Genomic DNA, 209,135 nt, shown 5'->3' with positions numbered 1-209,135 from the left:
AACGCCTGGAAATTTCTGTACAAATTGCCTACACACGTCTCGACACGAGTCTGTTTTCACGTGTCATACATAAAAATTCTTTGTTCTAACGTGAACCTTGCGGCTGGCATTCCAATCGTCTCATTGACACAACACACATACGCACTGCAATAACACAAACAAGTAACGGCAAATAAACAAGAATAACACTCTTGCGCACAGTACGAAATTAACACGCTCTTGGTTTACATCTGCTCGCCACTATATTCACAGCTCTGTCTTCATCTAGTCGCGAAGGAACAAAAAAACTCGAGCTTGGAGATTTCGGATTGCAAGGAAGCTCACGAAAACCATTGACTTTTAACGGTTTCGTCTGCAGCGTAATCTTGATACAGTGTTGCACATTCGAAACCTCCAAACGATCCACATCGACACAAAACTCTTTCAAGGATATAAACTTAAGCAGGATGTTACTGGTCAAAACTATGATTAAAATGTTTTATTATCTGTGGCTCTTAACATAGTTTCTAAAGCGTATTTATTTGTGTATATAAGGACAGAACTTGGATGAATTACATAAGAACTTTTGCGTGTTATAACACAAATTAGTGCTCGTTTTGCAATATTTATATAAATGTCTGCATATGTCCATAAAAATTAGTGGGCATTACAGGCCGCAAATGTCGGCATCTCCGTCAGCGCCGCCCGCCACGCTTCTCCCGATCTCTCGGCTGAAGATCGAAATGAACGCACGGTATATTCACGATGTTTAATGAGACGTTTACTTCCATATACAGAGTCTATTGTGGGTCCTGCTCAGTATTGTTATTGGGAAAATAAAATCATTGTACAGGCGCTGCAAACTGTACGAGAATTGATTATGGGTTATCATTGTGGAAATGATTGGGGGCAACATGCAATGGTTGCTCTAGACTTCAGAGCGCCTTTGATAGTGTCAATCATGATTATATGTTTGAAATTCTAAAACGGTTTGGTTGTGGAAATGTATTTCTAAATGCTATCAAAAGTTTGTATGTAAACGTTGCTTCCTGTATAAAAATTAATGGTTTCTTAACTAAAACCTTGCCTAGAAAACGAGGGGTACGCCAGGGTGACCCTTTGTCTATCTTTTTTGTTTTGTGCGGCATTGAATCCTTTTTTACAGGAACTGCAACACAAGTTACAAGGTCTCACCTTACATTCTGTAACCTTAAAAGTACTAGGATATGCTGACGATGTAACTCTATGAATGATGTTGCCTCAGGATTTGACGATATTATATAAATTACTAGAGCGATACGAATCAGCATCAGGTTTACATATTAATTATAATAAAACGCAATATTTGTCACTTAGCGACACACAATTGACTTCTATGGTATTACCATTCAGAGAAGTTACGTCTCTTAAAATTCTTGGTATTCATTTTTCTACTTCGTTCATGAGATGATAGGACGTGATTATGCTCCGTGTATAAATTCGCTGAAAGCTGTTTTGTGGCAACACAAATCTCGTGATCTCAGTCTCAAGTCTCGTGTTGCGTTCGTAAACATGTATGCTTGCTCGAAACTATGGTATCTTGCGAAGTTACTTCCAATGAGGAAAATTAATTACAAAAAGATAAGAAGTGCTATAAATTGGTTTGTGTGGGCAAAGCACATATTCAGAGTCGGCCACGAGACGCTTTGTTTACCTCTGCAACACGGAGGATTAACCTTGACCAATATTGAGCTGAAGAGTCAAGCTCTTCGAATACGCAACGACATTGCAACACAAGTGAATCACCCTACTTGTTTAACTGCTGTCATTATGAAGGAAATGCTTAATGATATCGAACTGATGTCGCCCATTTGTGTTGAACGTATACCTAATTTGTTATCAATTACTTACTTCGAGGGATTTTGCAGTGCCTACAGTGGCAGCTCTTTATAAGCGTTTCTGCGTGTCTAGTATGATAACGTGTAAAGTCGCTCTCCAAAATCCAACAGTAGACTGGGGTCAAATTTGGAAAAATGTCCATGCAAAACATATGCCTTCTTATATTACGTCTGTGTGGTATAGTGTTGTACATGATCTTGTGGTTACTGAGACGAAATTATGTAAAACTCGGTTTTCAGAATATAACTTATGTATTCATTGTAAATGTGAGGGGACGATGCAACATTGGTTAAGTGAATGTACAAGAACTAGAGTAACTTGGAAATATTTATGTGTCCTAGTAGGCAAAATGTGTCGATTGCCGCCTCATTGCATTAACGTACAGTTTCTATTGTTACCTAACTTTCACTACTATCCTGAGACTAAATTGAAAAGTGTGCAGTGCATTTTCGGTCATTATATTTGGTTTGTATGCAAATATAAGGAAATGGATTTTCATGAGCAATTCTTGCAGTATATAGAACACAAATATTATCAACATAGTAAAAATAAGAGGAAAACCTTATTTAGTAACTTTTGGACAGTTCTCACTGAACATTAACATGTAAAATTGTAGTCATTCATATGTGATTTTCAGTTTAATATGATTGTATGTTTGTTTCTGAAATAAATTATTAAAGAAAAAAAAGTGGCTAACACATCGCGCTGCGACGCCAAGGGTCCCGGGTTCGAATCCCGCTCGTGCTTGATTGTTTGTGAATGTCCATTCATCAATTTCATCATTTCCTCACTCATCCCCATTTTCACAAATTAGCCAAGAGGCACAACACGCGAAGTAAAATAAATTAATCAATCAATCAATCAACACATAATTATAAATGAACCTATAAATTATATTAACGTATAATTTTAAACATTATTGTTATTATTTGGTTCCTCAGCTTCTGAAATATATTTCTGAATACGTGCCTGAAAATAAAATATTCCATTCAGTTCGCTTAATTTGTTAGTAAATAATTATAGAAACGTTTGTAATGTTAACAGATTTTGTACATCTGAAATTCTTTGAAATCACACAAAACCCATGGTAATTGGACATTTTCCAAAGAAAATAACCTCCCTTGCCTCTTAAAGAAGTTTTAACAGACAATTACAGGGGTGTTTCAATCTGCACAGAAGCTTTGAAAAATGTTGCCACATTTATTCCTCTAAAAAATAAATAATTACCTAAGTTGCATTTTGTTTGACAAGTTAACCGACTAATCCATGAGCTATTAAACTGCGTAGCAGTTAGTTACAAAAAAAAATTGTCGCCATGAAAAAATGCCATGCCATGAATTAAAAAGAAATACTTGTCTTCTTTGCCTTTTTCTATAAGAAGTTTTCAAACAGTGTTCATTCATGCTACACACAAATAAAACTTCGATCTCAAGTGTAGGGTGTTGGGAAATATTAATACTCCATAACATAAAGATATATTATTATTATTATGGTATACGTAGGCCTCTCTGATGGCGCAGTGGTAGCTTTTTTGACTTGTAATCAAGGGGTCGCGGGTTCGATACCCGGTGGAGGCACAAGTGGTTCGGATCTCACTTTAAATTGTAGGTCCATTCCCAATTAGCCTTACTGTGCATAAAGTGGACTTAAAACAACAAATCAACCAATCATTATTGTATACGTGGTTTGTCCCCAGAAGCCGAAACTTCATATAAATATTTGGTTGGGGGGGGGGGGGATCAAGATTGACAATATTTATTTTACGCATAATGCATATACTTCTTGAGAAATTGAGGGAGCAGAAAGTCAGCGCCTATTCTTGTTCCACAATATAAAAGTATACAAATATGTAGAGCGAAACACGAACTGGTTTCCTTTCACGCATTCTCACATTTCGTAGTTACGTATTCCACAGTAGAAATGCAGGTACACAATTGATAAATGCATATCTATGAAAGGAAACATCCGACCCTGGCCTTTCCAGGGTTATGCAGTGATATGCAATGCAAGAAATAACCATAATTACGGCTACCGCACATACGCGTACAGTCAACGGCTTCTTGCCGTACACGGAGACCACCTGTGTGGCTTCACTCGTCCGCGGTGAGTCAGCTGTCTACCCATATACAGGGTGATTGGTAATTCGACATATTCCTCAAAAGGGGTAATACTAGAGCACATTTGCAACAAATTTGACCCTATGCACCGGGGGTCGGAAATCAATGGGTTTCGAGTTATTGAAGTTTGAAGATTTTCGTGACATATTCCGACTTGCGACCAAAAAACTACTAATTGTGAAAAAACTACTACACCCTGGACACTTAATCGACACGTTGCTAACAGCTGACGAATGAGTGACTACTGAGGAAAACATTCATGCCCAAAAGTCCCATACCCACAGAAAGAAACAGTCATTGGTGCACACGTCATGAAGAAATTTGGAAATTATCGTTTAAATCGAAGAGGATTACTCAAAAAATTGGTAACACTCTTAGCGTAAAAATTAAGAAAAAAACTTCCTCGTTTTATAAGCTCTCCAAAAAGAGACAAATGTTGTCAACTGGCACACGGGTTGGGGGAAAAATCTGAATTAAAAGCGGAGAAAGCGCGTTGTAGACCTCTTTGTAAAATGAAAAGAAGTTGTCGGTTGTGAGAAATAAAGGAACGAAAATGAGTGAAATAATAATGTTATTTACGATTCTCATGATTCCAGGTTGTCAGAATTAACTGTTACAAAAACTACAAATCCTGTTAAAATTGCCTCCCCCAGTTACGTATGCAAGCACGCAGCCTGCGGCGTACTTCAGACACAGTCACTCGCGTTGACACTCTGTCTCTTATGTATTGGGCGACATTCACAATTCTCTCTCTCAACTCTTCTTGGGAATCCACTGGTGTACTGTAGACTAACTCTTTCATGTGGCCCCAAATGCAAAAGTCGCATGCTATTGAGGAGGGAGATCCTGCCAGAAGGATGAATTTTTGTCGATTTTTACTACATACCGAAACTGAAGACCCCCATCACCTGACAGGAATTCTGTGGACGGACGAATCCAAATTCGACCGCGATGGTATCACGAATTTTCATAATGCGCATTTTTGGGCCCCTAAGGGTCATAACCCAAGAAAATCTAAAGAAAATGCTCAGCAGAGAAAATTCTCACTGAATGTGTGGATGGGAATCATCCACAATCATATGATTGGGCCATTCTTTCTGCCACAAAACCTAAACGCGTTACCTACGAAAACTTCCTAACGGAATGATTGACGACGCTACTGGAGAATGTTCCGCTCGCCACAAGATGGGGTATGATTTACCAACATGATGGCTGCCCAGCCCACTATTTCCGGAGTGTGCGACAGTGGCTGGACGACAATTATCCCATGCAATGGATTGGTCGAGGCGGCCCGAAACCCTGGCCGGCGAGGAGTCCGGATTTGACGCCATACGACTTTTGCATTTGGGGCCACATGAAAGAGTTAGTCTACAGTACACCAGTGGATTCCCAAGAAGAGTTGAGAGAGAGAATTGTGAATGTCGCCCAATACATAAGAGACAGAGTGTCAACGCGAGTGACTGTGTCTGAAGTACGCCGCAGGCTGCGTGCTTGCATACGTAACTGGGGGAGGCAATTTTAACAGGATTTGTAGTTTTTGTAACAGTTAATTCTGACAACCTGGAATCATGAGAATCGTAAATAACATTATTATTTCACTCATTTTCGTTCCTTTATTTCTCACAACCGACAACTTCTTTTCATTTTACAAAGAGGTCTACAACGCGCTTTCTCCGCTTTTAATTCAGATTTTTCCCCCAACCCGTGTGCCAGTTGACAACATTTGTCTCTTTTTGGAGAGCTTATAAAACGAGGAAGTTTTTTTCTTAATTTTTACGCTAAGAGTGTTACCAATTTTTTGAGTAATCCTCTTCGATTTAAACGATAATTTCCAAATTTCTTCATGACGTGTGCACCAATGACTGTTTCTTTCTGTGGGTATGGGACTTTTGGGCATGAATGTTTTCCTCAGTAGTCACTCATTCGTCAGCTGTTAGCAACGTGTCGATTAAGTGTCCAGGGTGTAGTAGTTTTTTCACAATTAGTAGTTTTTTGGTCGCAAGTCGGAATATGTCACGAAAATCTTCAAACTTCAATAACTCGAAACCCATTGATTTCCGACCCCCGGTGCATAGGGTCAAATTTGTTGCAAATGTGCTCTAGTATTACCCCTTTTGAGGAATATGTCGAAATACCAATCACCCTGTATATGGAATGAATTATATATATATATATATATATATATATATATATATATATATATATATATATATATATATATATGTATATATATAATATATCATTGATTCCAGCCCCGATCGCGGTCTGGTCTACGCGGGCTGATATCACGGATCGCAGACTTCTCCACCATCTCTCTTGGTGGAGCGGCGTGGAAACACTTGATGTTTCGAAGGAGATAGAGTTCAATAAATAAGTATAATAATAATGATTTGCATTACAGATTTATTTGGGTGTGCACGTGCGAATGTGCAAATGTGCGAATTTGCAGAAGCCGCTACTGTCCTAACCTATAAATGTCTAGTTACGGTTCTGCACAGGGGCGCGAAGGGGTGCTTGCGCACCCCCTAATTTTCTTTCGCACCCACTTTAGCACCTGCTATTCAAAGGTATGTTGAAACATTAACTCTTACAGTGATATATATCGTAGTCACATTGAGCGCCCGAATGTTAGGTATTGTAGTGAGACCGCTGTTATTGTATACAGCAGCCAAGTATTGAAAGAGAAGTCGCATTATTTTCCTGTACTGTCGGCAGTCTCTTTAACATCAGAGGCCGTTGTCTTTTCTATCGTCAGTATTGTTGTTAAGAATTGTTTCATCTTTTGTTTTAAGTGGCCTGTTTGTGTTTCTCGATATTTACCTACAGCTCAGTGAGTTCTTTTTTAACATTGTTGTAAAAAGGTAAAGGGCTCCCCTGTGCATAGCACCACGCCATAAAGGCGTATAGGGGGTGTGGGGGTAACGCCCCACACTTTCTTGATCCGGTCGTGAGTGGGGGTGATGTGATCAGCATCACGCCCCTGACCGCCTTTACCCCCCAGGGTTTCCCCCAGGTACCCATGTTATTTGGCATTGTTGTTAAATGGTTTTATTGTCCACCTACTTGTTGTTCCTCTTTTCTCCAACTTGCACTGGAGCAAAAATTTTAGGTGCTTTTAAGATATCATCAGGTCCTGCTCGGGAAATTATTTAACAAAAATGAAGTTGGCGTGCACTTCGGGTTTTGTCCTGACACCGCATCATCTGGGGCAGATGGAACAGAGGGGCATTACCCCCTCCTCACAACCTCGGTCTGAAATCAATTGTATGGGGAGGGGGGCAATAGGGCAAACATTGAAATAAAAAGAAAGCAAGGCTAGCAGAATCTAAGAGTAGCAGGACAAAATTATTCTCAAGATGGAATTAGTTTTCATGTATTTCTTTAATTTTTCTTCCAGACGGCCAAGGGTACCTATAGGGGGCGCACAGAGAGGCGATTGCCATCCTCGATTCCTAATTATATGCAAATAAAAATACATTTCGTACTTCTTTTTTCGTAAATTCGTAAAAGTTCAGAACCGCAGCTATGGGGCGGCGAAAAAGCTAAATAAAAACGTTATAAAAGGGAGAGTGATATTAAATTAATATTGTTTTAAGTTTGCAATAATTTGTATCTAAAAATTTTCTTGCGAGTAAAGTCAGTAACATCATTTTTTTCCTGTAATGCATTGTAAATTACCAGAGAGAGAAGTAAGCCAACTATGTACTTCAGACTGTTACTGCTAAGCAGTTTGGTCTTAAATGCATGAACAATTGTTTGGATGAAAAGGAGCGCGCACATTTGAGAGATTTATAAAATTTTTGCTGTTGGTTTGTTATGGAGTAGATGAATATATACGTATTAAAGAAGCTTTGAATTACACAATTTAGTGTTAACATGTTGCATATGTATTTTCTTATTTCTTACGTCGCTCCATGTTGCATATGTGTAAAATATATGTTGTACATGAAAGCTATACATGTCATATGTACAAAAAGAATTATATTCATCCGGCATTTTCTGTCTTTCAGAAATACAGTTTGTGTGCTTGTTTTCAGTTATTAGCTAATGTAAAATTGAACGTGTTGAAAAACTATTTCAAATTGTTTGTCCAACACAAATGCACCGTCTCCTTTCCTTTGTGCGTGATTTACGAGAAAAATAACGTCTTTGATACTACTACTACTACTACTACAACTACTACTACTACTACTACTACTAATAATAATAATAATAATAATAATAATAATAATAATAATGTCATATTATTATTATTGGAACGTTTATTCCGCACACCCAGATGATTAATCCTGGCGCCGCCACTGGTTCTGCAGCAATTGTTCAAGCCTTTATTCTAGTTCCCGGTGCCAATTTCCTCATAAGGAACATACACTTACCACCCAGGCCATGTTTTTGGTTCTGTCCAAGTGCTCTTGCATCTTGTCAAAGATATAATCAGTAGGCTAACAGAAATGCATGGTGGAACTTCCACCGATTGCGCTGGCACTTTATTTGTTAATTAATTAATTATAGATCAAATTAATCCAATGGACAAACGTATTCAGTATAATTCTACACTTAATATAATTTAAACTAAGGCAAGATGCAAGTGGATGACGTTTAAAGTTGCATTTGGCCACAAAGAATTGTTCGGGGAAACAGCAGTTGTATATGTACTTATGGACGTAACGAAAAAAAGGAACTTTTGATCTAGTAGGCCGATTGAGCAGAAATTCAAGACCATGGTAAAACACATTCTAAAAGTCACGATTCCGAAGTTTAATAAAAATCGAGTGAAGGATAAGGCCGTAATTGAGGATCAAAATCAATGAAAATAAGAAAAGGACTCTTAGGAAGGTAGCACTTCTCCGTGCTGATGGACAAAGAACGGGTCAATCACCTAATCTCGTCAAGGGTGCATTTCAACCATACAGGGGTAGATGGCGGATAACAAGTTTTTCTGGAGATAAAGTAGAAAAGGACTTAATCATAGAGGCTGGACATGGGAACACCGAATTCAGGAAATACAGTCTCCGCGCGATGCTGAAAGAAACACAGTGCTAGTTGAATATTCGTTCGGAGCGCATCCGCGCTAGCTGATTTCGCGAAAGTGCCTTTCTTAGTATTCGACACGTTGAACAGCCACATTATGGGCGAGTAGAACTCTAAAGAGCCGCAATGGGTTTTTTCTCCCGTTCCGATCGCGCCTACGTCTGCGACAAAAATCCATCTGTCGTCGCGAGAATTTGATTACCGCCGTGATATATTACTCGTATAGCCCGAAAATTGTATCACATCTTAGAAACGCCGCTCGAACTCTTTGAAGCTAACCGCCGCATTCGTAACCCTGTGAACTCTGATTTCAATGTGTGAGATATCGTGAACAGTGGAAGTGTAACTTTGATCCATTGTTGAGATGTCAATCCATTGTTGAGATGTCAATCCATTGTTGAGATACCAATCCATTGTTGAGATGACCAATCATTGTTGAGATGCTAATCCTTTGTTGAGATGCCAATCCATTGTTGAGATGCCAATCCATAGTTGAAATGTCAATCCATTGTTGGGATGCAAATCCATTGTTGTGCGAACGGAAGATCCTGGCTTCAATTAAGATTACACCAGAGAAAGGAAGAATGAAAGAAATGCTGGTTGACAACCGTACGTTAATTTCTGGAAGTGAAAGTGATCCCGTTAATCGAGTGTTCGTCGGAGATGACGTACCAGGTAGCAATGACCCAAGTCCAGCCGTAAGGTAAGAAAAGTATTTTTTATGGACGTTGGAGATCGATCCAGAATATCGGCGCGAGATTCTAAATATTGGATTACACAATATTCCATAGCCAAATAGACATAAACATTCTCTACTTCGCATACTAACATTTCGCCGTAATGATTAATTTGTGAACTGAGAAAGTAATTTTATAATTGATCCAAACCCTAAATATGTAATAATCATTTGAGTAATTGTAAATGTAAATATCAGTCTTAAAAATCACGTTGTTTTGAGTAAGAAAAGTTGCTGACCACAGTATTTAACTGAAAGCTAAACAATGATATTATTTCAGGAAAGTAAAAGTATTTGTAGTAGGATTAGTATTGTGTTATCTGCCGATGAATGTGTGAGTGAGTGTGTGGTTTGTGTGTATGAGAGCAGCTTGTATAATGTGAATTGATTTTATTTAATTATATAGATTTCAAACCTATTTTCTTGTGTTACGTAATTTACAGGATTGAATAAGGTAACCGTATAAACAAATTTACCTCGCTTTAAAGGTCCAACTGCATAAACACTATTCCTGAGACAATATTTATTATGATATTATTATTATTCCTTATGGCTTGAGTGCAGTTATCCTTGACATTATTTAATTAATTAATTAGTGTGCATTTTACTTTAATTCCTTAATATTGAACCCGCGGTTTACAACAGGACTGGTGAAAATAGGACCTTCCTCCATCTTCTACGCTATGAAAATAGGAAACACTATTAATTAACATTATGTAAAAGAGAAGACAATAAAATATTTAATTGCTGTCCTTGAAGAACAGGCCGAGTCAGTTTCTCGTGATAAGATTGCCTGAAATGTTCTCATTGATATACCACGTCTTTTCTTGTTCTCAATTCCAGTATGTGAAGATTGTGCTATCACAAGTATTTGCTTCGTAGTGGCATACATATGTAAAACAGGTTTTATGAGAGTTTAGTGTGTAACCACAATATTCTAAAGGAACAGGATGTGAAGTAAATACAGAAAAGATAGTAATGTAATCTTAACTGGTGTGTATAAACGTTAGTTTAATGGGGAAGCTCATGCTAAAACATCGCAGTTAGAAAGAAAAATGCTAATACAAATTACATGTCTTTATTTATGTAGGAAATTTCAGATACAGTAGCAAATTTTTAATTGAAATCGTGAAAACAACGAAGCATAGAACACAAAGAAATGTAATAGAAAAACAAGTCCAAGAGAGTCTTTATCCTGTATGACCTAAATTCATACTCTGAGGATTAACACTTGATATAAGGTCTATGTTGAAAGGGAATCATGTAGAAGAGGGATCTTTGTTTAACTTCCAGTCTAGGCTTGACTGTGTAGAAAAAGGTTTGCGTTTAGTGTTGTGTGCACAGGTACTCGAAAGTGAATTTCTTGAATGAGTATAAAAAGTGACTAATTATTAACAATTCGTTTAGATGTGCTAACTGAGCGATTCAAAAGTTCTCGTTAGCCAACAACATTATATCTTGGAAATATGAAACGAATACGTTAATTTCATACCATGTTATACAGATAGAAGATCGTGTATTAAGTTTTCCAGTACGCTTGAGTATTTACGAGTTTTAGACTGGCCGGTGAAAAACTTATCATTCGTCTGGAGTCGTAGTGCTGTGCTAACCACTCCACCCCGGAGGTCAGCTGAACAGCAATGAAGAAATCATTGTCCAAAGTATGAATTTACACATTTTACAATAACTCGTAATAAATTCCGATCAAAGACACTTTTATTTCACATTTCATTAACTTAATCTAATTTTTCTAAAATTCTGTCATTTTCTTTACAATATATGAATATTTTTAACAAGTTTGAATCAAAGACAGGGGGAGTAAGATAAGATAAATACACCCTCTTAAGAGTACATTTTTTTAAAACCCTTACTGTACTGCACCACATGTCTGTTATTAGGAACAAAATCACGCGCGAGTAAAATAGATGCTTTAACACAAAGTGAATCTATGAAAGCTTGACTTTTGCACCAAAAACTATATGTTCTGTCTACATAAAGGTCTAATTTGAACTGGAATTTACCTCTTCTATACTGTTCTGCTGTCCACTTCACCTGCAAAAAGTCGGGACGTGAAGAATAAAAATAAACGTGTTCTACACACTGTATCAATTGACTGACTCCAAACAAGTACGTAGAACGGAATCGTGTGAGCATAGCTGTACGTTCTTGCTGTTCTCGCAATTAGACAGTTTGTCCTTGAGTTGATACAAATATCTGGTCTAATTATTCACTTATCTCTTATTTTTGGAGTAAAAGATCTAGGGCATCTTGTATTAACCTAGACATGTTTTAAAATGTAAAACGTATTCGTAATTATCTACATCAGCGGTTCGTAACCTTTAATTTACCACGGATTTACCTTAAATATCTTGTGTTGTTGCGAACCTCGAGGATTTAACCAATATTTACTTGTCAATGATTCTTTTACAATTACAATTACGCAGTAGAATTTATTACAATACTCATATATTATTGTAGTCTAATAATAAACAATTATACTGAACAGTGAACAATATATGTAAAAATACTTATTTACTTTATTTTCAACTGAAATAAAGGAACCATACCCAATATTCCCAACATAAATTTAGCTGTAATTACGTCATGCGATGTTAAGATCTTTCCTAGCCTGGACTAGTGTTTACATATAAACACGGAGATTGACTGTCGTAAATCGTAAATATGTCTTAATTGAATATTGAAACAAGAATTATTCCAAGTAATTCTGATATAAAAGTTTGATTGATAATTAATAGCGTTACATATTTTGACCTGTGGTTGAGAGATAGTGCTTAAAAACATAAACCAGTTTGCAAATACTGCAAGAAAAGGTTTTCGAACACAGCATGTTCAAGAAATGAAGCGCAAGAATAACAAAGAATCTTCTTCATATACGGCAACCATTAGCATATTTTTTTCTTTTCAAGAAAGCTGTTCAGAAGATGACAAAGCTATATACTATGTTTTTAAAATGTTGTCCCTCATTTTTAATTTGTTTTTACGATTTGTTCCCTTACTTTAATCTTGATAAGCTGGTAGCCCTTGGCATCAACGTAGTATGGACTTTATTTTTCGCCAATGACCAGTGGCGGCGATTAGAAGGTTCATGCGGGTCCCAATTTTTGCGACTTTTTGCCCCCGCACTATGGCCTCTTAAAGTTAAGCCTTGTCTATATACGGTATCTAGTTATTAGGGAACTATATTTAATGTAGCTTACATTTTAGTATTTTTTATATTAATTTATATTATAATATTAACGTTTAGTTATGATTTGAGGATGTGCTTCTGGTTAATATATTGATTATAACTTTATAATAAAATATATTTATTGGTTTGAAGATTGCTAGTTTTTGTAATTTTGTTATAATTTGTTTGTTTTTATTACAAATTTAGTTAAGTTTTATTTATTTACCTAATTACTTTGTTTAGAATTTATTATTCTATTAGTATATTTAATTAATTAATTAAAGGAATTGGGCAAAATGTTATTCTCGCCTGTTGATCAAAAACAACTTTTCATGATTTTATATTAAGTATAACCTGCGTAATGACGTTTGTTTAATGGTCGCGGTATTTTGACTGTGCGAAGGTAGCATAATCATTAGTTTTTTAATGTTCTTTCTCCTAGGTTTGGCACCCAATCACCACTACTGCCAATAAGTGTACTTTTTAAGCATTTCTATTACAATACTTGTTCTTTATGGTTATTTGTTCGGTCAATAATCTCCTTATGCATGGACAAGACCGAGTCTAAAGGGGCACTTAGCACATGTGAGGACGAAACACAACCGGACAGATGACTATCGTGAGTGAGTTCAAGGGCAGCCTCGTTAGCCTGGGTGTGCTACGTTGTCTTAAAAGGTCACACCTAATACCCCACATGCAGCAAATAATAGTGTGACAGCACACGTATGTTATTTTGTAAGAGCCACCATTATCAATGTCCATCATTGCATAAAAAAATCAGGCTTATCTTATGTAACTGTGAAGGAAATTTTACTGTGCATGTATGCTGATCTGAAGCACTAACTCCAAAAATGTTGTTTTCAATTTTGTTTACACAAACTCCTCTGAGGAGCTCTGCTTGGAGTCATATCTACATATCTCCAATTTTAATCTTTAGCAATAAGGTGGAGTTACGTATGTCCAATTTACTCTTTTTAGGAGTCAGACAGAGGCGCAACCACGAATTTTTATCTAGGGGGGGCAAGTACCAGGATAATCGTACCAATAATAATAATAATCATTTTAATAATAATGGTGGTAATTAAAATAATTTTACTAATAATGTTATTATAACATTATTATTATTATTATTATTATTATTGATTTGTATTTTACTTCGTTTCTTGTGCCACTTTTGGCTAATTTGCGAAGATGGGGATGAGTGATGGCTTGATGAAAATGATGAATGGATATTCGCAAACATCCATGCCCAAGCCGAGATTCGAACCCAGGACCAACGTTATTATTACTATTAGTAGTGGTAGTATCAAAGACGTTATTATCCTCGTAAATTACGCAAAAAGGGGTAGAAGTTTGTACCAAAGCATTTGTCTTCGAACAAATTATTTTAATTATTTTTTTAACACCTTCAATTTCACATTAATAACGGAAAATAAGCACATATACTATTCTTGAAAGACAGAAAATGTTTGATAAATGCATTCCAAATATAATTATTTTTTACATTAACATAACTTTCATGCACGATATATGTTTCACATATATGCAACGTGGAGTGACGTGGACACTAATTGTGTACGCATTCAAAGTTTCTTTAATAAATATTATATACAGCATATATTATTTAAATACATTACACAACCAATTCATCCACCTCATAATAAACCAACAGCAAAAATTACATAAATTGTCTCTCAAATGTGCACACTCCCTTTCCTCGAAACAATTGTTCATGCATTTAAAACAAAGTCAATTAAGACAAGTAATATTTCCCTGTCTGATGATTTACATTGCATTACAGCGAAGAAACATAAATTGCGAGCGAAGCGAGGAAGAAAATTTTTGAATCCAGTTTTATTCCACGCTGAAATCAATATTAATTTAATAGGGTGCAAATAATTTCACGGAACGCCATGGCATTATATCATTTAGAACTTTTGTCCATTCCTCCCCGATGGTGTAGCGGTAACATCGTCGCCTTGTGATCAAGTTCGATACCCGGTGGAGGCACATAGTGGTTCGGAACCCACTTTAAGCTATAGGCCCAGTCTCAATTAGCCTTTCTGTGCATAAAGTAGACTTAAAAAAAAAACACAAATCAATCAATTAATTTTACAACTTTTTTCATTTAGATCGTTCGGCGCCCAGGGCCGTCTCCCGCCGTCCCCTAGCTACGGTTCTGAACTGGATAAGACTAAGAAAAGCAGGTATTGCGAGAGAAGCGAGCAAGAACATTTTACGAATTGTAATTTTATTTGCATAAAATTTGAAGTTCTGGGCGGTAATTGCCCCCTGCAGGTACACTTGACCGTCAATGTTTGCCCCCCTAGAACTCATTTCCGACCAAGGTTGGGGAGGGCAATGCCCTGTGGTTGCGTCACTGGAGTCAGAAATATTCCTAAACATACATTTTTCCTCTCTCTTGTAAATTTATAAAGTGGAGTTAAATCCCTCTTGTTCTCACACAACGAAATGTGAGTTTACGCTATAGTGTGTTTATTGTTATAAAATCTACATAGTATATCGTCATGGACGGACACAGAAAAGGAACTTAGAGAGACAGAGAGAGACAGAGAGAGAGAGAGAGAGAGAGAGAGAGAGAGAGAAGAGAATGAGGTAAAACAGTGAGGGAAACATAAGAAAAGAAATTATCTACCAAAGAGAAACACAGGGGTAGAAAAATAAGAGGCCCCCTGTCGCTATGGTGGCTAAAAATTTTCACCTGGCGCCGAAATTTTCGAAATCCAGTTCTTTTAATTTAAGTTGACTTTCAGAAATTTCCCTTACTTTTCTTTTTCAAAAACGAATAGTATAGTATATATTTTATATTGTTTGTGTGATTTAAGTATAACGTGTATCATTGAATCATAATAATAAACATGCCATTATAAATTTTTGCTCTGTGCTATTCAAATTTTAAAATATTTAGTAATATGGTAGGAGTCGGCCATATATCAGAATGTATTGTATACTTATTTATTTTAACAGTAGAGCCTTCATTAGGAAAGCCACCCCGTTCCAATAATTAATTACTTTTAATTCAATATTGTATTAATTAATAAATTAATCTTAGTTTATCTAATGTTTATCTTCCTGTTTTGTACCTTATTTCATTTGTAGACTATTTGGTACAGAGTCTGAAGGAGACCTTGCTAGAAGGTTGAAACGTGATGTTTAGTTTATGTTTTAAAATAAAATAAATTCTGCCTTCATCAGCATATTGAGTTTTTGATAAATTAAAGGTTTTAAGGTCTTGTTTCAAAATGTGTATCTTTATCTTACTCGAATTAACGGCTTTCTTAGCCCTTTTTTCTGTAATGCTGTCTTCTGAGAAAAAGCTGATGACGCCTGACTTATCTTTATTTTGTATACCCCTACACCCCATTGTTGACAAAAACTATTTGTCCTTTTCTTTTAATCATACACCTCTCATGCATGCAAATATAATTTTCTGGCACTGGAATAAATGGTTATATCTCCTTCTTCCAAATAACATAACAAGAAAAAACAATTTACCAAGTTTACAAATTTATTAAATTGAAACATGCAGTACATATGAAGATGATATTTCTGCAGTGCGATAAATTGAATTGATACAATGTCATGAATGTCAATGTTGCAATTTTCACGATGTCATCGTTGCTACTCTAACCACTTCTTCAGCATTGAGCGTGATAATTTTCCTGCACCAGACATAGGAAGCTCGTTCACAAACACAACCCCTCCTCGTAGATGCTTGTAGTAGGGCATTTTCTCTGAAAGTAAATAAGTAGTAATAGATTAGAAGTTTTATGGAATATCTTAATTCTTGGAGCTGCGTGGTTCAATATTTGTCAGTCCAGTAAAGTATGTGCCGCATTATGTACACACAGACACACACACATATACATTACAATCAGTGGCGGCGATTAGGGATGCTAGGGGGGCAGTTGCCCTCTCTCCCACTTTTCGGTACTTTTGCCCCCGCACTATGCTAAACCTTAATTTTTTTTAAATTTTATTGATAGAGCTCAACAGGCCGAACCCAATTATAATGCTATAATTACATAATATTACTACAATAGATTCACTTCAGTGTTTCAGGAATAGTATTTTTAAAATATAAACTCATTCCAAAAATATCGATTGTGTTATTTACACTTGAAATTGTGTTGAACGAGTTGCACGCTCCACACACCGGAGAAGTAGAAAAAACTGACGTTTTCGCTCTCTGGAAATGAAAGATTTTGTGCTTGGGACGCGTTTTGGACGCCTATTATACCGTTTATTACTTAATACAAAAAGAGCAGGTCATTTACTTGTCGCCGGAATGCTAGTTAGCTGAAGTTGTTCTTTGAAACTAGATTATTGTATGAATCGAATGTTGCATATCGAATGTTGGATATTCTCCACAGGTTTTGAATCTTAAAAACTTTGACTGAATACGTTCTAGTCTATGAATTAAGTCTATTTGAGTGGGATTCCAGATTACTGACGCATATTCTAGTTTTGACCGTACGAGGTAATAGTAAAGTACTTTCACTGGTTCTATTTTCGTGAAGTCGTGGATTGACCGGATTATAAAACCTAAGTTTCTGAAAGCGTCGTTAGTAACAACTTCAATATGCTTATTAAATTTGAGCTTGAAGTCGAAGGTCACTACGAGGTCTTTAATTTTATTTCTTCGTGTGATTTGTATATTTTTAATACGGTATGGAAAAACATAAGGTGCTTTGGGTTTTGAGTAAGTGACTACGCTCCTGTAGTTTAAAACAGTCTTCAGAGGTAGTTATTTCGTGGAATAGGGAAATATACTGACATTGCCCCCCTTCTCCCCCAGTTTTAGCACCTTTGCCCCCCGGTTTTGGAACCCAATCGCCGCCACTGATTACAATACATACATACATACACACACACACACACACACACACACACACACCATCCTTGTTTCATCGAATTTTTTGCATGTACCAGTTTCCTTCGTTACTAACCTTCTACATATTTCTTTAGTTGGCCTTCTGTCACTTCACAGCCTTGTTTCTTTACGACGTAAGCTCTTGGAAGCGCAGTGCATTCTGGGTCTGGAACTCCAACCACTCCAGCAGCCATCACGGCTCCATGAGACTCTAGAAGCCCCTCCAATTCGCTCGGTGAAATCTGAAAGATATTAACATAATATAGATAGTGTGCCTGTTATTACCATGCATACACACTCGAAATTTATTGTGTGTTGCAATTCAGTGCTATTATTCTAGTGCAAAAATTGCTGTAATCTTTATCGGATTTTAATGTTGTTTATAAACGTGTGAGAATAAATAGCGTAACGACAAGTTTGCAGCTATTAATACTTTTCTTATTTTACGTCGCTTTTCTGTGACTTTTGGCAAATCGCTAATGGTGAATATATGATGGAATTTATGAAGGAACTAGTCCACCTTCAGCAGCGAGGTAATGAGTCTTAAAATAATGATAATTAGTTAAATCATATCTGCATCTAAAGGGGAAAAGGGGGAAATATAAGGGTGGGTAAGCCCCCTGCAGTAATGGTATAGCAAGCATAGTTGAAAATTGCCAAGGCATTTCACTCTTCTTGGTCAGAAAGTCAATCCATTTTTTCGTAAACTTTAGAATTATCTTATGTACTTACATGATGTGCTTGGTACTTGAAAGTCTCCTTTATCCTCTCCACAACATACAAGTGGCCGTTGGCGTCAAAGTAGCCAATGTCTCCTGTCCGTAGCCATCCGTTCTCATCAAACGTTTCCTTGGTTTCCTTCAATAAGTACATAAATGGAAAGACCAAGTCATTGGGCATTCTGATTATTGAAATTACATGCATGTATTTGCGAGTCCATGAGGTGTTAATGACATAATGTATGCATTCTACTATATTTTTACTGAGACAATGAAATACTTGATTCCATGGTTACAGAATAAACTTTAAAAAATACAACCCAGTGAAAATCATGCGGTAAATAATGTACGTATACCTGCGTTTCATACTTCACAGATATCTATTTTGATATTTCAATTTTGAAAATAAATACTTTCACAATTGTATCAAAACTAAACATATGCCAAACTCATGATAACAAGGATACAGGTTTGAAATGCAAAGTTTAAATCTCATTTATAAAATTTGGCATTGTGTGTATAAGGAATGTTGAATTGATGCAATGAATTAGATAGGATAACATATTTGGTTCTGCTAAATTAAAATCCAGAACCTTTGACTTAGAATCCTGGAACTGATACCCGAATTCTGAACCCTTGACTCCCTCAGAGTAGGAAAATTTACACAGAATTTTATGTGAAAAGGGAAGAGAGAAATTTCGTGAAAATAAAAATTGCACGGAAATATACAATTTAAAGATAATAAATGAATAAATTATAATAAATTAATTGTCATTAAATTGTTATATACATTTTCCTTTCACATATTTTTTCCCCTCAAAAATGAACCATAATAAAACATTTTAAATTAGACTTAGAAGCAATATCTTTTCACTATTATCTACATTTTAAGAATTATTTCAATTGCAATAAAAACAGCTAGTATATTTTTTTATTAATAGGTTCATTTCTCGACAAATATTGAAATCTTATATTAATAATGTCCATTGCCTATTATTCCCTTCTTATTTTTAGCCATTCAACCAATCCTAATATTTTTATTGAGTCAATGGAAATAGTAAGGGTTGTACTAGTAATAATACGTAGTAGCTCTTGATGTGATTGTAATTTCGTTTTCTTGCAAGGCGAAGAGAAAATGTGTATGTAAGAGGTACTTTTTAAGATCTTTAAAAGGGATATTATGCTTTCTTGTTCTGGCAAGACTTCCTCCCTGGATTAATACCAAGTCTTCACTATTCATAGCCATTAGGATTAATGACACGGATGTGCCCTCCCTCTATGACATAGCAAATCCTACATCTCTTTCATCAGTGTTATACGCTGATTCCGGAAAGTGCCTAATCTTTTATATTTCATCTTGGTTCTTACGTAAAAGATGAGGAAGGGGAGGAGAAGGATGAATTAAGGAGAATGGGAATGCTGCAAGGTCATTTTGCTTAGAGGAAGCAGCGAACGGTGTAAGCCTTGGATAAAACTGAAGACATTATAGTTTTTCTTGGAAATAATTTTCACTCTCTGGACATGAATCCTTAGTTTTTTTGTAGTGATATAACCTGTATACGAACATCTGGATTCGAAGGCACTTTATTCGTTATGGCAAGGACACAACCACCTCAAGTTTCAACCACAATTAATAATAAGAAACAAGTATTTACCTTAGGTTTATTGAGGTATCCTTTCATTACAGAAGGGCCTTTAACACGAAGCTCTCCTTGTTGTCCATGTCCTAAAGCTTTGCCTGTTTCTACGTCGACCACCTGGAACAAAATAAAGTGCTTACTTCTTGGTGTAGAACCAGTTTGCAAAATTAACTGTAAATGACGTTCGGTTCACCACATCCTAGTTGGAAATGACTGAATCTCATTGGTGAGTACAGGCTTTGATTCAGGAACTTCCCAAATACGAAGCCTATGTTCTTCATTCATACAGACTTTCGCGGAGGATAAGGAATGTGTTATCGCAAATGGGGCATGATATTAGTGCGTTATTCGTTGTCAGCAGATATTTTGTGTAGGAAAGATTTAACTCCGTTTTTCGTTGCCAGAAAAGATTTTGTGTAGGGACCATTTCACTGTTCAAGTACATTTCTATCAAGTACGCCTATTCACTCCACTAACGAAAGGACAAATACGTTATGTATCAGATAGCAAGACAAGCAAGGTAAGAATAGTATGATGCACTCAGTGTAGAGGTACCACGGTCTCATCTCACGTTCTCGATCTCTGCTCGATATTTAACTCCAGTTTTGATCTAGTCTTGGAAATCTCGGTTTCGTCATAAGCTTCAAAATAATTGATTCGAAAATATAAAAACAAATACATATTAGGGTCTAAATCTAACTAAAATATATATTTTTGTACAATTCGCAACACATACTTACAACTTACCCACTTAATATGTATGAATAATTCATCTGGTAAATCAATTTTGATTCCGGTAAAATTTTCGCATACCTGTGCATTCTAATTTACTCGAATGGAACGAGACTGACAGTGTCTCGTTGTCGATTTTGTCTCGATGTCTCTAAGAGTCTTCTAGTTTCGATACGACCTCGAAATCGTCTCTAATCCATCGTATACTGCACTCCACACAGTTACTGTACATAGTACATAACATTCGCTATAATGCGTCATTGAAAGCATTTAAGCATCTAAATATTTATGTACCATGAACCCTTACTTGTTCTAAACTCTAATCCTAATAAATCCAGCATAAATAAAAATCGCAAAAGCAAATAGAGGATAACAAGAATAAAGTGATGTGAAAGCTTGTTCATTCCCTAACTCCACAATTCATTTCAAATATTCAAAATTTTTGTCGGATATTGTGGTTCTTTCTTACTTCCTTTTACTAAAAAATGTGATGCGAAGTACTTTATACGTAGTACCTTGATTATTTCTTGTTATCGGAAATGAAATATTTTTAATGAAGTCAAACTGCTGTTGTGCTGTTGAATTTTGTTTTGCTTAATACGTGATTTTTCGGTGATCTTCGGTGATCTATTCGACAATACAGCTTATATCTTATTAGATAGCATACATTACGAATATCAAACTCTTACACAAATATTTGCCTTAAAATATTAATTTTCGGAGAAGAAAGGTGGATAATATTCACATTTTTACTCAAATCTTACATCGACGAGAAGCAAAGTAATAAAGATTAATTTTTATGATTTCGCAAATGTAACGGTCTTTTAGCAAAATATTTCCGGATGCTATTTTTATGGGACGGAAAACGTCTCGATTCTAGCCACAAAGCTAAGCCTCAGTATTTAATTAAAAATTCACTCTGCCAGGATAATAATATATTCCAGTATTCAGAAACCCATACCTTCATTTGAACATACGGGATAAGGACACCAGAACTCACATATTTTGACCCTGAAAAGAGAATGCGTAAATTAATTTGCAAATCATGCAAAGGTTTTGCATGAATATAATGTATTTCACTAATAAAAATGTAAAATTCTGGATGATTTCTTTATCGCTCATGATGACCCAGCATTTAATTATTCTTCGAATTATATTCCAATATATTTTACTCTCAAAGTAAATACTATATTTTTATTTGTATCTGCTGAAAGTTGAATTTTCACAATTTGAATTCGTTTGCTTTTATTTTTACACTTTGGCGAAATTTTATAAATATGTATGTGAGAGATAATAGTCGATATTAAGTAATTATTACACAACCGTGTTGCTGCCTGTTGTCTCAGATTTTGGCAATGACACATTTTGTTTATGAAATACATTCCAAAATGTAAATATTAACAGGCATTGTTATTTTGTCAGAATTTATGTCCCAGCCCCCATCAACAAGTCAAATCATCATTTATTACAGCTAACATAAAAATAACCCTTCCTAGGGTTAATCCACTACTGTACTTGCCTGGTACATGAGGAACATTACCCAACAGAGCAGCCTTGGTAAAAGTTACCAGCCCATATTCCTTGGCGCCAAAGCACTGGAAGTAGAAAAGTGAACTAAACTGGGACACAATTTTCGATAAGACTTTACCAAATTTTGGTAAGGTAAAAGAAAATTACAAACTACATAGAACCTATAAGATATGTGCCCAAGGAGGATATGAACCATAAAATGAAGAGTATGGCTTCTTGTTGTTAGTTATTGACATATATTTTGCAACGTGCCACCACAATCGTAACTCCAGGGTATGGAGCCCCGAATTGGCAACACTCTGCTCATTGCTCCGGCTAGTCAGTTGGAACCACGAGTTCTCACCCAGGGATCGGGATTAAGGCGATCCACAATCTACCAGATTGTGTCAGATTAATGCTAAATAGCGATAGTAAGCTTAGGTTGTAGTTGGAAACAATTGAGAATGTCAACTTGGAACTTTTGATATCGCCTTATACACGTAGCGAAAATAAACAGCCAGTAGGATAACGTTATATTATTGAAAGCGAGAGAGAATTGCTTTGCTATAATGTTATAATATTAAACTAGGAAAACAAAAAACGAAACTGATTTTATAAAATAATTCCCATTTGCCCTTTCACATAAAATGATGAAATAAAGATTTAGTTTACAGATTTATAACGAAGACTAAATTAATTTGATCTTGTCTATTATTGTGAAATATCGGTATTAGGTAGAAATGTATTTAATATATGCTTAAACAACATTTGAGTGGAAGATAGATCTAATCCTAGCCATCTTTGATTTGACAAATAATGAAAACGTTGCATATACTATTTGGGATAATTATTAGCCTATAAAATCTGAATTAGATGTTTCGAAAATATGTGAATAATATAATAATATAAGATAAAACAAATACACAGGGTGGGCACAAAGTCGCTTTCCCCAATAAATGAAGAAATCTTCTTTTGGGGAAAGCGACTTTGTGCCCACCCTGTATACATGAATTATGAAAACAATTAAGTATAAATTATTTAATTCAAGTTATTAACTTGAAAGTATACGAATAAGATATATTCCATAATATGACTGAAATTTGCTTAATATGGCGGTCATTACAACTTCCATCTCTTAGTAGGCCTCCCCGATGGCGCAGTGGTAGCGTCGTCGCCTTGTAATCAAGGGGTCCTGGGTTCGATACCCGGTGGAGGCACATAGTGGTTCGGATCCCACTTTAAACTGTAGATTTATTTTTTTATTTATTTAAAGATATGACACTACAGGCAAATGCCCACTTACAGTGTCTTGTATTATCACTGGTACACAAAATATGCAATCAGAATAATTCATAAGGTACAATACTATGATAATATGTGTTACAGTAATATAAAAATTAATATTAGATATGAAAAAAAGTATAAAGTATTAACCTGACAGTTGGGGTTAGAACTTACACATGATAACCAAGGAAAAACATATGAGCTTCACCTTACATTTATAAACGATGATATATAGATGTAATGATAGTAATTAGTAAATAACACCAAAAGAAAAAGAAAAAATAGCATAGACTCTTTCGCCCGTTCATTAAGAGGTTGAACTGCTAAACAATGTTAAGTCTGTTGTTGGAAGTAAGTTTCAGTTTCCCTTTTGAACCTTCGAAAATTTTGGAAGATGTCTATCTTATCATATGTCATTGCAATTTCGTTATATAACCTACACATTCTCCGAGTGGGTGCCGCATTGGCTGACTTTGTTTGAGCTCTCGGTACTTGAAACAGCTCTTTCCGTGGTCTTACCTTATTATATGGTACATAAAAAGGGATTTCTGAAAGCAGCTGAGAGGAGTCTAATGAGTTGTTTAAAAGTTTATGTTAGAATAGTAACTGATGTATGTTTCTTCTATCGCCTATGGATTGTACATTGAAGTATTTTTTTAGGGTATGATAAGGAGTATATTTGGGGTAAACGCCGTCTCTTTTCAATCCTAAGAATCGAAGGAACTTGTTTTGTACATTCTCTATTCTGCTGGTTTCATTTAGGTTATGTGGGGACCAGACGATAGACGCGTATTCCAATTTCGACCTTACGTAGGTATTGTATAGCGTTTGGAATGTTTCTAACTTCTTAAAGTCGTTTCCCATTCTCATTATAAACCCTAGGTTTCGGTGCCCTTCTGCTACAATGCCGTCGATGTGTTTTCGGAAACTGTTATTTTCTTCAAACTGAACACCAAGATCTGTATAACTTGAAACTCTGTCTAACGTGTGGCCACTGATTGTGTAAGTGTGTGTGTAGGGTTGTTTCTTTCGAGTGAAAGTCATAATTTTGCATTTGTTAAAATTGAGTTTTAGTTTGTTTTTAGCGCACCATTCTACAAGATTTCCAATGTCTTTTTGCAGTTCCAAGCTATCATTATCGTTCGTTATAGACTTAAATATTTTCAGGTCATCCGCGTACAAGAGTATCTTGGAATGTAGCAGGCATTCTGGGAGATCGTTAACAATCACTAGAAATAGCAGTGGTTCAAGGTTCGATCCTTGCGGGATACCCGAGGAGGTCTGAAATACAGTAGACATGCTATTATCACATCTAACATACTGTTTTCGGTCTTTTAGGTAGGAGGAGATAAGTTTTAAAACACGGGCTGAGAGGTTAAGATGGTGAAGCTTTTGGAGAAGTGTATCGTGGTCAACAAGATCGAACGCCTTTGAAAAATCAGTATAAATTACATCAACTTGCCCTTTCCCGTCCAGCATCAAGGTTATAAAGTCGGAGATTTCCAATAAATTTGTTACAATGAACCGTTTAGGTATGAATCCATGCTGGTGAGGGGACAGTATCGGATGAAGGTGTCTCGAAATGTATTTACATAAGATTTGTTCGAAGAGTTTTGCAGGAGTTGAAATAAGAGCGACTGGCCTATAGTTGTTGATATCAGCTTTGTCGGAGGTCTTTGGTACGGGACCCACCTCAGAAAGCTTCCATATTTCCGGGAAAACGCAGGTGGAGAGTAAAAGGTTGAATAAGATGTGTAGCGGGTACTTAAGGCTTTCCGAGCATCCCTTTATCACGTACGGGGGACCATATCGGGACCAACAGATCTTTTTGGTTTTAGTGATTTTATTGCATCTTCCACGTCATTTAGGGAAATTTCACCAATATAGAGCATGTCCAATAGTTCGTTAGTGTTATCCAGGGGGAATGTTGTTTCGTAGCTTGATTTGTCATCGCTATAGACTGACTTGAAATGACGAGCAAATGCATCCGCAATTTCTTTTCCGCTTCGTAGAGATTTATTTTGGTAGGTGGTGGGGTGGGTAGGTATTTTCTTTCTTTTGTTTTTTACAAAGGACCAAAATCTTTTGGGATCGTATTGCATACCTAATTCACAGTTTAGCAGATATTCATCGTACGCCTTGAAGATGCGTTTTTTAACGTTCTTCCGCAATTCTTTAAATTTAGCTTCATGAAAGGCGGCATCCCCGATCTGTCTTTTCCATTTCCGATGATGCATAGCTTTAAGAACTATATCCTTTTTCATTTCCCAGGTGAACCAGCATGGATATAGTTGCGACTTGAGATTCATGTAGGGGACGCATTTATCAAATACAGAGTTTAAAATGCCATAGAATGTACGGACCGCATCATTTATATCTTTAAAATTTCTTAATACATCCCAGTTTACAACTTGAATTTCTTTGAATAGTTTTAAAAAATCAGCCTTTTGGAAATTATATCGTTTTTGTCTTCCCTCGGTTTTGATTTTGCGTGGTTGTGGGTGAGAAGCACACAGCATTAGTGCAGGATGGTGTTTATCTTCAGGTACTATCGGAAGCTCATTCATTTCAACAGATACGTAGTTCAAATTGGTTATTATTAAGTCTAACGTTTTGCCATAAGTGTTTAACACATCGTTACAGTTTTTTAATGAATGGAATTCGAGGAAATTTTGCAAATGTAGACACGTGTTTCCTGAATTTAGTAAATCTGAATGTGAGCCGACGATTTCTGGAATATTCAAGTCGCCTGTCAGAAGTAATCGACACCCAGTCGGACATTGCGAGGTTATGTGATCAAACAGTGTATCGTATGTTTTAGATGGGGAATCAGGCGGGACATACACTACACACACATTCAAGTTAGTTTCATCATCCATTTTAACTTTAACAATTAAACATTTAACGGTAGGGTCCTCAAGATTGCAGTCTATTTTGGTGGCTTGGAATTTCCGTCGAACACCCAACAGGACACCTCCGCCTTTGGTTTTCCCGAGGCAATCGGGTCACGGTCTCCTGAATACGACGTATCTGTCGTCAAACAGTTCCTCGTTAGCATGCGCAGACTTTAACCAAGTCTCGGAACATGCCACCGCATCGTAATCATTGGATAATACATTTAGGTAAAACTGTTTTGAGTAGAGCAGTGGCACGGGTTCGCCAACCGAAAATGGGGCTCGATGGGGCTCGCCTTAATGGATTTCTCTCGTAAGGCATGAGCCCCATTTTCTCGCAGTGTTGCCAGCTTCTTACTCGAAAAAATCACCGAGGTTTTTTTTTGGGTCTAACTTAACCTCAAGGAAGGAGCTGGCAATACTGCTTGAGGTCTGCCTTGCAGCGTTGCCAACATCTTACTCGAAAAAATCACCAAGGTTTTTTATTTGGTCTAACCTAGCCTAAAGCAAGGAACTGGCAATACTGCTTGAGGTCTGCCTTGCAGCGTTGCCAACATCTTACTCGAAAAGTTACCAAGGTTTTTATTTGGTCTAACCTAGCCTCAAGCAAGGAGCTGGCAATACTGCTTGAGGCTTGTCTTGCAGTATTGCCAACATCTTACTCGAAAAGTCATCAAGGTTTTTATTTTGGTCTAACCTAACCTAAAGCAAGGAGCTGGCAATACTGCTTGAGGCCTTACAGTGCATAAAGCAATTTGCCAGCCTACTGGTATTTTTGCCATAGCTTTTTACAAAAAAAAAAAAGGAGAAAAAGAGAGAGGGAATAGTTAAACAACCGACAGTATTACCAACACCTACCTACAGTTTTTTTTTCTTACTTAACAAGAACTATCTTGCTTGAGACTTAACTAATTTATATACTGACGTAACATACACACACTGGGCAATAGAGCCGACAACAAACACACACAGCCGTAAAAGAGAGAGAGGGATGGATGAATGGATGGCAACATAGTATGTGTGTGCGTGTATAATATGTAGCATTATTAACTAGAGTGTGTTGGCAACCCACTTCCAACTAAAAAAGATAGAGATACCAATATTGCTGTAAGATGAAGAGAGAGACTAAGCTGGCAACAGTGGTGAGCGAATATGCATTATTTCCAAGTTCTGGGTGCCAATGTATATCGCGACTTTTGCAAACCTCTCTTGCGGGAACGATGTGCTGCACATGCATATGCGCGCGCTTCTTATTATTTTCGTATTGTGACGCAAACAAACAAATAATAATTGTTGTTTTTTTTAGGATGCCTGGCCCCTAACCCCGCCAGGGTGCGTGGTGCCCAACCAAAAAGGTTCTAACGGCTGCGGCTCTAAATAACCGCACCTCTGTAGGGTTTCACGTGTTTTTTTTTTTTCCCCCAAACTTCCATGAAACCCTACAGAGGACCTCCGTAATGCATGCAACGTGTACTAACGACTCTAGTGTTATTTTGATGTTGTAATATTTTTGGATATAGAGTTTTATTGTGAGATATAGATAAAAATAATTATGTTTATTATAATATTTTTTTGATGAAGATGGAGAATGTATGTGTGTGTGTTACAAATAAAGTTGCATGCTTTTTTCTAGTGTGTGTGTATGTGTTTTTGATGTTTCGACAGCATCTGAAACGATAAAAAAAAATTTTATTGTTAATTTTCTTGTGTAAAAAACAACAACAAATTTTTTTTGTGCAAATTTTCTGATTTGTCTCTCGTGCTATAGTGCAAAAAAGATATTGTAACTGATAACTAATGAAATTGACATTTGTAACTGATCTGAACTAGTAAAATTCGTATTGTGCTATTGTAACTGATTGTGCTAGTACAAAAAATTTCTTATTTGCGCAAGAAAAGATGTTAAACATGTTAAAACTGCTCTGTGACCCTCTCGTTCTTCACGTCGTGGACGAAGGACTTCTCTGCAATCAGGATGACGCTGCACACGGTGTCCTCGGGCAAGGCTTCGTGGAACTCGCAGACGACCTTGATGTTGGTTCGATCGTTGACCACCACCTGCTTTCTCTTAGATGTGTTGATGACGAACATCGGCCTGCGGGTTTTGAATTCACTGGGCGTGTAGTACATGTCCATGCTTCCCTCGGTCACGCGTTTGAAAGAGGTGTAAGCTTCGTAAAGTTTGAGATAATCGTCTTTGGTCATGTCGAGGTTGTAATTCTCGCGCGGGAACACTTCGTTCCTCCCGTTCTTCAGATAAATGTTCTTGATCTTGCAGTCGTCGAACTTGCTGGAATCTTTTTCCTGGTTGTTATCGCGCCCGGTTTGAAAGAACACTACGACGAAATCTGGCATGTCGAACTGTATGTTGTTGAACTGAGTTGTCACGTCGAATTCCATGTGACTTCCCGATGCCATCTTCTGCACGCACTGGTAACCGTGAAAGTGAATCGGCACCTGCGGATTCTTCAAGATCTCTGCTTTGTACTTGAGGGCGTAGTTCGTCTCGTATTCCACGATCGGCATTCTCAATTCCATGCTCCGTATGACGCACTTGGCCGCTTCGGGTAATGTGTTGGCTATCGGCGTTCCGTCAGCGTTCAAGTTGGTGTATCGCATCAGTGCGTTGTTGTCGTTGGCCGCTCTTCGAAACGTGACGCGCAATCCTCCCTTCCACATGATTTCTTTGTAGTCCGAGAAGAATCCCGGCAGCAGACGCATGGGAAAGAGCACCGTGTGACTTTTAGTCGATATTTTGGTCCCCGCTTCGAATCCTCCCGCCTGGTAGTATGCTGCGTCAGTTTTGGATAATTTCAATGTTCCCACTGCCGTCGACGTGATGCCTGGATAATCTATTCTGTCTATGACGGTGTTGTGTTTCCTCACCTCCACCTGCGAGAACAGGTGAGGCACGAAGTTGTCCACGAGTATCAAATTTGCATTGGGTGGAAACGCGTCTCCGCTTTCCTTCTTCACCACGTCGAATTGAAGATAGAGGTCTGCTCTGTGAGGATGAACAAACCCGTCGCCTACGTCCACGTCGTATTCGATCTCCCTGTTCGCTTCGTTGAGATTGGCAAACGTGCGACGGTTGGGAGGGAAAGATTGCAATTCGTAACTTTCGATTTGCTCCATTTTTACTATGCGTGTTATTTATTATACGTTGATCTCCACGATGGCAGTGGTCGTTGCACCTGCGAAATCCACCACGTCTCCTTTCTCGTTTGTCACCACCAACTCTATGTCGTCTATGCGGTTGCGGCATACTGGAAAATAGATCGGCGAAGAGGGTGTGTAGATGATCGGTTCCATGAATTCGGAACTGGGTTTGAATTTGGCTATGATTCCTGTCTGCTTGTGACTTCCTAACAATTCGTCCGAGGATTTCGTGATCATGCCTTCCGCCACGTTGCAGTGAACGTTTAGAGTTTCTATGGCTAGAAATTTAGGAATGTTGGTTGCCGTATGTTTGATGCCAGCTTCGAGTTTGGTATCGTTCTCGAAACCTAAAAGTTCTCCCATGGTGCCCAGGTCCACGGTCTCCGTTGCCGACACGATTTCCACTCTGTGCGTGACCGAATTTTGAGAAAGGTACGTGCCTTTGGGTAACTGAGCTTGCAAAGTGGAAAGATTGTATTGGCCTGGCGTGACGACGATGTGTTCGTTTCCGACACTAATTTTATTATTGTGCTGCGTGACGTTAGGTATGAGGTACATGCTGTAGAATGCACGCAGAGCTACGGATTTAGGATAGACGATGTCGTCGTGCAGCGTGAGTTTCAGGATCGAAGATTCGCTCGTGAGATGGAACACGCCCATCGTGTTTCAGGTTCCACAATGCTTTCTGAAAATGTTCCACCGACGGGTTATTTATTTTAGACATGTATGCGAGAACAGAAAGGCATAGGTGGCCGCAGTTAACATCGGTGAAACCCTGGATGCGTTTGTCATTGTAGTAGAGGTTGGCAACACTAAGATACTTAACCAACCTGGCAGGCGGTGTGCCACCGAACGAATCGAAAACAAATGCATTGTTATCGTCAATTTTGAGGTAGCATATCCAATGTGTACCAGGATTTTTGTAACTGTCCAGGTTGACCACGCCATACTCCTTTTTCTTCACAGCAGAGGGTAGAGAATCGGACATGAAAACACCCCTGAAGTTTTTTATTCCCAACAGTTCGATTAGAGATTCAATATCGAAGTTGGACAGGGCTTCTTCTTTTTTTATATTTCTTTAAAGCATCGAGGTTGCTTTTTTGTTTTTTGGTTATACCTTTCCCTTTCTTCTCCATGGCCAGGTTGTGACGTTTCTGTTCTTCCAATTCCGCCTTGTTCTTCTTCGAATCGATGACGGTTTTCGCGATGGCGGCACTTCCGCCGGCCAAACTTCCAACAGCCCCCAATGCTGCCAGGATGGCTGGGATGCTGAATATGAAACCTCCGATTTTTTGCTGTTTCCGCGAACGCTGCAAGCGTCTCAATTGAGGTGTGCTGAGAAGTAATTTCATTCCGTGTCCTTTCATCAAGCAAGAACGTTTCTTCTCGCGTTGTTTTTTGGTGAGTAAACCATCGAGGGTACCTAGATTTTTCAGATTGGAGTAAGGTATCTGGTACACGACACCTTTGGGCTTCATGTTGATGCTCTATATGTTATCTTCACGGTATGTTATTTATATATATGTTTTGAGATTTTTTTTGTTTTGTGTAATTTTTTTCGGTATGTTATTTATATATAAATGTTCTGAGATTTTTTTTGTTCCGTGTAATTTTTTTTTCAAGGATATACTCCGCGCAGAGCCGTTACACAAATTCTATTACGTGCTTTGTTTTCTTACCAAGAAGTTCCTTTGTACCCTTGTACACGATTTGAGTTTTGTTCTCGATTAAAATAGCTAGCTTCTCGTCGGATAACATGTTAGCGTATCGATCTGGTAAAAATAGACTGTATTGTGCGTTGAGCAACAAACGCGCCTTGGGACCATACTGGGTAGAAACAATTGAACCGGAAGTTATCGTGTAAGGTTTGTCCACTTCCAATTCCTGAATTTTTACATACTCTACTGACAAATTTAGCATTTGTTTTAATGCTTGAAAGTCACTCATTTTTTCAGTCGTCATATTGAAGAGAAATTTTCAGTGTGTGTGTTAGAGAAATTTAATTTTTTTCACAATGTGTGTTATTTATATACACTGAAGATTATTTTTTTTTCACGATGTGTGTTATTTTTATATATATTTTTTTTCACGAGATTTTTGTATCGAAGATTTTTTTTGTCTGTGTTAGAGGAAGAAAGTTTGTGCTTCGGAAAATGCGATAATGTGCGTGATGATATCTTCCGTCTCTTGTTTCGACTTATGCCAATCATCTGTGAATCGTCTTCTCCCCAGCCTCGCCTCGTGCAGTTCATCTAACCTATTGTTTAATTTTTCCCCCCTGCGACCGAAAAAAGAGTGTCGAGATCGCCGCACCTCATGCCGCTAATTTCCCGAAGATAATCCTTAACAGCCATTTCACAAGGGATGCGAAATTCCGGCGTTGATCTCGCTATGATCAAAAATTTTCTTATATCCTCACAATCTCCATTTACTGCATGTTTGAATATTTTACACAGCAGTTCGTGTGGCAAGACGGTTATACCAGACATGATGTGTTTTTTTTTTACTGTATGTTATTTATATACCCCACCCAAGTTTTTGTTTTGTGTTCATGGCGATGGTGGTGCCCAGTGCTGCAACTCTTTCTCCCAGCGAAGCGTCTCTGCTGACGAATCTTTCGAAAGCTGCGTGCTCTAACTTTCTGTCTGCTTCGTGACGTGCATCCAGTTCGGTGCGAGTGGTGTTGTAAGCGATGTCGTGATCTTTGCATGCGGCGTCCAACGGATTCACACCCCTGTCTCCTCTCTTCAATCTTTTCTCGAGTTTGGTACCTGGTCCGCAGTACTGGTAGCCGGGTAAATGCATCTCGAAAGGTAACTTGTTGATGATGTCGTTCACAAGCCCCTTTCCTTCGGCCACGTTCCAGAATCTCGGAGGCAGCGTGTTGATAATTTTAATGAGGTAACCTATGCCCTTGTCGTCGTTCACGATGAAGTTGGAAAATTTTGTGCTGATCATGTCCACAATTCCTACCTTCTCGTTGTAGAAATTACGATTGCCTGCATTCTCCTCTCCTGCAATAACCAACAACCTGTCTATGAGCTTGCGCACGTCGTCCACCCACACAAACTCTTTGGGCAGGGTGTTGTAGAGTTTGACGCCGCTGCCTGTTTTCACCTGGTTCCATATCGGCTTGATGAGATTTCTGTACTTCTCGCCGCTGCTGGATTTGACCCTATTCTGCGAGGCGTCGTTGTTTTGGTACAAGGCATCCGTCATGATCAAAATTTCCTTGTAACTCTGGTAATCTTCGTCGGTGTAATCTTTCGGCTGCTTTTTGGCAACGAGTTCCCACAGTCCCACCGTACCCGGGTACCTGTTCCAACTATCCTTCTCGCCTAAATTAACTTTAATGTCGTTGCCTTCGAAGGTCACCTTCGATTTTCCAATCTTCCAAACCACACCGCCGCCTTCGTTGCTCTCCATGCTCGGATACAATCCGAACACTTCATCCTTGTCGAATTTCCCCGTGCTCAGGTAGTCTCGTGCCAAAGGTCCCAACTCGATCTTATCCAAAGACGACGACGTGCTACCTATGGCTCGACGTCGTGGCGGTACGTCTCTTAGTTCGAACGGCGTCGAAGGAATGCTCGAAATGGGCGTGGGTACGGCGTAACTTTTAGCTGCAAGTGGTACGAGTTCGTTGATCAAATTTTTATTTTGTTCCGTGACGCTTTTAATTTCTTTACCTAGATCGCTGATGGCGTCGATCACAGGTTGATCTTGACGTTTCTTCTCTTCGTAGAATCCGCGATTCTCGGATTTCCAACCTTTGAAGCGTTTCGCGAGGTAATCGCGAAGCTTGAGATTTTCGTCTTCGATTTTTCGTTTCGTCATAACGTTATTTATACACGTCGTTTCTCACAACGTTGCAACGTTTAGAAAGTCGTTGATTTTGTTTCTGTATTTTCCGTCGTTGGGTTTCCTCGTCATGTCGATCGTCGCGAATCCGAAATCGTCACTGTTCCAACAGTGGGAGCAGCAGTGTTCCGAAAATTGATTGTAGTTCATGTCTCCGCCTACGTAGTCATCGTACGCGTGCTTGAGGTTGGTGTGATCTTGACGAAACAAACATATGAAATTAGCGTTGTCGCGTACTAACTGTTTTGGAATTTTGGAAAACGTTTGAGCTAGGAAGAAGCAATCTATTCCTTTGTGACGACCTTGCGTGAAAAAATTGCGAATTTCATTTTGATTTTCCAGGATGACATCGTCGAACACAACGACTGAATTTTTACGACAATCGTCGAGTGGCTTTATTTCCGAAGCGAACGTTGCAATGTCCAGACCATCGTACAGTTTTATCAGTTGCTTGTATTTCGCTTGTTCGAGACTTTTCGAAAATACGTAGAGGTGCCTGTTCTTCCAATCTAACCAATTCGGTGCGAGGAGAAAATTGTCCACGAGCAGTGTTGTTTTCCCACACCCCGAAGGACCTACGATCAGACAGCGGATGCTGTCGGGAAGCAACTCACCGTTCTTTTTTCTCGTTTGACTTTCCGAATCCGGTAGACGTTTCACCACGTTCCATGTACTTACAAGATCACTTCGTTCGCGTTGATCCAACTTTTTTCTGGAAGTCCCAGCCATTTGACAAACAGTTTGTTGCCTTTTCTACGCAATACTTTCTCGATGAGGTACGTGTCGGGATGTTTTGTTTTAGAGAGTTCCTCTTCGTAAAATCTTCCTTTCAAAATCTCACCGCTACTATCTTTTATTATATACGTGTGTCGGTTTCCGGGTAAAACTCGAACCACCGTAAAAAGTTCCGTGCTCCAATTTTTTGTGAACCCCTTCTCGAAGGTGCGTTTGAATTTGCTGATCCTCACCTGGTCTCCAATTTTGAATTTTGATTTCTTGGTAGTCGTGGGAGTGTACTTTGGACAGTAAACTGTAGAAATTAAACGCTGCTCGTCAGATTTCGTAACGTCAGCTGGCTTCATGCCTATCGTTCTGTGTACTGTATTATTATAGGTGTCGACGAGTTCCGGCAGTATGTCGACCCATTTGTAATTTCCTCGAAGCGTGAATCGTTTCCACATGTGTGTTTTCAAGGTTCGATTAAATCTTTCCACGATGCTGGCTTTGATGTGACTGAAGGTTGAATAATGTCGAATGTCGTGTTTCCGAATAAACTTTTGGAATACGGCATTGTAAAATTCCTTCCCCTTGTCCGTTTGCAAAAACCGAGGTCGTCTGTCGCTTTCGCGAAAAATTGTCTTGAATGCTTCCGTGACGCACGTTCCTGTTTTGGCTTTCAAAGGTAGAGCCCATGCGAATTTCGAAAACGTGTCTATGACGGTGAGGAGGTACTTGTTGCTCTTGTTCAATTTATGCATATTTTTTAGATTGCCGCTACTCATCTCCACGAGGTCACTTTGCCAGAGGTCATCGATTCCCTTGGTTACCACAGCTAAACGTTTGTAGTTGCGGCGTGCAGGTTTATGCAATTCTTCGACGATGGCTTGCCTAGACATTTTTTAGAGATTACGTTTGAAGAGAAGCACCAGCGTGATGGGATTCAAAGAGGGTGGCACTTCGCTCGTGTTTTGAATGATCAGCTTATCGCCGGCACTCACGTCAAAAACGGTAAGATCTTCGTCTTCGTGTATTTCATATACGTTGCGCGTTTCGTTCCAACGTGCCAGAGGAATGTTTCCTGCTTTCTGAACACCACGATTCGATATCAAGGTCATAGTGGGAACGCTAGCTTTTCTACCGTGAGACCAGTACGAAAATTCATTTATCTGAATCGTGCCATCGAGGAGAAACTTGTAGTACGGATGATAAGGATGCAACATGTACAGTTTGTTACCTTCGACGAACGTGGAGATTCTCTGTTGATTGGGTACGCTGTTGATTTCGATGGCTTGCAGAGAATGCAGTTTAGCGAATTTAGTATCGACGCTAACGAGGTTGCTGTGAAGCTGTCCCAGTGTATTTTGTACGGGCAACAAATGTTCGACTATGGTTTCCGTTACGGTAGAAAATGACGGTTTGATTTTCACTTCCACGTTCAACTGCTTGTAGTTTTCGTTGAGTTCTTGTAACTTGGCACCGAAAGAGACCAGCGTCGATTCCTGCGTGGATTCCAGCACTCCAACTTGATCCCTGATGTTGACGACAATACTCTGAAGGTTCTCGACTTGATTCAATTTCGAACTTTTCTCGGTGAGATCGTTCACGATGCTTCGCATCTCGGTAAACTGCGTGTGAAGTTCGGCGACGCTCTGCGAAGTGGGCAGCGTCGACACCAGCGAACTGATTTCGTCTCGAATCTGTTCCACGTTCGCCGTTTCCGTTTCCAGTCGTTTCAGCATACGTGATATGTTCCTTTTCAAAGCGTGTAATTCTTTGGAGGTGGGGAGATTGGCCACCCTACTCTCGAGATCGCTCAACGAACTTTTGATGTCGCTCGAATCGGATAGTGCCGTCACCGCCGTTTTCAATTTTTCCAAATCTTCGCTCGAAGGCACGCTCGTCCGTAACGATTCCAAGTCACCCTGTATGTTGTCCAGCACGTGATGAAAATGAGCAAGATTGGATTCGACGTTCAAATTTTCTAAATATTCGATCTTCTGCTGAACCGTGCTTAACGTGTCTTGAATACTCGTCAACGCGCTCGCTTCAGCGTGAATATTTTTAATTTCTTCGTTGATCAACTCCAGAGACGCCTGAAGCGTAGCGATGGTGGTTTGAATGTGTTCGAAATCTTGATAAGCCTCCAATTGAATTTTTATGTTCGCGACGCTTTTGCCGATGACCTGCAGTTCGTCTGACGATGGTAGGTTCGTCATGGTATCTTCCAAAGTCTGTAACTTGGATTTAATTTCTTCCAACGTGCTGGCGAATTCTTCTTGTAATTTGGAAACAACAACATGCAAGCGTTCTACATCAATATCCTTCACGACGGTTTGAAGTTCAGAGAAATTCTTTTCGATTGCGGAAGTTCGTTCTTCGATTTCGAGTTTCAATTTTTCCAAATCTTCATTTTTCGATTGAAATTGTTGTAATTTGGCCAAATCATTTTGAAGCTTATCCACGCTCAACTGTATATTTTGAACGTTGTCGTAAGAAGGTACGTCGACATAATTTTTTATGAGCGTTTTCAGTTCGGAATCGATTTTCAGAATGGGGTCGAGACATTGCGTTTGGAGCGTAGCGATCTCGGACTCTAAACTTTTGTTTAAGGTCTCCTGCAAAGCGATCAAATCGCTCCTCAACTTTTTAATTCGGACGTCCAACATGAGAATCTCTTCTGCGTGGTCTACACGCTTGGTGTTGCCGAAAATATCGTTAGGCATTTTGGTTAACGGTTATTTATAATAGGATAGACGATTCGTAATTCTACGAAGAGAGGAATGAGTTTGTCGTAATCTCCTAGGAGTTCCACGTATAAACAATCTCCTGCAGAAACATCGTACGTAATGCTAGAAAGCATCTTGTCGTGCTTGATTCGAAAAATGTTCTTGCCGGTAGATATTTTGATTTCGCCTACGTTTTTCGGATTCACGGCGATTTGAAGTTTTCCATCGATCGGAATTTCGTAGAAATGTAAATTGTTGTTGAAGACGTAAAACATCTTGCCCACATCGTCATCCAATTTCGTCCAAATGCTGTTAAGGTGAACAATCAGTAGACCGTTGAGTTTAGTTAACATGGAAGGTAGAAATTCATGATCTGTCGTCGCGCGGTGTACAGTCTCCATGTTGGTTTGTTTTCGGAAACCAAAAAGATTCATAGGTATGCTGGTTATTTAAAATACGGTCAAAGTTTTTTGTAATAACAGTCAGTGTTTTTTTTTTTTGTTTTCTTTTTTTTGTTTGTTTTTTTATGAATCTTCTGTTGAAGATGGGCATATGTTGCAGGTTTTGCTTTCTGCTAAACGATAGTGCCCCCACGGCAGTGTGTGGATTCCACATTGGAGAACGCACCTCTTGTCGTCGTTGGGATCCAGGGCAATCTTCCTCACCTTGTTGGTGGTCAACACATGGTCGACACTCTGGATGCGCTGTTCTGCTCTTAGAATCGACGACCTGGTCTTGAGGCAATCCATGAAGTCCTCGAATGTGAGATGCTCCCGAACCACCTGTCTGCCGACACCCTTGGCCTTCTTGGTAACGCTACCCTCGGCTTTGATGGTATAGGCCTTGGCGCGAAGACCTACAAACTCAAGAATCACGTCTCCGTCCTTCTCATCTTTGAGTTTGCCAGGCACCTTCTTGTTGCGGGCCAGGATACCGTACTGGTTCGGCTGGGGATAGCCCGAGGTGTCGAAGAGGTTAACCAAAGATGGAACTCTGGCTATATCCTCGTATGCGTCGGCTGTGCGAACGTGGTACACCAAGCTGTCCGTGTCCGTGTAGAGAAGCGAGATGTTGTGGTCGTAGTGTGGACGTAATATGTCGTAGTACGTCTCGAACATGTGGAGCTTGCTCAGATCCAGAACAGTGGCTCCGACGTAGATGGGCTTGGTGAGTTTCACCACACCTTGCCTCATGTGAATCAGAGCCAGCTGCTCGTTGTAGATTGTTCGAGACTTGAACAATGGACTCGCGACAAGCTGACGACATAGCTCTTTCCTCGCCACCAATTTTATGTCCACGCGATTCCGTACATTCTCCATGGTCTTGCCAAACACCGCATTATTCATGAGCTTGAAGAAATCCTTATCAAGCTCGGACGTAGCTGCGGTGCGGTGTTCGGTGTTGAGCTCGATATATGGACGCAACCACGGAGAATGCTCGAACTTGAGGATGTGGTGAACTGCGTGGACTGTGACTCCTTGCTGCATCAACCACCGGAGATTCCGGTAGTGAAGGACGTAATTCTTCTTGGGTTCGAAATCCATGACGAGCTTCTTCTGGTTGGAATTGGGTGGACACTTGAACTCGGGTGCAGGGGGAAGATCGCAGAACAAATCCTGCAGCTTCTCGGAGAACTCAAGGTCCACCTCGGCGAAGAACCCATGTTCCGAATCGTCGAAACCTTCAACGTCGAAGTTGGAAGGATCAGCCCACTCGAACCCTCTAAAGGGGAGTGGCTGCATCATGGAGTGCCCGTACAAGTTATTCACGTCTGTGTGCATGATGTAGCTCGACGGTTGGGTAGAGTCGTAGCCAGTAGCCATGTGATGGTTGTTGGCGCACGCGTGCCGTTGCGACACCTGGACCATTCCACCCCGCACGGCGCGTTCCACAAACAGCATCATGTCTACGTCCGAAAGAAGCTCCAGCTTGATTTTCGTCACCAGAAACATGGCTGACCACGCCAGTCCGGGGAGACTATAGAAGTAGGCGGGGTCCAGGTGGTAGATGTTCATTGCGGTCGCCCGGAACGTCTGGAACACGTCGGCGAGGAGCGTCACATCAAGTCTGAGGTAGGCGTCGTGGTAGTCCCCGAGAGTTCGACAACCTAGCTCGCGCCACATGGACTGGGCGTGATGATATTCTTCGTCGGTGATGTTCGAGCCCCGTAACTAACTGTAGAACTTCGCCTGGGGAGGTAGCGACGTCTCCGCAAACTTGGTAGGGTCGGTGACGTATTCGTAGGGGTAGACCCCCTTACGCCTGAAGAGACTGGCGTCCAAGTTTGGAAAATTCGCAGAGGTGATGCGCATTTGCTTGTCGCTAAGCTTCCCTGCGAGAGCATCGAGGCTGGCCGGGAGGAACCTCAGGGAGTCGAGGAAGCGAAGTTCGACGGTAGAGTCGGATGCTGGGATTCGAACCAACTTGCTCACACTGATGTAACGCTCCTCGTTTTGTGCCAGGACGTTGATTCTTGCATTGTCGTACCCAAGATGCTTGATCAGGTGGTGGAAGTCGTATCCCGAGCCATTGTGAAAAAACACAGGGATGAAGCGTGGGTCCTGGGCCTTAAGGTTACATCTGTTGCACCAAGGACCAACGTACCTACCGCTAAAGTGATCGTGGTGATGGACTTTACGGTTGTTGGCGGTGTACTCCTCGACGCAGACAGGGCAAGTGATGGCCTCGTCGTGTCTACGTTGATCATCGGGGGACAGTGGGAGCATAGACTTGGGGGTCAACAGCACCTTCCCTATCTCGTTGGCTTCCACAACCATCCTCTCGAGGAAGTGTTTGGCTGCGTCGGGACCACGGTACACGTAGGGCTCGGGCGCGATGTGTTGATCTCGTCGCACCACAACGTATGCGAAACTGGATGCCTCATGGAGTTGGTAAGGGGTGGTGGAAGAAACTTCAGGATCGGGATCGCAAGTAGACAGGGGTTTGAGAAAGGCCTCGAAATCCGCGATGATGATAGCGGGGTGCTCTACCATGGCACCGTGCTTGCGGAAACGCTCCACGTCGCCAGGTTTGGGCAAGTCTGCCAGACCAGGTTCGTTGGCTTTGCAGTAGAGCTTGTGGTTAGCGAGCTTCTCGGCAGCGATGTTGCGACCTCTGATGCGCTGGTAATCCTGCCGTTTTTGATTACGAAATTTAGACAAGCACCTGGGACAAACTTCTATGTGGGTTTTGTCTTTGCTCAGCTGGCTTGAAACAAGCCGAGAGAGCGAGCGAATGAGGGTGTAATGGTGGTGGGTCTCGTCCTTGATAAGCAGAAGATGAATTTCCTGCGCACTATCGTCGTCTACGTTGCTCACCCGGATAGGGAAAACCACATTTTTGTTTTCGGTGAGGCCATAAACGTTGATGGCCAACCGAGGGTTGTGTGTACGGGCCTCGAACTTGCGAATATCCGAGACCTCCACCGGGTAGTTGATCCCAGCAATGGCATCTTCCAGCTCTGGCTCGTAGGGTAGGTAGTGGTTAACTCGGTGTGGTTGTTTTTTCCAGTGAACAGGGTGCAACGCTGCAAGCACCGACCAGAGAAAGCACTTGGCGTCTCTGTTCTGAATGTTCAGGACGGCCATCTTTTCCGCAATTGCTTCTGGTAAGGGGACGTAGCTGGAGGCGGAGAGAGGCACAAACTTTGAAAGTTTGACGCGCAGTTCGTGAGGCTCCCCACACAGCGAACCCCCCGAGCCCTTGGCTTGATGTTCTTCTTGCTTTGCCACCAGCTCCTCGACAAACTTGTTGTAGATGTCCTCGAGGTTGTCGACATCCGCCAGATGCAGCGTCTTCGCCTTGGTGTTGTGGCAGAAGCTGTAAATTTCATCAGACGGCCTTTTGTACCAGCAACGAAGCGATGCGTAGAATTTAGTGGAGGAGTGCGTAGCCAGTGCATTACTAAAAATAGAAACTATTTCTGCTCGCTTCTCCTCTAAAAAGCTACGCACGTCGCATGAGCCATCCGACAATTGAACGTAATCTCCTAATATTCCCCCGAAAGCAGACCGGTCTGCTTTTGGAGGCTTGACGCGTTTAGCGGGTGGTGCATTGATGGAGGCTGCTTCTGCCTTCCTCTTGGTGGAGGTCGAAGGCTGGGCCCCAGATGTATTTTTGCTTAGACAAGTAAGCTTATGCTTCTTGACATACGCAATTGTAATATGTTTATTGCATCCGGAACACAGTTCGGTGGCAGCCAAATGCTTGCCTGGCACGCAGGTGCGACAATGTCTTGCAAAATGTTTGCTTGATATAGTTTTTTTGCACACAGGGCAACTTTTCATGGAGCGCATTTTTTCGGGGTATGTTTATTTATATATGGGTGGTGTTGCCTTCCTCAAATATGTGCTTTAATCAACTCTATAAAAAAATAAAAAATATATATAAGAAAAATATAATTGTAGATAGAAAAAAAAAACACAATAAATATTGTATGCATGTATAATTCTATTTAGTTTATTTTTTGTTAGACACAAATTTTCTTCAGATTTTATTGCCCATTAGTATATTTTTCCACCAATCTAGTAGAGGTATGAAACTATGAAAATGTACTTGTTTATATATATTCTATTATTTTGGCTGATATAATAGCAAATATATATATATAGCTATTTTTGAAATTCTAAAACTTTTCAGGTATACTTATTTTTACATGCAAACATACATCATAAAAAAATTACACAATCGTATTTTTTTTCTATACACACATTTTTTTATTTTCAGAAAACAAAATTATTTTCGATCTTTATTTCTTTAAATCAAGCAATAAACATTATTTGTGTTTATAGTATTTGTCGGGCAATAGCAGATAAAACAAGAATGGGTTTTCTACGACCCATAGTTTACGAGTTACAAAACAACTTAGAAATTACATCTTGAAATTTTAATTTAAAATAACTCGAAAACAGTAAGCACTAATCATTATGTTTCCAATAAGTTGCAGAGTATCTTCAATTTTTTATCAAATATCATTAAAATTTTCGAAATAGGGTAAAAACTAAACCAGCAAATCAAGTTTCTCAAAAAAAAAAAAAAATTGTCTATATTTTCGAAACTTGAGGGGGTGGAATCGATTTTATTTGCTAGTCGAATAGTTTTCGTCAAATCCTATCCAACAAACTTAAAATCATCATCCTAGCTCAATTAGAAGCCGAGAAAATCAATATCTTGGAAAACGTCTTAAGATTTTTGTCTTAAGAAAATTTTCTTGATAGACCGGAAGTAACATCTTGACAGACCGGAAGTCGACTTTCTTAAAGATTAAGATATTTGTCTTAAGACGTTTTCCAAGATATTGATTTTCTCGACTCCTATGGGACCTAGAACCGTGTAACTTTGGTCTATGTATATACCAGTACTTGCCCGACCCTGTGGCCGAGTGGTTAGCACATCGCGCTGCGACGCCAAGAGTCCCGGGTTCGAATCCCGATCGGGTATGGTTGTTTGTGAATATCCATTTTCATCAATTTCATCACTCATCCCCATCTTCGCAAATTAGCCAAAAGGCACAAAACACGAAATAAAATAAACTAAATCAATCAATCAATCAATCAATATACCAATACTTTTCCTACATGTTCACTCACCTTACAACCCACTCGATCAAAAAAAATAAAATTTACCCCCTGCGCGCATGCGCACATGTTAAAATTTAAAATATAGGCTCGACATTAAAACAAAATATTATTTTTTTTCCTCCTCTCCTCTCTCTGGCCAAGATTGCAAATAATTGCAGAAATAATAATACCATGATATTTTTTTAGACTGTAAGTCTAAATAAATAAGATTCGAATAACTATGTACTTCTACTAGCCTTTGCGATGGCGCAGCGGTAGCGTCGTTGCCTTGTAATCAAGGGTTCGATACCCACACAAGTGGTTCTTGAAACTGTAGGTTCAATCCCGATTAGCCTTACTGTGCATAAAATAGACTTAAAACATCAAATCAAACAGTACTTCCACTAGCCTCTGCGATGGCGCAGCGGTAGCATTATAATCAAAAAATCTCGGCTTCGATACCCGCACAAGTGGTTCTTGAAACTGTAGGTCCAGTCCCGATTAGCGTTACTGTGCATAAAGTGGACTTAAAACATCAAATCAATCAGTACTTCCACTAGCCTCTGCGATAGCACAACAATAGCCTTGTAATCTCGGCTTCGATACCCACACAAGTGGTTCTTGAAACTGTAGGTCCAGTCCCGATTAGCGTTACTGTGCATAAAGTGGACTTAAAACATCAAATCAATCAGTACTTCCACCAGCCTCTGCGATAGCACAGCAATAGCCTTGTAATCTCGGCTTCGATACCCGCACAAGTGGTTCTTAAAACTGTAGGTCCAGTCCCGATTAGCCTTACTGTGCATAAAATAGATTTAAAAAACAACAAAATCCAATCCAGAGTATCAACAAATTCAAAAAATAGAGTTTCCCCTGTACACTTGTATAATTTTAAACTCAAAGTTCGATATCCAGCAGAGGTGGTTCGGATCTCGCTGTAGGCTCAGTTTCGATTAGCCTTACTATGCATAACATAGACTTAAAACAACAAAATCCAATCGAGAGTATCAACAAATTCAAAAAAAATAAAATTTCCCCTGTACACTTGTATAATTGTAAACTCCGAGTTCGATACCCAGTGGAAGTGGTTCGGATCCCACTGTAGACCCAGTTTCGATTAGCCTTACTGCGTAAATTTTAGTTTTATAGCTAGTCAAGCAACTTGTGTGCGTATAACTTATGCTGATATGGTACTCACCTGACAGACCAAACTAATTCGGCTTCTATTACACTTGATATTTACACTTGGTATAGCGTACACTTTTATGCGACTGCCCAGTAGCAATACTCGACTGCAACTGATGTGGGCGGGGTTTCTAATAGAAACTTATACCTGTCGGTAGCTGAAATTCCAAAGTTGGTTCGTGACGATAAATAATAACAAAAAAAAACAACACACCCCCTCCATCATGATTTGGATCGCAGCCTTTGGAGCTTTCTGCGTCACTGGCGTGCCCAGCGGGCGAAACCAACACAATACCACCGAGGTCACCCGCACAAAAAACTGGCCGGAACTGGGTGGAGCAGACCTTCGGGTGGGAATAATGGCGGAGGAGACAAACAGACGCCACCGCCTCACGTTCCCACGCTCATCATGATTTGGATCGCAGCCTTTGGAGCTTTCTGCGTCACTGGCGTGCCCAGCGGGCGAAACCATCACAATACCACCGAGGTCACCCGCACAAAAAACTGGCCGGAACTGGGTGGAGCAGACCTTCGGGTGGGAATAATGGCGGAGGGGACAAACAGACGCCACCGCCTCACGTTCCCACGCTCATCATGATTTGGATCGCAGCCTTTGGAGCTTTCTGCGTCACTGGCGTGCCCAGCGGGCGAAACCAACACAATACCACCGAGGTCACCCGCACAAAAAACTGGCCGGAACTGGGTGGAGCAGACCTTCGGGTGGGAATAATGGCGGAGGAGACAAACAGACGCCACCGCCTCACGTTCCCACGCTAACTCCTCTAGTTACTAGCAGCACTCTGCCAAATAACCAAAATACTACAACAACAATTAACCCACCCACTATTGCCGGCACCACCACTACCATACAAAAAAAAACACGTGAAACCCTACAGAGGTGCGGTTATTTAGAGCCGCAGCCGTTAGAACCTTTTTGGTTGGGCACCACGCACCCTGGCGGGGTTAGGGGCCAGGCATCCTAAAAAAAACAACAATTATTATTTGTTTGTTTGCGTCACAATACGAAAATAATAAGAAGCGCGCGCATATGCATGTGCAGCACATCGTTCCCGCAAGAGAGGTTTGCAAAAGTCGCGATATACATTGGCACCCAGAACTTGGAAATAATGCATATTCGCTCACCACTGTTGCCAGCTTAGTCTCTCTCTTCATCTTACAGCAATATTGGTATCTCTATCTTTTTTAGTTGGAAGTGGGTTGCCAACACACTCTAGTTAATAATGCTACATATTATACACGCACACACATACTATGTTGCCATCCATTCATCCATCCCTCTCTCTCTTTTACGGCTGTGTGTGTTTGTTGTCGGCTCTATTGCCCAGTGTGTGTATGTTACGTCAGTATATAAATTAGTTAAGTCTCAAGCAAGATAGTTCTTGTTAAGTAAGAAAAAAAAACTGTAGGTAGGTGTTGGTAATACTGTCGGTTGTTTAACTATTCCCTCTCTCTTTTTCTCCTTTTTTTTTTTTGTAAAAAGCTATGGCAAAAATACCAGTAGGCTGGCAAATTGCTTTATGCACTGTAAGGCCTCAAGCAGTATTGCCAGCTCCTTGCTTTAGGTTAGGTTAGACCAAAATAAAAACCTTGATGACTTTTCGAGTAAGATGTTGGCAATACTGCAAGACAAGCCTCAAGCAGTATTGCCAGCTCCTTGCTTGAGGCTAGGTTAGACCAAATAAAAACCTTGGTAACTTTTCGAGTAAGATGTTGGCAACGCTGCAAGGCAGACCTCAAGCAGTATTGCCAGTTCCTTGCTTTAGCCTAGGTTAGACCAAATAAAAAACCTTGGTGATTTTTTCGAGTAAGATGTTGGCAACGCTGCAAGGCAGACCTCAAGCAGTATTGCCAGCTCCTTCCTTGAGGTTAAGTTAGACCCAAAAAAAAACCTCGGTGATTTTTTCGAGTAAGAAGCTGGCAACACTGCGAGAAAATGGGGCTCATGCCTTACGAGAGAAATCCATTAAGGCGAGCCCCATCGAGCCCCATTTTCGGTTGGCGAACCCGTGCCACTGCTCTACTGTTTTGTTTTCGTTCTTAGCCCTCGTACGTTCTGATATGCAATATTAAACTGTTTGCTATTGTTATTAATATTGTGAAAATTAAACTGACCAAAGGTGTTTCGTTTTGGATTGCAATTTACCGAGTCACAAGCAAGTGGGTCGCTTTTCTTCCATTCCTGAATCAAGGGGGATCTCGCGGCCTCATTGCTTTCCGAGACAGGGATCCTCGGCGTCAGCTTACCTGGATCTTGCAGACGATGGGCGTGGCTACGTGAGGGTCCTCAAGGAAGTTGGCGGTCCCTTGGCCCTACTGTTCCTTGTCCTCTGGGATCCCTGGGGTGAGGGAGGGGAGGGTTCTGACGTTGACCAGCCGCAGGATGACCTTGGGTGTTGTTGTCGTCAGCATTCTGGGCCTCCGGAAAATCCTGCAGGCATCTGTGCCTCGTAGCGTATATTTGCGAACGTTAATAAGGAGATGTCGGAAACTCAGGTGGGATCAATGACCTTTCCTGCGGGCGTCGTTCATGAACGGGAGCAGCAGTTGGCGTTCCTTCCTAACACTGAGCGAGAAATCTTCATCCACGACCACTCTAGAACCTTTCAACCTGTGTCTATTTCTTAGAATTTCATCCTTCTTCTTGTAGCGAAGAAATCTGCAGACAATCGGGGAGGGTCCTTGCTCTGAACGTGTTTTTATTCGATGACAACGTTGAATGTCATCCTCACCTAAACGCACTTGCAATTTCGTTTCGATGAGATCCTTCACTTTCCCCTCCGTCGTCTCCCAATCTCCTTGCCATCCTCCTGGGGATGCCAAAAAACACCAGGTTCTCGCGCCTACTCCTGTTCTCTTGGTCATCAAGACGATTCTCTAGCCAGTTACAGTAACCTTGTAACTCACCGACTTCGTGCACGAGTTTGTTTACATCACTCTCCATGACCGAAACTCTATCCACCAAATGTGTGACTCTGTCGTTCAGTTGCCTCATTTCCTTAACGATCGATTCATTGTAGCACTGCAATTGTTTCAACAGTTCACTCATTTCACTCATTTCCACTTGTTCTAACATCGGGGGTCCAGGTTTTTTTTCCACACCACCGATAACTAACAACGTCAACACAATTACTCCATATGCGTTAAATCTTTTCGAGGTTGTCAGCCCTGCACATGAGGCTACACCGGAAGGCTTGGAATAGCCCGAACAGAAGAGCTCGATTCTCGCTCGGTAGTCCCGATTAGCCTTACTGTGCATAAAGTGGACTTAAAACACCAAATCAATCAATCAATTAATCAATCCATCTCTTAGTGTATTTAAATTAATTTTGGGGTTACAATCCGCATAAGTTATCAATTCAGTACGTCAGTGCAAGGAAGATATACAATTTGTACATTATCACTGTGAAACGCCCTCCCTTGCCCGGGAAAACAAATGCTACCACTACCTAGATAGAGGCGGCAAAATCTCCCTCGGACAAGCGAAATAGCGTTACGGTCCAGGTTGAGTTCGTGTGTAGGGACCGGTGACCAACAGTGCATAGCGATTAGCCATATCAATCAAATAAAAGAAAACATATACTTTCTATTACCACCTCTTTACCTGTAGCCGGGAAGCGGCTAGCTGCATACCTGAAAATCACGGGTAGCGACATGCGTACGAGTACGAAATGATATAGCCCAAAAATTAACATGAAAAAATAAAAAGTATATTCTATTCATAACAAAACAAAAATCAATTAGTTACATCTCCTCCTCTTTCACTCACACATTCTCTCGCAGATTCTCTCTTTACGGGGTCATCAACACAAAATGATACATGACATGTACAGGTTTTTATGACGACAACCCTAATTATTGCATTCATATTTAAATTTACCTTGAATTTTTGTCTAATCAGGTCATTTGTGATTTTGCTCCAGTGCTACTCAAATCCTAGCCAGCCCTTACTTAAGTTCACCTTTTTTAAAAAACTAGGTCGGTGCGGTGACAATACATTATATGTCCAGCGTAAACAAAGGCGTCTCAACAGCAATTACGCTCACGTGGGCGGACGTTTTCCTTTTACAAGACCTCACGTGGTTCCAAACATAACAATAACCTCCGTTGAGTGACGCAACATATACTCTCAAGCAGGCGGGACTTCAACACTTCGCCGCGACGAGCAATTAATATTACCAGGCAAATACTTTAACAAATAATCACATACGCGACCTGACGTAGCTAGCAGCGACACAGCGCTGACACATAAACATGAACAAACCTCAAGTAGATTAAACAATTAAGCGGGCGGCGCTTTACTCTAATAGTACGCACTTTAAACAAATACAAAGGAGCACAAACAACCACGAATTTAAGATCATTAAAAAAATATCACAAGAAATAAGAAAAATTGACCTAAGACGAATAAATTACAAATGATAAGCGCGACGGGAGTTTGGTATGAAGTTCCGAGTGGTATGGGCGTTTTCAAAATGTTGACGAATTTCAAGGACGTTCTCTAAATCAATCGAGCCGTCACGTGTTGACATTCACACAGATGAATACATTACCATCTCTCAGCTTCCACGGTGCCTCCTGGTGTCTTCATGGGCGATTGAAATCACATAGTATTCACACGAAAGGTTTTCCTATTCTTCCTTGGTCGCCACGACGAAGATGCGAAGAGCGTTCATACATCTGGTTCCTTGGCTTCTCTCCCTCTCGGGATCGGTGAACATCTCCGCGGTCAGGCGCGGTTCGGACGTCGCATCTGGGCGGTCGTTCTTGGCTCGTCGGCGTCTTCTCCATCACCGTCGGACGATCTCAAGCGTCGGGACGTCAACAGGGCAGCGTTCGGCATCTCTCTCTCTCTCTCTCTTGTGGCGGCTGGTAGGCATCAGGCGGCTTAGCTCGTCGTTTCTTGGCATGTTGTAGGCATGGGTCGTGTCTCGTCTGGCATCTGGCGAATCGAGGGTAACGCCCTCATCTCTCTTCTTCCCTTAGCCCGCCATGATTTTCGATGTTCCTCGTTTCACAAAAACAATAAACGGCGTAAGATTAGCACGGAAACACAGTCTCGCTTCGACTTCCTCCAGCGATTGAGGTAAGCGCACTCGTAACGACTTACTGCCTATCACACACTGATGTTCGCAAAACAAAGCAAAGTCCACGGTATACGAAGAGGTAGCGCGGAGGTGCTCTCGCTATGAGAATCGCGGTAAAACTGTGTGTCGAAAAAGCATGTCCTTCGTTTTATCCCGATTTCGAAAAAGGACGCTCGGCGCTCGTTGAAGGGACGCTTCCGGAGAGGTCATTCCACTTCGCTCTATTGTCTCCTAGGCTGAACAGGATCGTGTTAGAGGTTTGGTTCCTACGGATTAAGTTTCCGTCTCTCTGGCGCCCAGAGCTCAACTGCAATCTGTGCCCACAAACTGATCAATTACAACCAATTCGATCTGGCATCCGTAATTCTTGCTTGATCGCGACGAAACTCCACACATCCGTCCTTGCACACATGTTGCTGCGCTGGTAAGAATTCCACACAAATCTGGCCTCCGGAACCTGAGATATTTAAATAGTTGTCATTACGGTCGAATTTCCTAAGCTTTAGACGCATAACGTGACCTTTCAGGTGCTCGCCCGTCAGTCTCGGGACTTCCTTTCATTCTCCCGTCGGCTTGGCAAATCAAATATATATTCTTACAAATTAAGACACTTAACACTTTTTTACGGCTAATTGTTAGAGTAATAATAATAATAATAATGACGACGGTAAATCTGACTGTCACATCACGATCTGAATTTAAAATTTGTCGTGCTGGATTATAATTTCAGATACACGACATATGTATTATAAAATTATTTAGATTTCACGTAAAAATGAAAAAATGCGTTTCCAAATTATGGATATTGCAATTGTTCAATAACTAAGACGCGTGAAAAAAGTTGGAGGGTTGAAAGGCATGCAAAATATGGAAAGAAATGTGGCAGGAAGTGAACTAGCAGAACCGGATGGCAATTATCTCTTAAACGGAGGAGGGGGGTACGAGGTCACGGAGGCAAGAGACAAAGTGAAAAGTGTTCATTCATTTCGCGAAGGGGGGGGGGGGGTGATGAAAAAAAAAACACGCAATGTCCACCACGTCTAAAATCTAAAGTAGATTTTAGGGGATCGTTACTTAAGGCTACGACAGCCTGAAGCAACTCGCTTGCTAAGCAAGAGGAATACAAAGGGTATGGGGCGACACCCCAGATAAATGATGAAACACTCACAACATTTAATAGAAAACACTTCTATTCACTGGACAGGCAGTGTGAGGACATGATAAAGGAACGTTCGTACCTGTAGTTCTGTTGAAGTTCTCTTCTCCGCTGGTCCTAGTTGATGTGCTCCTACCCTGAAACAAAACATTCTAGGGAGCGCAACTAAGAGCTCCGATAACTAGCGTAGTCCCTGTATTTTAAACTATAACTTTCCGACGACAACTCTTTCCTTCTTAAACAACAACAACGGAACTCTATCGCTATTACTACTTCGAAAGTAAAACTGAAAGCAACTGAGAGCAAGATATTCTCACGCGAACTAATTAACTGGAATTCGAACTTCGGTTCGTTAAAACCGTTGACGGGGCAGCGTCTGTCGCCAACGGTGATTTTTGTGGATAACGCTGGTTTACTCTATTTCATATCCTTCTGGCCTAATGCCGTGTCAGCGGAGTTTTAAAACTCCACTGAAGGTCGCTGGCGTGATTTGCTTTTAAGAAGCTATTTTCCAGCGCTTCAGTGGGACCCCTTTATGAAGTGATTAGCTTATCGATTTATGACGCCCGGGGTCCTGGGTTCGAGTCACGCCTTCGGCTTGATACGGTTTCATGTAACAATACTATATTCTGATAAAATGCGTTTCCAAATTATGGATATTGCAATTGTTCACTATCGACCAAAGATATTTTACAATATATATATTTTTTTTATTTGCAACAGGTTTACTTAAGCTTACCATTTTTCTTTTTACACTTCTTTAAAAATATATATAAAGAGCTTTTCGCCCTAAATACATAAAAAGCTATGCTATACATTTATTTATTTATTTATTTATTTGAAACAGTGCGGTATACAGAAAATTCCGAAGTACGGCACTTTTACCCATAAACTTACCATCACAAATCTCATCAATATTAGAATAAAAATACAAAATGTTGGACAAGGAAATAAAAGATACAAAAATCTGAACAGTAATATAAAAAGAGATGCGTGAAAAAATCCAAACAAACACGAATACATTCAGTTAGTCTTACTGACAATATATTGAGTTATTATAGTATGAAAAATTATTTCTTCCCATTATTTTTATGCATTACTGTTACTATTCTGTAATTTCTAACACCATATACTGGAGGTTTTAGACCAATTTCATAAGAATATTGGAGCATGATATGTTGCTATTCAAAATATTATCTATCAAGATTACTTCTCCTACAAGAGATAGATAGAAAAATATATAGAAAATTATCAAATAAGGTCATTTACATACATAAAATTTTAACTTTGAACTATCATAATAGGAAAATATATATGTACACTTTTGTAAATATGATAAGGAGGCATAGTGAAGCATTATGTACGTACCATTCCGATCTCCTTCACATGTGGAAATTTTGCCCTCAGGCCTTCCATCTTCAGACTCCTCAGATCATATTCAGACGTAAGTGAAGTTTTCAGCAACCACACAAGCACATATGGAAACGCTCCGAAATTTGGGGCTTAAAAGAATTAATAAATGAATTAGCACTCTCATATGTGTCTGTTTTGGAAATATTGCAAAAACGACATCCAACCTTCAACTCAAGTGAGGATGCTTATGGCTTACTAATTGTCGTATGATTACAATTTCCAACAGAATTTTGAAGTAGGGCATTTGGTATATTGTAGTCCCGTTGATATTCGAGGTTAAGTGACAGAAATTTTAAAAAATCACCTTTGCATCAGTACTCGTCTGTTTTTGTGAATTGCTAAACATGAGTTAATGCTATCTATAAGCATTAGCGGTAGTAGGCATAGTAGCGTTTCAAATAGTTAATTTTCTTTTTAAAATAAGTCCGTTGTCCTATACATGAAAAGATGTTAAAATATAACATTCATTACTAAAATAACCCCCATTACGATCATATTCTCCCTCACGAAATTTCTATGCCACTAATCGAATATTTATACCAACTCCCAATTTAGCTTATATATTTTTTGTAATATATACTTGGAACATAATCTTCCAATGAGGAATGCACAGCACAAAATGAGTTTCGGAAAGGCAAAACAATAAGTTAGTGTGGCATACACACACACGTGGGTATTAAAGAAGCTGGAATATTTCATTTGTGTCACATCGCGAGCTAGAGAAACTAAAACACAACAACATATACATGAAAGTTGATATTAATCCGTAAGTTTGTTTCTCAAGGTTTTGGTTTTTGAAAAAGTAAAACAATAAAGGGAAAGATACGATTTTGACGGTGCACAATTTAAGTCAAGGTCGAATTAACTTCAAACAAATGAAGAGAATAAAATGGTGGATTATGGAAAACAAATATATATTTAATAGATATTTTCCACTTCATCCATAACGTTTTACAACGGAAACAGACATCATCTTCAGTCTAATCAATTGAGGTGATGTAAGTCATAATACACAATAAGATTACATGTACAGTGATTCTCTAACTAACCGACCAGCAATATCCTCATACCTTATATTGACTAACAGCTTTCAATACTTTATCGCCAGAGTACACGAGAATGTTGTAAGTTTTGCATCCCTTCATGAGTTGCTGCAAGCTGAAGAACAACCCCGATATGTGAAAGTTGGTGACAGCAAGCAACAAATCAGTATCATATGGCAAGTATCTAAAAAATAAAAACACACAGCATGCAGTATTAAAAAAAAACAGATATTTCTTGGATCCTACGTAGAAACAAGTTTCAAATTATTTGCAAGAGTCTTTAGTCAAAAATTCTTCTTAACTACTATGTTCAGTCATGTGTCAGGTATATTCAACTTTTTAAAGTAACTAAGAAAAACACAATGACTTGTATGACTGATTTTACAATCATATTTTTCAAAATATGAAATCACCATAGGAGAAAGTTGTATGTTCCCAGACAGAACAATATCTTCTTAAAATATGCATACAGCTTTATAGTTTATAATACACTTCCAAATAGTATAGCTTATGTGTTGTACTAACTGGATATAATATAATTTCGTCGAAGAAATCTCACGTAAAACTGTAAGATTACTGAATGGCTTACTGTTGACTATGGGTCATTCCACGTCAATTCATCCAGGCCATGTCACCCACAGTAGTTATGCACCCCCGTTGAAGTCGATAAATCAATTGATTGGAAAAGATCGATCAAAGATCAATTGATGACCAAGCAGTGTGGGCAAGCAAGGGTGGGTGTTTTGAGTGATGACGTCATAAATGGGTGGGGTTTATTTTGTTAGGAGGGATTTGATTGGTGTGACGTCATTGAATGGGTTGTGATTAATTTGTGAGGAGTGTTTTGATTGGTTGAGGAGGAAAAGCCGGTGGGGGAATTGATAAGATGGTTTCCTGTTGTTAATGATGAGGTGACTGTTTTCTGGGAATGTTGATATGGGTTGGGGTTTCCTGTTGAGGAGGTGATTACGGTTGGATTTCTGGGAATGGTGATATGGGTTTCCGTTTCGGTTGGGGGGCGTAAATGACTGTTGAAGTTGATAAGCGTCGACGGTTGAGAAGATAAAGGAGTTGGAAAGGAAATGTGTTGGGATGTTGAAGCGATATGGAGAGATTGTGGAACACGTGTTGGGACATGTCGGATGTTTCTTGGAATGGGCGTGTAGAACTTTGTGGGAACGTTGATAAGGTATGACTGTGTGCAGGATACGTTAGTAGGCGGCGGAATGGAGAGCGGGCAAAAGGGAAAGGAAGTTTCCGAGAGGCAGGATGGGAATAGAATAAAGAAAGTTGTGTTCTCGGAGGAGGTGGAGTTTCATAGTATACCGGGAAAAGAGGAGGACCGACGAGGCACGTGGGCGCTGGATGCCTTGCGCGAGAGGATGCGCAGAGAATATCAGGGAATTGTTACAGAGGAGGGGTAGGTAGGTATATAAGAAGTTTTACCGTGTTTCACTTACACAGTTCGGCAGACTGTAAGCTATCAGGTAGTAATCATCTGCGACCTTGCTGACACTTGTTCCTGGACTTCTTTCCAGCATATACAAAGTGGAGGAACAGTTTTCCGGAAGTAGAACCCCACCGACACGGCGGTACCCAGATATCATAGAAGAGACGGACACCTCAGAAATTGACGAAGAGTGAAAGGTGAGAAAGCATATTGTTTTTTTTCTGTATTCCGGAGTAGGGTATAATTTCCGAAACTGAGGGTAAAATAAAAAAAGATCGATATTTAAAAATAGTAATAAACGTGTACATATATATTTAAAATGAGCTATGAATACAAAGTTAGAAGCGATAGAATATAAAAAACAGAAAACTCACCGGAGATTCGGTACTTATACCTGTTGAGCTTCTTCTTCTTCTTCTCCGGAAAGTATCTCCACTATCTCCGGTTGTGGGTTATTTCCACCCGAAGATAGTGAAGTAGTAGACTTACCAGCATTCGGTATCAGGGGGGAGGACAGGCGTGCGAAAAATAGAGCAGAACTCGGAGGGGGAATTTGTGGAAGAGCTGCAGGTTCGAGAGGCATGGGTTCTGTAGCAACAGTGTGAGTAGTAGAGGTAGAAGGTTTGGAACGGTCGAAAGGTGACGGAGACGTAGGTATTCGGGACAGAGGGGGTGGGGGGTTTACTGTTGTGGAAGATGAAGAAGTTTGTTTTCGTCTTAAACTTTTCCCTGATGCTAGATGCTGGTAACGTCTTACATGTCTTTTTCGGAGAGTATCGAACCTGTAAATAGATAGAAATATTTTGTGAGAAAATGCATATAAATATATAGAACGAAGTAGTAATGATTAAAATGTTTAAATTTGGAAGAACGTTTGTAAGTATAGGAAAGTATGTTTCTATGTGTGAATCGGGAATTATCAAATACTTTAATCGAAAAATTGTAAATATGGGTGTATAAGAAATTATAATTTGAGAATTCCAGAAAAAATGTATTCCGATATAATAGACGTGTCAAAAATATTGTATTATAAAATATGGTATTTACCCTGTTTGGTGGGTACGGCACTCGTCCAGAATCTCGTTCTGCATATCATGAGTACCGAATCTCCGGTCCAGCTCCTCTTCCATCTGGTCCAACTGTCCCCTCATGGCGTCTATTTTTTGCTTGAAGAAATTTTTGTTTTGCTGATTTATCCTGTCATATTTCGCCGATATATTCCTTATCTTTCTGAGAAACGTCTCTTCCGTACCCGTCATCACACCAAATATCTGCATTAATATGAACTGTGTTTTCATCATGTTGCCCATGGTGAAAAACTTTTCCTGAAAACAAAAACATATGTCTTACTTTTTGTTTCTAATTTCCAGATGGCATCCCTACCGTTCGAATTTGACCTCCTACACGTGAATGTGAAAAATGAAGCTGAACGTGGAGGTGAGAGAAGGAATCTATGGAGCAAGACCCATGCGAAGCAGGCTGAGAAGCAGATTGCGTGCTTTGTAGATTTTTGCGAGGAGAATGGTTTAGCTGGAGAGTTGTTGGAAAATCTGGAAGAGGTGTGTAAGGATATGGAGGTTAGGCTCGACAACCTCGTCAAGCTGTTCACGTACATATTCGACAAGAAACAAACAAGTCCGGTGTTCGAGGGATTTATTGAAAATATAAGAAAAGCTACCTATGTACCATCCCACTTCAGCATGAAAGTGTGTTTTGAACTGATGGAAGTTTTCAAAGGTGTGCGGAAGCAGAGTGGTATAGATAAAATGGGGGGTACAGAAGGTGAAATGGAGAAGAGGATGCTAGAGATTTTGAAAAAACGAAAATTGGATAACTAAAAACTAACAATGCTAACACACTAATCATCTTATTCAATTTTTGTTATTTCTATATATGTAATGTGTATAATAAACATATATTGAATATATATAAAAATGATTATGTTAATTATTTACTTGGAATACTTACAAAGTTCTCTCTCTCCATATTCTTGATGGCTTCTATAAGATGTCAGAACAAACACTGTCAGTGTATTCGACAAGTTTCATTTTCCATTCGCAATATCAAAAGGAAATGGGTGGATGTTGATATCTCTGTAAGGAAATGGGTGGATGTTGATATCTCTGTACGGAAGTGGGTGGATAGCGGTATCATATTCTGCTAACGAGAATGACAAACCATTCGCAGTATGTCACAGAGCCCGCTAACACACATGGTTAAAGTGTAAAACCGTATACCTTTGTAACCGTAAGTTAAGGACCGCTAATAACAGTATATATATATATATATATATATATCACACACACACACACACATATGTCAGAGTAGATATATATTACATATACATATACATCTTGACCTTGACCTTGACCTTGACCTTGAGATGACCTTGACCTTGACCTTGAGATGACCTTGACCTTGAGATGACCTTGAACTTGACCTTGAACTTGAGATGACCTTGACCTTGACCTTGACCTTGAGATGACCTTGACCTTGACCTTGAGATGACCTTGACCTTGAGATGACCTTGACCTTGACCTTGACCTTGGCCGTGACCTTGACCTTGACCTTGGCCGTGACCTTGACCTTGACCTTGACCTTGACGTTGAAATGACCTTGAAACTTCAAACCCGGATATCTCGGTAACCGGAAGTGCTAGACCGGAAATGACACCATATTCGGATTCTACGCCTCGAGATCTATCGATTGGACAACTTGACCTTGAAATGACCTTCAAACTTAAAATCGCTATATCTCGACTCCTAATTGACCTAGGAGGATGATTGATAGCTTGTTGGACTCGGAGTGAAGTCCTCTTTCCGGTGAACCAGGTTTCATTGTTCTAGGACCGGCCGTTTCCTACTTTCTTTATTTTCAATCGTTGACCCCCTTCCGACCACTCTACTGAAAGGTCTCGACGTGCAGATTACGAATTTGTCATCACTTCCGGTCTAGCTCAATTAGGAGCCGTGCTATTTTCTTATCTACGTCCTTCTTCCTTTGCCGATAGATAAACATTTCAGACGTTCCTTCGTTAAGAATTTATCTACATCCTGTGTCCTGTGTTTACAGATAAACACGAAAACCGTTACATAGCGATATCTACGAGGAAAACATGTGGTGAAGAGAATATGTCATCACTTCCGGTCTAGTTCAATTAGGAGCCGAGCTATTTCCTTATCTACGTCCTTCTTCCTTTGTCGATAGATAAACATTTCAGACGTTCCTTCGTTAAGCATTTATCTACATCGTGTATCCCGCGTTTTCAGATAAACATAAAAACCGTTACATAGTGATATCAAAGAGGAAAACATGTGGTGAAGCCTGTTAACCATTTCCGGGATAATTACATAGGGTCAGTAGAACCGTTAGGATCAGAGATAACTGTTGCGTCATGCTTGCATATATAAAGAACGGCGTTCTCTCCACAAGACAGTCTTCGTGAAATAATCATTGTACGATCATGGACGTACAGTTATCCGCTGACGATCTGTTAGTGCTATATCGTGACGGATATTACACAACATCTGCACAATTACGGGAAGTGTTGGCGATCATTGCGCACAAAATCATCGCGGGAGAAAGTATCTCATTGGTCGAGGAGTATGACCACTTACTACGGACAGTGACAACATCCGCACCCGATCTTTCAGGAGGAGGATGGACAGGTATTCCCGAAGAGTCCCCAGGCCCCCCATCGACACCTGATCCTGTATCCCGAGTCACCAAGGAGACGCAGGCATCCGACACAGGAACTTCTACAAACACTGCATCCAGATCACACCCGGAGCCTTTGCCAGGACCGTCATGGAGACCGGACCCACCAGCAGGAGGAGGATGGACAGGTATTCCCGAAGAGTCCCCAGGCCCCCCATCGACACCTGATCCTGTATCCCGAGGCACCAAGGAGACGCAGGCATCCGACACAGGAACTTCTACAAACGCTGCATCCAGATCACACCCGGAGCCTTTGCCAGGACCGTCGTGGAGACCGGACCCACCAGCAGAACAGCCATCAAATGGGAAAGGTAAGAAAAGGAAACGTGCTTCAGTGTCTCGTGAACAGATAGGGAATATAACATTACATAACATTCAAGAACGTGAATATCCTAAATTCCGTTCCAAGGGACGACGTGTTGAATTCAGTTTCTCACAGCCACCAGAAAATGTCGATCCTCACACTTGGATTCGCGAAGGTGTTGAAAATCTTCTCATCTACGTTAAAAAAGACACCAAGGATGAAGACAAAATAGGTTTAACTTTGTCTAACATATCTGACCCAACTGTGAAAGATATTTACATCGGGTGGCATAGATGTGATCAGTTGCATAGTGATATGGTGTGGAACATTATGTACAAAATACTACAAAGTGCGAAAACCTTCACTGCTACAGATCGCTTAATTTTACGAGCAGACCATGTCAGTATACCTGTTGGAGGTGGGGGTAATCGAACATATTGTTTACCTAATTACATGTTAAGCACTCGAAAAAGAAGTATCGTCGGTGTGCCAAATAGAAAAAAACCACTCTGTTTAGCTGAAGCGCTGGTCATTGGGAAAGCCTATGCTGATAACGATCCTTCCTATACTCAATACAGAAGAAACAGAAATCTTCTCAAACCTGTTTTCGAAATTATGCGAAAAGCAGATGTAGATCTGACAGACAATACGTGTGTCGGAAGTGGAATTCCCGAACTGAGAAAATTTCAGCAAGTTTTCCCAGTATATTAAATTATTGTATACAACAATCTTCGTGACGTTAAAGATGTTTTGTTTGAAGGACAGGTTGAAAACGCTTCCAAATTTATATATCTTCTCTACGATAACCTGAGACAGCATTATGATGTGATAGTGAACCGTGTTGGAGCATTTGCGGCAAAACAAGAATGTCACGGGTGTAACGAACTCATATTTCAGAAAGCTCATAAGCATCTGTGTAAACAGTTATGTTCTATGTGCCGTTCAACTCCACCGTGTGTGCCTGAACAGGGTGTTTGTAGAATATGTCAAACATGTAACAGAATTTTCAAAAATGAGAACTGCTTCACAAATCATGTTTCTACACCGTTCCGAAACGGTACTGTCTGCAGCGAAATCCAACAGTGTCCCCGATGTTTCAGAATTATTCTCACGAACAATAGATATGAGAAAGTACATAGATGCAACATGAAATATTGTACGGTATGTAATTGTGTGAAACCTGTAAATCATTTCTGTTACATGTCTATACCGAAACCTAAACAGAACTCAAAATTTCTATTTGTGTTTTACGACTTTGAATGCTACACTGACATTCCTTATTTTGAGAAAGAAAAAACTTTTCTTCACGTTCCGAATCTTATTGTGGTGCAGACGGCCTGTCACGCATGTTACAAAAAAGAGGATTTAACAGTTCCGTGTTCTGTTTGTGGAACAAGAGAGTTTATATTCTGGGATGACCCTGTAGACACATTCCTGTCCTATTTGGAATTGCAGCATAAGTTTTCCGACATAATCATCTGTGCACATAATGCACGAGGTTACGATTGTACATTTTTATTACGGAGAATGTTGGAGAGAGAAATGAAACCTCGTGTCATCTTAGATGGTACCAAAATCATCAGCATGACATACCAAAATCTTCATTTTGTGGACAGCCTCAACTACGTTCAGACAAATCTTGCAGGTTTTTCGAAACTTTTCGGTTTGCCTGTTCAGAAGGGATATTATCCGCATTTGTGGAACACCTACAAGAACAGAAATTACATTGGACCGATGCCTCCTCCTTCTGCATACGGTTATGAATACATGAAAACAGTTGAAGATCAACACCGTTTCATGTCTTGGTATGACGTCGAATGCATGCGAAACATACCTTTCAACAACAGAAACCAACTTCTCCAATACTGCATCAAGGATGTTACCCTGTTGAGACAAGGATGTCTGAAGCTGAGACAGAATTTCCTAGACATATGCAAAATAGACATTTTCAAGGATTGCCTCACAATAGCATCTGCCTGTTCACTAATTTACAGACAGAAATTTATGCCTGCTAACACTATAGGAATAATTCCTAAAGGAGGTTACCATCATGCAGATCAGATGTCGAAGTTTGCATTGAAATGGCTAACCTACGTTGAAGAACAGAATGATGTAATACTTCTTCACGGCGGACGTACTCGTGAAAAATATGTCATAGGAGGACGTTACAGAGTGGACGGTTATCACGAGGAGACGAAAACAGTGTATGAGGCCCTGGGCTGTTACTGGCATGGTTGTCAGCGTTGCATATCCGTTAACAGGGATATGTATCCGAAAGATGACGATGAAACCGATCAGGATAGTAACAGTCAGAAACACAGTGACATGTTGAACACAGCAGCCTTCAGATACGAGACAACATGTCGTAAACTTGCGGCTTTACGTTCTGAAGGATACCATGTCGTCACTATGTGGGAATGCAATTTCAACAAAATATTGAAAGCAGATCCTGATCTGAATAGACATCTATCGACACATCCTATTGTTTGCTGCATTCCTTTGAATCCACGTGACGCCTTATATGGAGGAAGAGTTGAAACAGTCAGGACTTATTACAAGATCAAGGAAAACGAGAAATTGCAGTACAACGATTTTACAAGTTTGTACCCTTATGTGAACAAATACTGTTCCTATCCTGTCGGACATCCTACAATATTTCTAGGAAATTCTATTCCTCCGGTAAATGAGGTTTTGAACATGGAGGGACTCATCAAATGTACTATTCTGCCACCGAAAACCCTTTTGCATCCTGTTTTACCTACAAAAATGCATGGAAAACTGATGTTTGTCTTGTGTAACGAATGTGCTATCAGATTAAAATGTGAAGGTACATGCAGCCATTCCGATGAACAACGCGCACTTTCGGGGACTTGGGTCATCGCCGAGGTGCGTAAGGCTTGTAGTTTAGGCTACAAAGTACTGTCAGTGTCGGAAGTGTGGAAGTATGAAACATCGATGTACGACCCTGTCACAAAGACTGGAGGACTTTTTTCTGGTTATGTCAACACCTTCTTGAAAATAAAACAGGAAGCGAGCGGGTGGCCTTCATGGTGTCAGAACGACGAGGATAAGCAGAAATACATACAGGAATATTTCGATAAGGAGGGTATTCTGTTGGAAGAAAACAGTATCGAAGTCAATCCCGGGAAACGTACTCTGGCTAAACTCTGCCTTAATTCTTTATGGGGCAAGTTCTGCCAACGGGACAATCTTTCCCAGACAAGCATCATCAAGGAATCGAAGGATTTCCTCGATAAAATGACTGACCCAAATATCATAATCGGAGGAGTCGTATTCATCAATCAGGACACCGTTTTAGTGAACTGGAAATATGTTGAAGAGGCAGTCAGTCAGAACAGGAAAGTAAACGTTCCTATCGCTGCCTTCACAACATGTCATGCTCGTCTGAAACTTTATGAACTTCTAGAAAAATTGGGTGACAGGGTATGTTATTGTGATACAGATTCAGTAATTTACATAGATAGTCCTGAAATGGAATACCATCCCCAGACAGGTGACGCACTAGGAGAACTCACCGATGAATTGGCAGATTTCGGCACCGATGCGGTTTGTGAACAGTTTGTTTCAACGGGACCGAAAAGTTACAGCATGAAAATAACAAAACCGTTCTCCGAAGCACAGTATATTTGTAAAGTGAAAGGGATTACATTGAATACCTCCACATCAGAATTGATTAATTTCGATACCATGTGCGACATGATAAACAATGAGAAACCTGAAGTTATGGTCGAAAATATTTTCCGAATCAGAAGAACAAAACAGTTCCAAGTCATCAGTACAAATGAAAAAAAGCTGTTTCAGCCAGTATTGTTGAAACGACAATTCGACCATGAACATTTATCGTTTCCTTTCGGATATTGTGCAGACTAAAATATGTCTGTAACGGTCCAGAGTTCGAACCCTTCGGGGGCTGATATAAAACGTGTTCGCAGACTGCCAGACCTTCATTTTTCTTCAGAATCTGTAAGACGTTTCTTCAGCATGATTCCTAAACTTTCTCATCCTTTCACCATGATGGTTTGCGGAGCATCAGGCAGCGGAAAAACTACTTTTGTGACAAATATGGTCGATTCCATCGTTCATCTTGTAGAAGGATCCGTCAAGAAAATCATATGGTGTTACGATCAGGAGAACAGTATTCCACAAAGTCTTCGAGATGTGCAATATCATAAAGGTATCGTCGATTGGCAGTCGTGGAACGGAAAAACTCCTACACTTATAATCCTGGATGATCTTATGATGGTTGCACAAGGGGAAAAAGTCGCCGACCTTTTCACAAAAGGTAGCCATCACAAAAACATTTCGGTGGTGTTCATAACACAGAATCTTTTTCACCAAGGAAAAAATTGCAGAGATATTTCGTTGAACGTGAAGCACTTTGTTATTTTTAAAAATCCTCGAGATATGAACCAATTCACTGTTTTTGCAAGACAACTTCATCCTCACCGCATGAAGGAACTCGAAAAAGTATATATAGATGCTACCACTCAACCTTTCAGTTATTTGTATATCGATCTCTCACAGTCAACACCGCATCCTTTACGTTATCAGACAGACGTTTTCAACCAGAATTACTCAACTGTATATCTTCCTCAGGAATGTTTAAAACATCGAGATGAGGAAAACGAGGAAGACACGTACCAACTCACGTTCTAACAGGAATAGACATTCCACTTCTTTCAAGAAACATTCACCTTTCTTGCACGTGTTGAAAAATTCACCGCCCAAAATCCGTAAATCATTATTGAAAAGTGCTCCGAAAAAAACGATACGTTTCATCAGCGAATGCTGCCTGAACGTTTTAAAAGGAAACGTGAAAATTAAACCGTCCGCAAAACGTCGTCTGACACCTTACAAGTCGGTCATACGCAATCTAGTGAAACCGAAAGTGAACATCGAGAAACGCAGAAAGCTTCTTGTTCAGAAAGGAGGATTTCTACCTTTACTTCTAGGCTCCTTGTTATCGGGTCTTCTCGGTACTCTCATTCCTCATTGAGAAATGACATCTTCTTACAAAAAGATGATCGTCCTTTCACCGGAACAGTTAGCACGTATTCGTGGTTCCGAATTGTCTGTAACTCAAAAATTATCCGTTCTAGATAAGAAGATGAATGATATTCTAAAAATGAAAAATATATCAGACGATCAAAAATGGCGTCTTTACAGAAAGGAACTGGACGAGTATTTATGGCTGAGTCGAAAATCCAAAGAACCATTACAGATTCCTATTGTTCAAGATAACGACGGTTCTTCTACTATTTCACCAGAATCGACGTATTTTCCTCAGAACCTGGCAGAGACATTACCCCGTAATACACGTCATCAGTTACAGAATATCATAGATGAGTACCAATCTACGGCACAACATTTGATAGACGAACGTCAGGAAAAAACACTTCCGGATCCGAAAACGTTGAACTTCTCATCGTCGCCAACGGAAAGCCCTGGACCGTCTCATCGACAGAAGAAGAAGAAGAAGAAAGTGACAGTCCGTGTTTCCAGGAAAACTACACCTTTTCTGAGAACACCTGACGCTTACAAACTGGTTCCTCTGAGAAAAAGCCGTAGACAGAGAGATCGGTCATGGGAGTCTCTAAGTTGAAACACAATAAAATTCTCACCAAAATATATTACGATCCTCGACACCATGCTTCATTCTCATCTGTAGATCGTCTGTGGAAAGCGGTACGGGATAAAAATATATCCCGCGATACGGTGAAAAAATGGCTGATGCATCAGGAAACCTACACTCTCCACAAACCTGCGAGAAAAAGGTTTCCTCGAAATCATTACAATGTATGGAACATAGACATGCTTTGGGAAGCTGATCTCAACGACATGACCTCGATACAAAAACATAACGACGGATACAAATATCTTCTGACAGTGATCGACGTATTTTCAAAATATGCCTTTGCATTACCGCTAAAAAATAAAACAAGCAATTCGGTAACCGAAGCTTTCAAAACTATTTTCGAAGATAACAGACGGAAACCTGTTACACTACAGACCGACCAAGGAACGGAATTTACAAATTCTACATTCCAGAAATTTTTAAAAAATGAACATGTACAATTTTCGACAGCAACAAATTATCCTGTGAAAGCGAGTGTAGTGGAACGTTTCAACAGAACATTAAAAGAACGGATGTGGAAATATTTCACCTCAAAACAGACAAGACGTTATGTAGATATTTTACCGCAACTTCTCGAAGGTTTTACAATACGGCAATCCATAGTTCCATAGGAATGGCCCCTCGAGATGTCAACGAGACAAATGTTTACATTGTGTGGAAACGTCTTAACAAACCTGACAAACATGTCTCGCAACCGTCTTCAGATCTTAATGTAGGTGATATTGTACGAATTTCTGTCGTCAAAGGACATTTTGAGAAAGGATACGAACAAACGTGGTCACGAGAACTTTTCAAAATCCATTCCCTTGTTCAGCGAACACCTGTACCTGTATACATATTAGACGACTTAAATGAAGAACCAGTAAAAGGTACATTTTACAAACACGAACTGCAGAAAGTTTATTCGGATCCTGACGAAGAGTATAAAATTGATAAGATTTTGAACACCCGGGGAAAAGGAAAAAATTTGGAATACCTGGTTCGTTGGCTCGGATATCCGCCTAGTTTCGATTCATGGATCAAGGTATCTTCCGTAAAACAGTTATCGGGAAAATAATTTTCAAAACATATTTATATCAAAATATAACGTTACAGCGATCCAGTGAGTCCTCTGTGTTCGGCGAGAATGGATGATAATTTCTACGTTTACCTCCTATCATCTGCATCGGAGGAATATTTTCCAGACAACACACTCACTCATTTCACCGTAAAACTTGCTAAACGGATCGATCTGTCTCCAGAATTGTGGGAAGTCGGATTGGCAGAACTACATTATTCAACTCTATACGACAATGTTTTGGAAACTGATTCTGGAATGTTAACTCTTCCTGTTCGGACATATGCAAGTGCTGAGGACCTGATCTCTACCATCATCGAATCTCTCCCCGACGACCTGGAAATAAGGAGATCCGTTCTCGAGAAATTCTGGCATTTTTTGACGGAACCGCAATGGGGAACATTTGGATCTACTGTTTGTGCGGATAACACACTCTATATTAACGAACAACCATTTTATTTTCCTGCAACAACATATACGATAGAGGATCTGATTTATTTCCTGAAAACAGACCCTGCTAATGTAGCTGTTCCTACTCATCTCAGGTTTTTCTTCAAACAGGCCGTGTACAAACATCTATCCGTGATAGGGGTTCCGAAGCCTGAACCTGACGATGCTCCAACAAATACCGTTACACCCATAGACGAAACTGATGACTATGCTAAATTTCGATATGACATATTGAAATCTATTTATTCTACGCACGCACAGTCCAATAGCGTTGTGGATAAAAACCCATATATATTTATTTACTCCGATCTGGTGAAACAACAATTGGTCGGGGGAGAAATGGTACTTCTCTTGCGTCTTACCCGAAAACAGTGTTCGGACACAAATACGTCTTGCACAGTACCCGTAGCCCATCAATCATTCGACCCGATTCATTACGTTCCTCTGGATAAAGCCTCTTTCGAAACAATAGAAATTGCGTTGTACGATAGAAAAGGAAATTTCTTACCTTTGAGAACTGGCTCCGTACCCACAATCGCTGTTTTACATTTTCGTAGAAAAGCAAAGTCCTTTTAAAAAACAGTAGACAGCTATTTGTCTCAGTCTTTGTCGAAAAGCGAATGAATCATCATGAATTCGCAGACCGAATATTACAGTAACCAAATCCGTGGAGGAATTGGCCCCATCTACCGTTCAACTAGAAATCAAAAAGGCAGAGGATTGGGGTCACTTTTCGCAGGACTGTTTAGAATGGTGAAACCTCTACTCTGGAGCGGTGCAAAGACGATCGGAAGAGAAGCTTTAAAAACAGGCGCTAACATTATCACCGACATTGCAACAAGCCAGCAAACTCCGAAAACTATTATTCGTCAACGGGTACGTGAAGCAGGTCAAAATCTTCAAAGTAAAGCACAACGGAAAATCGACTCTCTGGTAGGTTCCGGTTTAAGTACGAAACCTGCAACAAGAATTGCTCAGTTGATGTTAAAACGTTCAGCCACCCGTATTAGAACATCTACGATCCGTAAAAAACGAGCATCCAAAAAACGAAGGAAAACATCCGCAAAATCTAGGAGAACACGTAGAAGAAAAATCAAACAGAAGGTCTCAGGGAAAGATATTTTTGGATAATGATGGAGGATAACATGTGCATGATCTCGCAGTTTGTCATACCGGGAGCAGAAACCGATTTTCTCGATCTTCCATCTGCCTATCTCCGTCTGCAAACGCAAATGGTTAAACAGGATGGAAGTCCCATGAGTGCTTCCGAAACCGAAAAGACCCTCACAAAAAACTGCGGGGTCGTGAATTATCTTCTCCATTCACTTTTTTCCCAATATACAGCGACTCTCAACGGCATTGCTCTAACAGCCGCCGATAAAAATTATTACGCATATAGCACAACGGAAAATCGACTCTCTGGTAGGTTCTGGTATAAGAACGAAACCTGCAACAAGAATTGCTCAGTTGATGTTAAAACGTTCAGCCACCCGTATTAGAACATCTACGATCCGTAAAAAACGAGCATCCAAAAACGAAGGAAAACATCCACAACACGTAAAAGAAAAATCAAACAGAAGGTCTCAGGGAAAGATATTTTTGGATAATGATGGAGGATAACATGTGCATGATCTCGCAGTTCGACCTCTTCCGGAAAAAACCTATTCAGCAAAATGTGGAAAAAACGTACACAGCCACCTACAAACCTATCGCTTCCATCGATAATCAAAATATAATTCAGTTTGTCATACCGGGGGCAGGAACTGATTTTCTCGATCTTTCATCTGCCTATCTCCGTCTGCAAACGCAAATGGTTAAACAGGATGGAAGTCCCATGAGTGCTTCCGAAACCGAAAATGCCCTCACAAAAAACTGCGGGGTCGTGAATTATCTTCTCCATTCACTCTTTTCCCAATGTACAGTGACTCTCAACGGCATTGCTGTAACAACCGCCGATAACAATTACGCATATAAAGCGATCTTCGAAGCAGCTATCAATTACGGAAGCGATGCCGCAAACACGCATCTCACGAATGCCCTATGGTATTTGGACACACCTGAACATCAAGATGAAATCACTGCCGACAACACAGGTTTCACCACAAGGAAAAAAATTTTCCAGTATGTTCCGACGACAGGCAATCCTACGGAAGTGACAGCCGTGGTCGACCTTATGGGAAAACTTCACATAGATTTCTTCCACCAGTCTAAATACCTGATCAACGGTGTTGAAGTACGCATAGATCTAGCTAGATCACGTGACGCTTTTTACATCTGGGGAGACCAGACATCACCTACAGTCAGAATAAAAATTTTAAAGGCTGTTCTCGAAATAAATCACATCATTCCTACTCCCACCACCAGTTTGGCCATAGACAGAGCACTCACTTACGCTCCTGCTCATTATCCGTTCACCAGAAGCGTGATCAAAGCTTATTCTTACGTCGCCGGAACGCAGCAGATTTCGATCGATAATGCTTTTCAAGGTCCTTTTCCGAATGTTGTTCTTTTTGCTATGGTATCCACCGCCAGCTTTCTCGGAGACAGTAAGAAAAATCCGTTCGACTTTAGAAGTTTTAACCTATCTTCTTTCCATCTTGTGAAAAATGGAGAACTCGTACCTTCCGAACCTTTACGGATCACCACAGGAGGAAACAGCGGATTGATAACACGTGCCTATCAAACTCTATTTTCCGGTACAGGCATTCACCACGCCAATTACGGACACCAGATCACACGGAAAATGTTCGAGAACGGATTCTTTTTTCTGATTTACGACATAACGCCTGACTCTTCAGGAAACGACACGCACACCAGTCTCCAGGAACAAGGCATCATCGGAGCCGAGATGCAATTTTCTCCCCCGCTGTCGGAAAATATAACATGCCTTTTGTATGCTGAATTTGAATCTGCAGTGGATATACCTAAAGATAGAAGTGTCATCCTCCATCAGTGAGACAGAATTTTCCATAAATATGTCTGCCTGTGTTTCTGACTCACAGTGTTATCGAAACAGCTCTTATGTAAACATTATACTGCTTGTGATGGAAAAACCCACCAAAGTGATAACCCGTACTATTAAGCATAGTAGTGTTTCTTCGAAAGTGACAACTTCGAAACCTGTGAAGATACAATCGTTTCCCGAACTACTTGACAACAGCCCTGGAAGCATAGAAATGACCAAAGACAGACGCATTATTATACATTATTGAAAACATAAGCAGCATGAACACGTCGCAGATCAGACAGATTCTATCTCGTAACTGTTCCACCAGAAACATTTTTTACGGTGTTTACCCGAGAGATCTTTTACCTCGGACGTTTCCTACCCCGGCCTTGATCATCGCAAACACTGACAAGTCCGACTCCCGGGGTACACACTGGGTGGCCTTCTATTTCGACAAAAACAATGTGGCCGAGTATTTCGATTCATACGGATTTCATCCTTTCTATCAAGAATTCGTAAATTTCCTGAACAGTCATTCCTCGGTATGGACTTACAACAACATTCCCTTACAGGGGATATTGGCCACAACATGCGGTCATTACTGTTGCGTGTATGCTTATTACAAAGCACGTCACGTTACAACCAAGGATTTCATCCACACATTTCCACCAGGTATCAGTAAAGATGGATATATCCTGCACCGTTTTCGTCAGATCTTCAAATGTTTACCACATTCCAAGTGTTCCAGAGGGGAACAAACGTGTTGTTCTATCCACACCATGCAGGCTCGCGTCATGAAGAAATCTATTTAAAATGTGTGCTGCCGTATCTTTCTCTCAGTGCCATCGAGACAGTTCTAGTGAACACACCATGGAACCTACTGCGGCTTCTATAATGGAGAAACACGACAAACTTGTGACACGCATGACCCATAAAGATGATGTTTCCAAACGTAAACCTCGCAAACGTCTGCAACCTATTAAATTAGAAACCGTTACTATCAAGAACGAGGCGGCTGACGAAGGAATGGATGTGACTACGGACTGTGATTTCATAAAGAGACGTAGGGAAATTGGTTTTTCCACAGACAAAATCGAGTGTCCTAAACTACATGACGTAGATGCATGTTTAGATCTCTATCTTGCAAACACATATTTTCTGAACAAGGAAAAAAACAAGTACGTAGCCATAGGATTCGAAAAGGAATCCCCTTTCAATTTGGTGTGGGAGTTTTCGCAACAGGGGAGATCACCCGTACGCATCGATTCTAAACAGATTAGAGAACTGTGTGCTTTAAAATCTGACTTACTGAATTACGTCGACACTGGTCGACGATTCAATTATTTGGTTACTGGAAATATCACCGTTAGTGGTGTAAATTTTTTCGGGAAACGTTGCATCTCGATGTATCAACATCATTCACCGGATGCTTTCATTTTCACAGCCTCTGAACTACATTTATTTATGTGTAATCTTTTTAGACCTCTGCAAAAATTAATGAACGAACGTTATCATAAATTACAACCCGAAATGGAGGCTTTTGTATATTGTATAAAAAAGAATATGGTTTCAGAAAAAAAAGAAGTACCCGATGTATTGAACTATTTTTATGTACTTTGGTACAACGAACTGATGATTGAAATATATCTTGAGAACAATCTTGGACACACATTGATATTGTAAATAAGTTATGTTATGTATCTGATGCTGTAAAGTATCCATTGTAAATCTATTCCATATTGTATTCCATTGTTATTTTTATGTATTGTAAATCAGTCTTTGTTATTTTATGTATTGTAAATCAGTCTTTTTTATTTTATGTATTGTAATATAACCCTTCAGGTATTGTAAACCTTCCATATCATCAATTGTAAATAAAATATTTGTGTTATTCTATATCCATACTATCAATTATAAATAAAACATTTGTATATTTTGAACATTTCTTTTATTTATTACAATAAAAAGTGTACATTTTCCAGACATTTTCAACTGCACAGGTTTTTTCACCTTTACCATGTTCTTTACATTTTAAACTTTCTGAACTGTTTTTGACACTGCTTAACTTTGGACATTCAAGTTCTTCGATATTGCATACAGTCATCTTACCCTCACCTTTTTTCCCCACTAATGTTTTCACCCATTCCATTTTCTCCGTACCTTTAACATAAACTTGCTGATTCATAAGCACTAAATACAGAAGATCTTCTAATTTCTCGTACGGTAGCCATCCATCATTCCAATCGAGACCATGTTTGTTGGTACGGAGCCAGTAATTCACTCGGCGATACTTTTCACTCAACAAGTGTAAACCATATGGAGGTTTCACTAAACAGTCAAATGCACTGTCGAAAGGAAATTTTAAAATTCCTACTTCTTTACACACAAATTCTCCTTCGACTCCTCGAAAACCTTGAATGTCCAAAAAACAGGCATCCATTTTGTTCAACAGGTGAACACTGTCAATGTATCATCAATACTGCCCCGACATACCGCACACTTGTCCAATTGAGAGGCACAGAGACCACAGGCTACAAAATGTCGACACGGAAGAATTACCACACTGCGAGAGTTTTCAAAACATATTTTACAGAGTAGCACAGAATCCACACTCTTTTTATCGGATGTTTTTTCAGTAGTTTCCACACTGTCGCAATATTTGCAACTTTTCGAATCACTGTGTAACGCTGCAACACTCTGTATGTAACTACAGGCTGGTATTGCCTGGTAATGTTCTAGAATCGGGCAATCTTCGGATGTCCAATCACACGCTCCGTACCCACAATGGAAACATATTACCCTATCACTGAATCCTGAATAATAAAAACCTGCAGTGACTAATTCTTCAGCAGTCTGACGTAATCCTATTGGCCACTTTCTGTAAGTCTTGTATCTCGCATTCACCGACATATAATCGGTGGTAAAAGGACCGCCTGCTATCAGACGTGTATGGTAAGTATACACTCTCATATGTCGAACAAAGGAAACTCGTCTGATACTGTAGGTGACGGCGTTGTAGGCTCGGTGCGAGTCCAGCAATCGTGGTGAGTAAACACTCTCATACGAGGTAAAAACGAATTAAATCGGGTTCTGTAGGTGACAGGGTCCTTGGCATCGGGTATGAAGGTTCAGCCAGAATATTCTCAAAATCAGATACTATAGGTGACGGGGTCCTCGGTATCGGCGATAAAGGTTCAGCCAGAATATCCTCAGGATCGTCGGGGAACAGCCGTCTGCGAAAATCGAAACCTTCGGGAGGAACCACAGGGAAACAAGGATGACCTTCTAAGTTAAGTAACAATGGACGATCACAGCCAGAACACCACACGGAATTTCTGTCTGCCAACAAAGAAAGCCACTCTTTCACTCTCTTCTTCAAAGCTTCGCCCAACTCTTCCTTCCTGCGACGTAGTTCGCAGATACACCGGTGACTCGGAAATCCTGTTCTCTCGTCACCTCTTCTTTTCCTCTCTTCTATCTCCTTCAAAGTCTCGCAGCGACGGTGAATTCTTTTTCCTAAGCCGTTGACCACGTGACATCCACACCAGGGAGATTCAGGTATCGCTACATACATAAACGGGAAATAACTCAGCAACCGATCCAGGCTCGTTCGATCGCTGTCCAGATCGCCGCAAGACCGAACAAGTTCCCAGAACTCTTCGTAGCTGATCTCGTAGAAATTCACACCATTATCAGACAAACGTGTACCGCTTACATCCATCCTCACATGACACTAAGATCCTCCATCCTTTCTATTTATACCCTTTTCCCTCCTACGTCATCATTTCCGTTAAACAGACTTCAAACTACAAGGCTACGCCCAAAACATGTTCGGGCATGTTCACACAGAAAACCGTTACACCACCCAGAAATTGCAAATTCATCCAAACCTACGCCCAAAACATGTTCGGACATGTTCTATTCAGACAGAAAACCGTTACACCCATTTCCAGGAATCTCAGACTTATCAACGGTCTCAAACGGGAAACGCCCCCCAAAAATAGCCACCTATCTCATCAACACCGGAAACCCTTATCAAGTCCTCAATAACAACAGGAAACACTTCCCGCAATCTCAAACTTATCAAAGCCCCCAAACCGAAAACGCCCCCTGTCAATCAACTCCAGACCGGAAACACTTATCAATCACTCATTAACAACAGGAAACACTTCCCGCAATCTCAAACTTATCAAAGCCCCCAAACCGAAAACGCCCCCCTTAATCAACTCCAGACCGGAAACACTTATCACTCTCCTCATTAACAACAGGAAACCCATATCATTAAGCCCCGCCCACTTTTTCCCAACAGCCAATCAAAACGCTCAAAACCCCCACCCTTGCTTGCCCACACTGCTTGGTCATCAATTGATCTTTGATCGATCTTTTCCAATCAATTGATTTATCGACTTCAACGGGGGTGCATAACTACTCCCACCATCCCCGATTTTGATGAAATTCGGTATGCTTATAGAACTTTTGATGCTGATTACAAAAATGACAACTTTTTTAAAATTGGTGAAGGGTTTCAGAAGTTACGCGCTTTTTAAGATCTCCGTGTACGCCACAAGCGGCTCCACTTTGAATGTCACGCATTAGGTTATAAACGATTGTATCTTCCCTCGGGTTTGCCATAGAAACTTCAAGTTTGTTTTCTTTTGTTCAGAATAGTATAAGCTTTCAATTAAATAACGTTTCAGATGAATGCATCAATAAACATGTATTTTTATATATAGTTTTATGTATTTTTTTAGAAAAATAAATGACTAACTTCAAGAGCGAATTTCATGCAATGCCCCCCCTTCAATTTCCCCCCAATTTTATATGTAGGTAGCTCAGAGTGTGTACTAATGCCTGATGAAAAAATTGCGATGGGCGGTTCAGAGACAGGGTGATAAAAAAATCATTTGCATAAAATGACATTAAAAGTAAATCTTATTAAAAATGCTTATGTATTTAGCACAAAGCCTGAAGTACAATATGTTTCAAGTTACAATATTCAAAATTTATGTTCAATATGTGTGAATGTAAGCAAAAGCGTAACCTGGCGGGGGCAAAGGGAAGCTCTTGCCCTCTCCCAAATTTATATATTAATTTAAAATTTGCAAGTAATAATTACAGTGGAACCCCGATTTAAGTTCCTCGATTTTACATTTTCCTTCATTTTGCATTCAATCTTGATGGTCTGGTTAGAAATTTTTCAAGATTTTACATTTTCCCGCATATTAAGTTTTTTCAGCTTGGTCTCCTGGATAACGTAAAATTGACGTTCCACTGTATCTAAGTTAGTTTCAACAGTCTTAATTTTTTTTAATTTTGTATATTATATAATTATATATATAATTATTATTAACATTCCCAAGTTTAGCAAATTTATCTTCGAGAACATTCTTTTTGTGCATTTTATCTCAATATGGAAGTTCTTTTTTGGCTACTCTTCATGGGGATACGTAATATGAAGTAAGAATTAATAGAATAGAATAGAATAGAATTTATTTCCAGTATGAGCCTTTACAGCTATACATACCATACAAGTGCAAAATTTTCGTGTACTTTCCCTACACCCTTCCTCCTTTTTAGTCTGCTTCCACCTTCACACTGCTTGGGAGTTCATTGATCTCATTACCCAGGCGTAGTGTAGGAAAGTTCCCAGATTCCTTATTTGCGCCTCCCCCCCTCTCGGTCTCTCCCTCCTAATAACGCTTGTCATTATATTCTCAATGTTATCTTCATTTATTTCCCTGATATATTTTTGTCTTGCCTCCCCTATACTACACATTTGTGCTGATTGAAGTTTTTTTCAAATGGATCTTTTTCTCCACATACCACAGAAAATATCCTTCTGACGGGATGGTTGGAACAGTAAAAATATTTGTAAAGACTTCTATAGTATAAAGCAACAAGTACGGCAATTATGTAGAAATAGTATTCAAGGCATAAATTTCTTAGTAATCATCTAGGGTGAAATGACAACAACCCACAGTACAATGTGTCAGCGATTGCAAAGTACTACAACAGTACCAGGATGTATGCACTATTTTGAACTTACAGGTTCCGTAAGTTACTTTTTACAAGTAACTGAGTTACAGTCAATCATTAAAAAAGTTACTCAGTTATTGTTAGTGGTACTTTGAAAGTAACTGAGTTTCTTTTACAGTTACTGTAACAGTAACGTACTGTTAATGATCATTGATTTGTGTAAACGTTACACAAAATCAATGATCATGAAGACTTCCGTGTTTTACTTATGTTTCTAGTACATAATATGTATTCATATATTTACATTATTACTGCTAATAAATGATGGAAAACACAGTCAGCTTTGCTTGAGCGATTATAATTAAAAATCATTTGTATGCTGACCACGGTATTTTGAATATGGTGTCATTGATTCCCCTTGCACCTATTTCTTTCTCCTCCATTCCAAGTTCAACAATATCCAAAGATCCACTCCCTCGACAATGACTTTTTCCTAGCTGGACAACAACATTCCAAACGAACGCAGCAGTCTACCAAAAACAATGGAGTTTTCACATACAATTAGGAATGAATTACAGTAAAGCGTGGATGTTCTAAATTTAGCATGCAACAAAGTATAGCTTCCTTAGCCAGCAATTCCAAGTAAATCCTTTCACGTAGCATCCGGAGAAGGTACATATTTTATTTTTATAGTCTGGAACAGAACTGTCCAATTTAGCTATTTCCCTACTGCAAAAAGTAACTCTGTTACCGTTGTTAACGTTACAGGTACTTACTTTTAAAAGTAGCTAGTTACAGTTAGAATTCCTAAATAAAAAGTAACTGTACTTGTAACTTTGTAACTATTTACTTCGAAGCACTAGTTGTTTAACAGTCAGAGCCAAAATAGTAAGTGCTGATATTGGCGGAGCGAGGCGCACATGTTGTTTTTTATTTTGCGCAGCAAAATAAAAACAAGTAATATGTATTGTATAATTGGATGGTTTGACTTTTGTGAAGAAGTGGCTTTCCGAATTCCAACAGTAAACAGTTATGTAGTAGCATGTTTGTGCGTGACTCAAACTTGTTTGTAGGATTGCTTCAAAAGTCCAACTGAAAATGGAGATGCAACTATTAAATACTTGCATCCACTTGGTCCATCAACTTCCCACTACTGACCAAAAGGTATGTTGTGTCCAGTGGACATAACAACACAAATGGATGGACATATGTACTTAGTGATAAGTCAAATACTTTAGTGTGTTTGAAATGGTCAAAATATCCATCTAAAATGTGAACGGCACAATTTATAGTACATGAAATTTTGGCAATGCATAGAGTACAATTTTTAGATACTATCTTAATGGGTCACTTGGAAACTATCTTCGGGTTGAGATAATCACAAAGTTCTCCATCGCATAAAAATAGTGTCCAGGAATATTTGATAAATACATTTGGAAAATCACAATTATTACTCTTTATTCGGTTGTTCCTCAAGTGCCAGGAGGATCGCAAAATATATTTAACTTATAAATTTTGGAGGGGGCAAGTGCTTCCCTTTGCCCCCGCCAGGTTACGCTTATGCTTACATTCACACATAGTGAACATAAATTTTGAATATTGTAACTTGAAACATATTGTACTTCAGGCTTTGTGCTAAATACATAAGCATTTTTAATAAGATTTACTTTTAATGTCATTTTATGCAAATGATTTTTTTATCACCCTGTCTCTGAACCGCCCATCGCAATTTTTTCATCAGGCATTAGTACACACTCTGAGCTACCTACATATAAAATTGGGGGGAAATTGAAGGGGGGGCATTGCATGAAATTCGCTCTTGAAGTTAGTCATTTATTTTTCTAAAAAAATACATAAAACTATATATAAAAATACATGTTTATTGATGCATTCATCTGAAACGTTATTTAATTGAAAGCTTATACTATTCTGAACAAAAGAAAACAAACTTGAAGTTTCTATGGCAAACCCGAGGGAAGATACAATCGTTTATAACCTAATGCGTGACATTCAAAGTGGAGCCGCTTGTGGCGTACACGGAGATCTTAAAAAGCGCGTAACTTCTGAAACCCTTCACCAATTTTAAAAAAGTTGTCATTTTTGTAATCAGCATCAAAAGTTCTATAACCATACCGAATTTCATCAAAATCGGGGATGGTGGGTGACATTTTCACAAAATTCTGGATGATTTGACATGGAATGACCCCTATGTATTGCGTGAAATAATTAATAATGTGTGTGCATCGCTCCTTTCGGAAGACCAGTGCTGCCGCTAGTGGTGGGGATGAAAATCACATCTTCTTCTGGATTTATTTCTATCTTCTCAGGAAATGCTGCAATGGAAAATATAGTTGTGAATCGAACCTATCAATGTTTATCTAGCAGAGTTCAGAAGTCCAATTTTAAGGTAACAGTTTAACAGATACTGGAAGTACTAAAATTTGTTACTATTTAATAGGGAAGTGAAGGTTGTGCTTTCCTATTGAAGAAACGTGACCTCCTGTAAGACAACGACTGAATATATGTGTCGAAATAAATTTTTCTCGTCCTTTTCGTGTTTAATTTAGCTACTTAGTGTTGCTTTTTCACCTGGTTTTAAGAATCCTGACGACGAAAATGTTTAGTGACCAGGGGCTTCTCCCATTCCGTAGTGGCAATGAAGTCGACTTGTAATCAAGGGGTTTGAGTTCCATCCCCGCAAAAGGTGCATTACACTGTGGTTCGGTTAAATGAAGTAGAGAGAAGAACGAATGCAATGGAACATACACGCCATGGGCAGGAGTCCAACTTAGAACTTTGTGACTCGATATGTTCTCTCTTTAACAACAGTGATCAAAACTACGTTTTAAATTTAAAATTTCAAAGATAAATACAACATTCGAAACACATTTTTTAATTTGTACTCACTACTACAAATACTGAACCAAGAACATAGATGTTACATTACCTCTTCCGTCGTCTTTCAATAGCTCTTTCAGAGACGTCGCCCCTTGAACATCCCCAATAGAGAAGAGTTGGACTTCCCAAGGAATTCTCTTCACCACATTCTTCACATGCTCTACCGTCTGTCTCCTTGTCGCACAAGACAAACTTCGTGCCGCACTCCTTCATCAGCACGCATTGCTCGTCTGTAATAGAGATGAAATTTTCTTAAAATTTTGGAATCTGCCCAAATCACAAAATGTAATGCTGAAGAATAATGGTTGATGTAACTGAAAGTTTTCTTTCTTGATATATTCTGCTGTTCATGGTTTGATTGCAAGTTTGGGCATTGGTTCGAATCTTACTTTAACTGCAATCCCATTTCCGATCAGCCTGTTGGTGCATAAAGTAGACTTTCAACCCCTTGTCAATTATCCTTCCAGCAAATTCTTGCTTGATATCTCGAAAGTGAACATCAGGTCCAAAAACATCACTCGACACAATTCGCTGTGTTAACCGCTGCTGATATGCTAAATAATCTCAAAAAGAGGTACATCCTATATCATTTTTTCTTCTTAACTTCCGTAAAGAGAGAAACGAGAAACCGACGATTCTCCTCTACAGCAATGTTGGAATATCTGGACAGCGTTCGAGAGGGAAAGAGTTAGATCTGATCGGTGGTTTCGTCTAGCAATATTTCCGGAATCTGTGGAACAAGATCTCCCGTATAACGGCAGATAAGGAGAGAAAACGAGTGGAGAGCAAACAGCTGGTAGCTGCAGCCGCGTTTTTCCCTCCATACAATCACTTCCCCCATCGCGTGTTCATTGATGGAGCCCTCTCGAGACAATACTTCGTTCGCTTGCTCCAGAGTTCAGTGAATTTCATGCCTACCTTCTGTATTCCTAGGGAACCCTCCCTTGACCGCCCCGTTGCACCTCCAGGCCCCGAGAATGAAGAGGTCGAGCAGCGCCATCTCGTTGGTGACTAAATACAGAAGCTCCCCCTTGTGGAAGCCTCTCCTCGTGAGGGCGCTCGCCACCTTCCTCGACAGTGACTCCACCTCCGAGAACAACACTCGCGTCCCTTGGATGATGTCCGTCTGGAAAAAAGACATTGTCTGTATTTACTACAGGTACATACCAGGGCCGGATTAAGATGAAATTGGGCCTGATGCTGTCACATCAAAACCTAAAAATGAAATACCGTCGATTTTTTCTGTACAACTAACTATAAAGGTGAGGAATTTACTACGTCGACCTTAACGAACAGTAAGAAAGTGGCAACAATCGCCAAGATATTGCAAAAAAACACAGCTAAATTACTAAGTAAACTGTTTAACGTAAAATTGATAGCATTAACTTAAAATCTTCGGTGAACAATTAACACAACGACGTTATAGTTACGTCACATCGCAAAGAATAATAGTAACTGTATAATAAGTAACGCTCTGTGCAGGCGTCCAAAATTGGGGCTCCAAATTTCATTATAAGATTTATTTTCATGTTAATATAGCAAAAGAGAACCGTTCCGGAAAATTCTCATCTGTTTTCCTCTGGGCCTATTTCAGAAATGGTCCTAATGCTGCAGCATCAATAGCACCCTCCTTAATCCGTGACTGAGTACATTATATGTTTCATCTTGTTTGTGTGTTTTAAGTATAATGTGTATCATTAAATCAGAATAATACAGTAAACACGCCATTATTAATTTTTGCTCTGTGCTATCCGAATTTTAAAATCTTCAGTAATATGGTAGGAGTCTGCCATATATTAGAATATATTGTATAGTTATTTATGTTACCAGTAGAGCCTTCATTAGGAAGGCCACCTCGATCCAAGAATTAATTACTTTTTAATTCAATATTGTATTAATTAATAAATTAAAGGTTATAAGGTCATGTTTCAAAATGTGTAGCTTTATCTTACTTGAATTAACGGCTTTCTTAGCCCCCCTTTTTTTTAATTCTGTCTCCTGAGAAAAAGCGGATGACACCTGAATTATTTTTATTTTTGTATACCCCTGCCCCATATTGTTGACACAAAACTATTTGTCCTTTTCTTTTAATCATACACCTCTCATCCGTGCAAAGATCATTTTCTTGCACTGGAATATGTGGTTATAGCTCCTTCTAAATAACATAACAAGAAAAAAACAATTTACAAAGTTGACAAATTTATTAAATTGAATCATGCAGTACATATGCAGATGATATTTCTGCGATAAATTGAATTGATACAATGTCATGTCAATGTTTAAGCATTTGTCACGATGCATTCTGTGATCGTTGTTACTCTAACCACTTCTTCAGCGTTGGGCGTGATAATTTTCCTGCACCAGACATAGGAAGCTCGTTCACAAACACAACCCCTCCTCGTAGATGCTTGTAGTATGGCATTTTCTCTGAAAGTAAATAAGTAGTAATAGATTAGTAGTTTTATGGAATATCTTAACACATTGGGGTCTCACGACGGGCATAGCCCGTAGTGCACTTAAAGTCAATGTGGACGAACGACGGGCATAGCCCGTCCTGCGGTATGCAATCGCTTTGACGATTGAACGACGGGCTATGCTCGTACTTCGTCTCATGCGCGTGTTCATTCAAGCCCCTCTGTTGAAATTCCGACCGCTAGGTGACTCATGTGCTATTTTTATCTCGCACCTGTGACTGTTGTCGGGTTGATGTACTGTGCATTGTTTAGAATGGCGTCGTTAGATCCAGACTGCATAGAGGATTCTGCCTCAGAGTTTGAAGTTAGCGACGATTTTGATGATCCAGATGAATTTGAAGATTTGGAAGGTAGGTTATAATCGTAATAATTATTGTCGACAATATAAACAGTGTTGCAAACTCTAGTATTTTATGAATGAAGTGAGAAGAAGTAATTTTTTTAGGTCTATTCATCTTGCCTCTTGCTTGATTCTCCTACATACACTGATGTATTTTTAGTTTTTCCATTTATTATTTTGTATAGTGTATGTAAAATGAAAATGTATTTTATTTATTTAGTTTATTTATTTATTTGTTTAATTTTTACAGATGACGCAGAACCAACTGATGCATCGTCTGGTCCTGTCCTGCAGCCAGTTTTTCATACAAAAGATAATTACTTGTAATTTGTAATTATTTTTGTTATTTGCACATAAGAAGTATTCTTATGCAAGATTCAAAAGATGTATTGATAGTTTATGTAGTTAATTATTGAAATTTCCAGATTACGAACATAAAATATCTCTATATTCACATTTGTTTTGTACTTTTTCTTCTTCACAAAACATTGCTTAAAAAATATTAAAAAACGTCTGAAAATGAAAATAAAATTTAACAAATTTTTGTTCATTGAAAAGAGGAAGTTTTGTAGATTTAAGAAAAATTTTATAAATAAAAACAAATTAAAAATATTTTTTCTATGATTTTTTGAAAAACAACGAAAAACCGCAGACCAGAGGTAACAATGCTGTATTATGAGGCCAAACCCGAATGTGTTAATTCTTGGAGCTGCGGTGATTCAGTCGGTAAGGTGTCTGACTGGCACGGGGAGACACTGGTTCGATTCCCGAGTGGGTGATCACAGGTGAGGATTTTTCAAATGTCGCAGCATGGAGCTGCTGTGAGGTCCATCCAGCCACCTGGAGGTAAGCCTGAGGTTGGCGGCCGGAGCATGGTTATGATCACATCATCTTCACAAAGGGCCGAGGACGCTCCCATATGGTTTCACAAGTATGTGTCTCATTATGTACACACACACATATTACATTACAATGCATACATACACCCGCCGCAAAATGTCTTCGGACCTCATAACAAAAGCACACAAAATTACATTTTTATCACAGACCGGTGGCTAAGCCCCGAATCATTGACTTGTTGATAAAAGCAAGAGACTTGATAGGATTAATTGCTCTATTATTAAATATATTTTCAGTAGAGTAGCCAATCGATATCTGCGCTCCGACGGCCGCCATCTTGAAAACAATCCGCCATATTGATATATTTTTATTTTATATATCGCGGGAAGGGTTTTTCAGAAAGTCTTAATTAATAATTCTAGAACCAAACAATGGCTTTGTCTACAGAGTGTTCGAAAACTCACGCAACCCGGTGTTTACGAACGTATAACGGAATAGCGAAACGGAATGAGAAGAAACGCTTTCTACCAAGAGAATGTCCTGTATATTGGGGAAATTTAGAGAGACAAACATATGTAAGAACATTCATGTTTTAATAACAAATAAGCAAAGTGTTGCCAAAGGCGGAATTTTTTTTTTTTTTATTGAAGCACAGAACTCACTGAGGTAAATTATTGCAACATTTCACAATACCAACGAACAATTTGGATGGCCATCTATTGAATTTGACAGAAAAAGAACTTTGACGAAGTTTCAAAAATATTACACAACGGAATAAATGGGCTGTTCCAAAAATCGATGTTTTCACAATAATACGAGTGACACTGGCAACACTGTTGCTGTTACGTATCACTAGCAGACGTGTTTCACCTCAGGCTATCACACTAAGGCACCTTAAACGACAAAGGAGAAAGTTGGTTATTCTCGAACATATGCAATAAATTACATACACCTTGCAACCCTGAAATGTGGGTATCCCTAGAAATTAAAGCAAATGTTCGAAGTGTCCACCATTTTTTTGGATACATAAGTTGGTTCGCTTGATCATGTTCTCAGATACTTTCCTGAGGGTTGCAGCACCGATATTTTCAATTTTCTGTGTAATGTTTCGTTTCAGCTCCTCCAATGTTCTGGGAATACTTTCCCCTTTAAGTAACCCCACAGAAAAAAATGTGCAGATGTTAAATCGGGCGAGCGACTGGGCCATAAATCCTTGGATATTAGACGATCACAAAAAAATTCTCTCAGCATACGAAGAGATTCATTAGATGTATGGCAAGTTGCTCCATCTTGTTGTAGCCAAGCATCACGTTCGTCTTCTTCCAGGAGAGCAACGAATTGCATTATGAGATCCCCGTACACAGCGGCATCCACTGTTGTCTCAAAGAATAACGGTCCCACAATACGACGTCGCGATATTCCACACCATACACCGATTTTCGGAGAGTGCAAGGGTAGTTCATTCAACTAATGTGGGTTTTCTGTCGCCCAATTCCTGGAATTTTGGATGTTGACATGCCCATCCAATTGAAACCAGGCTTCGTCGCTAAAGAAAAACTTTATTCAGTACATTGACACCATTTTTGTCAAACGAATGATCGAAACCAATGACAGTAACGCAACCGTGCCGGGACATCCACCGCTTTCAATCCATGAACAACATGAACTCTATACGGGTAAACTTTTAATTTCCGTATAGTCTTGTGAGCAGTTGACTTGCGTAAGTCCAATTCTGAGCTTCCGAACAGACTTTTGTGGCGACGTCAACATTCTTTGTTCAACACGCTGCAGAACATCAGCTCCTAACACAGAAGGGCGCCCTGAACGTTGCCTGTCATTTACTGACCCACTTTGGCGAAACCTTTGCACAAGACGAAAAATTGACGACTTATCTGGAGAGGGAGTAGTCGGAAACTTGGCACTAAATGCTTCTCTTACGCCAGAATATGACGATGTTCGGATATACAGAAGTCCTCTACAATAAACACTCTTTCCTGTGTAGAATATGGCATTTTGAAAACACACACACGACGTCAGCATAAGTAGACAATCTGGAATGCCGTTCGCGGCAAACAGCAACCACCTAAGGCACAGAAAACATAACAATTGATACACGTTCTTCTGTACCCACATTTCAGGGTTGCAAGGTGTATGTAATTTATTGCATATGTTCGAGAATTACCAACTTTCTCCTTTGCCGTTAAAAGTGCCTTAGTGTGATAGCTTGAGGTGAAACACGTCTGTTAGTGACACGTGACAGCAACAGTGTTGCCAGTGTCACTCGTATTATTGTGAAAACATCGATTTTTGGAACAGCCCATTTATTCCCTTGTGCAATGTTTTTGAAACTTCGTCAAAGTTCTTTTTCTGTCAAATTCAATAGATGGCCATCCAAATTGTTCGTTGGTATCGTGATATGTTGCAATAATTTACCTCAGTGACTTCTGTGCATCAATACACACGATTTAGAAAAACAAAATTTCCGCCTTTGGCAACACTTAGCTTATGTGTTATTAAAACATGCATGTTCTTAAAGTAAGAATCACGAACCTTCCGACCCTCTGTAAACAACCGTATCACTTCGAGTAACGTATCACTCCGCGCCAGCTGTTCGTGAATGGTGCGGCCATCATATGCTGCTCACTCGCAACCTTTAATTTTACGTAACATGGAAAAACGTATTCTTATTTTAACTGATAATCTACACATTGAAGTGATTAAATACGTGTTCTTGTTCAAGAATGAACATATTTTTCTACGCCAAAAGTCCCATTTATCTGACACTGGGTTAACAGATCCCCCTTCCCCCCTCCTCTCTCAGTATGACAGCGCCGAAGTTATACAAGAGAGTGAGAGATTCGTTTCAGTAAATTCAAGCCTTCATTGCCCAACATTGTTGACATGTAGAGTATTATTGTTTTCTCCTTTTTGCAACAAATATACCGCCAGTTTTAGCAGAAGCTAAACAAAGATAAGTCGGAGAATAAAAATAGATTGTTTATCTTTCTCTCGGTTTCTCGTGCACAAGAAGGCGATAATAAGCGCATTATTTACGCACGTCTCATGTAAGTAATGTATTTTCTTACCTTGTTTCAGCAGTTCCTTTTTGAACTTGAGGCATTTTCGGCGCTAGACATCATCCTGTCAGAGTACGGTTTGTCAAATTTGCTTCCCAAAAAGGAACTCAAAGTGGCACAAGAGGCGATTTAATGCCGACTGCTAAAATTGGGAAGATCGTCATCAATCATCACTATCAACATCTTCCCCACAGTGCACAGGACGGCTCTTTGATTGAAAGCACCTCGCGTTGTATTGCGCTTATCTCAAAATCGGTGTACTTGTTTATACGAGCAACAACGTGTTTTTTTCGCGGGACTCACATCTTGACCGGTCGTTTTCCTTTCTTTCACCGCACCGAAAACACAAAGACGCAGACACACAATTACACTTGGACACCAACTTCACTGCTTGCAGAGGATAGCCCCGACACAACGTCACATAAACGTTAAGAACAACCTGCTTCTTGCCACTTTTCAAACGGCTGTATTTCCGAATGACTACTCTGAAAACACGGGAGACCATCCTGCACGCATGGAAGTCGCCATGTTCGAAACTGGCGCTATTTTCTTGCTGTTCACGTGATCAATTGTAAGTTATACAATAATCACGTATTATTATTATAAATAGAAACCTTAAATGAAAATATATATTTTAAAATGTATAATCCAATGTAATTTACACGTTTTTCTCCCATTAGCGTACTTTCATAGAACGGACTACATGATGCGGAAGAAATCCGTTATTAGGCTGTTGCCAACCTCAATACTTCTCACTAAGTCAAGTACAGAAAACGGAAGTGGTATGTCGAATGTCGGCATATGATAGTGCAATTTCACATTGTCAGTGACGATCCTCCGGGATGGGGGAGGGGGTTGGACGCAGGAGTCTATCTATAATTCAGAGGTGTTGTTCACCATCCGGATGGTGACATCCTCACACTCCGGAATACTTTTGTGGGTGAAGGAGGGCAGGCCGTAGGGTGAGGGAGGTTGATTTAAAATGAACACCTCTCAACAAGAGAGAAGAAAAAAGTGACAATATTTAAAAATTCACACGCAAATATCCATTTTATTTTATATGTAGCGTACAATAAAATGTGACTGCCTCAAAATATTTCTGTATTCTACAGTCTTCTTTCCCCACTTTTATGCTTCTCTAAGTTGCCGTTTTAGTTTCCCTTGGTGTCTTTCTGCATAATCCATCATTTTTGAACGGGATGAAAAGGGCATACGAGTGTGTTTTTGGATGAAGTAACTTTAGATATGTTGAAGTACACTCTGGAGGATACTGGAATGTGTCACATTGAGGTGTAGATCGACCACGCTGTGACACGCACATTTGTCATTAGTTACGAGACGATGAGGGATATGTGATATTTGAATTCCAAATTAGTTAGCCGTCCTCGTGACGGAGTGGTTAGCACATCAGGCTACGACGCCAGGGGTCCCGGGTTCGAGTTGTGGCCTGAGCATGAATGTTTGTGAATGTCCATTCATCGATTTCATCATATCATCATCATTCATCCCCATCTTCTCAAATTAGCCATAAGAGGCACAAGAGGGGAAGTAAAATAAAATAAATCAATCAAATCAAATGAGTTAGTTTCATTATTTTATCTAATTAATAATTATTAATTTAGTCAAATCAAATCATATGTATTAGCTTACTTTCATTATCTATAATAATAAATCATAACACTTTCAAACATCAAATAAATTTATTGAAGTAACCCCGGTTTCAAAAAGTAATTTATCTCAATGTGTCACATTCTTCTAGCAAGGTATTTTTTAGTAAAAGATGAGAGAAAATTAATCCTTTGGTACGGAACCGTCTTACTCCTGGGGGATAAGATGTCAATTTTGTATTTGATTTTTTTTAATTTAGCATTGCTTTTCTTCCACTTTTGGCTAATCCCGACGATGACAATGAGTGATCGTCAGATGAAATTGATGAAGGGACACTCACAAATAACACTCATGCCGGGATTCGAGCCATGGAACTTCGGTGATGAGTCTGAAAGTCGGCCACCAGGCAAGATGTACATTTTTATTTTTTTTTATTTTTTTACATACATTCAAAAACTTTCAACAGGTCATCAGTGATACACTGCTTATTCCGCATCTGTTGACAAATGGAAATGTTTTTACACCTTGTAGGCTATGTTGATTATTTTTTTCATAAGTTTGCAACACTGTAAGGGTACACGTGCTTTTGTTTACAGAAGGTCTGAAGTTCTATGATTCTCACTTTACATATGTTTATCTCTCTACATTTTTCCAATATACAGGGCATTGTCTTGGGAGAAAGTGTTTCTTCTCATTCCTTTTCGCTATTCCGTTATACGTTCGTAAACACCGGGTTGCGTGACTTTCGGACACTCTGTATTTTTGTAAGATTACTTAATGTTTGTTAGAAGTCCTCAGGCAAACTGAACCCCTATTTTTCCTAGATTTATAAATTTACCTTAAATGAAATTTTAAGATAAATACAATTTACAAACAAGTCAACATATTTTTTATTTTTTTTTTTAAAAAAGAATCATTATTAAGACTTTCAACTCGCAGTTATTCTCATAAAATGTTTTGTAGTTTTTCTGACAAATTCTATTTCTTATTATTTAAATATAGATTTATTGATTTATTATGAAAGTTTACACTATTTGGAACATTTCTGAGAAAACCGGACGTTGATAGGAGACCCCGTGTTTTCAAGATGGCGGCCGTCGGAGCGCAGATGCTACTCGACTGAAAATATCTTTAATGATAGAACAATTATACCTACCAAGTCTCTTGGTTTTATCAACAAGTCAGTGATTCGGGACTTAGCCTCCGGCCTGTGATAAAGATGTAATTTTTTGTGCTATTGTTATGAGGTGCGAAGTCATTTTGCCGCGGGTGTACATACACACACCAACCCACACACACACATATAATATAATATATATATATATATATATATATATATATATATATATATATATATATATATATATCTTTATATAATCATCCTTCTTTCATCGATTTTTTTGCATGTACCAGTTTCCTTCGTTACTAACCTTCTACATATTTTTTGAGTTGGTCTTCTGTCACTTCATAGCCTTGTTTCTTTACAACGTAAGCTCTTGGAAGCGCAGTGCATTCTGGGTCTGGAACTCCAACCACTCCAGCAGCCATCACAGCTTTGTGAGACTCTAGAAGCCCCTCCAGTTCGCTAGGTGAAATCTGAAAATTTATGTGCCTGTTATTACAATGCATACACACTCGAAATTTATTGTGAGTCGCAAGTCAGAACTATTATTCGCTTCTAGTGCAAAAATCGTTTTAAATTTTATCGTATTTTAATGTTGTTTATAAACGTTTGAGTAATCATTAATATTATACATTATCTACAGAGAATGTATTATGATTATTACTACAACAAGTTTGATTTTGATTTGATTTTTGTTATTTAGCGTCCCTTTTATGCCACTTCTGGCTAATCGCGACGATGATGATGATTGTGATGAAAGTGACGAAAGGACACTCGCAATGAACGCCCATGCCCAGGCCGTGATTCGAATCCGGGACTCCTGTCGTGTAGCGCACAGTAATACCCACTCATCTACAGAGGTCGGGGCACTAATACTACAAATATCACTCGAAGAATAAAGGTATTGGTAGGAATTTTGGACGCAAAGTGGAATATTTCATTACACCATTGGCATAGTTATTTTTTTTTTTTCAATTTTGGCACCTCGGATAATCTTTTTCTATACACCTCAATAGGAACGTGTCACCAGTGGCGAAGCAACATTTCGCGAAGCCCTGAACGAGATTAGAATGCGAGGCCTCATTCGTTCTTTAAACCTCGCTTGGTAACACATATTTGAAACTTCAGTAAATTATCATATTTAAATAACAAAAATAATGATAAAATACTGACGAAAATGATACTTAATAATTTCACTAACCCTAAAAATGTCTCTCTCTGTTTTCCTGGAGCTGAAATCTGAATCTGTAGGAAAGAAGGAAGAACTGCTAATATTATCCATGCCCGCCTTAAGTTGAAAAACAACCCAAGCATTTAAATGCCTCATACCTTGCTTCTTGGCAGTTGGTGAACTTTATTGTTAACATATTAAAATCGGGAGTGCTTTTTATTCAAGAAGATAATACATGGGTAAAAATGTCCAAGCAAGTTCTCGTGAATTATTCCGTAAATGTTTCACATGAGAAATACGACAATAATTTTTACTTCTTTTTCGGACCCTTTATGCGTCTGTATGTTACGTTCTTGATTTGACGTCTTCATTCAAATTATAACGTTTAACTAGAATTCAAAGCCAGATAAAAACAGAATGTTTTAAATTTTTTGCTCACAAAAGCTTTTCTATCTGTTTTTCCTCGCTTCTATATTTTACATTCTTCGTATCAACCCCATGGGACGAGCGAGAAGCCCTTTCAGACACGAGGCCCCGGCCGGTTGCCCACTTCGCCCACCCCTTGCTAGGGCACTGCGTGTCACTTGCTACGGCTTGAATGTTGCCGCTAGAGTGGTATTTGAAAAATTCCAAATGTTTCCGAAACATCGAAATAATATATAGGCCTGCACTTATATAAACTCGTCCTTACTCTAAAATTTTGCAAGCAGAAAGTGAACTACTCGCACTCTGCTTACCACAACCTGTTAATATTGAGAATCCTCTTTATTCAGACTTCTATAAAGTAATTAACAGGCTCAACACTGTACGAAGGTACCTACCTATATGCACAACATTATTTGCAATACAATTTACGATATATTATACCACCTGTATGCACATATACGTATACCATGCGTAATAGATATTGTATATCATTAATATTAATCCCAGTTGTGTGAACCACAAATATATTATTTAAAACTGAATCATTACAATTACATTTAATACGTCTAATTATTTAATTGCAAATATCTTTAAAACTGTTTGATCTCTTCTTTACGGTAGTTCGATGTCAACGGAAATTGACGGACTTTCTCCATTCCATTTTTTCACGGTACACTTTGATGTAAGTACTACCCTGCAACGTACTTTTTTCATCAGTTTAAATATTAACAGTTTGAACTTTAAAATACGAATAGCTATCATTCTTCAAATCTGTTAAAAGGTAAAGTGTTCCCCTGTGCATAGCACCACGCCATTAAGGCGTATAGGGGGTGTGGGAGTAACGCCCCACATTTTCTTGATCCGGTCGTGAGTGGGGGTGATGTGATCACCATCACGCCCCTGACCGCCTTTACCCCCCAGGTACCCATGTTATTCGACGCTGGGTAGGCGTCCACCGTTAGAAAAGTTCCCGGATTTGAACCGGCCGGGGGTCGAACCCGGGACCTTGAGCATGGCAGTCAGACGCGTTACGGACTGAGCCACCGCGGCCACCTTCAAATCTGTTACTTTCTCTTAAAACCTAATGCAAATAATTATGCTGCATGATTAATATAACAGAATGTATGTTCAATTTAATGTTTTTTCTAGCACTGGTACTACTTGCAACGAAAATAGCTATCGTGGAACTCCAAACAACTTCAACATAACAAGTTCATTATGCAGAGACAGAATAAATAGCTTTTAACATGTGTTTTAATAAATGACAAGTTTGTATCTATTGGTATTTTTCTTAATTTACGTCCCTTTTCTGTGACTTTCGGCAAATCGCTACGACAAAGATGAACGGTGAATGGATGAAATTTATGAAGGGGCACTCACAAGAAACTAGTCACCTTCAGCAGTAAGATAATGGGTCATAAAATAATGACAGTTCATATCTGCATCTGAGGGGAAAACGTGGGTGGGTGGGGGATACTTGGGTAGATAAGCCCATTCGCGAATCGTCAAACGAGCATTGTTGAACATTTCGAAGGCTTTTCACTTTCAGTACAATTCTCATGGTCAAAAAGTTCATTTTTCGTAAGCGTTGGAATTATCTTACATACTTACATGATGTGCTTGGTACTTGAAGGTCTCCTTTATCCTCTCGACAACATGCAAGTGGCCGTTGGCGTCAAAGTAGCCGATGTCTCCTGTCCGTAGCCACCCGTTCTCATCAAACGTTTCCTTTGTTTCCTTCAACAAGTAAATAAATGAAATATTGGACATTCTGACTATTGAAATTAAATGCATGTATTTGCGAGTCCATGAGGTATTAATGACAATGCAATGGTTCTATTATATTTTTACTGAGACAATGAAATACTTGATTGCATGGTTACAGAATAAACTTAACAAAATACAACCCAGTGAAAATTATACGGTAAATAATTTACCCGCGTTTCATACTTCACAGGTATGTATTTTGATATTTCAATTTTGAAAATAAATACTTTCACAATTGTATCGGAGCAAAACATACACCCAACAGTAGATAGTAAATGTGCATTTGACCACTACTTTGATTTCTTGACCAAACGACCGCCAAAAGCTCAAAAACTCACTTTCTCTCCCCGTTCCGCGCCTCATTTATTACGCTGACGATGTTTTACGGCGCAGAAAAGTAGTGATGAGTGAAAGATGAGCTCTCATCCTCTCATCCTCTCATCCTCTCATCCTCTCATCCTTTGAAGGATGAATGCACCTTATCGTAATTTTCCAAGTCCCGGGGACCAAATGTTTATATATCGCGAGCTTTGTAAACCTCTCTCCCCGTTCCGCGCCTCATTTATTACGCTGACGATGTTTCACGGTGCAGAAAAGCAGTGATGAGTGAAAGATGAGCTCTCATCCTCTCATCCTTTCAAGGATGAATGCACCTTATCCTAATTTTCCAAGTCCCCGGGACCAAATGTTTATATATCGCGAGCTTTGTAAACCTCTCTCGGGGGAACACGATGTGCCACACACACACACACACACACACACACACACACACACACATATGCGCGCGCGTGCTGGCGCCTCTTATTAATTTTTCCGTATTGTGACGCAAACAAACAAATAAATAATTGTTTTTTTGTTTTTTTTAGGATTCCTGGCCCCTATAACCTCGCCAGGGTGCGTGGTGCCCAACCAAAAAAAGTAAAAGGTTCTAACGGCTGCGGTTGTAGATAACCACACCTCTATAGACTTTCACGTGTTTTTTTTTTTTCCCCCAAACTTCCATGAAACCCTACAGAGGACCTCCGTAAATGCATGCAACGTGTACTAACGACTCTAGTGTTATTTGATGTTGTAATATTTTGGATATAGAGTTTTATTGTGAGATAGATAAAAATAATTATGTTTATTATAATATTTTTGATGAAGATGGAGAATGTATGTGTGTGTTACAAATAAAGTTGCATGCTTTTTTTCTTAGTGTGTGTGTATGTGTTTTTGATGTTCGACAGCATCTGAAACGATAAAAAAGAATTTTATTGTTAATTTTCTCATGTAAAAACAACAACAACAAAATTTTTGTGCAAAAATTCTGATTGTCTCGTGCTATAGTGCAAAAACTGATGAGAAAAAGATATTGTAACTGATAACTGATGAAATTGATATTGTAACTGATCTTGAACTAGTGAAAATTTTCGTATTGTGCTATTGAAACTGATTGTGCTAGTACAAAAATTTCTTATTGTGCAAGAAAAAATGTTAAAAACTTGTTAAAACTGCTCTGTGACCCTCTCGTTCTTCACGTCGTGGACGAAGGACTTCTCGGCGACCAGGATGACACTGCATACGGTGTCCTCGGGCAACGGACTGTTGAACTCGCAGACGACCTTGATGTTGGTGCGATCGTTGACCACCACTTGCTTCCTCTTCGTGGTATTGATGACGGACATGGGTCTGTGGGTTATGAATTCGCTGGGCGTGTAGTACATGTCCACGTTTCCCTCGGTCACACGTTTGAAAGAGGTGTAAGCTTCGTAAAGTTTGAGGTAATCGTCTTTGGTCATGTCGAGGTTGTAATTCTCGCGCGGGAACACTTCGTTTCTTCCATTCTTCAGATAAATGTTTTTGATCTTGCAGTTGTCGAATTTGCTGGAATCTTTTTCTTGATTCTTGTCCCTCCCGGTCTGAAAGAGCACTACGACGAAATCTGGCATGTCGAACTGTATGTTGTTGAACTGCGTCGTCACGTCGAATTCCATGTGACTTCCCAACGCCAACTTCTGCACGCACTGGTAACCGTGAAAGTGAATCGGCACCTGCGGACTCTTCAAGATCTCCGCTTTGTACTTGAGGGCGTAGTTTGTTTCGTATTCCACGATCGGCATCCTCAACTCCATGCTCCGGATGACGCATTTCGCCGCTTCGGGTAAAGTGTTGGCTATCGGCGTGCCGTCGGCGTTCAAGTTGGTGTATCGCATCAGTGCGTCGTTGTCGTTGGCCGCTCTTCGAAAGGTGACGCGCAGTCCTCCCTTCCACATGATCTCCTTGTAGTCCGAGAAGAATCCCGGCAGCAGACGCATGGGAAAGAGCGCCGTGTGACTTCTCGTCGATATTTTGGTCCCCGCTTCGAATCCTCCCGCTTGATAGTATGTTGCATCCGTTTTGGATAATTTCAATGTTCCCACTGCCGTTGACGTGATGCCTGGATAGTCTATTCTGTCTATGACGGTGTTGTGTTTCCTCACCTCCACCTGCGAGAACAGGTGAGGCACGAAGTTGTCCACGAGTTTCAAATTTGCATTGGGCGGAAACGCGTCTCCGCTTTCCTTCTTCACCACGTCGAATTGAAGGTAGAGGTCCGCTCTGTGAGGATGAACGAACCCGTCGCCTACGTCCACGTCGTATTCGATCTCCCTGCTCGCTTCGTTGAGATTGGCGAACGTGCGACGGTTGGGAGGAAAAGATTGCAATTCGTAACTTTCGATTTGCTCCATTTTTACTATGTGTGTTATTTATTATACATTGATCTCTACGATGGCAGTGGTCGTTGCACCTGCGAAATCCACCACGTCTCCTTTCTCGTTCGTCACCACCAACTCTATGTCGTCTATGCGGTTGCGACATACGGGAAAATAGATCGGCGAAGAGGGTGTGTAGATGATCGGTTCCATGAATTCGGAACTGGGTTTGAAGGTGGCGATGATCCCCGTCTGCTTGTGACTTCCTAACAATCCGTCCGAAGATTTCGTGATCATGCCTTCCGCCACGTTGCAGTGTACGTTTAGAGTCTCGATGGCCAAGAATTTAGGAATGTTTGCTGCCGTGTGCTTGATGCCAGCTTCAAGTTTTGTGTCGTTCTCGAAACCTAAAAGTTCCCCCATGGTGCCCAGGTCCACGGTCTCCGTTGCCGATAGGATTTCCACTCTGTGCGTGACCGAATTTTGAGAAAAGTACGTGCCTTTGGGTAATTGAGCTTGCAAAGTGGAAAGATTGTATTGACCTGGCGTGACGACGACGTGTTCGCTTCCGACGCTAATTTTGTTGTTGTGCTGCGTGACGTTAGGTATGAGGTACATGCTGTAGAATGCACGCAGAGCCACGGATTTAGGATAGACGATGTCATCGTGCAGCGTGAGTTTCAAGATCGAAGATTCGCTCGTGAGATGGAACACGCCCATCGTGTTTGAGGTTCCACAATGCTTTCTGGAAATCTTCGATCGTAGGCTTATTTATTTTAGAGAGAAACGCGAGCACGGAGAGGCAGAGATGACCGCAGTTCACGTCTCCGAAATCTTGAATGCGTTCGTCGTTGTAGTATATAGAAGTTTTGTTTGTTTTCAGATAATGGACTAAATTTGTAGGTGGAATGCCTCCGAAAGAATCGAAAACGAATGCTTTGTTATTGTCATTATTTTTGTGGTAACATATCCAATGCGTGCCTGGATTTTCTTGACTGTCCAAGTTGACTACGCCGCATTCTCTATTTTTAACGGTCGAAGGTAACGAGTCGGACATGAAAACCCCTCTAAAGTGTTTGATTTGTAACGGTTCGATCAGAGATTCAATGTCTCGGTTGGTGAGTGCTGCTGTTTCTTTTTTTTAAACTTTTTCATCACGCCCTTCCCCTCTTTCTTTTCCATGGCCAGGTTGTGACGTTTCTGTTCTTCCAATTCCGCCTTGTTCTTCTTCGAGTCGATGACGGTTTTCGCGATGGCGGCGCTTCCGCCGGCCAAACTTCCAACGGCCCCCAATGCTGCCAGGATGGCCGGGATGCTGAATATGAAACCTCCGATCTTTTGCTGTTTCCGCGAACGCTGCAAGCGTCTCAATTGAGGTGTGCTGAGAAGTAATTTCATTCCGTGTCCTTTCGTCAAGCAAGAACGTTTCTTCTCGCGTTGTTTCTTGGTGAGTAACCCATCTAGGGCACCTAGATTTTTCAGATTGGAGTATGGTATCTGGTACACAACACCCTTGGGCTTCATGTTGTTGTTTTTTTCACGGTATGTTATTTATATATAAATGTTCTGAGATTTTTCTCGTGTAATTTTTTTTCACGGTATGTTATTTATATATAAATGTTCCGAGATTTTTTTTGTTTCGTGTAATTTTTTTTTCAAGGATATACTCCGCGCAGCGTTGTTAAACAAATTCTATTACGTGCTTTGTTTTCTTACCAAGAAGTTCCTTTGTACCCTTGTACACAATTCGAGTTTTGTTTTCGATTAAAATAGATAGCTTCTCGTCGGATAACATGTTAGCATATCGATATGGTAAAAATAGACTGTATTGTGCGTTGAGCAACAGACGCACCCTGGGACCATACTGGGTAGAAACAATTGAACCGGAAGTTATCGCGTAAGGTTTACCGACTTCCAATTCCTGAATTTTTACATACTCTACTGACAAATTTAGCATTTGTTTTAATGCTTGGAGGTCACTCATTTTTTCAGTCGTCATATCAAAGAAATTTCAGTGTGTGTTATTTATATATACTTTTTTTCACGATGTGTATTATTTATATATCAAGTTTTGACACGTATATATATTATTATTTATTTTCTTTTTAACGGAGGAAGAAAGTTCGTGCTTCGGAAAACGCGATGATGTGCGTGATGATTTCTTCAGTTTTCTGCTTCGACTTACGCCAATCATCCGTGTATCGTCTTCTTCCCTGCCTCGCCTCGTGCAGTTCGTCCATTCTCTTGTTTAATTTTTCCCCTGCAGCCGAAAGAAGAGTGTCGAGATCACCGCACCTCATGCCATTGATCTCCCGAAGACCGTCCTTGATAGCCATTTCACAAGGGATGCGAAATTCCGGCGTTGATCTTGCTATGATTAAAAGTTTATTAACATCTCTGTTTTCTGCCTGTTGGAATATTTGACATAGCAGCTCGTGCGGCAAATCGGTTATACGAGACATGTTGTTTTTTACTCTATGTTATTTATATACCCCACCCAAGTTTTTGTTTCGTGTTCATGGCGATGGTGGTGCCCAGTGCGGCAATTCTTTCTCCCAGCGAAGCGTCTCTGCTGACGAATCTTTCGAAAGCTGCGTGCTCTAATTTTCTGTCTGCTTCGTGACGTGCATCCAGATCCGTGCGAGTGGTGTTGTAAGCGATGTCGTGATCTTTGCATGCGGCGTCCAACGGATTCACACCCTTGTCCCCTCTCTCCAATCTTTTCTCGAGTTTGGTACCCGGTCCGCAGTACTGGTAGCCAGGTAGATGCATCTCGAAAGGTAACTTGTTGATGATGTCGTTCACGAGTCCCTTTCCTTCGGCCACGTTCCAGAATCTCGGAGGCAGCGTGTTGATGATTTTGATGAGGTACCCTATGCCCTTGTCATCGTTTACGATGAAATTGGAAAGTTTGGTGCTGATCATGTCCACGATGCCAACCTTCTCGTTGTAGAAATTACGATTGCCTGCATTCTCCTCTCCTGCAATAACCAACAACCTGTCTATGAGCTTGCGCACGTTGTTCACCCAAACGAATTCTTTGGGTAACGTGTTGTAGAGTTTGACGCCGCTGCCTGTTTTGACCTGGTTCCATATCGGTTTGATGAGATTCCTGTACTTTTCGCCGCTGCTCGATTTCACCCTATTCTGCGAGGCGTCGTTGTTTTGGTACAAGGCATCCGTCATGATCAAAATTTCCTTGTAACTCTGGTAATCTTCGTCGGTGTAATCCTTCGGCTGCTTTTTGGCAACGAGTTCCCACAGTCCCACCGTACCCGGATACCTGTTCCAGCTATCCTTATCGCCTAAATTGACTTTAATGTCGTTGCCTTCGAAGGTCACCTTCGATTTCCCAATCTTCCACACCACACCCTCGTTGGTTTCCATGCTCGGATACAATCCGAACACTTCATCCTTGTCGAACTTGCCCGTGCTCAGGTAGTCTCGTGCCAAAGGTCCCAACTCGATTTTATCCGAAGACGACGTGCTGCTTATGGCTTGACGTCGTGGTACTTCCTTCAGTTCGAACGGCGTCGAAGGAATGCTCGAAATGGGCGTGGGTACGGTGTAACTTTTAGCTGCAAGTGGTACGAGTTCGTTGATCAAATTTTTATTTTGTTCCGTGACACCTTTAATTTCTTTACCTAGATCGCTGATGGCATCGATCACAGGTTGATCTTGACGTTTCTTCTCTTCGTAGAATCCGCGATTCTCGGATTTCCAACCTTTGAAGCGCTTCGCGAGGTAATCGCGAAGCTTGAGATTTTCGTCTTCGATTTTTCGTTTCGTCATAACGTTATTTATATACGTCGTTTCTCACAACGTTGCAACGTTTAGAAAGTCGTTGATTTTGTTTCTGTATTTTCCGTCGTTGGGTTTCTTCGTCATGTCGATCGTCGCAAATCCGAAATCGTCACTGTTCCAGCAAGAAGAGCAGCAGCATTCCGAAAATTGATTGTAGCTCATGTCTCCGCCTACGTAGTCATCGTATGCGTGCTTGAGGTTGGTGTGATCTTGACGAAACAAACATATGAAATTAGCGTTGTCGCGTACTAACTGTTTTGGAATTTTGGAAAACGTTTGAGCTAGGTAAAAGCAATCTATTTCTTTGTGACGACCCTGCGTGAAAAAGTTGCGAATTTCATTTTGATTTTCCAGGATGACATCGTCGAACACAACGACTGAATTTTCACGACAATCGTCGAGTGGTTTTATTTCCGAAGCGAACGTTGCAATGTCCAGACCATCATACAGTTTCATCAGTTGCTGGTATTTGGATTGCTCCAAACTTTTCGAGAACACGTACAGATGCCTGTTCTTCCAATCTAACCAATTAGGTGCGAGGAGAAAATTGTCCACGAGCAGTGTTGTTTTTCCACACCCTGAAGGACCTACGATCAGACAGCGGATGCTGTCGGGAAGCAACTCGCCGTTCTTTTTCTTCGTTTGACTTTCAGAATCAGGTAGACGTTTCACCACGTTCCACGTACTCACAAGATCACTTCGTTCGCGTCGATCCAACTCTTTTCCGGAAGTCCCAGCCATTTGACAAACAGTTTGTCACCTTTCCTACGCAATACTCTCTCAATGAGGTACGTGTCGGGGTGTTTCGTTTTAGAGAGTTCCTCCTCGTAGAAGCGCCTCAATAAAATTTCACCGCCACTGTCCTTTATTATATACGTGTGGCGGTTCCCGGGTAGAACTTGAACCACGGTAAAAAGTTCCGTGCTCCAGTTTCGTGTAAAACCCCTGTCAAACGTTCGCTTCAATTTACTGACCCTCACCTGGTCTCCAATTTTGTATTTAGGTTTTTTTGTCGTGGGCGTGTACTTTGGACAGTAAACGGTGGAAATTAATCGTTGCTCGTAGGCCTTGGTAACGTCAGCTGGCTTCATGCCTATCGTTCCGTGCACCGTGTGATTATAGTCGTTAACGAGTTCCGGAAGAATGGTGACCCACTTGTAGCTTCCCTGAAGCGTGAAGCGTGACCACATGCGCGATTTCAGAGTGCGATTGAATCTTTCCACGATGCTGGCCTTGACGTCACTGAAGGTCGAGTAATGTCGAATGCCATGTTTTTGAATAAACTTTTGGAATACGGCATTGTAAAATTCCTTCCCCTTGTCAGTGTGCAGAAACCTAGGTCGTCTGCCGCCGCTTTCGCGAAAAATTGTCTTGAATGCTTCCGTGACGCAGGTTCCCGTTTTCGCCTTCAAAGGTAGAGCCCATGCGAATTTCGAAAATGTGTCTATGACTGTGAGGAGGTACTTGTTGCCCTTGTTCAATTTATGCACGTTTTTTAACTTGCCGCTGCTCATCTCCACGAGGTCACTTTCCCAGAGGTCATCGATGGCCTTGGTCACCACCGCCAAACGTTTGTAGTTGCGGCGCGCAGGTTTATGCAATTCTTGGACTATGGCTTGCCTAGACATTTTTTTTTAGAGATTACGTTTGAAGAGAAGCACCAGCGTGATGGGATTCAAAGAAGGTGGCACCTCGCTCGTGTTTTGAATGATCAGCTTATCGCCGGCACTCACGTCGAAAACTGTAAGATCTTCGTCTTCGTGTATTTCATATATGTTGCGCGTTTCGTTCCAACGTGCCAGAGGAATGTTTCCTGCTTTCTGGACACCACGATTCGATATCAAAGTCATGGTGGGGACGCTAGCTTTTCTGCCGTGAGACCAGTACGAAAATTCGTTTATCTGAATCGTGCCATCGAGGAGAAACTTGTAGTACGGATGATAGGGATGCAACATGTACAGTTTGTTACCTTCGACGAACGTGGAGATTCTCTGTTGATTAGGAACGCTGTTGATTTCGATGGCTTGCAGAGAATGCAGTTTAGCGAATTTAGTGTCGACGCTAACGAGGTTGCTGTGAAGCTGTCCCAGTGTATTTTGTACGGGCAGCAAATGTTCGACTATGGTATTCGTTACGGCAGAAAACGACGGTTTGATTTTCACTTCCACGTTCAACTGCTTGTAGTTTTCGTTGAGTTCTTGTAACTTGGCACCGAAAGAGGCCAGCGTCGATTCCTGCGTGGATTCCAGCACTCCAACTTGATCTCTGATGTTGACGACGATGTTCTGAAGGTTCTCGACTTGATTCAATTTCGAACTCTTCTCGGTAAGATCGTTCACGATGCTTCGCATCTCGGTAAACTGCGTGTGAAGATCCGCGACGCTCTGCGAAGTGGGCAGCGTCGACACCAGCGAACTGATTTCGTCTCGAATCTGTTCCACGTTCGCCGTTTCCGTTTCCAGTCGTTTCAGCATACGTGATATGTTCCTTTTCAAAGCGTGCAATTCTTTGGAGGTGGGGAGATTGCCCACCCTACTCTCGAGATCGCTTAACGAACTTTTGATGTCGCTCGATTCGGATAGTGCCGTCACGGCCGTTTTCAATTTTTCCAAATCTTCGCTCGAAGGCACGCTCGTCCGTAACGATTCCAAGTCACCCTGTATGTTGTCCAGTACGTGATGAAAATGAGCAAGATTCGTTTCGACGTTCAAATTTTCTAAATATTCGATCTTCTGCTGGACCGTGCTTAACGTGTCTTGAATGCTCGTCAACGCGCTTGCTTCGGCGTGAATATTTTTAATTTCTTCGTTGATCAACTCCAGAGATGCCTGAAGCGTAGCGACGGTGGTTTGAATGTGTTCGAAATCTTGATAAGCCTCCAATTGAATTTTTATGTTCGCGACGCTTTTACCGATGACCTGCAGTTCGTCTGATGAAGGTAGGTTCGTCATTGTATCTTCCAAAGTCTGTAACTTGGATTTAATTTCTTCCAACGTACCGGTGAATTCTTCTTGTAATTTGGAAACGACGACATGCAAGCGTTCTACATCTATATCCTTCACGACGGTTTGAAGTTCAGAGAAATTCTTTTCGATTGCCGAAGTTCGTTCTTCGATTTCGAGTTTCAATTTTTCCAAATCTTCATTTTTCGATTGAAATTGCTGTAATTTGGCCAAATCATTTTGAAGCAAATCCACGCTCAACTGTATATTTTGAATGTTGTCGTAAGAAGGTACGTCGACGTAATTTTTTATGAGCGTTTTCAGTTCGGAATCGATTTTCAGAATGGGATCGAGACATTGGGTTTGGAGCGTAGCGATCTCCGACTCTAAACTTTTGTTTAAGGTCTCCTGCAAAGAGATCAAATCGCTCCTCAACTTCTTAACACGGATATCCAACATGAGAATCTCTTCTGCGTGGTCTACACGCTTCGTGTTGCCGAAAATGTCGTTAGGCATTTTTGGTTAACGGTTATTTATAATAGGATAGGTGATTCGTAATTCTACGAAGAGAGGAATGAGTTTGTCGTAATCTCCGAGGAGTTCCACGTACAGGTAATCTCCTGCGGAAACATCGTACGTAATGTTAGAAAGCATCTTGTCGTGCTTGATTCGAAAAATGTTCTTGCCGCTAGAAATTTTAATATTTTGCCCTTCGTTCTCCGGATTCACGGTGATTTGAAGTTTCCCGTCGATCGGAATCTCGTAGAAATATAAATTGTTATTAAAAACATAAAATATCTTGCCCACATCGTCATTTAGTTTCGTCCAGATACTATTGAGATGAATAACCAACAGACCATTGAGTTTAGATAACACGGAAGGTAAGAGGTTATTGGAATTTGGTTGTGTAGTGTCCATGATGCCTTGTTTACGGAAACCAAAAAGATTCATTGTCCCTGTTATTTAAATTAAATTTCTACATGAGGTGTCTTTTGTCATTCTTCAAAAACAGACGGAGGAAAAGAGGGGCCCTCGGGCGATGAAATTCGAAAGGCTCGAGAACATGTAATTATCTCATTACATCACGATGAAGAAGAAAAAAAGTAAGAGTTGAATTTAATGAGCCTCGTGTTTAGAGCGAGCCTTAACAACATAATAACGAGTTTCAACTTTTCATCACCTGAGGGCTCCTCTTTTCCTCCGTCTGTGTTTGGAGAGGAAAAGACACAGCGGACTTCATGGCTATGGGGTTACAGTTAACACACGTCACATTTATCGCTTCCATTGCAGTGGCCCCACTCTCTCGTGTGGATTTGACAATCGAGAACACGTAACTTATTGTCTCTTGCATCCAATGCGACCTTGGTTACGCGCGTCGTGTACAATTCGTGTAATTTATTCGCAATGCGATGATCTGTGCTGAGTTTTCTTTTACCTTGAAACAGGCATTCTTTGTAGTCTTGCATGCTAAATTTACTGGTACTTATTTTTCCTACCCCTTTCGCTTTCTTGATCTCTTTCTTATCTGCAATCTTGACGCAGTACATTTTGGCACGAAGCCCCGCAAATTCGCTGATGTAATTACCAGCCGCTTCGTCTTTGAACTTTCCTATGGTCATTTTGTTTTCCGTCGAATGCAGGTGATGGCCTGATGGTAAGTTACTGAAATCAAAAAGATGCTTCATCTTAGTCAGATCATGTTCGAGGCTTGGTGTGTTTTGGATTAGAAAAATGAAGCTATCCGTGTCAATGTAACATATTTGGATGTTATCTCCATAAAAAGGTTGAAACTGATCGTAGTACGATTGGTACATGTGCAATTTTGATAGTTCAAGGACGGTGGCACCTATGGCAATCGGCTTGTTGAGCACCACTTGCTTCTTGTTCTTCTCGACGAATACTAGATTCTCGTCGAAAATAGTGAAGTTTTTGAAGTAGGGGGACGCGACAATCTTTTCGAATTTCTTTTCGTCCGTGACCAACGTTGCGTCGATGTAATTACGCACGTTCTCCATCGTCTTGCCGTAGATGGCGTTATTGAACAGTTTGTACAGATCCTTGTCTGCAGGCGATGTCGATTGCGCTCTGCATCGTGTGTTCTCGGCTATGTAGGGTTCCAGCCACCTACTCTGCCTAAATTTCAATCCTCTGTGTACTTTCTTCAGCTGCAAGCCGTGACGCACGTAGAATTGGAGGAGCCGGTAGTGCAGAACGTAATTCCTCTTGTTCTCCATGCTTAGTATGAGTTTTGGCTCCGATGATCCTCCAGGTGGCTTCTCTTTGGTGGGGGCCAGGGCCAATCCGTGATGTTTCTCGTGCAGCGTTTCGGGATAATCGAGATCCACTTCCAAGAAACAGCCCCATTCGCTATCTTCGCTCCAGTTGAGAAGAAAATCCTCGGAGGAGAGTTCCTCTTCGGTCATCCACGCGTAGTCGCCGATGGGAAGACACTGGGACATGGAGTGGCCATACAGGTTGTTGACATCCCAGTAGACGATGTAAGTGTTGGACTTCGATGCATCGTAACCAGGCGTACCAGGATTATTTGCCTGAGCATGCCTTCGGGGACATTGGACGATGCCACCGCGTATCGCACTCTCCATGAAGGCATACTGTTCCTTCTCTGCGATGAGCCCCAGTTCCACGTTGGTGTATTTCAGCATCGATTCCCAAGTCAATCCCGGCGTCGTGAAGAAATACGCAGGATCCAACTTGTAGATCGAGATGCATCTCTTGCGAAACGACTCGAAAATATCCATGAGAAGTGTCACGTCCAATTTCAAATACAGGTCGTGATAGTCGCGAAAAGTTTGACAATTGAAGGCCGTCCACACACTACGAGCGTGTTCGTAGTCCTCTTCGGAACAGACGTCCTCCGTGAGATGAGAATAAAATGCCTCCCGGGGTGGAAGTTCCGTCTCGTCAAACTTGTCAAAATCATTGACGTACTCGTAGGGGTAGACGCCCTTGCGACGCAACAGATTCAAATTCTCATCTCCTCCCGAAAAACACATTTGCTTGGTGGCCACAAGATCTTCGTCGCCAAGTTGAGCTGCAAGGGTGGCCAGGCTGGAGGACAGGAAATTGTACGAATCCAGGATTCTAACTTCCACACTTCCTCCTTCTTCGAGAGGGATCCACACTCTCACGGCGATGTACTTCTCGCTCGTTCTCGGGATGATGCTGATTCGAGAAGTTATGTTGTAGAGTTCTTTGACGAACAGATGCGTATCGTACTTCTCCGTGTAGTGCAGAAACACGGCAACGAAATGCGACTCCTTAATCTTGAGATTGCACAAATTACAGATCGTGTTCAGGAATAATCCATTCTGGTGGTCATGGTGCACGACCTTGTGATTTTCGGGGGTGAAAGCCTGGTCACACTCCGCGCATCTTGTCGCCGTGTCATGTCTCCGCTGTTGTTCCGTCGTGAGAGCAGGTGGAGAAACGTAAGAGCCTTTCAGGCTGGGTGCAAGTTCTCTCGCGCATTCCTCTATCTTCTTAACAAAATGTTTTGCCGCATCGGGTCCGCAATACAAGATGACATCATTTAATTTTTCTCCGTAGATGGAGAAACTGCAAGGCTCGTGGTGAAAAATTTGGATCGTGCTTGAGGTAGAGGGATCAGGGTTGCAAGACGTCATGGGAACTTGGAAGCTTTCAAAGTCGGCATAAAGGACAGCGGGATGGTGGAGAAGAGCCTGCTGTTTCTGAAATTTCATCTTGGTTCCGGGTTCAGGCATGACATCTTCGGGTTCTGCATTCACGAAGCCAAAACACTTGTGCTGTTCTTTCGTCTTCTTTCCCACGCGAAAAATTCTCAAGCATCGATCGCAAATGTCGATCTTATCGTGATTCTTGCTCATCTGTCTTCCGAGTAGGCGTGAGAAATTCCGTATCAAACTGTAACGACCATCTACGAGCAAGAGTCGAATTACATTATTCTGGCTTCTCGCAGGTCTTAACACACGAATGTTGCCGGAATTGTCAACCCCAAACACGGAAATATCGAGATCTTCTCCTTTTTCCTCTCTATAGTTTTTTTCAAATTGGTTAATCTTATTCAGGGGCACAGGATAGGAAATTCCTCTCATCATATTCTCGTATCCCCCCTCGTATCGTTTGTAATTGTACAGACGTTGGGGGTTATTATTATTAGCCGGGTGTAATGCGGCGATGACAGACCATAAGAAACTCTTCGCATCATTACTTTGTATGTTTAACACTGCATTTTGTTTTTTTTTTGTTTGTTTTTTTGAGCACTGCCTAACGGTTTGAAATTACAGACTCGAAGCTCTAACATGTGGCTGTGTCCGCAAAGACTCCATCCACTTCCGCGACCTTCAAACTCTTCTTGTTTTTGTCCCAGGTGCTCGAATAGCCGTGTCACAATTTCCTCCAGATCCTCGTGATTGCCCTCATGTAAGCCTTCGCACCCTACGTAAAAGCTGAAAGTGCTTGACTCGGACGAGACAACTTTCTCATACAGCAGGGTCAAGACGAGATGAATTTTAACTGCAACATTAACGATGCAATTACGTAATTGATCGACTACCAGAGATTTCACATTGTCGAGGAAGGTGCTCGAGTCACATTTTTCATCACTTCCAGATTTATACGTCATGATGCGTGCACTTTTATTCAAAGCACCGCCGCCTTCATGTGCATCAGTGCGAGATTTCTTTGACGGGGGGACTACGACATCATGTTCCGGTAGACGACATTTTTTCAAATGCCTAGCAATATTAGGTTTAGAAATCAATTTTCCACAGTTACGACATACCACTTTTCCGCAAAGACCGGAGGGACCTGGTTGCGATTCCATTTTTCCTCTGTTATTTATATACAGAGAAATTTTTGGGGGGTAGGTTGTGGTGGTGGTGGTAGGGGAAAGCACACTGAAACAGAAGGAAAAAAAGTTGAAAAATGCTAGACATTTTTTTTTCCTTCCACATATATATATTAGACGCGAACAGTATGTGTGTGTGTGTGTGTGTGTGTGTGTGTGTGCACTGTTGTAGGAGGTAAAAAAATATGTGACATGTAAGTGTGTGTGTGTTTCAATTTTTTATGACTCCTCTGAATATGTGTGTGTCAGACGCAAAACAAAAATATAAATATATCATGAAAAAAAATAAAAACTTACCTTTCAAAAAAGATAGAGAGACTTCAAAAAAACTTGTAGCTCACTAAAAAAAAACTTTCCACGATGATATATATATGTATACTGCCAGACAAACAAATTAAAGAATACTGAACTGCCACGATTTTGACGTTCACCTTTCAAGTGAGATAGAGAGAGACTTCAAAATAAAACTTGTAGCTCACTAAAAAAAACTTCCACGATGATATGTATGTATGTATACTGCCAGACAAACAAATTAACAAATACTAAACTGCCACGATTGACGTTCACTATGATAATGATGTACAAAAAAAGAAACTGCTACGTTATATAGGAACCCCAACAACCCACGCGACCCCCTCTCCTCTCCTTTGGTGAAAACACAATGAGCGCTATAGTCAATGTCCTAGCAATAACCCCGTTGACCGATTCACTCATGCATGTGGTACAAACGAACAATGCTATACTTTTTTTAAACAAAAAAAAAGACTTTTCGATGCGCACAATATCCTGTGGGGGACAAATAGCAAATGAAACGGGCGTTGACAGTTCCACCCATGCATTGTGTTGTCGATCATTTCCTCGGTTTCTCTATTCCACACGCCCCGTCAGAGGGTGTGGTGTGTGAAACGGGCGATCCCCTCCAAAGCTCTGTGAGAACCAGCACACAAAAAACTCAACCATGCCTGAAACAAAAACCAGTGGACGCTTTGTTTCGTGCTTGTGATTCCATAAAAATAATACGCGAAAAAGTTGAAAAATTCCACGTGCAACAATACAGCTTTGTTGTCGGTCGAGCATAATTGTGGATAGATAAAAATTTCCAAAGCGAATGCTGTTTGCTGTGTTCGCTTCCGCCGCATCCGCTTCTCATTCAATTGTTATAGGGGGGGGGATGTGGTGGATTCTTCGTTCAGAACCGTGGGAAAGCTGAAAAAGTAGAATCTCTTCAGGTCGAACTTAACGCCAGCGGAATGGGTTCGGGGTGAGGCTGTGGCGGCGACGGCGTGGCGGTCGTATGTGTCGAAGCTGGTAGCAGCACGGGTAGTACTGCGATCAATTCTTGTGAATGTAGTAATTCTTTCGAAAAGATAACGTTACCTAAACGAGTGCACGCTTCCAAAAAAAAATAAAACTTGCAAGCGAAATTGCGAATCACTCCAATATGCGGGCACGGAAAAAAAAAAAAAAGGTGAGGTTTCGAAGCCACAATAAACGTTCAACACCACCTGTCGTTGTTTTTTAAAATTGCATTATTGTATGATGTCAGTTTTGGAAACGCTTGCAATATACTTTGCACGTTGCGTGAAAACAATAATTTCACCTCGGACGAAACAATTATTTCTCGCTGTGTAAGCTCAGCTAACGTTTTTGAGTTTGATGCTCTCAACGAATCGAAAATTGATTTTTAATTTTTCCAAGCCACACTATCGAATGACATTCGGTAATTTCGAATTTGCGCAAATGCTTCTGGGTTGGTTCGCAAAATAGTGTTTGGTCCGTGATAAAAATATTACATTGAGCGATGAAACACAATTTTTCCACAGGGGCGAGAAAAGTTCTACCGAGCGTCGCTATCCACGCGAACATTAGAAATTGCCTGAATGTGCCTTGGGGGCTTTGCACACGATTATCGATTTTCGTTTTAGAGAATAATCTATGTAAGATTCTAGCATTGAGAATAAACAACGTTGATTGAATTTTGACAACATTCGCAGTACAAATCCAAATTCGTGACGATTTCGCCACCACCACGCACCCCTGGCGAGGTTATAGGGGCCAGGGATCCTAAAAACAACAATTATTATTTGTTTGTTTGCGTCACAATACGGAAATAATGAGAGGCATGCGCGCATTGTGTTCCCGAGAGAGAGAGGTTTACAAAGCTCGCGATATATAAACATTTGGTCCCGGGGACTTGGAAAATTACGATAAGGTGCATTCATCCTTCAAAGGATGAGAGGATGAGAGCTCATCTTTCACTCATCACTGCTTTTCTGCACCGTGAAACATCGTCAGCGTAATAAATAAGGCGCGGAACGGGGAGAGAGGTTTACAAAGCTCGCGATATATAAACATTTGGTCCCCGGGACTTGGAAAATTACGATAAGGTGCATTCATCCTTCAAAGGATGAGAGGATGAGAGGATGAGAGGATGAGAGGATGAGAGCTCATCTTTCACTCATCACTACTTTTCTGCGCCGTAAAACATCGTCAGCGTAATAAATGAGGCGCGGAACGGGGAGAGAAAGTGAGTTTTTGAGCTTTTGGCGGTCGTTTGGTCAAGAAATCAAAGTAGTGGTCAAATGCACATTTACTATCTACTCCCAACTTATGGTAACAAGGAAAGTGGTTTGTAAAGGAATTGCAAAGTTTAAGTTTCATAACAATTTGGAATTTTTTGCATAAAGAATGTTGAATTGATGCGGTAAATGAGATAAGATGATAACATCTTTGGTTCTGCTAAATTTCAAATCAGGATCTTTGACATAGAATCCTGGAACTGATATCCGAATTTCGAAACCTTGCTCAGTGTTGCCATACGAAGGGAAAATTCCCTCCGCGTAGGGCAATTTACACAGAATCGTATGTAAAAAGGGAAAAGGAAAATTTCACGAAAAATATCAAAATTGCACGGAAATATACGTATAATTTGAAGATAATAAGTTAATAATAATAATAATAATAAATTAATGATCACTAAATTGTGAAATAAATTCACGTCACATAATTTATTCTCCTCCAAAGTGAGCCGTATTAAAAAAAAATCAAATTATACTTAGAGACAATATCTTCTCGCTATTATCTATATTTTAAGAATTATTTTAATTGTAATAAAACAACTAATTTAAATGTTTATTAAAAAGTTATAACACCATTAAGCCTTGTTTCCATGATATGAAAAACTCAATATGCTGACCAAGGCAGAAATTTATTTTATTACTGTATAAAACATAAACTAAACGTCACGTTTCAACCTTCTAGCAAGATCTTCTTCAGACTCTGTACCATGTACAAATGAAACAAGGTACAAAACAGGACAATAAATATACACAAAAATTACTCCCCTTCAGACACAAGACTATTAGAAACTATATCGTCCTGTTTTGTACCTTGTTTCATTTGTACATGGTACAGAGTCTGAAGAAGACCTTGCTAGAAGGTTGAAACGTTACGTTTAGTTTATGTTTTATAATAAAATAAATTTATGCCTTGGTCAGCATATTGAGTTTTTCATATCATGGAAACAAGAATTAATGGTGTTATAATTGGACATTTTCCGAGGCTGATGAGGAAAATTAAAAACTGGAAGGACTTGAAGAGGAAAGAAATACACAAAGAGGAACGAGAGAAGTTTGTGAGAAAATGTCTGGAGAGAGGCACAGCGCCTAAAGAATTAAAAATAAGTAAGAAGGAAGTGGTTTGCAACACCAGGAGATGGAAGATATTGGTTCAGAAAATGGAAAAAGAACTGATATGGAATGAAATAAGGGCAAGAAGAAAGGAGATAAAAATAATAAAGGAGGATCTGACAAGAATTGAAAAATCTATTGAAGATGAGCTCACCATTTTTATGAGAGAATATACATTTTACGAAATGAAAAGCTGTCAGGAGAAGTTTAGAGAGAAAATAAAAATAAAGTAGAAGAAAGCAGAGGGACTAGGATGCAAAGAAGAAAGGAGAAAAGAGGAAGAAGAGGAGGCCACCAGAAGAAGAGTTGTGATAATAGGTTTTTGATTGATTGATTTGGCGTTTTAAGTCCTATTTATGCACAATAAGGCTAAACGGGACTTAATCTACAGTTTAAAGTAGGATCCGAACCACTATGTGCCTCCACCGGGTATCGAACCCGGGACCCGTTGATAACATTGTGGTAATAGGGAATGTAGACCTATCAAAGGAAGAGGAAGCTTTTTTAAAACTAGGAAGAGGTTTCAAAGTTAAAGAAAGAAATGTAGACTATGACGAAGTTATATATGACATTGAAGAAGCAGTGCTCAATGTAAAAGAAGAACCAGAAGGAGACAAGATTAGAAGGAGAACAGCACCCATAGTGAAGAAATAAATGGAAAAGCAGGGAAAAGTAGGTAATGTGAGTCAAAATTAAAGGGAAGGGATGAAGAAAATCAAGACAAGAAGTGATGTGGTGATAGAGCAGGCAGATAAAGGAGGAGCAATTGTGGTGATGGAAAGAGAGGAAGTATGAAGACGTAAAAGAGAACGGATATGAGGAGATTTGTGGAACAGAAGAAGAACAAACTATAATAGAAAGGGTTATACAAGACTGTAGGAGGAGAGGATTCAAGAAGTGCATTAAAAAGACAGGAAGACTGCCAAGATTGAAAGGCTTTCCAAAGATACACAAAGAGGAGATAAAGTTGAGACCAGTAATGGACTGCAGAAACAATATTTTTGGAACCCTTGGAAAAGAAATTAAAGAAAGTTATTGAAGTATTAGTAACACAGTAAGAATGCAGAGCAGTGAAGAACAGTGAACAAGTGGTGGACCTCATAAAAGGACTTAAGTTGAATGAGATGAAGACGAAAATGTTTAGCTTAGACGTGAAAAGTATGTTCCCAAGCATCAAGAGGGGACACGTTTTGGACATTGTTAGAAAGAGAATGGGACAAGAAATTATAGTAGAATGGGATAGTGAAAGGGTAGTGAAGGCGCTGGAAACCATTTGGAATAACGGTGACAGTAAAATGGGGGATAGAATAATGTTAATGACTGAAGGACTGAATATAGGTTCTAGCCTAAGCCCAGCATTGGCTGAAATGGTTATTAATGAATGGGAAAAGAAAGTGGTAGAAAAAGGAGGAGACAAAATAATTCTGTTTTTCAGATATGTGGACGATTGTTTTGGCATATTGAAGTGAAGGAAGAGGCAGCTCGACATATTTGCCAAAGAAATACCAGATGAAGAAAGAGGGATATTGTTAGAACTCGAAATAGAAGAAGAAGACAAGATAAGCTACCTAGATATATTGATGAAAAGGAAGAGAGGACAAGAAATTGAAACCACTTGGCATCAGAAGAAGTGTGCAGCAGGGATATTCTGCCACAAAAGACGTCCTGTAAGTGAGGTGACAAAAATAAAATTTATAAAGAATATGGAGGACAGAATCAAGGAAATATGCACGAAAGGATGTGAAAAAGAAGGCAAAATAAATAGCATATGGAAACAGCTGGAAAAGAATGGCTACGAGAAGGAGGACAGACTGGACATAAACAGAAGAAGTAAGAAAATAGGCAGGGGAGAAGAGGAAGAGAAATAAAAAGAGAGGAGGTTTGGAATAAGGAGTATGGGGAAGACCACAGAAAAGATATGCAAAGTGCTTAGGAAAGCGGGCATTAAAACTTACAGGAAGGGAGGGAGAAGCATCTTAAGAATAGCGAAGAATACAAACAAGAAAAAAGAAAACAGAGAAGAGGAAGAGTAAGGGATTATCTACGAAGTGAAATGTAAAGAATGTCAGAGTGTGTACATAGGAGAAACGAGAAAGAGGCTGAAAGATAGGTTGAAACTACATAGGGATGATGTACGACTTAAGAGAGATAGAAATACGATATTTAAACACACGAGAGAAACAGGACATGACATAGAATGCGATGAGGCTAAGCAGATAGGAATGGAGAAGAAGATAAACAAAGAATGGAAGAAGGTGTTAGAAAGAGTGGAAAGGACAAGAGAGAAAGAGGAGAGAAAAAGGAAGGAAGAAAGGAAAAAAGGAAAAAGAGAGTGAGATAAAGAGTCCTCCACCTTCCAGATGCAAAGAAATGTTTAGCTAAATCGCTTGTCAGGCAATATTACAGTTGACAAGGGAAGGCCACCTGCTGGAATGTTCCAGGAAAACACCTTTCTAATAGTCTGTGTCTGGGAAGGGGGAGTATTTTTTGTGCGTATATATCGTCCTGTTTTGTACCTTGTTTCATTTGTACATGGTACAGAGTCTGAAGAAGACCTTGCTAGAAGGTTGAAACGTTACGTTTAGTTTGTTTTATAATAAAATAAATTTCTGCCATGGTCAGCATATTGAGTTTTTCTTATTAAAAAGTTCATTTTTCGCAAATATTGAATTCTTATATTAATAATGTCCATTGTTTATTATTCCCCTCTCATTTTAAGCCATTTAACCAATCCAAAGATTTATGTGAATTAATATTTTTATTGAGTCAATGGAAATAGTAATGGTTCTACTAGTAATAATAGTAGCTCCTGAAGTGATTGTAACTTCGTTTTCTTGCAAGGTGAATAGAAAATTTGGATGTAAGAGGTAATTTTTAGACCTTTAAAAGGGATATTATGCTTTCTTGTTCTGGCAAGTCTTCCTCCCTGGACTAACATCCAAAGTAAAAATAAAGTAAAGTAAAGTAAAGTGCTCCCCTGTGCATAGCACCACGCCATGAAAGCGTATAGGGGTGTGGGGGTAACGCCCCACACTTTCTTGATCCGGTCGTGAGTGGGGGTGATGTGATCAGCATCACGCCCCTGACCGCCTTTACCCCCCCAGGTACTCATGTTATTCGATGCTGGGTGGTTGCCGGGGCCGCATCCATCGTTAGAAAAGTTCCCGGATTTGAACCGGCCGGGGATCGAACCCGGGACCTTTAGCATGGTAGTCAGACGCGTTACCGACTGAGCCACCGCGGCCTCTTCACTATTCAAAGCCATTAGGATTAATGACACGGATCTACCCTCCCTCTGTGACACAGCAAATCCTACATGTCTTTCATCAGTATTATACGCTGATTCCGGAAAGTGGCTAATCTTTTGTATTTCATCTTGCTTCTTATATAAAAGATTAGGAAAGGGGAGGAGATAGATGAATTAAGGAGAATGGGAATGCTGCAAGGTCATTTTGCTTAGAGGAAGTAGCGAACGGTGTAAGCCTTGGATAAAACTGAAGACATTATACTATTTCTTGGAAATCATTTCTACTCTCTGGACATGAATCCTTACGTAGTTTTTTGTAGTGATATAACCTGTATACGAACACCTGGATTCGAAGGCACTTCATTCGTTATGGCGAGGACACAACCACCTCAAGTTTCAACCACAATTAATAATAAGAAACAAGTATTTACCTTAGGTTTATTGAGGTATCCTTTCATTACAGAAGGGCCTTTAACACGAAGCTCCCCTTGTTGTCCATGTCCTAAAGCTTTGCCTGTTTCTACGTCGACCACCTGGAAGACAAAATAAAGTGCTTACTTCTTGGTGTAGAACCAGTTTGCAAAATGAACTGTAAATGATGTTCGGTTCACCACATCCCAATTGCCCACATAAATGACTCAATTTCATTGGTGAATGGGGGATGATGTTAGTGCGTTATTCGTTGTCAGCAGATATTTTTAAATGGGGCTATTTGACTCCCTGTTCCGTTTCTCAGCAAGATTTTGTAAGAGGAAGATATGACTGTTTCTCGTCGTCAGCATAAATTTGGTGAGGGGAAAATTTGACTCCGCTTTACGTTGCCAGCAGAGATTTGGTAAGGGGAAGATTTGACTCCGTTTTTTTGTTTTCAGGCACCTGATTATTCAATCATTTCAAGTAAATTTCTATGAAGTCCACTTATTCACTCCACTAACGAAAGGCCAGATACGTTGTGTATCAGATAGCAAGACAAGCAAGGTAAAAAGAGTATGATGCACTCAGTGTATAGGTTCCACGGTCTCATCTCACATTCTCGATCTCTGCTCGATATTTAACTCCAGTTTTGATCTAGTCTCGAAAATCGCGGTTTCGTCTTAATTTCAAAATCATTGATTCGAAAATATAAAAACAAATACTTATTAGGGTCTAAATCTAACTAAAAATATATATTTTTTGAACAATTCGCAACACATACTTACAACTTACCCAGTTGATATAGATGAATAATTCATGTGGATTCAATTTGGATTCTGGTGAAATTTTCGCATACTGTGTGTTCTAATTTATTTACTTATTTATTTATTAAACAATTGATGCCACAGAACATTGTTCCATTTAGACGAACCCGACACTCCTTTCTCCACTGAGCCAGTAGGGCTCTTTTGAATGATTGAAGTGACATATTGTTTATATCAACGCTCGGATCATTTGCTACCACTTCATTATAATTTTTACCCATTTTCCACATCGGAGATATCTTTACATAGTTGGTTCTAGATTTTGGTACATGAAACAACCTGGGTTTCGGTCTGATTCTCATTTGAGGTGCACGATATTGTAATGCAGATCAATTTTATATAGCGTGCTCATCAAATTTAGATTAAACCTTCCTTCAATTTTTTCAATGTTAAACTGCGATACAAGTTCAGAGTACGGAGTGAATTTAGGGTTCACTTTGTCTTTTTTGTACTTAAGATACCTCAAGAATTTGGACTGAATCATCTCTATTTTCCTCATATGTTTATGTCCAAAGGCTGCCATATTATCGATGCATATTTTACGAGTGAGCGTACTAGGGAGACATACAAAGTTATTAATATTGATGTACTTTTCAGATTTTCCCCATATCTTTTTATAAATCCTAATTTATGATACGCTTGGTTAACAATATGATGCATATGATCTTTAAAACATAGATTTGCGTCATATGTGACACCAAGATATCTGAATTTACTGACCTAGTTATTTGTTTTCCTCCCATCTGATACTGGAAGTTTCTTATTGTTTGAGCGTTTGTTATAGACATTACCTGACATTTATCAAGATTAAAAGAAAGTCTATTATTTCGGCTCCATTGTAGTAATCTATTTACGTCTCCCTGCAAGTCAAGGCTGTCTTCGTCAGAGCAAATTGTTCTAAATATTATTACATCGTCAGCAAAATAAGGCAACGCGATTTCGTAATATTTTTCGGGAAGTCTTTAATAAAGAGTAAGAAAAGGAGTGGGCCCAAATTGAAGCCCTGCGGCACCCCAGAAGGCATAGGGTATTCCCGAGATACGTATCCTCTATAATTGACAAATTGCTTTCGGTCCATTAGGTAAGATTTTAACAGCATAATTACGATTTTAGAAATATTAAAATACGATAGCTTCTGAAGTAAAATGTCATGATTCACCGAATCAAACGCTTTGGTCAGGTCAGCATAAAATACATCTACCTGTCTCCTTTCGTCTAATTCATAAGCTACAAAATGTGTAAATTCGGTAAAGTTTGTGATTGTCGACCTCCGCGATATAAAACCATGTTGCATGGGAGATATAGCCGGTCATCCGTTGGCCATTATCCTCTCGTACAGTATTGTACTCGAACGGAACGAGACTGACAGTCTCTCGTTGTCGATTTTGTCTCGATGTCTCTAAGAGTCTTCTAGTTTCGATACGACCTCGAAATCGTGTATAATCCATCGTATACTGCACTCCACACAGTTACTGTACATAGTACATAACATTCGCTATTTACAATTATTTTTAGAGAGAGAAGGACAGAGGATCAGCTAATCACAACATTCGGACAGATTGTAATATGCCATTGAAAGCATTTAAGCATCTAAATATTTATGTACCATGAACCCTTACTTGTTCTAAACTCTAATCCTAATAAATCCAGCATAAATAAAAATCGCAAAAGCAAATAGAGGATAACAAGAATAAAGTGATGTGAAAGCTTGTTCATTCCCTAACTCCACAATTCATTTCAAATATTCAAAATTTTTGTCGAATATTGTGGTTCTTTCTTACTTCCTTTTACTAAAAAATGTGATGCGAAGTACTTTATACGTAGTACCTTGATTATTTCTTGTTATCGGAAGTGAAATATTTTTAATGAAGTCAAACTGCTGTTATACTGTTGAATTTTGTTTTGCTTAATACGTGATTTTTCGGTGATCTTCGGTGATCTATTCGACAATACAGCTTATATCTTATTAGATAGCATACATTACGAATATCAAACTCTTACACAAATATTTGTCTTGAAATATTAATTTCCGGAGAAGAAAGGTTTATAATATTCCCATTTTCAACCGATTTACTCAAATCTTACATCGACGAGAAACAAAATAATAAAGAGTATTTTTATGATTTCTCAAATGTAACTGTTATTTAGCAAAATTTACGTATGCTATTTTTATGGGACGGAAATCGCGATTCTAGCCCCAAAGCTAAGCCTCAGTATTTTAATTAAAAATTCACTCTGCTAGGATAATAATATATTCCAGTATTCAGAAACCCATACCTTCATTTGAGCATACGGGATAAGGACACCAGAACTCACATATTTTGACCCTGAAAAGAGAATGAGTAAGTTAATTTGCAAATCATGCAAAGGTTTTGCATGAATATAATGTATTTCACTAATAAAAATGTAAAATTCTGAATGATTTCTTTATCGCTCATGATGATCCAGCATTTAATTATTCTGCGAATTGTATAAACTCAAGGTTGTACTATGCGAGTATGCCAATATATTTTACTGTCAAAGTAAATACTATATTTTTATTTGTATCTGTTTAAAGTTGAATTTTCACAATTTGAATTCGTTTACCTTCATTCTTATCACTTTGGCGGTTTTATGAATAATATTCGATATTAAGTAATAATTACACAACCGTGTTATTGCCTGTTGTCTCAGATTTTGGCAATAATACGTTTTGTTTATGAAAGACATTCCAAAATTTGAAATATTAACAGGCATTGTTATTTTGTCAGAATTTATGTACACACCCCTCATCAACAAGTCAAATCATCATTGAATACAGAGGACGTCAGTTAACATAAAAATAACCTCCCTTAGGGTTAATCCAATACTGTACTTGCCTGGTACATTATTAACATTACCCAACACAGCTGCCTTGGTAAAAGTTACCAGCCCATATTCCGTGGCGCCAAAGCACTGGAAGTAGAAAATTGAACTAAATTGGGACACACGCTTCGATAAGATTTTTTCCAAAGTTTGGTAAGGCAAAATAAAATTACAAACTAGACAGAACCCATAAGATATGTGTCCTAAGAAGGATATGAAAGGGTATGGCTTGTTGTTGTTCGTTATTAACATATATTTCCATCTCTTTGTGTATTTAAATTCATTTTTAGGGGTTACAACCCGCATAAGTTATCAATTCAGCACGTCTCTGCAAGGAATATATACAATTTCTACATTACTTTGATCTGAATTTAAAATTTGTCGTGCAGGACTGTAATTTCAGATACACGATATCTCTATTACAAAATTATTTAAATTTCATGTAAATAAACTATTTTTTGAAAATGGGTTTCCAAATTATGGATATTGCAATTGTTCACTATCGACCAAAGCTATCTTGAAAACTATTTTTTATTTATTTGCAGCAGGTTTACTTAAGCTTACAATTTTTCTTTTTACACCTTTTTAGAAAGATATATATATAAAGAGCTTTTAGTCCTTCAAAAAATTAAAAAAAACTATGCTATTTATTTATTTATTTCAAACAGTATTTATAGTGCAGTATTCAGAAAATTCCGAAGTACAGCACTTTTACCCATAAACTCATAATCAAATTATCATAAAGTAAAGGAAGAAAATGAACATTAGAAAAAATACAAAATGTTGGACAACGACGAGAAAGATACAAAAATCTGAACAGTGATATAAAATAGTCCTAATTTGAAAAAGATACGTGAAACAAAAATCCAAACAAAACACGTATACATTCAGTTATTCTTAGTGGCATTATATTGAGTTATTAGATTATGTAAAAATGATTTCTTCCCATTATTTTTATGCATTACTGTTACTATCCTGTAATTTCTTACACCATATGCAGGGGGATATTAGGCCAAATTTCATATGAATATTGGAGCATGATATGTTACTATTCAAAATATTATTTATCAAGATTACTTCTCCTACAAGTTATGGATAGAAAAATATAGTAACTTATCAAGCAAGGCTATTTACTAACATAAAGTTTAACTTTGCACTACCATAACATAAAAATATATATGTGCACTTTTGAAACGAATAGTTATTTGTAAATATGATAAGGAGGCATAGTGAAGCATTATGTACGTACCATTCCGATCTCCTTCACATGTGGAAATTTTGCCCTCAGGCTATCCATGACGTTTCTATCTATTACGGCTCCACCTGTAACCAGGTACTTCAGACTGCTCAGATCATATTCGGACGTAAGTGAAGTTTTCAGCAACCACACAAGCACATATGGAAACGCTCCGAAAGTTTCGGGCTTAAAAGAATTAATAAATGAATTAGCACTCTCATATGTGTCTGTTTTGGAAATATTGCAAAAACAACATCCAACCTTCAACTCAAGTGAGGATGCTTATGGCTTACTAATTGTCGTATGATTACAATTTCCAACAGAATTTTGAAGTAGGGCATTTGGTATATTGTAGTCCCGTTGATATTCGAGGTTAAGTGACAGAAATTTAAAAAAAAATCACCTTTGCATCAGTACTCGTCTGTTTTTGTGAATTCCTAAACATGAGTTAATGCTAAACGTATTAGTGAAATGGTCAACATTTTGCTCTGTTGGGATTTACAGATTTACAGAGCTGTCCTGTCATGGCTCTATGAGCGTCCCACAATCGGCAAAAGTGGGGTATGGTTGGTGGACTACAATGTGATCCTCCCAGCTAGATCCGAGGGATCCGCTGACCAACGACAGGTAAGGTCCTCCATTCATATTGGGGGTTAGGCATAGAGCTGACAACTCTGCACTGTAATAAAGACATGTCAAGAATCAGCAATGGCCATGGATGTTCCCAAGGCAAAATATTCTGAAGGTACAATAGTCTCTCATTCGGATCTCCGGGCGGGGACTACTTTGGGAGGTCCCTGGACTAAGAAAAAGATCTACATTAGGAATAATGATATTAAATTAGGCACCTGGAATGTTCTGAGCCTTTACCGGCTTAGGACATTTCGGTGTACAGTTAATGAGATAGTTAAGTATAAATAGATGTAGTATCTATTCAGGAAGTTTGGTGGCCAGGAGAAGGGAATTATAAAGCTAAAAATTATACTTTTTTCTATGCTGGTACTGAAAATCATAATTTTGGAACAGGCTTTTTCATAAATAATAGAATTATCTCGGCTCTTAAAACAGTAGAATTTATTAATGATAGCATATGATATGCGGTTTTACAGGCTAGGTGGTGTAAAATTATTTTAATAAACATACATGCACCAACGGAAGATAAACATGATAACACTAAAGATGATTTTTATGTAGAGTTAGAACAGGTGGTGGATAAATTTTCTCAGAATGATATGAAAATTCTGTTAGGTGACTGTAATGCACAGATTGGTAAAGAAGAGACATTTGAACCCACAATTGGTAAAGAAAGTCTTCATGAATTAAGTAATGATAATGGTATAAGATTAATTAATTTTGCAACCTCAAAGAATTTAATTGTGAAAAGTACCACTTTTAAACATAAAGATATCCATAAATATACCTGGTCTTCTCCAGATGGTAAAACTCATAATCAGATAGATCATATTCTCATTGATAAGAGAAGGCATACTAGTATAATTGACGTTTGTACACATAAAGGTGCTGACTGAACCAGTGACCATTATTTAGTAATTGCTACATTAAGAGAAATACTCGCAGTGATAAATCATAAGCAACAAATTCTAAAAGTTATAAAATTTAATACAGGAAAATTTGCTGATGAAAGAATTTAAAAAGATTACCAAATTAAACTGTCAAATAGGTTTGATGTTTTGTGAGATTTAAATGATGATGAAAATATAAATAAAACAGACGTAAATAAGACTTGGGAGCACATACGTAATGCAATATAATCAGCAGCTAAAGAAAGTATAGGATACCATAAACCAAGAAAAGGTAAGCCATGATTTGATAATGAATGTCATAATCTAATTGAAATAAGAAATCAGGCTAAACTTAGGTGGTTAAATAACTCTGATAATACAAATCTAAGCAATTATAATAGAATAAAGTTAGACGTTAACTGTACGTTTCGAAGTAAAAAAAGAGATTACTTGAAAAGCAAAATTAACGAAATTGAAACAAACAGCAAAAACAAAAATATCAGAGATTTTTATAAAGGTGTAAATTAATTTAGAAAGGTATGGCAACCTGAAGTAAATTTGATAAAAGATAAAGACGGTGATTTTCTACATTACCCAAGCGATATTCTAAATAGATGGAAGTACTACTTTAATGGCCTTTTAAATATTCATGTAGGAGATAAATCAGAAGTAAATGAAGTACACACAGCAGAACCTTTAGTTCCAGAACCTAACTTGACTGAAGTTAAAGATGCTATTAAAAGGCTAAAGAATAACAAAGCACCTGGCATTGATTTAATACAAGCTGAGTTAATTAAATAAGGTGGAAATTCGTTAATATGTCAAATTTATAAATTAATTTGTTTAATATGGAGTAAAGAAGAAATCCCTCAAAAGTGGAAAGAATCCATAATTGTTCCTGTGTTTAAAAAAGGTGATAAAATGAACTGCAATAATTATCGTGATTTTCTCTGCTCTCAACAACATATACATAAAATATTATCTAACATTCTTTTAACAAGACCAACCCCATATGCTGATGAAATTATAGGTGATTATCAATGTGGATTTAAACGTAACAGATCAAATTTTTCACATCATACAGACACTCGAAAAAAGTGGGAATATAATCAAAATCTCCATCAGCTATTCATTGATTTCAAAAAGCATATGATTCGGTCAAAAGAGAGAAATTATATAATATATTAGTCGAGTTTGGAACACCTAAGAAGCTTGTTAGTATGATAAAAGTATGCACCAGTGAAACAGAAAGTAAACTTCATGTGGGTATTAATGTGTCTGACAAATTTACAATTCATGATGAGTTAAAACAAGGAGATGTATTATCTCCATTGCTCTTTAATTTTGCCTTATAATATGCTGTTAGGAAGGTAAAAGAAACTAACGAACTAAAATTAAATGGTGTGACTCAGTTGTTAGCATATGCAGATGATGTATATTTATTAGGGGATGATATAAATAGAATTAAGAATAATGCTAAAATATTTTTCAAAGCAGCTAAAGAGATAGGTTTGGAAGTTAACAAAGAGAAAACTAAATATATGCTTACAGGTCGAAATCAAGTGTTAAGTAATAATCAATATCTAACTATTGATAACAACTCGTTTGAACCAGTTTCCAAATTCAAATACAGGAGTAATATTAACAAATGAAAATTATATTAAAGAGGAAATAAAAATATGCTTAATTCAGGAAATGCATGTTACATTTCTCTTCATAAACTTTTGTCTTTTCATTTAATATCTAAGAAACTAAAACTTAAAATATACAAAACAGTAATTTTGCCTGTATTATTATATGGATGCGAAACTTGGTCCCTTACATTGAAAGAACATAAATTGAGAGTATTTGAAAATAAGATCCTTAGGAAAATATTTGGATTTAAAGGGGATGAGGAGACAGGTGAGTGGAGAAGGTTACTTAATTTAGAACTACATAATTTGTATTCATGTCCAGATATTATTAGAGTGATTAAATCAAGAAGACTTAGGTGGGCAGGCCATGTGACACTAATGGGAGAGGAAAGAGAAGTTCACAGTATTCTTGTTGGGTAACCTGATGGTAAGAGACCTCTAGGAAGGCCAAGACGAAGATGAAGAGACAACGTTGAGATGGACCTAAAGGAAATTGGTAGGGATGGAAAAGAGTATATAGATCTTGCTCAAGATAGGAACAGATGGAAGGCCTGTGTTGCTGCAGCCATGAGCCTTCGGGTTTAAGAAGGCTAGAGAGTTAGTTAGTTAGTATTAGCACTAGTAGGCATAGTAGCTTTCCCAATAGTTCATTGTCTTTTTAGATTGACTCCGTTGTCCGCTACATCAGAGGATGGTAAAATATAACAGCCATTACTAAAATAACTCCCATAACGATCATATTATCCCTCACGAAATATCCATGGCACTGATCGAATATTTCTACCAACTCCCAATTTGGCTTATCTATTCCTTGTAATATACACTGCCAACATAATCTTCCAATAAGGAATGCACAGCATAAAATGGTTTTAGGAAAGGCAAAACAGTAAGTTAGTGTGGCGTACACACACGTGTGTATGAATACAGATGGAATATTTCATTAGTGTCAAATCACGAATAGAAGAAACTAAAAAGACAACAACATACAGATAAAAATTGATATTAATCCGTATATATTTGTTTCTCAAGGTTTTGGTTTTTTGAAGAAGTAAAACGAGAAAGAGTAAGAAACTATTTAACGATTCACAATTAAGTCAAGGTCGAATTAACTTCAAACAAATGAAGGAAATAAAATGGTCGATTATGGAAAACATTTTCCACTTCATTCATAACGTTTTACAACGGAAACAAAAATGGTGGATTATGGAAAACATTTTCCACTTCATTCATAACGTTTTACAACGGAAACAGATATCATCTTCAATCTAATCAATTGAGATGATGTAAGACAAAATACACAGTAAAATTACATGTAAAGTGACTCTCTAGCTAACTGACCAGCAATATCCTCATACCTTATATTGACTAACAGCTTTCAATACTTTATCGCCAGAAAACACGGGAATGTTGTACGTTTTGCATCCCTTCATGAGTTGCTGCAAGCTGAAGAACAACCCCGATATATGAAAGTTGGTGACAGCAAGCAACAAATCAGTATCATATAGCAAGTATCTAAAAAATAAAAACAGACAGCATGCAGTCAAAACATATTTCTTGGATCCTACGCAGAAACAAGTTTCAAATTATTTGCAACAGTCCTTAGTCAACATTTTTTCTTAAGTATTGTGTTCAATCATGTGTCAGTTTCTAAAGGAAATAAGAAAAACACAATGACTTATCTGAATAATTTTACAATCATATTTTTCAAAATAAGAAATCACCATAGGAGAAAGTTGTATGTTCCCAGACAGAACAATATCGTCTTAAAATAATCATACTGCTTTATAGTTTATAATACACTTCCAAATAGTATAGCTTATGTGTTGTACTAACTGGATATAATGTAATTTCGTCGAAGAATTCTCACGTAAAACTGTAAGATTACTGAATGGCTTACTGTTGATTATGTATTGCGTGAATTAATGAATAATGTGTGTGCATCGCTCCTTTCGGAAGACCAGTGCTGCCGCTAGTGGTGGGGATGAAAATCACATCTTCTTCTGGATTTATTTCTATCTTCTCAGGAAATGCTGAAATGATTGGATTGGATTGAGTTGGTGTTTTAAGTCCACTTTATGCACAATAAAGCTAATCGGAACTGGACCTACAGTTTAAAGTGGGAACCGAACCACTATGTGCCTCCACCGGGTATCGAACCCTGGACCCTTGATTTCAAGGCGAGGAAGCTACCACTGCGCCATCGGTGAGGCCCGAAATGCTGAAATGAAAAATATAGTTGTGTATCAATGTTTATCTAGCGGAGTTCAGAAGTCCCATTTTAAGGTAACAGTTTAACAGATACAGGAAGTACTAAAATGTGTTACTATTTAATAGGGAAGTGTAGGTTTCGCTATCCTATTGAAGAAACTTGACCTCCTGTAAGACAACGACTGAATATATAGGGTGAGGCAATCAAACGGGAAGATTTAAAAAATTCACAAAAAATAGGTAGAGCAAATATTAGTTATTTTTTTAACATGAATGTACTATACATGAGTTGAAATTAATAGTGTACCTGAAAAATGTTCATTTTTTTTAATATGGTGTCAGTAAGATGGCGTCCTTGGTGTTGCACACATTGCTGTAAAGGCGTATTACAAAATCTCTGATAGTTTTGTTGGAGATCAACACACTTTCCGTCGAGAGTTTCAGTTACCCCCACGTGCTCCTTGCTTCCAGCAAGATGGTGCAACTAGCCATACTGCCAGAGTGTCTTTGGATGTACTTAGACTCGCATTTCCTGGTGGTCTCATCAGCAGATTCGGCGATATTCCGTGACCTGCCCGTTCACCCGCTTGGCGGCTCCTGGCCTTTTTCTTTGGGGTTACCTCAAATCCAAAGTACTCAAGGACAACCCTCCAAGAACCAGGGATGATTTGAAGGAGCGAATTCGGCAAGAGATCCACAACATTCTGTTGAAGATGCTACGCAACGTCATGGGCGGATTTACTCTCTCTGAGACACCGACAATGTGTGCAACACCAAGGACGCCATCTTCCTGATACCATATTTAAAAAAATGATCCTTTTTCAGGTACACTAGTAATTTCAACTCATGAAACTTTCATGTTAAAAAAATAACTAATATTTGCTCTATCTATTTTTGTGAATTTTTTAAATCTTCCCGTTTGATTGCCTCACCCTATGTCGAAATAAACTTATCTCGTCCTTTTCGTGTTTAATTTACTCCCTCTGTCCCATAATTATTGTCCTGTACACTTTTGTTTGTTGTCCCATAATACTTGTCCGATATTCAAACTGTGACACTGGTGTATACAGAAGAAGAAAATGAAACAAGAGAATGAGTTATACCAAGTTATTACTCAAGGATCAGTACAAATTGGCCGATCAAGTATCCAAAAGAACATAAATATAAAGTTACCATTTTGGCATACCGGACTATAATTATGGGACAGAGGGAGTAGCTACTTAGTGTTGCTTTTCCACCTTGTTTCAGGAATTCTGACGACAAAAATGTTTAGTGACCAGGGGGTTCTCCCATGCCGTAGTGGCAATGCAGTCGTCTTGTAATCAAGGGGTTTGAGTTCCATCCCCGGAAGAGGTGCATTACATACATTGTGGTTCGGTTTCCGATATTAATTTGTTAAATGAAGTAGAGAGAAGAACGATCGCAATGGAACATCCACGCCATTGGCAGGAGTCCAACTTAGAACTTTGTGACTCGATATGCTCTCTCTTTAACAACAGTAATCAAAACTACGTTTTAAATTTAAAATTTCAAAGATAAATACAACATTCGAAACAAATACAAACAAGCTAACTTAATATAAAGGAAATTTTGAAATACTTCACACATTTTTTTTAATTTGTACTCACTACTACAAATACTGCACCAAGAACATAGATGTTAGATTACCTCTTCCGTCGTCTTTCAATAGCTCTTTCAGAGACGTCGCCCCTTGAACATCCCCAATAGAAAAGAGTTGGACTTCCCAAGGAATTCTCTTCACCACATTCTTCACATGCTCTTCCGTCTCCTTGTCGCACAAGACAAACTTCGTGTCGCACTCCTTCATCAGCACGCACTGCTCGTCTGTAATAGAGATTAAATTTTCTTAAAATTTTCGAATCTGCCCAAATCACAAAATGTAATGCTGAAGAATAATGATTGATATAACTGAAAGTTTTCTTACTTGATATATTACTTTCTATTATCCTTCTTGGTTCATGGTTTCATTGCCAGTTTGGGTTCGAATCTTACTTTAACTGCAATCCCATTTCCGATCAGCCTGTTGGTGCATAAAGTATATAACGATCAAATCTTGCTAACTATCATTTAAATAGATTAATCACCGTAATAAGCAATAAAAAGAATTGGATTGCGGCTGTTCATCGAGAGGTTGCACTGTGGAATACGGAGGACGAGCCGGTTTCCTGAGCAAAGAGGTCGATCCTCGGGTAAAAAAAAACATAAAAATACAACTTTGGAACCAATGATCGGATTCGATTGAAATTTAAGACAGCCCAGTATCAGATTCTGATCGGCAAAATCCCAAAAGTACAACATGATATGAGCTGAATTAAGGGAGATATTAAATGTTAAAGAGTGAGAGTTGATGACAATAGGTACAGACTCCCCGGCTCTCTCTACGAGGCGACCGTGCAGGATACAATGGGTCCGGCGGAAGGGTAGCCTCTCTTCGAGGAGTCGCTGTAGATAGGTCAAGGAACTCAACTTACACGGGCAAAGATAGAAGGGTAGGATGCCACGGTTAGAGTACGAGTTAACGAGGCTTAGACAGAGAGGGTATGATAACAGATACGTAAATAGACAAGCGGAGAAGCGGAAAACACAGTTTATCTTTGACAGTTTATCGTTGACAACCTCTCGGGAACCACCCGCGTAAAAGTACCCGCCCCGTGTGTCTGACCGATCAGTGTTGTGTTTATTTTGCCCGGGATTGTTTACAAACACGATGGAGTAGAGACCGGAAAAGGCCCCAACTAGGGGGCGTTGAACCCCTTGCCTCCCTCGAAGATGCTGAGATCCAGGAGTGTGAAGCCTTACCGTCTAGAAGCCATCTCAGCCATCACGCCGCCAGCAGTATCCACATCTCCAAGGGGATTACTTCAAACATACCCGGCAAAGGTAAGCCGTGTGTGAAGTGAAAATGGATAAGCTTCATTCGCCCCGTTGTAACTATAAACGCCCAATGAACTCGCAAAATTACGTATAAATTACTCATTGACATTGCTTATTACGGTAATTAGATCGTACCAGCGATAATTTTATCATGTAAATCAGAGTATAACTTTCAGTTATTTAATTAGGCAAAGTACTTAACCTTCAGATTGTACGGCACTATAAATTGTCGATATAATTATAGAACGGTGATCCAAGTTAGCCTCAAAAGTAACAATATAAAGATTGACCTAATAACATTCAATTATACCTGCATAAAGGAGTAGTGTTTTCGTCCCGGCTTAAGCTCCTACTTGAACATAAGATACACGGAAATGGAAACGTGGATGTAAAAATAAGAAAAGATTTAATGAATGCTTACTGTCTTTAAACTTCACCCGAGCTAAATTTGTATTAATTAATTATGTCTTTTGAAAGGCCTAAGTATGCGTGAGAGAGTGAATGTAGGAATGAAAGGGGCATTAATGTAAGTGTTTTATGCATGTTCTCTTATCTAGCAAATATGTCATATAAAGTAAACTAACCCTGTGGTGTGTAATTTGTACCCTATACAATCTCTTGGGCTCCAACTGATGGCACTTACCCTGGCACAAAAGGTAAATATGGTATTAATGATTGCCTTTTGTTTATTTGTTTCTTGTTTGTTTACATTAACCATGTAATGTACAGCCAGAGGGTCGTCAGGCATACAAATAAGGTAGACGTCGTTACAAGTAGACTTTCAACCCCTTGTCCATTATTCTTCCAGCTATTCTTGCTTGATAACTCGAAATTGAACATCAGGTACAAAAACATCATTCGACACAATTGGCTATGTTAACTGCTGCTGATATGCTAAATAATCTAAAAAAGAGGTACATCCTGTATTATTTTTATTTTTTCTTCTTCTAAACTTCCGTAAAGAGAGAAACGAGAAACCAACGATTCTCCTCTACAGCTATGTTGGAATATCTGGACAGCGTTCGAGAGGGAAAGAGTTAGATCTGATCGGTGGTTTCGTCGAGCAAGACTTCCGGAATCTGTGGAACAAGATCCCGTATATCTTTAGACAAGGAGAGAAAATGAGTGGGGGAGCAAACAGCTGGTAGTTGCAGCCGCGTTTTCCTCTCCATAGTTCATTGATCGAGCCCTCTCGAGACAATACTTCGTTCGCTTGCCCTTGAGTTCAGTGAATTTCATGCCTACCTTCTGTATTCCTAGGGAACCCTCCCTTGACCGCCCCGTTGCACCACCAGGCACCGAGGATGAAGAGGTCGAGCAGCGCCATCTCGTTGGTGACGAAATACAGAAGCTCCCCCTTGCGGAAGCCTCTCCTCGTGAGGGCGCTCGCCACCTTCCTCGACAGTGGCTCCACCTCCGAGAACAACACTCGCGTCCCTTGGATGGTGTCCGTCTGGAATGAAGTTATGAAGGAAAATACAAATTTAGTTCCATAGACTCTAACTTTGGATCTCACATTCGTTCCAATTGGAAAACATTGATATTGATTCAACTGTTAGGTTGGAACCCTGACATGCTTAGTCCCATATGAACAATAGCACACCTAATTTGTTACATTCGTGAGCGTGAACTTTTTTATTTAACACAAACAGAACAAAGCTATAGCTTTTTAATACATATGGTGTTTCATATTTGCGATTTTCTTATAAAACCTTTTCGAACAGGCCTTGTCTTCAGGAACCTATCAATTCGGGCAAGCTCGGCACCTAACGACCTAGGTGAGATGAGTCAAGGCAAGAGCTTATAAAACCTTTTCCGGCTCCTCCAAAAATAGGCAATAGTTAGGCTGGAGATCTCTTAACTACGCACTGGTAATGATCAGGCTGGAAAGTTCATACGAGCTAACGGATGCCTGCACGATTTTCGTCATGCATTCCCATAAAGAGTGCACGTGGTAGAAAATACAGAGGCACATATCCGGGCATGTGCAAGGCCGCACATAGCCTTAGGGAAGGGGGGGGGGAGATATTGGGCGGAGGAAAGCAGAGCACGCAGCTGCAAGAGGCTGGTAGCTGCATCCACGTTTTCCCCTCCATGCAATTCCTTTCCCTCTCGGGCGTTCATCGGTCGAGCTCTCTTGAGTCATTACTTGCGGAGAGGATTTGTTTTCGCTCCCTTTCTCCGCAGATTCCCAGGCAGAGCATAAATTTTAAGCAGAAAAACATGCCGAAAATGCATAACGGAAATGCACAATTTCGCTGTGAACTCTGAAGTAGACCTTCTTACTCAAATGTAGGACTTATCAGATGATAACAAATGTTAGAGTTGGCTAGCGGAGGTCGCTATAGTGAATTTCCTTGTCAGTCTCGAGAAGTCAATTGTAATTTCGCCTAATCTTCAATGGGAACTGCGTACAAGAGCTCCACATCACCTTGCATCGTCAAAAACATAAGAACTCTGTGAAAGATCTTCACACTATATTTTGTGTACGCTTTGTATATTGATACATTGTTCTGGCACAGATATAAATGATTTATAGTTAAACTCAATTTACTTCAATGTGACAAATGAAAAAGTACGTTTAGGCTGGATAAATTAGGAGTCCAGTGATTTATCAACATATGCTCACTTCACATGCAAATTTAGTTGTACTATAGTACTAGAAACACTGCAGCGGTATATATAATACAGAGCATTCCCTGACATTCGCTACGAGACTCGGCGGCAAGCGGCACGGCGTCAGAGCTTATCTTTCCCGGTGAACCGGTCCGCGACAGTCGCACGCTACAGTCTGTTTTTCTTTTTTCCCGCTCTCCCTACCTTCGCTCTCTTTTTCTTTCTGTTGACATTGCAGACTGACGCCAGTATAATCCTCCCTCGGAAGTTGTGTTGCGTTGTGTAGTGTTCGTGTGTTGAAGATTGTGGCTTAATATGGCACCACAAAACTTTACATTACAACAAACGATTTATCTTGTCGAGTGTTACTTCCGAAAGAGGAATTATGGAGAAGTGCGGCGACGTTTTGTAACGAAATTTCCTGGTGTTCCCGTTCCACATAGAACCACTATATTAAACCAGGTAAAAAAGGTTAGAGTAACAAGGTCAGTTCTGAATGAAAGTGAAAACAAAAATGGGGAAATCTAAAAGATAAAGTATACAAAGACAATCCGCACACTATCCGTGAGTTAAAATAGAGTATTGTGCGAGAAATCTGGAGAATTACAGTAGACGAACTTGCACGTGTAAATTCTAATTTCCTTCGGAGATGCCAGGAATGTGTTGCAGCAGAGGGACATCATTTTCAACACCTTCTGTAGTCCAGGTTAGTACACAATATGAAAACTGTAATTGTAATAGCCGACTCTAGCGACTGTCGCGGACCCCCTACACAGGGAAAGACAAACGCTGATGCCGGGTCGCTTGCCGCCGAGTCTCGTAGCGAATGTCAGGGAATTAATGCTCTACAGAAAAGCCATTGTAATTTGAATTTGTAGACGTTCAGAGCTAACTTCTTGCCCCAGAAAGATGTGAAGATTCATTGATTTTTTCCAGGCCTCTAACTTTCATTTGTTACCAAAGAAGAAATCATAGAGAAGCCTGCACCAGCAGATCATATACTTACCACCCATGCATCATCCTTGGTTTTATTCAAGTGCTGTTTCATTCTATTGAAGAGAAAATCCGGGAGAGGCTCTGGACGGTGCATTCCCTCTGGATCTTCAGGAAGAGGGGAAGTGAAGATAAGTTCTTTTTCCATCTTCTAGCTGGGAAGAAGAAAGCAGAGCTATTTACTTCCTATTAATCATTTAAGGATAATCAAACGCGAAAATAATTGTATCTAGATGTCGGCTAAATTCAGAAATTCAGGTATCTGAGTTGTCATCCAAATATCCGCCAATCTCAAATTAAGTAGTTCGGAGAAGAAACGAAAAATGCTAACTGAAATCTCTTGAGAGTGTTCACACTAGAGTCTTCCATTTGCCCACCACTCTCAATCGCTTGTACTCGGTCTAATCTCCCACTCTCGAACGTATACAATCTAATATCATTTTAGTGTGATAATAATCGTAGACACATACATGAAAAATATCCGCCTTGATGGTTAAAGCCCACACTCATCTATTTCATTTTCATACATCACTGTGCATTGGTAAGATAGAGTAAACTACATTTTAGCATGAAGATGTTGAGCGAACCTCGGATTTTACATTTTAAACCTTTTTTTTCCTTTGCAGGCAAATAATAAATAACATGTTACGTCAGTATTTCATTAAAAAAACATTTTATAGTGCCAAAAATAGCCTATTTTGCTTGTTAGAAGCTATTGTAGGTTTATGTCTTCCATTTGGAACCTACTTCACGATTTTTGGAGCTTAATTTAAGATTTTTAGAACTTATTTTAGGATTTTTAGAACCTATTTTAGAATTTTAAAGCCTATTTTAGAAACCTAAAAGCACATTTTTAGAACCTAAAAGTCCTTGGTCTAATGACATAGGAAGCTTACGTGTCAATTTCACCTCACCATCCATATTTGAGGCCCACTGCCACAGACAAATTGTGTACCACTGGGCTTCGAATGTATACCGCTCGTTCTCCCTGTTCGCTCGAGCGAAGACGCTGTCAATTCCGTACGCTATCTAGCGTCGTCCGTGCGAACTATTTGGCGCTCGAGCGAAATCCTATCCCTGCAGCACTCTAGTTCACACCATTCACTACTCTGCTACATCTTTTTTTTTTTTTTTTTTTTTTTTTGCTGCTGCTGCTGCTGCATACATTTTTTATCTGCCTTTACTCTTGAAACTGAATTCCAGAAGTCTGTGATAAATTATCTCGTAGGCTACATAAACGTTATTCTCCTCTCTAGAATTAGAATAAAGATACAAGGATCATACCTTTCCGATAGCGTAGTAGTTGAAGATTCCTGGTAGAGAAATATGTTACCAAGTCCAACTCTCGATTAGCTTTTGTCATTTCTTTTCTTTCTGTTCTTGCTTGATCAAACACGTTAGAGTAGATAATGCAATCGACGACCACAGAAGTTAATAAATGCTTACTAAGCAACTCGGTGGCCGATTGCTTTAAGTGGTCTACATTCTACCTCACCACAAAAGTTTTCGGATTCGACTCCCGATCTGCTCTTTTTTCTGAGTTTATCCATTTCACTTTATCACTCATCCTCATCGTCCCGATTAGCCGAAAGTGACAGAATTCGACGCTTAATAACAAAAAAAAATGGATAATATAGGATAATGACGGTTTTTTATTACAAATAAAAACAAAATTTTTTCATGCAACGAAGTCAATTTAATACATGTACTACATCTCAAAGCATTTTAGGAAAGTAGCATGAGTAGCAGTTTCATGTAGTTTCTGGACAAGGACAGTTCATTTTTGAAGGCACAACTGTGAGGGGCGGCAACTGAATTGGACGGTTTTTAAATCAACACTGAACGGAAATTGCTCGAGGTAATGACATTCACCGTAATCTGAATGTTCCCAGTCGGAATACAATTTTACTGTGGGTAAGAAACTTCAAGGATCAGCAATGAAAAGAATACCAGCTGGACATCGTAAGGTTGGCACTTCCGAGAATATCGGTCATCAAACGAGTTCTGGTTTCTGTTTTGGGTAGTCATTCAAAATATGAACTGTGATTGGGGGGGGGGGGGGGATTTTCGTAAGTTTTAGACATATCCCATTCTCACCAGGGGGCTTTTTATACAGTGACCTATGTTTGACACTTAGTCCGGAGACCGAAGTCCCCTTCCTAGGTGCCGGGCCCAGCTAACGGTTTTGATTCCAGGGTACGTGTGACCGGATCGGTTTTTACCCCCGACGAATAGCCGACTCGTGCATATAGTGACGTTGAATAATAATAATAATAATCAATAATAATAATAATTGATGTTAGCCAGCAGAAATGCTTTGCTGACTTAACGTTGAACTAAAATATAAATACCACCAGTTATGAGGATAAGTATACTATATGTTTGAACACAAATCATAGTCAAATCATAAATAACAAAAATGTATATTATATAACACACAAAAATAGACAGATTACACAATCCCTCACTATCATTCAAGCATTCACACACTCTCTCATACCGCAGGGGAATAATTACATTAAGATAAATACATTGGCCCTTTTTTAGACACCATGCAATATTTAGTTTTTTCTTATGAATATTAAACTGCGCCCGAAGACGTTAATTGGCTTAGAATTAAAGATACTAAACTTTCATCTGCGCGTGCTCATTACATTCTGCCAACAGGCATGACACGTAAACTTTTTATTCTTGCAATTTACCAAAACATTTAAACAATTATTGTTTAAATTATTACTAATGCGCCTTGGAACTTCAGTAACGTTAGGCAGGGCACGCAACTCGTGCAACATAGATATCAACTGCAAGGCATACATGTTTACAAAAAAAATGAAGACACTTATGTATGAATATATATTAAAAATAGCACGCAGTTAATTTACTTCCTCACTTAGCAAACTTGAGGGATGATTTCTGCAATAGATACACGATTTATGCAGTTTTAATTAAATATTACCGAGTAAAGCATATAAGGTGACATAAACAAAAAATATTACTCAACAGTTCGGCGCAGAGCGTGGAAAAACAACAGTATGCTGTGAATCGATCTTCCTAATTAGCAATTGTTTTGAAATTTAGATTATGTTGGCAAGAAATAATTATAATCAATACCTTCGCGACTTTTAACTTTAAATACTGGCATCCTTTCGTCCGACGGCCGATCTTTGGAGGCTTGGGTAGATGATCACTCACACATATAAAAAATTAACAGTAGTATACTATACCATCTCGGCGTTCTAGACGTTTCAGCGACGTTTACCGTAGTCCTCTAAACGGCGTGGTGACGTCAATCCGCGGTCCTTTTTGCGACACTAACACTTCCCCACGCTACTTCTTTGTAGCGGCACTTCGCAATCTTCTTTGACACCTTTCCTTCTACACTTCTACATCACGGCGATCATAGACGAGGGAAAACAGCCTCTCTGTCATCTTGTCGGCCTCGTAATGGAGCGATTAATTGATTCGCATCGTCTCTCTCTCTCTCTTTCTGGGGGGACGGCGAAAAATGGGCGAAGTTCCTTTACCGGGGGTACTCGTGGATTCTCGCTGCTAATCTCACGCGGGACGTCGGCGTCGTCTCAAGACGCAGTAGGTGTCGCTTCATTATCTCAATCTTCTCTTCTAGACGGTAGATCTAAGTGTGGGCTGGTGTCGCTTCATCTTCCAATTTCTCTCTCTCTCTCTCTCTCCGTAGAATTCTCGTCGGGCGTCGGCGTCGGCGTCGAAGTACTCTAGGATGCTGATTGGGCTTCGGCTTTCGGCGGTATCATTTCATGGCTTCTAATCGGGCTGTGGGCGTTATTCGTGGCGATGTGGTGTTTGTGACGGCGTTTTAGTGGTGTGGCGTCGCGACGCTGAGCGATGATCTGCTGCGTTGTCGGCTTCATGCAGGCAGGCTAGGAAGACCCAAGGCCCTCCTTCTCTCGTGATTAGCCCGCCATAGTGGTATTAATGTTCCTCGTCACAAAACGAATAACGCGAATCCAGTGCACAGGTCACTAATTAACACTGCGTATTCGTACACCTAGTCACTGTCACTCACTCACGCAGGATAAAATACACGGCGCGGTAGAAAAAAGACAAAGTCCCGAATCTTTACTCCGACTGTCGCAGAGGTGTTGTCGGTTCGAAAACTGGCGGTAGACTGTACTTGTTTGTTCGTTCTGCCACTATATAAAGACAGCTTGAAACTTCGAATACAACGGACTGACTTTTAGGCGCGGGAATCTGAAGTTACGACGTTGGTGGTCAAGCGTCCATTTTTTGCCTGGTCCAGCTTCTTCAAGCACACGTGTTGCGTTAAAATGGGGTGAAAAGAATAGTTCTACCCTCATCCGGTACGTAACATGTTCCTCCAGTAATTGGCCTCCCAAGTTGACTTTCCGTCGCCAAATGCACAAAAGTCGCTCAAAAACGGTGAAAGATTTATCGCAGCATATTGTTGGTCCCGAGCTCCTACGACCGAAAGGGGGAAAAGTTGACAAAAGCAGAAAAACACAAAAGGTTCAGAAACGTGGTGTTTTTCTACCGAAGCTTCAAGCGGATACGAAGTTACAGAAAAATATAAAATAACGAAAACCTAGGATATAGAATAATAATAAAAAAGTAGGTGACAAAAACTGACTGTCATACCATTGTGTTCATTGTCCAAGCAGTGTGAAATGGAATGATTCTGTTTGGAATTAACGATGGGGGAGGAGAAATGTTAAATGACAAAACCTCCATTTCAACGAACTGAGAAGTGGAGAAAAATTGGATAATTCTTATAAATATGAAAATTACATTCATGTTTTTAGTGGTATAGTCGCAGGTAGAATCAGATCTTACGTGGCAGATTTTATCTCGCTCTGAACTCAGCCAAAAGGTATTTCGCACCGATCTAATACATTCTCCAATTCATTTTAAAATATTATTGAATGTTTCATGACGATATTTTGAACAATGCATCAATTCTTGACGCTGAGACGATATTTTATACAAATACCTCATCTCTCCTCTCGTCTCCTATCTCTTCTCCCCTTCAACTTATTCTCACCCTTTCTTCTCCTCTGCTTATATGTCATCGCCTTCCCTCCTGTTCTCGCATCTTGTCTCCATTCCATTCTTCTCCACTCCTCTTATCTCCTCAACTGTCTTAGATTTCCGACTCCACTGCACTCTTCTCCTCTTCATTTCATTCTTCTCATGTTCTCTCTTTTACTCTACTCTCAACTCCCCTCTTCTCGTCTCCTCCTCCATCTCATCTCTTTCCCTTTTCTCTTCTCCTCTTTGCTTCATTTTCCTCATCTCTCCTAGCATCTTTTCCCTTTCTCCTCATTACTTCCCCTATCCACATCTGTCCTATCTTTTCTCCCCTCCTTTACTTTTCCTCTTTCCCCTTTCGCTCTCTCTTTCCTCCTCTCATTTGTTGTCCATTTTCGTTTCCTCTCTCCTCTTTTCCTATATATAGACTCATCAGCGATGAAATTCTAGAAAATCGATTTTCTTTCTTTCAGAAAGTATTCCTTATTTGCGACAAATGTAATACTGATATTTTTTTTAGAGTTTTATACAATAATACTTGGTTTTATTTCTTTCACGTATTTCAGAAATATCTATTGTGCATATGGCAACCCTGAAATTGAGCCTAACTCTACACCAGCGCCTTACGTAATTTGGGTTGCCTAGTTTAAAATGTCGTTGTCCTAAAACTTTTGAGAGACACTGTACCATGGAGTACATTACTAATACAGGTAGTACACTTCTTAATGATATAAACGCAAGGATGCAAGAAAGAAATCGTCTAACTCAGAACAGAAAATTTACAGAATTGAAAGTAATCAACAACTGACTATCGACGTGTAAGACACACTGTTTTTCGGACCTATTCTTTAAGGTAAAAAGTGCATCTTATTCGTCGGCAAATACGAGAATTTCTAAACGAACAAAACAATTTGATTCGTCTATTTTTCAATAATCGTTTGAAGTTTGTTTTCAGGCCACAGGTTAATGGGAACAGGACTTACAGTTTAAAGTGGGATCCGATCCACTATGTGCGATAACCGAGTTCGAATCAGACACCCCTTGATTACAAGGCGACGACGTTACCACTACACCATCGATGAGGTCCTCTATATATACTTGTATAAATGGTGGCAAAAATTTATAAAAATCCTTAAACTATATAAGAAACTTCCCTTTCTCAGTTGAACACCTTTGAAGAAGTCCGTGTAAATTTTACGAACAACACTATTGCGATACTATATATATATATATATATATATATATATATATATATATATATGAATGAATGATATAACGATAGAGACAAGTAAGTAAGAAAAGAGACTGACTGACTACCTGTGGTGGTTCTGTACCTTAGGTCTCCAAAGCAGGCAGGAACACTAAATTCGATTAAACTTGAAATGTTATTTATCTGTCCTGTGAAGTTTCAAGAAGTGCAAAGTACAGTCTTATCGTAAACATACGTAGTTGTTTGCCGAAACAATCTCACATGTTGTTACTTCCTAATACCCTTCTCGCAATCCTAAAAGAAAATAGAAACAAGCCAAGATATGGCGCCAGAGAAAAATGGGTCTCGCCGATCAGTCACCCTTTGCGAGTCCAGTTCTCTCGAAGCCCGAATAACACTGGATTAACTGGGGGGGGAAATCAGGCACTTGAGGCACGTAGGACAGTCATGGACGTCCAGAAGAGGGGGCAAGAGGGGGCAACGCCCCCCTGGAAAATTGATATCCACCTAAAAAGTATATATTTCACACATAATATCATTTCAGCCACAGTAATTTATGTTGAAGGAGAGAGAGGGGGTGGAAGAGGGAGAGAGAGAGATTAAACTTACAATCAGTGGCGTGCCCAGGATTTTCGTCGGGGGGAGAGGATTAAGTATATTTTTTCTTAGTAGTCCGCCCTCTCATTTCGCCATATTTTCCTGTCTTCGGCCCTTTTTTAGGAATACTGGGCAAAATGAGGGGGTTATGGCCCCATCAACCCCTTCTTGGGAACGCCACTGTTCACAATTATTGAATGTTTACTAAATCATTGGAATGGGTTTGTACCTGTTAAACCCTTCCTTTATTTACGTCCAATGTACACGTGCTTTTGGCTTTATTCTGAAAGTCTTGCTCATTGTTTTCAGAGTTATAGTAGTAGTAAATACAATATTATAAACCCAGGAAAGGAAGAGCTCCCCCCAAGCAGGTTTGGCTATACTTAAAACAGGCTCAACATGCCCATATGAGCTTTTTGCTCAAGTGTAGAACCCTGTCTAATCCAAGATTTTTGTAAAAAAGCCCTCATGGATTCCATGAGAAAGGAAGAGCCCCCTCAGATTGATGTGCCTATACTTATAAAAGGCACTTCTGTGAGATTGTTGTCCATAATCCTGTCAAAAATATGCCCCTCTTGATATTTTTTTTGGCCACACTTAAAACTAGGCCAAGATGCTTATAAGAGCCACCTACACACACATACACACATATTTACTTCTGGTTTAAGTTCAATTGGATACCAGCTTCAATTTGCTTATCAAATATTAAAATATTATATGCAGAGACCCTCTAGAATTGCTCCGTGACTCTCTCATTTCTTACATCATAAACATATGATTTTTCTCCTATGAGAATAACACTACATATGGTGTCATCAGGTAATGCCTCATGGAATTCACAGATAATTTTAATATTTGTTCTGTCATTCACCACAACTTGTTTCCTTTTTGAAGCATTGATTACAAACATGGGTCTCTGTGCTTTGAATTCATCTGGTGTGTAATACATGTCAGTATTGCCAGTAGTGACCCTTTTGAATGATGTAAATGCCTCATATAATTTAAGGAAATCATTCTTGGACATGTCTAAATTGTAATTTTCTCTAGGAAATACCTCATTTCTGCCATTTTTAAGATATATGTTCTTGATGTTGCAGTTATCAAATTTACTTGAATTTTTTTCCTGATTGTTGTGTCTTCCAGTCTGAAACAATACCACTACAAAATCAGGCATGTCATATTGAATACTGGAGAATAAATTTGTGGCATCAAATTCATAATAAGAACCAGATGCAGGCTTCTGTACACATTGATATGTATAAAATTGCAGAGGAACCTGTGGATTTTTTATTATATCAGCTTTGTATTTAAGAGCATAACTGGCTTCATACTCAACAACAGGGATTCTTAACTCCATAGTCTGAATAATGCATTTGCCTGCATCTGGTAGGGTATTGGGCAGAGCTTCTCCTGTAGAGTTTATTGCACTGTACCTCATCAAAGCATTATTATCATTTGCAGCTCTTCTAAATGTAATTCTTAACCCACCCTTCCACATAATTTCTTTGTAATCTGAGAAGAATCCTGGCAACAGGCGCATGGGGAACAGTACAGTGTGGTTTTTAGATAATATCTTATCACCAGCCTCAAATCCACCTATTTTGTAGTATGAAGCCTCGGTTTTGGATAATTTTAATGTGGCCAAAGCTGTGGACGTAATGCCGGGATAATCCACTCTGTTTATAACAACGCCATGCTTTCTGATCTCAATTTCAGAGAATAGATGCGGCACAAAATTGTCTACAAGTCTTATATTTGAATTTGCCGGATAATCGGTACCATCGAGCTTTACAACATCAAATTTGATGTATAAATCTGCTCTGTGGGGGTGTATAAATCCATCCCCTACATCAAGATCAACCTCAATCTCTGTGTTGGGTTGATTTAAATTTGCAAATGTCCTCCTGTTTGGAGGGAATGATTGTAGCTCATAACTCTCAATATTTTCCATTTTTGTCTTGTATGTATTTTTATTTAAATATTAATTTCTATGATAGCAGTTGTTGTGGCTCCAGCAAAATCAACTAATTCTTCTTTTTCATTAGTGACCATCAATTCAATATAATCTATTCTATTATGACACACAGGAAAATATAATGTTGGGGATGGATTGTAGATAATAGGCTCCATGAATTCAGAATTAGGTTTAAATGTTGCAATGATCCCTGTTTGTTTGTGAGTACCTATGCCATTTGATTTGGTGATCATACCCTCTGCTATATTACAGTGAATATTCAGAGTCTCTATGGCCAAGAATTTAGGTATATTCATAGCAGTGTGTTTGATGCCTGCTTCAAGTTTTGTGTTGTTCTCAAATCCTAACAGCTCTCCTATAGTACCCAGATTCACTGTTTCTGTAGCAGATACAATCTCTACTCTGTGAGTGACAGAATTTTGAGTTAATACTACACCTCTGGGTAATTGAGCATTTAGAGTGGAGAGATTATACTGCCCTGGAGTGATGACAATTTTTTCATCCCCTACTGCAATTTTGTTGTTGTGGTGTGTAATATTAGGGATTAGGTACATGCCATAAATTGCCCTGAGAGCTATTGTTTTGGGATACACTATGTCATCATGCAATTTGAGTTTTAATATTGAATTTTGGCTGGTGAGATGAAATACCCCCATGATGTTTTAAATACCACAAGGCTTTTTGAAAATCTTCAATTGATGGTTTATTTATTTGAGACATATATCTAAGAACAGATAAACACAAATGTCCGCAATTAACATCTCTGAAGTTTTGAACACGGGCATTATTGTAATAAAGCTTAGCTGAATTTAGATATTTTATTAAATTTTCAGGTGGAACACCTCCAAATGAATCAAACACAAATGCCTCATTGTTTAAATATTTAAGATAACAAATCCAGTGAGTGCCCTGATTTTTGTACTTATCCAAATTAACAATGCCTCACTCTTTGTTGAGTGGTTGTTCTGGTAAAGAATCAGACATGTACACACCTCTAAAATGTTTGATGCCCAGTGGCTTGATTAAAGCTTCAATATCTTGGTTTGTAAGCGGCTCTTGTTTTTTTTAAACTTATTCATGGCTCTCTTAACACCTTTGCCCTGTTTCTCCTTGGCCAGGTTATGGCGCTTCTGCTCATCTAATTCTGCCCTATTTTTCTTGGCATCTATTACTGTTTTTGCTATGGCAGCTGAACCCCCAGCCAAGCTCCCCACAGCCCCGAGAGCAGCTAAGATGGCAGGGATGGTAAATATGAATCCCCCCACATGTGATTTTTTTCTTGATTGCTGTAATTTTTTTAATTGGGGGGTACTAAGCAACAATTTCATACCATGCCCCTTTGCAATACAAGAGCTTTTTTTCTTGCGCTGCTTTTTGGTTAAGAGACTGTCAATAGTTTTAAGAGATTTGGGACCTGCATAAGGTATTTGATACATAACACCCTTGGCCCTCATTGTAGGTTTATTATATACATATTCACAGCCCCCACCCCAGTTTTTGTTTGGTGCTCATAGCTATGGTGGTTCCCAATGCTGCTATTTTTTCACTCAAAGAAGCATCTTTGCTTACAAATCTGCCAAATGCAGCCTCTTCTAATTTCTTGTCTGCAACATGTCTCTTGTCAAGATCAGAATGTGTGTTGTATGCTATGTCATGGTCTCTACAAGCAGCATCTAAAGGATTAACACCAGGATCCCCTCTGTTTAATCTATGCTCTAATTTTGTACCGGGACCACAATACTGATAGCCTGGAATGTGTAGTTCAAATGGCAGCTTGTTTATAATGTCATTAACCAAGCCCCGACCCTCAGAAATATTCCAAAATTTGGGGGGTAGAGTATTAATAATTTTTATGAGATATCCAATCCCCTTAGTGTCATTCACTATAAAATTAGACAATTTTGTGCTTATCATGTCCATAATTCCAACCTTTTCATTGTAAAAATTGTGGTTCCCAGCATTTTCCTCCCCAGCTATCACCAATAACCTATCTACAAGTTTCCTGACATCATCAACCCACACAAATTCTTTTGGCAGGGTGTTGTATTGTTTGATTCCACTGCCAGTCTTGATCTGTGACCATATGGGCTTGATTAAATTGTTGTATTTTGCCCCACTGCTTGACTTGACTCTTTTTTGTGTGGGATCATTGTTCTGGTATAGAGCATCTGATTTTATTAATATTTCTTTGTAATCCTCATAATCCTGATCTGTATAGCTGCCAGGCCTTTTCCTAGTCATCAATTCCCATAATCCAGGTGTTCCGGGGTACTTAACAAAAGCACCTTTTTCTCCAAGATGAGATTCTGAATATACAATTATATCATCTCCCATAAATGTTACTCTGAAATTGCCAATTCTATGTATGATGCTGCCATCAAGCTCTGTGTCAGCATATAAGCCAAAAACCTCATCTTTATTGTCTTTAGGTGTGGTTAAATATTTTTGAGCAAGAAGACCCAATTCAATAGAATCCTGACTGGCTTCAATTCTTCTAGGAGCAATAGGACTAGGTGTATGAATACTGGAAAGTGGGGTGAATGGATAATCTAATATGTTCCTAGCAGCTACAGGTACAAGCTCTGTGAGCAAATTTTGATTTTGCTCTGTAACAGTTTTGATATTCTTACCTAAATTATTAATAGCATCAATTACAGGCTGTTCTGTTTGTTTGTGTTTTTCATAAATTCCACGGTTCTCTGATTTCCATCCCTTAAATCTTTTTACAAGATAATCTCTTAATTTAAGATCATCAATGATTGGCCTTTTCATGGTTATTTATTTATGTTTCAATGTCTAGAAAATTGTTGATTTTATTTCTGTATTTGCCACTATTGGATGTTCTTGTCATATCAATTGTGACAAACCCATAACTGTCCTGGTTCCAGCACCTGCTGCAAAACTTGGAAAAATCATTGTAGCTTAGGTCCCCACCTACATATTCATCATGTATGTGTTTGAGATTGGTATGGTCTTGATGAAACACACATATAAAATTGCTGTTGTCCCGGATCAGTTGCTTGGGTATTTTTGAAAAAGTCTGTGCCAGGTAGAAGCAATCAATGTTTTTGTGCCGGCCCTGTGTAAAGAAATTTCTAACCTTGTTTTGATTATCCAATATAATGTCATCAAACACAACAACAGAATTATCGAGACATTCATGAAGTGGCTTAACATCTGGTTCAAAAGTGGCAATATCCAATCCATCATATAGCTTCATCAGCTGCTGATATTTTAATTGTTCCAAGCTCTTAGAGAAGATATACAAGTGCCTGTTTTTCCAGTCTAACCAGTTGGGTGCCAATAAAAAATTATCAACCATTAGTGTAGTTTTACCACAAGCAGATGGCCCAACAATAAGACACCTAATATTATCAGGTAGCAATTTGCCATTTCTCTTATTCTGTTGTTCAGGTTCTGGGAGCCTTTTTATAACATCCCAGGTGTTCATATTTTTATTTTGTTTGCATCGATCCAGCTGTGTTCTGGGAGTCCTAGCCATTTGACAAGTAACTTGTTGCCTTTTCTGCGGATGATTTTTTCTATGAGATATGTGTCAGGCTGTTTAGTTTTGCTGAGCTCTTGTTCATAGAACCTGCCTTTGAGAATTTCTCCTCGGTGATCCTTTATTATATATGTGTTAAGGGTCCCGGGTTTAACCTGAACCACTGTAAATAATTCAGTGCTCCAGTTTCTTGTAAAGCCTCTCTTGAATAAGTGCTTATATTTGCTTATTCTTACTTGATCACCCACCTTGTATTTGGCCTTTCTTGTTGTTGGCTGATATCTAGGATAATAAACAGTGCTGATCAATTTTTGCTCATCAGATGAAGTTACTTCAGAGGGTTTCATGTTGATTGTGGAATGGACCGAGTTGTTATATTTATGTAGAAGTTCTGGAAGAATATTAATCCATTTATAATTACCTTGAAGTGTAAATTGTTTATACATAAGATTTTTTAAGGTTCTGTTGAATCTCTCTACAATTGAGGCCTTGAGATCACTGTAACTCGAATAATGTTGTATTGCTTGGCTTTTAATAAATTGTTGAAACACTGAATTATAAAATTCTTTGCCATTATCTGTTTGCAAATAGCGCGGGGATCTTCCACTCTGATTGATGATTGTCCTCAAAGCTTCTGTAACACATTTCCCAGTCTTGGATTTGAGTGGCACAGCCCAGGCAAATTTTGAAAATGTATCTATTACAGTGAGTAGATATTTGTAGCCCTTGTTGATTTTGTCTAAGTTTTTCAACTGTCCACTTGCCATTTCAATCAAGTCGCTTTGCCATAAATCATCTATGCTTTTTGTGACTACTGGGAGTCTCTTGAAATTATGTCTGGCCTGTCTGTGTAATTCATCAACAATAATTTTTCTAGACATAATATGTAAACAAGAATATTGCAACTATAGGGTGTTCAGCAGCTGAGACTGCAGGATTTTCTAAATATAATTTGTCCCCTATTTGTATTTTAAATTCCAAAGAGCCATCATCTTCAGTATAGGCTGTTTCTAATGTATTGGGATCTGTAAAATCCTCCAATTCTACACTGGTGATTTTCACTTTGTTATCAGCATTTGTTATTGATAAGGTGGGGTAGTGGTGTGCCTGTGGTTGTAGCCAATATTTGATCTTGATTGGTCTCAATGTGCCCCCAACAAAAAATTGGTAATAAAATTGTGCAGGGGACAGCATATATATTTTGCCACCCGGTGTAAATGGAGAATCATATTCTTTGTTGGGGATGCTGTACAATTCAAGAATTACTGTATGTTTAGAATTTTCAATTATGCCTGTTATTTCCTTTTCTGCTGTGAGCAATCTGCTTGTTACAGATTCAAGGTGTTCATTGATGGTCCTAACAACATCATCATGGCCTGGCTTGATTTTTATGTCCACAACAAGTTTTTTGTATTGTTGCACAATTTCTTGTAGCTGGGTGGCAAAAACAGAGAGAGCATTTGCTTGATTGGATTCCATGGTTCCTAGCTGTTGCTTGATATTAGCTACAATTTGTTGCAAATTTTCAACAATTGCCAATTTTGAATTTTGAGCTGTAAGATCATGGATTTGCCTTCTGATATCCTCAAACAGGGCATGCAGTTCATTAATATGTTGATTGGTTGGTAGAGTGGCCACTGTCTGAGTGAGATGTTTGATCTCTGCCTGGATATTCTTGATATCTTCTGATTTCAATATCCTATTCACTGCTCTCTTAATATTTTTAAGTTCCTGTGATGTAGGCAGATTTGATACTGTATTTTGCAAAAATTCAAGTGCCAATTTCACATCATTTAATTCAGAAGCATGAGCCACATTTTGCATAGCATTTTGGAGCAGGGTTATATCTGCCTGAGAGGGTGTGGATTGTTGTAAAATTTCAAGTTTTGTTTGGATATCATCTATCAAGTGATGAAAATGAGATAGTTCAGATTCAGTATTGAGGTTTTCAAGCTTTGTGATTTGTTGCTGGACACTGACAAGAGTATCTACAATCCCGGGCAATCTGGATTCTAGTACATTTGCCAAATCACTTTGCACTGCTGCTATTGTACCTTCAAGATGGGTTATGGAACTTTGAATTTTTCCAAAATCTTCATATGTTTCAAGTTGCAGGTTAATATTTGCAACACTCCGAGTTATTGCATTCAAAGCATCAGAAGATGGCAAATTGTTCATAAAATTTTCAAGTGTCTCAATTTTTTCTTTAACCTCGGCTATGGCATTGTTCAGAGGGTCCAGATTAGGTATTTGGAGTTGGGTTTGAGTTCCATCCCCGGAAGAGGTGCATTACATACATTGTGGTTCGGTTTCCGATATTAATTTGTTAAATGAAGTAGAGAGAAGAACGATCGCAATGGAACATCCACGCCATTGGCAGGAGTCCAACTTAGAACTTTGTGACTCGATATGCTCTCTCTTTAACAACAGTAATCAAAACTACGTTTTAAATTTAAAATTTCAAAGATAAATACAACATTCGAAACAAATACAAACAAGCTAACTTAATATAAAGGAAATTTTGAAATACTTCACACATTTTTTTTAATTTGTACTCACTACTACAAATACTGCACCAAGAACATAGATGTTAGATTACCTCTTCCGTCGTCTTTCAATAGCTCTTTCAGAGACGTCGCCCCTTGAACATCCCCAATAGAAAAGAGTTGGACTTCCCAAGGAATTCTCTTCACCACATTCTTCACATGCTCTTCCGTCTCCTTGTCGCACAAGACAAACTTCGTGTCGCACTCCTTCATCAGCACGCACTGCTCGTCTGTAATAGAGATTAAATTTTCTTAAAATTTTCGAATCTGCCCAAATCACAAAATGTAATGCTGAAGAATAATGATTGATATAACTGAAAGTTTTCTTACTTGATATATTACTTTCTATTATCCTTCTTGGTTCATGGTTTCATTGCCAGTTTGGGTTCGAATCTTACTTTAACTGCAATCCCATTTCCGATCAGCCTGTTGGTGCATAAAGTATATAACGATCAAATCTTGCTAACTATCATTTAAATAGATTAATCACCGTAATAAGCAATAAAAAGAATTGGATTGCGGCTGTTCATCGAGAGGTTGCACTGTGGAATACGGAGGACGAGCCGGTTTCCTGAGCAAAGAGGTCGATCCTCGGGTAAAAAAAAACATAAAAATACAACTTTGGAACCAATGATCGGATTCGATTGAAATTTAAGACAGCCCAGTATCAGATTCTGATCGGCAAAATCCCAAAAGTACAACATGATATGAGCTGAATTAAGGGAGATATTAAATGTTAAAGAGTGAGAGTTGATGACAATAGGTACAGACTCCCCGGCTCTCTCTACGAGGCGACCGTGCAGGATACAATGGGTCCGGCGGAAGGGTAGCCTCTCTTCGAGGAGTCGCTGTAGATAGGTCAAGGAACTCAACTTACACGGGCAAAGATAGAAGGGTAGGATGCCACGGTTAGAGTACGAGTTAACGAGGCTTAGACAGAGAGGGTATGATAACAGATACGTAAATAGACAAGCGGAGAAGCGGAAAACACAGTTTATCTTTGACAGTTTATCGTTGACAACCTCTCGGGAACCACCCGCGTAAAAGTACCCGCCCCGTGTGTCTGACCGATCAGTGTTGTGTTTATTTCGCCCGGGATTGTTTACAAACACGATGGAGTAGAGACCGGAAAAGGCCCCAACTAGGGGGCGTTGAACCCCTTGCCTCCCTCGAAGATGCTGAGATCCAGGAGTGTGAAGCCTTACCGTCTAGAAGCCATCTCAGCCATCACGCCGCCAGCAGTATCCACATCTCCAAGGGGATTACTTCAAACATACCCGGCAAAGGTAAGCCGTGTGTGAAGTGAAAATGGATAAGCTTCATTCGCCCCGTTGTAACTATAAACGCCCAATGAACTCGCAAAATTACGTATAAATTACTCATTGACATTGCTTATTACGGTAATTAGATCGTACCAGCGATAATTTTATCATGTAAATCAGAGTATAACTTTCAGTTATTTAATTAGGCAAAGTACTTAACCTTCAGATTGTACGGCACTATAAATTGTCGATATAATTATAGAACGGTGATCCAAGTTAGCCTCAAAAGTAACAATATAAAGATTGACCTAATAACATTCAATTATACCTGCATAAAGGAGTAGTGTTTTCGTCCCGGCTTAAGCTCCTACTTGAACATAAGATACACGGAAATGGAAACGTGGATGTAAAAATAAGAAAAGATTTAATGAATGCTTACTGTCTTTAAACTTCACCCGAGCTAAATTTGTATTAATTAATTATGTCTTTTGAAAGGCCTAAGTATGCGTGAGAGAGTGAATGTAGGAATGAAAGGGGCATTAATGTAAGTGTTTTATGCATGTTCTCTTATCTAGCAAATATGTCATATAAAGTAAACTAACCCTGTGGTGTGTAATTTGTACCCTATACAATCTCTTGGGCTCCAACTGATGGCACTTACCCTGGCACAAAAGGTAAATATGGTATTAATGATTGCCTTTTGTTTATTTGTTTCTTGTTTGTTTACATTAACCATGTAATGTACAGCCAGAGGGTCGTCAGGCATACAAATAAGGTAGACGTCGTTACAAGTAGACTTTCAACCCCTTGTCCATTATTCTTCCAGCTATTCTTGCTTGATAACTCGAAATTGAACATCAGGTACAAAAACATCATTCGACACAATTGGCTATGTTAACTGCTGCTGATATGCTAAATAATCTAAAAAAGAGGTACATCCTGTATTATTTTTATTTTTTCTTCTTCTAAACTTCCGTAAAGAGAGAAACGAGAAACCAACGATTCTCCTCTACAGCTATGTTGGAATATCTGGACAGCGTTCGAGAGGGAAAGAGTTAGATCTGATCGGTGGTTTCGTCGAGCAAGACTTCCGGAATCTGTGGAACAAGATCCCGTATATCTTTAGACAAGGAGAGAAAATGAGTGGGGGAGCAAACAGCTGGTAGTTGCAGCCGCGTTTTCCTCTCCATAGTTCATTGATCGAGCCCTCTCGAGACAATACTTCGTTCGCTTGCCCTTGAGTTCAGTGAATTTCATGCCTACCTTCTGTATTCCTAGGGAACCCTCCCTTGACCGCCCCGTTGCACCTCCAGGCACCGAGGATGAAGAGGTCGAGCAGCGCCATCTCGTTGGTGACGAAATACAGAAGCTCCCCCTTGCGGAAGCCTCTCCTCGTGAGGGCGCTCGCCACCTTCCTCGACAGTGGCTCCACCTCCGAGAACAACACTCGCGTCCCTTGGATGGTGTCCGTCTGGAATGAGGTTATGAAGGAAAATACAAATTTAGTTCCATAGACTCTAACTTTGGATCTCACATTCGTTCCAATTGGAAAACATTGATATTGATTCAACTGTTAGGTTGGAACCCTGACATGCTTAGTCCCATATGAACAATAGCACACCTAATTTGTTACATTCGTGAGCGTGAACTTTTTTATTTAACACAAACAGAACAAAGCTATAGCTTTTTAATACATATGGTGTTTCATATTTGCGATTTTCTTATAAAACCTTTTCGAACAGGCCTTGTCTTCAGGAACCTATCAATTCGGGCAAGCTCGGCACCTAACGACCTAGGTGAGATGAGTCAAGGCAAGAGCTTATAAAACCTTTTCCGGCTCCTCCAAAAATAGGCAATAGTTAGGCTGGAGATCTCTTAACTACGCACTGGTAATGATCAGGCTGGAAAGTTCATACGAGCTAACGGATGCCTGCACGATTTTCGTCATGCATTCCCATAAAGAGTGCACGTGGTAGAAAATACAGAGGCACATATCCGGGCATGTGCAAGGCCGCACATAGCCTTAGGGAAGGGGGGGGGGGAGATATTGGGCGGAGGAAAGCAGAGCACGCAGCTGCAAGAGGCTGGTAGCTGCATCCACGTTTTCCCCTCCATGCAATTCCTTTCCCTCTCGGGCGTTCATCGGTCGAGCTCTCTTGAGTCATTACTTGCGGAGAGGATTTGTTTTCGCTCCCTTTCTCCGCAGATTCCCAGGCAGAGCATAAATTTTAAGCAGAAAAACATGCCGAAAATGCATAACGGAAATGCACAATTTCGCTGTGAACTCTGAAGTAGACCTTCTTACTCAAATGTAGGACTTATCAGATGATAACAAATGTTAGAGTTGGCTAGCGGAGGTCGCTATAGTGAATTTCCTTGTCAGTCTCGAGAAGTCAATTGTAATTTCGCCTAATCTTCAATGGGAACTGCGTACAAGAGCTCCACATCACCTTGCATCGTCAAAAACATAAGAACTCTGTGAAAGATCTTCACACTATATTTTGTGTACGCTTTGTATATTGATACATTGTTCTGGCACAGATATAAATGATTTATAGTTAAACTCAATTTACTTCAATGTGACAAATGAAAAAGTACGTTTAGGCTGGATAAATTAGGAGTCCAGTGATTTATCAACATATGCTCACTTCACATGCAAATTTAGTTGTACTATAGTACTAGAAACACTGCAGCGGTATATATAATACAGAGCATTCCCTGACATTCGCTACGAGACTCGGCGGCAAGCGGCACGGCGTCAGAGCTTATCTTTCCCGGTGAACCGGTCCGCGACAGTCGCACGCTACAGTCTGTTTTTCTTTTTTCCCGCTCTCCCTACCTTCGCTCTCTTTTTCTTTCTGTTGACATTGCAGACTGACGCCAGTATAATCCTCCCTCGGAAGTTGTGTTGCGTTGTGTAGTGTTCGTGTGTTGAAGATTGTGGCTTAATATGGCACCACAAAACTTTACATTACAACAAACGATTTATCTTGTCGAGTGTTACTTCCGAAAGAGGAATTATGGAGAAGTGCGGCGACGTTTTGTAACGAAATTTCCTGGTGTTCCCGTTCCACATAGAACCACTATATTAAACCAGGTAAAAAAGGTTAGAGTAACAAGGTCAGTTCTGAATGAAAGTGAAAACAAAAATGGGGAAATCTAAAAGATAAAGTATACAAAGACAATCCGCACACTATCCGTGAGTTAAAATAGAGTATTGTGCGAGAAATCTGGAGAATTACAGTAGACGAACTTGCACGTGTAAATTCTAATTTCCTTCGGAGATGCCAGGAATGTGTTGCAGCAGAGGGACATCATTTTCAACACCTTCTGTAGTCCAGGTTAGTACACAATATGAAAACTGTAATTGTAATAGCCGACTCTAGCGACTGTCGCGGACCCCCTACACAGGGAAAGACAAACGCTGATGCCGGGTCGCTTGCCGCCGAGTCTCGTAGCGAATGTCAGGGAATTAATGCTCTACAGAAAAGCCATTGTAATTTGAATTTGTAGACGTTCAGAGCTAACTTCTTGCCCCAGAAAGATGTGAAGATTCATTGATTTTTTCCAGGCCTCTAACTTTCATTTGTTACCAAAGAAGAAATCATAGAGAAGCCTGCACCAGCAGATCATATACTTACCACCCATGCATCATCCTTGGTTTTATTCAAGTGCTGTTTCATTCTATTGAAGAGAAAATCCGGGAGAGGCTCTGGACGGTGCATTCCCTCTGGATCTTCAGGAAGAGGGGAAGTGAAGATAAGTTCTTTTTCCATCTTCTAGCTGGGAAGAAGAAAGCAGAGCTATTTACTTCCTATTAATCATTTAAGGATAATCAAACGCGAAAATAATTGTATCTAGATGTCGGCTAAATTCAGAAATTCAGGTATCTGAGTTGTCATCCAAATATCCGCCAATCTCAAATTAAGTAGTTCGGAGAAGAAACGAAAAATGCTAACTGAAATCTCTTGAGAGTGTTCACACTAGAGTCTTCCATTTGCCCACCACTCTCAATCGCTTGTACTCGGTCTAATCTCCCACTCTCGAACGTATACAATCTAATATCATTTTAGTGTGATAATAATCGTAGACACATACATGAAAAATATCCGCCTTGATGGTTAAAGCCCACACTCATCTATTTCATTTTCATACATCACTGTGCATTGGTAAGATAGAGTAAACTACATTTTAGCATGAAGATGTTGAGCGAACCTCGGATTTTACATTTTAAACCTTTTTTTTCCTTTGCAGGCAAATAATAAATAACATGTTACGTCAGTATTTCATTAAAAAAACATTTTATAGTGCCAAAAATAGCCTATTTTGCTTGTTAGAAGCTATTGTAGGTTTATGTCTTCCATTTGGAACCTACTTCACGATTTTTGGAGCTTAATTTAAGATTTTTAGAACTTATTTTAGGATTTTTAGAACCTATTTTAGAATTTTAAAGCCTATTTTAGAAACCTAAAAGCACATTTTTAGAACCTAAAAGTCCTTGGTCTAATGACATAGGAAGCTTACGTGTCAATTTCACCTCACCATCCATATTTGAGGCCCACTGCCACAGACAAATTGTGTACCACTGGGCTTCGAATGTATACCGCTCGTTCTCCCTGTTCGCTCGAGCGAAGACGCTGTCAATTCCGTACGCTATCTAGCGTCGTCCGTGCGAACTATTTGGCGCTCGAGCGAAATCCTATCCCTGCAGCACTCTAGTTCACACCATTCACTACTCTGCTACATCTTTTTTTTTTTTTTTTTTTTTTTTTGCTGCTGCTGCTGCTGCATACATTTTTTATCTGCCTTTACTCTTGAAACTGAATTCCAGAAGTCTGTGATAAATTATCTCGTAGGCTACATAAACGTTATTCTCCTCTCTAGAATTAGAATAAAGATACAAGGATCATACCTTTCCGATAGCGTAGTAGTTGAAGATTCCTGGTAGAGAAATATGTTACCAAGTCCAACTCTCGATTAGCTTTTGTCATTTCTTTTCTTTCTGTTCTTGCTTGATCAAACACGTTAGAGTAGATAATGCAATCGACGACCACAGAAGTTAATAAATGCTTACTAAGCAACTCGGTGGCCGATTGCTTTAAGTGGTCTACATTCTACCTCACCACAAAAGTTTTCGGATTCGACTCCCGATCTGCTCTTTTTTCTGAGTTTATCCATTTCACTTTATCACTCATCCTCATCGTCCCGATTAGCCGAAAGTGACAGAATTCGACGCTTAATAACAAAAAAAATGGATAATATAGGATAATGACGGTTTTTTATTACAAATAAAAACAAAATTTTTTCATGCAACGAAGTCAATTTAATACATGTACTACATCTCAAAGCATTTTAGGAAAGTAGCATGAGTAGCAGTTTCATGTAGTTTCTGGACAAGGACAGTTCATTTTTGAAGGCACAACTGTGAGGGGCGGCAACTGAATTGGACGGTTTTTAAATCAACACTGAACGGAAATTGCTCGAGGTAATGACATTCACCGTAATCTGAATGTTCCCAGTCGGAATACAATTTTACTGTGGGTAAGAAACTTCAAGGATCAGCAATGAAAAGAATACCAGCTGGACATCGTAAGGTTGGCACTTCCGAGAATATCGGTCATCAAACGAGTTCTGGTTTCTGTTTTGGGTAGTCATTCAAAATATGAACTGTGATTGGGGGGGGGGGATTTTCGTAAGTTTTAGACATATCCCATTCTCACCAGGGGGCTTTTTATACAGTGACCTATGTTTGACACTTAGTCCGGAGACCGAAGTCCCCTTCCTAGGTGCCGGGCCCAGCTAACGGTTTTGATTCCAGGGTACGTGTGACCGGATCGGCTTTACCCCCGACGAATAGCCGACTCGTGCATAAAGTGACGTTGAATAATAATAATAATAATCAATAATAATAATAATTGATGTTAGCCAGCAGAAATGCTTTGCTGACTTAACGTTGAACTAAAATATAAATACCACCAGTTATGAGGATAAGTATACTATATGTTTGAACACAAATCATAGTCAAATCATAAATAACAAAAATGTATATTATATAACACACAAAAATAGACAGATTACACAACCCCTCACTATCATTCAAGCATTCACACACTCTCTCATACCGCAGGGGAATAATTACATTAAGATAAATACATTGGCCCTTTTTTAGACACCATGCAATATTTAGTTTTTTCTTATGAATATTAAACTGCGCCCGAAGACGTTAATTGGCTTAGAATTAAAGATACTAAACTTTCATCTGCGCGTGCTCATTACATTCTGCCAACGGGCATGACACGTAAACTTTTTATTCTTGCAATTTACCAAAACATTTAAACAATTATTGTTTAAATTATTACTAATGCGCCTTGGAACTTCAGTAACGTTAGGCAGGGCACGCAACTCGTGCAACATAGATATCAACTGCAAGGCATACATGTTTACAAAAAAAATGAAGACACTTATGTATGAATATATATTAAAAATAGCACGCAGTTAATTTACTTCCTCACTTAGCAAACTTGAGGGATGATTTCTGCAATAGATACACGATTTATGCAGTTTTAATCAAATATTACCGAGTAAAGCATATAAGGTGACATAAACAAAAAATATTACTCAACAGTTCGGCGCAGAGCGTGGAAAAACAACAGTATGCTGTGAATCGATCTTCCTAATTAGCAATTGTTTTGAAATTTAGATTATGTTGGCAAGAAATAATTATAATCAATACCTTCGCGACTTTTAACTTTAAATACTGGCATCCTTTCGTCCGACGGCCGATCTTTGGAGGCTTGGGTAGATGATCACTCACACATATAAAAAATTAACAGTAGTATACTATACCATCTCGGCGTTCTAGACGTTTCAGCGACGTTTACCGTAGTCCTCTAAACGGCGTGGTGACGTCAATCCGCGGTCCTTTTTGCGACACTAACACTTCCCCACGCTACTTCTTTGTAGCGGCACTTCGCAATCTTCTTTGACACCTTTCCTTCTACACTTCTACATCACGGCGATCATAGACGAGGGAAAACAGCCTCTCTGTCATCTTGTCGGCCTCGTAATGGAGCGATTAATTGATTCGCATCGTCTCTCTCTCTCTCTTTCTGGGGGGACGGCGAAAAATGGGCGAAGTTCCTTTACCGGGGGTACTCGTGGATTCTCGCTGCTAATCTCACGCGGGACGTCGGCGTCGTCTCAAGACGCAGTAGGTGTCGCTTCATTATCTCAATCTTCTCTTCTAGACGGTAGATCTAAGTGTGGGCTGGTGTCGCTTCATCTTCCAATTTCTCTCTCTCTCTCTCTCTCCGTAGAATTCTCGTCGGGCGTCGGCGTCGGCGTCGAAGTACTCTAGGATGCTGATTGGGCTTCGGCTTTCGGCGGTATCATTTCATGGCTTCTAATCGGGCTGTGGGCGTTATTCGTGGCGATGTGGTGTTTGTGACGGCGTTTTAGTGGTGTGGCGTCGCGACGCTGAGCGATGATCTGCTGCGTTGTCGGCTTCATGCAGGCAGGCTAGGAAGACCCAAGGCCCTCCTTCTCTCGTGATTAGCCCGCCATAGTGGTATTAATGTTCCTCGTCACAAAACGAATAACGCGAATCCAGTGCACAGGTCACTAATTAACACTGCGTATTCGTACACCTAGTCACTGTCACTCACTCACGCAGGATAAAATACACGGCGCGGTAGAAAAAAGACAAAGTCCCGAATCTTTACTCCGACTGTCGCAGAGGTGTTGTCGGTTCGAAAACTGGCGGTAGACTGTACTTGTTTGTTCGTTCTGCCACTATATAAAGACAGCTTGAAACTTCGAATACAACGGACTGACTTTTAGGCGCGGGAATCTGAAGTTACGACGTTGGTGGTCAAGCGTCCATTTTTTGCCTGGTCCAGCTTCTTCAAGCACACGTGTTGCGTTAAAATGGGGTGAAAAGAATAGTTCTACCCTCATCCGGTACGTAACATGTTCCTCCAGTAATTGGCCTCCCAAGTTGACTTTCCGTCGCCAAATGCACAAAAGTCGCTCAAAAACGGTGAAAGATTTATCGCAGCATATTGTTGGTCCCGAGCTCCTACGACCGAAAGGGGGAAAAGTTGACAAAAGCAGAAAAACACAAAAGGTTCAGAAACGTGGTGTTTTTCTACCGAAGCTTCAAGCGGATACGAAGTTACAGAAAAATATAAAATAACGAAAACCTAGGATATAGAATAATAATAAAAAAGTAGGTGACAAAAACTGACTGTCATACCATTGTGTTCATTGTCCAAGCAGTGTGAAATGGAATGATTCTGTTTGGAATTAACGATGGGGGAGGAGAAATGTTAAATGACAAAACCTCCATTTCAACGAACTGAGAAGTGGAGAAAAATTGGATAATTCTTATAAATATGAAAATTACATTCATGTTTTTAGTGGTATAGTCGCAGGTAGAATCAGATCTTACGTGGCAGATTTTATCTCGCTCTGAACTCAGCCAAAAGGTATTTCGCACCGATCTAATACATTCTCCAATTCATTTTAAAATATTATTGAATGTTTCATGACGATATTTTGAACAATGCATCAATTCTTGACGCTGAGACGATATTTTATACAAATACCTCATCTCTCCTCTCGTCTCCTATCTCTTCTCCCCTTCAACTTATTCTCACCCTTTCTTCTCCTCTGCTTATATGTCATCGCCTTCCCTCCTGTTCTCGCATCTTGTCTCCATTCCATTCTTCTCCACTCCTCTTATCTCCTCAACTGTCTTAGATTTCCGACTCCACTGCACTCTTCTCCTCTTCATTTCATTCTTCTCATGTTCTCTCTTTTACTCTACTCTCAACTCCCCTCTTCTCGTCTCCTCCTCCATCTCATCTCTTTCCCTTTTCTCTTCTCCTCTTTGCTTCATTTTCCTCATCTCTCCTAGCATCTTTTCCCTTTCTCCTCATTACTTCCCCTATCCACATCTGTCCTATCTTTTCTCCCCTCCTTTACTTTTCCTCTTTCCCCTTTCGCTCTCTCTTTCCTCCTCTCATTTGTTGTCCATTTTCGTTTCCTCTCTCCTCTTTTCCTATATATAGACTCATCAGCGATGAAATTCTAGAAAATCGATTTTCTTTCTTTCAGAAAGTATTCCTTATTTGCGACAAATGTAATACTGATATTTTTTTTAGAGTTTTATACAATAATACTTGGTTTTATTTCTTTCACGTATTTCAGAAATATCTATTGTGCATATGGCAACCCTGAAATTGAGCCTAACTCTACACCAGCGCCTTACGTAATTTGGGTTGCCTAGTTTAAAATGTCGTTGTCCTAAAACTTTTGAGAGACACTGTACCATGGAGTACATTACTAATACAGGTAGTACACTTCTTAATGATATAAACGCAAGGATGCAAGAAAGAAATCGTCTAACTCAGAACAGAAAATTTACAGAATTGAAAGTAATCAACAACTGACTATCGACGTGTAAGACACACTGTTTTTCGGACCTATTCTTTAAGGTAAAAAGTGCATCTTATTCGTCGGCAAATACGAGAATTTCTAAACGAACAAAACAATTTGATTCGTCTATTTTTCAATAATCGTTTGAAGTTTGTTTTCAGGCCACAGGTTAATGGGAACAGGACTTACAGTTTAAAGTGGGATCCGATCCACTATGTGCGATAACCGAGTTCGAATCAGACACCCCTTGATTACAAGGCGACGACGTTACCACTACACCATCGATGAGGTCCTCTATATATACTTGTATAAATGGTGGCAAAAATTTATAAAAATCCTTAAACTATATAAGAAACTTCCCTTTCTCAGTTGAACACCTTTGAAGAAGTCCGTGTAAATTTTACGAACAACACTATTGCGATACTATATATATATATATATATATATATATATATATATATATATGAATGAATGATATAACGATAGAGACAAGTAAGTAAGAAAAGAGACTGACTGACTACCTGTGGTGGTTCTGTACCTTAGGTCTCCAAAGCAGGCAGGAACACTAAATTCGATTAAACTTGAAATGTTATTTATCTGTCCTGTGAAGTTTCAAGAAGTGCAAAGTACAGTCTTATCGTAAACATACGTAGTTGTTTGCCGAAACAATCTCACATGTTGTTACTTCCTAATACCCTTCTCGCAATCCTAAAAGAAAATAGAAACAAGCCAAGATATGGCGCCAGAGAAAAATGGGTCTCGCCGATCAGTCACCCTTTGCGAGTCCAGTTCTCTCGAAGCCCGAATAACACTGGATTAACTGGGGGGGGAAATCAGGCACTTGAGGCACGTAGGACAGTCATGGACGTCCAGAAGAGGGGGCAAGAGGGGGCAACGCCCCCCTGGAAAATTGATATCCACCTAAAAAGTATATATTTCACACATAATATCATTTCAGCCACAGTAATTTATGTTGAAGGAGAGAGAGGGGGTGGAAGAGGGAGAGAGAGAGATTAAACTTACAATCAGTGGCGTGCCCAGGATTTTCGTCGGGGGGAGAGGATTAAGTATATTTTTTCTTAGTAGTCCGCCCTCTCATTTCGCCATATTTTCCTGTCTTCGGCCCTTTTTTAGGAATACTGGGCAAAATGAGGGGGTTATGGCCCCATCAACCCCTTCTTGGGAACGCCACTGTTCACAATTATTGAATGTTTACTAAATCATTGGAATGGGTTTGTACCTGTTAAACCCTTCCTTTATTTACGTCCAATGTACACGTGCTTTTGGCTTTATTCTGAAAGTCTTGCTCATTGTTTTCAGAGTTATAGTAGTAGTAAATACAATATTATAAACCCAGGAAAGGAAGAGCTCCCCCCAAGCAGGTTTGGCTATACTTAAAACAGGCTCAACATGCCCATATGAGCTTTTTGCTCAAGTGTAGAACCCTGTCTAATCCAAGATTTTTGTAAAAAAGCCCTCATGGATTCCATGAGAAAGGAAGAGCCCCCTCAGATTGATGTGCCTATACTTATAAAAGGCACTTCTGTGAGATTGTTGTCCATAATCCTGTCAAAAATATGCCCCTCTTGATATTTTTTTTGGCCACACTTAAAACTAGGCCAAGATGCTTATAAGAGCCACCTACACACACATACACACATATTTACTTCTGGTTTAAGTTCAATTGGATACCAGCTTCAATTTGCTTATCAAATATTAAAATATTATATGCAGAGACCCTCTAGAATTGCTCCGTGACTCTCTCATTTCTTACATCATAAACATATGATTTTTCTCCTATGAGAATAACACTACATATGGTGTCATCAGGTAATGCCTCATGGAATTCACAGATAATTTTAATATTTGTTCTGTCATTCACCACAACTTGTTTCCTTTTTGAAGCATTGATTACAAACATGGGTCTCTGTGCTTTGAATTCATCTGGTGTGTAATACATGTCAGTATTGCCAGTAGTGACCCTTTTGAATGATGTAAATGCCTCATATAATTTAAGGAAATCATTCTTGGACATGTCTAAATTGTAATTTTCTCTAGGAAATACCTCATTTCTGCCATTTTTAAGATATATGTTCTTGATGTTGCAGTTATCAAATTTACTTGAATTTTTTTCCTGATTGTTGTGTCTTCCAGTCTGAAACAATACCACTACAAAATCAGGCATGTCATATTGAATACTGGAGAATAAATTTGTGGCATCAAATTCATAATAAGAACCAGATGCAGGCTTCTGTACACATTGATATGTATAAAATTGCAGAGGAACCTGTGGATTTTTTATTATATCAGCTTTGTATTTAAGAGCATAACTGGCTTCATACTCAACAACAGGGATTCTTAACTCCATAGTCTGAATAATGCATTTGCCTGCATCTGGTAGGGTATTGGGCAGAGCTTCTCCTGTAGAGTTTATTGCACTGTACCTCATCAAAGCATTATTATCATTTGCAGCTCTTCTAAATGTAATTCTTAACCCACCCTTCCACATAATTTCTTTGTAATCTGAGAAGAATCCTGGCAACAGGCGCATGGGGAACAGTACAGTGTGGTTTTTAGATAATATCTTATCACCAGCCTCAAATCCACCTATTTTGTAGTATGAAGCCTCGGTTTTGGATAATTTTAATGTGGCCAAAGCTGTGGACGTAATGCCGGGATAATCCACTCTGTTTATAACAACGCCATGCTTTCTGATCTCAATTTCAGAGAATAGATGCGGCACAAAATTGTCTACAAGTCTTATATTTGAATTTGCCGGATAATCGGTACCATCGAGCTTTACAACATCAAATTTGATGTATAAATCTGCTCTGTGGGGGTGTATAAATCCATCCCCTACATCAAGATCAACCTCAATCTCTGTGTTGGGTTGATTTAAATTTGCAAATGTCCTCCTGTTTGGAGGGAATGATTGTAGCTCATAACTCTCAATATTTTCCATTTTTGTCTTGTATGTATTTTTATTTAAATATTAATTTCTATGATAGCAGTTGTTGTGGCTCCAGCAAAATCAACTAATTCTTCTTTTTCATTAGTGACCATCAATTCAATATAATCTATTCTATTATGACACACAGGAAAATATAATGTTGGGGATGGATTGTAGATAATAGGCTCCATGAATTCAGAATTAGGTTTAAATGTTGCAATGATCCCTGTTTGTTTGTGAGTACCTATGCCATTTGATTTGGTGATCATACCCTCTGCTATATTACAGTGAATATTCAGAGTCTCTATGGCCAAGAATTTAGGTATATTCATAGCAGTGTGTTTGATGCCTGCTTCAAGTTTTGTGTTGTTCTCAAATCCTAACAGCTCTCCTATAGTACCCAGATTCACTGTTTCTGTAGCAGATACAATCTCTACTCTGTGAGTGACAGAATTTTGAGTTAATACTACACCTCTGGGTAATTGAGCATTTAGAGTGGAGAGATTATACTGCCCTGGAGTGATGACAATTTTTTCATCCCCTACTGCAATTTTGTTGTTGTGGTGTGTAATATTAGGGATTAGGTACATGCCATAAAATGCCCTGAGAGCTATTGTTTTGGGATACACTATGTCATCATGCAATTTGAGTTTTAATATTGAATTTTGGCTGGTGAGATGAAATACCCCCATGATGTTTTAAATACCACAAGGCTTTTTGAAAATCTTCAATTGATGGTTTATTTATTTGAGACATATATCTAAGAACAGATAAACACAAATGTCCGCAATTAACATCTCTGAAGTTTTGAACACGGGCATTATTGTAATAAAGCTTAGCTGAATTTAGATATTTTATTAAATTTTCAGGTGGAACACCTCCAAATGAATCAAACACAAATGCCTCATTGTTTAAATATTTAAGATAACAAATCCAGTGAGTGCCCTGATTTTTTACTTATCCAAATTAACAATGCCACACTCTTTGTTGAGTGGTTGTTCTGGTAAAGAATCAGACATGTACACACCTCTAAAATGTTTGATGCCCAGTGGCTTGATTAAAGCTTCAATATCTTGGTTTGTAAGCGGCTCTTGTTTTTTTTAAACTTATTCATGGCTCTCTTAACACCTTTGCCCTGTTTCTCCATGGCCAGGTTATGGCGCTTCTGCTCATCTAATTCTGCCCTATTTTTCTTGGCATCTATTACTGTTTTTGCTATGGCAGCTGAACCCCCAGCCAAGCTCCCCACAGCCCCGAGAGCAGCTAAGATGGCAGGGATGGTAAATATGAATCCCCCCACATGTGATTTTTTTCTTGATTGCTGTAATTTTTTTAATTGGGGGGTACTAAGCAACAATTTCATACCATGCCCCTTTGCAATACAAGAGCTTTTTTTCTTGCGCTGCTTTTTGGTTAAGAGACTGTCAATAGTTTTAAGAGATTTGGGACCTGCATAAGGTATTTGATACATAACACCCTTGGCCCTCATTGTAGGTTTATTATATACATATTCACAGCCCCCACCCCAGTTTTTGTTTGGTGCTCATAGCTATGGTGGTTCCCAATGCTGCTATTTTTTCACTCAAAGAAGCATCTTTGCTTACAAATCTGCCAAATGCAGCCTCTTCTAATTTCTTGTCTGCAACATGTCTCTTGTCAAGATCAGAATGTGTGTTGTATGCTATGTCATGGTCTCTACAAGCAGCATCTAAAGGATTAACACCAGGATCCCCTCTGTTTAATCTATGCTCTAATTTTGTACCGGGACCACAATACTGATAGCCTGGAATGTGTAGTTCAAATGGCAGCTTGTTTATAATGTCATTAACCAAGCCCCGACCCTCAGAAATATTCCAAAATTTGGGGGGTAGAGTATTAATAATTTTTATGAGATATCCAATCCCCTTAGTGTCATTCACTATAAAATTAGACAATTTTGTGCTTATCATGTCCATAATTCCAACCTTTTCATTGTAAAAATTGTGGTTCCCAGCATTTTCCTCCCCAGCTATCACCAATAACCTATCTACAAGTTTCCTGACATCATCAACCCACACAAATTCTTTTGGCAGGGTGTTGTATTGTTTGATTCCACTGCCAGTCTTGATCTGTGACCATATGGGCTTGATTAAATTGTTGTATTTTGCCCCACTGCTTGACTTGACTCTTTTTTGTGTGGGATCATTGTTCTGGTATAGAGCATCTGATTTTATTAATATTTCTTTGTAATCCTCATAATCCTGATCTGTATAGCTGCCAGGCCTTTTCCTAGTCATCAATTCCCATAATCCAGGTGTTCCGGGGTACTTAACAAAAGCACCTTTTTCTCCAAGATGAGATTCTGAATATACAATTATATCATCTCCCATAAATGTTACTCTGAAATTGCCAATTCTATGTATGATGCTGCCATCAAGCTCTGTGTCAGCATATAAGCCAAAAACCTCATCTTTATTGTCTTTAGGTGTGGTTAAATATTTTTGAGCAAGAAGACCCAATTCAATAGAATCCTGACTGGCTTCAATTCTTCTAGGAGCAATAGGACTAGGTGTATGAATACTGGAAAGTGGGGTGAATGGATAATCTAATATGTTCCTAGCAGCTACAGGTACAAGCTCTGTGAGCAAATTTTGATTTTGCTCTGTAACAGTTTTGATATTCTTACCTAAATTATTAATAGCATCAATTACAGGCTGTTCTGTTTGTTTGTGTTTTTCATAAATTCCACGGTTCTCTGATTTCCATCCCTTAAATCTTTTTACAAGATAATCTCTTAATTTAAGATCATCAATGATTGGCCTTTTCATGGTTATTTATTTATGTTTCAATGTCTAGAAAATTGTTGATTTTATTTCTGTATTTGCCACTATTGGATGTTCTTGTCATATCAATTGTGACAAACCCATAACTGTCCTGGTTCCAGCACCTGCTGCAAAACTTGGAAAAATCATTGTAGCTTAGGTCCCCACCTACATATTCATCATGTATGTGTTTGAGATTGGTATGGTCTTGATGAAACACACATATAAAATTGCTGTTGTCCCGGATCAGTTGCTTGGGTATTTTTGAAAAAGTCTGTGCCAGGTAGAAGCAATCAATGTTTTTGTGCCGGCCCTGTGTAAAGAAATTTCTAACCTTGTTTTGATTATCCAATATAATGTCATCAAACACAACAACAGAATTATCGAGACATTCATGAAGTGGCTTAACATCTGGTTCAAAAGTGGCAATATCCAATCCATCATATAGCTTCATCAGCTGCTGATATTTTAATTGTTCCAAGCTCTTAGAGAAGATATACAAGTGCCTGTTTTTCCAGTCTAACCAGTTGGGTGCCAATAAAAAATTATCAACCATTAGTGTAGTTTTACCACAAGCAGATGGCCCAACAATAAGACACCTAATATTATCAGGTAGCAATTTGCCATTTCTCTTATTCTGTTGTTCAGGTTCTGGGAGCCTTTTTATAACATCCCAGGTGTTCATATTTTTATTTTGTTTGCATCGATCCAGCTGTGTTCTGGGAGTCCTAGCCATTTGACAAGTAACTTGTTGCCTTTTCTGCGGATGATTTTTTCTATGAGATATGTGTCAGGCTGTTTAGTTTTGCTGAGCTCTTGTTCATAGAACCTGCCTTTGAGAATTTCTCCTCGGTGATCCTTTATTATATATGTGTTAAGGGTCCCGGGTTTAACCTGAACCACTGTAAATAATTCAGTGCTCCAGTTTCTTGTAAAGCCTCTCTTGAATAAGTGCTTATATTTGCTTATTCTTACTTGATCACCCACCTTGTATTTGGCCTTTCTTGTTGTTGGCTGATATCTAGGATAATAAACAGTGCTGATCAATTTTTGCTCATCAGATGAAGTTACTTCAGAGGGTTTCATGTTGATTGTGGAATGGACCGAGTTGTTATATTTATGTAGAAGTTCTGGAAGAATATTAATCCATTTATAATTACCTTGAAGTGTAAATTGTTTATACATAAGATTTTTTAAGGTTCTGTTGAATCTCTCTACAATTGAGGCCTTGAGATCACTGTAACTCGAATAATGTTGTATTGCCTGGCTTTTAATAAATTGTTGAAACACTGAATTATAAAATTCTTTGCCATTATCTGTTTGCAAATAGCGCGGGGATCTTCCACTCTGATTGATGATTGTCCTCAAAGCTTCTGTAACACATTTCCCAGTCTTGGATTTGAGTGGCACAGCCCAGGCAAATTTTGAAAATGTATCTATTACAGTGAGTAGATATTTGTAGCCCTTGTTGATTTTGTCTAAGTTTTTCAACTGTCCACTTGCCATTTCAATCAAGTCGCTTTGCCATAAATCATCTATGCTTTTTGTGACTACTGGGAGTCTCTTGAAATTATGTCTGGCCTGTCTGTGTAATTCATCAACAATAATTTTTCTAGACATAATATGTAAACAAGAATATTGCAACTATAGGGTGTTCAGCAGCTGAGACTGCAGGATTTTCTAAATATAATTTGTCCCCTATTTGTATTTTAAATTCCAAAGAGCCATCATCTTCAGTATAGGCTGTTTCTAATGTATTGGGATCTGTAAAATCCTCCAATTCTACACTGGTGATTTTCACTTTGTTATCAGCATTTGTTATTGATAAGGTGGGGTAGTGGTGTGCCTGTGGTTGTAGCCAATATTTGATCTTGATTGGTCTCAATGTGCCCCCAACAAAAAATTGGTAATAAAATTGTGCAGGGGACAGCATATATATTTTGCCACCCGGTGTAAATGGAGAATCATATTCTTTGTTGGGGATGCTGTACAATTCAAGAATTACTGTATGTTTAGGATTTTCAATTATGCCTGTTATTTCCTTTTCTGCTGTGAGCAATCTGCTTGTTACAGATTCAAGGTGTTCATTGATGGTCCTAACAACATCATCATGGCCTGGCTTGATTTTTATGTCCACAACAAGTTTTTTGTATTGTTGCACAATTTCTTGTAGCTGGGTGGCAAAAACAGAGAGAGCATTTGCTTGATTGGATTCCATGGTTCCTAGCTGTTGCTTGATATTAGCTACAATTTGTTGCAAATTTTCAACAATTGCCAATTTTGAATTTTGAGCTGTAAGATCATGGATTTGCCTTCTGATATCCTCAAACAGGGCATGCAGTTCATTAATATGTTGATTGGTTGGTAGAGTGGCCACTGTCTGAGTGAGATGTTTGATCTCTGCCTGGATATTCTTGATATCTTCTGATTTCAATATCCTATTCACTGCTCTCTTAATATTTTTAAGTTCCTGTGATGTAGGCAGATTTGATACTGTATTTTGCAAAAATTCAACTGCCAATTTCACATCATTTAATTCAGAAGCATGAGCCACATTTTGCATAGCATTTTGGAGCAGGGTTATATCTGCCTGAGAGGGTGTGGATTGTTGTAAAATTTCAAGTTTTGTTTGGATATCATCTATCAAGTGATGAAAATGAGATAGTTCAGATTCAGTATTGAGGTTTTCAAGCTTTGTGATTTGTTGCTGGACACTGACAAGAGTATCTACAATCCCGGGCAATCTGGATTCTAGTACATTTGCCAAATCACTTTGCACTGCTGCTATTGTACCTTCAAGATGGGTTATGGAACTTTGAATTTTTCCAAAATCTTCATATGTTTCAAGTTGCAGGTTAATATTTGCAACACTCCGAGTTATTGCATTCAAAGCATCAGAAGATGGCAAATTGTTCATAAAATTTTCAAGTGTCTCAATTTTTTCTTTAACCTCGGCTATGGCATTGTTCAGAGGGTCCAGATTAGGTATTTGGAGTGACTGAATCTGTTCCTTTAGAGTGGAAATCACTAGATCAAAATCTTCTTGTGATTTTATGCTTTTGACAATTGTTTGGAGCTGTGTCTGGACATTATTTATCTGCTCTTCCAATTGTTGTTTCAATTGCTCAGAGTTGTTAGCCTGGGTCTTAAATTTGGCTTGAAGAGCTGCTACAGCTTCTTCCAAACTTTGAAAATTATCCAATGTAGCCAAATCAGTATATTTCTGAAGCAGCAATTTGAGTTCAGAATCAATTTTAAGAAGAGGGTCCATGCATTGTGATTGCAAATTTGTAATTTCTAATTGAAGACTGGCATTGAGAGTGGTTTGTAAAGCTTGTAAATCACTTCTTAATTTCTTGACTGACATCAAGCATCAAAATCTCATCACTGTGATCTTCATGTCTTGTATGGCCAAAAATATCATTAGGCATTTTTGATTTAGTAGTTATTTATTATAGAGTATCTGATTCTTAATTCTATAAAAAAAAGGTATAAGCTTATCATAAGATCCAGGGACCTCAATATATAAGCAGTCACCAGCAGAAACAGTATAAACAGTGCCAGAAACCATGTTTGAGTGCTTAATTCTGTAAATATTTCTCCCTACTGAAATTTTAACATCACCCTCAGGGGTTGTAATAAATTGCAATTGCCCACCTACAGGTAATTGGTAATGATTTAAATTATTGTTAAATATATACAATATTTTGCCTGTTTCATCATCAATATCTGTAAGTATGCTGTTCAGGTGAATAATTAACAAAGCACTCAGTTTAGACTGCATATCAGAAGAGGGTTGTGGTGTTGGCAGCTCCATAATAGCCTGTTTTTTGAACCCAAATAAGTTCATAGGCATGTTTATTTATTTCAAATCATGCTCTGGAATTGGGCATTGATTGCCATTTTTCAAATCACAATGACCCCATGGTAAAGTATGTATGCCACATGATAAAATGCATCTCTTATCATCATGTGGGTCCAGGGCCACTTTTCTTACAACATTTGAAGTCAATAAGTGATCCACACTCTGAATTCTGGATTCTGATGTTTTGATTAAATTCTGGGATTTGATGCAATTTTTATAATCCTCAAATTTAAGCTCTTTTTCCACAGCTACTTTGCCAATACCCTTGGCCTTTTTAGCAGCAACACCACTACATGTTTTAAAACTGTACATCTTGGCACTTAACCCAGCAAATTCCACAATAACATCACCAAGTGTCTCATCTTTTAACTTGCCAGGCACCTTTTTGTTGTGGGGTTGAATATTCAAATGGCCTGGCAATTCACTGGTATCAAAATATTTAAACAATTCAGGCTGGGTCATATCTTTATAAACATCTTCTGTTTTAATATCAAGAATAAAACTATCCGTGTCCATGTACATCAATTTTACATTATCACCATAAAAAGGTTTGAACACATCATAATACAATATTGACATATGTAATTTGGCCAAATCCAATATTGCAGCCCCTACATAAATAGGTTTATCAAACTTAATCTTTGTTTTTTTCATGTTGAAAAGTGCCATATTTTCATCATAAATTCTTCTATAATTAAAATTAGGCTTTGCAACCAATTTTTTGCTCAGGCTGGGGTCAGTAATTATTTTAACATCGGTATGTTTTCTGACATTTTCAATTGTTTTGCCATACACAGAATTGACCATCAATTTAAACAAGGATTTATCAAATTGGCTCTTTGCAGATGTTCGAAGCTCTGTATTTGTATTAATATATGGTTTCAACCATTTTGAGTGCCTGAACCTCAAAACTTTGCCAAGTTTGGTCACTTGAACACCATGTTTCATCAGGAACTGGAGGTTTTTGTAATATATAACATAGCCCTGTTTTGGCTCCAGTGTCATCATCAATTTCCTCTGTTTAGAGCCAGGTGAGCACTTAACCTCGGGAATTGGGGGCAGATCAGAAAATTTGTTATGTAAATCATCAGGAATTGTCAGATCAACCTCTAAGAATAGGCCATAGTTACTGTCATCAAAATCCTGAAGATCTTCAATATTGAAATCTTCAACCCATTCAAGCCCTGCATATGGCAGTTTTTGCATCATGGCATGACCATAGAGGCTATTTGCATCTACATACACTATATAATTTGATGGCCGTGCTGGATCATAATCAGGCATATATTTGTTATTTGCTCTGGCATATCTCTGAGAACATTGCACCATCCCCCCTCTTATACCTTCCTCCATAAACAGATACATGTTCTGATCTTGGATCAGATCCAATGGCATTTTGGTGTTTAAAAACATTGCATCCCATGCTAGGCCCGGGGCACTGAAAAAATATATTGGGTCCAGTCCATAATTTTGCATAGAAGATTTTCTGAATGCCTGCATTATATCAGCTAAGAGGGTCACATCAAGTTTCAAATATGCCATGTGATAATCACCAAATGTCTGGCATTTTAAATTGTTCCACATCAATTGGGCATGGTGATAATCATCATCAGTGATTCCAGATCCTCTGATTTTGCTGTAAAACTCTTCTTGTGGTGGCAGGGAACACTCATCAAATTTAGAAAAATCTGTGACATAATCATATGGATATACACCCTTCCGCCTAATTAATTTCAGGTCCTGATTTGGAAACAAGGCACATGTGCTTTTGAATTGATCATCAGATAATTGAGTGGCCAGTGTGGCCAGGCTAGCAGATAAAATTCTGTAAGAATCAAGAAATCTTATGTGAATAGGAACACCATTAACTTTAATTATTTTGCTAATAGATATATATTTCTCATCATTTTCAGCTAAAATATTTAAATTCTGCTTGTCAAACCCCTCATATCTGATCAGATGATGGAAATCATAATTGGATGCTCCATGGCAAAATATGGGGACAAATTTTGGTCTCTTGATCTTAATATTACAGCTATTACACAGGGCCATTAAGAATTTACCATCTGTATGAGAATGGTGTTTCACCTGGATTTTTGTATCTGAAAATTCAGAACCACATACCGGGCATTTTTCTGCATTGTTGAAATCTTCAATCTGTTTCTCTGTTAAAGGCAACATGGGTTTTGATTTTAATAAGATATTAGATGCTATGTCACGGCACTCATTTTCTATTTTATGTGCAAATATTTTGATGGCATCTTGCCCCATGTATGAATATTCTTTACTAACAACACCATCCTGTACAACCACATAACAAAAGCTGGAAGGTTCATGTAGCTGGTATGGTGTAATTGAAGATTCTTCAGGATCTGGATTGCAGGATGCAAGAGATTTGAGGATTGATTCAAAATCACAGACAATATATGCTGGGTGTTCCAACAAGGCTTCAAACTTTTTGAATTTGCAATTCTCACTTGGCATTGGCATCACCATATGAACAGGTTTATGATTGCCACAATATTTCAGATGCTCAATTAACTTGTTTTTTGCAATTTCTGCATTTACTTCCCGAACCCCCTTCACTATTTTTTGACCATCAAATACACATAAACATCTTCTGCACAACTTGAATATTGTATTGGATTTGTCTAGTTGTGTTCTCACTAAAGCTTCAAGATTATGTATCAGAGTGTAATGATATGTGCCATCCCCTTCAATTAAGAGCAGATCAATCGGAATAGCAGATTCATCATCAATTGTACTGATTCTGAGAGGTTCTATCGGGCAATTGCCAGTGGAACAAATAAATACATTAATAGATAATTGTTTGCCATTGATATGCCTGGCTCTTTTCTCAAATTTATCAATATTCTGAACAGACATTGGATATTCTAAACCCTCCATTGCATCATCAAAAAAATGTTCATGTTGTTTGTAATAAGTTATTCTCTCAGGATGCCTTGAAACTAGAAACAAAGCAGCTAATATACACCACAAAAAGCATTTCTGGTCGGTATTTTCAATATTAACCACGGCTCTTTTGTTTCTAATATTGTCAGGTAATGGCAGATATGTAGATCCTTGTAATGGGCTGAATTCAGAAATATTAACATATAACTTGTGTGGAGAGCCGCATAGGCTCCATCCAGACTCTTTTGCTGCAAATTCAGAGTGTTTAATATTCAATTGATCTATTAAACTGCTTATTATTGTGTCTGAATTTGCATTTGAATATACAGGTACAGTTTCTGTTCTGTGGGGCTGTGTAAATTTTGTGCCATTTGGTTTCTTATATTGAGTATACAATTTGAGGGACAGCTTATAAGAGCCATTTTGTGCATTTAGAATTGCCTGCAGATCAGGATTTACACTGCTCAAAAAATTCTTAATGCCACATCTTGGCTCTGATACAAACCGATAATCCCTAAGTTGGGCATTAAAACTGCTATGGATGGGTTCATAGCATGGCTGCTTTGCTGCTCTGGCATTAAGAGGTGCTTCATGCTTCCTTTTCAGACCAGATGTAGATGCTTGTGGGGGCAATGTTGATGACTGTGCAGAACAAGTATCTTTATGTGTATATGTGAAGTATTGCATGCTGTATTTTCTATTGCATTTGGGGCATATTTTTGTGGGAGTTTTGCATTTGTCTGGATTACAAATCTTTTGGTGTCTGGCCCAATTAGAGCTAAATATATTTTTATTGCATTGGTCACAATATTTTTGATTCGGCATTTTTGTTGTTGTTTATTATATACAATTTCCTGGGCTTCAAATCAAAATTCTATACTGGATAAAAATATCAGTTGGGTTCAGCACTGTGCTTTGTGTGTGTGTATGTGTGTATGTGTATGTGTGTTAATATTTTTGGCTTTGGTATTTATATAAAATTTCTTGGGGTTCAAATCAAAACTCTATACTGGATAAAAAATATCAGTTGGGTTCAGCAGTGTGATTTGTAATTCAATTTATACAAATCTGCAATTAAAAAATATGAGCAGCACTGGAACAATACAACCTTACTCTTCAACAGCTCTTACAATACTGGCTGATATGCAATGCAAAATCTCTTTATATACCCTAAGCACGGACCGCATTGAAAATATCTGAAACAATAGGCCAATCAGAATATAACACATCATCAAATTATGTCATAAGCAACCAATCAGAAAACAACACATCTGAAACAATAGGCCAATCAGAATATAACACATAATCACATTATGTCATAAGCACCCAATCAGAAAACAACACGTATCTAATAATTTAATAGATAATAATTTGTTGCACAGCATGATGCAATATAAATAAACCAGAAATAGGCCACAACTTGGCCACAAGTGGACCGGAAGTAGTCAAACCGGAAGTGGACCGGAAGTGGACCGGAAGTGGACCGGAAGTGGGCAGAAATGGGTAGAAATAGCCAAAAATAGACCGGAAATGGACCGGAAGTGGGCAGAAATAGGTAGAAATAGCCAAAAATAGACCGGAAGTAAATATGGGTGGGTATGGGTGTGTGGCTCTTATAAGCATCTTGGCCTAGTTTTAAGTGTGGCCAAAAAAAATATCAAGAGGGGCATATTTTTGACAGGATTATGGACAACAATCTCACAGAAGTGCCTTTTATAAGTATAGGCACATCAATCTGAGGGGGCTCTTCCTTTCTCATGGAATCCATGAGGGCTTTTTTACAAAAATCTTGGATTAGACAGGGTTCTACACTTGAGCAAAAAGCTCATATGGGCATGTTGAGCCTGTTTTAAGTATAGCCAAACCTGCTTGGGGGGAGCTCTTCCTTTCCTGGGTTTATAATATTGTATTTACTACTACTAGTTATCTTATCTTCATAAACGTCAAGTTAGGAGATTAAGTAATACTGAAAGAAACACGTGTCTCGGTCGACTACCCATCTCCTGATAAGAGATTAAGTAACACCAACGTTTCGTGAAATGTGTTCTTGAATGACTCAGCAGCAATCAGCACAGGTGAAAATATCTGTTTCAGATTCTCAACCATCCGTTTAGATCGATTTATCTTAGTTCGCTTTTCTGTCTCTTTTTGGCTAATCGCAAAGATGAGGATGAGTGATGATATGATGAAATCGATGCCCAGACTTGTTTAGAATCCGGGACCCCTGGCGTCGTAGCGCTCTGTGCTAACCACTCCGCCAAGAATGTCGGCTGTTCAGTTTCACTTTTTTGTGAAGAAGGGTGCTAAAGTGGGTCAGTTCAGAAGTGCCCCCAGAGAAACAAACCCCTCCACGGCCTCAAGGTTTCTTAGAATTGTTTTAGCAGCAGACCAACAGATGACAGATGGATCTTATCTTAGGAGCTGCTCTTCCGTCCTTCAAATAAATTTGCTACAGTGGGACCAGAAACAATAGATTCTGTGCCTATCTGGGGTCCTCACTTCTGGGTTGTAGCAATTCAATTTAAATTGAATGGGACCGTTACAATCCAGAAGTGTCCGTGACTGTACATTGTACCCTGTTGGAAAGGTAGTGAGTGGTTCGAGTTAAACGGATGGAGGGGTAGATGCGTGATGGCAAAGGGTATTTTGCTTGTGGTCCCTTTGGAAAGAGCGGATGAATGAACTCGTTCCCACCCAGAAGTATTGTTATTAGGACTGAGCCGATACCACTTTGAACCGATGCCGATACTCTCACCGATACCCACCGATACATGTATAACTCATCACATCAAATTCCTTTAATAACATTATAACTGCCAAATTATTCTCATGTAGCGTTATAATACTTTACAATATCTTGTGACATTTGGATATTTCTTTTTTATGTGAACTTCTCTGTAGACCCAGAGGATGCAAAGAAAGAGGTTTTTGAAATGTTGCCAGCAGTGGCGGCGATTAGGGGGCACTGCTCTCCCCTCCCCCCCCCCCCCCCACCTTTTGCCACTTTTGCCCACGAACTATGCTAAACCTTATTAACCAAGGGAAAGTAAACTGTACGTGGAATTCGGTGACGAACAATGGCCAGGAAGGAATTTGGAATGGAATTTAGTCTTATCTGGATTTGAGGGTCATGCCAGACCAGATCAGAGATCAGAATTCAGTTTTAGATGAAACGAAAGATTTGTAAAAAGTGCTGAGAGCAGACATGTTGTTTATTTCGGTAAAGCGATAGAGAACACTCATCATACGCTTGGAATCTTTAGTGACTGCGGAGATGTGCTCAGAAAGGAAGTTATCGGCGTCACAAAATGGACGATTGGTTTTCCTTTTAGCTCCTAATAATAACTCGTGGCGCACGAGGGACAGGGCCTACCTACCGACTGCCGGCCTCACCCACACGTTCAGAAGGGAGATCATCCGAAAAGCCGAAAAGATAAGGGTGATGTGTGGTCAGCACGACGATCGCCCACTCGTTGTTTCCATGACTGGTTAATGCTAGTCATTCGTAGCTTCCCAATTTCCTTATGTTGGTGGGTGACCACCGGTCCCATACAATAGCCGAAATCTCAGGAAGAAGGTTGTTACGCTTCTCCCAGAAGACTCGAACATGACCGCACGGTCGTGGTGCAGAACTCCTTTGATTGGTTCATTTGTTGTTTTAAGTCTACTTTATGCACAGTAAGGCTAATCGAGACTGAATCTACAGTTTAAATTGGGATCCGAACCACTTGTGCCTCCACCGGGTATCGTACCAGAACACCTTTGACCTCCGGCTCCTAAATCATTCATTGATTTTAAGATGTCAAGAAGTAGCACTAATTATGCTATAACACCTCGAGATCGAAGGATAAAACACGGTTCGTGGATGATTCCACCTCAACAAATGGAATTGTTAGTGTATTTTTCTTTAGAAAATTCAACTAAAAATGGAAATGTCTACCGTGCGCATTGCACTGTGCCATGAATTCACGCAAGTGTGCAGGTAGGGTTCCACGCATTCTCGGAAATAGTGCCGATGATGTGTGATCAGCACCACGATGCACAATCCTTTACCCGCCAGGATTTCCCCCCAAATTCCCATTGATGTGAGCAGGGACAGAGAGAGGAAAATCCTTAATCGAGACCACCCGCCTCGGAAATCGAACCTGGATCTCCTGCGGCTTTCGCCTTCACTTTAATTACTTGTGTGTTTGAGGCTATTTCTTCAATAACTGCTACCAAACATTTATGGAATGATTTTATGACGGTCACACTGTCAGCATGGCGAGCCCACCTCGTTAAGGATAGGGACTTTAAAGATAGAAGTTTCCTGTTTCTTTAAATGCTTTCGATGAATGTTTGTTTGAATTGTTGCTTTAAGTCCACTTTATGCACAGATAGTCTAATCGGGACTGGACCTACAGTTTGAAGTGAGATCCAAACCACTACGTGCCTCCACCGGGGATCGAACCTGGGACACCTTGATTAAAAGGCGACGACGTTACCACTACGCCATCGGTATAGCCCTATTTATGTATTGGGTCATTCCAAAAGAGCTAAATGTATAAATTATGACAGTTTAAATTAGCCTCTGTCCTTTAGATACTAGCTAATTTACATATCAAAATGATTTCGTACAGTATATTCAAAACAACTACACATAATTTATTCATTTCGAATGATTGATTGATTGAATTTGTGTTTTAAGTCCACTTTATGCACAGTAAGGCTAATGGGAACTAGACCTATAGTTTAAAGTGGTGTCCGAACCACTATGTACCTCCATCGGGTATCGAGCCCGGAACCCCTTGACTACAAAGCGACGACGATACCACTGCGCCATCGGGGAGGCCCTCATTTCCAATGTGTGAGCAATTTATTCGGCAGCCACATAGAGGCAACACAGCTAACGAATAAATTATGTGGGATTATTAATAACAAGAAATTTACTAGAGAATGAAGTGGGATAGTCCAAATACGTAGGACGTAATACCCTCCCCCCTCCCCGGTACTTGTTTTGAACTTTCATCAGCTTAAAAAACGCGTCTGACTACCATGTTAAAGGTCCCCGGCCGGTTCAAATCCGGGAACTTTTCTAACGTTGGAAGCGGCCCCGGCGCCCACCCAGCGTCGAATAACATGGGTACCCGGGGGAAACCCTGGGGGGTAACGGCGGTCAGGGGCGTGGTGTTGATCACATCACCCCCACTCACGACCGGATCAAGAAAGTATGGGGCGTTACCCCCACACCCCCTATACTCCTTCATGGCGTGGTGCTAAGCATAGGGAAACACTTTACCTTTTTTTTACCTTTTAAGACAATAAGATTCCTCTACAGTAAATTTCTAAGTCAAAGTATTGGGGGCAACTGCACCTTCCGCCGTGTGCACACCTGTGGTGGTAACGTCGTCGCTTTGTAATTAAGTGGTCCCGAATGCGACCACTGCCATTTTCTAATTAGCTCCGTATTAACCAACTAATTCTGTTGCCTTCTTAAACCCGAAGGTTTAGCAACAAAAGCCTTCCATATCTCAATTTTGTTTTTTAATTCTGTGCAAATCACATGCCTGGAAGCTTGCGTGTATCACCCTCACTGTTTATTCAGCTTTTGACCTTAACTATTAATCATGCATTTTTATTCCATGTTTCCTATGTCAACACAAATATATATTTTTCTCTTGGATTAATTTTAACTATGAGGATGATAATTTAAGAAAGGGTAGAGAAAAAACGAGAGAGAATACCATAACAAATAGCTTCTAAAATTTTAAGCTATGTATATCCTACCATATTCTACATATTCAACGAGTTCATTTGATTACAATGCAACAACGTTTTATTATTACATCTTATATTTCAATATTTTCATAGTCATCCAAACGTTTGACAAAACATTTTTTTTAGTTGCGAAGATAGGAAGAAAAAAAAGTGGTTGAATAATTTCGAGAAGTATTTCTTAATAGAGGACAGTATTTTTTTTATTTCTTTCTTTCGTGTAACCACTATGTTATCGATGGGAACAAGGCAAGACCAACATTATCACTATGTCATTGTGTTGAAGAGGATTTTTCCATTATCAATTGTGTCCACACACAAAACTTAGTGTCTGTCTGCATCCATACCCAGATCAAAAGATTCGAACCATGTCTCAGTCCCTTGTAACTTATTTAATTATTTACACTTGTGCTTGTATTTGCTCTCTTCGGGTTTAAGAAGTCCAGAGATTAGTTAGTTAGTTGTTTCCCACTGCACTATTTGAATTTTGAATAATCATATGTTAGTTATAAACGCATCGTTGACATATTGTTATATTTTATTGCTCAGGTCATTTCTTTTTTTAATATGTACAGCTATAGGTGAACATAGTAACTTAAGCCCTCAGAGTCGTAAACCAACAAAAGTACATCTCTGTTAACTGCCTTGTGTGGGGGAGGGGGGACAATTGTAGTTGTTGGTGCAATACACTTTGAAGATTTGTTTTCTAAGTGCCACACATCAATTTCATCATAATTACCATTATTCATCCTCATCGTTGCCAAAATTACCTCTTCTTTTTTTACAAATTTTCGTACTGATATCCGTACACCCTGGACATTAGCAGATTAACAGAAATCGTCTGAAGTTTGAACTCGTGACCCCTCCCAATACCGTTGCAAGCTTATTTGTGATTGTTCTCCTCAATTATTCAAAGTAACTCACTTTCATATTCAAATACACACAAGTGAAGGGAGTTCATATCACATTAGTGATTTTAAATTGTATTCTTGGGGCCATGCACACACTTTCTAACATTGTTGCCTGATATTAAAATAAGCGAAAACACACTGCTATGCTTAATAAAAAGAAACATCCATTCATTGCCAGATTGTGAAACTGTATAGATGTAGGTTCATAAGCCTCGTCTATCTCATTCCAGAGACTGCATATTTTGTATACAGTTTATAGTGGAATCACAACACAGGTTATAACTCATTATTAGGTCTGTTAAAAAAATTGTCAGTCCATACGAGAATTCTTGCTGTGAAATTTTTATGATGTTTAACCTAAACAGGATTCGAATCCCTGAGGGAGCCAAGAACTTAGCTTTTGCATTCCACATTAGCAAAACCTTTATATTTATAACCTCAATTTACTAATCAGGAAATTCCCCTTAGCCAACCAATTAGCACATTTACATGACCTTCTATAGAGGAAGAGGGGCGGGGGGGGGGGGGGCATGACGTTTCCGAGCCGGTATTATTGATGTGACATTCTTAACAGGTTAATGCCCACATATAGCTGTAAGGGCATCAATCTTTACGCAAACACTTAGGAATGTCTGGAATGCAAAGAATTCTCGTGACAAAACAAGTAATCGGGAAATTCTTTTTAACCAAGCAATCAACACAAATCTCTCTTTTTTATAGAGAAAAGGGAAGGGCATAACATTCCCGAGACAGTATTATTGATGTAACATTCTCGTTCGAAACTTTGGTATCATATTTGAAGAAATTACTTAAAAATTATTTTGAATTACTATGTCTTATTCAAACATACTAAGTGTATATCTTATTGATTTTTCAAATTAGTCGATTTTTTTGTTTATTGTAATTGGAAAATAAATCCTGTAGTGACAATTGCGAGCCTGTGCTGTCCGGTTTCATATATTCAGCATAAAATTCCGTATTTCGACAGTTCGCAGCTTCGAAAGATGTGAAAACAGAAAAAAAAGTTTAAAAAAAGTTAAGAAAAGTTTTTACTCTATGAAATATATATGTTGTGAAAGTTGCAACAGTCCTGTCAGTCTACAACAACAAAACCCAACCCACCGATATGGATGCCATAATAACTGGTAACCAACAAACAGTTATGTTAGCACACGTTATGGATATTCACCGGCTGCGCAGAGCCGTTCACATCTCTCTAACACTTTCACAAAGTGGGCGGTATTGCAAAGTTTACCCATGATTACTAGCCAAAAACAACAGTCGGAGAACACAAGATTCTAAAATACCTCAGGGCTTGCGGGGTGTGTGTATAGGACCAACCAGGTGACGAGGATGCGGGTGACCCGTTACAAAGTGAGAAAAGGAAATTACAAGAGATAAGAGATATTTATTACTTATTTAACACAAATTCTCGAAATTTAACCAAATAAATACAAAAGGGCTTTTCTTCCTTCCAGTGATATCCGGGCTCTTCACTAACCCGGTGACAACAATATACATCTTTGTAACAATTTTTAATGCGTTAGATGCTAAATAAACCTTTTTATCTCAGTTAGTCACCTAGATGAGCCAATCTCATATTAAATTTAAACATGTTTATTTCAGTTAGGTTTCCAGACTTACTTGAAACGTTTGCCGGTTAATAGAATGTCAAAACTTCCTTCTCTCTTTCATGTGCATGTGCTTAAAAGCTAAAAAGGGAAAGGAAAGAAACCGACCGGGGACTTCCCGGGGATTGAACCTGGGAGTCTGTTCCTGAACTAAATAAAACTAGGTTAAATTAAAAATAAGCCTTTTCCCCCCTCTCCTACCTTCCGAACATGTGCTTATTTAAGGAAAGGAAAAACGGAGGGGAAAGAAAACCGACCAGGGGACTTCCCGGGGATTGAACCTGGGAGTCGGTTCCATCACAAAATACAAAGCAAAAAGAGGGGAGGAAAGAAAAGAACCGGCCGGGGACTACCCTGGTGTTGAACCTGGGAACCGGAACTTTACTGGGCCACATCTATTACAGGTCTCTGGTCGGGAACCACCCGGGGTTTGAACCTGGGAACCAGAAACCTTGGGGGACCCAGCCGGGGGCTTCCCGAGGATTGCTCCTGGGAACCGGGTCATTAAGGGCTTCATCTTTTAAGGAGGGACCTGGCCGGGGGCTTCCCGGGTTTTGAACCTGGGAACCAAGTCCTCCATTGCTGCTACTGGGCTTCTCTGGCAAGTAGACTTATACAGGTAAAGCAGGTGGCGCTGATGTACCTAACTACGTAACAAATTTACACGTAGCAAACCTCATATATTTACATATTGCAAACTGTGATAAACTAGATTACCCAAATCCTTACTGTTAAAAACCCTAAACGCCAGAAAATATACATGTTAATGAAACACAGCTGATATAAAGCATTTACCAAACTTTTTAGACAACAATAAGCCTCGGCGGAGCGCAGAGCAGATAAGATAGCACGACAATGAACGATTATGCAGCATTTCAACAATCAGAAATAGGAGTTATCAAATCTACGCTGACAAAACCAAAACAGTGCGTTACAAAGTTTTGAGTGGTGACACACACAATGCATATGTTGCTTACAGTAAATATTTCGTGGGTCAGGATGAGATATCTCGTCTTGTAATTTAGGGGTCCCACACCCACAGTGCTTTGGATTTCACTTTAAACGGTAGATCCAGTCCCAAGCAGCATATCTGAGCGTGAAGTAAAACTATAATAAGTTTCAACAACTTTTGAGTCGAAACCGAGACAAGAATAAGCACAAACGAGAACTAGAACCTCGCCACACAGGAGACGAGATGAGGCTGTGGCAATTCTCGACTCGTTTCATTTCGATACGAATCCTAGTTGAAATGGAGCATCGATATTTCTTACACATTAGAACGGGGTGCGATTTGTGATTTTATCAGAGGGGAGACGACTTATTATTTTTACCTATGTATTAGGTATTATTAGAACTGGATATTAATTTCTTAAAATCTAATTTTGATATCGAATTTAACATAACGTTAATTTAAGTTAAATTCTAGTCAAACTGTAATAAAATTATATTGTTCAGATGAATGCATAAGATAAATGAAACTCGCTACAGGATCGATGGTTTGCCAGTTGACTTGTCAAGGGCACTATGATGCTTACACCTGATGTAATTGTTGCACATTTTTCTGCAGCAGCGCAGTGTCCTGGGGCTTTGAAAGGAAAAGCAGGTTTAAAACTTCTAAATGATTTCTCTAATCAGTTACTAATCTCTAATCAGGCATTCCACCCGCTTTCACATTCAGCTGTAGATATTGGTAGAATTTTGATTGAATTCACACGGTCTTTGACTGAGGTTTAAATGTTTGATTAATTTGGTTTATTTTACTTCGCATTTCTACCACTTTTGGATACTCCCGAAGATGGAGATGAGTGATGATATGATGTATTGATAAAGCGACACTCACAAATAACACCCATGTCCAGGTCGCGCTATGCTAACCACTCCGCCACGGAGGCCAGCGAAGTAGGCAACGCTGTAGCTGTCAACGAGTGCTGGAAAAACGCTAAGGGACGAAGCAGCACAAAAAATACATCACAAACAGTTTTAATATTCGATAGAAAAGTACTTGTTAAACACCCTCTAGTATTCTGATAAAACATGAAATACATGGCTTCCAAAAGGCACTGTTGTCTATATGGAACACATCTGCCATAAATTGCTTAACGATATTTTTGCATCCTATGTAGCTATGGGACTCTTAAATGAACTGAAGTGGAACCTTATAAGTATGACTTTTGACACGGTTAACAGGCAAATGTTGTGGTCAAAATTGTGGGACGTTGGGGTATCCGCCAGAATGATCAGATCTCTCCAAGAGGCATATGAAAAAGTTAAGTTTTGCGTAAAGTGCGGGAATGAGGGCGTTACAGGTGCAAATTAATTAATACTGGGGGTGAAGCAGGGGGGTGTTGTCTCCCCTCTGCTGTTTATCCTCTTCATCAACGTTATCGTGGAGGAAATAACGCAGAGGGACACGGATCCACCAACGATATCCGACGTAAAGGTACCGCTTTTGTTGTACGCAGACGACCTGGTACTGATTTCGAACACAACAGCAGGTCTACAGAACGGTCTAGACACATTACACGGATATTGCGGGAAATGGGCCATGCGAGTAAATATGAAGAAGACCAAAATAATGGTAGATATTTAAGAATGGGTATGTATTTGGTAAGGATGAACAATGGAAATACGGAGGGACAGTACCAGTGGCGTGCGGTGATAAATCAGGCAGGGGAACAGGTCACCTGCACTTGCTCCCCATCGCATGGGTGTCTTAATATAATACAATAGATCAAGTAAAATTCAACCCTTATTGAAATGTCAGAAGTGACAAACATGAGGCACGTTAAAATTATATGACAATAATAATTTTAAAGCAAATGTGATATAATATAAAGAAAACATTAAAAATAAAATTGTTGATGCGCAACAAAGAAAAATTTGTTAATATAAATTTATGAGTCATCAGAGAAAGAAAATAATATTTTGTCGTGACCTGTTTCATCTCTTTATTCGTAGATTAAGTTGACGTTTTTTCATAGAGTTGAGTATTCTTGTAATTCAAACTTTCTCAATCCAATAATGGCACACAGATGGTTGAGTTTTTCATGACGTTCGCTAGATTAGTCAGGGTGGCTACTGTAGGACCATAGTAAAATTCAAGTATAATTCCCGGTTTTCAAAGCGAACTTTACAAAAATTCAAGCAGATGTTTTCTCTATTTCAAACTAAGGTTTTACAGTCTCTCACCACCCACACACATACACACAAACAAATACTTATACATATATGGTTTGTGCGATTCCAATGAATCCAATAATTCTAATTCACTTGGACGGTACATATATATATAATTTAAGGTGCGGAGTTTACATTTGTCATTTCACATAGCTACTCGGCAGTGGCGTGCCCAAGGGGGGGTTGGTAGGGGTTATACCCCCCTTTGGCCCAATATTCCTAAAAAAAGAACGTCAATGGTAGGAAAATATGACAAAATGAGGGCGGACTACCGAGAAAAAGTATAGGTAACCCCTCCCTTACAAAAATCCTGGGCACGCCACTGCTACTCGGGACTATAAATACATCTACAAACACAAGTCACATATGTTACGGGAAATAGTAATCTACGAAAAATTGTTAATTCTATAAGAATTTTAAATTTACCTAATCAACTTCAAGATATTTTATCTTGCAATAATCTTCAGTCTATCAGATGGATTGTTCTTCAAAGAACACTAACAAAGCAAATGGATTGAGAGAATTCTGTTTTATTTTCCACGCAGCTTTATTTACCTTCCTCAATAAAAATAAAACCTAAACTGTGAAAAACTTGTTTCAGGTCATTAATAAATATGTATAAATTGAATGGAATTGGGATTTTAAAAAGTTGCAATTTTTCATGTCTACAGAGAAAATTGTCAAGCAGAATTCACGCACAATTCCCGGAGCCAATAATTCACGCATAATTCCCGGAATTCAAGAAATTCCCGGTGAGTAGCCACCCTGTTAGTAGAAGTTGTTAATGTGACAAAACCCGACCTGTTCCAGACTCCCTTCTCAGGATTAAACAAGGACAACAATATAATTTGCCACTGGAAGAATATTCAGTTAATAATTTACAGAGTTGTAGTAACTCGTTTGAAAATGCTCTGTGTATGATTTCGTTTTAGTTTTTAATTCAGTTAGAATATGTGTTGGTTTGTTGTATTTTCTGCAAAGTTGAATGAACTAAAGGCTTTCGACCTCAGCCGGTCGATCATACAACACTCGCAACATTCGCTTCTTGTCCTGCCACTGCATGGCTTGAAACTTTGGTCTTGGGGTTGGTGGAACAGGTGGATGTGAGCTGTTCCCTCGGAAGCTATTTCCCAGCGTTTAGCCAAGGCATTTAGCAGACGCTTAGACTGTAGAAGATTTTTCCAGTTCGTTATGAATGTCAGACGCAAGTTCTCAACGAGATTAGGAAGTTATGGACTTTCTACACTCAAATGTATCACTTGTGACGCGATTAAACTTCAGCACATAGCAAAAACTGGAAGAAAAGCGAATCCGCAATATCTCTCTGAGGGAACAGCTAGAGTGTTCAGCTTCCGTGGTGCCGTGGGGATAGTTTACCTTCGGGCGTGGTCGGAAATACTCGGCTTCAGACAGTAGAGGGCATGATACTAAGAGACCATGGTAGAGCATGGGGTGAGAACCATGATGCGTTGGGGGTAGATGACGTCAACAAACGTCCAGCCACGGTGAAAGATTTTCTTCAGTGTTACTTTTGGAAACGTTGATTTCGAGAGAAAAGTGTTCTTATTATGTTAATATAAATAATTTAAATAGCCCAAAAGCGAAGGAAGTTGGAGGGAACAGCCTGTTCCCTCTGTTCCATGGAGGGACCGCCACTGGACAGTACGATTATTTAGGCATGGTGATGGCAATGACGGGTAGGTGGGCAAGGCACGTACACAGGAATAAATGTAAAGCAAATTTTGCGTTAGAAAAAACAAGAAAAATAAAATACAAAGTACCAAATATACCAATCAAAATTCTGGAGGGGGTCTACGAGGCCACAGTTAAAGCAACACTGTTCTATGGCATCGAACTATGGGTGTGGGAGGGAGGGGAAACTGTAAACGCCGTACAGTCTAGATTCCTAAATCAAGGGCTAGGAGTAGGGAGGGGTATGGCAACATGTGGGGCACTTAGGGAAATGGGAAAATTAAGAGAGGAAGTGGATGCCAAAATGAGGAGCATTAAATACTGGGCAAAACTGATCACCATGGAGGGGGGAAATTTGAAGAAACTCTGTGTACAATCACAGATAAGGGGGGTAATGGGAGGCAATGGGTAGCAAAAAGAAAGACGGAATTATACAGTATAGGGTTGGGATGGGTGTGGGAAGAGGGAATAGGGGAGGAAAATTGATATGTAGATGCTAGGGTCCGTACGTGCCAGACTGGAAGATATTGCCAAACAGAAAATTTTGGCAGAATGCGACACAAAAATATCGTTAACATCAGAGAAAATAGTGGATATGGATCGAGAATGAGGAAGGAGGAACTACGTGGATTTGTGTGGGGCAAAAGAAAGGTCAGGATTGGCCTGGTTCAGACTGGGGGGATGGGCACAAGTTAAACTAAAACGGGAGGACGGGAGGGTAGAATGCCCGCTATGCGGCGAAGACGAGACGAAATTTCACATTCTCCTCCAGTGTAAACAAACAGGGGAGGCAAGACAAAAATATACCTGGGAAATGAATGAAGATAACATTGAGAATATAATGACAAGCGTTATTAGGAGGGAGAGACCGAGAGGGGGCGAGGCGCAAATAAGGAATCCGGGAACTTTCCTACATTATGCCTGGGTAAAGAGAGCAAAGAAGCTCAGTGGGGATAGCGAACATGTGTGAAAGGGGGGAGGGTTACTAAATAAATAAAGTAATAAATAAATGTGAGAAAATTTAGGAATAACTCAGGTAATAGTGCAAGTATAGGGAAAGAGTTGAAATGAAATAGTGTTTGTGAACTTCCAAGCAGTGTGAATGTGGAAGTAGACCAAGATGAGGAAGGGTGTAGGGAAAGTGTACTAAATTTTTTTCACTTGTATGGTATGTATAGCTGTAAAGGCTCATACTTGAAATAAATTCTATTCTATTCTTTATTTCATAATATAGTTTTCACACCCAGTGGGTGGGAGATGCTTATTCCAGGTTGGGATGGCTCAAGATTGAGGAAGGGAGAATCCTCCTCAGTCCTCACCCCCTTTAATCGCACCCTGCATAAAATTAACAGATTCATCTTTGTTCACAATTTTCACGTTACGAACTCCTGATTTTCCGTTCCGTTAAATTCAAAATGAGCCCAGAATAAGATCCAGAGCTTTATATTATATATTATATATTATATTATTTTATCATCTTAAAATCTGTTTTTAAAATAACCAGAAATTCTAAGAAAATGATAATAAATATATGAAATTGTGCATTAAAAACTGGGAAATCCGCGTGATGTGCTCTTCTAAAATGGAATTTCCCATGCCCTTATACGTCGAAGTATTGTGTGTGTGTGTGTATGTGTATGAGGATATATATATGAGGTTGAATTTTGTACCCTCCAAATGAAAAACGTTCCTGCGCCATTGGGTGAGGCCACAAGTTCTGGGGGACGCATAAAAATGAGACGCTGAATGGCCAGAAGTGACAAAAGACCATCAACTTTCAAGAATATTTGAAGGATTTACTCTTTACTGAACCAAAGTATGAAGTAAATTGGGCTGGTGGCTATTTAAAACATATTCGTGAAAAACATTGCTCTCCGAATTTTTGTGGGTATTTTACCACCAAATGTCAGCGGAGAGCGATTGTTCAGTGTTCTAAAAAGAATTCAAACTGCCCTCAGAAATCCAGCGTCGAATGGAAGACTTTCTGGTTTGGCATCCTTCGCAGCCAATGCTGATGTCATGCAAGAAATTGACTTTGAAACTGGACGCCCACTGAGACGCGGCAACAGTCGCGTATCCCTGTAGTGGCGGTTACACCATTTGATTTCAATAGAAGCAGACAACAGAAGTTATGTTGCCCCGTTTCTCCGCGTCTCGGTGGGCGTTAAGCTTGAGTCTCTCATTCATCAATCTGCTGCCATGAAAGCCAGAAGGAAACAGTGTTCTCTTGTTCAATCTAAATGTATTGTTTTATCGAAGTTCAATGAACAATTTTAAATCAATTTGTTTTGTGTCTATATTTTAAATTTTCAAATGTTAGTAGTCTACAGAGCAAGTAAGTGGAAATGAAGTACCATGATAACAAAACTGTTAATAATAATAATATGTCGGCAGGGCCCAAGAAAGGATAGCCTAGGGGTCCGAATTTTATAAATCCCTCCCTGTCCCTGGGTGAGAGTACGTGGCGAGTTTTGCGTCTAAAAGTAAGCACCCACGTCTGAAACTATCAATAAAACCTTCAGTGAAGAACTGGAGCGTGACAGGTACAGGATGTTTCAATAAAAAGGTAACTGAACATGGTGTGTTTTCGATACTTTCAGTTGCCTTTTATTGAAACACCCTGTATAGCACCAACATATCTGAAATCTCGGAAAACCTGCGAACTATAGGCTTCTCTGTCCATTCCTTCATTCACCCCCATATTGGATTGACGACATTTTTTTTAACTTATTTGACTGTCCTTCATTTGATTCGTCAGCTGTGCTCATTAAGGGGAGGGGGTACAGTTACGCACCAATTGTGCATTTATTTCAATATCGCCCGAATGGGCAGTGCTACTAAAAAAAACTGGGTTTATCAAGAGTATGAATTGCTCTCCATGTTGCAAGTGGAAGCAATCGTCTTTTAATGTTGATTATATTAAGCTGGACACGATGTTTGAAAAATATGATGAATAACAATTTTCGGAATCCCATGTGTTCCTTATGGGGAATCAACTTCAACATCAAGTTACGGCTAATCAAATGGAAGTTTCGACTTTTCCGCTGGTGAAATTATTCTTCAAACTGCCCTCTTCCTGTTGATATCATTTTCTATTCCATCGGAAGTTTGATATTCCCAAGAGAAAAAAAATAGATAATACTCCCATAAGCCCAATGCATTCCTCCTCCTACGGACATCCTGGCAGTGCCAAATCTGATGGGCATAAAAGAGCTAAATTTCACCTTAAATAGAGTTAAAACTGACTTTCAAGGAGCTAGATTTACAAAGTGCTTCAGAGTAATGATAGTTGTCAAAGGGGTGGGGCGCTGCTATTACCTTTAATTCTAAATTGATTGTAATATAATTAAGCCTTGTTTCTATATTTAAAAAAAAATACTAAGTTGCTGACCAAGGCAGTTTATTAAGATGTAAAAACACTTAACAGGTAACGTTTCAACCCTGTATCAGGGTCTTCCTCAGACCAAGAACTAAACTAAAATGATGAAATATACTACACACAGAAAGATTACATACACATAGCAGGGTCACAAGCCACACAACAACAAATCAGTTGACAGTCCTTATCTAGGAAGATTTCTTCAAAGGAATTAAACATATCACCTCTTGACAGTTGACTAATTTGTCTACCACACTGACAGGATTGAAAGGTTAAGATTAGCAAGAGTCTGGAACCATCTGTTTACCATTCCCCCACCCCTCCTGCCTCTTCGGATATGGATGAATAGCTCCTCCTCTGGTCGTCTTCTTTTCTCTTCTCTTGTTCCTTGTTCATTCTTCTCCTTTTTCCCCTCATTCCTTTTCTTCATCCTTTCAACTTTCTCTAACACACTCTTCCATTCCATGTTTATCTTGAGTCCTCCATTCCAATTCATGATGGCTTCTCCTTTCTTTTCGATTTATTTTGCCTCCTTCCATTTTCTCACCAGTTCTCTCTTCTCTTTTCCTATTCGCCTAGACGAATCCTATTCTACTTCATGTCCCGTTTCTCTAGTGTGTTTGAATATGGCATTCCTGTCTCTCTTCAATCTCACGAAGAGACTAACAAACCTTTTCCCCAAATATGCATTTCTCCATGTCGTAAGTGGGGTATTATACCTAAATACCATAAATTCTGTTACAAAGTTAATAATGAATAGGGCTCAGATAATTATGCATTTTGCATATTGTATATGCAAATGCATATTTAAGGATTTTTAACTAAAATGCATATTTCACATGCAGGTGCATATTTCTATGAAAATAAGTTGATGTTGTGCATATTTGTGTACCCACAACCAACACCGAGCATATATTGTATTAATTTTTCTTCTTCTCTTCCCTTCTCTTTTCTTTATATTTTCTCTATCTTTCTTCTTTCAACAACTTCAAACAAGTTACAACTTCAAACAAGCATCAAAATGATAGAAGACGTTAAACGCTCAGGTTGAAGATCCTGTGTATGTACAGAAATTGGATGCAGTATTGAAGAAGAACAGTGGGTATGCAACAATGGTGAAAGTTTGCAAAATTCTGTATACAAATGGAGTAGTGTAATCAGGAAGGTTCTACTCCATACTTGGTACGAGGCCTATTATTTTTATTAATTTAAGCACAATGGAAAACCTATTTTGACGATGTTTTTGTCGATTTTATACTATTGCAAATCTGTGTTTTTTCATCTCGTACTTCGTTCGAATGTCATAATTTCTTTCGAGTTAAAGTACGTAACACGCACATCTACACCCACTTACACCCACCTACGCACACCTACGCACACCCACGCACACCTACGCACACCCACGTCCACCTACGCCCACCCACCAACACCCATGCACACGTTATTACGCTACATTGCGTAATGTTGCGCAACAAGTTATTACGCAATATTATGATGACCCCGTATCTGATGTGTTGTTTTCTGATTGGTTGGTTATGACGTAATGGGTGTTTTATGATTGGTTGGATTATGACATAATGCGATAACGTGGTGTTTTCTGATTGGCTCACTGTTTCTGATGTTTTCAACGCGGTCCGCGCTTAGGTTACTTAAATGCGAAAGCATTACAGATCAGTCAGTATCGTGAGAGTGTTTGAAGAGTGCGGACGTGTTGTTGCAGTGCTGCTCATAATTTTTTTCATGTGCTAAGCACAGGGTGATATTTTTTTTACTATATGTGCTTATTATTTTTTATACTTAGTACAAATATATATTTTATATATAATAAAAAAATAGCTAATATAAAATAAAACGTTATGAATATTTTGGGGTTTAAAAAGCAACAACATAATCAGTCTGTAGAGAGAATTCAAGTGAACATGAATGTATTTAGATAAATTTATCATCAATTGAAAGGGTTACTTCTTGTTCATTTGAATAGTATTTGGTCTCATGTTGACGAGGATACTGGAAAGCACTTATTTGTATTTAATAATAACTTATCATCATATAAGTTACGTTCAAATAAACGTTTCTACACCCAATGCGGAAGTTTTGCACGTAGGTCGAATTAAACATAGTACATTACTTCCTGATACGTCTTATGATGTGGAAGCTGGTGAATTTTTGTATGCTGAGATAATTGGAGAGTATGATAAATTGATTCCTCTGTTTATCGAAATAAGAATAATCTATCCTCTTATTAATATATAAAATACCTAAAAACAAAAAAAATAGATATATTTGGTAATAGAAGGCGACAGGAGATTCCAGATAATTCCAGCGAGATTGCTAGTTTAGATGTACGTCTAAAGAAACTGAAATCAGATTTACTTATATTACAGAATTCACTAAATCTAAATATTAAAGCAGAGATTACAAATCTTCAAACTCAACTGATTGATCCTATAGTAAAAATTGATGTTGAACTCAAATCTTTGCTTGAGAAATATACTAATTTAGCTTCAATAGATAATCTTCAGAACTTAGAAGAGAATATTGCCAACTTGAAAAAAGAACTTGATAAATTTAGACAAATCCAGAGAACGAATACCGAACAGCTGAAACAGCAATTAAATGACCAGGCAAATAGTATTCGTACCGAACTGCAAACCATCATCCAGAATATCAAAACTCTAGAAGAATATGAGCAGGTAAATGCTAGTATTGCTAAATTGCAAGAACAGTTTCAATCTTTCGAAGTTCCTACATTGCAAAGTATCAAATCTGAATTACAGACAGATGAACTGCATACAGCTATAACAGAAGTTCAATCGAAACTACAGACATTGGAAGATTTTATCAATAATTTACCTTCATCTTCTGAATTAAATGCTATTGCTCGGAGCGTTGCCGGCATCAAATTGCAGTTGGAGACTTATGAAGATTTTTGGAAGATACAAGGTACCATAGCTCACATAGAAGATACTAAGGCAACTATGAGAAATGAGCTAACAAGTGTACAGGAAACTCTGGAATCGAAACTGCCTGGCATTACTGATATTCTAGCTGTAGTTCAACAGCAAGTTACTAAGCTTGAAAGCTTGAATGCTGAATCAGAATTATCGCATTTCCATCATCTTATTGACGACATTCAGAGTAAATTAGAGACACTGCAACAGTCTACACCTACGCAGGATGACATAACGCAACTGCAAGAAATTTTGAAAAATGCAGCTGATGCAACAGAACTCGGTGCTATAAAATTAACTCTTACCACACTTCAGAATACTGTAGCTGCTTTTCCTACTTCTCAGGAAACAGAGCAATGAGGAGAGCAGTACATCGAATTTTAAAATCTGAGGATATCAAAAACATTCAAGCAGAAATTGCGCAAATCAGAGAAACTGTTGCTACTCTCCCCAACAATCAAATAATTAACGAACTACATGCATTATTTACAGAAATCAGAAGTCAAGTACACGATCTTGCTACCCAGAGTTCTAAATTGAAACTTGTAGAAAATTTACAGGAGATTATTTCTAATATTACGTTACAAATTACTACTCTTGAAGCAAGTCAAGAATCTGCTTTATCAGGTTTTGCTACTCAACTTCACGATCTCAAAGAGGAATATAATTAACTGTATGTTGATGTAAAAATCAAACCTAGCTACGATGAGTTGGTTCGTACTATCAACGAACACTTGGAATCGGTATTAAGCAGACTAGATGACGTAGATACTCTTCAATTTTATTCTATGGAAATTGTTAGGTTACAAAGTGTTCCAAATGCTCTAGGGCACTGGACGTACGTCAATGCTGGCAATGTTTACAAATTATATCCGTACACTCAGGTACATGAATTTTTTGTTGATGGTAGTTTACGATTTCTGAAGTTTAGTTTTCTAAAACATGGAAAACATATTGAAGTTCCTCAGTTTACTATAGTGCGAAAAGATGGTATACACAAGGCAGTTCAAATACCTATTGCATACTGGGATGAGTCTACCAATAAATATAAAGCACATGACGACGAACAATTATCAGTTTTTGATATTGAAATTGGTGACAAGCTAGTATTTGACATAAAGCGGTTATACCCTGAGGACAATCCATTTTATGCGATATTCTCACTTCGAACTCGATGTCAAGACAAGATATAGTTCATGAATTACACAAACCAGCCCGTCGCAATTACAAGCGATTAAGTGTAGTAACAAAAGGTATAAATGAATTCTTCCAGGCTGATCTGATCGAGATGGCCCCTCCAAGGGGGACTTTAAAAAAATATATGCTTACAGTTATTGATACTTTTAGCAAATATGCATGGGCTGTTCCCCTAAAATCCAAGACTGGCACTTGTGTTACCGAGGCTTTTAAGTTGATATTTAGTGAGGGAAGGATACCAAAATATTTACAGACAGGTAGAGGGAAAGAATTTTACAATTCTACATTTGCTAAGTTAGTGCAACAACATAATATTAAACATTATTCTACATACAGTGATCTGAAAGCTAGTATAGTGGAACGATTCAAGAGAACATTAAAAAAATCGCATGTGGAGACAATTCACTCTACAGGGAAATTATAAATGGGTGCAAATTTTACCCGAGCTAGTTCATGATTACAATAATACAGTACACAGTACTATTCGCATGAAATCTGCTGAGGTAACCAAATCTGATGAGCAACGATTGATTTCTACTGTTTATTGTAAAAAATATACATACACTATCAAGCAGCCAAAGTTTAAAATAGGGGATCAGGTAAGGGTCAGTAAATATAAACAATTATTCGAAAAAGGTTTTACTAAAAATTGGAGTACGGAGTTATTCTCAGTGGTTCAAGTTTTACTAGGGAATAGAAATACATATATCATAAAAGATAATCATAACAAAATATTGAAAGGGAGATTCTATGAAGAGGAACTTAGTAAAACAAAATATCGAGATACATATTTAATCGAGAAAATATTGAAGAAGAAAAATAATAAATTGTATGTGAAATGGTTAGGTCTGCCAGACAAAAGTTGGATAGAAGCAAACCAGGTGATTCTTTGACACAACATGGAATGTGGTTTACCAGATGTAGTGGAAACTAATAAAAAAAATGGAGAGTTGTTACCTGATAACATAAGATGCCTCATTGCAGGCCCATCAGGTTGTGGAAAAACCACTTTGCTGGTTGATAATTTCTTGCTTGCCCCCAATTGGCTAGATTGGAAAAATAGACACTTGTATGTATTCTCAAAGAGTTTAGAACAACTGAAATACCAACAACTCATGAAGCTGTACGAGTGACTGGGCATAGCTACATTTGCATCAACAATAAAACCTCTCGACCAATGTTTGAAAAATTCTGTTGTGGTATTCGATGATGTTATTCTGGAAAATCAGAATGAAATTAGAAATTTTTTTACACAGGGTCGTCACAAAGAAATAGACTGCTTTTATTTAGCTCAAACTTATTCCAAAATTCCCAAACAATTACCACGAGATAATACAAACTTAATCTGTTTGTTTCGTCAAGATCATACTAATTTGAAACATGTATGCGATGATTATGTGGTAGGAGACTTAAATTACAATCATTTTTCAAAATTCTGTTCATCTTGTTGGAACAGCGACGATTTTGGATTTGTTACTATCGACATGACTCGTAAACCTTGAGATACTCTTCATATATCAACAGCAACTACTCTTATAATAAACCTTGTTTTTGTTAAGCATAAAAAAAATTTAAAAACTCTAACGGTTAGTCGGGCAAGACCTCAAAACCACCGTTAGGGGTATGTGACTCAGACAGCTGGGCTTTGAGCTGAAAAGGAATACATTATTTATTTTGGTAGAGTCTTAATACTAAATGGGAGAACCTGTAAGGTATAGACATAGTTAGGCGCATAAGTAATGGTTAACAATAACAAGGTTTATTATAAGAGTAGTTACTGTTGATATACGAAGAGTATCTCAACCTAAGTGTCAGGGTAAGGGAGCTGCTAGGAAAGAAAGGTAGATTAGCGATACTTAGTAAGCTTGAAGTGAACATCCTTGTCCATCTTCTAAGTGCCTGAAGACAGCCTGGACTTGGATGGGTGGATAGCCATCTAGGGTCGGAGACTGGACAGCACCTCCGGCTGCACTTCAGTCCTGCTGGTCGACTACCACACCTCTAGTCTTGTGACTAGGGTTTATATACAAAGGGTGTGGCCAACATACCCACAGGCAGTGTTATTTCTGTTTCCTCTTGTCATTCTCGGGAAGTGTAGAAGGTCAGGGATGCACGGGCAGAGGACTAACCATATCTGGTATCTTTGCTATCGTGTCATCAGGTCATTCGCATGTGGTGTCCTCACATGTGGAGCTGTCCGCATGTGGAGTAGCTGATCGTATCTATTCCAAGAAACCAGGAACCACAGTTTTCCTGTTGATGCTGACCTTACTTCACTGAAGGGTAGAGAGTGCATGTGGACTGAAGACAGGCAAAGATAAGATCCACAGCACCTTGAGTGCTTCCTGTTGTGAACTGCTTTTGCGGAAAATCATATATGTGCAGAAACTTGCACGTTACAAGAACGAATAGTGTTTACATGAAATTGAAGAAGAGACACAATCCACGGATGTTTTTTGGTTTAACTGTAAGACTTTAAAAAGTCTTGCAACATTTCAAAAACCTCTTTCTTTGCATCTTCTGTGTCTAGAGAAAAGTTCACAGAAAAAACTTACCAAGTGTGACAAGACAGTTTAAAGTGTTGTAATGCTACATGAGCATAATTTGAGAGTTATTTAATGTCATTAAAGAAATATAATGTGATGAGTTAGTATGACTCGGTAAAACTAGCGTCTTTTTTAAAATTGAAATTTAAAAATATCGGTATCGGCATCAGTATCGGTGGGAGTATTAGCATCACTATTGCATAACGAACTGATGCTCGTTGGGATCTTACCAAGAATCCTAACCATTATGCTTGGGTGATGTAGCTTCGTCATTCATTCATCCTCACTGGTGAGCACTCGCCCTTTGGCAGATAACTTGATGGTAATAGGCGAGAGGTTACTTTCACACTTGAAATGGCACAACACAAAATCATATATGTGCAGAAACTTGCACGTTACAAGAACGAATAGTGTTTACATGAAATTGAAGAAGACACACAATCCACGGATGTTTTTTGGTTTAACTGTAAGACTTTAAAAAGTCTTGCAACATTTCAAAAACCTCTTTCTTTGCATCTTCTGTGTCTAGAGAAAAGTTCACAGAAAAAACTTACCAAGTGTGACAAGACAGTTTAAAGTGTTGTAATGCTACATGAGCATAATTTGAGAGTTATTTAATGTCATTAAAGAAATATAATGTGATGAGTTAGTATGACTCGGTAAAACTAGCGTCTTTTTTAAAATTGAAATTTAAAAATATCGGTATCGGCATCAGTATCGGTGGGAGTATTAGCATCACTATTGCATAACGAACTGATGCTCGTTGGGATCTTACCAAGAATCCTAACCATTATGCTTGGGTGATGTAGCTTCGTCATTCATTCATCCTCACTGGTGAGCACTCGCCCTTTGGCAGATAACTTGATGGTAATAGGCGAGAGGTTACTTTCACACTTGAAATGGCACAACACTAAGAATTTGGGTTTATATCTTCCAGTTTAGATCAACATGGTTAGAGAAGGATATTACCTGTCTATTCGATGATGAAGAAATCCTCGGAGAAAACTCCTAGAAATGCTCTATCCAGACTCGCTCAAGCTCCCCGATCTTTCTCCTTCCTCGTACCAAAGCAAAAGACCCCAAATCGCCCGTTACACTCTAACTTATTCTTTCTTCCACCACCTGGTTATTGCTCCCCGATACCCGTTGATCAGCAACTTCCTTTCAATCAACCAGGAAGACAGATTTGATACTGACTTAGCATTCTTTGAATGCTTCAGAGAGTAACGGCCGACGAAGGAGGTTATTGCTTTTGGCTTGCTACTTTTCTCTAATCAGAGGAACCTGTTACGATTGGTATCAGTTCAAAGTGGTATTGGTTCAGCCCCAGTATTGTCCTATACATCGTCATCATCATCCTTTGCCATTTCCTGCCCCTGGCTGGGTCGGCACAGAAGTCAAGCCTCTTCATTTTTTCCTGGTCTACCACCACTCCTCTCTTTCCATGGTATTCCAATCTTGTCCTCTTCCCCTAACACTCTCCACTATCTGCTCTTTCCACCTACATCTTGGTCTCCCCCTTGACTTTATTCCCCCTCCTTGTGCATTGTAAGCTCTTACTGATAGTCCTTCTGCATCCATCCTCTTCGTGTGTCCGAACCATCTCATCTGTGCCTGATCTATCCTGTCCTGAAGCTTCACCACACCCACTGTTTGTCGGCTCATTTCGTATTCTATGCCTTTTAGTCTTCCCCAATGTACTCCTTAAAAATTTCATCTCCACTGCCTGCATCTTACTTTTGTCTCTCTCTGCCATTGTCCAAGTCTCTGCTCTGTATGTAATTATTGGCACATAGTATGTGTTATATATTACCTTCTTGCATTTCATAGGTACATCCTGTTTCCATATTAGTAGTGGGTCTTGTGCTATAACTAGGACCACTTACAAGTGTAGGAAAGGCGAGGCTATTTGATTGAACAATCAGATTTGCTTATACTTGAAACAAAGCCAGGAGGGGCCTATACCCCAATTTTTTAGGTGTGATATGCTCTGATTTTTAAGAAATTCAGAATTTCTAGTGTAGGAAAGGCGAGGGCTCAACAGATAGATTTACCCATACTTAAAACAATGGCAAAAGGGGCCTATACCCCAATTTTTCAGGTGTGGAGGTTCGGGTTTAAGTCCTCATAAAATGTGAAGCCTCCTCTGAAGGCAAAATGATAATATTGTTGCCTTGTAAACAAAAGGCTCTCGGTTCGAGTCCTGATAGATTGAAATACATGTGGCAAAATAAAATCTCTACAAGTGAGATTTTGAGAATAATTACTGCTACTTGATAGCCCCCAGATCTGAAACCCTCCTTTCTCCTCTCCTCAGACAGATTCGGCCATGTGTGTAAAAGCTATATCTGTGTGATTGTTGTTTATAAACTTGTCAAAAATATGGCTTTTTTAATATTGTTTTTGGCCATATTTCTATGCTCTACAATTCCATTGCTTGGGGTAAGCAATTATAGCTCGGAAAAATGCATGAATTGATATTAATCTATCAAAAGACTAATGTTTTGCCTGCATGTCCTGCCGGCACGCAAGAGATAAAATCTACACGCTAGAACGGAACATTAATGGATTATTCTGTGCAATTCACTGAAGGGGTCATTAATCTTTCCGTGCAACAGGGGAAAATGTAACAAGGAAAATGTAATAAAAATTGAGACAAAGATACACATTTTCTGACCCAGTGGCAATGAACTGGCCCTCTTCATGTTGAAAGCAATTCTATTCCGATAATATGTACCTAGGCAAGACTTGGAGAATATTATGACAGAAACAAAATCCAATTTTGTCTGTATCAAGGTCTTCAGAACCCAGTAAAATGTGGGCATATTCTATTTGGAGACGTGTTAATATTGTGGCATTGTAATCAGGGGCTTTGGGTTCGAGTCCTGTATAAGATTGAAATACATACAACTGCCCACACATAAGATATTCACTGCTAGCTGATATACAGTTGAGGTTTGTGTATTGTACAACAGGATAATAGAGCAAATATCTTCTAGAACTGCTCTGTGACTCTCTCATTTCTTACATCATAGACATATGATTTTTCTCCTATGAGAATAACACTACATATGGTGTCATCAGGTAAGGCCTCATGGAATTCACAGATAATTTTAATATTTGTTCTGTCACTCACCACAACCTGTTTCCTTTTTGAAGTGTTAATTACAAACATGGGTCTCTGTGCCTTGAATTCATCAGGTGTGTAGTACATGTCAGTATTGCCAGTAGTGACCCTCTTGAAAGCCGAAAAAGCTTCATATAATTTGAGGAAATCATTCTTGGACATGTCTAAATTGTAATTTTCTCTAGGAAAGACCTCATTTCTGCCATTTTTAAGATATATGTTCTTGATGTTGCAGCTATCAAATTTACTTGAATTTTTTTCCTGATTGTTGTGTCTTCCAGTCTGAAACAGTACCACTACAAAATCAGGCATGTCAAATTGAATGCTAGAGAATGAATTTGTAGCATCAAACTCATAATATGTACCAGATGCGGGCTTCTGTACGCATTGATATGTATAAAATTGCAGAGGAATCTGTGGATTTTTTATTATATCTGCTTTGTATTTAAGACCATAGCTGGCTTCATACTCAACAACAGGGATTCTTAACTCCATAGTCTGAATAACGCATTTGCCTGCATCAGGTAGGGTATTAGGCAGAGCTTCTCCTGTGGGGTTTATTGCACTGTACCTCATCAAGGCATTATTATCATTTGCAGCTCTTCTAAATGTAATTCTTAACCCACCCTTCCACATAATATCTTTGTAATCCGAGAAGAATCCTGGCAATAGGCGCATCGGGAACAGCACAGTGTGGTTCTTAGATAATATCTTATCACCAGCCTCGAATCCTCCTATTTTGTAGTATGAAGCCTCGGTTTTGGATAATTTTAATGTGGCCAAAGCTGTGGAGGTAATGCCGGGATAATCCACTCTGTTTATAACAACGCCATGCTTTCTGATCTCAATTTCAGAGAATAAATGGGGCACAAAATTGTCTACCAATCTTATATTTGAATTTGCCGGATAATCTGTTCCATCGAGCTTTACAACATCAAATTTGATGTATAGATCTGCTCTGTGAGGGTGTATAAATCCATCCCCTACATCAAGATCAACCTCAATTTCTGTGTTGGGTTGATTTAAATTTGCAAATGTCCTCCTGTTTGGGGGGAATGATTGTAGCTCATAACTCTCAATATTTTCCATTGTATGTATTTTTATTTAAATGTTAATCTCTATGATTGCAGTTGTTGTGGCTCCTGCAAAATCAACTAATTCTTCTTTTTCATTAGTGACCATCAATTCAATGTAGTCTATTCTGTTATGACACACAGGAAAATATAATGTTGGTGATGGATTGTAGATGATTGGCTCCATAAATTCAGAATTAGGTTTGAATGTTGCAATGATCCCTGTTTGTTTGTGAGTGCCTATGCCATTTGATTTGGTGATCATACCCTCTGCTACATTACAGTGAATATTCAGAGTCTCTATGGCTAAGAATTTAGGTATATTCATAGCAGTGTGTTTGATGCCTGCTTCAAGTTTTGTGTTGTTCTCAAAGCCTAACAGCTCTCCTATAGTACCCAGATTCACTGTTTCTGTAGCAGATACAATCTCTACTCTGTGAGTGACAGAATTTTGACTTAACACTACACCTCTGGGTAATTGAGCATTTAGAGTGGATAGATTATATTGCCCTGGAGTAATGACAATTTTTTCATCCCCAACTGCAATTGTATTGTTGTGGTGTGTAATATTAGGGATTAGGTACATGCCATAAAATGCTCTGAGAGCTATTGTTTTGGGATACACTATGTCATCATGCAATTTGAGTTTCAATATTGAATTTTGGCTGGTGAGATGGAATACCCCCATGATGTTTCAGATACCACAAGGCTTTTTGAAAATCTTCAATTGATGGTTTATTTATTTGAGACATATATCTAAGAACAGATAAACACAAATGTCCGCAATTAACATCTTTGAAGTTTTGAACACGGGCATTATTGTAATAAAGATTAGATGAATTTAGATATTTTATTAAATTTTCAGGTGGAACACCTCCAAATGAATCAAACACAAATGCCTCATTTTTTAAATATTTAAGATAACAAATCCAGTGAGTGCCCTGATTTTTGTACTCATCCAAATTAACAATGCCACACTCTTTGTTGAGTGGTTGTTCTGGCAAAGAATCAGACATGTACACACCTCTAAAATGTTTGATGCCCAGGGGCCTGATTAAAGCTTCAATATCTTGGTTTGTAAGCGGCTCTTGTTTTTTTTAAACTTATTCATGGCTCTCTTAACACCTTTCCCTTGTTTCTCCATTGCCAGGTTATGGCGCTTCTGCTCATCTAATTCTGCCCTATTTTTCTTGGCATCTATTACTGTTTTTGCTATGGCGGCTGAACCCCCAGCCAAGCTCCCAACAGCCCCGAGAGCAGCTAAGATGGCAGGGATGGTAAATATGAATCCCCCCACATGTGATTTTTTTCTTGATTGCTGTAATTTTTTTAATTGGGGGGTGCTGAGCAATAATTTCATACCATGACCTTTTGCAATACAAGAATTTTTCTTCTTGCGCTGCTTTTTGGTCAAAAGACTGTCAATAGTTTTAAGAGATTTAAGACCTGCATAAGGTATTTGATACATAACACCCTTGGCCTTCATTGTAGGTTTATTATATACATATTCACAGCCCCCACCCCAGTTTTTGTTTGGTGCTCATAGCTATGGTGGTTCCCAATGCTGCTATTTTTTCACTCAAAGATGCATCTTTGCTTACAAATCTACCAAATGCAGCCTCTTCTAATTTCTTGTCTGCAACATGTCTCTTGTCAAGATCAGAATGTGTGTTGTATGCAATATCATGGTCTCTACAAGCAGCATCTAAGGGATTAACACCAGGATCCCCTCTGTTTAATCTATGGTCTAGTTTTGTGCCTGGACCACAATACTGATAGCCTGGAATATGTAGTTCAAATGGCAGCTTGTTTATAATGTCATTAACAAGGCCCCGACCCTCAGAAATATTCCAAAATTTAGGTGGTAGAGTATTAATAATTTTTATGAGATATCCAATCCCCTTAGTGTCATTCACTATAAAATTAGACAATTTTGTGCTTATCATGTCCATAATTCCAACCTTTTCATTGTAAAAATTGTGGTTGCCAGCATTTTCCTCCCCAGCTATTACCAATAACCTATCTACAAGTTTCCTGACATCATCAACCCACACAAATTCTTTGGGCAGGGTGTTGTATTGTTTGATTCCACTACCAGTCTTAATTTGTGACCATATGGGCTTGATTAAATTGTTGTATTTTGCTCCACTGCTCGACTTGACTCTTTTTTGTGTGGGATCATTGTTCTGGTATAGAGCATCTGATTTTATTAATATTTCTTTGTAATCCTCATAATCTTGATCTGTATAGCTGCCAGGCCTTTTCCTGGTCATGAGTTCCCATAATCCAGGTGTACCGGTGTACTTAACAAAAGCACCTTTTTCTCCGAGTCGAGATTCTGAATATACAATTATATCATCTCCCATAAATGTTACTCTGAAATTGCCAATTCTATGAATAATGCTGCCATCAAGCTCTGTGTCAGCATATAAGCCAAAAACCTCATCTTTATTGTCTTTAGGTGTAGTTAAATATTTTTGAGCAAGAAGGCCCAATTCAATAGGATCCTGACTAGCCTCAATTCTTCTAGGAGGACTAGGTGTATGAATACTTGAAAGTGGGGTGAATGGATAATCTAATATGTTCCTAGCAGCTACAGGTACAAGCTCTGTGAGCAAATTTTGATTTTGCTCTGTAACTGTTTTGATATTCTTACCTAAATTATTAATAGCATCAATTACAGGCTGTTCTGTTTGTTTGTGTTTTTCATAAATTCCTCGGTTCTCTGATTTCCATCCCTTAAATCTTTTTACAAGATAATCTCTTAACTTAAGATCATCAATGATTGGCCTTTTCATGGTTATTTATATACGTCTCAACGTCTAGAAAATTGTTGATTTTATTTCTGTATTTGCCACTGTTGGGTGTTCTTGTCATATCAATTGTAACAAAGCCATAACTGTCCTGGTTCCAGCACTTGCTGCAAAACTTGGAAAAATCATTGTAGCTCAGGTCCCCACCTACATATTCATCATGTATGTGTTTGAGGTTGGTATGGTCTTGATGAAACACACATATAAAATTGCTGTTGTCTCGGATCAGCTGCTTGGGTATTTTTGAAAAAGTCTGTGCCAGGTAGAAGCAATCAATGTTTTTGTGCCGGCCCTGTGTAAAGAAATTTCTAACCTTGTTTTGATTATCCAATATAATGTCATCAAACACAACAACAGAATTATCGAGACATTCATGAAGTGGCTTAACATCTGGTTCAAAAGTGGCAATATCCAATCCATCATATAGCTTCATCAGCTGCTGATATTTTAATTGTTCCAAGCTCTTAGAGAAGATATACAAGTGCCTGTTTTTCCAGTCTAACCAGTTGGGTGCCAATAAAAAATTATCAACCATTAGTGTAGTTTTACCACAAGCAGATGGCCCAACAATAAGACATCTAATATTATCAGGTAGCAAGTTCCCATTTCTCTTATTCTGTTGTTCAGGTTCTGGCAGCCTTTTTATAACATCCCAGGTGCTCATATTATTATTTTGTTTGCATCGATCCAGCTGTTTTCCGGATGACCCAGCCATTTGACAAGTAACTTGTTGCCTTTTCTGCGGATGATTTTTTCTATGAGATATGTGTCAGGCTGTTTAGTTTTGCTGAGCTCTTGTTCATAGAACCGGCCTTTGAGAATTTCTCCTCGGTGATCCTTTATTATATATGTGTTAAGGGTCCCGGGTTTAACCTGAACCACTGTAAATAATTCAGTGCTCCAGTTTCTTGTAAAGCCTCTCTTGAATAAGTGCTTATATTTGCTTATTCTTACCTGATCCCCTACCCTGTATTTGGCCTTTCTTGTTGTTGGCTGATATTTAGGATAATAAACAGTTCTGATCAATTTTTGCTCATCAGATGAGCTCATTACTTCAGAGGGTTTCATGTTGATTGTGGAATGGACTGAGTTGTTATATTTATGTAGAAGTTCTGGAAGAATATTAATCCATTTATAATTACCTTGGAGGGTAAATTGTTTATACATAAGATTTTTTAAGGTTCTGTTGAATCTCTCTACAATTGAGGCCTTGAGATCACTGTAACTCGAATAATGTTTTATTGCCTGGCTTTTAATAAATTGTTGAAACACTGAATTATAAAATTCTTTGCCATTATCTGTTTGCAAATAGCGCGGGGATCTTCCACTCTGATTGATAATTGTCCTAAAAGCTTCTGTAACACATGTTCCAGTTTTGGATTTGAGTGGCACAGCCCAGGCAAATTTTGAAAATGTGTCTATTACAGTGAGTAGATACTTGTAGCCCTTGTTGATTTTGTCTAAGTTTTTCAACTGCCCACTTGCCATTTCAATCAAGTCGCTCTGCCATAAATCATCTATGCCCTTTGTGACTACTGGGAGTCTCTTAAAATTATGTCTGGCCTGTCTGTGCAATTCATCAACAATAATTTGTCTAGACATAGTATGTAAACAAGAATATTGCAACTATGGGGTGTTCAGCAGCTGAAACTGCAGGATTTTCTAAATATAATTTGTCCCCTATCTGTATTTTAAATTCCAAAGTGCCATCATCTTCTACATAAGATGTTTCTAATGTATTGGGGTCTGTAAAATCCTCCAATTCCACACTGGTGATTTTCACTTTGTTATCAGCATTTGTTATTGATAAGGTAGGGTAGTGGTGTGCCTGTGGTTGAAGCCAATATTTGATCTTGATTGGTCTCAGTGTGCCCCCAACAAAAAATTGGTAATAAAATTGTGCAGGGGACAGCATATATATTTTGCCACCCGGTGTAAATGGAGAATCATATTCTTTGTTGGGGATGCTGTACAATTCAAGAATTACTGAATGTTTTGGATTCTCGATTATGCCTGTTATTTCCTTTTCTGCTGTGAGCAATCTGCTTGTTACAGATTCAAGGTGTTCATTGATGGTCCTAACAATCTCATCGTGCCCAGGCTTGATTCTTATGTCAACAGCAAGTTTTTTGTATTGTTGCACAATATCTTGTAGCTGGGTGGCAAAAACAGACAGAGCATTTGCTTGATTGGATTCCATGGTCCCTAGCTGTTGCTTGATATTAGCAACAATTTGTTGCAAATTTTCAACAACTGCCAATTTCGAATTTTGAGCAGTAAGATCATGGACTTGTCTTCTGATATCCTCAAACAGGGCATGCAGTTCATTAATATGTTGATTGGTTGGAAGAGTGGCCACTGTCTGAGTGAGATCTTTGATCTCTGCTTGAATATTCTTGATATCTTCTGATTTCAATATCCTATTCACTGCCCTCTTAATATTTTTAAGTTCCTGTGATGTAGGAAGATTTGATACTGTATTTTGCAAAGATTCAAGTGCCAATTTCACAGTGTTTAATTCAGAAGCATCAGCCACATTTCGCATAGCATTTTGGAGCAGGGCTATATCTGCCTGAGAGGGTGTGGATTGTTGTAAAATTTCAAGCTTTGTTTGGATATCATCTATCAAGTGATGAAAATGAGATAGTTCAGATTCAGTGTTGAGGTTTTCAAGCTTTGTGATCTGTTGCTGGACACTGACAAGGGTATCTACAATCCCAGGCAATCTGGATTCAAGTACATTTGCCAAATCACTTTGCACTGCTGCTATTGTACCTTCAAGATGGGTTATGGAACTTTGAATTTTTCCAAAATCTTCATATGTTTCAAGTTGCAGCTTAATATTTGCTACACTCCGAGTTATTGCATTCAAAGCATCAGAAGATGGCAAATTGTTCATAAAATTTTCAAGTGTCTCAATTTTTTCTTTAACCTCGGCTATGGCATTGTTCAGAGGGTCCAGATTAGGTATTTGGAGTGACTGAATCTGTTCTTTTAGAGTGGAAATCACTAGATCAAAATCTTCTTGTGATTTTATGCTTTTCACAATTGTTTGGAGCTGTGCCTGGACATTATTTATCTGCTCTTCCAATTGCTGTTTCAATTGCTCAGAGTTGTTAGCCTGGGTCTTAAATTTGGCTTGAAGAGCTGCAACAGCCTCTTCTAAACTTTGAAAATTATCTAATGTAGCCAGGTCAGTATATTTCTGAAGCAGCAACTTGAGTTCAGAATCAATTTTAAGAAGAGGGTCCATGCATTGTGATTGTAAATTTGTAATTTCTAATTGAAGACTGGCATTGAGTGTTGTTTGTAAAGCTTGTAAATCACTTCTTAATTTCTTGACTCTGACATCAAGCATCAGAATCTCATCACTGTGATCTTCATGTCTTGTATGGCCAAAAATATCATTAGGCATTTTTGTTTAGTAGTTATTTATTATAGAGTATCTGATTCTTAATTCTATAAAAAAGGGTATAAGCTTATCATAAGTTCCAGGGACCTCAATATATAAGCAGTCACCAGCAGAAACAGTGTAAACAGTGCCAGAAGTCATGTTTGAGTGCTTAATTCTGTAAATATTTCTCCCTACTGAAATTTTAACATCACCCTCAGGGGTTGTAATAAATTGCAATTGCCCACCTACAGGTAATTGGTAATGATTTAAATTATTGTTAAATATGTACAATATTTTGCCTGTTTCATCGTCAAAATCTGTAAGTATGCTGTTCAGATGAATAATTAACAAGCCACTCAGTTTAGACAGCATATCAGGAGAGGGTTGCGGTGTTGGCAGGTCCATAATAGCCTGTTTTTTGAACCCAAATAAGTTCATAGGCATGTTTATTTATTTCAAATCATGCTCTGTGCTTGTGCATTGATTGCCATTTTTCAAATCACAATGCCCCCATGGTAAAGTATGTATGCCACATGATAAAATGCATCTCTTATCATCATGTGGGTCCAGAGCCACTTTTCTTACAACATTTGAAGTCAATAAGTGATCCACACTCTGAATTCTGGATTCCGATGTTCTGATTAAACTCTGGGATTTGAGGCAATTTTTGTAATCCTCAAATTGGAGCTCTTTTTCAACAGTTACTCTGCCAATGCCCTTGGCTTTTTTGACAACAGCATTACATGTTTTAAAACTGTACATCTTGGCACTTAACCCAGCAAATTCCACAATAACATCACCAAGTGTCTCATCTTTTAACTTGCCGGGCACTTTTTTGTTGTGGTGTTGAATATTCAAATGGTCTGGCAATTCACTGGTATCAAAGTATTGAAACAATTCAGGCTGTGACATATCTTGATAAACATCTTCTGTTTGAATATCAAGAATAAAACTATCCGTGTCCATGTACATCAGTTTTACATTATCACCATAAAAAGGTTTCAGCACATCATAATACAATGTTAACATATGTAATTTGGACAATTCCAATATTGCAGCCCCTACATAAATAGGTTTATCAAACTTAATTCTTGTTTTTTTCATGTTGAAAAGTGCCATATCTTCATTATAAATTCTTCTGTAATTGAAGTTGGGCTTTGCAACCAATTTTTTGCTCAGGCTGGGGTCAGTAATTATTTTAACATTGGTATGTTTTCTGACATTTTCAATTGTTTTGCCATACACAGAATTAACCATCAATTTAAACAAGCCCTTATCAAATTCGCTTTTTGCAGATGTTCGAAGCTCCGTGTTTGTATCAATGTATGGTTTCAACCATTCTGAGTGCCTGAACCTCAAAACTTTTCCAAGTTTGGTTACTTGAACACCATGTTTCATCAGGAACTGGAGGTTCTTGTAATATGTGACATAGCCCTGTTTTGACTCCAGTGTCATCATGAGCTTCTTCTGTTTAGAGCCAGGTGAGCACTGAACCTCGGGAATTGGGGGCAGATCAGAAAATTTGTTATGTAAATTATCTGGAATTGTCAAATCAACCTCTAAGAAGAGGCCATAGTTACTGTCATCATAGTTCTGAAGATCTTCAATATTGAAATCTTCAACCCATTCAAGCCCTGCATATGGCAGTTTTTGCATCATGGCATGACCATAGAGGCTGTTTGCATCCACATACAATATATAATTTGATGGCAATTCTGGATCATAATCAGGCATATATTTGTTATTTGCTCTGGCATATCTCTGAGAACATTGCACCATGCCTCCTTTTATATTTTCCTCCATAAACAGGTACATATCTTGATCTTGGATCAGATCCAATTGCTTTTTGGTGTTTAAAAACATTGCAGACCATGCTAGGCCCGGGGCACTGAAAAAATACACTGGGTCCAGTCCATAATTTTGCATACAAGATTTTCTGAATGCCTGCATTATATCTGCTGAGATGGTCACATCAAGTTTCAAATATGCCATGTGATAATCACCAAATGTCTTGCATTTGAAATTGTTCCACGCCAATTGGGCACGGTGATAATCTTCATCAGTGATTCCAGATCCTCTGATTTTGCTGTAAAACTCATGTTGTGGAGGCAGAGAACACTCATTAAATTTAGAAAAATCTGTAACATAATCATATGGATATACACCCTTTCGCCTAATTAATTTCGGGTCCTGATTTGGAAACACTGCACGTGTGATTTTGAATTGATCATCAGATAATCGAGTGCTCAGTGTATCCAGGCTATCAGGTAAAAATCTGTAAGAATCAAGAAATCTTATTTGAATAGAAAATCCATTAACTTTAATTGTTTTGCTAATAGATATATATTTCTCATCATTTTCAGCTAAAATATTTAAATTCTGCTTCTCAAACCCCTCGTACCTGATCAGATGATGGAAATCATAATTGGATGCTCCATGGCAAAATATGGGGACAAATCTTGGTCTCTTGATCTTAATATTACAGCTATTACACAGGGCCTGTTTATATCGACCATCTGTATGAGAATGGTGATGCACCTTGATATTTGTATCTGAAAATTCAGAATCACATACCGAGCATTTTTCTGCATTGTTGAAATCTTCAATCTGTTTCTCTGTTAAAGGCAACATGGGTTTTGATTTTAATAAGATGTTAGATGCTATGTCACGGCACTCAATTTCTATTCTATGTGCAAATATTTTGATGGCATCTGGCCCCATGTATGAATATTCTTTGGTAACAACACCATCCTGTACAACCACATAACAAAAGCTGGAAGGTTCATGTAGCTGATATGGTGTAACTGAAGAATCTTCAGGATCTGGGCTACAAAATGCAAGAGATTTGAGATTCGATTCAAAATCACAGACAATATATGCTGGGTGTTCCAACAAGGCTTCAAACTTTTTGAATTTGCAATTCTCACTTGGCATTGGCATCACCATATGAACAGGTTTATGATTGCCACAGTATTTCAGATGCTCAATTAACTTGTTTTTGGCAATTTCTGCACTCACTTTACAAACCCCATTCACTGTTTTTCTACCATCAAATACCCTTAAACATCTTCTGCATATTCTGAATATTCTATTGGATTTATCTAGTTGTGTTCTCACTAAAGCTAGAAGATTATGTATCAGAGTGTAATGATTTGTGCCATTCTCTTCAATTAAGAGCAGATCAATCGGAACAGTAGAATCATCATCAAGTATACTGATTCTGAGAGGTGCTATCAAGCAATCGCCACGGCCAGTGGAATAAATATATACATTAATAGATAATTGTTTGCCATTCATATCCCGGGCCTTTTTTTCAAATTTATCAATATTCTGAACAGACATTGGATATTCCAAACCCTCCATTGCATCGTCAAAATCATGTTCATGTTGTTTGTAATAATTTATTCTTTCAGGATGCCCTACAACTGGAAACAAAGCAGCTAATATACACCACAAAAAGCATTTCTCATCATTATTTTTAATATTAACCACGGCTCTTCTGTTTTTAATATTATCAGGTAATGGCAGATATGTAGATCCTTGTAATGGGCTGAATTCAGAAATATTAACATAGAGCCTGTGTGAAGAGCCGCATAGGCTCCATCCAGACTCTTTTGCTGCAAATTCAGAGTGTTTAATATTCAATTGATCCATCAAACTGCTTATTATTGTGTCTGAATTTACATTTGAATATACCGGTACAGTTTCTGTTATGTGGGGCTGTGTAAATTTTGTGCCATTTGGCTTCTTATATTGAGTATACAATTTGAGAGAGAGCTTATAAGAGCCATTTTGTGCATTAAGAATTGCCTGCACATGAGGATTTACACTGTTCAAGAAATTCTCAATGCCACATCTTGGCTCTGATACAAACCGATAATCTCTTAATTGGCCATTAAAACTGCTATGGATGGGTGGTTCATAGCGTGGCTGCTTTGCCGGTCCAGCATTAAGAGGTGCTTCGTGCTTTCTTTTCAGACCAGATGTAGATGGTTGTGAGGGCAATGCTGATGACTGTACATAAGAATTACACTTGTGCCATTTGTAATATGCCTTGCTTAATATTTTATGGCATCTTGGACACATTTTCATGGCCTTTCTGCATTTCCTAGGCTTACAAATACGGCAATGCCTAGCCCAATGAGAACTAGATATATTTTTATTACACTGATTGCAATATTTTTGTTTTGACATTTTTTTTGTTGTTTATTATATAAAATTTTCTGGGCTTCAATTCAAAATTTTATACTTAATAAAAATATCAGTTGGGTTCAGCAGTTAATGGCTGAGCTGGTGCTTTTATACCTAAACAACAGCAGTAACTAGGTTTTGGTGATAGTTTTGCTGATGTAAAACACACTTCACCAGGTTTAAAACCTCATCTCTATATCAACTAAATACAATTCAAAATTGGATTTTGAACTGTGCAATAAATATTCTGTAAGTCTCACTTGTGTTTATATTAACAGAACAAGACAAAACCAGAATTGTATTCAGGATTGCATGTTTTCATACAAAAAAGCCATATTTTTGACAAGTTTATAAACAACAATCACACAGATATAGCTTTTACACACATGGCCGAATCTGTCTGAGGAGAGGAGAAAGGAGGGTTTCAGATCTGGGGGCTATCAAGTAGCAGTAATTATTCTCAAAATCTCACTTGTAGAGATTTTATTTTGCCACATGTATTTCAATCTATCAGGACTCGAACCGAGAGCCTTTTGTTTACAAGGCAACAATATTATCATTTTGCCTTCAGAGGAGGCTTCACATTTTATGAGGACTTAAACCCGAACCTCCACACCTGAAAAATTGGGGTATAGGCCCCTTTTGCCATTGTTTTAAGTATGGGTAAATCTATCTGTTGAGCCCTCGCCTTTCCTACACTAGAAATTCTGAATTTCTTAAAAATCAGAGCATATCACACCTAAAAAATTGGGGTATAGGCCCCTCCTGGCTTTGTTTCAAGTATAAGCAAATCTGATTGTTCAATCAAATAGCCTCGCCTTTCCTACACTTGTAAGTGGTCCTAGTTATAGCACAAGACCCACTACTCATATTAATCTTCGAATGCATTGATATATGTGTTATATGTTACCTACTTGCATTTCATAGGTACGCGTACATGCTGTTTCCATATTAATCTTCGAATGCATTGATATAGTCCACCACCCATTTGTCCTCTTCTGTTTACCTCCTCATCTATTCTTTCACTTCTCTCAATTATGCTTCCTAGATATTTGAAGTTCTCAACTACCCTCAACTCTTCCGTGTCCATCTCTATTCTTGGTTCATTTCTGGCTCTGTTTCTTGTTGCCCTATATATGTGTGTGTTAATTGTCATACTAAATGTGATTATTTATTAACTGTTTTGAGAATCACCACTTTCTCATGCCATTTAAGAGTGCATGCAGGCTGGGAATGACATGCCCAGTGAACAGCTTCAATCAGAAAAGTCAAGAAACAGCTGGAATGATCCGAGTGAGTCCACAACTTGGGAATGCATGAAAGTACTTTTCCATCCCAACTGTGGAAAATTCAGGCATATATCAATTTGAACACACTACACCTTTCCTAGTCTGACCTGGCATCCCAATTCTGTGGACCATGCTGTGGCATATTCCCCCATGTGAACTGGTTCACCACCGGCTTACTAGCTTTTTCTGGAAAAAATTGTAGTTGTTGGGCTTCTGTTTTTGTGTTACTTGCATGCATGCAATGGTATTTTATTTCTATTATATATAATTGTTATAGAATAAATATATACAATAAATAAGAATTATTACAGGAAAAGAGGTAAAGCGCTCCCCTGTGCATAGCACCATGCCATGAAGGTGTATAGGGGGTGTGGGGGTAACGCCCCACACTTTCTTGATCCGGTCGTGAGTGGGGGGTGATGTGATCAGCATCACGCCAGGTCAAATTTTTAGAATACGCCACTGGGACCATGGACTAAAGATTTGCAGGAGGGGAAGGCTGCAACATTCAGAGGAAGGGTAGGATTACCCTCATCACTGCTTTTACAAAAAGTACCCTAACAAAATTTATTTTTATTTCCATATGCATTTTCTAGCCCTTTCTACTTTTCCCATGCAGTTTACATTTAACAAATAAAGTATGTTTGCACATACAGCCCACGCGGATGTTTTGTTGCAGCCCATCATTTATTCACCGTATTCAGTGTGGTGTACATAGTTGCCTGGTGCAGTGGCGGTGATGACTATTGAAGTGAAATAGGTGCAGTGGCACTTCACCACATATTAATGCATAAAATGTTTGTATTAAGTTATTTTTATCATGTATATTTGTGTTAAAAGAAACATATTTGTGCACTGAAGTCAGTTATGTGACACATATCCTCCTCAACAATAGCTTCTGCTGCACCGATCCAACTGGAAGTGCAGAGCCCTAGCTGGGTAAGCAATACCCAAGGTTATTAGAAGTATAGAGGTTGGGTCAATCCATTGCTTACTCGGATAATGAAACGATGGTCAGAGGTGAATTTATCCATGAAACTAATTCCAAAACTATGGAGATAGGAAACCATGCCAGAAACTGAACACACGAAATGGAGTACAGAATGAGCATTTCCTGATGTAAGATGCTTACTTCTTTATATGCAATAAACGGGCCTTCGAAATACTACAGAACTGAATCTGCGATGCTAAAAAGGCTGGTGAGGTCAAAAGAGTGATCCTATGTTTTGGGGAAATACATATATTTGAATGAACAAGTAATTTGAAAAACAGGTAGTGTAAATGTATTTATTTCATAGTAAGATTAATAATTATAATCTCAAATTAAATATTATTATATCCTGATCAATTACAAAAAAAATTGTACGTTGTATGCAATACAAATCTCAGTTACATATTAGTTTCAGTTCAACCAGTGTGAAGTACGAACCTAGCTGATTAAACATGTTGATTACATGGATGTCGACCATATTCCTTTATTTAACACAAAAGAAAAATATTGGGATTTTTATGTCCATATTTTTGTGCACATGTTGTCAGAAGTTGTGTAGTTAGATGTGTATAAGACATGTATTTGTTTTCTAGCCATAAAGGATATTCAGTTCCTTCTTCAATAACATAGGCCTATTATGTTCCAGCTGTATAGCATTTTGGTAAACATTACGTCAAATAAATATAATGTCCAACAATGAAGTTTTACAACTTCATTAAATTTGAATAGCCTATTTCACGAATATATTGTGGTTAATTTTGAACCTTTTTGCTCAATATAAACAATGGATATTATTTTATACCTTTGTAGAATATCTCTATCAAAAACAGCAAAATATTTTTCATTATTGTGATGTTGTTGTTAAACTATTTAAAAATTTTTACTTCAAAGTAGCATTTAAGGTGTGTGGAAATTTAAGAAGGAAAATCTCTAGACAAGGTATTAAAGTGAAAATTTACTGTTTAAAGAATAATGATTCATACCTTCATTTAGTGTAGGGTATTTCCTTTTTTTCATTAATGCTCTGCATAAAAAGACTAACAAAGCGAGACATTTTATCCTAACCTGTTCAAAATGTAACGAGTGGTTCGGATCCCACTTTAAATTCTAGATCCAGTCCCGATCAGCTCATATGTGCGTAAAGTGGACTTGAAACAACAAAAAATATAAAAATCCTCAATGGATTAATTACTATTCTCAAATTCGAAATTTTGTCCAAGTTTAGATTACAGTGTGGTTATATTTTCATTATGCATACATCTATTTTACCTCACATAATTTCGGCACACGTCTATGTCAGTTGGAGGTAAATTATCATTGTTAGGAATTAATGAAACACTGGCTGATATTCTTAAAACTTATGTCTTGTACTGAAAAACAACTTGCATCAAGAATTCTCTTGATTTTTACCATTACGTGGCTTGCCTACGGTTAAGGAATATTAAAGGAATTTTAAAACAAAAAGTGCCTTAACAATCACAATGTTCTCCTGCTTGTACAGTACGTACATGAAGCCTCCTGTGTTCTTTTCCTTTTTGCTTTGTATTTATTGAAATGAGTTGCTTTAATTAATATTCTCAAGCAGTTTCATTTTCCGTGTGGTCGTAAATCCCTTTCCATAGGCTTGAATTAGTGGGTTAGATCATTTAGGTTTGGTATTCTTAGCATCCAGGCATTTCAAGTAGGTTAGAGTAGACTAGTTAAGTTCGTTGCATATTTGCACACACTGACTCTTTGCCTGAACGTGTGTGTGCACGCAAAATTTTTAATGAGAAAAATGCTTTTAAAAAACTCCAACCTATGACCATGGCACTTGTGCAGCTAAACATTTACCATATTTATCGAAAATTAAAAAATTCTGCACATTACACACGAGAATTGAGTTTTCAAAGTTTGAAAGCTTATTTAAAACGAATTCCAATCTTTCTCTTTCCCAATCCTCCTGTACATTAAATTTTCAAAAATTATCTTCAATACGGAACTCGAACAAGTAAGTTTTTATTACATAGCAATTAACTATATATGAACGCTGGGATTTTTTTAAGGATTTAGAGAAAGATTCAAATGTTTGATACAGTTTTAACTAATTTGAAAAATAAAGGTAGATTATGCAGAACTGTAAAATTTGGATTTAACGTATATCAATGTCATTTACATATTTTCAGATGTTCTTGGAGGGAAAGTCAACATTCTGAATTAATAAGAAAAAGGACAATTAGGTCAGAAAATTAAATATTACCCTTTTACAATGTGCTTTGTTAGATGTTGATTATACTGGACTAGTCCTGTGACATCACAGAAGCTGATTTGAAGCTCGTAATATTTTGGAAACTCATTTACAGTTTTTGGCTTCAGATAAATTGAATACACAGACGGGTATATATTACGGGAGCATGAAATAAAAACTAATTTCCCGATGTTAAAAATGAACAATAAGATTTTTTTGTTTCAATATTTTATAATATAAACACAAAATGAAATATTCTACATTTAATTTTGTGAAGTTTAGTAAATCACTTTATAAGTTTCATGTTTGTCGCAGACTAATCGCCTGTTACTTCTCCATAGTCTTGTAACTTACAGTCACAGCCCAACTGTTTGATGACACTAGTGACTTACACATTAGCTTTTCCACAGCCTACAGTACGCATCCTAATATAGACATTGTTCTTGTTCTGGTATTTAATATCTGCATTTGCAACACTGTCATTCATGTGACTTCACCTTGAACTGA

At 39.0% G+C, this 209,135-nt stretch overlaps 1 protein-coding gene across 1 annotated transcript; it reads right to left on the bottom strand.

Moving 5' to 3' along the window:
* Positions 1-16,450: 16,450 nt before the first annotated feature.
* LOC145997357 (uncharacterized) lies at positions 16,451-154,314 on the bottom strand. Its single transcript, XM_083134358.1, has 25 exons — positions 154,278-154,314; positions 147,960-148,101; positions 145,582-145,789; positions 143,087-143,286; positions 128,215-128,352; positions 125,838-126,045; positions 123,366-123,542; positions 121,387-121,519; positions 120,845-121,001; positions 116,345-116,518; positions 115,110-115,185; positions 114,529-114,578; positions 111,445-111,546; positions 89,652-89,777; positions 86,751-86,916; positions 79,306-79,408; positions 79,079-79,133; positions 77,900-78,107; positions 51,439-51,572; positions 22,433-22,508; positions 21,875-21,924; positions 20,197-20,298; positions 18,555-18,680; positions 17,899-18,064; positions 16,451-16,683 (listed from the first exon to the last, which is right to left on the bottom strand). The coding sequence occupies exons 2-25, from the start codon at positions 148,092-148,094 to the stop codon at positions 16,571-16,573; spliced, it is 3,183 nt and encodes a 1,060-aa protein (XP_082990484.1). The 5' UTR covers positions 148,095-148,101; positions 154,278-154,314; the 3' UTR covers positions 16,451-16,570.
* Positions 154,315-209,135: the final 54,821 nt, after the last annotated feature.

This window comes from Lepisma saccharinum, chromosome 1 (genome assembly GCF_977018435.1).
Source record: "Lepisma saccharinum chromosome 1, izLepSacc3.1, whole genome shotgun sequence".
Classification (NCBI taxonomy): Eukaryota; Metazoa; Arthropoda; class Insecta; order Zygentoma; family Lepismatidae; genus Lepisma; species Lepisma saccharinum.
Note: the sequence above shows the minus strand (reverse complement) of the source record. Positions and strands in the feature narration are given on the sequence as shown.

Bases quoted from the DNA above. Each gene is read 5' to 3' on its own strand.
- LOC145997357 (XM_083134358.1), bottom strand. From the start codon at position 148,094: ATGGAAAAAGAACTTATCTTCACTTCCCCTCTTCCTGAAGATCCAGAG. The intron at 121,520-123,365 runs GTAATCTAACAT...CAATCATTTCAG, and splicing joins ATTGAAAGACGACGGAAGAG to CATTTCCTGAGAAGATAGAA. The intron at 78,108-79,078 runs GTATGATTAAAA...TCTTTTTTCCAG, and splicing joins TCTTTGCACGGATGAGAGGT to ACGGACATCATCCAAGGGAC.